The sequence below is a fragment of the Myxocyprinus asiaticus genome, chromosome 2 (genome assembly GCF_019703515.2).
Source record: "Myxocyprinus asiaticus isolate MX2 ecotype Aquarium Trade chromosome 2, UBuf_Myxa_2, whole genome shotgun sequence".
Classification (NCBI taxonomy): domain Eukaryota; kingdom Metazoa; phylum Chordata; class Actinopteri; order Cypriniformes; family Catostomidae; genus Myxocyprinus; species Myxocyprinus asiaticus.
In genome coordinates, this window is record NC_059345.1 from 26,161,362 (window position 1) to 26,429,634 (window position 268,273).

The following is a 268,273-nucleotide window of genomic DNA, read 5'->3' on the forward strand; positions in this document are numbered from 1 at the left end:
AACTATCGGCATAGATTTTTGCCAATAGTTCCAAAAAGCAATTATTGGCACCGTAGCTTACTCAATTTAATAACAAAATTCCATCAAATTGAATTGTGTAATCATAAATAAAATAAACCAAAGTTGTATTAATTTAATTTTGTTAAAGATTACACAATTCAATTTAATGGCATTTTGTTATGAAATTGAAATGTGTAAAGCTTTAAAATAGGCAAAAATTATTTTGAGTGATTTACCTTTTCATGCATTTTTTTTTTTTTTTTTTTTTTTTATCCAAAGTTTTACATTAGAACGTTATTTAACACCTGCAAGCATGCCTGACTGCAATGAATGCATGAATACTACAATCAGAATCTAAAAGTAAATAGATAGATAGATACACTGGTGGCCAAAAGTTTGGAATAATGTACAGATTTTGATCTTATGGAAAGATATTGGTACTTTTATTCACCAAAGTGGCATTCAACTGATCACAATGTATAGTCAGGACATTAACAACATGAAAAATTACTATTACAATTTGAAAAAAAAAAAAAAAACTACAAAGAGTTCTTTGCAGATCCTTGGCATTCTAGCTGTCAGTTTTCCAGATACTCAGGTGACATTTCACCCCATGCTTCCTGTAGCTCCTGCCATAGATGTGACTGTTTTGTCGGGCACTTCTCATGCACCTTACAGTATAGCTGATCCCACAAAATCTCAATGGGGTTAAGATCCATAACACTCTTTTCCAATTATCTGTTGTCCAATGTCTGTGTTTCTTTGCCCACTCTAACCTTTTCTTTTTGTTTTTCTGTTTCAAAAGTGTCTTTTTCTTTGCAATTCTTCCCATAAGGCATGCACTCCTGAATCTTCTCTTTACTGCTGTACATGAAACTGGTGTTGAGTGGGTAGAATTCAATGAAGCTGTCAGCTGAGGACATGTGAGGCATCTACAGGTGCATCTCAATAAATTAGAATGTCGTGGAAAAGTTCATTTATTTCAGTAATACAACTCAAATTGTGAAACTCGTGTATTAAATAAATTCAATGCACACAGACTGAAGTAGTTTAAGTCTTCGGTTCTTTTAATTGTGATGATTTTGGCTCACATTTAACAAAAACCCACCAATTCACTATCTCAGAAAATTAGAATATGATGACATGCCAATCAGCTAATCAACTCAAAACACCTGCAAAGGTTTCCTGAGCCTTCAAAATGGTCTCTCAGTTTGGTTTACTAGGCTACACAATCATGGGGAAGACTGCTGATCTGACAATTGTCCAGAAGACAATCATTGACACCCTTCACAAGGAGGGTAAGCCACAAACATTCATTGCCAAAGAAGCTGGCTGTTCACAGAGTGCTGTATCCAAGCATGTTAACAGAAAGTTGAGTGGAAGGAAAAAGTGTGGAAGAAAAAGATGCACAACCAACTGAGAGAACCGCAGCCTTATGATTGTCCAGCAAAATCGATTCAAGAATTTGGGTGAAATTCACAAGGAATGGACTGAGGCTGGGGTCAAGGCATCAAGAGCCACCACACACAGACGTGTCAAGGAATTTGGCTACAGTTGTCGTATTCCTCTTGTTAAGCCACTCCTGAACCACAGACAACATCAGAGGCGTCTTACCTGGGCTAAGGAGAAGAAGAACTGGACTGTTGCCCAGTGTTCCAAAGTCCTCTTTTCAGATGAGAGCAAGTTTTGTATTTCATTTGGAAACCAAGGTCCTAGAGTGTGGAGGAAGGGTGGAGAAGCTCATAGCCCAAGTTGCTTGAAGTCCAGTGTTAAGTTTCCACAGTCTGTGATGATTTGGGGTGCAATGTCATCTGCTGGTGTTGGTCCATTGTGTTTTTTGAAAACCAAAGTCACTGCACCCGTTTACCAAGAAATTTTGGAGCACTTCATGCTTCCTTCTGCTGACCAGCTTTTTAAAGATGCTGATTTCATTTCCCAGCAGGATTTGGCACCTGCCCACACTGCCAAAAGCACCAAAAGTTGGTTAAATGACCATGGTGTTGGTGTGCTTGACTGGCCAGCAAACTCACCAGACCTGAACCCCATAGAGAATCTATGGGGTATTGTCAAGAGGAAAATGAGAAACAAGAGACCAAAAAATGCAGATGAGCTGAAGGCCACTGTCAAAGAAACCTGGGCTTCCATACCACCTCAGCAGTGCCACAAACTGATCACCTCCATGCCACGCCGAATTGAGGCAGTAATTAAAGCAAAAGGAGCCCCTACAAAGTATTGAGTACATATACAGTAAATGAACATACTTTCCAGAAGGCCAACAATTCACTAAAAATGTTTTTTTTTATTGGTCTTATGATGTATTCTAATTTGTTGAGATAATGAATTGGTGGGTTTTTGTTAAATGTGAGCCAAAATCATCACAATTAAAAGAACCAAAGACTTAAACTACTTCAGTCTGTGTGCATTGAATTTATTTAATACACGAGTTTCACAATTTGAGTTGAATTACTGAAATAAATGAACTTTTCCACGACATTCTAATTTATTGAGATGCACCTGTATTTCTCAAACTAGAGTCTCTGATGTACTTATCCTCTTGTCTAGTTGTACATCTGGCCTTCCATGTCTCTTTCTGTCATCGTTAGAGCCAGTTGTCCTTTGTCTTTGAAGACTGTAGTGTACACCTTTGTCTGAAATCTTCAGTTTTTTGGCAATTTCAAGCACTGTATAGCCTTCATTTCTCAAAACAATGATTGACGAGTTTCTAGAGAAAGCTGTTTCTTTTTTGCCATTTTTGACCTAATATTGACCTTAAGAAATGCCAGTCTATTGCATACTGTGGCAACTCAAAAACAAACACAAAGACAATGTTTAGCTTCATTTAACAAGCCAAATAGCTTTCAGTTGTGTTTGATATAATGGCAAGTGATTTTCTAGTACCAAATTAGCAATTTAGCATGATTACTCAAGGAATAGGTGTTGGAGTGATGGCTGCTGGAAATGGGGCCTGTCTAGATTTGATCAAAAATGAATTTTTTCAAATAGTGATGGTGCTGTTTTATACATCAGTAATGTCCTGACTATACTTTGTGATCAGCTGAATGCCACTTTGGTGGCTTAAAGTGCCAATTTCCTTACGAAACAGCAAAATCTGTATATTATTCCAAACTTTTGGCCGCCTGTGTGTGTGTATGTGTGTGTATGTATATATATATATATATATATATATATATATATATATTATAAAAATAATAATTATTACATTATTGTTTGTTTTTTCCAGAATCACAATAAAAAAAAAAGTTAATTTTGCTATATGTATTTTTACATACACCAATACCAGTATGTAAATGTTGGCTGTGGTGGGAGGAGGTGTAGTCATGGCCGTTTCCATGACATTACATAGAAACGGTATTTGCAGCAGAAGCGCTACAGGAAGCAGAGCGAAGACCACAGACTGCTGCACATAAACACAGATAGAGATGACTCTCTAAAAACAGACATCCAGCTCTCGGATAATAGGAAATTAATACATTCACAGCATACACAATTACATTTGGGAGAGTTGGAAATGGAGAAACAGCAGTTGTCTGGCTCGGACACTCCGGTGTTGCCTCCTTTGCCCAGAAAACCACGAAACCTCGGAGGAAATCCTGCATCAATACAGCAACAAGACAGCGTAAATTCATTAGACAGGTATATGTCTTAATTTTGTGTCCAAATTTTGAAATGTGTGTGTATGTATAAATATATATATATATATATATATATATATAAGTGTATATATATATATATATATATATATATCAAAATATATTATTATTATTATTTCTTTTTATCAATAAAGCGATCTGTGCATGTGCACGATGATGCACACACGGCTGTGATGAGGAAATGAGACGCGTACTACATGAACATTGTTATTATATTTACCGTATATCGCTGCTTATTTTTGCTCAGATAACGAATTATTTTGTCAAAGCTGCGAAATGCGAAACCCCATTCTTGAACGAAGCAGTGTGAGCTCATAAATAGGGCCCAGATTTAGGACTGTAGCTGCTAGGCACATTACAATAACTACAACATTAAAGAATTAAAAACGTTTATTAAACATCTTACATGATAGAAGTATTACAAAATATGTTGCATTTGTAACCAGTGACAGATTAGACAGTTTGTGACACATTTTGATGACCTCATATCGCCATCTGTCATCTTTAGCCGACTGATCAGAGCGATGTTAGCACTGCACATTGCCAAATAGATTTAATTTACATTCAGCCAGTACTGAGCCTACAGTATATGCTGTATATGAATAAAAACCAAAACAGTTTTAGATTTTCTTACCTGAAAGCAGACATGTTGGCTGAAGCACTTGCTTGACTGCGTTATTAATGTGTTATTACTGTATTATTATTATTTTCTTCTTACTCAGCCCCACTGGATCTCATGTGGAGTGGTGTAAACAGCTTATAGCAGCTACTATCTCCAGCCAGATCTCTGGCACTGTCCCTCCAGAAGCCGGGACCAGCGAGTGCAAGGTTAGATTATGAAGAAATCTATAGTTCACCTTATAATCAGATTTCCTTTGTCTGGAAATGAAATTTACCAACCACTGCTTGTAGAACACACGATATGGCATATTGTGTGGACTTCATTTGTCAGTTTGTATTATTTATCTTCTTTATAGTCAAATGATTATTCATTTGTTTATGCACTGCATCTTAACTGTCTGTGAAATTAAATTGGTAAATAAGATGTAAACATGCTATTCAGAATGGATCTGGCCTGGTTGTGTTAAGCGTTTTTGTCCCAGAGTGGGCCGTTATGATACCTGTTATGTTTTTGATTGACAGGTTGGGAAGAAGATAGATTTCAGGGTAAGGGTGACAGCAGTGATGTGTTTATTTGTGTGCAGGCATTGCCTATTTGTTAGTTTGCTCTAACAAGATCGCAGCTCTGCCCTGCTTTGAGTTGTAAACTAGATAACACAACAAATATGTCTGTTTGCTTTAGTGTTGCTTGTGTTCTGTTTTGTGTTAAAAAAAAAAATTCACACTTAAAATTGTTAACCCAAGGGTAATCTTGCTCCATATTTCACACTGTTCACCCTGGGCTACTAATTCACACTTTATACCATTGATTGATTGATTGAAATACTTTATTAATCCCCAAAGGGGAAATTTCTTTGTTACAGTAGCACATAAATATTAAAGTGCAGTTATTAAGCAATGTATGTTGTGCAGTACAACATACATCCATCAACACATATATATATATATATATATATATATATATATATATATATATATATATATATATATATATACATACATTTCACAGTAGTGAATTAAAAACACACACACGCTCTGCCACCTCCCACCTCAGCAGTTTATCTATCCTGTTGGCATCCGCACCTTTAATACTGTTTCCCTGGCAGACCATCGCGTAGACACCACTTGCTACCACTGACTGATAAAACAAGCTAATCATGGTTCTGCATACATTGAAAGACCTAAGCCTTCTTAAAAAGTAAAGCCGGCTAAGGCCTTTCTTATAAATGTTCTGTGTTAAAAGGCCAGTCAAGCCTGCTATCGATGTGAACTTCCAATATTTGTATGACTGTACCATGTTAGAACCACAGTTCAGAATTTAGCACTGTTTTGATGAGATTTTCAAGCTAACAGGCAATAGATACTTTTAGGTATTTTGCGTACTGTGAGTCAAAAGTCTTTTTTTTTTGTACAGTCACGCTCAAAAAAATATTTCAGTCTATTTTTAAGATTTTCACACTTCAATTGAATGCCAAATTCCATCAAATTGAATTGAGAAGTCTTTAAATAGTGTACATATTATGAATTCAAAATAAATGTATTTAATCAGAATTAATGACTTTAAAAACATAGTAAAAAAAATGTATAAGATTTAAGCAGTTTTTTTCAATCGCAAAGCAGTTAGGCTACATTTGCTTAACTATGAATTGAACTTATTTTATACTTAGCAACAGGGGCCTTTTCTAGCTATAAGCGGCCGCTTAGGGTCCCTGAGTCACCAGTGGGCCCAGCAAAGCAAATTTTATTATTATTATTATTATTTTGAAATACTGAAATCTGTGAGTAAGAATCAGGCAGCTGTTATGGCTCAATTAGACAGTTATAGGGGTCCCCTTTTGACCCGAGAGGGAAGGGAGAATGTAACTTCAAGTAGTATTTCGTTTAGGGGCTCCATATGCTCAGAAGCGGCCCTGCTTAGCAAAGTGAAGCATATTTAAATAAATCTCTTTAAAAAAAAAATATTTTTTAATCATACTTTTGCCAGGAATCATTTTTTAAGTGTACATGTTTTTCCTCCATACATAAGCCATTTGTATATGTTTCATTTAGTTGTTAAAAGAGTCATATGTCCATAAACTGTTAAGTGTTGATACCTACATGTTAATGAAACAGTGTATTGTTTGAAACTTCTTTTTGTCCGATGTCTATCTGTGATCCCAGGTATCCAGGAGGCCTAACTTGAGGGTAAGGCTGAGTCTGAGATTTAGAGAACTAGATCAGTATAGAAACCAGAACCATATTTAGTTGCGTACTGTTTGCTGAGCAACTGTATGTTCATTGTGTCTACTCTCTGCCTCCACAAATCATGCTTCCTGTATCTGTGTGAGGATGTGACCTATCAACTACTACTGTCTGTTACATTCTCTCTCTCTCTTCTGTTACAGTCTTTTGTTTCTTTAACTCTTTGTAAACTGCAGAAACTATATAACTAACCTTTTCTTTCTTATCTGCCTCATTTTGTGCTCTTTTCACTCTCTCTGTTTCTCTCCTTGTTTCTCCTGTGGCTGGTGCTCAGTTTCAGGACTCTGGTGAAGAGCATGTCTATCAGTGTGACAGTAACTCTGAGCTGCTGTCTCATACTCTGGCAAGTTTCTCTGGCTTTAACACCCCTCTATTTCTCTTTTCACCTTATTGCTGCCAGCATTATATTCCTCCTTTGTTTCTCTGTTTCCACTCACTCTCACATTATTTTGCTGCTGTCTAGCCATTTGTTAATCCTTAACATCTTGCTGTCAACAAGGTTTTTATTACTGTAGACTTCATGATTTCAGCTTTAATATTACACTCATATGAGTCTGCAAAAACTGGCTGGAGTTTTGAAAGGATTTTTTTGTCTTGTACTTCTTTAGCAAGTATTTAGCGATGTACGAAGACAAGCACCCATGGACGAAGTGCCACTGGTTCCTGGAGAGACAATCAAAACCACTGGTGTGTCTGTTCATTCCAGACTCTCATCTCTGCTGCTGTATGCTTCCTGTTTATGCTTGTGCATTGGTGTTGGGTGACGTTTGTTTTTCTGCTGTCTTTGCAGTTAAAGACGTGATGTATATCTGTCCTTTCACTGGAGCTGTGACCGGCACGCTGACAGTCACGGACTACAAACTCTACTTCGTCAGTCTTGAAAGGGTGTGTCTCAAGAGTGGAGCAGGAATTAGTTTTTTATTCGGAGTTCTTTCTAGACTCTTTCTAGATAGACTTTAATACTTAAGAATTAAAATGTATTAATGGCATTTCATTAGATAACAAAATAACAAACCAAGTGGTGTTAAAAGATATCACAAGCAAAATTCTCAAGCAAATTGTTTCACAAATTGTTGCCTTGAATGCTAAAGAAAATATACTATTAAAAATGTATTAGGCTACTTTCAGTTGCCAAACATTACTGGAACATGTCCACAATTAATGTGGTGAACTACATCTATGGTTACTCTTCTAGCACTCCTGGTTGAACCTGAGAGAATCTGAATGACTACTAAATGACCTTGGGACCAGTTGGTTAAAAGTAATTGCAAAAATTGTTTAGAAAAGTGAAGTTTGATCTGAAAAAAGCTCTTGCATTATTTGTTTGCAGATGCATATATTATAATATTAAATATTGGTTTGATATTTTTTAAGCTAATCAAATGAAATCCATACATTTTAATTAAGGCTTAACCCTTTAAGCTCTGAAGGTGTTTTTAAAGATTTCATGTTTCAGTGGCATGCCCAAAATTAAAGTCTTATAACTCTACAAAAACAACAACAACAAAAAAGAGGGTAAATTGTTTGGTATTATTTTAAATGAAACAAATTTAATGATATAGATTATGACAAATTATGATGCTCTTTTAGCCTAAGAAACTGCAGAAAAATCACACAAAAAAAAATTATTTTCTGATTTGACATTATATATCTCAGGATGGAAATAAGATGGCTCCGAAAAACTGCTTTTGTTTTTTTCCCAATCATGTCACCTAGAACTGACTAAAATTTTGTGTTTATACAATAAAGCAGTCAAAAGTTATAGCATTACAAATACAATTTATCCTAGTATCCAAAAACGTCTCCAAGTGTCCAAAAGCCTCTCCAAACAAATAAAACATAATAATTGCATATAAGAACTGATTACACATTCAAATACAACAATTACTAAAGGTATGCTCTCTCTCCAAAGCATGCAGGTATGAGTAATGAGATCTCATTCAGTTCAGTTCTCTGTCATTTGAGCTATCATTGAGTCTTTGTCATGTACTTGGCGCCATCTCCTGGTGCCCATATGTAATTAGAGTGAACAATCCTCTCTGCCCATATTTGGATGACTTCCACCTCTGGTTGCAGGTAGCTGTGTGCACATTGTGCTTTGTGTGGATTATCTAATGATTTAAGAATCCAAATATGTTGTGTGTGAGCTCGTATTAACGGAATCCCCTCTTGTAGGCAATGGTATGTGATATTTTATGTTCTGTTTATTTTTCATGAAGTTATAAGTGAAAACGCAGCTTATAAGCAACACTTGTTAACATTTAAAACTTATGTCAAAGACATTTACTTAGCTATTACTCACTATATTTTTTGTCTGTGAGTAAAACAGATAGGCTGGTTCTATTCTACTCTCCGAGAGCTTTCCAACGACATATGACGCATGGCTATTTGATCAGGTTGATGTTTTAACCAATTAGAATAATATGTACTGTGCAAAATTATAAATAAAGTATCAAAACGGAACACTTTTTGTTTGCAAATTTCAAAGCACTTGTTCAGTTTTGGTCATAATGTGTACATGCATTGTAAAGTACAGATACTAAGCTTGAAAATGATACCTACTTTGTGTTGGTCAAGTCTTTACTTATTAATATTTTGTTATTAATCAAAATATCTGGGCCAATATGATCTTAAAGGGTTAAGTGTCCCAATACATTTTGGGGCCACACTATGATTTTGTTTTTCTTTATCAGTAAATTCTGAGTGTAGTTGAAGTTTATAATTGATAGCCTTATTTCATCCATCTGTTTGCAGGATGTTCCTTTTGTGCTGGATGTGAACCTTGGTGCCATCAGCAGGCTAGAGACTATCAGTGTACAGAGCCATGGAGAGGATACTAGTGGCATGGAAATTGTCTGTAAGGTCAGATACACCACCCTCCAACTTTCTGGTCCACCCATAGTAAACATTTATCCACAACAAAAGAGTCCAGGATCTGTGTTTAAAAAATCACAGAGATTTTCTATAGTGGTAATTGTTTTCTTAGCTGCTTTATATTCAATGGATTTTTATATTAGGTCAGTAATACATTATATAATAGCTCAATTGGCTAATCTTGTTTGCCATAGCATTAGTATTTTGACAATCATTTTGTTGGTAAGATTTAGTAATCTAAAGGTTTCATCTGTAATAGATATTTAATGGTTTTATTGGGATTTTGATTCAGTTTGACCCTTGTCCTTATCATACCCTATTTCATTAATCCATGTGTTTTGAATTATTATTATTGTTATAAAGGTCTGACACAATGTGTTCTGATTTCAACTTCAAAAGCAGCACTTTTAATATGATCATTTAGACATTTGATATCTGTTGTAGCAAACTAAACACCAGTGATCTGTGATCTCTCTCATTAGGATATGAGAAGCCCCAGGTTTGCGTATAAAAAAGAAGAGCAAAGTAAGCTGGAAATTATGGAGACATTGACCAAGCATGCCTTCCCCCTGTCAAATGACCTGGTACGTCAGTCTGTTTGTTAGTTAGAAATCCTCAGAATCCTCAGATCATAGTGATTTGCCAGTGGACCTGTCAGTCATTCCTGATTCCCGTGATGCAGTTGGTTCATGGCCCTGCAAATCGATATTTTTCTTTATCTCTCCCAGCCACTCTTTGCCTTCCAATACAAAGAGGAGTTTCCAGAGGATGGATGGAAGGTTTATGATCCAATGGCAGAATATAAGAGAATGGTGAGACAGCGCTGAAATACAGTAGAGTTACAGTATCTGCCTGACAACATCAAATCAGTACAATACTGCTTCACTTTCTGGTTCTGTTTCTGCAGGGTTTGCCAAATGAGAGCTGGACCATCAGTAAGAATAACAGTAATTATGAAGTATGTGACACCTATCCTGCTTTGCTTGTTACCCCGTCCAGCATTAAAGATGACGAGATCAAACGAGTGGCCTCTTTTAGAGCTAAACACCGCATACCGGTAAGTGAGTGCATGTGTTTGTGCCTGCAGTTAACTTTACCTTACAAATCATGTTTTTCCATTTAATATTTAAATTTTTTGCATTGCAGTCACCTTCTGCTCTATGGTTTGGCATCACTAACTACCTCATGATGCGGTTCACATTGCAAGATAGTTCACGATTCAATGCTTTAAGATCTATCACGGTATCATAATTGGATTGCTATTGAATCTGCACCTAATGTGCAAGAGAGAACCAGCAAATCCACAAGAGAGTGTGAATGAACAGAGGGAATCTGTTTCAATTATTCTCACGAGTTTCGCTTTACTTTTGTCCAGTGTTATGTCTTGTAGATCGTTTGTTTTTCCCCTGCTGTTTTCACCCCCCACCACCACCAGTTTAGGTCCCAACCTGCCGTAGGGGTAATTTCCTCTCCCCTTCTGAAATTGCCTTCCAGCACAATCTGATGGTTCGAGCAAGTATCTGAGCACTGAGCCGTAGGACGGGGCTTGCGCCAAAGGAAACAAATTGATCACTGTATTATTCATTCTCAATTATCCCGAGTTTTTCTGGTAGAAATACCGGTTTCTGAGTTTGCACTTTTTTAGATGGCCTGCTTCATCATTAATTGAACTGATAAGCCCTAGGTATACTTCTATTTTGACACGATCACACAGCATCTGCGTACAGTCGAACGCGAGCCTGTCAAAAGTATACTCCATATAACTGCGCACGCATACACAGGCGGTATAACTGTGCGCTACGACTGCCATGAGACACCGGACTTTCTCTTCAAGAGTTTAGACCCATAAAGATGTCTTTATATTCCCTTAGACTGGAGTTCTACATATGCAGGTATCTCCTGACCTCCTCACACATGCGCTCTTGACTTGCACATACACTGTTGTTGGTTTTACCTTCGTCTCATGATGTTTAGCGGCAATTACATCTTCTTCTAGCACTTCTTTGTGACAGCAACAGCTCAAATGTGAGTGTTGCCACCTTGTGGACCCACTAATTAGTGAAAACAACTAATTAGTGCATTCTGCATATTCAAAGACGCGTGGTTAGAAAAATCAGGCTGCGCATTAAGTGCTCGTGCACTCTGCTGATGATGAGATTAGCGTCCGCACCTGCAAAGTATATTTTGGGTTTAAGAAATTATATGAATGTGCAGGATGAATGTTATATGAAAAAATATTGATATAAAAACCAGTGCAATATTGTGAGAAAAAGAATCACAATATTTCAATGTAGGGTTGAATTGGGAAAGCTGTATCCAGCTTAGTGTAAATGTGAGAGTATTATTTTTTATTTACTTTAATATAATTGTTTATTGTAAACAATTGCCTATTACAATTTTTTCATCTCTCTGAATATCCAATATTGATGGTCAAATAAATCTATAAAAATAATGATACCTGGACTCCTGCATCTCCTTTTTCTCTCTCAGGTCCTTTCATGGATCCACCCAGAAACTCAGGCCACTATAGTGCGTTGTAGTCAGCCTATGGTGGGCCCGACAGACCGCCGGTGTAAGGAAGATGAGCACTACCTGCAGACCATCATGGATGCCAATGCACAGTCACATAAACTCACCATATTTGATGCTCGCCAGAATACTGTGGCTGATAATCACAAGGTAATAAAATGAAAATATCCAGCCTCAATTGACAAAGATGGTTGAATATATGGTTGTTTGCTGAGTTTGTAGTATCCAGTGGGGTTGAATTGAAAAATTTACAGGAATTGTGTTAAAGGAATGAACATGGTGAATGTCACGAATTGCTTAGTTGATTAGTGAACTAGAAATAGGGAAGGATTTTAAATATTATATATTTGTTCTATATTTCTTTTACATTTTTTAAAATCCTTAAACTTAGTTTTTTCATCCAGATACAGTATAAATACATTTTAAATCCCTTATTTTCAATGTGTACTCAAATCTTTAAACTTCACTGCTCTTTTTCTCTCTGTCATATACACACACATGTGCTTTCCATAGCTTTCCTTAAATATAGTTTTGAATTATTGAGTAGCCATCTGCACTGATGTAGATCTTTTATCTGTCAGCTATCGTCTCAAAAAAGTGTTTTCAATCGGTTGGTAACAATGGAAACTGTGAATCTTCACCTTTAATCTTCTGCTGTTTCAATCTTCAGGCTAAAGATGGAGGTTATGAAAATAAGAATTTCTACCCCAACATGGAGCTAAATTTCCTGGAGATACCAAACATTCATGTTATGAGAGAGTCTCTGCGTAAGCTGAAGGAGGTGGTTTATCCCACCATTGATGAGCCCCACTGGCATTCGGCCATAGATGCCACACACTGGCTGGAGTACATCCGGGTAAACAACATATAATTTTAATTCCTATGAATCATCTTTAAGCATCCAAAATCTACCAATAGCCTTGTCGATGGATAATACACATTTCCTGTTTTCATGTCTTCATTTGTTGTAACAGTTTACCAAGAGTGATGTCACTTACTATGTTCAGTAAATTTAGAAATTTCAGTGAGAAATTGATTTTTTTATATATATATATATATATATATATTAAAAAAAAGAGTTTAGAAAAAAAATTTCAGATAATTATTAAGAGTTCCACTTTACACCATACATTAAACACACATCATTCCTAACAGCTAAAAGAATTAGTACCATATAAAGGTGAAAACCATTTGGTAATATAAGTATAAAGAAACAGTATTATTACTTTGATATATGATCTTATTTATAATAATTTTATGTATATAGCACTTTTTAGTGATTAAGCACAAAGTGCTTCACAAAACATAAAATCCAAAACACACAGTAAAACAACACATTCACATAGTAAACAAAAAAGCAAGTCTATACTAATGAGTTTTTAAAGGAGACTTAAAAACAGGCACAGATTCAACAGATCTAATATCCCAGGGCAGGCTGTTCCATAATTGTGGGGCCTTCACTACAAATCACTTTTAGTTGTGCATCTGGATCTTGGATGAGCCAACAGTTCACAACAAGAAGATCTAGAGGTCTAACTGTTTCATAAGGTCTTAAAAGAAAAATTTTCTGGTGCCAACCCATGTAATGTCCTATATCTAATTAATAAAATCTTAAACAACCCTAAATTTAATTGGTAGCCAATGCAAGAAAGCTAAAACTGGAGTAATATGATTAAAAGACCTAGTTTGTGTCAAAAGTCTAGCTGCAGCATTTTGCACTGATTTTAGCCTTGCTAAAGTGCATTGATTTAAAATGGAAAATTACAGTAATGCATTACAGTAATCAAGGCGAGATGAAATAAAAGCATGAATAAGATACAAAAGCATTTGAGATACAGTGGGTAAATATAATTTCATTTATGTGTTATAATTGTCCCCAACCACCGTTACAATTGGCTTTGTTATCACTCTTGACTTTTCCTATTATATTTCATATTATGATATTGTCTTTTACATTATACATCTATTAATGGTACAGTTAATGTTGCACATGTAAATGTTTCCAATACCAAAATATGGAAGGTAAATTTGTAGTAGTTGGTCAATTATGATTTTTTTTTTTGTTTTGTTTAACACTTTCCCCCTCTTCACTATTGGTGGTCTACAACCTTAGAGAGCAGTGCCAAACATTTAGCTTTTCCTTGTTATTTATTAAAGGAGAAATGCTGCTGCAATTTGTAATAGTCATCACAAAATCTTTGTCAATGCAGCATCTGTGTTGGGAACCATTTAGTCAATGTTAGATTGGAGTTTCTGATCAAATGTTGTGGAATGGAGTATGAAAGGGGTGACCTTTGATCCCAGAAGCTGTTCTGTAGGGATGTGGCAATGGCACTACTCTTTCATTTAATAAATCAGAATGTAAGAAGATTACATGTTTTTAAAGGAGCTCGCTCTGTTTCTCTGTAGCTTTTGCTAGTGGGTGCAGTGCAGATTGCAGATAAGGTGGAGTCCAGTAAGAGCTCTGTGGTGGTGCACTGCAGTGATGGCTGGGACCGCACAGCTCAGCTCACCTCTCTGGCCATGCTGATGCTGGACTCCTACTACAGAACTCTCAGGGGTTTCCAGGTGCTGCTGGAGAAGGAATGGATCAGCTTCGGACACAAGTTTGCTGCGGTGAGGAACAAAGACTGTGACATAGAAAGGGGACCTTGGGTATAGTTTGCGTATAAAAAAAAAATGGGTATAACCAATTACAGGGCTCAGCTCAGACATGAAAACTGTCTATGTTAGATGTCGGGAATGTACTGGTTAAAATACTGGTAATTTTTTTTTCCGATTATGGTTTATTCCGCAGTAGTGTATAACAAAGATATAGAACCGCTTACCCTATTTCTGTGTGTGGAATTGATTTCCCTTAGTTACTGCCATCTCTTTCAAGCTTTCGTACTTGCACTTATTGTGTCGAATTGAGTGAATTACCTCAGGAATTAAATATCTGGATTAACAGTACATTTGTATCTAGTAATCATCTCTTGTTGCCAAATAAGGTTTCCAGTTTTTCATGGAAGGCTACATATAAGGGAAATTGGGCAAAAAAAAAAAAAATGCAAAAGGATACAACGGGGCTTAAGGCCCCCCCAAGGGTAAAAGGCACATTTGACTAGATTTTCTCCCAAAACACTAAATAGCATCAAAAACTACCACAGTACTTTCCTTAACACCTGTTTGTCACTTTACAATGCAGAAAATTCCTGATCCATTAGATCTTTGCGTGCAATGTCTAACGTTTGTTTGAGGCAATTTGATCTAATATTTAATCATTTTTGATATGTTGCAAATTTATGTAGCTAATTATAATTCCTGGAATTATCGCATTTATTTTGACAATATTCTTATTTATCATTTTCGGTTTTGTTTGAGGTGATTAAAGCAAAATGTAAATAATTGTCCAATAAGTGAAAGGATAGTTGTCACAACACAGACACAGATGACAGGTTGAACCCAATCGCGGGAGCTTTATTGAAGGTGATACTTTTCAGGTAAGTCAACAGTGATAAAAGGTTTGGTAACTTAGCTTAGAATGACGGAGTTCGTGTTCCCAGGGAGAATGCTGAAGGATTGCCACTCCAGGACGATGAAGGAAGATGAAATCTTGGGAGATGGAGAATGAGGGATTCGAGGGTACAAGTACAACTTCACATAGAGATTCCATCAAGCAGGTGAGTCTGAACATCCCTTGCGGAGACTAAACATCAATGGAGTGGCGGGGTGAGTATTTATGGAAGGAATGTGATTGAGTGCTGGATTGGGATCAGGTGTGAGCGATTAGTGATTCAGGGAGAGAGAGCGGAGTGTGGAGTGAGAGAGGGAGTCCGGTGTGGATGTGACAGAACCACCCCACCCCCCCCAAAGGGTGAGTCCTGGTGCCCAAAGCTGGATGAGGAGGGCAGGAAGACACAGATGACAGGGAAGGATCTAGGAGGTGATTATGAGGCCAAGGAGGAATTGGCGGATGATCTGGTGGCCAGGGAGGAGCCTGCGGACGACCAGGAGGCCAGGGAGGTGACTGCAGGGACTGGGTCAGAAGGCGATTTGGTCACAGGAGGTGGAGCCTTAGGGGGTGGAGCCATAGCCAAGAGCCGTGGAAGGCTGGGAGCCGTGGAAGCAAGCTGGTAGTGACTGGGAACTGACTTCCGTTGTTGAGAGCACAGGCAGTGACCGGGGAACTGCCTCCATGGATGCAAGTGCTAACATCAACTGGGGAGCCGGAGTCCTTTTCCTTCTCTTCCGGACAGCTGGGAGCATTGTTGTGGGAACGGTCGCGGCTACAGGCGTTGGTCCTGGGACGGTCGAAGCTACAGGCGTTGGCTCGTTAACCGTGGCAGGCATGGGCCATGACGGGGAAGTGACCTCCGTGGTTGTTGCCGCTGACCGCGGTGGGAAAATCGACCACCGGAGCTTGGAGTGGGTTAACTCCCACCCCCAATTTATTTAGGGGGAATGTTGGGAGAGGAGTCACCTTGTGGGTCGTAGTGATGGGAATGACCTCTTCTGTCCAGCGTGTCAGTAATGGTGAGAGGTGATGGATCGCCAGCGTGGCTCGCACATTCCAGAAGAGAAAGGTTCCCCACCTCCGGAAGAGCTGCACACCGGTGGAAGGCCAGTCCCATTCGAAAAATTAATCTAAGGTAGGAGTCAGATAATGTGGTTTTTGCAGCGAGTTGACAAAACTTGGCTGAATATTTCTGAATAGGAAGATCTTGTCTGAACAACTCCATAAATGCACCCGTCAGCTCCATGCTCTTAACAGGTTCTCCCGCTGGGTTCAAGGTTGTGGTCTAGTCTTCTGTCACGACACACACAGACACAGCTGACAGGTTGAACCCAATTGCGGAAGCTTCATTGAAGGTGATACTTTTCAGGTAAGTCAACAATGATAAAGGGTTTGGTAACTTAGCTTAGAATGACAGAGTTCGTGTTCCCAGGGAGAATGGTGAAGGATCACCTCTCCAGGACGCCAAAGAAAGAAGATGAAACCTTGAGAAATGGAGGATGAGGGTACGAGTACAGCTTCATATAGGGAAGCTGACAAACAGGTGAGTCTGAACATCCCTTGCGGAGACTAGACAGCGATGGAGTGCCGGGTGAGTATTTATGGAGGGAATGTGATTGAGTGCTGGATTGGGATCAGGTGTGAGCGATTAGTGATTCAGGGAGAGAGCAGAGTGTGGAGTGAGAGAGGGAGTCCTGTGTGGATGTGACAATAGTATTTGGGGCTAAAGGCCCCCATAAAACTCATTGTTTTTTAACAGGTTTGTTTATTGATTTTAAGCACAAAAAATTTAACAATAACAAGTCATAGATAAAAACAGTTGTTATGCTTGTATCCACAAACTAGGCAAAAAAACTAAACAAGAAAACAACAACAAAAGCAGTCAGAAATAGATGACAACAATACCCGTCTTGGATATCCTAGTCAGGAATGAGCGAGACATTTATCTCTTAAATATACTGGAGGAATGGACCCCATAAGTTTCTCAATTTGTGTGAGCCATTTCTGATGGAAAGCCTTATTCTCTCTAACTTAAGAAAATAAAGAATGTCTGTTAACCAATGAGTGTGTGAAGGGGGAAAACATTGTTTTTTCTTAAATGGGGCAAATAGATTTGTTCATAATGTTCAAAATGGGCTCACATTGACTGATCCGATCACAATGGAGATTAATTTGTTTATAGAATACTTGACATGTTATGAAATGCCAAATGGGATTGAATTTAACAGGAAATGTTGAACCCTTTTCTGAAGTGGTTGTTTTAAATAAGCATTATCTTAATTTGTTACTCAAAAAAGCATCATTCTGTCTCAAAAGTAAGTTGACAAATTTTGCCTTATAACTATTGTCCCTATAGTTACACAAAATCACTAGAACCTCCCTGGGGGCCTTTTAGTCCAAGTGTGGAGGCTTCCTCGCCACCTTTTTTATATATATATATATAAAGAAACTTCCATTAATACTAATACATATTGCTCTATCAATATTCAATAAAAATAAATGCATTTTTTCAATCTTGATACTCTTTGTGACCTGAAAAAAAAAGCACATTTTCCTTAAGGTGTGCCTTTAGCCCCGCTGTACCCTAATAGAGAGGTTTAAAGCCTCATTTTTGTTTGGATAAAAAAAACAACAATGCTTAGCAGATAAAAATGTTTAGTTTTAATTAAATTTTTCCCTAAAAATGTGTATATTATAGCTATCAGCCAAAATCTTTTAAGAATATTGTAATATAAATGTTTTGGTTATGTTGTCCATTCCAAGTCTATTCATCCACTGGCAAACAGTGTAGAGACCTGAGCAACGACTTAATGTGAGATACAGTTGCATCCGGAAAGTATTCACAGCACTTCACTTTTTCCACATTTTGTTATGTTACAGCCTTATTCCAAAATGGATTAAATTCATTATTTTCCTCAAAATTCTACAAACAATACCCCATAATGACAATGTGAAAGAAGTTTGTTTGAAATCTTTCCAAATTTATTAAAATAAAAAAATAAAATAAAAATCACATGTACATAAGTATTCACAGCCTTTGCCATGACACTCAGAATTGAGCTCAGGTGTATCCTGTTTCCACTGATCGTCCTTGAGATGTTTCTACAACTTGATTGGAGTCCACCTGTGGTAAATTCAGTTGATTGGACATGATTTGGAAAGGCACACACCTGTCTATATAAGGTCCCACAGTTAACAGTGCATGTCAGAGCACAAACCAAGCCATGAAGTCCAAGGAATTGTCTGTAGACCTCCGAGACAGGATTGTATTGAGGCATAGATCTGGGGAAGGGTACAGAAAAATTCCTGCAGCATTGAAGGTCCCAATGAGCACAGTGGCCTCCATCATCTGTAAATGGAAGAAGTTTGGAACCACCAGGACTCTTTCTAGAGCTGGCCGCCTGGCCAAACTTAGTGATCGGGGGAGAAGGGCCTTAGTCAGGGAGGTGACCAAGAACCCGATGGTCACTCTGACAGAGCTCCAGCATTTCTCTGTGGAGAGAGGAGAACCTTCCAGAAGAACAACCATCTCTGCAGCACTCCACCAATCAGGCCTGTATGGTAGAGTGGCCAGACAGAAGCCACTCCTCAGTAAAAGGCACATGACAGCCTGTCTGGAGTTTGCCAAAAGGCACCTGAAGGACTCTCAGACCATGAGAAACAAAGATTGAACTCTTTGGCCTGAATGGCAAGTGTCATGTCTGGAGGAAACCAGGCACCGCTCATCACCTGGCCAATACCATCCCTACATGGTGGTGGCAGCATCATGCTGTGGGGATGTTTTTCAGCGGCAGGAAATGGGAGACTATTCAGGATCGAGGGAAAGATGAATGCAGCAATGTACAGAGACATCCTTGATGAAAACCTGCTCCAGAGCGCTCTGGACCTGGGGCAAAGGTTCATCTTCCAACAGGACAACGACCCTAAGCACACAGCCAAGATAACAAAGGAGTGGCTACGGGACAACTCTGTGAATGTCCTTGAGTGGTCCAGCCAGAGCCCAGACTTGAACCCGATTGAACATCTCTGGAGAGATCTGAAAATGGCTGTGCACCGACGCTCCCCATACAACCTGATGGAGCTTGAAAGGTCCTGCAAAGAAGAATGGGAGAAACTGCCCAAAAATAGGTGTGCCAAGCTTGTAGCATCATACTCAAAAAGACTTGAGGCTGTAATTGGTGCCAAAGGTGCTTCAACAAAGTATTGAGCAAAGGCTGTGAATACTTATGTACATGTGATTTTTTTTTTTTTATTTTATTTTTTTAATAAATTTGCAAAGATTTCAAACAAACTTCTTTCACGTTGTCATTATGGGGTATTGTTTGTAGAATTTAGAGGAAAATAAAAAATTTAATCCATTTTGGAATAAGGCTGTAACATAAAATGTGGAAAAAGTGAAGCGCTGTGAATACTTTCCGGATGCACTGTATATCTGGGCCTGATTGTTATTATGATAAAACAGTCTTTCATAAATATATCAGAATGTATGTAGTAACTCCCATCTTTCTCCTTAACAGCGTGTTGGTTATGGTGATGAAAATCATGCAAACTCTGAGCGCTCCCCTCTTTTTGTGCAGTTTATTGACTGTGTTTGGCAAATTATGAGACAGGTGAGCTGTCAGTTATTTTATCAATACATTTATTATTGTCTATTTATCCATGCAGTGTTTATCAGGTATTACCTTCATGACATCATTCAGTGTTTTCTGCAGTTCACTCATAAGTTGCATGTATTATTTATCAATTCCTCTAATTCTTTCATGAATTCACATGATTGTGCTGGTGATGATTTGGGACTCACTGTGGCTATTTATTGTCTTCTCAGTTCCCTTCTGCATTTGAATTTAATGAGCTCTTCCTCATCACCACACTGGACCACCTCTACAGCTGCCTGTTTGGTACATTCCTTTACAACAGTGAACAGGAGAGAGTTGAAAAGGCATGTACTATTGTTTCATTCTGTGGGAAGGGATGGGAACAAAACTGAGAGTTTTGTTTATGAATAAAAATAAATAAATCTTTCTTTCCCTCTTTTTTTTTTTTTTTTTTTTTTTTTTTTCTTTCCTTCAGGAAGTGAACAGTAAGACAGTGTCTTTGTGGTCCTACGTCAATAGCCAGCCTGAGGACTTCACCAACCCATTCTATGTGGAATATGAAAACCATGTGCTGTACCCCCTGGCCAGTCTCAGGCATTTAGAGCTGTGGGTTGGATACTACGTTCGCTGGAACCCCCGTATGAGACCACAGGTGCAACAAGTTATCAACACATTAGCAAAGAGATTAGTTGAGTTAACAGCAACAGCATCAATATTGTTCCTAAACCAACATTTCTACATGGTTTTTGCCATTAACACATACACCAAGCATGTTAAACCTGTTACTGAGCTTTTACACATTAACATGTCTCCGAGGGAAACTGAAATGTCCGTTGTCTTTTGTATAGATACCTGTTCACCAGAACCTGAAGGAGTTGCTGTATTTGCGTGCAGAACTTCAGAGGAAGGTAGAGGAGTTACAGAAAGAAGTACCTTCATCACACTCTATCTCCTCTTCTTCAGAGCACACATACTCTCCCTCACATGGCGGTACACCCCTACACACCAGTGTTTAAAAAATATGCACAGGTTGTGTAGAAGTAATCTTTAGGTTACAGTAAACATATTAATGTGAGACATCCATCTATTTTTCCTTTATTCTCACTGGAAAATGCTTAGGGTTGAATGTATAGAGGCCCAGCATTTATTACACACTCAGGAGAAAGCTTGCATTCACTGCATAAACACCCAAAATGAAGTGAAAAGTATTGCACACAATTCAATTATGACCATTCTGATCATTTTCCTTCTAATAAGATAATCTAAGAAGCTTTTGATCATAGTAGAAATTATTCAGGTTGTGAAAACTAGCCCAGTATTTCAACTTGCACGTTTAATTTCCAGTGTTTGATTTGTAAATATGCTCAAATTTAAATAATTTATTGGTATGTTGCTGAAGTAATTTGAGTGTCTTTTCCTTTTTTTTTTATAGTCCCAGTCTTTCTCCATGTGTCATTTTGGTATTGATTTTTTTACTGTTAATTTTTTTCTATTGCTTTTCTTTGTCACCTCAGCATAGCCTTCCTCTGTGCCAGTAACAGTATGACCTATTAAAATGTACCTCAGTTTTAGTTCTTTTATAAATTTGACAAAACATTTATTGTTGTTAAGGGAGTACTTTCCTCTAACTATGAACTTGGATTGTGTTTTCAGGTCTTTTAGGTTGGTAGAATAAGGTAGGATAGTTATTTGAAATTTTTTTATGTAGAATGGGTTATTGTGTTGAAGGAGAGAAAACTACAGTTGCGATACTGCCATTTTGGAACAACATATTGTATTTTCTCAATTTTCATCTCTCAAGCACTTGATAGTGGGAATGTAGAATTACGTGCTCGAAATACCAGTGAGTGCAGCAGGTAGTGTCTGTACTAGCATGCTTCTATGCACACTTTACCCTATACTACTGAAATGTATGTTTACATTACTGAATGTAAAAAAGGACCATCAGATCCTCACCCCCCGATGATTCTATTACTGTATATATTTAGTAATATATGAAAAAAAGACTGGTGAAACTTTTAATTACTGTGGAGCTCTTTAATATTGAACTAGAAGCCTTTATCTTCAGTTTAGAGTTGCCAACGTTTTGTACCTCCCCTTATTATGTATTTACACTCACTGAGCACTTTATTAGGAACTCTATGGTCTCAGTAAAGTGCCTGAAATGGTATTCTACCCATCCACCTCAAGGTTCGACGTGTTATGCTATTCTACTCACTACAATTGTACAGAGTGGTTATCTGAGTTACTGTAGCCTTTCTGTCACCTCAAACCAGTCTGGCCATTCTCCGTTGACCTCTCTCATCAACAAGGCGTTTCCATGCGCGAAACTGCCGCTCACTGGCTATTTTTTGTTTTTGGTATCATTCTGAGTAAACTATAGAACAGTTGTGTGTGAAAAATTCCAGGAGATCAGCAGTTACAGAAATACTCAAACCAGCCCATCTGGCACCAACAATCATGCCACGGTCCAAATCACTGAGATCATATATTTCCCCCATTCTGATGGTTGATATGAACATTAAGTGAAGCTCCTGACCCATATCTACCTGATTTTAGGCATTGCACTGCTGCCACACAATTGGCTGATTAGATAATTACATGAATAAGTAGGTGTACAGGTGTTCCTAATAAAGTGCTCAGTGAGTGTATATAGTGTGGTAAACAATTCAGATCAATGCAGCAGCTTAGGCCATGCACCTGAAGAACATGACAATTATTGTTATAAAAATCTGATTACTTGTCACCTTTACAATGCACCTTTAAAAAATTTCTTGTTTTTTGTTTTTCTTCCTTGGTGAGTGTATATTCGTATTTATACCTCTTGTTTTTTTTTTTCACATACACATAAAATCCATGTCAGATTGGAAGAAATGTGACTTTCTTGAAGAGGAATAAATGAATCAAAGACAAGATCATTTGTTTATTTTTGGGTTTCTTTATGGTGATCTCTTAATGCCAGTAATAGCCAGAGAGATACAGAGTGAAATTTGAGAATGCATTTGAATAAAACTGGCTGCAGAAGAAATACTACATAATACTACACAAGAACATACAGAAGAGGATAACCAGTTGATACATGTGATAGTGTGTTTTATTATATTACATTCTATATTTGAGTGAGCAGGCACTAATGAAAACATTGAGATTTTATGCTGAGGGTCAATATCTCTTCGAGGTTCCGATCAAAGACAACTTTCAATTTATGCAATAAAAGACAAACCTAAGATTTTAACTACAACAGTAACAGCATTACAGTCTGATATGTGGCAGTAAAATGATGCATGAAATAAACTGGCAGTGCAAATCCAAAACACTTCAGAAAACTTCATGGCTCAATAACAAATTTCACAAGTTCTTAAATAAACCCAGTACGCACAAAAACCTTTAATATCTACAGCTAGAATCCAAAACATGCATGTATGTACAGCTCTGCATTTACACCCCTGTTTTGACAAAAATTGCAACTACTGGCCAAACAATTCCAGAGAGCCCGAAGTTCCTTACAAACCTCCACCATATGAACTACTAGTTTACCTAATCAGAAATGTAGATGGTCAACTGAAAGAATCAGGAAGGTTTTAACAGTCAGATCATGCATCCAAGCAACATATTTGGAAGCAGTTCTTATAAATGTAATCCCCCCTCCCCCCCCCCAAACAAATAAGTGATAGAGGTTGTTAAAAATGCTCAAGACACTTGTGAATTTCCACATTTGCCTTAACTGAAACCTTTGTATCTTTGAAGTTTGAGTAACACATTCATTGCTTTTCCCACTGGATCACTAGACCAACACCAAAGCTAAAAAAAAAGGCATAACCATCACCTACTTGTTTCATCTTTGGTGTTCTTCATTTCTGACAAGTGTAGCACCAATAAAGCTACATTGTTCTAGTAGCCTGTCAAACAAATTCATAACAGTAAAAAAGAGTTACATTCAGCTAACATTCTATTTGTTTTTCACCATAGATGAGGTACAAAAGCCTTGGTTGAACACACTGTCGTCAGCGTGTAGAGGTGGCAACATTCTTAAGCATTGTGCCATCATGTTTCAAACATTAGTACCATTTACTTCTGTAACTATTGTTAATTTTGGGCATATGAGGGAACAATATTTTGGATCTGTTCAAACTGTTGTCCTGCATTAAAGTGAAACAGACTATGTCTGGTTTGTACACATTCAAATGAGGCAGCCCTTCAAATGGTTGCGAGTGTCAGTGCTGTGTTTCCTTTTGTAGGTTAGTAGGCTAGTGTGACTTCCCTAATGTTAGCATGGTAAGGCATCAGGAAGGAAAGCACCATTGGCAAGGGCTGGGGGTTAACAAAGGTGCAACTGAATTCACAGTGAAAAACAACAGCTACAGGAAAATCTGGAGCATCTCAAGAGGGGGAGAAAATGGCAAGGACTGAGCTGCTGAACTCCACTTGCTTTTTCTTTTCACAATTCTAGATGGTGACCTTCCAAATCAGAAGAAATAAAGGGCCGGTCTAGCTTAACGGCCATACCATTACATCAAGGCAAGTGGTTTGGACAAATCATCCATAACAGACAGATGGGAATGCAGCCAGGGGCTCATTAAGGCAATAGCAAAACTAAGGGTGCAACAGGTCTACAAGAGTTCTAAAAAGTCTCTGAAAGCTAAAGCTCAAACATGCTACAAACAATACAAACACAAGGCTAGGACAAAAACTACTCCCCTTAATCAAAAAGAGAGGGGGGCACAAACATTTATGTACATTTACTGCTACAAGTGTAAATACGGATACACTGATACGATGGTTTGAGTACAAACTTCGGAGCGGTCTGCAATATACAAGCACATTAATCCCTTAAAATCCCAAAAAGGCAATCAATCAGAGATACGAGAGTTACTACACTGCTTAAGTATTGCAATAACATGAAAACACAACTTCAGTTATTTCCTCCCGTGAGTTACTTCATGCTAATGTATCTAGGCATCTTATCACACTGAATCCACCTATTCCTCAAAAAAAGGAATTGCAATCACTGACAATCAATTAATACACACAAAAGCTGTCATCACGAGTTCTTCATCAACACAACCACATTTTCACAGTTATACCCTATTTTATTATTATTATTTTTCCTTTTTTATAGCAAATTAGAAGGTAAGCAGCTGTTGGTTAGTTTTGGACTACAGTCGCAGTTTTTTCTTCTTTTTTTCTTCAAAAAGTCACTCCAGTAAAATGTTTACTAAGACACAAAAACCTGCATATCTCTGTAACAATCTTTTCACATTGCTCTGTGAAAGCAAGGCAAATACATACAGCTCATGTAACATTAAAAAAAAAACTTCCAAAAAACCCTCACATAAAATGTAGAACAAATCCTCCAAAATCTAGTTTCAATTGAAAATTCAAAGCCTTCTACACATACTTCCACAAACAACTAATTTGTGAAGCCTTTCTTGGTAACTTGTGGGAACAGCCTTGACCTATAAAAGCATATCTCTCTGATTATCCAATCAGTTGTTTTTGTAAACCTTGGATTAACCAATAATCTGACTGTTCAGTAATAATATGCATTTGTGCATAATAGGAATGACAAGCTGATTTGACACATTACTTTTAGTAAGTCCCATACTTATTCTATAAAAATGATTTCTCAAATCCCAGAAGACCATGCTAAATATCATTTCATAGCAATCTTGTTGCAAACAGGTCTATAGCATTGTTGCACATGATTAGTTAAATAAAAAAGATATTACACAAAATGTAAGCTTGATTTAAACAGTCACATTGGTACTTCAAAAAAGGTGGTGTGGTGCATATGTGTGGGGAAATATAGTGGCATTCAACTGGGAGAACGAAGATTTAGCACTGCGCCCTCTTCAGCCTGGATGATGATGAGGTTACACAGCATTTTCCTCTGTCGGTGGCTCAGCGTTGGGGGGCTGGAGAAGAGTTTGTTGAACTGGAGGAAAATAATATATTAGGACTAAATTAAGGGGGAAATTCACTAAGAATAAAATCCGTCTGGTAAAAGTGATGTTTATTTGCACTGTGTCTGTGCTGGTTTAGCACCTGATTCACTAAAGGAATTATGCAGATCAGGCAACAGCGCAAACACAGCCACAAAATCTGTGATGAATGTAATTTGCACACGCAATTTCGATTTTAAGGGTTCTGAGTGCTATATGCTGTAAGTGGCAACGGCATAGGTCTGGGCTCTATAGGAGCTACAATTGGCCAAGAACCGCCCATTTAGACAGGAAAAGCCATCTAACTAAAAAGGTAAAGCGACCAATCACAGTTGGTTTTGTCATAACGGGATGTTTAGGGGTGGGGTTATGGGTGATGTACTGTATCATACCATGATAAAAGACTGACATGGATGAAAAAAATTATTTATATAATGCCACACAAGTCTCCACGAGCTATTGCACAGAAAAAACACGGGAGAATAGCAGAAAATCTGTAGAGAGTCTAAGTACAGCACAGAATATAATTAAAGAGAATTTCACAGACATAACTAAGTAAACAAAGCAGAAAATGCAGCTCTGCTTGTAGATATCTGCTTTACTTTCTGCTACATGCCTCAAACTCTGTATATCTTTAAAAGATTTGATGTCACTAACCTGGCAAACTTGGGCAACTTCTGCGATTATTTTGTCCTCAAAAACGCTCATTTTATCAACACGTAACTATGAGAACACAACTTGGCTTCCAGGCAGACTGATGAAATGTCCTGTGTGCGTCTACTCGTGGAAGTTCCATCGATTTGATCGAGCAAGCATTTTCCAGTTTTGTGTGCTATAAGCATCAGACGGTTAGTGAAAGGACTGTGGGCAGTCCGTGGATGTGCCGTCTGAGTCTGAGACTAGATATGTTATAATGTTCTTCTCCATCATTTGATCATTATTTGATGAATTTCTGCTGACATGATCGATAGAAAATGTACACAAACATCTCATTTATATAAAATTCATTTTATCACCTGCTTTCATCTGGTGGTACTAGTGCAATGTAAACTGCGCCGGACAAATATCACGTTTTTACATGAATCACAATGTACATATAATGAGCCTAATTTACATAGAAAGGAGGCGTGTTTGTGTGGAAAGGAATGTGTTGCTGCATCATTATTTAAATAATGATGCAGCTAGATGCAGTGTAATTTCAGTGCCAATTGCACCTGCATAAACAAGATTGCTAGGTAAGTGACTAAGTAGCAGGTTTTTGAGCTGAAATACCACTTGCAGAAGTGTCGCAACTATTTAGTGAATTCAGCCCCTAAATTTTAATTCACCTCTAGAGTTTTACACCTAAAGAAATGAACAGTACTTTTGACAAATGTTTAAAATAACTCACATGAGTTATATTTTTTTGTCATATTAGAGGCCTAGACAAAGCTGCTTTATTTTACATAGAGCGGTTCATCCCCTCATGAAGGTTTCCACGTTCAGATCACATAACCAGCTGAATTCTACTCAATTCTACTCGATGCTTTCTATGATGGAATATATTATTCATGGGGGAAAATATGCATCGGGAAATGACCTAAAGCCAAACTCGAACTCAAGTCTCACGCACACAATTGCAACCACGAAACACGTCAGAGCACAAATAGAAAAATGGGCTACAGTATGTCTCCAAACAAAGATTCATACAGCAGAATTAATAAAAACATCTTTAAAGCTCAATACTATTTTGGAATCATCAAAGGATTGTTTTTATTGTGAAATTAATAGTATTTTTCCATTATTCTTTTCCATTTTTAGGAGCCAGATATTGCAAATGCAAATGTTCAAGTTCTGTAACAGTGATTTTTTTTTAAATGCCTGTTCCTGAAATTCAACAAAAAATGTTAAATAAAGACTAGAGCTGTCAAAGTTAACATGTAACACATGCGATTATTAAAGAAGTTTAACGTGCCATGTTTTCTTAATCGCAATTAACACATTTGCTTAAACTCTGGTCGGAAAAGGGCGAAACCGTTGCGATGTGTCCGCCTGGAGTCATTACACTGACGCACACACCACAAGAACACACAACAGCTGTGCAAGTGTTTAAATGCTGGGAAAAGGACCTCTTAACACTATTTGTTGTACAAAACAAGCCCAGAACTAAAGTACTTTGCTGCCTATGTAAGGCGCAATTTGATTTCCACAGAAGCACGTCAAGCCTTAACTATCACGAAAATGCAGAATGACAGGTTTTTTTTTACAAGTGCTTTTTTACAAAAGCTGTGTGCTGATCATGTGCGCTAACACTCTGATGTGAATCATGAATGTATCTGCACAATTGCTGTAGCAAAACGGATAGCCACAGTCTACCGACATATTAATATTGTGGATGATGAGAGTTTAAGAGATGAAATGCACATTTCAATGAATATGTAACCTATGTTTGCATATTTCTTTCAATTAGTCAACCACCCACTTAGACTTTGCGAAACGTTTAATGTTACTTGAATTGGTGTTATTTTAGAGCATCTTTATACTGTGGAAGGCTTTGTTTGTAAAATGTTAATAAAGCATTATTGTTATATATTGTTTTGTTTTGCATTTTTACAGGGAAAAAAGTATATATAGAGAAAAATTTCAGCACATTTTAAAAATCTGTGAATAATCGTAATTATAAAAAAAAATTATCGACTGACAGCACTAGTAAACATTAAATAGGGGTGCTACCTTGTGGCTCCTGTGCTACTACAGCATCTGGAGCATCTGCCTTCACCATATCTGCATTCAGACTCTCTGTGGAAAGATAAAACATGTGAGATGATTATGAAACAATGAAAAAATATAAGAGACGTGGTACATTTAAGAATAAAACTAGTTGTTCTTACGCTGTATACTGAAGCAAAACTTCTTCTTCTGGTAGGAGATGTAGCTGGTCACTGCACCGACTAGAGCCATAGCAACAGCACTCACAATGCCAGCAATGGTACCAGTCTCAGCCATGGTGTCTACAATGAATATTTAGAAATGGCACGCAATAAAAGATTTGATTGGTTTGAAACAGAATTGGGATTTGTAGTAGTGTGTTGGACTCCGTACGATTAAATTGTTGTACCATTTAGATATTTCATACCATAATTATTGTCATCAGCATTATCCAGTTCACTACCTCCAGTTGCTTGTCCACCTGTAGAAACATTGCATTGAAATGACACACCTGCAGTATGCCAATCACACAATGTGAGAATGACTTAGTTAAATGGCTTCAAGAGTAACCTTTGCCTTTGTCTGGTTTGTAGGTGTTATCATTGCCCACATCCGAAAGTTCATTGTCTGTAAATTCACCATCTGAGATATTAGAGAAAACCATTAGCCTACAAGCAATACAATAATTACACAAATGTCAATACTGGGTCTACTAATCATATTAGCTCTCAAACAGAGTGTTTAATTAGGACCCAAAGCGATGTAAACAAGTGTGAAGCTTTTGTGATCCCAAAGTAGAAGGAAAAGCCCAGGATCACAAAACTGCAAGAAACAGATGGAGAACAACCAAAGTGGAGGATTAAACCCAGTAATCATGCAAGGTTTGCTGACAAGGTGCAAGAAATTAGGAGCCATGGTGGTCACTAGGTTAATACAATTCCTTGAAGCCTTGTGCTGAAATCCAGACATTCAATTAGATTTTATTAATGATGAGGTTTTGTTTTGGGGGTACAAAGGGTGATTTTTCCAGCCAAGAAGATAAACAGAGGAAGAGAGTGGGAGAAGATGTCTCCCAGGCTATTTCACTCATGAAGAGGTGCTTGATTTCTTACCACCAGTTCAACCTCTGCTATTGGTTCTGGGGTCGTCACGGCCCCCGCCTCCGAGGCCTTTATCTGGCAGGGACAGCAAATGCCATAAAGCCTGGCTAGCTTGGGTTAATCCATGCTGACTAGCAATATACTGAATGACCCAGAGTGAAATTACACTCTTTTTTCAGTAATTACTGTCAGCCACACATCTGATGAGCTTTAAGATTAAATAGCCAATTACAGAAATGGGAGGATGCATGTAAGCCAAAGAACACAACAGTTCCTGCCCACTGTTTCAGCTGTCTGGGTTCTGGAAGTATTTTTCACATTAATTTTTCCATACATAAAATCCTCCATAAAAGAGTCATGAACCAAACCAACCAGCTCAGAGGTGAATCACAACATCGCAAGTTGTTGTGATTGTTTTGAGGCAAAAAAGTAAAATTGGACAAAGGTACAAGACTGTGTACTTACCGTTTCATGGGGGCACAGACTACAATCATTGAAGCAATGTGAATTATGTAATTGAATAAAAAAACGATAGGAATACATAAAACTATTTATTTTAGGTTGTTGATTATAATCAAAGAAACCTTATATTTTAAGTTTATTGATAAATAAGTGTGAAGAAACTCCAACTCGATTACATCATTCACAGTGCATCATTGGAGTGGGCGGTCACTCTGAGACACATTTCACAGGCTTGGTTGGCCGCAGTTCTCTGATTGGTCAATATTTCTCTGCTGGTCCATGGATAATGTAGTTGTTTACCATGAATTCCGCTATCAAACAAAAATTTTAAACACTGAAGTTGAATAACACAGACTGATGGCTTCAACAGAAGCATATACCATCGATGAACAACTTCTGAGCTCACGGTAGGTCTGTCTTTAAAGGTTTATAATTTATCGTTGAAAATCAATTAGTTTATGGAAACAATTAATGCCACTTTTACTTCCAGAACCAAACTGTTGCGCTCTATTGCTTTTCAGCATATACTGAGGCTCAAATACACTGTGTAAAAAAATTACTTACAGCACAAACTTAATCTAGAGAAATGTAAAAACAATGAAGAAAGAAAAAAAAATGTGCCTCATGTGGTAACATCTAAATTTACTGGTTTTATTACAGTAAATAATATTAAATTTAGCACTGACCCAACCTGAATACATTAGGTAACACCAGCAAAATTAATTTTAAGGGTTAGATAAAGGTAACAATTGCACCACCTTTTACAGTGAAGGAAACTTATATAAATATATAGGGTCTTAAACTGAACTTTCTGTCTTTTGAAAAAGGTTTAATTTGTTTGCCATCCACCAAAATCGTGCAAACAAACCTGAGAGCTATCATTATGTCATTCTTATCAAAGATGGCTGACTGAATCAAATCACTGAACTACTTACAGTACAAACTTAATCTTGAGAAATGTAAAAACACCTACCGCTTTTGCCAGAGTCTTTGTCCTTTCCTCTGATGTCATTGTTGGGGTCAAGGGCATCTGCAAGATTAAAGCCCTCCGGATCTATTAACCAAAAAAAGTTGTCATTATACATAACTTATGAAACATGAACAGTGTTCACTGTAATGTTACTACAGCTAATTGCCAATGAAATACACAAATGTTTCTGGGTAATATTAGATGTGGTACATTGTTGGAAAGAAATTAAAACAGTTTTAAATGCTTTTTATTTTATGTGGTGAAGGTGGAACGCAAACAGTCTCACAAGACAAGACTTAGAATGAAGACAAATACAAAGGATGCCCATGTGATTGTAATATGATGTGATAGTGGGGTATAACTGGTTGAGCTAGAGCGAATGCTTGAGATTTAATCTGATTGGAGAGAAGTTCCTAATGCAGTGTCCAATTTTAGGCATACTGTAACAACAAATAAATTTTTGTGCCCTTCATCAATGTATGTGCCTTTAAGGCTATCCGACAATGCCTGGTATTAACAATGTTTATTAATTGGTCATTGTTTAATTCCTGTGGTGCTGAAATTTGTGAGTTTCACTAGGTTTGGAGGGTTCAAATGTAAAGCACCTCAAGAAAGACATGGTATTTATTGGTATTCACTTTATCAGTAAACTGTAAGAGAGACACTTATTACATTTTAATAATGGAATTAGGTGCATTTCTTCAGTTTTGAATAAAGAGGAACGAACAGAGAATGGCTAAGACTTTCTAACATGGTACAATCAAAGCATAACAGAAACTGTGCTAAATGCTTTATGATTGCTACATTAATAGCCAGAATAGATAACAATTATCTTAAACCATCTGCTGTTAAAGGAATATTCCAGGATCAAAACAAGTTAAGCTCAATCAACAGCATTTGTGGCACAATACTATTACCACAAAAACTAATTTCAACTCGTCTGTCCTTTTCTTTATAAAAAAGAAATATCGAAGTTACAGTGAGGCACTTACAATGGAAGTGAATGGGGCCAATTTATGGAGGGTTTAAATGTGAAGCTTATACTTTTACAAAAGCATTAACATTACTTCTGTTAAAACTCACGTTTCATTTGAGCTGTAAAGTTGTTTAAATCATAATTTTTTACAGCTGATTTAGGGTTTGTTGACATAAAATCGTCATGTAACGAAGTTGTGAATTCGCTATAACTTGACACAGAAAAGGTTAGCAACTGATTTTATCACACTAAAATCATGTTAACACACATATTCTTTAAGTCTTGTGACTATACTTTTGAAACAGTGAGTATTTTAACGTCTACAAACTGGCCTCATTCACTTCCATTGTAAGTGCCTCACTGGAACCCAAATTTTTCTTCTTTTTTTTTTTTTTTTAAGTAATTTTTTTGGTAATCAATATTATGTCGCAAATGCTGTCGATTGATCGTAACTTGTATTGAACCCGGAATATTCCTTTAATTTCGGCCTTTTTTGCTGTTAATCATTCTGCTTTGAATATACATCTTTATGACAACACATATGAACATAAAATTATGAACTGTTTCTACACAGGAACTGACAGCACGGTACACACCAGACTGGACTTTCCGAGGGGGAACCGAGGTTCGGAGAGGTTTAGCGGTTGTTCGGGGCAACAAACCCGGGCGAACGGTGGGCTCAAAGAAATCGGTGAATGTCTCTTCTGTTAGTGGAGGTTAATATGTTAGTAAACTTTTTGCATATACACACACAGATGGTGCTGGGTATAAAAACCTAGGACCAAGAATCATTAGTGACCATCAATCAATGTTCAATCAATTAGTATTCTTTTTAGACTATGCCAAACTACTGTAAAATGGGCTACATACAACATTTTACCACATTACCACAGATAAATACTGTGTGTGTATGTATATATATATATATATATATATATATATATATATATATGTGTGTGTGTGTGTGTGTGTGTGTGTGTGTGTGTGTGTTTGTGCTCCTATATATATGTGTGCTCTAACATGACTTTATGACCAACAGCAAAACAATTCTTAGACATAACTGTAATGTCATTACACAAGATAAATTAATATTATTGTGGCCTACTATGCTTTATAACATTTTAATGTGCTGTTGAATAGTACACCAGACCAAAACAAGCCCTTTCTCTTCATTAAACAATTTCTTTTGGTGAGATACTATCTGGCTCTTTCACTCTTCACAACACTATAATGCATTGCACAAAAACAGTACATTTTGGCACTCAGAAGCCATGTCAGTGACTAATTTCTAGGGCTTGATAGATTTTTTGGTGCACCATTCTAAGATTCCAATAGTTCCAGTGTTTATTTGAGGAGGTTAGTAGGGGCATGTGCTGTATGATTATCTGTAGCAAAATGGATGGGATACAATAAGCAGATCTCTTACCTGTCTGTCTGGGCTTGGGCTTTACTGGGTTATTGACTGTGGGCTGCACAGGAGGCTTAATAGTGGGTTTCACTGTTTAACACAAAACAACGACAATTTTTTTCAGATTTTTAAAATCAGTTATATTAAATCAGTTTAAGTTTCATAAATTGTTATTGAATCATAAGAGGTGATGAATGAGCACATCATTCAGTTATGAAAGGCTAATTTAATGGCATTTGCTCTGCTTATAACAGTGTTATTAATTAGTTACAAAACAATTATTACCCCCACCTGTTGTTCCTGCACCTCCTACTGGTTCCACTTTAGGTGCTGGGGTAGCTGTGTTAAGTGCATCTGCCAAATCCTCACTGACACCTGTAACACACACGACAAGATATGAAACATGCACAAAATCGTTGTGCAGATCATGCATGAACAAGCATGTATTTATGTAAATCATGCCAATGAATAAATATATGATGATCTGCATACTTCAAGCAGATTATCATCAGAATCAGAATCAGCTTTATTGCCAGGTATGCTTACACATACAAGGAATTTGTCTTGGTGACAGGAGCTTAACAATACAATACAGCAACAAGACAGAGATAATAATTAAAAAAAATTACATAGCTTGTAATTCTCTTGTTTGATGGTAAATTTAGGAATTATGAGGCACAATAATGCTAAATGTCATATCAGATGATAGCAGTGTGCTAATCCTAATAAAAATTCTGATGTCCAGCTTTACCAAAGACTATTTATGATACAAATTCCACATTAGTGCAACTGCATTCTTGAAGCACAATGGGACAAATAATCTTTTGTATTTATTTGCAACACAACAAAGACATTTCTACACAGATTTCTTCCTCATGTCTCATTTTGACAGAGCAAAAAAAGAACAACAACTGCGTTGCTAACATACTACAGATATTCATATTGCTATTTAGAAATATAATGCCACCAATTGATAAGATTTGTCTGTGCATAGCGGTTTTCTCTTGGTTTCGTTATGTAATCAGTCATGGTTATTTTACGCAATGTCCAGCTAATATTTTTGGCCCTGGGTCACTGATAATGCAGTGCAACAAAACCATTCGGATCAGCCTTATCCTTCTTTATCTGTATATCCCTCTTTGTCTTTCTGTCTATCTTTTCCTATTTCATTATTAAGCAGCTCTGTTGTGTGGTTATAGGTTGTCCAACCGCATACCCGGTTTAGCTATAAGACTAAAAGCAACTGCAGCCCCTCATGCAGCTGTGCCAAGACCAGCTCAGCATTGGCCACTGTTATATGATCAATATGTCATGTGACAGCACCCAATCTGTTACATGCTTTTCCCATCCACAGCAGATACCTATGTGTTTATATACAGTACAATAGCTACAGTATTAATCATGTATTTAATTTGTAATTATGCCTCTCTCATTCAGATGACACATAACTGGCACATATATTGCAGTTATCATAAATGTAAACCAAAACAATGGTAGGTAACTATACTCTCATGCATAAACAATGTGTTCTCAGGTAGGAGTGTGTTATCATGGATCTGATTACAAACACAACAGAGGGTGTGGCTGATGGGTAATGAGGAGGTGCCTTCTACCTCTGCCAGAACAGCAGCTGGGTCTTCACAATGGCTTTCGAAAATGTTCATTTCAATGGTGGCTTTGGATAAGGGGTCCTTTACTAAATAAAGGGTGGGGTTCACATGTTCTTTGCCTTTAAACAATATTCAAAAGAGTATTTCACAGCACAGGATATTGTTCCTTTCATCAAAAAAATTCCAGGTTTATTCACCGACCTGATTTTTGCTAGTTTTGACATACATTAGCCACTCATCTTATCAGACAGATACCCCCTGTCATAAAATGATGGTATCTTCCACAGTCTCCAAAAAATTCCAGACTCATATGCCATACCTGGGCACATTGTGCCTACATGTACACATGCACTCTGATTCCAACCTCCCCGATGTACCTGTGCTGTGCTAAGCCAAACAGGGGACTATATTGAAACCACATTGTTCACTGAATATATTTTCACTTCAGGCAGTGCATCAGTATTGCATATTTTTTCTGCCCAGATATTAAATATAATTATTTGGAAAGCACTAGAATTATGCCTTGGAATTTGAAATGAATCATTTGATTAGCTATTATAACAATGTGAGCAAAATAAATAAATAAAAAAATTAAAGAAATCCATAATTTGGTCAAATGTTAGAAATTATGTATTATTCATGAATCATGAATGAAGACTGCTGTTCAGTCATGAAATATTGATGAAAACCCCAAAATGACACCTTAGTTATCCATATTTAAATATGTTGACTGATCAAAGGTTTACTAATGACTAATGTAATAAATGCATCTATGTGCAACAGTCACAAATAATATAAATTACATTCAAATCAGTGATACACTTGCTAATAGTCCATAGCACACAGTAATATTCTTATCCTCAATATTTTTGACGCTCAGACTTCTAATGACTCACAGTGTTTTACTGTGCAATAAAAAGTAATCGAAGAACTGCATTTTTCTTTAAGCATGTGGATGAATATCATCAAGGGGTCCGAGGATGTGATTATTTGTTGAGCCTCAACATGCCATGCAAAGGACGATGGCAATGGCTGGACCCAGACAGATGATCGAGACAGTGTTCTTACAGATGTTACAACGCAACTCAAGCGTCTTATTCTTGTATATGTGCATCCAGTACTTTAAATAAAGAAGAAAGGTTGTTTTTAAATCATTTTTAAAAAATCAGTCCACAGAATGTGCATTATGGAAATGCTTGCCTAGAGTTCCGGTCGGCCGACTAAAATGATGAAATAGGCATGGCACGGGGTTCAACAAAGAGGGGCGACGCGCTTACCTTTCACTACCAGCAGAGAAAAGACTACCAGAAGCGTCCATGTCGAAAGCTTTCCCATGTTAGAACTCCGAAATGGCACTTGTATTGAAATAATATTAAATATTGACAATAGAGGGTGTAATTATAACTATTTGCCCTTGAGGCCTAGCGGGAATTTAAAGAGTCGTAGTGCCTCAATTTGATCAGCAAAAGCTGCAAATAACAGTCCGCGAGCGAGTCTGCAGTGCGAGTGAGACACAGCCGCGCGTGTTGGATCACGTTACACCGGCTTTAGGGCGGTTCCTTCTACTCAACTCTGTTTTTTTGCTTAGACAGAGCACGCTGAAATAATACTCTTTTTATTAACAGGGCAGACGTACAAAGTTTTAGCTCCAAATCAATACTATTTTTAGTTTAATATTTTTTAATTCAGTGGACACACAACCACCTAGACGGTAAAAGTTAACACTGGTTTGAAAAAGCATGTGGTTAACAATAAAATAAAGGCTTCATAAGGATTCGTTATAGGCACATTTCTCCCGGATTAAAATCCAAAGCTTCTGAAAAGGACTTTGTGAACATATGAACGTAGAATACGCGCCTTTTACCAACGTAAATTTATCGTAATCATAGGCGGACTGCTCGAGCAGATAAGATGGCCTCCTTCTTTGGCTATTCAATAAATACCTGAGTTTGGATAATTGTGCGTCTTTGAATAATTAAGTGCCATGCAGGATTGACCTCCATTAATTATATATAGGTGTGGTGCTTTACCACGTGGATCTCTGGTACAATGCCTATGCCTGTTCAAAAGAGTGTTGATTATAAATGTACAGTAAATTTTAAGATTATATCTGTGTTGAAATGATCAGTGTTCTGGCGCACTCAGTTTATTTTGTTATTATATTGTTACATTAACTTGTAGTCAAAACTAGACTGATATGGTAGCAGCATGCTTAACTGTGAACTGCTGGTGCATGAGCATTTCCGGGTCTGCTGCATATCATATTTTACCAAGTCACTTTGAAAATAAAGTGTGGTCTTGCTGGTTTATCGTCCACTTTATGGAAAAATTCAAGGATGTTCCCCAAACACGGCTCTACTCTGCACCTTGTCTTGACAGTGGAGTGGTCATTTTATGTCTAGGCCATTCTGTAACTTCCTCTTTGCAATTATTGCTATTTTCTCATTTGTTCTTGTGGTTCTCCTCCTTCTCTTGACTTATCTGAGGCCCAGGATTAGCAAGTGGTGTGTACTCTGTCCTTGGTAATTGCCACTTTCGTGATAGCTGTGCTTTATTGTTAGTCAATTAAACGTAATGTAAGTGAAAAAGCCACATGATCTGTTCTGTTCATTGTGGTCTGCTTACAGAAGATTTATCCCATTTTAAAAGGGTGCATATACAGAAATTTGGTGCATCAATCATGCATTCTGAAAATTTGCCATGTATTTATGTTTTATTTATTTATTTATTTTTATTTAAGAATTGTGTTCTTTATGCAATCATTTAAAGGGAAAGTTCACCCCCAAATGAAAATTCTCTCGTCTTGACTTTCTTTCTTCTGCAGAACACAAACAAAGATATTTAGAAAAATACTGCAGCTATCTAGGTCCATTCTGTGCAAGTGAACGGTGGCCAGAACTTTTAAGCTCCAAAATGCACATAAAGGCAGCATAAAAGTAATCCATATAACTCCATATCTTCAGAAGTGATATGACAGGTGCAGGTGAGAAACCGATCAATATTTAAGTCCTTTTTACTACTTTCACTTTCACTCTCTTCTCTCATAAGAGTTTTTTTTTATTTTTTTTTTTTTTTTTTTTTTGTGATTCAAATTCTTCATGCATATCGCCACCTTCTGGGCAGATAGGAGAATATATAGTGAAATAGGATTTAAAATTCAAAAATGTATTGCCAGCCCAGGGTATCTTTTCTCTTATACCTCACTCTTTTTTTCATACTCCTCCCGCCAGGTGTATACAACCTTACTGTAGGCTTTGTAACTGTAACACTTTGATGTGGCGCACGCAGAATGGCTGCAAATAAGCTCCAAAATAAATGTGGCACATTCTGACACAATTCTTATAAAATAGGAGGCATAAATGTAGAAATTCAGCTGAGTACAATACAGTAGTTTTATATTGTGTGATGAAAAACATTATCAAATGTTATCAAAACATTTAACAAGAGTTTTGGCTAATGTTTTTAACATAAGACTGGGCTGTGTGTATATATAATGTAATGCAGAGTTAACTCAAATGGTTATATTCACCTGACTTACTGTACGTTTGTATCTTACATTGTGACTGGACAGTGTAAAATACTAAGAAAAATATACAAGTGTACTAAGTTGGACAGCTGGGTGTCAGTCCTATGGGATAATTCAAATGATCAGTTTTCTGTTCTGATATGCATGGGACACCAAACTCTGTTGGTCTTGGCTTTTTATGAGAAAGAAACTAAAGATATTTATCTTAATAATGTAGTGTAATATGTAACCAGGGTTGGGGAGTAACAGAATACATGTAACGGGATTACGTATTTAAAATACAAAATATAAGTAACTGTATTCCACTACAGTTACAGTTTAAATCATTGGTAATTAGAATACAGTTACATTCAAAAAGTATTTTGATTACTGAAGAGATTACTTTGCATTTTATTGTCATTTGTTTCATTTAATATTTAGTTCTTTCAGATGGAAAACATTTATACATATAAAAGATGCGATCCAAAGTACATCTGAACAGCGGTGAAACACTTTCTTATGAAGTGTTTCATTCATACGAGCAGACAGAAAAGTAAGTTTGAAGTAAGTTTGAAGCAGAAGAAATAGAAATAAACCTTGTATAAATTGTCAGCTTTACGCTAAGATAAAATGCTATTTCGAGCCATTTTACATGCACGTTACCAAGTACGATCATATTTTTTTATCAAGAAAATTCACGTTAGATCATTATTTCTTTTTTCTAGTAAGACCTTTGATATAAGGGCAAAAATCTTATTCTTGATGATAATTTTTGTATTGTTTTCCTGTAAAATTATCTAAAAATCCTTAAAACGAGATCAATTAGATTTATCTTGTTTTAGAAACAACACTGCATATAATATTTTGGTTTTTCAGAGAATGTATTTTTAACATGTGTATTTTGTCTTACTGTACTGTCAGAGTTTTTATAGTCAAAAAAGGTGAAAAAATCTACCAGTGCTGAAGAAGTAATCCAAAGTATTTAGAATACGTTACTGACCTTGAGTAATCTAACGGAATACGTTACAAATTACATTTTACAGTATGTATTCTGTAATCTGTTGTGGAATACATTTCAAAAGTAACCCTCTCAACCCTGTATGTAACAATATGTGCTATAAAATATCATAGCTTAACAAGTACACACGGGCCCTGCATGTTATTTTATGAAGACATAAACAGGACAAGCTGCTCCCAGGTGCACCCACAAATGCTTTGCACCTGATTGGAGCCCTTTGTGGTGGTAAATATGGGTTTGAGTGCACCTCACCTGAAATATCTTATAGTGCTCTGTACATACACTATATTGCCAAAAGTATTCGCTCATCTGCCTTTAGATGCATATGAACTTAAGTGACATCCCATTCTTAATCCATAGGGTTTAATATGACGTTGGCCCACCCTTTGCAGCTATAACAGCTTCAACTCTTCTGGGAAGGCTTTCCACAAGGTTTAGGAGTGTGTTTATGGGAATTTTTGACCATTCTTCCAGAAGCACATTTGTGAGGCCAGACACTGATGTTGGATGAGAAGGCCTGGCTCACAGTCTTCGCTCTAATTCATCCCAAAGGTGCTCTATCGGGTTGAGGTCAGGACTCTGTGCAGGACAGTCAAGTTCTTCCACACCAAACTCGCTCATCCATGTCTTTATGGACCTTGCTTTGTGCACTGGGGAACAGGAAGGGGCCATCCCCAAACTGTTCCCACAAAGTTGGGAGCATGGAATTGTCCAAAATCTCTTGGTATGCTGAAGCATTCAGAGTTCCTTTCACTGGAACTAAGGGGCCAAGCCCAGCTCCTGAAAAACAACCCCACACCATAATCCCCCCTCCACCAAACTTCACAGTTGGCACAATGCAGTCAGACAAGTACCGTTCTCCTGGCAACCGCCAAACCCAGACTCGTCCATCAGATTGCCAGATGGAGACGCGTGATTCGTCACTCCAGAGAACACGTCTCCACTGCTCTAGAGTCCAGTGGCGGCGTGCTTTACACCACTGCATCTGATGCTTTGCATTGCACTTGGTGATGTATGGCTTGAATGCAGCTGCTCGGCCATGGAAACCCATTCCTTGAAGCTCTCTACGCACTGTTCTTGAGCTAATCTGAAGGCCACATGAACTTTGGAGGTCTGTAGCGATTGACTCTGCAGAAAGTTGGCGACCTCTGCACACTATGCACCTCAGCATCCGCTGACCCCGCTCTGTCATTTTACGTGGCCTACCACTTCGTGGCTGAGTTGCTGTCATTCCCAATCGCTTCCACTTTGTTATAATACCACTGACAGTTGACTGTGGAATATTTAGTAGCGAGGAAATTTCACAACTGGACTTGTTGCACAGGTGGCATCCTATCACAGTACCATGCTGGAATTCACTGAGCTCCTGAGAGCGGCCCATTCTTTCACAAATGTTTGTAGAAGCAGTCTGCATGCCTAGGTGCTTCATTTTATACACCTGTGGCCATGGAAGCGATTGGAACACTTGAATTCAATTATTTGGATGGGTGAGCGAATACTTTTGGCAATATAGTGTATAAGTTAAATGTATACACTGATGAGCCAAAATCTTATGACCACTCACAGGTTAAGCAAACAACATTGATTATCTCCTAACAAGGCCACATGTCAAGGTCTGGGTAGATTAGATGGTAAGCGAACAATCAGTTCTCGTAGTCAACATGTTGAATGCAGGAGAAATGGGCAGCAGTAATGACCTGAATGACTTTGACAAGGCCCAAACTGATATGGTCATGATGACAGGGCCAGAGCATCTCTGAAATGGCAAGGCTTGTGGGGTGCTCCCGGTCAGCATTTGTGAGTACCTACCGACAGTGGTCAGAGGAGGGACAAACCACAATTCAGTGACATGGTATTGGACGCCTAAGGCTCATTGATGCACGAGGGCAATGACGGCTGTCCCGTCTGGTCTGAACCGACAGAAGTTCTACTGTGGCACAAGTCACAGAAAATTTGAATGATGGTTATGAGAGGAATGTGTCAAAACACACCCTGCTGCGTAAGGGGATGTATAGCTGCAGACCGGTCAGAATGCCCATGATGACCCCTGTCTACCGTCGAAAGCACCTACAATGGACACGCACGTGTCGGAACTGGACCTTAGAGCAGTGGAATAAGGTCCCCTGGTCCAATGAGTCCTGTTTTCTTTTACATCTCATGGACGGCAGTGTACGTTTGCGCCTTTTACCTGGGGAAGTGATGGCACCAGGATGCACTGTAGGAAGACGACAAGCCGGTGGAGGGAGCTGCTCTGGGCATTGTTCTGCTGGGAAACCCTGGGTCTGGCCATTCATGTGGACATCAATTTGACACGTGCCACCTACCTAAACATAGTAGTAGACCAGGCACACCCCTTCATGGCAATGGTATTCCCTGATGGCAGTAGCCTCTTTAAGCAGGATAATGTGCCCTGCCACACTGCACACATTGTTCGGGAATGGTTTGAGGAATGTGATGAAGAGCCCAAGGTGTTGCCCTGGCCTCCAAATTCCCCAGATCTCAATCCGATTGAGCATATGTGGGATGTGCTGGACCAACAAGTCCAATCCACAGCGGATCCACCTTGCAACTTACAGGACTTGAAGGATTTGCTGCTAATGTCTTGGTGCCAGATACCACAGGACACCTTCAGGGGTCTTGTAGAGTCCATGCCTTGGCGGGTCGGCGCTGTTCTGGTGGCACGCAGAGGACCAACAGCATAATATTAGGCATAATTTCATAAAGTCATAATATTTTGACTCATCTGTGAATAAAATAAATATTAAACAATCTATATAGTGCATGGTCTCAGTCTTAATACATTTAATGTTGTGAGCAGTGTTGGGTAAATTTTTTTTTTTAAGTAATCCTCTACAAATTATTAACTACTTCTCTAAAATTATAATCCTATTACTTTACTTATTACTTCATTGAAAAAGTAATCATATTACTAATTACTTTACTTTAAAGTTACTTTCTAAAAACTTCAACAAATTGAAAATAATATTTATTTTCTCCTTGTTCATTGTCGTACACCCTTCAACTGTCACAGAAACACAAACAGACGTACATATAAACATATGGATTCACATTTTAATTGTAATACACATAAATAATATTTTTTTCAGAAATATTTATAATCCAAGTAATGTACTTAAAAGTAATTACTTTCATGGAAAGTCAGCAACTGTAATCTGATTACAAGAATATAAAATGTAAAGTGACGCTACTTTTTGTCCTTAAAAGTAATTATATTACAGTAACTAATTACTTTGTAATCCAATCACACCCAACACTGGTTGTGAGACAGAATGTTTGCTGGTACAGTACATCACTCTGGAATGGTTGACAAAGTGTTTTAGGTCAATATACAACTATTTATCATACAGTTACAATGTGTCGGAAATTATTTTTTTATGAAGGAGCAATATTTGCCCCTGGAATAGATTGCATATTTTTTTACCATATAAAAACACAATCCATGCAGTCCATTTAGGTCAAATACTGAACAATTATGGTTGTAAATTCTAATATCAAATCTGACAGCTACAGGCAGGGTTGGGGAGTAACGAAATACATGTAATGGGATTACGTATTTAAAATGTAAAATATAAGTAACTGTATTCCACTACAGTTACAATTTAAATCATTGGTATTTAGAATACAGTTACATTCAAAAAGTATTTTGATTATTGAAGAGATTACTTTGCATTTTATTGTCATTTGTTTCATTTAAGAAGTGTTACATTCATACGAGCAGACAGAAAAGTAAGTTTGAAGTAAGTTTGGAGCAGAAGAAATAGAAATAAACCTTGTGTAAATTGCCAGCTTTACGCTAAGCTAAAATGCTATTTCTAGCCATTTTACACGCACGTTACCAGGCACGATCATATTTTTTATCAAGAAAATTCACGTTGGATCATAATTTCTTTTTTCTAGTAAGACCTTTGACATTAGGGCAAAAATCGTATGCTTGATAATAATTTTGTTATTGTTTTCCTGTAAAAATATTGATTGATCTTTTTTTAGAAACAACACAGCATAAGATATTTAAGTTTTTCAGAGAATGTATTTTTAACGTGTATTTTATCTTACTGTACTGGCAGAGTTTTTATAGTCAAAACAAGTGAAAAAATCTACCAGTACTGAAGAAGTAATCCAAAGTATTTAGAATACGTTACTGACCTTGAGTAATCTAACGGAATACATTACAAATTACATTTTACAGCATGTATTCTGTAATCTGTAGTGGAATACATTTCAAAAGTAACCCTCCCAACCCTGGCTACAGGCCACTATCTCCAAAGGCACTAAAACAGATTAGTGGATTTTCTAAAACAGAAACCAAATTTTCTAAAATAGAGCATAGTGAAATACACGCACTGAGCACTTTATTAGGAACACCTGTACACCTACTTATTCTTGAGAATATCTAATCAGTCAATCATGTGGCAGCAGTGCAATGCATAAAATCATGCAGATACCAGTCAGGAGCTTCACTTAATATTCAAATCAACCATCAGAATGGGGAAAAATGTGATCTCAGTGATTTCGACCATGGCATGATTGCTGGTGCCAGATGGGCTGGTTTGAGTATTTCTGTAACTGCTGATCTCCTGGGAATTTCACACACAACAGTCTCTAGAGATTACACAGAATGGTGCCAAAAACAAAAAACATCCAGTGAGCAACAGTTCTACGGATGTGCTGTGGTGCAGCAATACTTGTTGAGCGGGGGGTTTGGTGCGGCAATAGTTCTTGAGTGTGTGTGTGTGTGGGGGGGGGGGGGGGGGTTGTTGTGCTATTGTAAAGACACCTCCATTTAAATCTCTGCGCTCTTAAAGCCACCTCTGCACTCTTAAAGGCACCTCCACTTTGTGAACGACAGGGGAATGGGGCTTGCGCTCATGTAGCCCCCATCCTGTGCACGTCAGTGCTTCAGGCTGATAGCCTACAACAACAGAAGACCATGTCAGTCACTTTATTAGGACCACAGTGTTCCTAATAAAGTGCTCAGCGAGTGTATATAAAAAGTAAGATAAAAGGTAGTAGTTTTGCCCCACATTTCAAATATCATTGACATTTTGTCACTTTCTGTGGAATTTTTGCCCCAGGCTTTTGTTCATTTTTTTTACTATGTGACCATGGTAACAATTTTCACCAAAATACCATACATCATTATTACTACAGTTTAATAAGTATTAGTAATAACTGTCGTAATATTGATATTGTGGAAATTGTGGTAGGCTATATTTTTTGAAAAGGATAGAGTAGTGAATCAGAATATGCACAAGAAAGGCAACCCTACGATTATTCCTTTGCGAGTTCTACAAGCATTCTCTAAAACAACTACCCTTGTCAAAGTGTCATATACACTAAGTTGTACATAGTTTAGAAACTGGAGCAAGTTTTTTTTCAATGTAAGAAGTTCTCTAAGCATCTTGGCTGGGTAAACGATTGCCCACGGCAGGACCAATCTGAATGGAGAGTCGCTAGATGTGCATGTGGCGCTGCCCAATGGTGAGGAATGGAGGTTGTTTTGAATCGGCGAGACTGCCTGGCCAATCAGACCGGTCTCGTGTTGAGCTAGCGCGAGGCTCAGCGCATGGGGTTTAAAGAGGAGAGAGAAGGGAAGACACTGGCGAGATTTCTATCAACTCAACAACACAGGTACGGAAAAATGCATCTCGTATTTAACACAACTCAGTTCACTCGTGTTTGGCTAAACTGATTTCATTCATCATGCATATAAATGGGGGTTTTCTATAATGTGAAACTAAATTTATTCCAACAACGCAAAATTGATAAAAATGTGAAATGTAATTAATTGGTTGAAATATGAAGGTCAAGAAGGATATATGTATATCTGCGATTTATTTACAAGTCTTCACGTGTTGTTTTCTAGGGATTTCTCTATGCGATTTCTAAATAATCACATGTATGTATAGAAATATATAAATTGACCGAGTTTGTTTTCTAGAGGTCGGACGTATAGTAATTTCCCAGATTTCTTGTTATCAGCACCATACTGTTTGCTTTTCTTTTAACTGAAATATTAAAAGTTATTGAACTGTGATTTTATCGGACTGTATTTTTCACACGCATCGCTGCTGTGTGTAATACTGAATATGGCTCGCTCTGTCCTGTTTACGAACCACCCTTCTTTAATACAGACCGATTTCGATGACATCTTCGTTTAATGGTATATTTTAAATGCGAAATCATTCGCTTACGCCATTACTCTTTGCTCTCTATTCTACGACGCAAAAGACGAGTCAGTATAAGCGCTGGGAGCATGTTATTGCATTTTCCTTTTCCAACTCAAACAAGCGCGCTTGCAGTGTATTAAAATGGCTGGCGATTGAAACCATTGACGAGCAGCTCTCCGTTCACGCAGCAACGACGGGAAATTTTTAGACAGAAAACATGCATCTTACGTGCATAAAAAGCCGTTCCGTTCGTTTTCGCTTAAGACTGTTTATCTCTAACTCTGTGTATTAAAAGAATGACAATTCTTAGCGATTTATCATCTTTTTGAGCGTGACAGTTGCGCTAGATATTCTCGCATTGGGAATGGCTGGCTTATAGTCTTTGTTAAGGCAGCACTGCACCAAGCGACAGCTAGGGCTCGAACTTGGAAAACAGTTAAATACAACAAAATATAACCTGACAGCTTTTGCAAATCGTCTGGAACAAAAAATACAACGTTTTTTGTAGTTAATAAACATGTTTTTCTTTTAATTAAAGATCAGCGATTGCTAGAATCTCCATTTAAATCTGAGGGTGTGTGTGTGGCTTTGTTGCAGTCAACCCATCTGTTTGCTCGCTCCGCAAAGAAGCCATTTTAATGAATGAAGCATCGCAAAGAACAGCAGCGCCAGGCAGTTACTATATATAACAGACACTATATACTAGTGGATAGGAAGAAAGCTGTTTGCACAGTTTTAACCAGAACAATAATTAATTTACAAGAAAAATACAAACAAGGAGTAAAAGACAAACCAAAATAAAGAACAGTTTCTGTCATAAGGATGCATTTCACAAAATGGAAGTTGAGTTATTCTAGTGATGACTTTTATGTTTTTAGCGGCATTTTTTTATTATAGGCTAACATCACACGAACGCCTATCGTGACAGTGGGTATGAAAGTAGTTCATGTTTGAGCAATAGAGCGGCCCAAACTTTTGGTAATAAAAGAAAACAATAAAAGGTGTATTTCTAATTACTCCTGGGCTGTGCCAACAAAGAATATAAAGGGGGCACATAATATTTCCCCCCAAAAGAGCAGTGAACACAAATCAGCCTCATTAATAATCAGTTCACATCCCCCACACAAGACGGACGGGTCTGCAATTCCCTTTGTGTAATGCTTTGGTAATAACAAGTCTCATCTTGGTTTGAATAAGCCCTGCATTTCAGTGGTTTTAACAATGTACCATGTCAATGTAGGCTATTAAACTACATATACACAATGAGTGAGGCTGAAGTATTATTTGTTTTAATGTTTTAATTTTAATTTAATGAGTGTTATTTAACTTAGTGTACATAAATAAATAAAAAAAAAACAGCAAGAAAAGTAACATTACATTCTTCTGTATAATATAAAATAATGTAAAAATATATTTACACTTATTAAAATGTTCCTTTTTCTTGTCAAGACACTTAATATTTTCTGTCACATTTTTAGATATATTTTTACAGAACAAGAGAAGGTATTAGTGGACACAGGACCCCTCTCATCTTGCAAAATGGCAAAAGGGGACCCCAGGAAACCCAAGGGCAAGATGTCCTCTTATGCCTACTTCATTCAGACATGCCGAGAGGAGCACAAAAAGAAAACCCCTGAGATTCCGGTCAGCTTTTCAGAATTCTCCAAAAGGTGCTCTGGAAGATGGAAGGTCAGCTCTGCAGTTACATTTCCCCAAATTACTTGCTGTTTATTGATTGTGTTCAAGATAATCTATAACTGATCTTTCGGCCTTCATTGTAACCATTTATCAGTTGTTAATAAGAGTTTACTCACATGCAATGCAATAGAACACATTGGATTTAATTTTATTATTTAATATTAATAATATAATATTTGTTTGCTTAGGCAATGTCAGATAAAGAGAAATCCAGGTTTGAGGACATGGCCAAACAGGATAAAGTGCGTTACGATCAAGAGATGATGCACTACATGCCTGGCAACAAAAAAGGCAAAAAGAAGGATCCCAATGCCCCCAAGAGACCACCGTGAGTAGTTCTATACTACACAATTATTTCGAATTATTCAGAAAATAGCAGTGTATATGAAGTCATTATAAAGGCTGTTTGTTTGTTACTAGGCTAATAGTGCATAATATTGTACAAATCAGACAGGATGACAAGCAAATCTAGTCATTACATTACAAAACATTTTTGTCCTGTATTGCAATTTTATGACTTTTGAATTACTCATCATGTAGGGTTTTTCAATTAGATATAGTGATTAAGTATGTCTCTGCATCTAAGAGACACAATAGATTTTCTCTATTAAAATGAATAGTAACTAAAGACTCATACAAAGATGTCTGTACTGTTTACGTTACTTGGCAAATAATTTAAATATTGCTCATGAACAGATAGAGCTGAGTACTTTATTGCCAAATGGACTGTAAATGACAATAGAAATTTTAGTCGCTTTTACTTCACGCACATGCAAGACCAGTCACTAGAGGTGGGTAAAAATATCGATTTTCCGATTCAATTCTTAAATCCCAAGATCAAACTTTTACTCTATGCACAACCCTCCACTACAATGAGAGGCAATCACTCAAATTTGCAACCAAATTTCACACTATGCATCTACAATGTATATACACTCACTGAGCACTTTATTAGGAACACCTGTACACCTACTTATTCATGTGATTATCTAATCAGCCAATCATGTAGCAGCAGTGCAATGCATAAAATCAAGCAGATACGGGTTAGGAGCTTCAGTTAATGTTCACATCAACCATCAGAATGGGGGGAAGGGGAATGTGATCTCAGTGACTTTGACCATGGCATGATTTTTGATGCCAGATGGGCTGGTTTGAGGATTTCTGTAACTGCTGATTTCCTGGGATTTTCACGCACAACAGTCTCTAGAGTTTACTCAGAATGGTGCCAAAAACAAAAAAGTATCCAGTGAGCGCCATTTCTGTGGACAGAAATGCCTTGTTGATGAGAGAGGTCAACAGAGAATGGCCAGACTGGTTCGAGCTGTAAGAAAGGCTATGGTAACTCAGATAACCACTCTGTACAATTGTAGTGAGCAGAACAACATCTCAGAATGCACAACACGTCGAACGTCGAGGCAGATGGGCTACAACTTTATTTGGACCATAGTATTACTACTAAAGTGCTCAGTGAGTGTATTTTGCAACTGGCTGGTAACTGTTTAGATATCACTCACCAGTGATTGTGTAGTATAGTGGTTGATTATTCAGCAGCGTGATGAGGGTAAAAGTTGTTCCGTGTAATGTGTGTCCAAAGACGAGAACTATGCGACTCATTTGTCATTGAATAATGTCTCTTTTAATACCCTCTCTGTTCCGTACAGTCAGTTGTTGATCTAAAACTACAAAAAATAAATATTTAATTTTAATCATGCATTGCACAGATTAGGTAAAGCCATTCGAGTCCTCTCTAGTTAACATGCGCTCATTTACAGACGCTTTTCACAGAAATACCGGTTTTCTTAAAGAGACAGTACCGTTTTTAGTACGTGTTTAACAAATCAGTGTAGAGCTGTAAATAGTACAAATCATGCAATTAAACAATAAACATGTAACAAACAATAATATATGCAATATAACATCATATTTATTGATTTAATTCATGGATTTGTTATTTTTAAAAAAGCTAAAATGTGACCAAACTTAAAAAAACATTTAAATTAATAATTAGTAAAATTAATATTGTCGTAATGTAGCTAGTTAGAAGGTCCCCTGTATAATTAACAGCATTAGCTGGGAGAAAATTTCTTTCATATGTAAGCTAAAGGGACATTACAACTGAAATATACCCATATAAATCGATATCGAATCAAAGTCGGAATCAAATCGAGAGCTTGTGAATCGGAATCAAATCAGGAAATCTGTATGAATACTCAGTCCTACAAATCACAGTACAGTACATGCAGTGCAAAAAGAGAATGCAGGTAGAAAAATGAGTTAAACTTCATATTGCATTTATAAATTTATGTTGCTGTCTCTTTATGATTCATCAGCTCTGGATTTTTCATATTCTGCTCGGAGCACCGTCCACAAATCAAATCTCAGTACCCCAGCTTGGGCATTGGAGATGTGGCCAAAAAGCTTGGCGAGATGTGGAACAGCCTTGGAGATGCCAACAAACAACCCTACCTGATAAAGGCCAACAAGCTTAAGGACAAGTATCAAAAGGCATGTCTAGATCTATATTCTTTAATACGAATAGTTGTCCATCATGGAATATGTTCATATAAAAATTCCAGTGCATTACAATATAATATTCTTTTCACAGGATGTTGCAGACTACAAGACGAAGGGCAAGGTTGGGGGCGTGCCCATGGGGATGGGAATGGGAATGATGGGCAATTGTATGGCTCCAAAACCCATGATGAAGAGCAATATGGATGACGAAGATGATGATGAGGAGGAGGAAGATGAAGAAGATGATTATGATGATGATGATGATGAATAGACTTTCATTTTTGTGTGTTTGATCAACAGTAATTACTATTTTCCCTCATTGAAGTACAGTAAGATACGGAATACACTGGTGGTCTCTCATAGCTCCATTATTGTTTTAATAGAGGTGGAATGTTTTGTGTACTGTGGGTGAGAGACTAACCACCACAGCATCATACCTCCAACTTGTGTGTGTGTGTGTGTGTGAGAGAGAGAGAGAGAGAGAGAGAGAGAGTGAATGCATGTGCACATGTTAGGTTTTCACATCATCATCAATGCCCAGTGTCTTCCTAGCCCATGTTTGTATCCGTTTACCAATTGTATAACAAAAGCATTTAAACGACTTATACAATTTCTCTAAATGTAAATCCCTGACCGATATATTTTTCTTTTTTCTCAGAGTTCTCTGAGATTGTTTGTAACTCTGTATATGGTTGAAATTGAGTAGAGATTGTTTCATGGTTGTAGTTTGTTGCATGTGAAAGGTGTCATAGTTTGGTACTGTGCACCAGTATCAGACATTTCATGCTGAACAAGTCATTAGCTTCTGTTCCTTTTCCCTGTCTGTTTTAGAAAAACCCTGCAGATGAGTGCAAAAGAGCAATTCCTACCAGCACGTCAATTAGTCCTACTGCAGGGGTGTGTGCTATATGTTGTCCACTATACTACATTAGATATTAGCACATCTGAGATCAATATAGGAAAGATATTTATTTTATCTTTTCTATTTATTAACTACTGTGTGATCTTGGAATGCACAGATATAGAAATACAAATACCCAATAATTATTTTTTATGTTATAGCTGAAAACAGATATGTTGGCTGATATTATAAATCAATAAATCAGCATTCATACTAAAGCTCCAAACAATATTTTACATGTTTGAGTAAAATGAGGGGAAATCAATCTGGCATAAAATAAGAATAATGTTTGTATTCTGAAAAAGAAAAGAAAAAAAAAACATTTAAGCCCTGATATTATCTGCTTCCAAATTTCAGCAAATGCCAATATTACCCAATGTCAATACGGTCTCCAATATATTGTGCATCCCTAGTTTGATCCTTATATGTTTTCTTGAATATAAAGTGTGAAGCAATGCAACAGCCAATGAAAAATCTGTACTTATCTGTATCTACAGTTTTCATTTTATATGTTTGAAGTTTGCGATTAAATTGAAACATTTTTATTCCTGTCTTATACATGTCTGTACAAAGACCAAGAACATAGCATATACTGTAGATATTGACCTAAAGCTGGCGAATGTGGATAAACAAAAAGTATGCTAGTTTGCTAAATATAATTTGTAAAACGTTGCAAAACATTGGGCACAGTTTCTCCCCAATATTACTTTTTTTCGTACCACATTTGCAACATGAAGCTTAAGTATACTTCTTTCATCAAAATAAGTCAAAATTCACTTAAAAGTTAAATAGATAAATGAAAAACCAAACTTTCCTACTTCTTAAAATGCATAATGCAGTGCTGTCTATCATAGTTACATCACTTACATAATGGCCATAGGTGTATTATGGTTAGCAAACTTTGTACTGTGTTCAGTACCATAAATTGTGTGCTGGATGCCCCTCAATGCTGTTCTACCCACAACAGGGGTAACTGAAATCTAAGATTCTGAAAAATGAATCAGTTTAAATTTCTTCCACTGGAAGCACAGATTGTACTCAATTACATTCACTGCACAGCAGTGCACCTTTAATCACAGTGTGGGATGGGCTCCAGCTTTTGTCTACCAGTGTGTGTCAACTTTGTTGATATCAAGGTTTCAGAGTCAATGAGATGTGGAAGCATTTACCATATTCTAATTATGTTACTAAATTAAGGGGAAATAGTTTTATGATTTGGTTGTTAATTTTACCTTACTGTTGTCTGGTGCATATTTTTTGTGTATTGAAAGAATTTATAGTCTTTAATGAGAAAATTTAAAGGGTGATTAAGGGAAATTAAGTTTAAAGGGGGAGTTTATGAATAGCTGAAAGCCAGATTTAATTTTGATTAACAGTCTTCATAAACCTCTGATTAACGATTGTTTGAAAGCAATATTTAGATGCACATTCACAGTTTGTGCATGCTGAACATTATATTTGTATAATGGGACCCACTGTGTGATGAAATATTTACTGATATGATCACAGTGAGAGTATTGCATTTATCTGAAGTGGAAAAAAACACTACAAGGATGATACCACATCATCATTGACATTGTTAGTTGAATATGTATACTGTAAACTGGTGTTAAAAACACGAGAACAGTGAAAGATATTGGAACAAAGGAATATTGTGGGACAAGCCTACATTATTCTCTGTGGTAATCAACAGCATGCCAAAGATACCATTGATAGATAGCTGTGTTAAAGGAATATTCCGGGTTCAATTCAAGTTAAGCTTAATCGACAGCATTTGCAACTTTGATACTGATACAAAAATTAATTTTGGTTTGCCCCTTCTTTTCTTTAAAAATAATGAAAAATCTGGGTGACAGTGAGGCACTTACAATTGAAGTGAATGGGGCCAATCCGTAAACGGTAAAATACTCACTGTTTCAAAAGTAAAACAACAAGATGTAAACAATATGTCTTAACATGATTTTAGTGTGATAAATCACTTACTAAACTTTTTTGTGAAAAGTCATAGGCAATTTGACATCTTTATTGCCATGACGAGGTAATGTCAATAAACCTTAAATGACTGTAAAAAGACAGTTTAAACAACTTTACAGCTCAAGGTATACATGAGTTTGAACAGAAGAATTAATGTAAGTGCTTTAATAAAATTATAAGCTTTGCATTTCTGCCTTTAAACAGTCCAAAAATTGGCCCCATTAACTTCCATTGTAAGTGCCTCACTGTAACCTCGATGTTTGCTTATTTTAAAGAAAAGGACGTACAAGTTGAAATAATTTTTTGTGGTAATCAACATTATGCCACAAATGCTGTCGATTGAGTTTAATTTGTAATGAACTCGGAATATTCCTTTAAATTGTACACTGTGGATGTGCTTTATCTTTTCAGTCGGTAGGTGGCGCAAGCGTCTGTTTTCTTTTACCAGTTTGGCTGTAATGAGTTCATGGCTGCGTTATATAAAGCCATCATGGGAATTTTTTTGGTAATACAATTTTTTACATGGTTTTGAAATTAGATCGCAAAATTAACGTTTTTAGACGTTAAAATGCAGTCATAAAATTAATTTAACATGAGTCTGTTTAAAAGTAAATGAAAAACCGATAACACTGCAAAATACGTATAATTAAAAAAGTAGTATTCTGTTGCTCTTCTATTTAATCACATTCACCTCATCACCTTGACATTTTACTTTTCAACGTTTGAAATCTACGTGTAAAACTCAAGAGCCATTAAACTTCTGTGAACTCTTTAGTTAAAAAAGTTAAGAACGCGGAACGGACTCTTGGACACGCCAATATGATGAACGTAAATATGTATAAGTATTATTTACCGTATGCACCACACGTTCTATCCAAAAGAGATTTCTGATTGGAAGTCCCTTGGGCAAAGTGGGCGGACTTCGTGACCCTCTCGGATGACGTCAAATACATTTCCGCATCTGATTGGCCAGTTAGAGTGCCTATCAAACTCAGAGGCCGAACCCTAGTTGCTTGCTGTCTGAAGCGGCAGCGAGTGGAGTGGGACGAGAGGCTTCCGTCTCTGGGCTGCGGAATCTACCCTACGAAAGACAGCTATCGCTCTGGGCAGGAGGAGAGCCTTGAAAGGGAAAGGTGGATCGCATTATTCAAAGTATCAGCTCAATTAAATATATATATAACACATACACACACACACACACATATATATATATATATATATATATATATATATATATATAAACCATCTACTCCCTTGTCAAGGAAAAGGCCTTCGGAGATGGGCGACAAGGCGGGGACCAGGTAAGGCAGTTTTCAGCGCAGGTTGATCTGCAAGGTTTTGAGTTCTTTCTTTTTTTTAAGTTACGAATCAATATAATTCTCTCAGCATCCACCCCATGATGAGTTATCCAACCAGACCTCTGAGGCTGGAGGGATGCCGTGGGAAACGCAAAAGCCTATACACGATTGAGGGACTAAATCTGTACAAGATATGTATCGGCACGTCAACCATCGATTCAAAGCAAACGCTCCTAAAACATGATCACTGGACATCTTACGCACTTCACCGAGGGTGGGGTGGCGCAATCTGTTCCTGTACTCCCGAGAAAAGCAAAGCCAACTCAAAATCTCTAGTCTCCTCGTAGTAGGCGAACCAGTGCGTCATTTAGTTGCTTTAAAAGCGCACGTTATCTGCTGTGATCTGATGTTTTCTGCTTGTTTTTGGAGGACTGGAGTTGTGACCCTTCAGTCAAACCGCACTGATGTTTTTGTTGCGCGCGCTGGTATTGGTTACATTCAGTCGGGACAATAACAAGGACGTACAACTGTTACACCGTAACGACAGGTTATCATAATCCTGAATTCTTTTACATGAGCAGAAATATTATTATTTTCTGCTCCATGAACAGACAGGAAAGTCGTCAACTAACTGTCGCACCCAATACGAGAAATTCCTGCTCATCACTGAAAGCTTACTTCCTCAACTTTTAGAAAAGGCCTCTACGTTTCCTGTTGCAGCAAGTAGTGGGTTGATGCACATAAAATGTCATTTTAACACCATTCTGTATGCGTGTGTGCAGAATAGGCCCAATAGGCGCAGTGAAGATAGATAGTCGAGTCGTGGGCGACGATGTACGTGCGCGGAGTTTGATGAGAATCCGCTCAGTTGTGCCATCATTTATGCTTACATGTCACGGCTCACACCATCATGAGAGAAAACCCTCAGTCTGACTCCCTCCTGTCTATTTGTAAGCTATATTGCATAAGTTCACCAAAGGGTTGCACATGCAGTTTGCCTATTTTGATGCAGTGACGTTCGTTTGACGTATAAACACACTTGCACACAATTGCCTTTTCTAATCATGTGAAGTTCAAATATGTTGCCTGAACCTCTGTCTATATTCTCAAACGCGAACTTGGGCTTTGAAAAGGCCTCAGAGGCAAAAAGTGATTGTTGCCTGGTTATTCTATTGTAATAAGATTAAATAGCGTGGCTGTTGTATGGGAGAGCAGTTGTTCATCGGCCCATTACACACTAACTTACCGAGTTCATATTGATTGACACACATTCATGGCACTGCAAAGCTGTGAAAGAGGCGTTTTTATGTAGGTGTCATCAGCTCTTCTTTGCATTTAAATTAGCTTGGGGGAAATTAAAGCTCATGGTCTCTCCATTTTTTTCTGCCCTTATCATTCGTGCTTAGTCTTTGATTTTTTTTTTCTGCCAACAAAGTCCTCATAGATCCCCACAGTAGACTACAGGGGTTGCATCGACTAGTCGACTATAATGTAGTTGACACTGTCAGCCTGATGTCGACTAGTCACCTTTCACGTGATTTAAAAAACGCGTCTGTTTGAAATACAGTGTGTGGCAGATTTCCGAAACTAAGAATGACAGCGGAAGACTCATTCATATTAATGAGGAAAGCTATACATAAATTGAAACTTGTGTCTCTGCAGAACAGAAATGGGTGTTTCCCAATCAGTGGGCGTTTTCAAAGCGGGACAGGTGTTTTTCAGCCACTTTACATGATTTGCCTACTACATTGAGATTCCCTACTTTCATTGGATAGTTGAGAAATGCCCATCCTGGTTTGGAAACGCCCACTGATTGCTACATTGAGATTTCCTACTTTCATTGGATAGTTGAGAAATGCCCATCGTGGTTTGGAAACGCCCAATGATTGCTACATTGAGATTCCCTACTTTCATTGGATGGTTAAGAAATGCCCATCCTGGTTTGGAAACGCCCACTGATTGCTACATTGAAATTCTCTACTTTCATTTGATAGTTGAAAACACCCATCCTGATTTGGAAACGCCCACTGATCGCTACATTGAGATTCCCTACTTTCATTTGATAGTTGAAAACACCCATCGTGGTTTGGAAACACCCACTGATCGCTACATTGAGATTCCCTACATTCATTGAAGAGTTGAGAAATGCCATCCTGGTTTAGAAATGCCCACTGATTACTACATTGAAATTCTCTACTTTCATTGGATTGGATAGTTGAAAAAGCACCCATCCTATGAATGTAGGGGATCTCAATGTAGCAATCAGTAGGCGTTTACGAAACAGGATGGGCATTTTTAACTGGTTTGGAAATGCCTATTGATTGCTACATTGTTAACACCCATCCTGGTTTTAAAAGGCCCACCGTATGGGAATGTCCGTTATTCTTCCGCAGAGACTTACTTCCCCTAAATTTGTTAGGGTTAGGTTTAGGGGTTGAGTTATAGTCTCTCTGACAATCAAGTAACGCTTCCTAATGAATATTACTGAATCGTCCAATCAGTTATCACTTATGAATTCAAATGATTCTTCCCCTGCCACTCTATGTTTCAGAAACTTGCCAGCGGGTGTTGATGCCGATGCCTCTGCACTGAAAAGTGAAGTGGCTCAAATGTACTTTGATAAAGATGACACAGATGCTACATTTACCTCCAAAATATTCAAAGTGGACTTCAAATATAACAGAAATACTAGTGCTATGCAGAGTCATTTAAAAAGCATCTGCTAGATGCTGATTAGTGATTTTCAACATGATCAGCACAACTTTTTGTGTTTGGACTTCTGACCTGGTTGCTTTTTGTTCCTTCAAGTACGTGATTGTTCGATAATTAGAAAAGCGCTTTAAAAGCATAGTCACATTAACATTTACACTTCAAAATTCCATGGGGAAGATTGTGTGGGCGGATGTAGACTGTTAAACCAGAAAAAATAAGATTGTCAAGCAGCCTCTTTTTAATGTTGCACTTTATACTTTATGATTCTTAAGTTAAGAAGAAGCTCAACACTAAAATGATATCCTTGTCCATTGTGAATATTCAGTGTCAGGTTATTTTATTGATCATTTGCACAGCTTACACAGGGTACACTGGTCATTGAAATGCTTGGGACAAGGCTCAGGTCACAGAAACAAAGACAGTGCAGGACAATTTAACATACAGGTAAACAGCACAGACATAGAAGTAAATATAGGGAATGCAGATGCAGAGAGGCATTCGTAAAAAAAGACAGTAATGGGTCAGGAGTAGGGGTGGGATCCCAATTTTAAACAATGACCATAGATAAGTAAGAGTGTGGATTAATTGTCATTGCAGTGCAAACATTAGTGTAGTGCAAAAGCAAGAACAGATTGATACAGTGTACCTGTGTATGAAGCACCGCCCACACAGAGGTCACTGCCAAACCAAGCAACTTCCCATTGGTGAGCATGGCAAATATGCCTGTCAAAGTTCACTAAACTTGAACTCCACGCGAATCCGATAGGGGAAATTCTTTGCCACCGGAAGTCCATTGAGGGAAATTCATGATCGCGTAGATTCCCATTAAGTGACTGTAATATTGCTGTGCGAAGGTATGTGTGACCGTGCCTTAAGTTGGAGTATGATGACATGACTGAATGCATCCCCAATGCTAGAACCTGTGTCCGGCCGTAGTCATCGGTACAAGCAGCTGTAGCTACAGGCAGTCCAGGCTACAGTAAAATAATTACTCAAATTCGACTCGACTAATGGGCTCAACTCTTTTAAATTTGTTTAAAAATCAGTAGCCGTGCAACCCCTAGTGGACTATACTCCTATCTGTTTCTCTTTGTGCTTCGTAAATGCTGATTTATCTTTTATCACTCACTGAAGTTGTTGTGGAGGCAGTCTAGTGCAGGTGTGGAGGTGGATCTTGCAGACTCACTGATGAAGAATTACTAAATTTTTAAAGGGATAATTCACCCAACAATGAAAATTTTGTCATTATTTACTTGTATAATGGCAGTGAATAGTGACTTCGGGCTGTCAAGCTTGAAAAAGGACAAAAAACACCATAAAACTCAATGTAAAAGTAATCTATACAACTCTTTAGCGATATTAGGGTGATTAAATAATGATGGAATTTTCGTTTTTGAGTGAACTATTCCTTCAAGTGTAGCAACACCCTCTTCTTCAGGGTTTCCTTGCATATTGTTGCTAGCTGAACCTGTTATGACACAGCAGATTCCCCTGAGAATTGAAGTACGGTAATGTTCTCTTCGCATGTTTGCTTGTGAAATATATCTGTTGTTATTTTTGTTGTGGTTTTTAATTGCATTTATTTATTTATTTATTTATTTTTATTATTTTTTATTTTTTTATTTATTTAATCCACAATGGCATTTCTATCACAATCTTAAGAACCCCCTGCAGTGGAGGCCTGGGTAGCTCAGCAAATAAAGACGCTGACTACCAAACCTGGAGTTGCAAGTTCAAATCCAGGGCGTGTGGTGTGAATCCAGTAAGGCTTCCTAAGCAACCAATTGGCCCGGTTGCTAAGGTGGGTAGAGTCATGTTGGGTTAACCTCCTCGTGGTCGCTATAATGTGGTTCTTGTTCTCAGTGGGGTGCGTGGTGAGTTGTGTGTGGATGCCGCAGAGAATAGCGTGAAGCCTCCACATGTGCTAGGTCTCCGTGGTAACGCGCTCAACAAACCATGTGATAAGATGCGCAGATTGAATGTCTCAGACACGGAGGCAACTGAGATTCATCCTCCGCCACCCAGATTGAGGTGAGTCACTATGCCACCATGAGGTAGAATTGAGAATTGGGTGTGCCAAATTAGGGAGAAAAGGGGAGAAAATCCCCCCCCCAAAAAACCTGTAGTCCCAACACAAAGCTCAAAGGATTTGTGAACCCCTGGGTGGGGAAATCCTGCTCTACTTTACTACATTTTACTGTCCCATTTTTCTGTTTCTTTCTTTATTCTTAAAACAAACCCAAGCTTGCTACAAATATTTCTACTTTAGTCATATTGACATGCTCAAACTATGTTTGTTTCTAACACCTTTGTCATAATCTCACAATCCTCAGTTCAGGAAGTGTTTTATAATTTTGCAGTGCCATTTAATGCGAACTGGCTGTGTTATTGGTTATGTCATATCTAATCTGACAGAACAGAGAATGGAGCATTAGCATAACTTTGTCAGTTTAAGTGTTAGGTGGCCTTATTGAAGATAAAACATTAATAGGAATACAATAAGAGGAAGAAAGTTTAGAAGGAAAGAGAGAAAGCAGTCTTCTAAAGCTACTGCGGTAAAATTCAAAATGTTCTGTCTAAAGTGCGACTAAGGAGACTGAAGGAGGGAATGAGAATCAAATGGAGGAATAGGAATAATTAGGAATGGAGACTGGAAGGTGGGAATGGAAGAGGGTAAGAGAGGATAAAAAAAAAAACCAGGCAGGCAGTGTTTGTCTGATTTGCAACTTTTGCAGCTGTTTTTGTAATCTGAACTTTATCAGCTTGTGTGTGGAATTGTTCTTCATGCACTCCAGAGGCCACTTTTGGTTTCGCCATTTCGGGTCACTTACACAATGCTTACACACAGTTTTAGTTGTGACAACCACTTTTACATGTAACTGCAAGAATAAATCCCCTAAATTGTCATTATATATGTGTGTACAGGATATAGGAGTCACTCCTAAAATTATGATGGCTGACATAGTTAAAACCATATCAACGTTCTGGCGTCTCACGACTGTGAACAAGAAACCAGGATGCCAACAGTTTAACCTGTATGATATTGGTATTTTTGATAAAAGTACTATTAGCCCTGGTACTGCATGGTAACATCTGGCAATTTTAAGTAAACCACCATCGTCAGAGGCGTGTTTGTGAATGCTCTTATGCTTTCGTTTTCAAATTGAGCACTCTCTGGACCCAGAATGTATGGGGTTACCATAAAGAACAGGGCTGTTAGGAGCAACTGTGATTGGGAGAGACAGTGTAAAATTTAGCAAATATACCTCTGACACATATCTCTGTTCCTTGTTTTGTTTTTAAACCATACTTAAGACGAGCTGTCAGTGTCCAAAAGAGAGTGCCATCTCTTAGCTAGCTGTTCAGTTTGGTTCTGTACACACTAAGTGGATTTAATGACAATTCAGTTGTCACTACCTGTATGTATGTGTGTGTATATATAATTTTTTCTCAAAAAAATAAAAAAAATAAGTAAAAAAAAATTCACAACTTGGAATGCCCAATTCCCAATGTGCTCTAAGTCCTCATGGTGGTGTAGTGACTCACCTCAGTCCGGGTGGTGGAGGACGAATCTCAGCTGCCTCCACATTTGAGACAGTCAACCCACACATCTTATCACGTGGTTTGTTGAGCGCATTACCATGGAGACATAGCGCGTGTCAACCCACACATCTTATCACGTGGCTTGTTGAGCGCATTACCATGGAGACATAGCGCGTGTGGAGGCCCACGCCATCCACTGCGGCATCTACGCACAACTCACCACACGCCCCACTGAGAGCGAACCACATTATTGCAATCACGAGGAGGTTACCCCGTGTGACTCTACCCTCCCTAGCAACCAGGCCAATTTGGTTGCTTAGGAGACCTGGCTGGAGTCACTCAGCACACCCTGGGATTCGAACTTGCAAACTCCAGGGGTGGTAGCCAGCATCATAACCACTAAGCTACCCAGGCCCCACTGAATAAGTGTGCGTCTCTTCCTCTGTGTCACTGTGTGTATGAACCAGGAACATTTGCCATTACACGATCGTTTAAAGTGAAACCGTAGTGCTCTGCGTTCATTATCACAGTTATACTTGTTTGTTTATATTTTCGCGGGAGTTTGGCACGAGCCTCTGCTGACAGCGTCAGAGCACTTGAGAAGCTCTTTGCGCGCTCTTTCGGACAGGAGTTGGTTGACATTTGCGGTGCAGCTCAGCGACGCACGGACTTGGAGTTCAACTGAATAACACACAAGCTTGCCATTTATGGCATTTATACAGTATATTCACTTAAAATTCCCGTATTTGGGCATTAAAATGTGAATGCTCAATAATCACGGTTGTCTCAAATAACCGCGGTTACATCAAATAACCGCGATCAGATGGTTATTTAATAATCGCAACAGGCCTACCCTCAGTAATTGATAAAGCTCATGGTCCTCTAGTTTCACGAAGCTGATGTTCCCTCTATCTGCGGTGAGCATTCAATAGCATAGAGAACTGGAACTTTTTATATGTAGAATTAATTAATCACATTGACCTATATGGATTGAAAGGGTATTAGAATTGCTGGCACTGATGGTACACAACACAGTCACAGTATTAAGGCCTTGATGCAAATGTTCATTCCGAATGAGCTTTTAAATAGAAACCATGGATTTTTATGGTGCTATTCAAACAGGGTCCAACATTTCGTCCGCTGACAATTCGAAGGTTTATTTTACAGAAAGCAGTCAAAAAAAACAAAAATTCTCCTTTGGACTGCGATTAAAACTGACTGCACAATCCAGTGCATTTGTGGCACTAATCAACTGGCAAACACGGGTGCTGTGCTCTTTACTCGTCTCATGCACAAAAACTCTGAATTCAATGTAAATATGTAGTAATATTCTTTCTCTCTTAAAATATTTATGTAATGTGCCGATTCCTCATATAATATACCTGGTGTTTTGTCTTAATGTACATTATTTTATAAATATATATATCACTGTGCCTGTTGTAGGCCTATTATCTTGACATTATATGAAATTATCTTGAATAACAGTGAGGTTCGGCAATTCATTTGGACTAAGCTCGTAGTAAAATATCACATAAAAAGACTCTTTACTTTTAATACTTTACTACACGTTTAGACAAACAAATTGCCGAACCTCACTACCATTTTATTGAAAGGATAATTTAACACTGTAACAGGTTCAGGATGGGCAAGGAGGAGGCGGGAACCGGCAGAACAGTCAACATAACTTTAAAGATGTAACTGAACTTAAAATAACATAAAACAAATATAAACACACACACAGTGGCCGCATGTGTCTCTGTGACCCCTGGTGGATGGAACGGCTCCTCCCCTTCCTGGCGGATGGCAGCGGTTCCTCCAAATCCCGGCGGCCGGCAGCGGATGGCCACGGCTCCTCCCCTGGAGGACGGCAGCAGCGAGGACTCCACGAGCGCACATCCCTCCTCCTTCCCGGGTTTCGGCACCAATGTAACGGGTTCAGGATTGGCAAGGAGGAGGCGGGAACTGGCAGAACATTCTGCATATCTTTAATGATGTAACTGAACTTAAAACAACATAATACAAACTAGGGCTGCCCCGACCAAAGATTTTCCTAGTCAACTAGTAGGCGTTAGTTTAAGCCATTAGTCGACTATTTGTCGCATGTTTATGATAGTAATATAATTACATAAATATTAGTTTTTGGGGGGCATCAGAAAATTGTTTGAGTTCCAGGGCTGAGAAAGAATGTTATTAGTAACATTGCTAACACTGCTTTACATTACAGAGAAATACTAAACCGTAATAATGAGCCTTTAAAATATACATTTTACAAGCGCACGCACGAAGCGAGTCGCAGCGACACCGGCAAAAGCGGTAATGATTCTGAATGTGTCAGGAAAAACCAGCAAGGAGACTGTCTGAACATTTTGTTAATTTATAGAGAAAAATGCACATTAGGTTTGTGCCGACAGAAGATGATCTCGGGGATCGACAATGGTCAGAGTGATCGCCAAAAGCTGATGACTTTGACGATGTCAAATTATTATTATTATTATTATGATTATTATTATTATTATTATTAGGCTATTATTATTATCAAATTAATATTACAAATAATTTGCCCATAGACACGCGCTTGAAGAAACACACCTTATTATATTATTAAGAACAGATGACAGAAAGGCCATCTGTGCACATGTATGACACGCTGTTTGTACAGAGGCGTGCACTCTCGTGGAACACGCGCCTGTAAAGAGTTATCGCTTTTTATTTGTTTCTGTCTTCTGGATTTTTTGTTTTTTGTATCAGAACAGTATCATCTATGAGTACTGACCTCAGACATCTCAGCTCAGGAGGTGTTTTGAGTTCAGTTCACTTTATTTCCACAGAGCAGTTTATTGTGACCAACTCTGCAGCCTATACATCTGTGATTAAAACATAAAATAATACAAAAACACATTCACCTCAAACCATGATTTATATTTCAGTGATTATTATCATCATTATAATTATTATTTTTACATTTATAATTGTTTTATATCTTCATTTGTGTAAGTAATTTTCCACTTGCATGTTTAGACGGATACTTGCCTGACAGTAAATGGAATGTTACTTAAATATACTGTATATATGATTTTTTTTTTTATCACTTCATTATTTCAGTTGCTTTTTCATTTAATTTGGAGTACAATTTGAATTTAGAAATGTATTTGATTTTTAAGTGTTTAGTTTTTTAAATAAATTATTACAATTTTCAATGCAAAAATCACTAAAGCAAGAAAATTCACCGATCCCTCGGCCCGGGGTTGCCGATGTAATTGGATATTGCGAGATATATATATATATATATATATATATATATATATATATATATATATATATATATATATATATATAAATATATCTTGTGAAAGAGGGAATAAAACGAATTTATTCACACACATGATGTATTTTGCCAGACAACAAAATACCCGACCGGTAGAAAATGCACAAATGAAGTAGGTTCTTTGCCAGAGAGATGTTTCCCTTCACAACTGTTGTAAAGCCATCTTTCAAAAAGTTGAACAACACACATTTTAATTGCACTTAATTTTTTTCCAGTTTCATTAGAATTTTTAGTTAAAATAAATAAAAAAATAAAGTTCAGAGTTTGAAATCAAGGTGTCTTTATTGTGTAGGCTTAACCTTAACCCCGCTTAACGAAAATTACCCCATAGCAACACTTAGCATCCAACCAGCGGTAATACCGGTGTTCGTCGGTTTCCTGTGGAGTTTTTTTTTTTCTGCGACCAACCGACCAATCAAAACTTGGTCGACCAAGACTCTTCTCATCGACTAAAGTTTGGTCGACTATTAGGAGGCAGCCCTAATACAAACATAAACACACACGCACAGTGGCTGCATGTGTCTCTCTTGAACTGATGTCTCCGGCTCCCCTTTATCTCTCTCTCCCGCTGATTACGAGACTAATGGCCTGGCCACACACTCCTCTTCTTCACAAACACTTAAAGTATTACTGTAACGTTTCTCTTTTTCTCACCATGCACAAGAAAACCTGAAATGAATTCAAATGTGCAATAATTAAATAAAGAAAAGACCATGAGGCTGTGTCTTCTTTGATGTTATAACTGTACCTTGTGCTTTATCCTGGCATTCATAAAGAAAAGCTGGTTTCAGGAGTTCATAGCAACATGCATGCATGAATATAAAGACCGAAGTTCTCGGGGTGAATAGACCTTTCGCCAGGATTTCGTCTCGCGAATTCGTCATGGGTTTGGTGTGAACAGGCATTTAGTGTTGTCTCTAACACTCACATACACACCCTTAATTTGTCAGCTGATGGCTCCATTATCTCATTTTTAGCTGAAAGGGCAATTCACTAGACACTCAGTAGCGCCCATTCAAACACCTGTCTGCACTGATGGATTAAGTCTCTACATTTAATAAGCACCCTGTTCCTCTAACATAGTCTAGTTTAGACTGAGTTAACCTCTCTTGTGGGACAGTGTCCCAAATCAATGATGAATTGCTCCACCGCTTTCAGTTTCATAGATATTTTGGGGTTGTGTGTGCTGAATAAGGCCACATTTGCAAAAACTATTGCTTTCACTAGATCATTTTTACATTTTCTAAAGCTGCCACAATACATGACTGTTAATGTAACTTTCTTGTCTAATGAAAAAGGCAAATATAAATAACTTCTATCATATATCATCTGCAAATATGCAGATATCTTACATCCGCAGTTGCTGGACTTCCTTCTTCCTAGTGTATAAAATGTTCTTTATGTACCAACAATTACTAAAATGAGAAGTCTAAACAGAAACCAGGAGAAACTGCTACTTACCATCTAAAATACAAAATCTTATGAATTTTTTTTTTAATTTTTTTTACAAAGTTTGTTTTTGTGTGAAAGTTTGAGTAAATATAATTCTAAATAAAAGTCATTTACTATTATGTTAAATTGTGTGATATATCAGCCTATCTGGATATCGGCATCAGCCATTAAAAAACCCATATGGTTGACCTCTATTGTAGCACAAACAGTTGAGTTATGAGTTAAGCACAGAAGTTCCCTAACCCCTAAGTATGAGTAATACCAGTAGTGATGCTTGCCTTAGCAAAACCCCTGATAATGATGTAAATCTGACACTTTCTTTAAAAATAACTAAAAGTTTTGTATATTATCAAGAGTGTTGCCCTGTGAGTAGAACAAATTGTGAACCATTTCACTCTGTCTTCTAAGCTCATATCATGGAAAGCAGAGATTTGGAAGAATTCAGTGGTTTCAGTTCCCTGTGGGAAGTGGTCTAGAAAAAACATTTATACACCCAGCACCCTGGCAATGGAAATATAATATAATAGAGAGGCAATCTCAGCATTGTTTTTGTGGATGTGCAACTGTTTTAATTAGAAAATTGCTTGTACTTGACCTCTATATCATTTTACCAAATAATCTTTACTTCACGCAATGTAGGTTGTTGGACAATAAGAGGGACAAGCTTAAAATGGGTTCTAATTATGGTGGCATTGTACATTTGGTTTATGACAACAATTCTGTGATGTGGGGTTTGATTGATTAGCCTAGTGTCCTGTAATTTGTCCGCATGTGTTAACGACTGACAGGTGATTACAATAAGATATCCTCAGCACTTCCCTTGGCTCCATCCAAATAGGGATGTGCTACGGTGGTCGACTAATTGACTAGTTGTCCAACAACTGACAAGTCGATTAGTGAGGTAGACTACTAACATTCATATGTTTAGTGGTGGTGGTGGCCGTTCTTTATTGGAACCTTCCTTATTTCTTATTTTGATAGTTTTGTGCAATAAGATGTTATAGTTATTTAGCCCATTTACCATGTTCAAGTGCTACCCAATTATACATTATTTTCCTTAACACTGACTAGTCGTTTTTACTGCTCAAATGCAACTAAATATGAGTGTCCAATTGTTTGTTGTTGAGGACAATACATCTTTGTTTGTAAATGTAAACTAACCAGATAGCCCAACCCAATGCAGTGATCAACCTCTTTCCAAGTGAAAGTCAGGTCAAACTCTTTTATTGTCATTGTACAGGTAACAAGATTTTTTGGTGCTTATTAGATCCAGAAACTTAATTTGTACTTCATATTACTGCTGGGAATATTTTGACTAAAGACATTAAAGTCTCTTTGAAATTTTGTTTGGAGAGTTGGTCCAGAACGCAGCTGCTTGACTTGACTGGCGTTTGGTAGGGATGTCATGAAATATCGATATATCGATTATTGATCGGCACGTTATTTTATCGATATATTTTTGATGCATTGATATATTGACATTAGCCAACATTTAAATTGAAGCTGACAAACCACAAAAGGTGTACTTTTAACTGAAAATACATTGAGTAGGCTGTATGAAAGTTACATATACACAATCTCTACACAATGATGGCTAGAGTAAATAATCTTTGTCCATTAATAATGATTTGGGTTGAATTTAATGGAAAACTAAGTGAGTTATGTTCAGAAGCACACCAGAATGTGCAGCTTCTGGAGTCGTAGCTCGTCGTCTGTCAGTAGCGGTGCGCTTACTGTAATAAAACATAATTGTTTCTAATTTTAGAATGCGCCATGGCGTCTGCCAGACGCAGCCAGTGTGCTGACCCCTTTAATTTACCCTGTATGTTTGAAAAGACAAAGACTATTGTGCAACGAGCATCCTTATTTATATCTAAACAAATCCTGATATACTGTATATCGATAATCATCGGGAAAATCTTCAGATTATCGATACATGAAAAAGGCATCGATCCCAAACCAAGCATTCAAAAATATGAACATATAACTCCTGTTTTCATTTCTCTGCATTGGCTGCCAATCTGCTACAGAATTGATTTTAAAATTTTACTTTTTGTTTTTAAGTGTTTAAATGGATTGGCACCTTATCCTTCTGACCTACCATGTATAAATAAACCTGTTAGATGTCTAAAGTCATCTGATTAGAGACTGTTGACGGTTCCCAGGTCAAGACTAAAGATAAGGGGCGACTCTGCCTTTGCGGTAGCTGACCCAAAGCTATAGAACAGTCTTCTGTGTTCCTCAGATCTGCCTCCAGAATACTGGAAGTTGAATTTAAGTCAAAGCTAAATACTTATTTCTTTGACCTGGCTTATAATCAACCTTAGAGTGTATTGTGTGTTGTATGTGTTTACATTTCTGATTGTCATGTCCTCATGTATTGTGGTTGTACAGCACATTGTTCAACTATTGTTTTATTTATTGTGCTTTATAAATAAATTGATTAATTGAGTAAAATGAAGAAGCAACCATCAACTCCATATTTAAAAATGACATCTAGGGCCCTATTTTAAAGCTGAAGTATGGAATTTCTGCGACACTAGCGCCACTTTTCTTTCAAAACAGCTTTCTGAATACGGCCCTCACTTGTAGTTGTTCAAACAGTCAGATTGTCCTGCCACCAGCTCACGCCATTAGTTAAGTAACGTTGCTTGGGCAGGTCTAAGCGGGTCGCTCAAAACAAACGTAGGAATTTTTATTTTAACACTGAAAAAGTTACATACTTCAGCTTTAAGACCATTATGTCTTAAGCACAGTGCTATGCGATACATCATACGTGCAAAGTAGTGGGAATGGCCATGAAGTTTTGGTATTTTTGTGTATTTATGTTCTTGCATTTTGGTGCCCTGAATCAGGATGTGATAGGCCTACCTACTGAATATTAATGGATAATATTAAATTAAGCAAAATTTTTAGTTTTTTACAACTAGCAAGAGGAGCATTCAGACTGAAATAAAAAAATTACTTAACATAAGTTTAAAATTAAGATTAAAACACTCACAGCAACTGCAGTTTTCAGCAAACATGAAAAAAAGAGCTAGTTAAGATGCATTAAATCTTTAAGATGCAGCATTTCAGCACCACTGGAAATGAACAGCGACCGATCAAACACAAAGCACAGACATATACTGTGTATTAGACTATGAAAAAATGGACTGACTGTCCCGCTGTAATCAGAAACATAGTAACTACTTTTTTCTTGAATGTCAGGTAGTCATCTATGACATGCTCTTTATAAGCATGGAAAAGGTGTTTCTTGTCAGGACCAATTGGATATAGGCTACGTAAAATTATAGAGAATGGCAGTATGTTTAATCATATTGATCTACTGACACGCAACAATCATGAATTAATTATAATGGTCAGGGACATAGTTTTATGTTCCACTGTAATTCTAGAGTTTGAACATACACTTTGAAATCACCTGCTGGTGTAATCACCAAACTGTAAATGCACGGACTGAGTTCAGACTTTGCGCTGAGACACGTGGTTCTCAGACATCTTTAGCGCAATGACTTATTTTTAATTTACATTGATCTCCCACATATTTTTTTGCAAATACACTTACTGTTTGCGTGCATATGCCCACGAGACACTGGTTCTGGTCCCATGGGAACTGTGCATATGCCCACGAGACACTGGTTCTGGTCCCATGGGAGCCAGGAAGTAATTCCACTCACGTAAACAATGGAGAGCACGATTCGGAGATTGCATTTTCCCTCTGAAATAAATTTTTTACTCAACTGAGAACTGATAGTTAGGTTTAGAGTTGGGAGTTTGGATTATGGGTAGCATTAATAAAATATGCATTCCTGTTGGCTGTATTACATCATTTACAATTAGAAATACAACTCTCTTTTGGCACCCCTCTGTGGACATTTCATCCAGACACTGGGGCTCACACATGGGCTGTGTCTAGAAGGTAACACGCCGGCAGTCTAAAGCCTGGTTTATACTTTGGAAGAAGCAGAATTTTTTTTCTCCTGGATGCACTAAAGCACCCTAAGCGAACAAAACCGCTGTTTATACTACGCACGATGTCGTTTTAAATTGAGTACGTTTAGGTTGATGTCATGGTGTTTAATGTACTCTTCCAGTCACAAGTAAAGCCAATAATACAGGTTTCTCTCTGTGGAACGCCGCTTTCAGCGCTGTGCCGCTTCTTTGCTTTATTAAACTTGTCACAGCCCCTTTCACTTTTAAAAACTCCACTCATTTGTCATGGCCGTGCTGTCTTTGTAGAGTTTGTGTTGCAAATCATGTAAAAAAGTATACTTCCACACTATCTCTGGGAGACAGGCTTCAAAGCTCTCCATTTTAGTGACAGTAACCTAGGTAAAAAGTCCTCAGCTGGCACGTGCGATTGTAAATAAAAAGTGTCACGTCCAAACTACACCCTCGAAAAGTTTTAACCGATCATCGCTCTTCGACCAGATGAGTTCTCTTGGGTCAAGAATTTCAGAGATGTGCGCGAACAGGAGAAATCTCACCAAATGAACACCTTGGCAGAACAAAAACGTCACTGCATTTCGTCATCATTTGTAGGCGAACTAAGCATTGCCTTTTCACCCAGTGTGTCCCATTCTCAGGTTAGGTTTCGTGGTAGGGGTTAGGGTTAGGGTTAGGGGTAGGGTTTTTGGGGTAGTCCAAATAAACACAATAAACATAGTCTGTGAATGTCTTATGCAGCTCTTGCAAGACTTTCGGCAACCAGGAGGTTACCTTCTACCAAATTCGACCACTGGGGGCAGTGATTTAAATTTGGAATTCAAATTCAGCAGTAAAACTTTCGACTTTCGCTGAGTTCACAGTGTGATCAGTCTAGCATAACTAGGGGCTCAACAGAGTCCCACTACAAAAAAGTATGAATATTTTTTTTTCTTTTTTTGTTTTAGCAATTTTTTTTTCATATGTGCCAGAATTTATAGCTGTCTATGACAGCTATAAATTCATTTAAAAAAATTCTGGAAAGTAATGGCATAAACATACATGTTAATGATTTGTTTATCATTTTCAACCCATTCTTACTGATGCTACATTCTTACAGTTTCAACAAAATCTCATCTATGCTAGCTAGATAATGTTACCTTGGTGAAATGTTTAAATAAGCACTATTTGCAACAGCTATGTTCAAAACAACAAAGAAATCCAATAGTTTAAGTTTAAAAGACATAAAGACATGTGTATGATCAACAAGATGTAGTGACAATCCAGCGGGCCATCCTTTTAGTTGAGCCATGTAATTCTCTCTATGTTTATAAGTCTCAACCCTTTAGCAGTTCGCCTTCACAGCCTTGATTGTTTACTATTCCTATTACTATGTTGGTAATTGTAGTTACTCGAACAGCAATTACTCTTTCTTTTAATGCCATATGTGGGCAGCAAATGTGTGTTTGAAAGGACAATACAGTATATTGAAGGAAAATAATAGACCTTAGAGCTTGGAGAGCAGTTGAAACAAACAGCAGCCTATCAACTGTGAAGTGTCAGAGCATTACTGTATATTTTAAGTATCTAGAGTGTGTGAATGAGATTTGTGAGCTACTGATATAGGATTGGATGAATATTAGTAATGGAAGTACTTTCCTCACAGACACACCATAGCCGGGTGACAATTGGAAAATACTCCCATAAACAAGGGCATGAAATGTTTTTAAAGCATATTCGCCTTTGGCCTGTATGTTTTGGTGTTTTCCTTGTTCTTGTTAAGAGGTAGAAAAACCATGCAAACACACACATACACAGAGTCAGCAGGCAAAAGGAACACACACAGTGTAGTTGACGCAAGCTGTAAGTTCAGGAAGGCAGCAAATACATGACCCCTGCCTTTCTCGTCTTTGCACTTGCATTGATTGTGTGTGTTTGTGCGTTCATCTTTCTCAGCATGTTTGTTCGAGTTCTTTGCTTTTTTCACATCATTTTGGGTTCATCGTTCTAAAGTTTGTTAACTCAGTTAATTCCATCTCTTTTTTTTTATTTTCCCTACTGTGTGTGTGAGTTTGTGTGTATGTGAATGTCATTTTCATGTCTGTACATGTGAGTTATGACAAGACTGCACTGGAGCAGTTCTGTTGCCCTGACGTGTGGTACGAGTGTGTTTCTCAGAGAGAGACTTTTGGATGATACTGAAAGGGGCTTATTATGTGCAAGACTCAGCTGTGTCCTCATAACACATGTAATTTTTGTTCCCTTCTAAGATTCATAAACAATAATAAATCATGAATAGGCCAGATGTTGTAGAAGCTGAAACCCTCTGAACAACAGCTCGCATGAGTGCTGATTCAGTATCAGCTGTTGAAATTAAAGTGCACTAACTACCCACTTCCTATTTACTTTTTGTTTTTTTCCACTGATGGTTTCTAGCAACCTAATCATAGCAGTTTTCAAATATAACTTTCCAGTGTGAAATCTGTTATCAAAAATGTACGTTTTCTGGCTGGTTCCTGGCCTGTAATACTCAATGTCAGCGTAATTCTTTGGTAGTGCACGAAAGAATGAAATGGAGTCTTTAACAATTTGACAATCTCCCTTTAAAGGACATTAATTAATAATGTTAGAACGCATTCTTAAAGTGTTCACATTCACAACCCATTTTATTTCCATAATGTAACGTGTTTCTGAGTGAAACAGGATACTCAATGAGAGAATTTTTTTTTTTTTGACTGACTAACCGTTCGGATGCAAACTTGAAAACGTCAACATCGGAGAAAAAGTCCTTACTGTTGAAGGTTACGTAAAAACATGAAACAGCCACCAACGCAAGTGTGTGCATGTAGCCAAATGTTTAAAAATCATGTAAATAAATACACTTAAGAAATGCAGTTCAGTGTATTTATTTATTTTTTTTATCCCAATTTGGAATGCCCAATTCCCACTACTTAGTAGGTCCTCATGGCAGTGCGGTTACTCACCTCGATCTGGGTGGCGGAGGACAAGTCTCAGTTGCCTCCGCTTCTGAGTCAGTCCGTGCATCTTATCACGTGGCTCGTTGTGCATGACACCGCGGAGACTCCACATGTGGAGACTCATGCTATTGTCCGTGATCCACACACAACATACCACGGGCCCCATTGAGAGCGAGAATCACTAATCACGACCACGAGGAGGATATCCCATGTGACTCTACCCTCCCTAGTAACCGGGCCAATTTGGTTGCTTAGGAGACCTGGCTAGAGTCACTCAGCATGCCCTGGATTTGAACTCACGACTCCAGGGGTGGTAGTCAGCATCAATACTCACTGAGCTACCCAGGCCCCAGTTCAGTGTATTTTTAATAAATTCAGGCTATCCTTAGTATGAATGTGTGAATTGTTTAATTTACTGTTAATGTATTACTGTTAATAATAAGGTTTCCTGTATTGAAGATACAGATTTGAGTTCATTAAAACGTCATGTTGCAGATTGTGGGATATATTTCAGATCTTTTTTATTTGACATAAAATAATAACACGCTGTGTAAATACAGTTAATAACATACCTCTTCAATAGTGACGGTGAGATTTCAAGTGAATCTGCCTGCATGCTCTCCCAGCGAGCATTGACATGATTGTGAATAATTCTTTCTCACACATAGCAGTGTCTCAGGTGTTTGTGTGTCTGCTTTCTTTTTGTCCATATTTGGTGGCTTCAACTAGTTTACAATTTTATGTTTGTGAATTTTGATTCTGATGCTTTTGCAGGACTATGATCTCTTTGCATGTGTGATTTCTTATCTATCTGCATGCGGCCTATAGCTCAAACCCTTGCTGGTTTCTCACATCTACACAATAAATACAGGAAACGCACAGGCAGAATGAAGGAAGTGTGACCACTATATGATTAGGCAAGGGTTCTGACTCCACTCCTCTCCTCCTTCCTCTCTCGCTCTGGCCCTGTCTCTGTCTTTGAAACTTCATTTTTGCTGTCTCTTGTTCTGTCAGCTTGCTTATTTTGTTTCCTGATTGTGTTTTTACAATTCACTTCCTTCGTGTTTCAGATTCCTCTGACCTTAAGAGAATTTTTGCTAATCTGTTGATTTCTCTGTGTGATGGAGTGGTTTCTGATAACGATACCCATGAAGAGGGAGTGTGGAATTCAAAGAGAGGGCTGGGTTTCCTTGGGCTAGAGAGAGGAAACGGGGAATGAGGATATATGTGATTATTCTGCTAAAGCGCAGCAGCCTTTCTTCCTCAGAGTGATAGAGAGAGGGAAAGGAGTTTATTTGACATGTTGTTGTTGTTATTGCAGCCCTCTACATTGCGAGTAAATCACTCGCATTTGCAACCAAATTTCACGCTATGCGACTACAAATGTCTGTTATTAGCCACTGGCTAGTAAATATTCAGATTTCACCTGCCAGTGTTTGAGTTGTGTAGTGGTGAAAGAAGAACTTTAGCACTGAGATCCTTTCACTGCATGCTGTGTCTGATGAACGCACACTCAATGAAACTTAAACTTAATTGGCTGCAGTGGGTCCTGAGTTGTAGTTGATCGCAATGTCCTCTTTGCTTTCGTTGAGCCATGATACAGTATGCCATGAGCTGTGTCCCAAATGACGCATTAAACACTATGCAGTTACAATATACTATGCACTCAGCCATGTAGTGTATGAATTTTCAAAGTGTAGTGTCATCCCAAATGGAACACAAATTTTTTTTACTACATGGAAGCATTCGCCATTTAACAGCTGATGGAAGTGACGTTTCAAACGCGTTTGATGTGTTGCCACTAGCTTTAGCGTGTTAACCAACCTCAGTTTATTACTTGTATCTCAAACAATGTACATAAAGGGAAAAAAACAGCTAAAAATAATTATGAGACAGTGGTTTGGGAGATGTGGGTGATGCTTTTATTTTCTAATTATTTGTTGTCTCCTGTTTGGTAAAAGCCTGTGCAAAGCCCTGCCCTATAAACCAAATGTTTTTTTATGTTTTTTTTTTTGTTTGTTTTTATATATATTACTTTTGATATAGTAAATGTGGAATTCTGTTTTCATTATTAGGTTCAACGTTTTGAATATTTTGTTAAAAATGTGTATGTAATTTCAGACAGTGACAACAGCTTGTATCATTATTATAAATGCTATTTCATGACATACTAATTGATTGAATATGAAATGTGTACATTTTTAAAAAGCTAAAATGTGATTTAAAATGTGAAATATTATATAAAATAAACACTCACATACTGTAGCGCATGAAGTCATATATTTGAATACTATAGGCATCTACAGGTGCATCTCAATAAATTAGAATGTCGTGGAAAAGTTCATTTATTTCAGTAATTCAACTCAAATTGTGAAACTCGTGTATTAAATAAATTCAATGCACACAGACTGAAGTAGTTTAAGTCTTTGGTTCTTTTAATTGTGATGATTTTGGCTCACATTTAACAAAAACCCACCAATTCACTATCTCAAAAAATTCGAATATGGTGACATGCCAATCAGCTAATCAACTCAAAACACCTGCAAAGGTTTCCTGAACCTTAAAAATGGTCTCTCAGTTTGGTTCACTAGGCTACACAATCATGGGGAAGACTGCTGATCTGACAGTTGTCCAGAAGACAATCATTGACACCCTTCACAAGGAGGGTAAGCCACAAACATTCATTGCCAAAGAAGCTGGCTGTTCACAGAGTGCTGTATCCAAGCATGTTAACAGAAAGTTGAGTGGAAGGAAAAAGTGTGGAAGAAAAAAATGCACAACCAACCGAGAGAACCGCAGCCTTATGAGTATTGTCAAGCAAAATCGATTCAAGAATTTGGGTGAACTTCACAAGGAATGGACTGAGGCTGGGGTCAAGGCATCAAGAGCCACCACACACAGACGTGTCAAGGAATTTGGCTACAGTTGTCGTATTCCTCTTGTTAAGCCACTCCTGAACCACAGACAACGTCAGAGGCGTCTTACCTGGGCTAAGGAGAAGAAGAACTGGACTGTTGCCCAGTGGTCCAAAGTCCTCTTTTCAGATGAGAGCAAGTTTCGTATTTCATTTGGAAACCAAGGTCCTAGAGTCTGGAGGAAGGGTGGAGAAGCTCATAGCCCATGTTGCTTGAAGTCCAGTTTTAAGTTTCCACAGCCTGTGATGATTTGGGATGCAATGTCATCTGCTGGTGTTGGTCCATTGTGTTTTTTGAAAACCAAAGTCACTGCACCCGTTTACCAAGAAATTTTGGAGCACTTCATGCTTCCTTCTGCTGACCAGCATTTTAAACCAGCTTGACTGGCCAGCAAACTCACCAGACCTGAACCCCACCAAGTATTGAGTACATATACAGTAAATGAACATACTTTCCAGAAGGCCAACAATTCACTAAAAATGTTTTTTTTTATTGGTCTTATGATGTATTCTAGTTTTTTGAGATAGTGAATTGGTGGGTTTTTGTTAAATGTGAGCCAAAATCATCACAATTAAAAGAACCAAAGACTTAAACTACTTCAGTCTGTGTGCATTGAATTTATTTAATACGTTTCACAATTTGAGTTGAATTACTGAAATAAATGAACTTTTCCACGACATTCTAATTTATTGAGATGCACCTGTATATGAAGATGCCCACTTCCCGGTTTGCTTAATATATTTTTCAGTTGCATTACATTTACATGTCGTCACAAATCTGGCAAGTAAAAACAAAACTTTACTATCCAATGGCAATTCTTTCCCCAAAGTTTTCCTGGTTAATAAGGATGATGTTTCAGAGTTATTCCAACTCTGTCAATTGTTGACTCAAATACAGTCGAGTTATGTCGTCTTCTAGCCGAGGTATAATTCGACAGAGATGGAGAAAAGGCATAAAGGAAAAGTGATTTTTTTGCATGTCTCATTTGTGTATTTACAAATGAGTGGGATACTCCTACTAATGGAAAACCTGTGGTTTGCATGATTCAAAGTTGCAGGGTTCTGTACAGTCAACCTTGTTCATTTTTTCTGTGGGCCAAAATGTGTGTTTGTGTAAATACTTGGCTATAGTTTAGGGACAAATTTGTCCCCAGAAGTGAGCTAAATCCGACAAAGCCTTCCTATGGGGACATTTTGGGATGTCCTCCTTTAGAAAAACCATCTATAGAACTAAATAAATGTTGTTGGCTTTTTATTTTTATTTTAAAAATACGTTTTCTCTTAGGTTTAAGGTGATTAATCATATTACATCGTACATTAAAACAAACATTAAAATATAATCATAAATATATTTACTCAATATGTTGTCTCAAAGAACTTGCAAGAAAAAGTTTGGAAAAATCTTCTGCCATTTTCCAGTGGAAAATTTGGAATCTCCAGTTAACAATACTCTCGAATTCCTCGTGGTGGCGCAGGGACTCGCCTCAATCCGGGTGGCAGAGGATGAATCTCAGTTGCAACTGCTTCCAAGACAGTCAGCCCACGCATCTTATCAAGTGGCTTGTTGAGCACGTTATCGCAGAGACTTAGCGCGTGCGGAGGCTCACGCTATTCACCGTGGCATCCATGCACAACTCACCACGTGCCCCACCTAGAGCGAGAACCACCATAAAGCGACCTCGAGGAAGGTAACCCAGGTGACTTTACCAACCGGGCCAATTGGTTGCTTAGGAAGCCTGGCTGGAGTCACTCGGCACACCCTGGATTCGAACTTGCAACTCCAGGGGTGGTAGTTAGTGTCTAGCCTCGCTGAGCTAACTTGGCACCCCAGGCCAGTAATTTTTTGAAATAGAGAAATCAAATAGAGAAATTAAATTCATATGAAGCTTTATTGACAAGATAAACTGAAGTGTACCTTTTCAGTGCATTATTAGACACTATACATACAGATACAAACCAAATTGAATGCTGAAGTGTAATTTGCTGAAGTTTTAAACGCGGTTTCGTTTTTGACACTGGTTCAGATGAAGTTTTTGGGTTATGCAATGAGATACAGCAGCTAGCCTGTATCTCTCCCACACCTGGCTCAGTGCTTGCAGGTAAAGTCTCCTGATTATAATTAGCTTTATATAAAAACAATAGAAGTCTATGGTTTGTACCCAATAATATATTTGAGTAAAATTGTGTGAGAGCAGTCTGCTCAACAGTACTCTAATAGTGAGGGGCAATCTATTATCTTAAGTCACTTAAGTGATGCATTTATAGTGTAGTGCCAGCCTCTAACCAATAATTGATTGTTTGCTCATTCTCTTTTACTGGCCTTGTACTTGCACAAATCCAGATTGTTATTCAATCAATAGTTGATTCTAACTGTGAATACTCTGGTGTCTTTTCTCTCTCTCTCCATATCTTTTTCCAATATTCTCCTCATAGTGGAACCATACAGACATTGGCTTTTTGGCTCAGTGTCATGCTGGAAGCACTACCGCACACGCAGTCTGTGACGCATGAGCTGTTTCTGATCCTGAAAGCTGAAGTACATCCTCCTCAGTCAGCAGTTACCAGCGTACTGTGCTGTCATCTTCCTTGGAACCGTGATTTCTCATGCCTTATGGAGCTTCCTAACTTGCAGTAGCACCCAAGAGACAGAATGTTCAGAAACCACATAAAAAAAAAAACTGACTTCGCACAGACATTAAAGTGGAATATTAAGGCAAATAAAAAGACTACAAACAGGAACGGAGAACACAAGCTTGCAATTTGGCAATTAGCTTTTCCTACTTTTGTCTCATTACTGTTGCCCAGTATGTGTATTTTCAGAAGTTATACCTCACAAATGTGCTGAGCACATAGTTTTATGCAGTTTTACTCTGTGGCTGGGCCACCAAAGATCAGAGTAGCGAACAATGTTGTTTTTGAGACTCCAGCATTCCTGCCGAATTAGCTTGTTTGGTCGTGACTCGTGACCCATATTAAAATGCTAGTCTGTATCAAATGACCTAACATACCTAATATGAATTAACTGTATATGTTTGTAATCTGTGAGTGTGTCTGAAGTTGGCAGCTGCTCATTGGACAAAGCACAATCCTTGACAATGACGCACACTGTAATATGCTTAAACAAGAGGCAGAATTCAGTGGGTGATCTTGAGTTTAGCCTCTGGCTGTGCAGAAAATTGACAGCCAATAATGTGGAGAATACACACACACTGTGATCTTGCCTTGGTACTGAAAGCCAAAATGCTGTAAACTCATCCGCAATCTTGTTCGTAAACAGCAACGAGCCCTGCAGTGTTTACAGCCCACTTCATTATATTCACTTCATTATTTTCTTGCTTACAATTAAGGTATTAGTCACCAAACCAGGCTGTACGATCCCTTAACAAACCAAATACTGAATTCTTAAATTCTTACCATCAACCTTTTGTAATAAACTGGGGATGTTTTCTTAATGTAATTGTAACAACCTAAGGACGGGCAAGGAGGAGGCGGGAACTGGCTGAATAGTAAACATAAACTTTAATGATTTAAATTAACTTAAAACAACATAAAACATAAGGACACAGACACACATGCAACGCGGCTGCGTGCGCCTCTTTCTCTCGAACTGGCGTTGGTCAGCTCCCGCTGATCAGCTGATTAAGCGCCGGCCGTGCTTCATCACGCCCGGCCACGCCCTCCTCCTTGTCACAGTAATACTATATTGCTTAATATAGTTCCGCATCTGAGACCCTCAACCCACACATCTTATCACATGGCTTGTTGAGCGTGTTACCGCAGAGATATAGTGCGTGTGGAGGCTTCACGCCATCCACCATGGCCTCCACGCACAACTCACCACGCGCCCCACCAAGAGCGAACCACATTATAACGATCATGAGGAGGTTACCCCGTGTTACTCTACCCTCCCTAGCAACCAGGCCAATTTGGTTACTTAGGAGACCCGGCTGGAGTCACTCAGGAAGCCCTGGGATTCAAACTAGTGAACTCCAGGGGTGGTAGCCAGCATCTTAACCACTGAGCTACCCAGGCCCTGTGTATGCCTGCTTTAAAAAAGAAAAAGGAAATCAGTTACATTTCTGTTAAAATACCGGCAGCTGTGGTTGCCAGAAATTTACAGTGACCATGTTTCAGGCTTTACAGGTTGTCATTTTGATAACCGTATATTTTACGGTTCACTACCGTTTATATGATTAAATTATATAAACTTAATATACTAACCTTCTGGAACTATAAAAGTCTGCTTTTCACTTTGTGTTGTCATTTTATCATTGTTGTATTCACTTTGTAATAATGTATTGTTACTCAATTTAGTAACAACAAAAGGCCATGATGACTTAAAGTTCACCAAGAGTGGCTGTGGCAGGGAGGAGGGCGGGGCTGGGTCATGATGCTGCACACCCGGCCCCTAATCAGGCTAATCAAGCCCTTGAGAGGGATAAAGGTGACCGGAGGCAGCAGTTCCAGGGAGAGAGAGTTACGGGCAGCTGCCCGGCATGTTTTTGTGTTTGTCTTTTTGTTCAAGTTTATTATAAAATTATTATTTATATTGTCAAGCCGGTTCTAGCGTAATTTACTGTAAATACTGTATTTTAAACAGTAAAAACCAAAGTCAACTGAGTTTGGCGTAAAATTCAGACCCATAATTGAAGAGTTGAGCTTGCTAACATATTATTATGCACTTTCAAACTCATACAAGGCCACTCATGTTTTTTTTAAACCTTTTTAAAATAATGTCTGGTATTTACAGTACTCTCTCCATCAGCTTCCCTCTCGGGATGTCTCTCTCCCTCTATCTGCCTTGATAAATGTGCCTTTATTTAGCCCCTCTTTACCCTTCCCAAATTAAATTGAGACCGTAATTGATTTTCCCATCTCTTTCTCATACACACACACCCGCACAGTCCTTGGCATTAATGAAGGTGTCTGGGTGAGTTTGTCTCCTCTGTGCATGTAAGTGTGGGTGAGTCTGCACGTCCTTATGGTGTAACAGGCTCCATTGTCAGATCTGTTGGGACTTGGGTCCATTTTTAGAATGATGTTGTCAGTGTGATACTGTTAGCATTAGCCCCGTCCTCTGATAGGTTGAGGGCAAGTTACAGAGGTTTGAAAAGAGAAATGGTAACTAAACAGTATAAACCGATAAAAAGATCAGAGAAAGTTACAGAAAGATCTTTATTGTGTTTGAATTCAATATAGTGTTGAGCAAAGAATGAAATAACAAACAGTAAAAGAGCTGCATGAGATTTTTAATATAAGTACTTTCTAATTTAAAAGAAGTGTATTATCTTGCCAGAAGAAACTACAGTTCATGGGAACAGCTACTGTATAATAAGAAAACTTCTCACAAAAGACTTGTTATATGTTTAAATGTTTTCAGCAAGCTAGTATGGTTAAAGTCTTTCACGTGTTGTGACTGAAATGGCTTGTACATTTGAATGAGGGCACAACAGCTATTCACTGCTTATGAGAGAGAGAGAGAGAGTGTCTGTGTGTTGTAACGTCTGAACAGGCTCCCATCCACCAGAGGGAGCCCTCACCTAAATATTGAACTCTGTCACTTCCTGTTCCTGCCACATCAGTTCTTGTTTGGTCATTCACCATGTATATAAGCCATGTGCTCACAGTATCACTTTGTGAAGTATTGTCAGTTATCTGCCTTACCAAGCGTTTATTCTCTGCCATTGTTTTTGACTACTATTATGACCATTGCTTATGTTTGCTGGATTCACGTCTCTTGATTACTGTTTTGGATTTGTTTGCCTGTGGACCGATTTATCTGTGTTTTGACCCAAACCTGTGACCTGACTACGTTTAAGGAATACTGTTTGAATTGTTTGTTCAATCCCTCTAATAAATATCCGGAAATGGAATCCTTTCAGCCTACCTCATCCTTACAAAATACTTCACCTGGCTTGGATCCAGCGGATGTCTCTCAACTCCTTTCAACCATTGGGTATCAGAATGAGGTGCTCAAAGGTTTTCAACACCAGCTGCTAACGCTACAAGCCACCAATGACCAGCTAACACAAGATATTCTGTCCCTTCCTGCACCACGCCATGATCCGGTATGATTTGCTCCTCCTGATAAGTTTGACGGCTCTCCTGATAACTGTTTTACTACAACAATGCTCAATTTACTTCTCAAACCAACCTGATGTGTTTAACCAGGATAAGTTGAAATGTTCATTTATCATGACTTTACTAACTGGGAAGGCATTAGAGTGGGCTACGGCTGTTTGGGATAATGATGCACGTATTCAACAATCTTACAGTCATTTTACTATGTTTATTCGTGATGTTTTTCAATACCCTGCGGGAGGCATGGATGCAGCAACTTAGCTCACTCAGTTACATCAAGGCAATAAATCTTTTTCTGACCATGCCATACAGTTTTGCGCACTTGCAGCACAGAGCGGATTTAATGACATTGCGTTGAAACACATCTTTCGTTCTAGTCTGTCAGCCAAACTCCAGGCAGAATTGGTATGCAGAGATAACTCCCTCGACTTCTCTCAGTACATTACCCTCGCTGTCAGACTAGACAATCTCTTACGATTGCAACCATGTTTCAATACCTCCATGTCATGTACCTACAACCTCAGTTCAAGTACCTAGTTAGCAGCAACCTACGGAGACTATGCAAATAGGACAAACTCATGTGTCTCAAGATGAACGTAGAAGACGATTACTCCATAACTTCTACTTCTGCTGTGGTGAACCAGGTCATCGCTGTTCCAACTGTCCCGTCAAACCTGCTACCACCTTTTCACAACGTTATCGAGTGAGTCGCATCTTTAACCCTCTAACAATCAGACAAGGCTTGTCACTACCCATTATTTTGTCCATAGCTAACCAAGAATATCATTTCTCAGCGTTAATAGACTCTGGAGCTGCTGCTAATGTGATACATCAGGACTTAGTGAAGCAATTAAACATCCCCAAGTGCGAACCACCTATTACTGTAACTGCTATCAATGATGGTCCCATCGGTAAAGCTCATATCACTCAAACTCCTTCCTATAAAACTCCAAGTCGGTCTGCTTCACATTGAAGAAATCACTCTGTACATTTCCTCACCATGAAACCCAGTGATTCACGGATATCCCTGGTTATCCGCTCACGAACCCCAGTTTTCATGGAAGAACAAGGACTTAATCCGTTGGTCTCCTCACTGTCATCTCCACTGTCTGGAACTGCCACCCAAGTTTACAGTCTGCACAACTCATCTCACCGAGAACCTCCCTTCATTGCCGGACAATGTCCCCAATGAGTATGCTGACTTGGCTGAGTTTTTTAGTAAAGAGAGGGCCACCCAGTTACCACCTCATTGATCCTGTAACAGTGCCATCGACCTTCTTCCTAACACTTCTCCACCCAAGAGTCGTGTTTACCATTGTCCATCCCAGAGACCAAGGCCATGGAGGAGTACATTGACGAGGACCTATCTTATGGATTTATTAGACCCTCTACTTCTCCAGCTGCTTCCGGATTCTTTGTTGACGAGAAAGATGGCGGCTTAAGACCTTGTATTGACTATCGTGCATTCAACGCAATTACAGTCAAGAACCGCCATCCACTCCCACTTATTCCTTCTTCCCGGGAACAATTACGAGAGGCCAGATACTTCACTAAACTGGACCTCAGATCTGCTTACAACCACATCAGAATTTGACAGGGTGAAGAATGGAAGACAGCCTTTCTCACCACCAGGGGGCACTACGAATACTTGGTAATGCCGTACGGACTATCCAACTCACCTTCCGTCTTCCAGTCTTTCATCAATGAAGTCTTCAAGGACCTCTTGAATCAGTATGTGATAGTCTGCATAGACGACATCTTGATCTATTCATGGTCAATGGAGGAACATATCTACCAAGTAAGAAATGTCTTGTCACGTCTACTCCAGAACAATCTTTTCGTCAATGCCGAAAAGTGTGAATTTCATGTCCTTTCCACCACATTCTTGGGATATAATATTAGCCACTCCAGAGTGGAGATGGATCTCACCAAAGTAAAAGCCATCATTGACTGGCCCACACCCACCACGGTAAAGGAATTGCAATGATTTCTAGGCTTTGCTAATTTCTACTACGGATTCATCCGTAACTACAGTACCATTGCTGCACCCATCACCTCTCTTCTTAAAGGAAAACCCAAGAAGTTGGCATGGACAGAAGCAGCAACAACCACCCTCAATAGACTCAAGTCCAGTTTTACCTCTGCCCCTATTCTCAAGCATCCCGACCCTCAAATTCCCTTCATCGTAGAGGTTGACGCCTCTGATACTGGAATTGGTGCTGTACTTTCCCAACGTCATGGAAACCCAGGCAAACTACACCCCTGTGCATTCTTCTCCCGGAAATTAACATCAGCAGAGTGCAATTACGATATCGGTAACAAAGTTACTGTCTATCAAGCCCGCTCTAGAAGAGTGGAGACACTGATTAGAAGGCGCACTTCATCCATTTCAAGTCATCACCGATCACAAAAATCTGGAATATATCAAGGAAGCCAAGAGATTGAATCCTCGCCAGGCCAGATGGGCACTCTTCTTCACTCGGTTCGATTTCACGGTCACACATCGTCCAGGAAGTAAGAATAGTAAAGCCGATGCATTGTCACGTATCAATGAATCTGAGACACACATTAGTCTGGAGAGGATTCTAACTTCCATCATCGCACCCATCCGGTGGGATATCATGGAGGAGATTCAATGCGCTCAACAAGAGGAACCTTCCCCTCCCGAATGTCCTGCTGGCAAAGTGTATGTTCCTTCCGGTCTACGCAATAGAAATATTCAATGGGTTCACGCATCGCTCACCTCTGGACATCCTGGAATTAACCACACGAACATTTTAGTCAGGAACTCTTTCTGGTGGCCAACACTATCCACTGATGTCAAGAACTATGTAAGTCCCTGTCATTGATCGCTTCTCAAAATCATGCCGTCTTATACCATTGAAGGGTCTACTCACTGCCATGGAAACAACTCAAGTGCTGTTCAATCAAGTGTTTCGTATCTATGGATTACCTGATGACATAGTCACTGATCGAGGACCACCGTTCATTTCAAGAGTATGGAGAGCCTTCTACCAGCTACTCAACATCAATGTCAGTCTCACCTCTGGATACCATCCACAGGCTAATGGACAAGTGGAGCGTCTCAATCAGGAGATTTGTAGATATCTAAGGTCGTACTGTAGTAAGGAACAGGCAAAGTGGAGCATCTTCCTTCCATGGGCAGAATATGCCCAAAACTCCCTCACACACTCTTCTACGGGTCTTCCAATGTGTCCTGGGATATCATCCTCCCCTATTCCCTTGGTCTGGGGAGCCTTCTGAAGTGTCTGCCATGGACGATTGGATTAGAAGAAGTGAGCTAGTCTGGAACAGTGCTCATGTCCATCTTCAATGAGCCATTCGATCTCAGAAGATCCAAGCTGACCGACACCAATGCCCTCATCCTGAGTATCAACCAGGTCAAATGGTGTGACATTCAACTCTGGACCTACGCCTGAAACTCCCCTGCAAAAAGCTAAGTTCTAGATATGTAGGTCCCTTCAAGATCTTAAGTCAAGTTAATCCTGTCAGGTATCGTTTAGAATTGCCTGCCACTTACCGCATCTCTCCTTTTCATGTGTCCCTCCTGAAATCGGTCCACGAGTCACAGAGTCCGGAGGCTACTGACGAGGGACCTCCTCCACCACTTGAAATTGATGGAGCTCCTGCCTACCTAGTTCGGGAGATTCTCAATTCTCGCAGGAGGGGTGGCCAGCTTCAATATCTCAGACTGGGAGGGATACGGCCCAGAGGAGAGATTGTGGATACCAGCCAAAGACATCTTGGACCCATCACTCATCAGAGGCTTTCATCAAGCCCATCCGGATCGCCCGGCCCCCAGACCAAGAGGTCGTCCCAGGAGAGGAACATCTAGAGGTGTTTTTAAAGGGGGGGGGATCTGTAACGTCTGAACAGGCTCCCGTCCACCAGAGGGTGCCCACACCTAAATATTGAACTCTGTAACTTCCTGTTCCTGCCACATCAGTTCCTGTTTGGTCATTCACCATGTTTATAAGCCATGTGCTCACAGTATCACTCTGCGAAGTAGTTTTTGACTACTGTTATGACCATTGCTTACGTTTGCTGGATTCATGTCTCTGGATTACTGTTTTGGATTTGTTTGCCTGTGGACTGATTTGTGTTTTGACCCAAGCCTTTGACCTGACTACATTTAAGGAATACTGTTTGAATTGTTTGTTCAATCCCTCTAATAAATATTCGCAAATGGAATCCTCTCAGCCTACCTCATCCTTACATGTGTACAAGGTCACTAATATTTGCATTCCTGCAGAGCAGAGATACATGGCTTTGTATATATTTGTATGTTACTTTGCAATGTTTGTAAATGGGTACCAGTCACTAGGATACTGCATGCTGAATCATCTAGTATTTCATCAAATAATGTTTAAACATGTTTACAACATGATAAATGCACCATATACTTGCTTATAGGTACATGTTCAGCCTGACAGTTGGTATATCACAAGTTGCAACCATGAAATGCAAAGTTGAATATTTCTCTGATAGAACTTTACCATGGTAACCATAATGTCATAACTATGGCCAAAATTCCATAGTTACTAAAGTCAGTTGTCACCACTGTAAAGTCTTAATAGATATATATAGAAAGAGCTTTATTGCCAAGTATGCTTAAACACACAAGGAATTTCCAGAAGACAGTAGCTTTCAGAATACACTTATGACGGTGAGACACTGAATAATAAAGTAAAATATAATATTACAAAATATGCATAGAATTACACAATAAGACATAGGACAGAGTAATGTGTTTACAGATATATGCCAGGTACAGATAAGCGCTCTTGAGTATAAATGCGTCCTAGATGCGTTTTTGCACCCACCTGCGATATTATAAATTATTGGTCTATTTAAACATGCACTAGATTGACGTGTTTGACCGTTTTTCTGCATTTTGCATCTGTTCTGCTCTCATTGCTGCCACTGTCTGGGAGAACAGTTTCGTCCGGAGTAAATAGACGATGGAAGATGTGAGATGTCGTGCCTGTAAAGACCAGCGTCTCTGCTTTGGCCTCTCTTGAAGCATCCCAACATCAGAAAATAGTTCATTGGTTCATTCTCTTCCGATTGAGTTTCAAATACGTATAGATGTATTTGAGGGGTTGCACGATGTTAGCCAATCTTAACTGTGGGTGTTTAAAATGAAGTTTAAAGGAGACACTGAGGCCTAAACCAAGCGTTTCAGATAGAGAGCTAGAGAAAGGGTGGAAAATGATAATATTTTACTAAATTTGGTGCAAATATACTTTACTAACGTTATAAGTGGACCTAAGAGAAAATAAAATTCTATTTTTTTTTTGTTTTTTTTAAGGGTTAGGCCAGTGTTCGCTCGGTCTCTGTTCACTCTCTCTGATTTTCCACTCTTTTTCATACACTCTCTCTCTCACACATACACAGAGGTGGAAATGAAAATACCCTTTATTTCATTGTATGCATGGACAACAGCAAAGGTCGACCAAACCACTTGAGCTCTTCTCATGCTTTATTTAGACATACATTTAGCTGCTTTTTCATTTCCACATCCACACTGTATGACGTCCTTTCCCTCCAATTGGTGGTCGCTGTCTTTGTTTCCATCAAATGCTTCCTAGGTACTTCGTGTGCAGCGTTTCGAATTTTATGCCTCATTCTGTTGTCATGGCAACAGAAGAACATGCCATGGTAACTGAATACAGCATATTTAGGTAAGTGTACAGCTTAATTGGGATAAGTAGATAAAAAGGCAGATTATAGCATTTAGACACACCTTTTAATTAACCCTGTGTGCTAGTGGCTTCATTTTTTTTTAGTGGTGAAGAACATATTAAGGAAATTGTGTGCATGATTCTGATGTGGTGCATCTTTGTTTAGTGAGTGTTACTGAGCATCTATGGTATGGGGTTTTTAACAGATGCAAACATATGCAAGGCAAAAGACAGGCATATATGCAGAAGTGTGAAAGTGTGCGTGCGTGATGTGTGTGTGTGTGTTTGTGTGTGATTGTATATGTTTGTGGCTTTGGCAACTACCCCAGACCTGTTCATAGGCAATGCAGTATTAATAAGAGCTCTTCATTAGAGAGCACTGGCCAAGCTACTGACTGTAATGGTACTTTAAACTGTCATCAGCTAAGAAAGAATGATGGGATGGCGAGAAAGAGAGGAATTAGATAAGGACTCAATGAGGTTGATATAAGAAAGAAATGAAATTAATTATGTTTTATTGTTAATTAACAAAAAAAGAGAGGGAAAGCGGAAAATGAATGAAGGGGATGAGGACTGAAAAGGAAAGAAATGGGAATTAAAAGGGGAGGGGAAGCAAATAATGAGTGGAGACAGAGAAGGAAAAGGGGAATTAAAGATTGTATTGGGATTATTGAATTTTAATTTATGAAGGAAATAGGCCTGTTTAAAAAAAAAAAAAAAAAACAAGAATCCAAAATAAATAAAAAGACTTGATTTTAAAAGTAATATCTTCGAATAGGCTACATGTTCTAATTTTATGAACATAATTCCTACCTAAAGTGAATGAGTTGGAACTATCAGTTTTAACAAAAAATAGAATAGTATCATGCATACGGTTGTGATATTGTTTTCTTCTATTATAAAATTACTGACCCTTCACTAAGCTCTACCCCCCTTGGTTACCATTGCTCACTCTGACAAGCTTTGCAGAACTTCCCATAGGAATGAATGGGAGATTGCCGTGAACAGTGCCGTTTTGGGCAAAATGTTCTCTTAACAGAGTTGATCATACACTGCCTGGCCGAAAAAAAAGTTGCATACTCTAATATTTCATTGGACTGCCCTTAGCTTTGATTATGGTGTGCATTCGTCGTGGCATTGTTTCGACAACCTTATGTAACTCAACATTTATTTCCATACAGAGTTGCATAATATTTTTGCCGAGATCTTGTATTGATGACGGGAGAGTTAAACCACTCCGAAAAGTCTTCTCCAGCACATCCCAAAGACTTTCAATGTTGTTAAGGTCAGGACTCTGTGGTGGATAATTAATGTGTGAAAATGATTCCTCATGCTCCCTGAACCACTCACAATTTGAGCCCAATGAATCTTGGCATTGTCATCCTAGAATATGCCCATGCAGTCAGGGAAGGAAAAATCCATTGATGGGATACCCTGGTCATTCAGTACATTCAGGTAGTCAGCTGACTTCATTTTATTGCTGCATAACGTTGCTGAGCCTAGACCTGACCAATTGAAGCAACCCCAGATCATAACACTGCCTCCAGAGGCTTGTACAGTGGGCACTATGCATGATGGGTTCATCGCTTCATGTGCTTACTTTGTTAACCTAACGTGCCCATCGCTTTGGAATAGGATAAATCTGGACTCATCAGACCACATGACCCTTTTCCATTGCTCCACAGTCCAATCTTTATGCTCCCTAGCAAACTGAAGTTGTTTTTTCCGATTAGCCTCACTAACAAGTGGCTTTCTTGTGGCCACACAGCTGTTTAGTCCCAATCCTGTATGTTCTCGTCGCATTGTGCGTGTGGAAATGCTCTTACTTTCACTATTAAACAAAGCCATGAGTTCTACTGTCATTTTTTACAATGTGACTTCACCAAGGGTTTTAGTGATCTCCGATCACGGTCTTCAAGATTTTTATCTGACCACATTTCTTCCGTGAAACTGACAGTTCACAACTGTCCTATTGGACAGATCTTAACCCAGTTCCAGTGATTTCAGCAATCTCCTTAGTTGTTTTCTTTGGTTGATGCAGGCCACTTTGCTCCTTCTGAAACACAGGATACGTCTTCTGACATGGTTGTTTAAGAAATGAGAAGTTACACACTGCATCAGTTAGGGTTAAAAGAATTGTTGCCAGCTGAAACATATTAATCACTGCAATAATGATCCAATAATAGGCTCTTAAGTACATTGTAAAGCATATTTATCTGATGTTTTTTCTAAATGAAAATGTTAAATTACACAGTAATTTGAAAACTGTCGAGACTGTGAATAAAAATGATTATCACAGTCACTGGAAAAGAGAAAAGCACAATTTAATAGCGATTACACACATAAAGACATTAGTGTAATAAACTGAACTGCTCATAACACACTTGCTATGATGCTGTGATTTTTTTTTTTTTTTTTTTACTATCGCATTTACTAAGACCTAAATAAATACATCAGTGTATTAATGTTAAAATATTAGCTTTAATTTACCTTTGAGCAAATGTAGGTTTCATTGCTAAAGTTTTACATGTTTATTTGGGAATGAGGGCTTACACACCTTAATCCATAGATACTCTTCTCGAGATTTAAGAATTAAAATGTGTTTTTTTAGAAAAAACACTGTATCCTCTCGTACCTTGTGTCACTATTACACGTGACCCAGAAACAAATTTTTTTTTGTTGGGAATATTTCGATTAAATTTTTGCTTAAAAATACTCACACACATTTCTCCCATAGACTTTCGTTGGAAAAAAGCAAGCACTTGTCAGAGAAATGTTGGATGGCAACAGTTGTTAAGATAGGATTGGTCAGAAATGCTTTTAAGGCAGGGCTTAGCAAAGGGTAAATAAATAGGACTCTCTTTAGTTGACTTGGCAAGGTCATATGGCCACGTTCACACAGTCAAAATGTTTGGTATTGACAACTGTATTTACTTTCAGGTGTGAGTCTTGAAATGTCCTGTTTATACAACAGCTTACAGTAGTGGCTTGAATACTGTCAGTATGGACAAACAACAGAAGTCAAGCCCGTATTCTAACAGCTGTAACAATTTACCCATTTCCACCTGGTATTAAGATGCGTCTCGGGTGATCCGATCACATGTGGTCAGTCCTAAATACAGGTCTAAACGGGGTCTAAAACGTTTTGTGATAGGATCACAAAGAAAACATGAATGTGGTCAAAGGCCCCATTTCCACCTGGTATTACGATGCGTCTCGGGTGATCCGATCACATGTGGTCAGGTGAGACACATCACTGTTTACACCTGGTCACATTAATGCGTCTCCTGTGACCACTTGTGTTCTGATTTGGAGGGGAGGGTCTCTGTTTCTTAACAACATCAATCACATACATCAATGTCAGGGTGTTACTGCATGATATTAAAGCACAACAAAGTAAAGACAAAGAAAGCGTGAAAAAAGCAGCCCTCTGTTTCTCCCAGATACGGTTGAAATTTAATCTAAGCACAAACGCAACATTTCGAGCAGAATTATCCATTATTTTAGTGGATTACCTGTATTAAAGGAGCTTCAGGTGATCGTGCTTGCCATCTGTGTTGATATCAGACACGCTAAAGAAGATCCGTGAAGTTCTCGTGATTGTGTATGTATCCGCTTTTTCAAATTTATAAAATAACCAAATTATAAATAACCAAACTGTGTGTGAATGTAACCGTATTAAGCCCTCAAATACAGGACTGACAACCGTGTTCCCCTGCTGTGTGAATGTGGTCATTGGCTCAATGATGTGTTTGTGGCATTCAAGCTAATAGATTTACACTTCTGTACCTCTGTCAGTGAGTTGAATAGAAATGTACCCAGGCAAGCATTTGAGGGTGTATTTGTGTCAATTTGATTAATGTGGAGTCCCAGCTGCAAGCATTTCTATGCAAATCATTTCAGTACTTTGGGATTTTGTGCGTGAGTGTGTGTGTGATTTTGTGTGTGATTTTGTGTGTGTGGCACCTACAAATCCATTGTTTGATGGTCTTTGAGTGTGAATTGTGGAAGGCAGCTGGCATTCATAACTGAAGAGGATGGAGCCAACAGTCACCATCTATCTCTGTCTAACACACACACACAAACACACACTATCAGTGCTGGGGCCATGGCATGAGGTTTGGAAGTCTTTCTCAAAATGCTTCTGTTCATTTGTCTCTTGGTCTCCTCTCACTCTCTAGTTCCCTATGTTTTTATTCAGTTTAGCATGAACTCGAATTCGGGCACTAGCAAGGGTTTTGTTTCACATCTACATTGGGACACCAATAACTCAAAATTTACCTGTGACATGATTGCGAGGTTGTGCAATAATACCTAGATGGAATTTTAAATGACATCGCTGTATATATTACATCTGTGTTTTAGATGTTAAAATACACAGTGCTATTAAGAAAGCATACATAAATGTCAAATAAAAAGGGGTGTCTTTTTTAATCTATGTCTAACAAGATTGTTTTCCTTTCATGCACATTAGGAATGAATGACCCTTGAAAAAATGGTTTATTTGTGATAAAGAGCAAGTTAGTGTGCTGTCAATTTGCCACAAATTATTGCCAGAAGTTTGCAGCTCTTCACCAGTAGTGGTGAACTCACAGAAATCCTTTGGCAACAAAGGAGAATATGTCACTACTGGGAAATAATTCCGTGTGCAAAACTGTGACAACAATGATGAGTTTGGTGCAAAGATCATTTGCATCTGAAAATAATGAGTTGCAAATTTTTGGCATGTTTTCCAGAACTCTTTTGTAAGGGATTTACAAACCAAATCTCTCTAAATGACACAATAAGACATCAACACTTGTGCTTGTCTTCTAACGACTTCAGGGGCCGGACTGAAGAAAGTCTTATGGAAAAATTCCGTAAGAAATTATAAGAGATTCATAATAAGGTATCTAGCTATGATCGATGACGGTTTAAGAAAAAAAGTTAAGAACATTCTATAAAACTTTTCAGGAATGCAAAATATTATTCTTTTATTTTCTTAAATATGAAAATAAGAAAAAAATAGTAGTTATGAATAATTTTATTTTTAAGAATTTTTCGTAAATCTGACCCCAGAGACGACATTTCCTGTAAGCGAATGTTTCAGTGCACCAAAACGATTTTGATGTTGGGACTGCCCTAGAAATCGTCGACTGCATGGCAAGTGCAGAGAAGTGTAGAAAACTGAACTAGGCAGCTAATTTAAACGCACCCTGAGAAATGTTCATTTGGATTGAATTTTCTGTGTATGATTACTGATAAACTTGCATATGTGGTTTTATGTCAGTGTGAGGTCATGACCACATACCACTGTTGACTTTCAGTTTAGGATGTGGCAGTGGGTCTGTTAGAGAATGTGTGCATGCGTGTGAATTGATGCAAGTGCTGTCAGTTCACAACAACTCTTTTATCTCCAAATCGTGTTCATGACAACATCAAGAGAGAGTGTTTGAGAGAAAATGAGAATGAGAGAGAGGTTTTGGGTATCTTCTGTAGACAGAGTGTATAAAGTGAAATAGAGTGAAGAATGGAGACCAATTAAGTTTGGAGTGGGATGCATAGATGACATAATAAAGTGAGAGGTGGTGATATAGAGAGAGTGATACTGAAAAAAGGAGGGAAAGGAAAGAATAGAGAGAGAGCACATGCTGTTATTCCTCTGTCATTCGAAACAGAAGGAGCAAAGGAATGCCACTGCTCTGAGCGCAGGGTGAGACTGTTTCCTCTCATGCTACCCATACACATGACATCCTCACAGACACACCCACAATCTCACTCATACATCACAAAAACACACACAGACATTCATAAACACACCCAGCAATCCATGCTGAACTTGTTAAATGGACCCTCTACTAGACATGTGAGCAGCTCATTCAGAGAACTGCATCATGTATTGTTTTGAGAGCTTACTGTATGTGGCATTGGGTATGTAGGGTATGTTGTTTCCATCTTCCTGTGCTGATGTTTCGGGTGCTGCTGATGGTGCCGAAATCTGACTCCCTACCATATTTTTTCTCGCCACTACCTGATTGGTCCCTATCCCTTAAGCCCACCCCTACACCTACTCCTAACCATAACCATACTAGGGAGTCAGAAATCGGCACGAACCGCTCTTGATGTGGATGTACTGTCAGCTCACTCTTCCTTTCCCTGTTACAGTTTTTCTTGACTTGCGGCTGTCCACGTCTATGCAGGCTCTCTGCACATGCGCCTACTGATGACTGTACTAAAGAGCATCTCAAAGCAGTCATAGTGTGCATGCGTCAAACATGTCCATATGGGCTTGTGGTCAAAAGAGTATACTTTGAAAGGCTAAAGCATTCGACTGTGGATGAGACGTAATGGCATGTGGGGAAAAAAAACTTTTAAATCTATTTCATTCCATAAACTTCATTCCATGTGAATCCAGTCCATGCTGCTGATAAATATTTTAATGCTTTACAATTAGGCCCTTAATGCTAACATATTAGATATCATGAATTAAAAAATAACAATATTTTTATAGCATTTTTTAAAATCGTGGTCAATGGTAATTTATAAATGTCAAATTATTCATTGTAGTTCATGCTATAATGTATTAAATAATGTTAACAGAGACCATATATTAACAAGGTTTTATTGATAAAAGTGTGCTAGTACTGTGTCATGTGGCGGGCTGCCACAGTCTACGTAATTAAGGGGAAACCCTGTACAAGTCTGCTTGGGTGAAATTATCCAGAGATTCATTTATAATGTGTCTCTCCACTGGTACTCTAGCAATTTTGGAAATTTGTATCACAGCGCTTCTCATTTCTGTCTCCTTAGGATGAATTGTGATGTTGTTGCATTTAGGGTGACCATACGTCATCTTCTTCCTGGACATGTCCTCTTTTTCATGTCCTTAAAAAAACATCTGGCCGTGATTTCTACATTTGCGAAAATGTCCGGGATTCGGCTTTAGTTGCATTATGATGTGCGTCTGGTCCAATACTTCATTGAGTGCGTGCATATTTGCATTGCTTTAACACCTCTTTGTAAGTCCCGCCTTCTCGCACACCAATTGGTCAATTATAAGAGGCTTGCAGCAACTATTGGCTAAGTTCCTGCCTGTCAATTTCTCCGCGAACACGCAAAGCGCTGTTGTGTTCGGCATCAAACAGTTGCTTTACAGTAGCAGCAAATGACAGCTGAGTAGAAACAATGCCCAAATGAAAGTGCAAATTTACAGAAGATTTGAACGAAAAATTCCCATGCTTTCGTCCAGGTCGAGATCCGTGGGAAGCAGAATGTATGACATGTAAAGCTGCCACTTATGTGTCAGTTGCTAATAAAGGTGCAATTGATTTAGAAGCACACATTAGCTCTGCGAAGCATAAAGGGTCAGCAAAAGGTGAATTCATCAGGTAAATTAACGGACTACTTTTTGCAACCAGGTAAAATTATCACATTGCTTCATTCCCCCCCCCCCCATTGCATTCCTTAATTGCAAGTTGTTTTGGATAAAAGCATCTGCTAAATAAATAAATATAAGTTATCATTCACACAATAGCAACATTTTGCAACGACTACAACTGTCCTTGTCTTCATGTAATTCAAAATAATGTGAATACTTCAAATGGCGAAGCATTAGAGTTTGGCCAGTCAAAGCTCACGTGCACTGAGTAGGCCTGCGTTTCTATTAATATGATTACATGTGCAGTAGTAATCGAGCTACAGCAAGTTTAGTGGTTGACCAATATATTGCAGACCATAGACGCGCCTGAGCACATAAAGTTAAAGTGCTCTCGTGTTTCACTCTCCCTCTCTCTCCTCAACAGTTCCCTGTAACTTTTAACTGTCTTGCCTAATAATAAAAAGGCAAATATCAGTTAAACTAATATCATATACTGTCTTATACCAAGGGTCTGTTAAATGCTTGATTCTGATTGGTTCACAGACATTCTAAAGTGTGCAATTATTTTTCAAGGAAACGCACAGCTATAAAGTAGTTGCAGGTCTTGACCAAATAATGGTTCCATATTTATTCGCCAAATTATTTCAGTTATTTCCAAGAGCCCTACAGGCTAACACAACAAAATAAACCAATTAATAAAAAGTAATTGGTTAAAGTAAATCAGTTAAGAACATCAAAACAATGTCTAAAATATCCTACATTTATTAAAATTTTGGTTAAAAAGAGCCCTCATGCTCGCTCGTCTCCCCCGCACTTACACGCTCTCGCACACACACATTCGCACATGGTCACACGCACAAATACACTCGCGCGCACACACGTATTCTCGCACTCGCACTCACACATACGCTCGCACTCGCACACACACATACTCTCGCACACACACACTTGCACACACACACTACCTTGTTACTCCAATGGCATAAAGCAGCGCATCCTCCGTTGCTAGTTCTAACGGGACTTTTTCGAATTAGCAATGAAGGCTTGAACTGTATCAAAGCTAGATACACTTGATCAATACAGCAGTTTCTATATTATCTGAAATATCTGCAGTAAACACCCTCGCGCTCCCCGTCTCTCACATACACACACACACACACACACACACACTCACACTCGTGGACACACATTATATGCATTCTGCACACACTTAAGGACAGAGTCATCATGTCAGCGCACTCCTGCACCTCAGTGGGGATGAAAAAAGTTATTAAGGTTTACAACAGGAATATGGCGACACGCATCTTGCTGATTTTGAAGCAATGTTACTTCTGATGAGAGCTGCAACAAAAAAAGGTAATCCCAGAGGGGAGATATCTCATTTTCTTAGTTTCTATCTTTCGATCCCTCACACACTAACTCACATACGTACAAACGCACTGCCTTATTACTCCAGTAAGTGCACCAGTAAAGCAGCGCAAGCCTCTGCTGCGTGTCGTAACCGCATTACCACCTAGAGTGTGCATTATTTTTAAACAATTTAACGGTCGTCAATTATTCCTTACATATACTATCATATAATATGCGGATATCTCGTAAATCTTAAACAGATGTAATAAAACCTTAGGAAATCCAGCTTCCTGTGAAGCGCTCATACATTATTTCTTCCTCTAAAGCACATTTTCTGTCAGCTTCTGCATTTCCCTGTAACTTTTATCTTTCTTATCTAATGATAAAAAAGCAAATATCATACTTCTTTCAAATACCATCTGCAAATATGCGGATGTGTCATTTAAACATTTGTAATTCACGAACCACACGAAAATCCAGCCGTTTCTTTCCGTTGAGTGCTCTTCATATCTTCCTCTGAAGCGCATATTCAGTCAGTCAGAAACAAAACTTCAGGATCAGGATCAAAAGTTCTTCTAATTCACAAATCATGATGGTCAGTTCGTGACAATCCAAGCAGGTGATTCAGCCCATTTAAACTGTCACACAGATTGCTGCTCGCGCTGGATCCGCACAAGCGTGTGAGCGCAACTTCAAAGTAAAAGCGCTTCAAAGTAAAAACATTTACAAAGTAATTTTTTTTTCTTGAGTAAATATAGTGCTAAATAAGAGTTTATTTTTTGGCAATTTTATGCTATATTAAATTGTGTGATATATCGACATTGTATCGGCCTATCTGCCACCCTGCTCTCTGAATATCGGCATCAGCCATTAAAAAACCCATATCACTACAATGCATAGGCCAATTGTGGTCCGATTAATGTGAATGCATGCTGGACGAAGCCGAGATGATGCAGTTTTATCTAGGGTTTTTTTTTTCCCTCCTCAAATTAGCAAAACTCAGACAGGTACGATTTCATGTGGACTAAAGCGTTTACATTACATTTTATAAAGATGAATTATTGTTTTAGTCTGACTGAAATCAACTTTTAAAGTGCATGTAAACGGATTATATGTTTTGGTGAAGGGTAGAGATAAATTTTTTTCAGTAACAGATAAATAGACAAAAGTTTGTGTTTCTGTATTTGAAAATGGAACTTTGGTAATATTTAGCAACTTTTTAAGTAATTTTACTTGTTACTTCCAAAGTAATCTGATTGCATGCGTCTGTTATTAGTAACACGTTACCTCAAGATTGCTCTTTTTTTTCCTCCTTTTTTCCATCTTCGTCCATTTCATATTTTCTCACAATTGGAGTCTCTGGCATCTACCCAATCTCAGGCTACCACTGTGTTTTTGTGTGCTATCTTATGTTCTTTTTCATTCTCTTTTTCTCTTCTGCTCTCTCTATGCTGCTGTGTTTATCCCATTTAGTGTTTCTGTGTTCTTCCTTTGTCCTTCTCCCCCTTGCTCTTTTTTCCCTTCCTTTTGTTCTTCTGCTTTCTATTTGCAGCCTTTTTGGTCGGACATTTTTTCATCATTTCTTTCTGTTCCTCCTTTTGTCATGTCTCTATTCTTTTCACTCTCAGGGATAATCAGACTCTTTCTTGTGAAAATGGCGAGCTTTCCTATGTAACCCCAGATAATACTTGAGTAATTACATTGGTTAACCTCAAGTGGTCACTGGTTTTCATATTTCCTAAGTCAAACTAAGCCTTGTAAGAATCATACTAAATATAGGTGAAAAAACAGATTCTACACGGTTGCAGAATACTGATAAATTATGAATTTGGGTTGATGTTGAATGAAACTTTGTTTTCCTTTTATTTACAGAATTCAATGGCGCAATAATTTTGGAACATCAGAGTTTAGTTTCAAATGTACTTTGTTTTGTTTCTTCAGATTGCCATGTTGATTAAAAAAAAAAAAAAAACATTGTCTCAAAATCTCTCTTTCTGTCATTACAGAGTCTTCAAGAAGTCTAGCCCCAACTGCAAGGTAAGATTCCCTCTAGTATGTAGCAAGCTAGAAGGTGGGTTCTTCAGTGGTCTCAGTTGACCTTTTCATTTCCTGTCTCTCTCTCATTTCCTCCTCCATTTTCTATCTGTTTCTCTTGGTGTTTCTCTTCTTATTCACCTCTTGAAGCTGCTTGCAACAGCTGTCTTTCCTAGACTGACCTTTTTCTATTTGTTTGCTTGTTTGTTTTAGTTGGTCGGGCTTTCTTCCTTTGGCTCTTTCTTTTCCAGCTGTTTATCACAGCATTGTTTCTTTTAATCATTTTCTCTGCTTACATTCAGACCATTTCCACCCAATTTTTCTGCCTACCATATCTCTATCTTTTCATCTTTCCCTCTATCTGTCTTTCATTAATGGAGAGTATTTTGCATGTGGAGAATGTGTGCTGTGAGATCACGCCGCCTAGAAGGGTTGTATTCAGGAAGGGAATGGAGCAACTAGGGGTCAGCTTGGCATGCCTCAGGCTGTTTGTTACATTTTTTGTATGTGTGTGTGTGTGTTTGAGGGTTCCCTGTTAGAGATATCGCTAGGGTCTTTTTGTAGCAAGTTCAAACTTGTACTGTTTTCCAAAGACGTTTCTGATTTTCCTCTTTCTAGCTCACAGTATACTTGGGGAAGAGGGACTTTGTGGATCATCTAGATCACGTGGACCCTGTAGGTAAGACAAAAGGGAGTTTCCACTCAAAACATCTTGGGAGTACTATTTTTTTAAATATTTTTTTATAGATTGAACCAATCAGCTTCCTTCCGTGCCTAGCAACATCAATCAGCTTTAGGATCACATGCATATGTTACCATATCGACAACAATACAACTCAAAACACTTACATTGTATGTTATTGGAAGTACAGTACCTACTGATATAATGTTATTGACTCATTCCATATAATGGGAATGTCTCTCAATCAGTTTTGCGTGGCAGCCAGTCTCAAGCGACATCAATCTGGAAAATACAGACACTTCACTCGTTAAAACATTTTGTGTGGGGGTGTAAAGATAACGCTTGATTCAAACATAGGCATGTATACGTACAACAGTTTTATACACACAGTTCAGATCAAGTAACATATATTTAAGACACAATATGTCCAGTTATGTATTTTTGTTCTGCTAACTAAAGTAGTTCCAAAGAAGAACAACCGTTGCTGACAGCCTGTCTGGAACACCATGTATAAAACTTTTTCTCTCTCATTGTGTTTGTTTACTCTCTTTATTTTGTCTGTCTTTAGATGGAGTGCTCTTGATTGACCCAGAATACCTTAAAGACAGAAAAGGTAAGAGAACACATTAAACATTGATTTATTGTTTCACAGAATTACCTGTATAGCCTATAAGTTCTATATTTAAATCATATTCAAAAAAGCGTATAGCTATAATCGTCGTCTTAACTGAAACCTTGTATTATATCTTATTTTCACATCTCTGATTTGTACTTGGTTCCTTCTACCTTTTCTCAGTGTTTGTGACCCTGACGTGTGCCTTCCGTTATGGCCGTGAGGACCTGGACGTTCTGGGACTGTCTTTCAGGAAGGATCTCTTCATTTCCAGTTTCCAGGCATATCCCGTTCAGCCTGAGGAACGCAAACCGCTCAGTCGTCTACAGGAGAGACTGCTCAAGAAGCTCGGCCAGAACGCATACCCTTTCAACTTCACGGTGACCTTTTACTTTCTTTATTTGCACGTACATGTTAACTGCTTGCAGAGTACTACTGTGCATGCATGTTTTGAGCCCTATTTTTACTATAGTGACTTGTCTGAAGTACCAGCAAGGGTACAGCTGATCAGTTTTGAATACAAGTTATAAATAATAAATAACACTTGTGTTATTAACGCTCATTAAAAAAATGACACTTCTTGCTCTACAATAGATCCAATTAAATTAGCTAAAAGTAATACAAGAACTTGCAAGTTACCAATAGATTTTATATAATAAAATGGATAGTTCCAATTGACTGAATGAACTACTTTGAGTGCCATTCTATATTTAATGGACAGTTCACCCAAAAATGAAAATTCTCTCATCATTTACTCACCCTCATGCCATCCCAAATGTGTATGACTTTGTATCTTCTGCTAAACTAAAAAAAAAAAAAAAAGAAAAAAAGATTTTTAGAAGAATATTTCAGCTCCGTAGGTCCTTTCAGTGCAAGTGAATGATGACCAGACCTTTAAAGGTCCAAAAAGCACATAAAGGCAGCATAAACTAATCCATACGACTCCAGTGGTTAAACAGATACATATTTGTCTTTTTTTACTATAAATCTTCAATTTCGCATACACATTTCACATTTCTTCTTCTTTTGTTTTTGGCGATTCAAATTCTATGTGCATATCACCACATTTTGGGCAGGTAGGAGAATTTATAGTAAAAAAAGACTTAAATATCGATCTGTTTCTCACCCACACTAATCATATTGCTTTTGAAGATTATTGAAGATAATACTTTTATTCTGCCTTGATGTGCTTTTTGGACCTTCAAAGTTCAGGCCACCATTCACTTGCATTTTATGGACCTGCAGAGCTGAGATATTCATACACAAGTCATACACATAAGTCATACACATCTAGGATGACATGAGGGTGAGTAAATGTTAAGAGAATTTTCATTTTTGGGTGAACTTTCCCTTTAATGCAGCAAGATGCTACATTGCTTGCCAATTGTCAACTGCCTGGTTATGGCAATGAACTGTATTGCTTCGTGGAAGAATTGTTTATTCTGATTATCATTAAAGGAATGTTCCAAGTTCCATACAAATTAAGCTGTGATAATGTTGATTAATACAAAAAAATTCATATGATAACATACAGTATAAAATGTTTACGTCTTGTGGCTATACTTTTCAAACAGCGTTTTTAGGGCTTATGAACTGCTGTAAGTGCCTTACTGTAACTGCAAGGTTTGCTTATTTTTAAATAAACAAGGGAGGAGTCAAAATAATTTTTTGTAGTTATCAACATTTTTGCAAAAGATAGATTGAGCTTAACTTGTATTGCACCCGGAACATTCTTTTAATGTATGTAACTATTTAGTGAACATTGGTGTCTTTTATCATATTGCTGTTGCTGCTTCAGGTCATGCCTAAGAACACCCCTTTTACCATAGTAAAATCACTGTAACACACAGCCTCTTGTTGTTTAATGATTTATTTAAGGCTAAATAAATGTATTTTTAATAAATATAATTTAAGGCTTTATTTGTGGGAATTAGTTTGTATTTGCTTAATTATGATCAGGCTAATTTGCTATAAGTTATTTAATTTTTTTAAACAGATCCCTCAGAACCTTCCCTGCTCAGTCACTCTACAGCCTGGCCCAGAGGACACAGGAAAGGTAATGACACACACACACACACACACACACACACACACTCACATGTTGGTGCAGCTTTCATTATGAGGACTCTCCATAGACATAATGATTTTTATACTGTACGAACTATAGATTCTATCCCCTAACTCTACCCCTAAACCTAACCCTCACAAAAAACGTTCTGCATTTTTACATTTTCAATAAAACATCATTTAGTATGTTTTTTTTTTTTTATTTATTTTTTAAGCGATTTGAATTATGGGGACACTAGAAATGTCTTCATAAACCACATTCATAGCATAATACCCTTGTAATTACCAGTTTGTAACCTAAAAAAAAGTCCTCGTAAACCACTTAAACCTGCCCACACACACACACACACACAGAGGCTAACATGTGTACATTCCCACTTCTCATTTCAGTGGTCATTTTCTCTATATTTTGACCCATAGGCATGTGGTGTAGACTTTGAGGTCAGGGCATTCTGTGCCAAAACTGTGGATGAGAAGACTCACAAGCGGTAAGTGTTGATTTGATTTCATATAAAGGGTATAATATATTTCCTAACAGGGAGGGAAAAAAATTGCATTTTATTTACAATGACAATTGACCACCTAAGTTGTGTCTAACTGAGCTGTGCTTTACAGGAATTCTGTGCGGTTGGTGATCCGTAAGGTGCAATATGCTCCAGAGAAGCCTGGTCCTCAGCCAATGGTGGAGACCACACGCAGCTTCCTTATGTCTGATCGTTCCCTTCACCTCGAGGCCTCGCTAGATAAAGAGGTGCGAACATACACCCACCCACATGAGGACTTCCTCTGCTGCCCTTTGCTAATGATTTATGAAAGTGTGAAATTTTTCTGTCTTCATACTCAGCAACTATTGAAATTACTATCCCTCAATTTTTTGTGCTCAACTGGCTTGGCTGCATACAATAAAAATGCATATAGTGCAAATATATGAATAGATATTTGCACTATTAATATGAATAAATATTAATAGTATGAAGTAAAATAAATGATATGAACAAATAAAGTAATATAAAAATTTTGCACAAAAAAAAAAAGAAATACATAGAATATTTCCTTTTTTATATATTCCCTTGTTTCCCTTAGCTCTATTACCATGGTGAACCTATCAGTGTCAACGTCCATGTCACCAACAACTCCACCAAAACAGTCAAACGAGTTAAAATCTCAGGTGAGTCAAACACAAAAACAGTTTAATTGAGAACTAATGTATTTTGATTTATTTTTAAACAGTACTATGCATTACAACCTAAATGTAAGAATTTGTGTTTGTTAACATTAGTTTATGCATTATTAAACATCAACAACGATGAACAACACTTCTTTGCCACATTAATTAATCTTGGTTAATGTTAATGAAAGCAATTGTTTTGTAAGCTAATGTGTTGCCATTAGAAATTGGTAACATCAACCACCCGAAATTCTTTAGCTTCCCCTTCCCCTTTTCCTTTTAGGTTGCTTTCTTCGTACATTTGTATCTTGCGCACTCCCTGATGTTTACCTCAGAAAAAGCTAATGGATTGTTTACTTAACAAAGATATTTCCAGTGTTTAACATTTTTTTTTAATATTTTACTAGCTAACAGGTATGCTCGGACTGAAGTATTGTGTTATCTTTGTTGTGGTTTGTGTTCGTGTCTTAAAGGGGTCATGACATACTCCTTTTTTTTATGTATAATTTTATTATCTACCCTGAGGTCCACTGATAATGTTAGTAAAGTTTTTTTTTTTTTGCATCAATACAGTTATAATTTACTAAAATATAATAATTTTCCAGCCCTTCTCTGGCCCTCTGTCTGAAACGCTTTGTTTTGGCCTAAACACCCCTCGAATACAGCCATATTGGAAACTCAGTTGGAAGAGAATGAACAAGTTCCACAACATTATAAAACTAAATTACAGGGTTTATTCATAACACATCCAATACATTGCATCAGAATATATTAAGCTGTTCACTCAAGCACAGCAGCAACATAAACTGTCAAACAGTCATGACATTTGAAATATTCACGAATTAAACTGTTTACTCATGGTTTTGCGTTTGAGTCCAAGTGTTTTTAACTGCCCCATCCTTCAAGAACAGTTCCTTTTGCAAAGCTTGAATTGTATTATGACTGGTTTACAAGCAATCCACACTGATATGAGCCAAAAAAAATCGCATATATATATATATCCTGCACTAAAGCACACATCGCCTGAAATGCATCAAAACAGTCAAAGACGTACATCTAGTTCATGTTTTCATACACCAACAATTAAAAATAGCACAAATGGGTGCTAGAAGGCATCCAGGATGCATTTGTGCTCAAAACAGCAAGACAGAGCAGTTGAATGAAACAGAAAGGGGTCTCCTTTTCAGAGATGTAATTTGACACGGCGTCTCTTAAAAGCAGTGCGAGATACGACAACGGTCAAAGACATCTGTCTAGTGCATGTTTAAATACAAAAATTATTACAAAAATAGTCCAGATAGATCCCCTTTGGTTTTCAGGAATAGTTAGGCCACATTAGGCTTGTCTGTTTTGCTCTCTCGGTTTACGATTGGAGCACCAGTGGGCGGGGCCAAGAGTGTGATGATGTAAAGTAGGCGTTGTTGGAGTTGCTGTAGAGGCGTCATGAATTAATGTACCCCAAGTGACGTAGGGAAGTCGCGGAAGTAGAGAACGAGGCTTTTTGTAGCTTGGTTTCAGTATATGCTTTTATTGCATTGGATTATGTTTTTAAATTAACAGTATGTTTTTATTGTAGAATTACCTTTTTATATTTCTGATCAGTATCATTACAGGCATTAACACTCATTTACTTTAAAGTCAACATGAAATGGCATTAGCTAAGCATTTTACTTCCATAATATGGTGTATTTTCAAGTGAGACACGATATTCAACATAAAAAAAAAAGTGTGGTGGCACTTTATTTTATCCATCAGGGATTGAGTAGATTGAAAAGTGATCCCTATATGGTGGTTAAAGGGGAAGAGTTAAAAAATGAGAGCTAGAGCAAGTTATTAGTTTGATTAAAGATTTCGAAGAGAAACATTTTTCTTTGGAATAATGTTCACCGAATCCTTCACGATAAGACCAAGAATGTGTATTAAGAAAGTAAATATGGTTGATTTTGGATTTCATGTTGACTTGAAAGAAACACTATTTACTGTAAACAAGTATGTGATTGCAATGTGTTTATGCTTGTGCTGTCTACATTTGTTTAGATTTGTTCTTACATTTGCCCTTCAGGTCCTTTCCTGCTCATGTGTTCATTATTAAGTAACATGTGAATTTCAGCTGCCCTGTACCTGATTATGTGTGTGTTTGGTTTGTGTGCGCTCCCATCAAGCCCTGGTAACCCCGCTGTGTATCCCTGCTCTCTCCCCACAGTGCGACAGTATGCCGATATCTGTTTGTTCAGCACCGCACAGTACAAATGTCCTGTGGCTCAGGTAGAGGCTGAGTGAGTAGCCCTCTTTCCCTCTTTCTCCATTTCTCTCTTTTCTGTCTCTCCTTCATATTCCATCCCTCTTCTCAGCTACATGTTTTCAGAGGATCCCTTCTTTGTGACCGTCCTGTTCTTTATGTTGACAAGGGCTTCTTTCATCTCTGTCATCTCTGTCATCTCTCCCTGCTCAACCTGTTTTTCTTAAGGTCTTTGTTGCTTTGAAGTTGGAGTTTGTTTACTACACATCTCACAAAGGTTTATACTTAGTCAGAATAGATTTATAGCATGTACAGTTTATTACCCAGGTGCTTCTGCCCTAACCCCTCCTAGTAGAATCAAACCTTGTTGTTGCTAAAGCTAAAAGCCATGCTGATGAAGCCAACCGTCTACACTTGGTAAACAGCTTAACAGTTTATAAAGCTTTAAAAAGCAGCCTATAAAGCTCTGCCACTTCCATTTAAATACTCCAAGAGAAACCTTTTATTAGCCTTATGTTTGACTGTGACCTCCTCGATCTGTGTGCCCTACGGTCCTTTGTACAGTCCTCTAAGAGCCCTGGCATTGCCCTTCTTTTTAGCAGTCTGCATATGTAATGGGCATCCTGCTATTTACTGTACTACCATTTGATGAATAGACCAAATGCTTTGTTCCATTCGTCCCTTTTGTTAAAGCCCCATGATGGGATTCCTAGTGATTCACTTGTTTCCATGCTGATAGGACGAAATAGACTGTTCTCTCTCAGTGCTACAGGTCACAGATGTGGTTCTGTTCTCACATGACACTTACAGCAAGTCTGTGGGCCGGCATTCCTCATGGTGAGTTTTTTATCAAATCATTTCTTCTGGCTCCCGTGACCCTGAGCCTACCCGTGGTTGCTGATGATGGCTCTCGGACCCTTTCTCCACCCTCTCCATGAGATATTGTTCCCCCTCACTCCCAACAACAAAGACTGTAGCTGTGCATTTTGTCTTCCGCTTCTCGTGTTGTTCTAAGCTTTTCAATCAGCCTGTCTGTACTGTTTTTGTGATGAAGCTTTTGGTCCTTATTAGGCCAATAAGATCAACAACTAGTTACAGTTTTTGTTTTGTATATAATTTATTTAATTTACCCTTTATTACTTCATCTAAGAAACACATCACTTAAGGATAGCATACTAAAGATCCTTTTTTATGTTTACTTCCTCTTTTTCCCTCTATTTTCTGTTGTCTTCTCTTTCCTCACCATATTTTCCCCTGATCTCTATTCCTGACCCCAAGAGGACATTGTTTATGTCCTCATACACCAGATTTTACTTTCGAAAAGTTTTACTTTCTCATGATGAGTTGTTTAATGATAAAACACATCCGCTTCTGAAATAAGAAATTTCAGTCATGACAACTAGGAATAAATTTAAGGTGTTATAACTGATATGACAAGTTGGTAGATTTGGTCTTGGCAGAATAGATCTGCTATGCTGCTGCTGCAGAGCAAGTACGAAGAATTGCTACTACAAAACAGCATCGGGCTATGGAGTATGCAAGCCGATTGGTTTAACCGATTTCATGTCAAAGAACCTATCAGCTTGAGCCATTGAGTGTGCGAGCAGATTGGCTAACAGATTTAATGTTCAAAGGACCTATCAGCTTGCACCATGTAGAGTTTTATGACTGCACTTAAAACAATAAATTAATGCATTTTCATGCTCTGTTTACATCATTATTCAAACAATGTTGCATGTAATAATCCATGCTTAATCTTATAAGCATTAGGCACAAGGCTCACTCTCTCTTGTTTTTGCCATCTGCAGTGACCAGGTATCACCCAGCTCCACATTCTGTAAGGTGTATACACTCACCCCCACGCTGAGCAATAACAGAGAGAAGAGGGGTCTGGCCCTGGATGGACAGCTAAAACATGAAGATACCAACCTGGCCTCCAGTACCATGTAAGTGGCCTTCAGCTGAGAGTGCATCCCTTTATGCTTGTTATCATATGCACATCTAGAAAAAGGTAAAGCAATATAAGCTTTATACCAAGAGTACACAACAGGAATCAAGGCTTTGATGTTTTTAAGTCACTAATAAGTGTCCGACAAAAGTCCCAGATCGTAGCTTGTGTCCGTCGCCAACGTTTTTCCTTGTGTGCGCATCTGTGAGAGACGCTCCTAATAGTGGTAGAACCACAAATAGGGCGGCTCTTTTAAACTGTAAGTGCTATATATGCCAAAAAAGTTGTTCGCTGTTGGATTATTTGATCTATCTTAGGCCGTGTATGGCACGTATGTCTCAATGAGCCTGCACCCAGAGCAGCTCTTGGAGAGAGCGTGAAGATGAACCACTTCTGAAGCGCTATGATATGCTTAAGTTTCACTTTAATTTAACGATTGTGCAGTGGCAAATTTTCTTGATCATTGCGGGTTCATACACACAGTGTTATTGACACGCACTAACACAGCCTTTGCTCTTGAAGCCTAGTAACAGTTAGTGAAGATTGTGCATCGGCACTTTTCCTGCAAAGCCAGGAAGTACAAGGTTGAATTTCCAACCGAATTTTAACAACTGAAATTTTACAGGTGAGTTTCCAAAGCTAAATATAATGGAGTGAATGTTAATAGTCGAATAATAAAGATGAAATAAAAAAAATTATATATATATATATATATATATATATATAAAAATGCAAGCACTGTTAATTCAATGTAGGGCTGAAACAATTAGTTGACGTTATCGTCGACAATAAAAAATTGTCAATATAAATTTTCGTTGTCGAACAGTCGTTTCATCTCATTTAACGTAACATGAGATCACATTAAACTGTAATAATTCCACGCGAGAGCAGCACTGCAGTTCGCTCCTGACAGAGGAGAGGAAGAATTACACAGCTCACAGTCCAGATGCACTCTAAACTTTCCAAACAGCTTCAGGTGATGTAGATCGCAAAGTATGAGGGAATTATATAAAAAAATGCCAAATAAGTAAATACAGAAGCACTCTCATTGTGGAATAAGCAGAGCCAGAGCTCTTTAAAGGAAACACCCCGGTGTTACATCTTTAATGCAGTTATATTTAATGCATTATAGCTTTATTAAAGTTCAAATAATATGGAAGCAGGTCATTGTAAATAACTACAAACTGGCATTTCTCTGTGGGGTCAGCGCCTCTTCTATGAGTTGTGCGATTGTCCTGATCTAAGGGGGAGAGATTTAAACTGCATCCGGCTGATGTACACTCTGGCGAGGGACGCTTATCCCTCAAGTGTGCACGCTTAATGCAGCTAGATTATAACATGATGGCTCGCGACTTATTGAATCATAATATATGTGTCATTGTGCATTTCTTATCATGAAGAAAATTGGCAATACGCAGCTTTATTAATAAGAGAGAGTTTTTTCTTTTTTTTTGTAAGTTAAAGATGGATTGAATTGAACAGAAAGGTGAGAGAGGGTAGTCTTCGCCCCATTATACACTGCAACAAAATACGTTTTGGCTTGTTTTCCAATATAAATATCTAAAACTCCTTTAAAACAACGTACATTTTCTTTAGCAGCTATACTGCAGAAGAAATAATTGTTATCTGAGAATGGTGAATATAATATTTAAAATGCTAATATTTGTTTTTAGAGAATATATCTTGAATATAAGTATATTTTGTCTTTACCACACTCACAGAAGTATAACCAAGTGAAAAAATACACTTATATTTAAGATACATTCTCTTAAAGCAAGTCTAAATATCATATATGTTGCTTTTCAAGTAAATGTATTTTGTTTTAAGGATTTTTAGACAATTTTAAATGGAAAAAAAGACAAGACACTTGATAACAACAGGATTTTTTGCAGTGAATTTCTTTACTGAATTAAACGTAAAAGTTTTTTAATTCAGTGAATGTTATTTAGAGGTATTTTTAAAAGATGATTTTGTCCTCTTTATTGTTAGTAAGCACGTTTAATACAGCCTTTTAAGTCAGGGCACAAGCTGAACAATCAGTTAAACGCTACTGATTAATCGTTGCAATAAACGCCGAATAGTCGAATAATTGTTCTTATAATCATTAGATTAATAGATTATCAAAATAATCGTTAGTTGCAGCCCTAATGCAATGTGTAAATTGGTGCAAGTTAGTGTGCTTTTTTTTTTCCAAAGACATCTGTGTGTGTGTGTGTGTGTGTGTGTGTGTGTGTGTGTGTGTGTGTGTGTGTATATACTCTACCATTCAAAAGTTTAGGGTCACTTACTCATTCTTTCTTCTTTTTTTTTTCACATTTTAGAATAATAGTAAAGTCATCATAACTATGGAATAATAGAAATGGAAATATGGGAATTATGTTGTGACTAAAAAAATACAAAATAAATCAAAACTATGTTACATTTTAGCATCTTCAAAGTAGTCACCCTTTGCCTAGAATTTGCAGACATGTACTCTTGGCATTTTCTCAACCAACTTCTTGAGGTATCACTTTGGGATGCCTTTTAAACAGTATTGAAGGAGTTCCCCTCTATATGCTGGGCACTTATTGGCTGCTTTTCTTAATTATTCGGTCCAAGTCATCAATTTCAAAATCTTTTTTTTTATTTTTTTTTATTAAATTTTTGTTTTATAATTAAATTAATATGTTGGCACAATTATATTTTTATGTTATATATGTTAGTGCTGTCAGTCAATTAATTGACTGTGTGATTAATTGCATAATTTCTCGTAGTTAATCACAGATTTTGAAAGTGCTGAAATTTGACTAAAAATACTTATTTTCTTGTCAAAATGCATTTATTTCCTTCTTAGTAAAGAAAACAAAACAACATGTAACAAAATGCTTTATAAACATTTTCCAAACATAGCCTTCCATGGTATAAAGATAGAAATGCACTAAAATAGCACCAATTCAAGTAACATTAAACATTTACCCAAAGTCTAAGTGGGAGTTTGACTAATTGAAAGAACTTGTCCCCACATAGGTTACATATTTATTGCAGTGGCCATTAAATCTCTTATACACTCATCCTCCACAATATTAATCAGCCGGCAGACTGTGGCTATCCGCTTTGAAGGAAAACATTTATCTTATTTTTTTATATGATTCTAAGTTAAATATGAATAAATCGCTTCTTAAGGTGTATGAAACACATATACACCGTAAGAAGTATGAAATTAATCGTCATAATTGTAAAAGCTCTAAAACAGACAATCGTTATAATCGCAATTATTTTTTGAAGAGTAAGCTCTTCATCAAATGCAGGATATTCTCTGACAGTATGCGAATTTGGATGAATGTGAGTCTTTTAAGTTCAAGCAGGGCAACAAGCTTCAGTCTTGTAGTGTGTGCTTGGCTTTAGAAAGTTTGTAGTGCTTGTAAAGTTAAATCATCCCATGTGTGCATAAACCCTTTAACAGAACTACTCTTCTGGTCTGAAGTAGCTGCCTTCTAGTTACTGCTGTGTATATTTAGCATGTGTTTCTCTGTGCTTACAGAGTGAAAGATGTGTCCAATAAAGAGGTGCTGGGAATCTTGGTGTCCTACAGAGTCAAAGTCAAGCTAGTGGTGTCACGTGGAGGGTGAGTGTAGGAGGGTGAATGTAGCGCTCATTCTCTGCTACAGAAGAAGGTCAGACTTTAGATTCAGAACATACAGAACATCATAAAACTGAATTCAAACAATTTTTCTCCTTTCAGTGATGTGTCTGTGGAGCTGCCTTTCGTTTTGATGCACCCTAAGCCTTCTGAACAGCCCAACTCAAGACCGCAGTCAGGTAACATTTCATTCTCATTTCACAGCCTTACACAACAAGAGAGTTAAGTCTTTTTTTTATTAAAATGTACTTGACTAGAAGGTTTGTTTATGCACCAATCATTGTTTGCTGTCAAATCTTCAATATACTGTACTTGTAATCAATGTTCCCTCAAAAAATTTTCTTGCTGACTAAAACCTATTTCTATTGGGCAGACCCTTCAGCCACCTGAGCATGTAAAAATGTAATTCTTCTGTAAAATTCAGTGTATTATTATTAAAATAACGAAGTCTGAATTAAGGTAAGTCATACACGTAATGTCAGTAGGCATGGCCAGGAAGTTTTGCTATTTTTATGCAAGCATGCGCTAAGTCTAGGCGCAAGTGGGTTTGGCAAAATTACACATGCAAAATGCTGATGAGCAGGGTTAAGTGCAATTTAATTCTGAGGTTCTTCTCCGCCACCGTCTGCCTCCTATTTTATAGTCCATTCCCTGTCAAGCACCAGCGATGTAAACAAAGACGGCACATTCATAACAGTTGGTAGTGTAAATAGACTGTATGCAGTGAACTTGTGTTCTTTTGTGCTTTAACTGTGTCCTTGTTAAATGTCAGGCTTCTATGACAGTGACACGCTCCTTTTATACTCATGGAAAATGTGGTTCTCGTCAGGATTTAAATTTACCCTACATTAAAGTATAGAGAATGTAAGTATTATTAATCATTTTCATCTACTGACACAAAAATCATGGCTAGGATTAACAGTGATTGTATCGGAATGCACTTCACTTCTACTGGTTGATTTTGATTTTGAAAAATTAATTTAGTGAAATACAAAAAAATTTAACCAAAAACATTTCTAAATTCAAATTACACTTCAAACAAAACAAAAATATAATCAAAATAACGAAGTGGTCAAATAAATTATACCAAATCCAAACATTTTATTCTGTCCCTTTCACCGGCCCCTTTTGCAGTGACTTAAAAATCACTCTACGACAACAGGTGGAAAATACCAATACAAATTTAATCATAAATACAATTGTAAATATAAACATAATAATAATAATTGAAAAATAAACCATGACCTATAGATAGTTTAACATAAATCTTATAAATATTTGTTCCATAAAACAAACAGTTACAACTCCGATCGTCATGGACATAATTTGATGTTCCACTGTATTTTCAGAGTTTGAACATTAACTTTATTACCACCGGCTAGAGGAATCTCCCAACTGCAAATGCAGGAACTGACTTTAGACTTTGCGCTGAGACAAGACCTGCTTTTGAAACGTCTTAGCGCAATGACATATTTCACTGTAAATTATCATACTGCGCTTTGCGGCACTTCATTTACATACAACACACCCCTAGTTTGCGTGCATACACCCAAAAATAGTGCAAAAACTTCCACCCATTTGCGGATAAATTGGATAAGTTGTGGCGCACGATCGAAGCGCATAGCGCACTCACGAAAATAGAGCCCCATGTGTGTAATTTCTGCGCCACTATTGAAAAAATATTTACTATTTTCAAACATTGGTGGAGCAAAGTTATATCTGGCCCAGTCGGCTTCTCAAACAAACAGAATGCAATTCCTTTAAATCATCTTTTCCATTTGCGCACATAGTAATTCATATGTTTTTTTTTTTTACTATTCCCTTTGTTTCACAGCTGTTCCAGAGACGGATGTACCTGTGGATGCCAACCTCATAGAGTTTGAAACAAAGTCAGTTGACTTTGTGTCTTTTGATAACAAGATGCTTGCTTAGGTGTCTGCATAACCTAACATTTGCCTCTCTTTGTCTTCAGTAATTTCTCACAGGATGATGACTTTGTGTTTGAGGACTTTGCGAGGCTCAGGCTGAAGGGAATGAAAGATGAAGAGGATGACCACTTCTGCTAACGCCTCCCCCCTCCACATAGATGACACCACATCTGAAGGAAGGGGAACAGGGGTGGAATGTCAACCTGCCAGTACTTTCATACCTCTGCTCCACTGGGCCCATCTGATATTGTGGAGCACTTACTGATATTTTCAAAGCCTCCTTTCTTTCGTTCTTTTTCTTTCTTTCTTTCCCTCTGTTCTCTTTCGTTTGGCTCCCTTCCTCACCATTTTGTCATCTGTGATGTGGTCCTTGTATTGACCTTGGTTTCTATGGTCATATGAGCCACTTCACTCTGGTGCTTATATGTTGGACAGAAAGATATTTAGGGAGAAGAAAACAGTGATGAACTGGGTCATCTAGACATCAATGTATAATATTGTTGGTGGGCAAAGGGTCCATTGATTCAGGAGTGACTTTTGTTTTCTTTTTTCTTTCTTTTCTCTTGTCATCAAATTCCCACTTATATATCAAGTGGGCATTAATAGCTATATAACGATGACATACTGTATGTTCCATGTTATTACATTGTACAGTACATACACTGTTCATAGACACCAAAGGGAAGTTGAGTTTGGTGTTATTCCACTTTCCTAGGCCCGTAATCCAATCCATCCATACCTGCTCGCAGCTTTTATGTTATAGCTATGTAAAATGTATACACATCATAAAAATATGTAGTAACACTTTTCTGTGCACTTGTTGTGCACGCAATACTCAAACAATTAAGGATGTGGCATTTTAGTGAAAGAGTAGTTGGCAAAGCGCATTGGGACACAAGCATCTGATTTATAATGTAAATTTTAACATTTATTCCACATGTTGAGTTGTAGAATATGTACACACTGCTACAGGTCTTCAGTGCGAAATTAGCTTGTAGCTAACTCAAGAGGCCGGGGACAGACTTTGAGAATTTCAGATGCCTGAAATATTTGTATGTGCTACGTAAGAATGAATTCCTCATTATTTGTGCCTGCCAAACTTTATTTGACAAAATGTGATGATTTATAAAGTTGCTTGTAAGTTAAGCTCAGTTTATTTGAAAATGACATGCTCATTCCATGTTTTAGTTCACAGGAACTGATAATGTAACCATTGGACTGCCAGAAATATTTTGATGATGGTTATTTTAAATCTCAGTTGTAGCATGATTTTCAGGAAATTTACTTTTAGTCATTCTCCCAGGATCAAGCTTTTCCTTTTGACCTTCTGCATAGTTTACTACTGAACAATGGCAAATTTACTTATGTTACAACCTGTACATGGAAGTAACATTTTGTAATGAACAAAATGGAGCTCCCATTGATGGACAAAAAGATATCTTTAAAATAAACGTTTGCTTTGTTTAAAGCACCCGTACAACCATGGAGCATACTTGCCAGTGAGCATACTTACATTAGATTTCAACTTTGTTGTGCCCTCTAGTTATTCCTGTTTTTCTGTTTTGTCTGCTAAACCACAGATGCCAGCACAAGGAATCTGAGATAATTTAAAATGATTTCAGGGATATTTTAAATGAAATCTATTTCAGCAGAGATGACTCTTAATATCCTTACAGCCCTATAGAACGTCACATGGCTTTGCAGGAGATCCTAACACTACACATTTTGGATGTCTCCCTTATTTGACATAATTCAGATCAAGGAGCATTCTACTAATGAGATAATCAGTAGAAGATGTGTTGGATAATGGAGACATCCAAAATGTGTAGTGTTAGTGGTACTTCAGGAAAGGATTGATAAACACTGGAGTAGAGGATTGATAGATCAAAGGCAGCTGATAAGTTTATATGAAGTTCCTACTCATTTTCATTCTGTTACTATCACAAAACCTGACAAGACGTTTACATCTTATTTTAAATTCAAAGTATTTTTGTGAACGCTTGAAAAAGCTTGATCAACTAGCCAGAAATTTCCTACTGAAATCTTACACTGTATATATTATAATGGTCTATGGAATTTGTACACACATTACTGTCAGAAGATACCCATGTCCAGTAAAATCAGCTGTGAAATCTGGGTCACAAGGAGGATGTTTAGGTGGTGGTTTTGATTTCGGACTGGTTTCCTCTGCAGCCCAGCAGCTGATTGATTGATTCATTCAGTCTGGCTCTGTCCAGAAAACAGGGAGTGATTAGCATAAAGTGCTGAGTGATACTCAAAATGTAATGCAGACAAGCATACATTTTATAGAGGAAGCCTCTTTTCAAGGACTAATATGAAGACCCGAAAATGCTGTGATCTCCGATTTAGTATTTTGTCATATACTGTATGACTTAGCAAACCGCATTACGAAACTAGTTTTAAAAAAGTTGTCCCAATACATCCCTGTGTTCAATGATGTAAGGCTTTATATTTGATAAGACTGGCACATTGTGGAAACAATCAAGTTGTGTAGAACTTGGCTTAACACTGATCTGAAATCACTCTGGCATGCGCAATTTCAAAAATAAGTTATACAGAGGAATGTATCAGGAATATTTGCACACTAGAGAGTAATGCAAGTTCTAAACCAACTCCAATAGATCACTTGTTGCATAGATCAACATGATCATACAGTGAGACCGTTTGATGTATTGAATTCTATATAAGTATTTTTATTGTCTTTGCTCTATTAACAATGTAATGCCTTATTTGACACATGTTGATACATGGCAATCTCCCATGTCTCCATTAGCTGGATTAAAGCTGTGCATGCATTCTAGAGGAGCCTGTAGGCTTTGAGAATGCTTTACTATTGTAATAGCGTGACCATCTTAATGAAAATTTTTGCTTTGGTGATCTGGATGGAGCCTGTTATGTCTAAGTATAAAAAGACAAGTATAATTATTTGCAGATTTATTTGCGTCTAAGGAGACCACACACTTTAATGTTGGTTTATTGCTTATCAAGGACCATGTCAGACTGTCTTTTTTAAAAGGAGGATGTTAAAGCTAGTTCTCACTATTAAAACTGATATTAAGCAAATAAACAAACATGCTTTCTGGTAAATTAATAAATTCACTATAAAGTAAGATTTAAAAGATGTATAAATGAATTCCAATATACTGTTTAAGCAGTGTTATTTTAGCCGATAGAAAGTAATTAAAATTCAAAGAAAAACGTTTTTGAAAACCACAAAAATATTTGAAATACATGCTGCCTCTTTATTTTGTATTGCATTTAGAACACGGGGTATAAGAAAAAAAAAAAGTTTACTTTGGTCTAATAAGTGTGTGTGTGCGTGCGTGCATGTACATTATTAGCAGGTACATTATTACAGTTATTCTCCTAAAAGCCCCTCAAACAAACTTATATTCTAGATGTAGTATTGCAGTAAATGTGTTCGGATTTTGATGCACTCCACAATTTTTTTTATTTTTTTTGGAAGAACAAGACATACAAACAAAGGACGTCCATATCAAAATACATATGAAATAAGGGTTACAGTTTGTATTAAAATAAATAAAAATCTAAATAAAAAAATACACAATGTAATTTCCAATTCCCAGTCTTCAATTATATTCGACTGTTTAGTGTAAATGTTGTCTTGAAGTAAAACTGTAGATGTCAGTTCCTTATTGTTTATATTTGACCAAACGTAGCCCTATGCAGACACTCTTCTTTTTTCAAGTTTGGCTATTCCAATCATTTTTGTGAGGACCTATATTATTGATACACCATACAGTGGCATTCTAGAAAATTGGGTGATTTTAACTTTTTTGCAGCTTACACATTTGGGTTAGGCCCTTTTCTATTCCAGCTCGACAATTCCTCTGTGCACAAAGCAAGGTCCATATAGAAATTGTTTACTGAGTCTTGACTGGCCTGCACAAAGCACATACCTGAACCCCACTCAAAACCTTTGAGATTAATCGAACCGTCTACAATGCCAAACATCAGTGCCTGACCTTGCTGATGCTCTTTTCTGAATGTGTGAGCAAATCCCTGCATCCATGTTCCAACATCTAGTTAACAGAACTCCCAGAGGAGTGGAAGCTGTTATAAAAGCCATATGGGGAGTGATTAATGGCCATGCTTTTAAAAAATTGTTTACAACAAGATAAAAGAGCGTCAGTGAGGTCAGGCACTGGTGTTGGGGCCCGGCTCTCTGCTGGTATTACAGTTCATCCCAAAGGTGTAGGTCCACACAAGACTTAGCCAACCATTTATTCATGGGTCTCGCACTGTGCACCAGGGCATTGACATTTTGAGAAAATATCCCTCCCCAACTCTTGCAACAAAGTTGGAAGCACATAATTCTCTAGAATGTCACTGTATGATGCAGCATTAAGATTTGTTTTACTGTAGGGTGACTAGACGTCCCCGTTTTTCCGGAGAGTTCAAGACAGCGTTCATAGTGAAATATTACATTGCAAGAAAGCCCGAGCAGCAAAGCCTACCGTGTTTTGTTTATTCTGAGCAACAGAGGGGGCTGCTTGCTATAGCAGCTTCAATCCATTCGTCTTCCTTTACTGATTACTTGGTCGGGCCAGTTTTGCCATTAAGAACTGGACCAGGCAATTGAAGAGAATTATCATCATTGCTATAAGCTTCAAAATAAGGCACATACTAGCTGTTTATGTTGTAAAGTTATATTGTTATGTATTTTATTACAGGTTCTGAATTTGGCGTGGGATTGTATTGCACAGTGTAAAACGTTCCTGAAAGTTTAGCCTTCATAATGCAGGAATTCCTACACAGACCGCACAAACTATAACATGCTAGTGAAAAGTAGTCAAATGAATCCCCGCAGATGAACAAATAAAATCAATAATTTTATCTTTAATCAGTGTGTGTTGTGTGTATACGCTATCACACTAAAAATATTCACACACTAAAGGAAACACCTTCTCACATATTTACTCATTTGTTGTATTAACATATAGCCTACCTGAAATAAATGTAAAAAAAAAAAAAAAAAAAAAAAAGAATATGACATTAATAACATGGGAAAAATAAATTAAAATGTATAATAAAATATCTGCAAAGAAATCTACAGTAAGTCAGTACATTACAGCATAGATTTGCACCTTGCAGGGAAACATAATGCATAAGAATTGATCAAAATAAAAGCTGATAATTAAGTCCATATGAGATACGCAAACAGGTAAAATATTATCATTATTATACAATATTGAATATCTTTGTGTCATATGATAAAATACGTTTTAGATGCTAAATATTTACATTCTTCACTGTATTCCATGAAATGATGAAGATGCTCAAAGGTCAGGACCCCTGTGCTGTGGAGTCAGCTGCAATAGTTCCTCATTGTTTATACAAGTTTGTTTAGTTCACTTTTATGCCACAATGTCATCAGTACAGCATAGAAAAGAATGAACTTATTGAAGATGAAACAGATGAGCACTAAAAATGATTAACTATACCTTCGTGTTTGAATTTCATTGAGACATAGACAACAGTATTCAACAGAGCATGATATAAAAAAAATATTTCTATGATTTGTTCACTTTTATTTTTGCCAGATCAACTTCAATTTACTAATTTGTTCAGATAACATAACAATCTGTGTTTTCTACCACCCCTGGAGTCGCGAGTTCGAATGCAGGGTTTGCTGAGTGACTCCAGCCAGGTCTCCTAAGCAACCAAATTGGCCCGTTTGTTAGGAAGGGTAGAGTCACATGGGATAACCTCCTCGTGGTCGTGAATAGTGGTTCTCACTTTCAATGGGGTGTGTGGTAAGTTGTGCGTGGATCGCAGAGAGTAGCATGAGCCTCCACATGATGTGAGTCTCCGCAGTGTCATGCACAGCGAGCTACGTGATAAGATGCGCGGATTGACTGTCTCAGAAGCGGAGGCAACTGAAACTTGTCCTCTGCCACCCAGATTGAAGTGAGTAACCGCGCCACCACGAGGACCTACTAAGTAATGGGAATTGGGCATTCCAAATTGGGAGAAAAGGGGATAAAAAAAATAATTAAAAAAAAGAATCTGTGTTTTTATTGAGTAAACTAATGGCACAATGGCAATGCATTGATATAATGTTAAAAAATCAAAATAAAAATATAAAAAAAACAAATATTCCACTAATTGTTAGTTTACTAGACCTTTTTATTAAAATGATTATTTATTTTATTTTGTTTATCAATTTTTATTTTAAATAAACTAAAAATGTTAAGGCAACCAGGTTACTTACTTTTTTAAGTTTAGCCAAAATAATTTCTTACAGTGCATAGTTCAGCACATTACCACACTGACCATGGTCAAAATACATAAAATCCGATTTGTCCCATAAAATATAAAATTTCAATGACCTATTGAACACTGAACTTGAAATGTCCCCGTTTTTCATTTCAGAAATCTGGTCACCTTAAGTTACTGGAATAGCCAAACTAGTTAATTTGGCTATATATTGTATAAGGCTGGAAATCGATTCCAAAAAGAATCAATTCCGAGGCGTTGGGAATCGAGAATCGACTCGAAACGTTGTACTCTTTATGGGGAAACCGGTTGATATTTTTGGACTGTGTTTATTTCCTCGACCACTGAACTACACATTTCAGAAGCCTAACAGCACTAATGCAATTTACAAAAGGATTATAAAATGACTGCATCTTAACGATCATCAGCCTGATTCTGAGTCTTTTGTATTCCGACAGCATCTAAATCCACTCCGTTTGTTCACCTGTATGAAGTACACAAGCCCTTCAACATATATGCTTTCCACACCTGTATAGTCTACTGTTTTTTATTTTAATTAAAAAAATATATATATTTATTTATTTATTTATTTATTTTGCTTTGGATTAAACTTTTAATCAACATGCCAAATTTGTGACAGTAAGTTGGCATACAATAACAACTTCCCCGATGGTACAACACAAGTGCAACAAGAAGATGGCAGAGTTGAGTCAGCTTCCCAGTTCACATCAATAAATCCGTATGTTAACGTTTAAATATGTGCTGCACTTATAAAAGCGACAATCTAACGCTTCTCTACTCGTTCTCGACATTTTTAATGTTTTAAAACCTTTTGCATATATATATATATATATATATTTTTTTTAATGTTTTAAAACCTTTTGCATATATATATATATATTTGTTTTTGTTTTTTTTTTTGTTTTTTTTTTTGTTAGACTACATTTTACAAAATTTTATATTAAAATTATTATATGAAAGAAAAAAAAATGACGTTATAAAATGTATATTTTTTAGATTGTATGAAATAAACCAGTACAATAACTTGGATTTTTAAATAAAACTGAAGTGTGTATTGTTTGGACATTTTAGTCAGTGTACAAACGGTAGTGGACAATTACTGTACACTATAATATAAACCTCTTTCCAAAGAAGAACTCATGAGTGACAACAGACAGTTCCAATGTAGGTTCAATTGTGCTTTTAATATTATATGCGGTAGTTGTTTGAAATACAGGCGCATTACTCAAACTTCCCACAAATTTATCTCATGGGAACAGGGCGGATTATGACTAGCAAGGGCCCTGCGGATGATGGGGTGCATTCCATTCAGAAGTGATCATCCCTACACCCTACTTCCTTCAGTGACTTTACCCTCCATTGTGAGAGCTTCGATGGGTTGAAAGGAGTTGGGCTCAAAAATAGTAGTCATTTTTTGGGAAATTCTGTTTGGAACGGCCCTACAGCTTGGCTACCAATATCATTCTGCCATCGAAAAACCTTGCTAAAGCATCATTTAAGCCTTTTCAAAGTGTCCAAAAATCCCCTAGACTACATTACATTGACAGAATATTGAAATGATGCGCATGGAAACTTTCACCAGGTGACAGTACATCTCATTCATATCGTAATGATGAAGAGGCTTTGGAAAGTCATGTATCAAATATGAAACGCGCGGCATAATAAGATTAAAGAGTTGCTCAAAAAAATTAATTAGAAACAGGAAGGCATAAGTGTCCTGTAAGAGGGCTGGGAGCCCTCATAGTCACAGGGCCCTGTTGAGGGGGCCTTGTAGAAGCTCTGGGGTCCACATATTTAAGCATATATAAACATTTGTTTTCAAAGTTGATGGGCCGCAAGACCTTGCAGCCCAGGGCCCCCCCCCCGAGGGTCAAGGGCCCCTGAGCCCTGGCCACATTGGCGCCGTCCGTAATTCACCTAGCATGGGATTGAAGCATTGTGCTTTGGTATGTGCATACAGGCCCTGATTTAATATTAGAATGGATTTATTAATAGTAAATGTCATTCATGATATTATAAATAGTGCAAAGAATGCTTAGTAGTGCGCTGTTTATTATGAGATATAACTTTACCTCCCGTTATTTTCGGAATCGACTCTTGGAATTGATTCCAAAACCAGTAATCGGAATCGGAGTAGTTTCCTAAATTTCTGGAATCGAACAGCCCTAATTTTGTATTTAAGAGAGACTCAAAAGTATGGCGAGTGGATAGTGCCACTTTAAAGGCTTCCCGGGAGAAGGAGCAGTCTACCTTTCCGAGGGCGGCGTATATCAGAAATTTATTTAAAAAAATTATACGTGTACTAAGTACGTCATCTCCAGGTACATCGCCTTAAAACAGGTCTGACACACACATCGTCTCAGGTACGTCGCCTTAAAACACGTCTGACACACATGTCCTCTCCAGGTAAAAAAAAAAAAAAAAAAAAAAAAAGTAGTTTCCAGGTAGCTACGTCAATGTGTTTTGTGTGTGTGAAGTTTGCATTAGTATATTTATTTGTTATAGGCTATTGCTTTTATTTAGTTATTTAGCAATAGTGCATACTAATAATGGCGTTGAGCCTTTTTATTTAATATCAAATGTTAACTCCAACTTTGGCATCTCTAACTACACATATCGCAATAAATACATTGGACTCTTGAATAAGATGGCATCTTGCTTACTAAACTTGTAGGTTAGATCATTCATAATTTTACTAGTCTGCATTTGCACACAGGAGGCATGAGGTCTGCCTTTCCTCATGGAATTTAATGGCCAGCACTCTTTACTGAGCAAGAGGGAAGTCTTTGTGATGTAATGTCAGCTGTGATGGTTGTTGTCTGTAAATCCAAATTCTGAATTGAAGTCCTTTGGCTGTAATTCAGGTTTGTTCATCTGTAACAATTTTGTATTTCATCTGTGTGTAAGTGCTGGTAAAGAAATACTGTGGTATATGATAATATTGTAACAAATTTATCAGCAACCAATTTGATTTGTCATTTTATCTTTGGAATTCAGTACAATTACAACAACCCCTTTGGTGTCCAAATATATGTGTCAGCTTGATCATTTCTCAACCCAGTTCCTCAGAATTTCCAAAAACAAAGGAGGAACAGGGGCACAGAAGAGTGTTCTGTTTGTTTCTCACCAAACCCAATCATATGACTTCATAACACTCAGATTATACAGAAGGAGTCACATGGAATTATTTGATGATGCTTTTGAAGCTTCAGAAGATATGGGCACCACTTACTGTCATTGTATGGACAGAGAAACCAGCAGGACAAACTGGCCAAAACAAACCTTTTGAGTTCAGATATAAAATAAATAAACATAAGGGATTTGAACAACATGAGGTTGAGTAAATAACGACTGGACTTTCCATTTTTGGGTGAACGATCCCTTTAAACCTTGGTTTATATGCTCTGGAATGTTAATATGCACATGATTCATACCGTTTTAATTTCAGGGCTTGTTCGTAACTTTACTGCATTTCTCAGAAGCATCAGAGTTGTCATTCATGCAGTAGGCGCAACTGTGACATCCAAGATTATTTTGTAGCTTTCCTGTAGCAAAGCTTCTGGTTTAGGACCAATTGTTTGTTTTCTTGTACTGGTTCCTGGTATTTTGAGGCCCTCACAGATGCTGTTGTAGAATTAAATTCAGCCAATGAATAGATTGACAAACTTGACTCTTGTAGAAATAATGCAGTGGGATATTCTGTGTGTTGCTATTTAAAGAAAGTTATAGAGGTACAGGAATAAATCTGAAAATCAAAATGCGAACTTGTGTGTTAATTCTGCTGAACACTGCTCATTTGTCACATTTCCAGAATGCCACCATCGAACAGAAAACGTGAATGCGTCTAGAGGACACTTGCTGCTTACCTGAATGAAGACCCCTCAAAACTCGTAAGGGAGTACATGGTAATTTATTTAAATTAAAATTGAATGTTTCCCTAAAACAAACTCCCCCTTTCACCCCTGGTCTGTTGTTAATTTTCTTTTTGTATTTGACCTTTTTCTTTTAGGATATTTCCCATGATGAAGCCCTAACATTTATGCACAAGACCACCCTTGGAATCTATGTGGTCTCTTTGTGGACTTTTGAAGTGTATTCTCATTGACTTCTGGCTTTCTCTAAGTGCATCTTGGAATAATTGAAGAAAAAAAATCAGCAGTCCCTTTCTTTTGCAATCTGCCTCCTTTAAATTGGAAAAAAAGCAGCTAACAATGCATCAGTTGTTCAAAAAAAGACCAATATTTAAAGGACATGGTAACATGGTCATACTTGAAACAAATATACTAGACAATAAAGCAGTGTCAATTTTTCATTCTTAACTTTATTCCTGAAATTGAGCAAGAAGAGTACAAACAGTGCCTTCAAGTGATGACATTTAAAAACAGCAAAATACTGAGTCAACAAGAATAAATTAGAATTGGGGGGAAAAGAACACAATAAAATAAACAAATAAATTTGACATGGTAGAGGTTGAAAATTGTTAAATATGTGATATGCATTATAAATATTAATGGTTTTGATAGTTTTCTAAAAATCAATGAAATTAGCCATTGTGTTTAACATAAGGAAGCAAAAAATGATATCTTTGAGAGACATAGAAAAGTCTTGTATAATAAGTCTCAAAATATATGTTCCACAGAAGAAAGAAAGTCATACAGGTTTGGAACGACATGAAGAGGAGTAAATGATGACATAATCTTCTTGTTTGGGTGAACTATCCCTTTAAGTAAAAGTACAAAAGTATTAGCATATATACTTACAACATCAAGAGTAAAAGTTCAGAATGGCACAGTCCAGAATATTATATATTACTGGATTAAAGATGAACACATAAATTCAATAATTATAAAGTTGTTGCTAGTAATGGTGGGCTCATTTTAATGACTTTATATTACTTAGTAAAATTACAGCTCTGCTGAAGATGTAATTCGCAATGTCACCTGTGACTGTGTATATACCAGATGTGACAATAGCACATCAGTTTGCCTTCAGGACTTTCTAGCAGAAAGACTTTCTAACACATGGTTGAAATTGTGAAAGGGTCCAGTATCTAAAACTAACCAAACTGCGACTGAAAACCGAAAATAAAATGTCCATAAGTTCTGGCTACAAATAAGACAGGAAATCCAGCCTCCTGAATGAAATAAAAGTCTATGACCCATTCAGCTGTCAGTAAATTCACACTCTCTTGGTTTCGTCACTCTTTTTACAACGTCACCTAAACGCTTTGGTAGAAAGCTCTGACACCAGCTTTGCATTAGGTTAACGTACCTATCAACGACTTTCTATAGCGGCGATCACGTAACAGTACACGACTGTCTCCTTCGGTAGGTAATCGTAGCACTATCCACTCGCCATACAAAAGCACTTCACAAACGATTTAATAGCGGGCGCGCCGTGTTGACGTCAACCTTTCAACCTCCCGTCCCGTCGCGTGAATTTGGCGTCATTTAGGGTCGCTAAGATGGCTTCAGCGGCTTGGCTGCATGGCCCCAACATAACACGGATAACAGAGGGTCTGGTGTCTGTTCTGAAAGAGGAGAGATCTGAATACCTGCCCGCTCTTCTAGCAAACTACCGTGAGCATGGAGTGGTCAGTACTCAGGTACGACTGAGATGTCTCGTGCAGTTATTGTCTACACTGCAAGCGTGCGACTCTCGATAATCAAAACGCCCATATTATAGTAAATATTATATACATTTAATTTTTTATAGTGAGGGAATTCTTCGTCGCTTGGTTATACATTGCAGAAAATGTGTTTATTCTGAGTCGAGTGTGTAAAGGGATGTGTGTTGTTTACTTTCTATTCACTCTCGCTGTTTAAACAAGATACTTCTGAAGGCTCTTGAGTAGTTGAATATGAAATGTTCTAATTGTATTATTAATGATATACATGATGAATTGTCATTGCTCTTATTTACTCTACGTCTTGCAATTAAGCTCTTATCAGTAGTTTAACAGTAGTGCTTGTCTCTTATTTCTTTCTTTTAAATATACTCGTATATCTGTTTAATTTGAAAACATTCTGAAGAGTCATTCATCTGTTTGTTTGTGTTATTAATGTATAATTTGATTTGTGTTTGTAGAGCACGGGAGCTGTGGGTGGTCTGGTGGGCATCAGTAATGCACGACTTGGGTCAAGTAAGACCAGGTGAACACTAACATTAGAGTAAAACTGCTTTAATTTAACCTTCCTCGTTCTGCAAGTCTCTCAGTACCCAAAGTTGCACAATGCCAAGTTAAAGACACTTTGTGTCATTATGTGTGTCAGTATAATTGTGTCATCTGAATGGGGTGATCATAATTGTGCTTCAGGTTTGAGGGTCTTTGTCTGCTGTCTGTGCTGGTAAAGGACAGTTCAAGTGAAGTGTTTCAGCAGCATTGCCTCTCATGGCTGCGATCGCTGCAGCAGGTCATCCAGGTAAGATATGCCTTGTGACAATTACCTTGCTGTTTTTCGGCACTCTTGGGGGATGATCAATTAATCAGCTTTATTTTTACATTTAATCATTTAGCAGATGCTTTGATCCAAAGCAAGTTGCAAATGAGGAACATTACAAGCAATGTTGTAAACAAAAGCCAAAAATATTCTGAATAATTTAATGATGCTAAGTTTCAAGTGTTGGCTAGAATGGAAGTGAAAATTAAGAAAAGTAGAGAAAATGGACTGGTTTCCCTCTGTTCTCTATATAACATATTTGTACATATGTTATTTTTTGTCTTATTGTGTATTTTTCTGTGTGTGTGTATATATACTCGAAGTATACACACACATAATAAATATATATATATATATATATATATATATATATATATATATATATATATATATATATATAATATGTGTGTGTGTGTGTGTGTGTGTGTGAATGCGGGTATTTATCACTTTGTGGGGACCAAATGTCCCCATAAGGATAGTAAAACCTGAAATTTTTGACGTTGTTGGGACAATTTGTCTGTCCCCATGAGGAAAACAGCTTATAAATCATATTCAATGATGTTCTTGGAAAATGTAAAAATGCAGAAAGTTTTCTGTGAGGGTTAGCTTTAGCGGTAGGGTTAGGGGATAGAATCTATAGTTCGTACAGTATAAAAACCATTATGTCTATAGAAAGTCCCCATAAAACATGTAAACCAGTGTGTATGTGTGTGTGTATATATGTACAGTTGTGTTTGCATACCCTTGGAGAATTGGTAATATATGTACCATTTTTAAAGAAAACATGAATGAGCAGGCAAAACACATTTCTTTTATTTGTTATGGTATTCATATTCAACTGTAGGTTATAACAGAATGGCACAATCATAAAACAAAACATGGCAACAAAGAAAAAAACTGAAATGACCCCTGTTCAAAAGTCTGCATACCCTTAGTTCTTAATACTGTGTATTGCCCCTTTAGCATCAATGACAGCGTGCAGTCTTTTGTAATAGTTGTCTATGAGGCCCCAAATTCTTGCAGGTGGTATAGCTGCTCATTCGTCTTGGCAAAATGCCTCCAGGTCATGCAAAGTCTTTGGTCGTCCTGCATTCATCTTGCCATCAATTTTCACAAGATTCCCCATGCCTTTAGAGCTCTCCCCCCGCCCCCCCCAAACATCAGTGAGCCACCACCATGCTTCACAGTGGGGATGGTATTCTTTTCACTATAGGCCTTGTTGACCTCTCTCCAAACATAGCGCTTATGGTTGTGACCATAAAGCTCTATTTTGGTCTCGTCGCTCCAAATTACAGTGTGCCAGAAGCTGTGAGGCATGTCGGGCTTTTTTTGTGGCATTGGTGCAGTAAAGGCTTCTTTCTGGCAACTCGACCATGCAGCTCATTTTTGTTCAAGTATCATCATATTGTGCTCCTTGAAACAACCACACCATCTTTTTCCAGAGCAGCCTGTATTTCTCCTGAGGTTACCTGTGGGTTTTTCTTTGTATCCCGAACAATTCTTCTGGCAGTTGTGGCTGAAATCTTTCTTGGTCTACCTGACCTTGGCTTGGAATCAAGAGATCCCTGAATTTTCCACTTCTTAATAAGTGATTGAACAGTACAGACTGGCATTTTCAAGGCTTTGGATATCTTTTTATATCCTTTTCCATCTTTATAAAGTCCATTACCTTTTACGCAGGTCTTTTGACAGTTCTTTTCTGCTCCCCATGGCTCAGTATCTAGCCTGCTCAGTGCATCCACACGAGAGCTAACAAACTCATTGACTATTATACACAGGCACTAATTGCAATTTAAAAAGCCACAGGTGTGGGAAATTAACCTTTAATTGCCATTTAAACCTGTGTGTGTGTCACCTTGTGTGTCTGTAACAAGGCCAAACATTCAAGGGTATGTAAACTTTTGATCAGGGCCATTTGGGTGATTTCTGTTATCATTATGATTTAAAAAGGAGCCAAACAACTGTGATAATAAATGGCTTCATATGATCATTATCCTTAAAAGACAGTTTTTTTTTTTTTTTTTTTTTTTTTTTTTTTTTTTTTTGCATGATCAGCCGTATTTTCAAAATCAATGCCAAAATTTCACAATTTCTGCCAGGGTATGCAAACTTTTGAGCACAACTGTATGTGTGAGTGTGTATATAAAATACACACACACACACATATATAACTCAGCAAAAAAAGAAACATCCTCATTTTCAACTGCTTTTATTTTCAGCAAACTTAACGTGTAAATATTTGTATGAACTTAAAAAGATTCAACAACTAAGACATAAACTGAGCAAGTTTCACAGACATGTGACTAACAGAAATGGAATAATGTGTCCCTGAACAAAGGTGGGATCAAAATCAAAAGCAACAGTCAGTACCTGGTGTGGCCACCAGCTGCATTAAGGACTGCAGTGCATCTCCTCCTCATGGACTGCACCAGATTTGCCAGTTCTTGCTGTGAGATGTTACCCCACTCTTCCACCAAGGCACTTGCAAGTTCCCAGACATTTCTGGGGAGAATGACCCTAGCCCTCACCCTCCAATCCAACAGGTCCCAGATGTGCTCAGTGGGATTGAGATCTGGGCTCTTCGCTGGACATGGCAGAATACTGGCATTCCTGTCTTACAGGAAATCATGCACAGAACGAGCAGTATGGCTGGTGGCATTGTCATGCTGGAGGGTCATGTCAGGATGAGCCTGCAAGAAGGGTACCACATGAAGGAGGAGGATGTCTTCCCTGTAATGCACAGCGTTGAGATTGCAGGCAATGACAACAAGCTCAGTCCGATGATGCTGTGACACATAGCCCCAGACCATGACAGACCCTCCACCTCCAAATCGATCCCACTCCAGAGTACAGGCCTTGGTGTAATGCTCATACCTTCGATAAACGCGAGTCCGACCATCACCCCTGGTGAGACAAAACCGTGGCTCGTCAGTGAAGAGCACTTTTTGCCAATCCTGTCTGGTCCAGCAAAGGTGGGTTTGTGCCCATGTTGCCGATGATGTCTGGTAAGGACCTGGCTTACAACAGGCCTACAAGCCCTCAGTCCAGCCTCTCTCAGCCTATTGCTTACAGTCTGAGCACTGATGGAGGGATTGTGCGTTCCTGGTGTAACTTGGGCAGTTATTGTTGCCATCCTGTACCTGTCCCACAGGTGTGATATTTGGATGTACCGATCCTGTGGAGGTGTTGTTACACGTGGTCTGCCACTGTGAGGATGATTAGCTGTCCTTCCTGTCTCCCTGTAGCATTGTCTTTGGCATCTCACAGTACGGACATTGCAATTTATTGCCCTTGCCACATCTGCAGTCCTAAGGGACATTCACGCAGATGAGCAGGGACCCTGGGCATCTTTCTTTTGGTGTTTTTCAGAGTCTGTAGAAAGGTCTTTTTGGTGTTCCAAGTGTTTATAACTGTGACCTTAATTGCCTACCATCTGTAAGCTGTTCCACTGGTGCATGTTCATTATTTGTTTATGGTTCATTGAACAAGCATGGAAAACATTGTTTAAACCCTTTACAATAATGATCTGTAAAGTTATTTGGATTTTTACAAAATTATCTTTAAAATAACGTATATATATACTGTGTGTGTGTGTGTGTGTGTGTGTGTGTGTGTGTGTGTGTGTATGTATGTATATATATATATATATATATACACACACACACATATTTATACAGTACATACACACACGTGTATGTGTGTGTGTATGTGTGTGTGTGTATATATATATATATATATATATATATATATACATACATACACACACACACACACACATATATATAAAAATACTGTGTGTGTAAATATGTGTTTATGGGGGGCTTTGTGGGGGTCATGACATCTGTTGCAGGGCTCCCTTTTCTTCTATTCTAATCTTTTCTGTTTGCAAAAGTAATGTTTGGTAGTCTAACATTTTTATTTCCTATTGACACACTAAAGCTGAAGACAAATGCTTTTGTGAAACATCTTTTGCACAGTACTGTGTGTATGTGTGTACACAAGACAAATTATATTCTCATTTTATTATTATTATCTTTGTTTGGTTGTTGTTGTATTGTTTGTGCACTGGAAGCTGCTGTCACCAAGACAAAGTTGTATGTTTAAGCATACTTTGCAACAAAGCTCATTCTGGTTCTGATTAAGCTTATTTATTAATGCATAACTCTCCCTTCCAAACATGCAGTCACAGGCCCCTCTACCCACAGTGCAGCTTGCTGTGAGTGTGCTGCAGGACTTGTTGCAGTACTCATCCCAGCTGCCAGAGCTGGCCAGGGAGGTGGGCCTTAACTCCATCCTGGGCATTCTGACCTCCCTGCTCAGTCTCAAATCTGAGGTAAGAAAAATCATGAAAATTGATAAAATCATGAATATAAGATCATGAAACAAAGTCATGAAAAAACTAATAGTTAAGCTCTTGTTCCAAAATATTTCATTGGCAAGAAAAGTTTCTTTGCTAGTGTAATCTTTATAAACTGAGTTTAAAAATCCTTATCCTGTAATCACATGCTGGAAAAGTGAAGGAAATGCCAATTGTAGTGGTCGAACCCTATATACATGATTTGATGAACTTTCAGTCCCACCAGGATTTCACAGCACTTTTTCCTGATTATTGTAGCCCAAAATGACTTGAAGTGCTGCATATTCTCTCAAATATTGCTGTGCAATCTGATTTATAATGTTTTTTTTTTTTTTTTCTTCAGGGAAATCTCACAAATATCATACAAATTACACCGCTATACAATGATGGTGTAAATGCAATTACATGTAAATATTTTAGTGCACAATAACTAAATATGCAGTTAGCAAGCAAAAAATAATCAATACAAATACCATACATTTAGGTGAAACCTGTGAATTTTGTTATTTTTGTATTAAACTTTTCCGCCTACAAAACAGACCTACAAAAACATTTGTAAATTAAAAACACAAATGATGATTCAATAATTAGGCCTGTTGCCACAGAAATCTGATATATGGCCATATACGAACATATACAATTATAGTTCATATATTTGAGCATTTATGTACAAACACTGAACTTTTTATTAGGTACACCTGTACACCTACTTATTCATGCGACTGTCTAATCAGCCCGTGAGTTTATCTGTTTTTTCCAAATACTTGTGGAATTTTAAATGTTACATGAAAATGGCATTTTTTTTTTTATATATATATTTTGAAATAGGCAGAGGTTATTTGCACTAAGTGTCCCACAGACACCCTGCACCTACCCCTAACCCTACCTTACAAAAATTAACCATGGTTTTGCTACAGTAACCATAGTATCACCATGGTATTTTTCAAGTAAAATCATAGTAACCACAAAATTAAACATGGTTACTGTTAACTAATGTTAACAACATTTTACTGTAGTAACACCATGGTTAGCAGATCAATACTATATAGTTTTCACCAAAACACATGGTTACTTGAATATTACTACAGTAAAACCATGGTTAATTTTATCCGGATCAAATCCTTCTCTCAACTCCCCGACCTTCACTGTGACCAAATCATTGCGAGGAATGTCTTTTATTTATTACTATAAGCAGTATTGTAGGAAATATTAAGAGTAGAGACATGGGGAAAAGCTTGTCAAGGAGTGGGATTCGATACACATATCGTCGTTACACCCGTGGGCGAAGTTTGTCGTATAATACTGTGTTTTTACAAGACTATTGGAGCGCAAATAGTCACTTAGTTATCCAAACCGTTAACCAGTTTAATGTCTCCGCCCCATCATGAAAAATCCAAAAATACCTGCCTTCATTTGATTAGCAGTTGACCCCAAATAAATCTGTTGTGGCTGTCTTGAGTTTGGTCTGATCAATGGTGGGTGGAGTTAGTGTAAATAGCCTCTGCCAACAAGGATTCGTACTGCATTAAGCACTTCAAATGTTAATCACATTTTATTATACAACTAAGGGAATGGTTTTTTTTTTTCTCCCCAATTTGGCATGCCCAATTCCCAATGCGCTCTAAGTCCTCGTGGTGGCATAGTGACTCGCCTCAATCCGGGTGGCAGAGGATGAATCTCAGTTGAGACCGTCAACCCGCGCATCTTATCACGTGGCTTGTTGAGAGCGTTACCGCAGAGACGTAGCGTGTGTGGAGGCTTCATGCTATTCTCTGCGGCATCCATGCACAACTCACCATGTGCCCCAATGAGAGCGAACCACATTATAGTGACCACGAGGAGGTTACCCCATGTGACTCTACACTCCCTAGCAACTGGGCCAGTTTGGTTGCTTAGGAGACCTGGCTGGAGTCACTCAGCGCGCCCTGAATTCGAACTCGTGACTCCAGGGGTGGTAATCAGCTTCTTTACTCACTGAGCTACCCAGGCCCCCAACCAACTAAGGGAATTTTTAACCACTATAGAAATGCCATTAACGCAGGGTTTATATGTCTCATTCGAATATAAGGTGTGATGATTGTGTGCTGTCTGCAGTCCCACAAAAGTTTATGAAGGGATTTTGATAGTTAACGCAAAATGTTCGGGGGATTTTGATTGTGAATGCAAAACATTCCGGTTTCACTTTAATTTAACATTCGTGTAATGGCAAATGTTCTTGGACGTTGCATGTTCATACATGCAGGGTTAATGACACCTAGTGACGCAGAGGAGGAAACATGGAGGAAAGCGATGGGAATACCTCAGATTCACAGTATATGCAGAAAATGTGCAGAATTTATATAAAATTGCAAGCTACCACAAATAATGCAGAGATTGGTTGCATTTTGAAGGATTTAAATCCTGGAGGGACTGAACTGAACTGTGTTGCTAGTTCATAGGCTATAATTGAATTTGGTGTTGTGCCAAAAAAAGCTTAAATGTAAACTCTTTTCATAGTGCCACCTAGCTGCAATGAAAGGAATGATGGCGTGTATGATCTACTACCCACGGGCCTGTGGCTCTCTGAGGGTGAGCAGAGTCAATCATATCTTTTTGTATTTTGTTTTTTGTTTTTTACAGTGATTGTTAAAGTTAGGGATGTGCAAAGCTGAAAATTTTCATAATCGACCAGTGGCTCGTTTGCTTGAACTACTAGTCAGTGTTAAGGATAATGCATAATTAAGCTACATTATTTTCACGTGACTCCAATCAGACTTGTTTCAGAGGGATATACACACGCTAAGCGCAGCAATTCAACGCGGTGACTAACGGATATTCAACAAATAAATAGGATAAACTATAACATCTTATTGCTCATAACTATGCACAGAACTGCAAGATAATTTTGCAGGTACACATCTATTCACGAAATTAAGCAGTTTAAAACTTTTTTTTACTAAAACTACAATGCCTGGCCAAAAAAAGTCACAGTTTGGAATTAAATGAGCAGATAATTAAGAGCCTATGATTAGATCATTATTGCAGTGATTAATATGTTTCAGCTTGCAACAATTCTTTTAACCCTAACTGATGCAGTGTGTAACTTCTCTTTTCTTAAACAACCATGTCGGAAGATGTATCCCGTGGTTGTGGAAACGATGTTACTGTGTTTCAAAAGGGGCAAATTATTGGCCTGCATCAAGCAAAAAAAAAAAAATTAAAAACAAGGAGATTGCTGAAATCACTGGAATTGGGTTAAGAACTGTCCAACGCATTATTAAAACTTGGAAGGATAGTGGTGAACCATCAGCTTTTTGGAAGAAATGTGGTAGGAAAAAAATCTTGAATGATCGTGGTTAAGTAACATCCTAAAAATTGACAGTAGAGCTCTCGACTGTATTTAATAGTGAAAGTAAGAGCATTTCCACATGCACAATGCGACGAGAACTTACAGGATTGGGACTAAACAGCTATGTGGCCACAAGAAAGCCACTTGTTAATGAGGCTAATCAGGGGAAAAATACTTCAGTTTGCTAGGGAGCGTAAAGATTGGACTGTGGAGCAATGGAAAAAGGTCATGTGGTCTGATGAGTCCAGATTTACCCTATTCCAAAGCGATGGGCGCGTCAGGGTAAGAAGCTAAGCGCATGAAGCGATGTACCCTTCATGCATAGTGCCCACTGTACAAGCCTCTGGAGGCAGTGTTATGATCTGAGGTTGCTTCTATTGGTCAGGTCTAGGCTCAGCAATGTTATGTGGCAATAAAATGAAGTCTGCAGTCTACCTGAATGTACTGAATGATCAGGTTATCCCATCAATGGATTTTTTTCCTTCCCTGATGGCACGGGCATATTCCAGGATAACAATGCCCAGATTCATCGGGCTCAAATTGTGAAAGAGTGGTTCAGGGAGCATGAGGAATAATTTTCACACAAGAACTGGCCACCACAGAGTCCTGACCTTAGCCCCATTGAAAGTCTTTGGGATGTGCTGGTGAAGACTTTACGGAGTGGTTCGACTGTCCTGTCATCAATACAAGATCTCTGCCAAAAATGTATGCAACTCTGGATGGAAATAAATGTTGCATAAGGTTGTCGAAACAATGCCACAACAAATGCACACCGAAAATCAAAGCTAAAGGCGGTCCAACAAAATATTAGAGTATGTGCCTTTTTTTTGGGCCTGGCAGTGTATTTAAGCAGTGTCAGACAGAATCAGCAAAAGACTTTAATAATTTCAAAGCACCTCATAAATACATTTTTCACTGCAGATCATTTAATGTTTGACAGTGATCATCTTGAAATGTATTGTGGATGCGGCACTTTACTGTAACTGCTGCACATAAAAAGACTAAAACCTAAAGCATTAAAGAGAAGAAACTTCTTGCAGAGGGTTTTACTGTAATGACTGTGAATTTACAAGTTATCATCACGCAAAAACGCTCTACAAGAAGTTGCATCTCAATTAATTTGAGAAATGCATCTCCCATTAAAAGAACCACAACAAAAAATAATATTAATGTTAGTATTTGTCCCCACTAATTGACTAGTCAGTTGTTGGACAAGTTTGGGCAAGTTTGGACGAGTTTAGCCTATATTGTATCTGAAATGCTAATCCTAGAAATTTCCATTTACAGGAAAAGCTTGGTGCGTATTTTCTGTCCAGGATGGACTCAGATAATCCCAAAATACAAGAGGTTAGTTGTGTTTAGTTGTCTAGTGTTAGTGTTGACTGCACAACACCTTTTTGTACACATTCTCTATTTGTTGATAGATGGCTTGTGAGTGTTATGCCCGGTTGCCTTGCCTGGGTGGTGTGTTGGAACGAGGGGGAGGTGGGCACAGGGCTGAAGGATGGACCAATCAGCTACACTGCCTTTTAGCATCTGCCGATAGCATCCTTGGACAGTTATACCAGGGATCAGAACCAGGTATGTGATGTGTTACTGTAATTTCCCCTTTTTTGTTCTATTTGATTGAGAAGTAAAGGGCTAGGTTCCTATTTGTCAAGTTCTTGTTTTATGCTCCATCGCTATATCAGAAGGGACGGTGCAGTATGAGGGTCCTGGTGTGGAACTGCCTTTCCTTCCCTTGGATGAAGTAGATCCACTATTGATTCTTCAGCTTCATCATCGTTATAAAGCCATTTGTCTGGCTCTTAAACACACTCTTAGGTACTTTTATTTTTTTGTTGCTTAAATGGAAAACGGATATTGTTCCAGAAATGCTATTTAGTTCTATGTATTTGAAATGGAAATTTGAGCGTAGTATTTATGATAATGATGTTTGAGATTTTGGGCCAGAGTGAGACATACTTCTCACTTGTAGTGTTGATCCAGCTTCTTCAGTCCGTCTACCTGTTCAAAACGTCCTCAATTTGGTGTGTCGAGCCCTGGCAGTCAACACTAAGAGTATTGTAAGGCTATAGCGCTTTTACTCTTTCTCAGTTCATCTAAATGTGCATCATATAAATTCCCTGTAAATGCAGAAGTTTGATGTGGAAACTAACGGAATGAGTTAATTGCAGAGTGCAACAGGAGAGGGCAGTCTGAAGCTGTTGGTTTTACCCTCCATTCACAGCGACACTCTTGAGCTGCTCTCTTCTCTCATCAAGGCGTAAGCAGACACACACCAAATGTATACTCACTAGGAGCATAGCAATCATTATAGTTACTTTAAGAAATTTCTGTGGACGTAGCTGATTGGTCATTTGTGTGTTGTTTATTTTTATATACAGTGTTGGTGGTGGACTGGTGCAGTATAGCAGTGTGCTCACTAGACTTTTTTCACAGTCTCTGTCTGCATGGACACCTCTGCCGGAAGCTAGCCTAGGCCAGCAGAGAGCATACAGGTATACATAAAACACCCTTGATAGCTGAAAGTAAATGTTTCATTTTCACTGCTGCTGTAGACAGCCAGTTCCCTTGCATTGCAATTGTTGTTGGATAATGCAATATGGGATATGCAACATGGTAATCCTATGATGATGTTATCGGAGTGTGCAGAACAACGGAACCCCATCCGGCCAAACATACTTGTTTATTGGGAAAAAAGGACTGTCTATCCCAGGAAAAACAAACATAGTTTCTTTTGTTCCAAATTGCATATAGACTGCGTATAATATATAGAGGTTTTACCATTACATATCCACTAATGTGATGTGCTCACTTTGAGTTGGAAGTGTGTTTTTGGAGAAACACTACTTTAGTTCCAGCTTTCAAATTGTCAATTTCCTTACTAAATTCAAACAACAAATGTTATTTTGATGCACTTTAATGCTGTGTGTGACCGATCACGGTAGCTAGCCATTCAAACGGAGCAGGACACCTTGCTCTCCAGCCCTCTTCGGACACGTTGGAGAAAGAATCGCATTGGCAAGAATTTGTTTTGTTTTTACTTGCCAACTTTTAACGACATGTAAGTGTATTGCAACTAAAAAAGATAAGCCAACCTGGAATGGGACATTTTCACATATACAGTATATAGTATTTATATTTATGACATCACGCAATATAGTATGTGAGATTGTGCGTTTTATTTTATATTTTGCTTTTCAGCATTTTAATCACATTTTAGCTTCTTAAAAATGTACAAATTTCACATTCACATCTCACATCAATTTACATGACATGAAATTGCATTTTTAATGGTGATACAAACTGTTGTCACTGTTTGAAATTTCATACACATTTGTAACAAAATATTCACAAGGTTGGAACCTAATAATGAAAATAAAATTACACAATTATTGAATAATTATGTTGTAAAAACAACTATACCAAAACTACAATGCATACATAGATGCTTCAAGAGCCTATTTGCTAAATTCTTTAATATTTACAGTGTTTTTTTAAGTAAAAATATTTTATAATGAATGATTGTCCCTTATAATTTACACATTTATTACACTTACTACATTACTACATTTTGTTACATGTTTGTTTATATGCACTTGTAAGATTAACTTTTGAGTTTACACTGATATGCAGGGGCGTAGCAGACATTTTAAAAGTGGGGGGGACACAGCTGTCAGTAGGTGGCTCGCACAGACCTAACACTTACAGTGCAGTATTAATTTATTACTGTATATATTAATAAGTATGATATACGTATTATATTAATATATACAGTTGTGCTTAAAAGTTTGCATACCCTGGCAGAATTTGGCATTGATTTTGAAAATATGACTGATCATGCAAAAACAAACTGTCTTTAAGGATAGTGATCATATGAAGCCATTTATCATCACATAGTTGTTTGGCTCCTTTTTAAATCATAATGATAACAGAAATTACCCAAATGGCCCTGATCAAAAGTTTACACACCCCTGAATGTTTGGCCTTGTTACAGACACACAAGGTGACACACACACAGGTTTAAATGGCAATTAAAGGTTAATTTCCCACACCTGTGGCTTTTTAAATTGCAATTAGTGCCTGTGTATAAATAGTCAATGAGTTTGTTAGCTCTCACCTGGATTCAATGAGCAGGCTAGATACTGAGCCATGGGGAGCAGAAAAGAACTGTCAAAAGACCTGCGTAACAAGGTAATGGAACTTTATAAAGATGGAAAAGGATATAAAAAGATATCCAAAGCCTTGAAAATGCCAGTCAGTACTGTTCAATCACTTATTAAGAAGTGGAAAATTCGGGGATCTCTTGATACCAAGCCAAGGTCAGGTAGACCAAGAAAGATTTCAGCCACAACTGCCAGAAGAATTGTTTGGGATACAAAGAAAAACCCACAGGTAACCTGAGGAGAAATACAGGCTGCTCTGGAAAAAGATGGTGTGGTTGTTTCAAGGAGCACATGCTCAATTCACCATGCGCCCCACCGAGAACAAACCACATTATAGCGACCACGAGGAGGTTACCCCATGTGACTCTACCCTCCCTAGCAACCGGGCCAATTTGGTTGCTTAGGAGACCTGGCTGGAGTCACTCAGCATGCCCTGGGATTCGAACTAGCGAACTAGCAAACTCCAGGGGTGGTAGCCAGCGTATTTTACCACTGAGCTACCCAGGCCCCCTTTAATTGTTTATTTTGTTGTGGTAGCCTGTAGGGCTCGCTGAAATAATTTCGTGAAGTGATATGGAACCGTTATGTGGTCAAGACCTGGAACTACTTCATAGCCGTGCGTTTACTTGAAAAATAATTGCACACCTTAGAATGTCCGTCAACCAATCAGAATTAAGCATTCAGCAGACCGGTGGTGTGTGGGTGGCTGGGTGGGTGTATGTGTGTGTGTATGTATGTGTGTGTATGTATGTGTGTGTGTGTGTGTATATATATATATATATATATATATATATATATATATATATATACACACACACACACACACACACACACACTGATCAGCCACAACATTAAAACCACCTGCCTAATATTATGTAGGTCCCCCTTGTGCCGCCAAAACTGCGCCAACCCTTCTTCTCACCACCATAGTACAGAGCGGTTATCTGAGTTACTGTAGATTTTGTCAGTTCAAAGCAGTCTGGCCATTCTCTGTTAACCTCTTTCATCAACAAGGCATTTCTATCCACAGAACTGCCGCTCACTGGATGTTTTTGTTTTTGGCACCATTTGGAGTAAATTCTAGAGACTGTTGTGCATGAAACTCCCAGGAGATCAACAGTTACAGAAATACTCAAACCAGCCCGGCTGGCACCAACAATCGTCCATGCGATTATCTAATCAGCCATCTTCTGGCTGCATTGCATAAAATCATGCAGATACGGGTCAAGAGCTTCAGTTAATGTTCACATCAAAAATTTATCTCAATGATTTGGACCGTGGCATGATTGTTGTGCCAGATGGGTTGGTGTGAGTATTTCTGTAACTGATGATCTCATGGGATTTTCATGCACAACAGTTTCTAGAATTTAGTCCGAAAGGTGTAGGTGTGTGTGTGTGTATATCTATATCGAGAGAGAGAGAGAGAGTTTGTGTGTAGTTTACAAAGCTTTTTTTTATGCCCTCATTCTCCATGAAACTGGAATAAATGGCGCATCACTTCCTGTGTCTTTGCCTGTCATTAGCTTTGGCTGATAAATATTTGGAATTGAATGAACCTAGTGCCCTTTGCGTTTACAATACATGTCATAGGCAAAGCACACCAAGATGGTAGGAGTTCAGTTCGCTTTAAAGCGGTGTGGGATTGTTCGTGGCATTCATATGCAAGCAAATGCCACGAACAATCCCAAGTGTGAAAGGTGTGAAACAAACAAGTGTCACTGATTTTAAAGTAGACATTGATCTTGTTGTCCTTGATTAATTTCTTTGCATTTAATTGTGCTGTTTTTCCAATAGCGCAGTGCGTGTGGCTGTATACCGTATTTTAGAACTCTGGGTAAGAGTAAGTGGTGCCTCTTTGCTTCAAGGAAGCCCCTCTCACACAGTTTTACTATTCACTCATCTGATGGGTGACATCACACCAGGATCAGAAGCAGTTAAGGTGAGAAATCTTTAAGATTAAGGGTATTTGTAACAAAATTGAGGAAATAAAATTGAAAACAATTATTCTATTTGCCATTCGTGCTAAATATAAAATCAATAGAAATATTTTAATTTCTTTTTTTTGTGTGTGTTTAGCTTCGTTCAGGACAACAGTTAGCCATGAATGACCTGGTTGTTTCTGGTGGTAAGCCCGGACCTCGTCGAACGAAAGGTTTGGGAATGGGTGACGGAGTCTTGCTGCAGAGGAAAGGAGACGTGCTAGCCAATCAAGACACATGTGTTGCTGCTCTTCGAGGTGAGGGCTTTGTGACATTCAATATATTTCTACTTTTACTTGCAGAAATTAATATTCTTCACCAATTTAGAGTTTGTTTTTGTTTTTTGCAGCACTTAGACAAATTATTCTGACAAGTGGAACTTTGTTGAAGGAAGATCTGCATAAGGTTAGTTTATTACACTGGTCTATAAAGTAATGTGCATTTCCTTACAGGATATTTAAGTTTTGATGTCTTTTTTTTATGATACAAGTATATTCCAGCTCAAATTTTTATAAATTATAATATGTACATGATGTGTGTTGCATGTTCTTCTAAACATTTCCTCCCTTGTTAGAGGTTACAAGACCTGGTGGTGCCTCTGTGTGTGAAGCTACAGCAGCAGGCACACTGTGCCTTGGAGGTTGGTGCTGTTAGTGGGCAGTATGGCAGCCCTACCCCACGACGAGAGCTCTACCGCCTCTTACTGGCACTTGTGCTGGTGCCCTCTCCCCGCTGGCCTCCTCCCCTCTCCTGCGCTGTGTCTGCCTTCAGCCATGGTCGGAGAGATCACATCATGGTGAGGGAACATCCTAGGTCAAAGCATGACCCTGAGAAAGTAAACCAGGTTACTTTCGCTTGGTATCTGTGTGAGAATACCAGGAAGTGAGCGTGATGTAATGAGCTGGAAAGCACTATTTGCCAACTCCATGATTTACAGGTGCATCTCAATAAATTAGAATGTCGTGGAAAAGTTCATTTATTTCAGTAATTCAACTCAAATTGTGAAACTTGTGTATTAAATAAATTCAATGCACACAGACTGAAGCAGTTTAAGTCTTTGGTTCTTTTAATTGTGATAATTTTGGCTCACATTTAACAAAAACCCACCAATTCACTATCTCAAAAAATTAGAATACATCATAAGACCAATAAAAAAAAACATTTTTAGTGAATTGTTGGCCTTCTGGAAAGTATGTTCATTTACTGTATATGTACTCAATACTTTGTAGGGGCTCCTTTTGCTTTAATTACTGCCTCAATTCGGCGTGGCATGGAGGTGATCAGTTTGTGGCACTGCTGAGGTGGTATGGAAGCCCAGGTTTCTTTGACAGTGGCCTTCAGCTCATCTGCATTTTTTGGTCTCTTGTTTCTCATTTTCCTCTTGACAATACCCCATAGATTCTCTCTGGGGTTCAGGTCTGGTGAGTTTGCTGGCCAGTCAAGCACACCAACACCATGGTCATTTAACCAACTTTTGGTGCTTTTGGCAGTGTGGGCAGGTGCCAAATCCTGCTGGAAAATGAAATCAGCATCTTTAAAAAGCTGGTCAGCAGAAGGAAGCATGAAGTGCTCCAAAATTTCTTGGTAAACGGGTGCAGTGACTTTGGTTTTCAAAAAACACAATGGACCAACACCAGCAGATGACATTGCACCCCAGATCATCACAGACTGTGGAAACTTAACACTGGACTTCAAGCAACTTGGGCTATGAGCTTCTCCACCCTTCCTCCAGACTCTAGGACCTTGGTTTCCAAATGAAATACAAAACTTGTTCTCATCTGAAAAGAGGACTTTGGACCACTGGGCCACAGTCCAGTTCTTCTTCTCCTTAGCCCAGGTAAGACGCCTCTGACGTTGTCTGTGGTTCAGGAGTGGCTTAACAAGAGGAATACGACAGCTGTAGCCAAATTCCTTGACATGTCTGTGTGTGGTGGCTCTTGATGCCTTGATCCCAGCCTTAGTCCATTCCTTGTGAATTTCACCCAAATTCTTGAATCGATTTTGCTTGACAATCAAAAGGCTGCGGTTCTCTCGGTTGGTTGTGCATCTTTTTCTTCCACACTTTTTCCTTCCACTCAACTTTCTGTTAACATGCTTGGATATAGCACTCTGTGAACAGCCAGCTTCTTTGGCAATGAATGTTTGTGGCTTACCCTCCTTGTGAAGGGTGTCAATGATTGTCTTCTGGACAATTGTCAGATCAGCAGTCTTCCCCATGATTGTGTAGCCTAGTGAACCAAACTGAGAGACCATTTTGAAGGCTCAGAGAACCTTTTCAGGTGTTTTGAGTTGATTAGCTGATTGGCATGTCACCATATTCAAATTTTTTGAGATAGTGAATTGGTGGGTTTTTGTTAAATGTGAGCCAAAATCATCACAATTAAAAGAACCGAAGACTTAAACTACTTCAGTCTGTGTGCATTGAATTTATTTAATACACGAGTTTCACAATTTGAGTTGAATTACTGAAATAAATGAACTTTTCCACGACATTCTAATTTATTGAGATGCACCTGTATGTCAGAAAGGCATAATCAGAAGTTCTTCCACCCTAGAAAAGTAGTCTCATCTCAAAACGACGAATTAGACCACTTTAATGCTTAAATAACACTTTTTCCCCTTGCGAATTCATGCTAGTACTTTAACAGAAATAGAAGGTTCACTTTTCTGTGATTAAACCCTCCAGCTTGCTTTGGATGCTAATCTTCTATTATAGGTATATTTAATGCAAACGCATGTCCCATTCATTATAAACGGTAGGGATGAGTTGAAATTCGCACATGGATATTAGTTTAAAGAATTACCCTTAATATTGCTTTAAAATTTTGCATATGAATGTTGGTACCCATTAGAGGGAGCCTCACTTTAGTGGTCTCACTTGCACACTGTATTTTATCTTTCACAAACAGGTAGTTTCAATTGTTGTGACTTCAAGTGCATTTTGTGCCATTAAAAGCAAAACCACTGAACATGCCATGCACGTACTAATATGTAACTGTTGATGTTGGTGTCAGCATTTGACAAGATGTTTGTTTTCATTTACAGAAGGGGTTCCAGGCACAAAGAACCTAGAAATGACTCGATTATGCCTAGATAATTTTTAATGTATACTTCATAAGTCTTTAAGCCAGGGATTTGCGAAATCTGTTTCTCAAAATCTAGCTCTTTGTGTACATTTCAGTTTAAACAAGCTGAGATTTACAAACGCTATATTCACCCAACCTGTCTGAACACACTAAGATGTTAAAAATGTCAGTGTGATTACTGACGTGTATAGATATTCGTTTTTAAAGAGAAAGCATTTGCGCTCTTATGTGGGTGCTTGCTTTCAGTTGCCTTTCAGTAAAATCTGGGTGGTGGAGGGGATATTTGCCTGTAATGACACATGAGCCTGTAACTGGATACCGTGTTTCATGTTTACAAAAGTGTAAAGGGAAGTATTGAGACATAAAAAGAAACGGTACTCGTGGCAAACTGGTTTTTTATTGTCTCTGTAAGTCAACTTTAGCCTATTTTTACGCTTGAATAGAAACTTCCAAGTGAGGATTGCCCAGGCATAGAGCTGACTCTCTTTGTGTTTCTTCACACACATCGGATTTCTCCATAGCTGTCTAACTTATGTGCTCTGTTATCTTGACTATTATTTTGGAAGATTGTATCGGCAGTTTAAGTGCAAGTTTTTTCTAAGGTTTCATTTGGTCGCAGTGCACAAATCATTGAAATCCAATTGAAGATTAAGAGTTTATCAGTTACTGCGTTACTCTGGGTTGAACAATGGTGGTATTGTCTCCTTCGTTATATGTTGTAGTCAAATTTGTGCTGGTCTTGCACATCGACCCTTATGCACATTTTTTTTTTTTTCCTTGCTACCCCACAGGTTTCGTCATTTTGTGCCGAGGCCCTCACAATATGCAACACCCTTATTCACCCTCGCACACCCTCAATCTCCCTCCCTCTCAGTCCTCTAACTCTCAAATCCACCCCATCTGCCCCTGTCCTTTCTTCTGGCCAGAACCCCTCACTATCCATCCCTACCCTTCTTGGGGGCCCCTCAACAGGTCCACCCTTCTCTGCCAGGCATCCCGTGGGTTTAGGCGCTGCTACCCTCCTTGGCTCTCTGGAGAACCATCTTCCTTTGGCTCCAGTTCTTTCAACTGCAGCAGGTGCTACTGCCACCCCAGGTGAATTGTTGCTATCTCCAGTCCAACCAGGTGAGCTGTCGGGACTGGGAGCCCCAGAAAGCCAATGCCAAGTTTTTGTCCGCTTTGACAAGGAGGAGCCGGAGGATGTGGAGATCTCCTTGGAGAGTGATTCAGATGATAGTGTGGTCATAATGCCACCAGGTATGATGATGGAGATACAAGATGGTGCTGCTAATGCACAAACATTACCAGTACCACCACCAGGAGGCACCCTGCCACCCATAGCCCCAGTAGTGGGTGAGGTTGGATCAGTTGAAACATCACTAACCAACGAGCTGCCCACATCCATTCCCCACCAGATTCATCCAACTAACGCCAGTAATATTAATTCTTTTCCTGGACCAAGCCAGACAGCCCAGCTTGTCTCACTGGTGCCTTCTCTGAACTCTACTACAGCTCCACTCTCAGCATCACCTGGTGGTCTTGCAGATTCGCTGACAGGTGATCCTCAGCTTCAGCAGATGCTGATGCAGACTTCTCCAGGTGGCCAGCCACCTACACTGGGCTTATCTCTACAGATGCAGCTTCAAAACCAGCTAGTCCAAACTAGCCGTCATCTCCAACAGCAGCCTACAGGAAATGAGATGGACCAAAACGTAATTAACATCAACAGTTCAGACGATGAAGAGGAGGAAGAAGAAGCGATGGAAGATGAGGATGAATTAGGAGAGGAGGAGGAGGAGGAAGAAGGCCTAGAGGATGAAGAGGAGGAGGGGGAAGGCAGCGACTTCCCGGAAGATGAGGAGTACTACGAGGGGGAAGAGTTTGATGAATACGATGAAGAAGAGGAAGAGGAGGACGACGAAGAGGAAAGTGAGGAGATCCAGCCTTTAGAGGTACACAACAACAGAAGAGGAACGATGGGCAAGGAGGAAGCTGAGGTGATGATCGAGGCCGAGGAGCAGCAAGGATTGGGAATGTTCTGCATGGAGAGAGAGGGAGAGGTAGGAGAAGGGATCGAGGAAATGGAGGGTGTGAGGAGCGTCTACGCTGATGATGGGATTAAGGGGAAAGGGACAGTGGAGGAAATTGAGAACATTGGAGCAGTCGAGAGAAGTGAAGCTGAGGTTGACAAGCGGCCAATAGAAACTCTTCTAATCAGTGGAGATGCAGAGGAGCATGAAGAGGACACCACAGTGGAGGCAGTTGAATCAGAATTGAGAACATGGGAGCAGGAAGTGCCAGGACCAGAAGTCCTCACTGCCACAGAAGATGCTGGACCATCTCAGCAGTCTCAGCAATTGACTGTAGAGAGTGAAATTCAAGAGCAAGGGCCAGAATTACCGCCAGAGAACAAAACCATTCAGAGTTCACAAACATTAGAGCAATCTGTGTTACAGAGTGTAGATGAGACACCTGAAGAAGATAAAGCAAGTGAAGAACAGGGAGACGACGCAGATGCAAGAGGAACAAAGAGGAAAATGGAGGATCGGGAGGAAGGAGAGTGTACTGAACAAGGCACCGAAAAGAAAAAGGTAGCTCAGCAATGCTAAGCAGTCTGTAAATACATACACATGGCAATCTAACAGTTTTTTCTCTCAGGCCCAAAACATGCTCTAAATGATACATGAAAGCAAATGCTTCTAGTTGCACAACAAGCTCGATTTCATGCATTCTCGGCATTGCCTCATGGTACACAATAGCTTCCATTAGCGTAAACTGTTTATAGCTCCCTGCCTGAATAACACATCTGGTTTAATGGCACAGACATTTGAAGGTAACTGTTGAGGTTTGTTACCAATACAGTAATGCATGAATGCATGCTAGATATGTCCTTATGTTCCCTAAGGGACCTTAACTTTGCTATGCATTTGCCATGTATTGCCTTTGCTTACTTGCGTATTGTATGCTTCTGGCCATAGTCTAAATTTGTTGTCTGAACAATTGAGGAAACCAAAACAAATCAAAATACTTAGTATTTAATGCTGATTACTTGCAGTAATGTCTTATTTGTGTACAATTAAGAGCCTAATGTTTACATGTTCACTACTTGACTTGTACTCTTTTGTTTTTTCTGGTAATGGCATTTAAACACACGCAGACACTAGGTGATGCAGTTGTGGCTTACTCCATGTTCCCTCAAACTCACTCTGTTCTCTTGCTTCATCTCTCCTTATCCAGATAGATGATGAGGCTATGGCCTCCATGCTGGCTGACTTTGTTGATTGTCCTCCAGACGATGACTGTCACGGTGCTTCAAAATCACAGTCCTAAACTGACCAGACTCCATTTTCTCAATTATCTTATCTTATCTTATCTTATACATGCGTTGAAAGTAACCGTCAGATTCTGAAAGATCCCTCACATTGTCATGTCCAACTATCAAACTCTGCTTTAGTTAGACTCCAATAGCTCCAATTTGGGTTCTTTGAAAGAGCTGGTTTGAATTTCAGGTACAGTATCTTAATACCCACTGTAAAGACTGTTAGTCAGTTGAGAATGAGAACTCATGGTCCATATGTCATTAGTTTTTCTTTTGGTGGATTTGCAGAGCATTGTAAATTTGGCAGCTTAATACAAGTTTTGATTACAGTATCGTCCTACAAGTATTTGTAGCCTTTTTTATTTTTTTATCATTTGTGTATGTAACATTTGCTTGCCGTTATTCAGCGATTGTTTAAAAAAATCATGCAATAAAGTAAATCTGTTATATGTTACTATGTGCTGTTGGATTCTGTAGCAATGAGAAGGTTCCTCTTTTAAAGCATTTCAGAAATGGCTCAATATATTTTTAGGTGAAGTAAATTATTACAGTTTGCATGAAATCAGCATGTTTTAATGTGACATTGATGTTTGTTGTTCTCAAAAACACTGTAGCAGAATAGCTGTGATATCTTCTAAAACGTTTGTATGGGGGTGAGAAACCCAGTAAAAACTCTAAACGCTGGCATGCAACTAGACGGCAGAAATGCATGCATAATTTTTATTTATTTATTTTTTTTGCTCCAGAACAATTATTTTCCATTCATCTCTAATGTATTTTCTGACCTTCTGAAATGTATTAATATTTATTTATTTATTTTTTGTATTTGAATATAGTAGTTTGTTCCACAGGTGCTACCTAATCAGTGGTTAATATGATCGTTATAAAAGACAATCTGCAAAACTGCCAGTATATTTTGTTAACAGGAAAGAAAATAAAAAATTTTTCCTGATGTGACCTGCAAAAACTCTAACGTTGATGTGATACAGAGACATATCCATCTTTAACATTACAGTTACATGCCATTCTAGCATTCAAATCTGTAATGAAAAGTATTTAATTAGCACAATGTTTCCAAATATTTTTTGTCTTTGGTACTGCCACAGCCCCATATGTAAGGCTCAAGTATCTGTGACAGCAAACCTGATATACAGGTTTAACAAAGCAAAATAAAATAAAACTTTGCCACTGGGGTACGTATATCCCTAGGAATCACTGGACTAGTCGAGGTTGTTTGTGTCACAGTCCTGTATGAAGCTTATTTTGCAAAATGGTTTTAAGATTTATATGTATTTAGTTCAGAGAAATCTATATGTGTAGGCCTATACTTTATTAGTGCTCATTACCAGCTTTTACTTCCCATAGCACCCTGCCTTTATATAAGACTGTGTCCACATGCAACAACATGTGTAATGCACTTCCTTAAAAACATACAAATTGCTTTTCAAGCTGTTTTTGCAAACAGGAAAGGAGCAACATGTGTACACACAGGAATTTACCCAAAGAAATTAATCTTTACATGACATGGTTTGTATCTGTTAAATACAAATAGCATTTGTCATGGTTACACAAGTCATACATGTTTATAACCATCAACCTAATTTGTTTTTCTCATTGCCATATTAATAGATATTCTGGATCAGTCTGAGAGGTGATTAAATAACATGAAACACACAGCTAAACAATAGGTGAAACCTGCCTTTCAAGAGGCCAGCAACCTGGTATTTGCCAGTACCAGTACCCTGTTAAAAAGGGAAAGTTTTGTGTGTAGTTCAGCAGTAGTAAAAATAAACTAATTACAGTGACAAACTGTAACATGATGACCTCTTGACTGGCTGATAAACAAGGTTTTGTTAGAACCCTGTTGAAATGTGGTCATGCTGCCTGATTCCTATACAGTGTTACTGTGGAGGATTCTGACAGGCTTCAATGTGGTTGTTCAGGTCACATAAAATATCCTGTTAAGCCTCATGGTTTTTCTGAGTTGTTACTAGACACTTCCTTGAACTGGAGAGCAAAGCACATGAATAAACAAAGGGAGAGAAAATATCAGTCTAAAGAAAAGTGTTTGATGGATAGAGAACTGGTCGGAGAGGGGGAAGGGAGGGATCTAGGATAGCAGGTATGGGGGAGGAGACCAGTGGAGACAGGACATTTCAAAGCAAACATCTGTCTGATGGGCTGAAAAGGGGCAGAGGCAGGCTGCAGTTCAGCTCAATATTCTGTGTACAACAGGGTGTGCAAAAGGTTAACATGAAAGGAGGAAACTGAAGCTGCTTAAAAGAAAAAAGATAGTGAACTGGTGAAGAGGCAAGAATAACTGCAGCACAGAGGAACATCTGTAAAAGCAGAGAAGGGGCAACCAAGCAAAATATAATCTTTTCACAACAAAAAGGTAACCATGCTTTAGATTTGGTTGTCCAGTTCTTATTGGATAGTATAGCATGTGTAAAAGTGTAAAAATTAGTTACTTACAATTTTTTAATGAGTTTTATTTTTATATTAAGTTGTGAGAGTCACTTTACAATAAGGCTGTATTTGTTACCATGAGTTAACTACATCAGTTAACATTAACTAATAATGAACAATACATTTACAGCACTTTTTAATCTTTGTTAATGTTAATTCAACATATAATACATTTTTAAAATTCAAAGTTGTATAAGTTAACATAAGTTAATGAATTATGAACTAGCAATAAACAATGTATTTTACCATTGTGCATTGTTAGTTCATGATTACCTAACGCATTTACTAATGTTAACAAATGTAACATTATTGTAAAGTGTTACTGTTAATTTTATGATTAGTTCTCTTCAGGTGGGTTCAGTGGTAAAAACTTCTACTTTGAATCTTGTGAATTGGAATAATAAATTTAACTTGATAGGTAAAGTTTGTTGCAACAAACTTTAATGTTGGCTTGACTTTAATGTTTTGGCTTTTCTGAAAAGTTCAGATAGATAGATAGATAGAGCGAGCAAACTAAGTACACTAAGAACAGTCTGATTGTCTTTGCCAAATTTGGTGCATGTAGTTTGAAAGCTCAAGGAGGAGTTACAATTGATCATTTTGGTCTTGTTTCAGGGATTCTGGAAAAAACCTAAAGAATGTCTGTAGGATAACAGTATTTTTTATTTTTATTTATTTTTTACTGTTTTTCAACAGTATATTTGTCAAGCCAACATAATCTCAGATACCACACGTACATCTCTGGTATGTCTGTTTGAGAGTGTTTCATCTGGAAGGCATCTCATTCTAATGAACATCTGCTAGACATCTTCAGAAGATTAGATTTACAAACATTTTAAATAATAAACGTCTCAAAGACACCTGCTGAATGTCATATTGACATCTGGGAGGAACGTCTTATTGACATATTGCAGATGAGCAAACAACCTAAAGAATACGTCTTCCAGATGTAGACACACACATCAAATAGATGTCTTGGATATGCACGTACGTGTACTTTTAGCGATTAAAACTCTGGGCAATTTTTTATGTTACGGATATGTTGCTTATCTCTGACTGCTTTAAGAACACTTGCCTCCCATAACTCTTCTAAGTGTTCAGGCCATGCAAAAAAATATAATTTTTATACACTTGTGCTAACTTAGTAGAATGGCACATGAGAGTTTTATTTGCAGGTTGTCAGACAGACTTAAAAATGGCTTGGTCTGAATTGCTGTTGTGAAACCAAGCTTACGTCTATTTTATCAAGCGTATCATGGCTGGGTGGTGAAATGACAGATTACTTTGCTTGACTGATATCACATACTTGCAGAATTTCACATCTTTCACACCCCACCTTAATAGGATATGTTTCTAAAATTTACATAAAACAGCACTTAATCTGCAATAATTTATTAAATTTGTATTCATAAATACTGAACAGCTGACCTTGTGTATCAAACATCAGAACTGTACTGGTATCCAACACCTTACACAAACTAGCATATAGTTAATTTCTTTATACTAATACTCTGTGTGTTTATAGGAATACAGACATAAGACAGACCAGTATGAACAATGCAGTCAAAGCTGAGTTTCAATCAGTTGACAGAGTGTTTATTAAAAACAAATTTCTCCACATTTCCCAAAGTTACAAGAGAGCATAACAGAAATGAGTTGAGGATCCAAATTCAAACTAAATTAGATTATGGAAACAACAGTAATTACAAACAGATAAGATGCAAATGATCTCTAAGATTCAGGGGCCGGATTCATAAAACATTCTTATGCTGCAAACATTCAACTCAGAAAGTCAGAATTTCCAGCTTCCTTCAAGGAAAAGTGTAGTGGAACACCACTTGAAGTCAGACTTCCAACTTAAACTTGTGCGGAACACTTCAACTCCGATTTCGCAGTAAATTATACTCTCTTTTGTTAATCGAACACCTGTAGCACAAATGCTAGCGTTACAGCATTGTTTTTTCAGATTAACAGTTTTTATTGATTCATACAATTAACAAAGAAAAGCAAAACATATATTCACAGCATCAACATTTAACCTCCACTATAACCCCTCCCCCTCCCAATCCCCAACCCCACCCTGACCCTCAACAAACATCCTTGTGGTCACACATGAGTATATATACACACACACACACACACACACACAAAAAAAAAAAATCACACACATTTAAAACTATACTTCTCTCTCCACTGACCCTCCCTGAGAGCCCTCCATGAATGCCAAATATCTGCCCCATTTCCCATCAAACGAATCCAAGTTCCCCAGCCTTCTACATAACACTTCCTTGAAAGCCACCACCCTCCCCATCTCAGTGCACCACTCTTGAAATGAGGGCACTCCAGCCGACTTCCATCCCCTTAAAACAATCTGTCTGCCGATCATAACACTGGTTAGGACTGGTTAGGTTATCCCCTATATTGATGACTGCCCCATTGCCTAAAATACAGAGTCTGGGGCAAAATGAAATTTGAGTGCCCAATACATCACACATAAAACTCTGAACCTTCAACCAAAATTCTTGGATCTTAACACACCACCAAAAAACATGGGTTTTGTCTCCATCTTCTGATTGGCATCGCCAGCAGGTGGGTGTGTCTTTAAGACCAAGCCTATACAATCTAGAGGGGGTCCAATAAAATCGATGTAAAATCTTGAATTGCATAAGGCGCACCCTTGCATCTCTAGATGCAGACTTGACTTTTTTTAGAACCCTAGCCCACACTCCCTCCTCCAATACCAAGTTTAAATCTTTCTCCCATAATCTCTTGATAGAAGTTAAAGCTTTATCCCCCAGACTCTGAATTAGCAGGGAGTAATACACTGATGCCTCATAACCTTTTCCAAAAGCAGTAATCACTACTCCCAGAGTATCTCCCGCTTTAGGGGGGTGTATACTACTCCCAAAATTAGTACAGAGCAGATGGCGTAGCTGTAAATAACTAAAGAACTGGAATCCCAAAATGTTGAACCAAATTTTCAAAGGATCTCAACAATCCATTCTCATATAGGTCACCAAGTGTATTAACCTCCCTCACAATCCACTCTGACCAGCAGAAAGGGGACATATTAATACATAATTTTGGGTTCAGCCATATGCTCAAGGCAACATTTAAATAAATGTGCAAATTAAACACTCCGGACACTTTTGTCCATACCGAGTGCAAATGCGCGATAACGGGGTGTAACTTAACTTCTCAGATTAGTTTGAAAGAAAGGCTTTGCAATTGTGAAATAGGGGCAAGAACTTCCTGTTCAATACAAAACCAGGGAGGAGCTCTCTCAGGTGGAAGTGACCAATAAGCCAAATGTCTGAGACCGAATGCATAATAATAAAACAAAATCTTGGGTAGGCCTAGCCCACCTTTGTCAATCGGCCTATGCAATTTACTGAAATGTAATCTGGGACGTTTACCATTCCAAATGAAGGACTTCGCTATGCTATCAAATTGCTTGAAATAAGAGAGGGGGACATCTATAGGGAGGGACTGTAGCTGGTAGTTTTTGGAATACAATTCATTTTAATAACATTAACCTTCCCAATCATAGATAAATGTAATGAGACCCACCTGCCCACATCGCTTGAAAACTTTTTATTAAAGGGTCAAAATTAACTCACACAAATTTGCTGGGAATAAAATACCCAAATACTTAATGCCCTGTTTGGGCCACTGGAAAGTGCCCGGCTGAAAAACCGTTAGCGGGCAGTACGCTGTCAGAGCCAAAGCTTCGGATTCAGACCAATTAACTCTGTATCACTAGAAAAGGAATTAATAATTCTGTGGAGACAAGGCATAGATCTGGTAGGGTCAGAGACGAATAATAAAATATAATCTGCGTAAAGCAAAAGCTTATACGCCACACCTCCTGCCACCACCCCTGGAAAATCATCTTCCTTTCTTATCGCGGCTGCTAATGGTTACGACATTTGGCACTTCAGCTCTGCCTCTGCACTTTTAATATTCCCTTCCAACTCCACGAGTTCTCGTGCTTTGGATTTTTTGGTGAATGAGGCATACTGTATGATCCGGCCCCTAAGAACCACCTTACGTGCCTCCCAATGCACGCCCACAGAGGATACTGAGGACCAGTTTGTCTCCGTATAAACATTGATTTCAGCCTTTAACATATGTTGGAATTCAGGATTTTGCAAAAGGGATACATTAAAGTGCCAACTATATGATTTCCTTTTTTCCATATTTGGCAACACTTCCAAACACAACCGGGCGTGATCTGAGACTAAAATGTTTCCAGTTGAGCAATCAACAACAGATGAAATGAGGGGCTTATATATAATTAAAAATAAATCTATTCTAGATTAAATCTTATGGACTGATGAAAAAAATTTATAGTCCCTACCAGATGGGTTCAAAAGTATCTGTAAGACCAAAATTTTTACACATCCAGTGAAGTGTCAATGTTGCTCTAGAGAATTTCTGCTAAAACAATGACTCTTATGTATCTTTAATCTGTTTGAGACATTTGAATTGTAGATGCTTACTTATCAGTGTAATGACTCCCCTGCTCTTACTTGAGCCAGCACTAAAGAAAACATGTCCACCCCATATCTTCCCAAATTTTTCAGCTCCCTGCAGGGAAAGATGTGTTTCTTGAAGAACACTATATCATATTTCTTACACTTAAGAAGAGAAATAACCTTCCCTCTTTTTATGGGGTGCCCCAACCCATTCCCATTCCACGTGGAGAGAGACAATCCACTCTTTTTAACATTTGACATTTTGATATATGAGAAAAAATTGATTGTGTGTCAAAAACAAAATTAAAAAGACCACATTCCAACATTAGTGCAACAATCAAACCCCGAACTTCTCCCAGAACCAAACAAACAGAAAAAAGAAAAATGTGCACATTAACCTCGCGCATGACAGCGCCAACTGGTGTCCATCCACTAAACTCAAACAGTCCATCTACGCCTACGAGAGCCCCCGCGACAACTTTGCCGTCAGATTACTCAAGTCTGGTGAAACTCCAGCCAATAGGAGGCATAAGCACACAGAGCGTGCAGATTCATCCACAAACTGTCCCGAAGGAGTGTTACTCCACAAAACAAACTCCAGCCGCTAGGAGGAACCAGCACAAAAGAAAACAAAAAAAGCGCTCAGTTTCCTCGACAGTCAAGTGAATTTTCAGTGAGTCGGTCCACTCGGCTGCAAAGTGAGTACCACAAAATAACTTACTCCATTAACTTTATGAAGGACATCACTTGCTGTGGGCATGCAAATGTTTTACTGCCATCCTTAGCATCTATTCTCAATTTGGCCGGGAATATCAGTGCAAAAGCGAACTTCCGTTGATGTAAGTGTATCTTGCATTCCTTGAACTGATCACGTTTCTCTCTTGTCGAATTTGCAATGTCTGGGAACAAGAAAATGCTGTGGTTCTTCCAAAAAAAGCCTTTACTCCTCGCCTCACGTAATACAAGATCTTTATCGGATGATCTCAGAAATTTCGGAACTGTCTCCCTCAGCAGATCGCTGAGCCGGACCCTGTGAGCTCGCTCGATTTCCAGCTTATGGCCTGTTATGTCAAGCACATTCGGAAAGAGCCCATCCAGGAATTTCACCATATCCTGCCCCTCTTCGGCCTTAGGAATTCTGACGATTTGGACGTTATTCTGCCGGCTACGGTTCTCCGTGTCCTAGACTTCTCCCAGACACGCTCTAAATCCACCTTGGTCGCTAGCGGATTAGCAGATAATTCCCTCTCCAATGACTACAGATAATCGATCTGTTTCTCGACATCCCCCACTCTTGTACCTACCTCAGAGAATTTCGTCTCCATGGCAGTGATCGATCGACGTATTACAACAAGATCCTCCAAGTCAGCAACGACCTTCGTCAGCATTGCCAACATGTTCAATATCTCACGCTGAATTTCCCTCATTTCTCTGACCAAATCGACTCTCTGGCTTGGGGCCTGTTTGGGGGTGTCAGCATAAGCACGTAAGTGTCTTTTAATGTCTCCAGAGCCCAAGGATTTTGAATTCTTTGACATATTGTCATCCTACAGTTATGGAACACAGTGTATCAAATCTCACTGGTTTATGTCACTAATAGTGTTAAAAACTAGCAAAGTGCACAGAGCTTGCCGTTCACACGTCCGAACCTCAAATGGCATCACATGACCTCCGCATTGCAGCATTGTTAATCAGTTGGGTTTTTAGGAGACATCTCTCTTAACTACAATTTTTGTTTCTTAATTTCCAACTTAAGAAAAATATTTGTATTCCCGATAAAAGTTTTTAAGAAAGTAATCATTGTTCTCAAGAAACGTTAATAAAAAAAACTTTCAAAAAATCGCCGTAAATAGCATCTTAAAGTTAGGATAACCTCACATGCTGTAAGCAATTTTAGCCATTCTGGAACTTCCACGAGACAGGCCCCCTTTTTCCAAAATACAGCCCTCCAAAGATAGTGTTGAGACCTACGCTGCGTCCAAATAACCATACTTCCCTACTATATAGCATGCAAAAAATAAAAACAGTATGCCAGTTGAGTAGTATGTCCGAATGTGAGAAATGCCCGGATGACCTACTATTTCCGGTAAGATTCTGAGGTGTGCATCAACTGGACACTTTACGATCCCACAATCCCTCAGGAGCTGAGACAACGTCACATTCAAAACGCTGGATTTAAAAGAACGGCAAAGAACCGCGAGTTAGACGGCTCTTTTCAACTCATATAATTACCAAGAAAGTTGTTCCTTGTGCTTAAATGGTACCTGTTTAACAAAACCAGGTGGATCATTTCCACGATTGTTGTTATTACGTCATATAATTGGGTCACGGGTCAACACCCTAATCTCCGGATGAAGTAAATTCGGCATCTATTCATACTTCTCGCATGCAAACCTAAAGAACCTACTGTTTTGCTGCCCGAGAAGTGCATCAGACAGGGCGTAGAAGTCATTTTAAAAGTGGGGGGGGCACAGCTGTCATTAGGTGACTCACACAGACCCAACACTTACAGTGCAGTATTAATATATTACAGTATATATTAATATATAAGTATGATATAACTATAGTCCATTCCGACTCAGTACACATGACATTGCATTTATTAACGCATATGGGGAGTGCCTTCTTAGACTATCTAGTTGAAACCTCTCTGCAATAACGCCAATATTCTAATATTGGCTATGGTGTTTGAGCCCCGCCTGTTTTGGCACGAAACTGTCCGCTATAAAAACAGGTGCACAAACACCATTTTCTCAGAATTTCTTCATTCAAGACAGCGATCATCTCTTGTCTAGAAGCCCTCTACCCTTCGCCGTCGATATACTCGAGTCAGCGGGCGGAATGTTCACGGCAATGAGAAGACTCTCCACTCCCCTGCAGTGCTCTAGCGAACATCACTCTGCCTCACTGCTTGACGCTTTGCTGATGAACGGCCTCAGCATCCTGATTCCCCACAGCAATTCGGCAGGTGTTGTGTATCCTTAAAAAAAGCAATTGTATATTGAATATTGTATATTGTGTGATTTAAATATAAATATATATTTATTTATATATTTATATATCTAAAAGTGTCACTTACATGTTTGCGTGTTTTTAAAGATGTCGTTCCGTAAGTGTTCCTTTTGCGAGAGGCACATCCAACATTTAGATCAGCCAATTTGAGGTGGTCCTCATGCCAGCACACACCCCGCGAGCCCCTCAATCTCCACAAAGCGAATGCTTTCTGATACGCTACGTGCAAGATGAGCTCCAGCCCTCTGAAAGAGCACGTTGCCTCATCTCATTCAGCGGTTATGACGCTGGGGATGATAATGACGATGTCATGTCTCTCGCTGCATCAGGCAAGTGGTCAGTGGATGATGCTGCTGCCACTGATAGGGAGATGCTCCATGTCCTTACAAGGGTGGTCAAAGAGCTTAACCTTGAGTGGTCTCCCCCAGAGGAACCTGAACAGTCTCGCCTCGATGAATGGTTCCTGCAGTCTGGATGCTGTCAAGAGGCCGCCTTCCACAAATCTGCCCCATTTTTCCCCGTAGTTCATAACGAACTCTCCAAGTCCTGGCGCGCACCCTTCCCCGTCTGCCGGCAGGTCATCCCCGTCTACCTGGATCAGGGAGGGGACAAGGGGAGGGAAACAATAATAACAACAAAAAATGCGATACCTACACACTGTAACAGTGACCGTACCAATTTAAAACCACAACAATATTTAAAAGAGAGGGAAAGGTCAACACGGAGCAGCAGTGGGAGAAAGAGAGAGGAGAGAGAGAGAAAAAAAAAAATTTACAAGCCGGTTCTCCGATATGCCGTAGCCTGGTCCTCGGCCACTCCTCCACCTTCTAGTGGACGACAGCCGCGCCTCCCCGGGCAGATCGGAGCAGTTCTCCGGCCCCTGGCGGATGGAATGCCCCACCACATTCCGGTGGACGGAAGGGGTCTCCCCCACCCCTGGCAGCAGTCCTCCTGCTCCAGGCGGTTGGCCAGGAGCCCCTCCCCGCTCGCGGTCGGCAGTCTCAGACCCCGCCACGTTTCAGCGGCTGGTAGGGGTCTCCTCCGCCACTGGCAGCAGCCCTGACTGCTCCAGGTGGTCAGTTAGGAGCCCCTCCTCCCCTCATGGTCGGCGGCCATTCCTCCGCTCTCAGGCGGCCAGGCTCCTCCATCCCCCGGAGGATGGCCGCGGCTGCTCCTTTGGGGTGGATGGTAATGGTGAGGACTCTACTACAGCGCATCCCTTCTCCTTCCTGGATTTCAGCTCCAGTGTAACACAGTTCAGTGGAAAGGAGGAGGCGAGAACCGGCTTGACGATATAAATAATATTTTAATGAGAAACTGAACCAAAAGACACACACACACAGGTGTCGGGCAGCTGCCCGTAACTTTCTCTCTGTCGCACTGCCGTCTCCGGTCGCCTTTATCCCTCTCGGGCTTCATCAGCCTAATTAGGGGCCGGGTGTGCGGAATCATGACCAGGCCCTGCCCTCCACCCTGCCACAGAGACACAAAACACATTCTCAATAAAGAGCCCTTTTCCTCTTCAAAGCAAGTGGGCAAGTGGTGAGCGACACATTATATCATACAGTGAGAAAACCAAATTGCCCTCTGTCCTGTTATGCAGATGCGTGGCGAGCCCTAACGGGTATTTCAGAATGGGTGCAAAAAACAATCGAACATGGTTATACAATCCAATTCACACACGGGGCACTCCGTTTCAATGGTATTCTGTCTTCCACGGTTTCATCTGAAGATGCGCTAGTGTTACAAGCCTAAATACACAATCTCCTTGTGAAAAGCGTGATAGAGGTTGTGCCAAATTGTCAAGCCCAAAAAGCGCATCAATGTGGTACTCGCCCCTCTGAAACTGAGCGGCGTGCGCATCTTGAACTTCCTCGACGATTGGCTGTTACTGGCACAATCAGAGACTCTGTTATGCCAGCACAGAGACTTACTGCTTCAACATCTAAACAGCTTGGGCTTCAATGTGAACTGGGGGAAGAGCATGCTCTCCCTCAGCCAACAAATCTCCTTTTTGGGAGTCTGCCTCGACTCCACGAGCGGGTGCGCGCACCTCACGAGTGAGGCCATTCTTCAGTGTCTGTCTCAGTTCAAACTGGGGAGAACTCTTCCACTGAAGATGTATCCGCTGTCATTCCATTAGGTCTCTTACACATGACACCTCTTCAGTGCTGGCTGAATTGCCATGTGCCACGGCATGCTTGATTCAAAGGGAAAACAAATGTATTTTTCTTACCTCACTGGCAAATTTGGTTTTAAAGATATTTTTACTGGAAAATAAGACAAAAACACTCAGTAAGAAAATTATTTTTTGCAGTGCTGTTTTCGTTTTATTTTTTCTATTGTGAACACCACAATGCTCTCTTTACTTTCATAGTTTATATTGTAAGTATTGTAACCACAGGGAAGCTCACAAGATTAAATTCCTGGAATTTTGTAGACCCACTCTTGATTCTGTTCAGAGATTATTTAGCAGGGATGGGACACTATTATAAAAATGAATGGGAGAAATTGGAATGCCCAACGGTCAACGGATGTAAAAAGGAAGTCCTGCCTTACATCTTCAGCCTTTAAATACAGACATTGCCTGTCAATCAACTCGAGAACACACATGCGCATCAGCCAGTGGCGGTTCTAGCTTGTATGGTGCCTTGGGCGAAACCCGGTCCATGCGTTCTTATACCAACAAATAGCAGGATACCAGTTTAATGATGACAGTTAAATGTTAATTTCAAAGCATGCTTATTTATTTCAATAGTAGTAGTAAAGGACACTAACACACATTCACACCTTAATTAAACAGTATAGTTGTGCAACATCTGATTTGCACTTTTACTCACGCATAGTGCAGGGATCCTACAGTCACTGCGCTTCTTGTTGTCGAAGCGGACATCCTGGGGGAGGTCTGCCTCTGTCTTGGAATCAATGCATTTTGGAATGACAATAGTTTTGAAATTAAATGCTTATCTGGGTGTGGTGGTTAGGTGTCCACATACTTTTGGCCACAGAGTAAAAATAGATTGCTTTTAGATGGTTCATGGAACTCTGCAAAGAAAAGCTTCAGAGATTGCTCTGCAAAATAGCTTAAGTATAAAACAGTTTGGTCGACATTAATGTGAGTTTGTGTGTGTGTGCAGATGGAGTACAAAGTGACGGTGGCCACAGGTACCTCAGAATATTCAGGAACCAATAACTATATCTTTGTGACTCTGGTTGGGGAGAAAGGAGAGAGTGAGAGAACAGTGCTGGACAATCCAGGCTTGGACTTCTGTAGAGGCGCGGTGAGTGAACATGTATATGTTTGTGTGGGTTTAGGAAGTGACAAGCACCTAAATCCATTTAAAGTGTATTTTGTTGTATTCTACAAGCTTCTTCCTCATTTATGTTTGCCTCACAAAAAGTGCTTTTCAAACTAACATTATCTTGTGCATGTTATCATTCTTTTCTCCTTTTTCTTTCTTTTTGAAGGTGGATGATTACATAGTCAGAAGTGATGCTGATTTGGGTCGCCTGATACTGGTGCGACTGGAGAAGAAAAAGTACTGGGTGGAGGATAACTGGTTCTGCCGTTATGTGAAAGTCAGTGTACCTGGTGAAATATTCAGCCATACTTTCCCTTGTTACCGCTGGCTAGTGGGAGATGGAGTAATGGTAGAGCTAAGAGAAGGCACAGGTCAGTTTTCCAGTATCTGAAATGTTCATTTTAGCTGCTTAGGCAGCTTGATCTGAAAATTCAAGATGATGCTATGGTTCAAACCTCTTCTCCATTTCCTCTCTCTCTCATAGCTAAAAAGCTCAGTGAGGACTCCTTGCCACAGGAGATAGCTCACAGAAAAGCTGAGCTTCAGGAGAGGCAGAAAACATACAGGTCTCCTTGGAGTTTACATAGATTAAACATCACTGCATTCCAATCATTGTAAGAAATGTACTTACCATGAGTCCCTGTTGAACTCTATGCCTCTCCTTTCAGATGGTTTGCATGGGCTCCTGGCATTCCAAAATGCATTGACTCCAAGACAGAGGCAGACCTCCCCCAGGATGTCCGCTTCGACAACGAGAAGCACAGTGACTTTGTGGGATCCCTGCACTTTGCGTGAGTAAAAATGCAAATCAATTAAGGTGTCAATGTGTGTTAGTGACCTTTACTACTACTATTGAAATAACTAAGCATGCTTTGAAATTCACTTAATTTAACTGTAATCATTAAACTGGCATCCTGCTATTTTTTGGTATAAGAACACATGGACCTCCTGTGTTCAGTGATTGTTTAATGTTTACCTGCAGCTGATTTGCAATCAGATCTTGTTAAAATTACTAATTGGCCGTTGATATGTTTAAGGTTTTTAAGGTGCTTAAACAAGTTGTGTTCCTGTATCCATACATAATTTATTCATCCATCCATAAATCGATCCATTTATCAAACCACCAAACCATTATTCCTCCCTTTTGCCTCTTAGACTTTTGGAGCTCTCGCTGAAAAAACTGGCAATAAAGTTTGGAAAGTCCTGGGATGACCTGGATGACTTCAAAAGGATCTTCTGGAAGTTAAGAAGCCCTGTAGCTGGTACAGTTGCTTGTTCTGTCCTTCAACATTTTTTCCCCTTATTACTCAAGTTATTTACCACATAAATTAACAAAATATGCAAATTGCCCAAGTATTCAGCTACTTTTAATGATTTTCAGGAAATTGCTTCTTTCTCTCTAAGCTCTCTCCCAGAACATGTCACTCAGTCTGAAAAGAGTTTATGTAACATCTCAGCTGTATGTCAAAGACTCCTTGTCTTGGATAAAAGCAGAGAAATTTCTAACCACTGTTATGTTCTGCTTCAACCTGACCATACATAAAACAGATAAATGCTGTTCATTTTATATGGAAATTGTACACTGGCATATTTGAATACCTGTAACATTATTTCAAATAACAAGTTACAGTAGGCTAAGCCCACACCTGTCCATGCAGTTTCAATGTCCAGTTTATTCAGGATTCTTCTGCACCTCTTGACTGAATTAATCCTTGTTACAGAACTTTCTGGTTCAGTTTTTTCTTTGTATTTGACTTTGTTTAGTATTATTTTAATAAGCTTGTAATTACAGCTGTTAACTGACTTTGTGCAACAGTCCAGAACATTTTACACTGCTGTCCAAAGTAATTTCAACTAATTGAAAAAAAAAAATTAAATCATGGACAAAATTGCTACTATGAATGAACCAAGACTCGTTTATAGTTTCTAATTATGTTGTAGATCATTTTAAAGATCAGTATCTTTTTAACGGTTCATACACATTAATGTATTAATGTTATTAAATGAATAACATGACTTTGTGATTAATATTCTGATTAGAATACACCATGGAGCATTGGAGAGATGATGGATTTTTTGGTTACCAATTCCTCAATGGCTCAAATCCACGGATGATTAAGAAGTGCAGAGTGCTGCCCTCTAACTTTCCTGTCACTGGAGACATGGTGCAGTCCTCTCTGATTCCTACAACCACTCTGAAGGAGGAACTCAAGGTGAGAGTTTGGTGTGCACCATTGATAAGTGCTTTGTTATATTGTATATAATATTGTTACAGCAATAATACTGTTACAGAGTTGTTGTTGTTTTTTCACGACTGTGAATCTCATGTTTCTTTGTGTCTTCTACTAAAGAAAGGAAATATATTCCTGGTTGATCATGCTATATTGGATGGGATTCCTGCTAATGTAATCAGAGACCAGAAGCAGCACATAGCTGCCCCACTCTGCTTACTGTATGAGCACCCTGAAAAAGGCCTCATTCCTATTGCCATACAGGTAAAACTGACTGCAGGGCAACTTATTTGTTGTGCTTCTTTACTTAAATCGGAGTTGCATTACTCACAACATTTCTTCATCCTGTTTGACTTGAGCGAGACCTTGAGTGCATAAAATAATGCAGATACGGATCAGGAGCTTCACTTAATGTTCACATCAACCATCAGAATGTGAAAAAATGTGATCTCAGTGATTTCAACCATGGCATAATTGTTGGTGTCAGACGGGCTGGTTTGAGTATTTCTGTAACTGCTGATCTCCTGGGATTTTCACGCACAACAGTCTCTAGAGTTTACTTTGAATGCTGCAAAAAACATCCAGTGAGCGGTAGTTCCGCAGATGGAAATGCCTTGTTGATGGGAGAGTTCAACTGAGAGTGGCCAGACTGGTCCGAGCTGATAGAAAGGCTACAGAAACTCAGATAACCACTTCACAATTGTAGTGAGCAGAAAAGCATACCAGAATGCACAACACGTCGAACCTTGAGGTGGATGGGCTACAACGGCCGAAGACCACATTGTGCACTTTATTAGGACCATAGTGTTCCTAATAAAGTGCTCAGTGAGTGTAAACTGTACAACTACAACTGTAAAAATTACTGCGAAAATTATGGCAACTAGTAGTCAGGAATGTATTGAAATTCACACTAAATTGTTGCCTATAATTGTGTTCACTTGTGACTAAAATCTGGCATCATAATAATCTGAGATGAATCAAAATTGAATGCAACGTTTCCAGTCTTGCTTCTGGCAGCCACCCATCACTGCACATTTTGAATCTCACACACATCATTCAGCTCATAAGTAGAGTGTCCTGTGAAACCTGATTTGGGTTTTCAGGTTAATGAAATACTTAAAATGTGCAGTGCTGGGGGCCTCCTGGAACTGACTATGAGGAATCAGAAAAAATATCTGATTGACCTTCCCCCTTTCTTTCAGCTTGAGCAGAAACCTGATAAGGACACACCCATATTCCTTCCTAGTGATCCACCTCTGACCTGGTTATTGGCTAAGATATGGGTTCGTCATGCTGAGTTCCAGATTTTTCAAGTGTTATCACACCTGCTACGTACACACTTGGTGGTTGAAGTGATCTGTGTGGCCACACTGCGACACCTACCTGCTGTTCACCCTATATATAAGGTTAGGGAAAGTCTACAGGATGTGCTCTTTAGGAAAGAGACCTTTGCATGTTTTACTGCATGATTTGAATCAAAGCATAAAAAAATAGACTAAATAATGAGTAAAGTAAAGTAATAAAGTAAATGCTTCTGGTCTGGGTCCTGATCCCCCTTTCTGGGTTTATTTTGTAACAATTATGACCGGCTGACTTTAGATTCCCCTTATTACATGGCTACCTACAAGTAAATAAATGGACATGAAATATTGATTTTAGTTTTACATAAATTCACTGAAAAAAAAAAATCTTTATGTGGTAACATAATTAATCGTTTTGATTCAAGTCAAAAATATTATTTAACATGAATTAAACTGACTACATTAGGTTACACAAACAAAACACATTTTAAGAGTTAGATCAGGTAGAAATAGCTCCTTAAGGTAACAATAGAAGGTTACCAATTTTTACAGTGTACATTTATATTTATTATGTGAGACGAAATTTACCATGAGGTGATATGGAAGACATCTATGCACATTAATTTAAGAAACCAGTTTCTTAGGACTACGGTCAATTATACAGTTTAGCACTCATTATACAAAAATATTTGACTGCAGAATTCTAAAACTGACCAGTCAGAATCAAGTATTCCAGAGAGCCATGTAATAACACATTAAAATCACTTTATTTATTAAGCTGTCCAGTTGTACTATATTTGTTAATGGTCATCTCCTACTAACTACTTATTTCTCACTCTCTCACTCTTTTTCTCCATGCAGCTGTTGACTCCCCACCTGAGGTATACACTTGAGATTAACATTCGTGGCAGAACACAGCTCATCTCACCAGATGGCATCTTCAAAAGGGTGAACATCTTTAAACATCAAAGCCCACAAAAATGGCAAATAGACACACACACACACACACACACACACAATTTTAAAACTCTACCTTTTATCATTTACTTTTTTTGTAGGCTCCAATCACCTCCTGAAATTAACTCGTCACAAACTACTGTACATAACTACATAACATGTTACAATATACCCCTTAGCTTAACCCTGTTAAGCCTGACGAATTGTTTTTTACATTAAACTGTTTTTAGTACCATTAGTAACTATAAAAACTATAAAACAATACAAACCTATAAAAAGAAATCTGTAGGACATTTGTTATTTATGTTTTTTTTTTAGCTCATACATGCTACAGTGTTAATTCTTGGGGTATTATCAGAGGACTCCCTGGGCTTTTCAGAGATACCAAATGTTTGAGAGTTTGACCACGACAACTTCCTCTCTTTGGTCTATAAATATGGATTGAAATGTATCACAGTTCAACTCAGCACATCAAATACAATATTAATAAAATATTCTTTTTTCAATAAACAATTTTTATCATATGCATTTTATGCACCAAATACTATACTGACATTTAAAAATGGAAATTGTAAAACTTTTTTCAGTGGGTCTCAGGAACTTATGGTAAGATGACATCATAATAGCTTCTAATGTAAAATAATGAGATCTTTATAATGACAGAGCAGGCTGCATATATTAATATACACAGAAATATTAGTTCACACTTTTAATATATCTTATAAAAAGTATGTCCAAATGTTCAAAGCTCTGTGATTTTTTTTTTTTTTTTTTTTTTTTTTGTGGTAGGCATGAATGGAATCTAATAGTGATTGAGAGATATACCTCAAAAGCCTGTTGTATCATATTTGATAGATGTATTTCAATGGGCTTTGAACCAAGCACAAGTTGCTTATGTTCAGCAAATACTCATTTTAAAATATCAGTAATAATATAATAATTACTGTCACTTTTACTTTATTAAAATCAGCAAAGATTTCACATAAAAAACCAAGTGCATGCAAAACAAAAGCAGACATTTTTGAAAATTTAAAAAAAATATTTTTCCATCAAGAAATGTCCAGAAACGTCCACCAGGTTGCAGAAGACATCTAGTATATTGCAGACAACATGATTTTCTGCAAAATTTTGATTAATGATACACAGGTCTTAGAAAATAGCATATCAAATTTGATACAGGCAGCATTATAGGGTTACATTTTTCAGAAAATCCATAGTGTTTACTGGTTGTTCAGGGCTTGTTGCTTAATACTTGTATACTTAACTCACTCTGTTGGACTTAAATTGTGTTTTTTAGGTGGTATCAACAGGTGGAGAAGGACTGTTGATTCTGGCACAGAGGGAGTATAAAGTACTGACCTATCGCTCCCTTCAGCCTAAATTAGACTTCTTGGACAGAGGGGTTACTAAACTGAGAGGCTATTTCTACAGGAACCATGCCTTGATGTTGTGGGATGTGATTCAAAAGTAATCTTCCAGCTTCCATTCAGTGCTGTTAATTCTTGTAAATGTAGCTGTGCAGTAAACATTTTCTAGACATCATAAAAAAGGACTTAAATATTTCTCTCCCACACCTACCATATCGCTTCAGAAGATTTGGATTAAACCACTGGAGTCTTAGGGATTAATTTGTATACTGCATTTATGTGCTTTTTGGAGCTTCAAATTTTTTGGTGCCCATTCACTTGAATTGTATGGACCTACAGAGCTTAAATATTCTTTTGAAAATCTTTGTTTGTGTTCTGCAGATGAAAGAAAGTCATACACATCTTGGATGGCATGAGAGTAAATTATGAGATCATTTTCATTTTTGGGAGAACTAACCCTTTAAGTGCTCCTTTTCTCTCAGCTTTGTCTCAGGAATAGTTTCCCTGTACTACAAGAGTGATAGAGAAGTGGAAAAGGATGCAGAACTTCAGGCTTGGATTAAAGATGTGGCTACGGAGGGCTTTGTAGATGTGCCTCATTTTGGTAAGTTTTGAATGTGCAGGCTTGACAATATAAATTATCCAGAAAATCATTGACAACACACACATACAGGTAAAAACCAACAAAAGACACACATTGACAGCAGAGGGATATATACACCTACTAACTATTAAAGATGAGATGAGATATGAGACAACAGGAAAAGAAAAATATCAAAGAACAAAATGGATAAAGTCACAGTGCCCCCATGTGGCCACCAGGGGAAGTCCAAAGTGAAAACATGACATGGCTCAAGATGCCTGTATATTTTCTAAAACACAAAAAGCTTTCAAAATAGTTTCCAATAATCTACCAATAAACTATCACTGTTATGTGTAGCATCACTATGAACAAACAAGCTTCATAGATCACACCCTTGACCTTTCTTGTGTGTTAGGTCTAGCCAGTGAGCTGAAGAGCAAAGAAGAGTTGATCACCCTGTTGAATGTGGTGATCTTCACCAGTACAGCACAACATGCTGCCACCAACAACGGACAGGTATCTAACACCATCCTATCAAGTTTAAGAACCAAAATTCACAATACTACTACATTGAAACCAGGTTGCTACAAAACACATGGGGTCTTTATCGTTTACAGAAAGTATGCTACTTATAATCTATATGATCACTTTTGATCTTTCTTTCTTGTAGTTTGATTGGTGTGCATGGGTACCCAATACACCCTGTACCATGCGGCAGCCCCCACCAAGAGACAAGGATGCTGTTACCATGGGCTTAATTATGGACACACTCCCTGATATCAGCCAGTCCTGTGTGCAGATGGCCATCACGTGGCATTTGGGCCGGGCACAACCAGACGCAGTAGGTCAACAGTGCTGGCTGTCACAACTTTGCCTCGTTGCTGACTTTGCTGTTGCCTCATAAAATACAATATAAATGTGCAACACAAACTGAGAATAATGGATTAACATGAAATATCAGACCATGCAAATCCAAAATATTTTTTTTCCCCATCAAACATTAAAATTAGCCTTAAATCATTAAGCATAATGGTCACTGTAAAATCTCATTTTTTCTCTTTCTCTCAGATCCCAATGGGGCAGTATGTGGAACAGTACTTTACTGAGCCTGCTGCTTTGAAGGTATTTGACACATTCAGAAAGGAGCTGAAAGTCTTGGAGGAGCACATTATGGCTCAGAATGAGGGACTAGAACTACAGTACCTTTATCTGTGTCCAAGCCGCATAGAAAATAGCATCACCATTTAGAGAAAAATCTCTAATTCTGTTCTGTATAATTAGAATTAATTGGCATACTCATTACAAAAATCCAGTGAGGTGAATTAATACAGTAATAATCCTTGTTGCTGCTTTTCCTTTATACTACATTTTCAACAGAAATGTAAGCTGTCCATTGCATTTCCCCTGAACACCTTCAATACTCTGTTAAAAATGAATCTGGTGAAAATAATCATATTAGCAGGCTCACTGAGCGAGTTTTCTTTTTGCAAATGTCACGAGGAAAACAGGCAGTTGAGGATGTTTGAAAGTCCTATGGTTCTAATTTGATAATCTTCTGATCAGCAGATGAAAACATTTGAATAAAACCAATGCCTTACCTAGACATAGCTGACACAAGAGCTTTATCAGGAGCATTTGTGGCAGCAGAAATACTTCAGTATACTTTTGTTGAATGTTTTTTCCATTAATATTTTTTCATTTATTAGTTTGTTACCTTTCTGAAAACATTTATCAACATAGAAAGCTTTTATTTCATTCTTTTTAGTGAACAATATTTATTTTACTTTTAAAATGAGTTAATGAGAAAGAGGTACCTTTACTTGTACTAGATCTGTGTATTTTTCTTCATCATTATATTCTTTAATGAATGCATTCTGCTTCAGAAATACACAACATGATGAAGAGATGAAAAGATTGACGTGTTACAGCCATTATCGTACATAATAGCTATAGGAAAAACATGCTGACTTTCTGATTCATGATTAACTTCCTATGCATACTGTATACTTTCTAAAATACAGAAAAGTCTATTTCTCTCTCTCTCTCTCTCTCTCTCTCTCACACACACACACACAGACATACCTCTGTATCAAATCTTCCTTAATTGTTACACATGTAAAACTGGAGGCCCAATAAAAGTTCTAGTCTGAATGATGGCTCACAAAAAAATATGCTTAGCATTTTCTACAGTTGCGTAGGCAAAATCTTGAGACATTTATTGTGAAAATAGAACCATGGTGATCATGTGAAATTCCATTTGATGTAAAATTCCAGTTAAAATTCCTGTTCTGAGTGATCTATATTTGACATGTGTAGAAGTATAAATAAAATCACAAATCAATTATCAACAGTGTTTGTAGTTAACAACCAAATGACAGATATGGGGATTTAAAGGGTTTTGGTTTGTCCGCAGCTCAGAAAAGCACAAAACAAAGGCATATTATTGAGGTACAGGGTAATCATAAAGGTCAATCTCACAGCACACATTGTATTTTGTGAAAGGCTTCAATAGAAAGGCACAATGAAATAAAGCAATCTTATTCCATCTTAAATATCTACACACCGTAATTGCAGTATAACACATCAATTTTGTACAAACACCGCAAAGGAAGTTAGAAGAAGGTTTAAACTCCAATCACTAGGCAGCGTTAATGCACCAGGTATTCCTTGCGTTTGTTCAGGCGAACTTGACAAAATGACAAGAATCCTATAAACACATAGATTGCTGCCGCAATGAAGCAATTGTATCCAACTTGGTTGTACAGTTTATAAATGTCCTGAAGTGCTGTCTCCCTGAAATTTGAGAGGAGAAAGTTGTTTTGATTAAGGTGAAATTGTTAAAAAACATTTTGAGTGAATATATTTGCAGTACTTCTCTTAAATGGTATAACTTGCAGAATCTGTTTTCTCACTGGTGTTTGTATGCTGTTTGCACTAAAATTGCTTTACATAAATTTTAACATACTGAGGAAATAGAGTGGCCTTGTGAGGAAAAAACAAAAAACAGTAATAGCTGCTGTCATCGAGTATTGTGAATACATGTGACATTAGTTAAGCTAGACAGACAAGTCATTTTCCAGAGTGACTAAATGAGTACATGGCAAAAGAAACTCACGGGTTGTGCATGTCTTCCTCTGTAAAAGGCACATCCTCTATTAGCACAGCTGAATGTGTGGTGAAGAAAATCCCCAGCATTGCCTATGAGAAAAGCAGAAAACAGAAAAGCTTGATCAAGGTGAAAATAATTGCCATGTCCAAGTTGTTTTTTGATTGTTCTTAAGCCCTTAAAATAGAATGCACTTATGGATTTCAGGTTTAATGGTCTTACAACAGACCAAACACCTTTATACATGCTTACGTTGAACAAATGTATTTGATTAATGGTAGAAAACTTGTCTTACCAGCATAATGACACCCCAAATGCTCAAGACCAGTCCACATGCTGCCAGTTTAGGACCGCAAAAAAGCAAAGAAGCCATTTTTCTAATAGATACTTTCCAGTTTCTTTTACTTTGAGACGTCTGATGACATCTAGAACTTTTAGAAGTTAAGTTGGAGTTTTTCAGGTCTAAGCAAAATGCCAACAGTCACCCGATCAAATCAGCTGACTTTAGAGGAAGCGGAAGTAGACTGACTTCAGAGTGCAACGTCATAAACAGTTTGAAACAAACTTTTAAATGAGCTAACATTCCCGTTCTCACGTTCCAAAGTAACGCCGAATGTACACAACAACCCACATTCAACCCAGCCATAATATCTTTATTAGATAAAGTAAATACTTAAAACAAAACTCCACCCACCATGGATTTCTCTGAGCATTTAAAGTTGACCAGAATCAGAATAAGCTTTATTGCCAACTTTGCTACACATACAAGGAATTTAACTTAGTGACAGAAGCTTCCAGTGTAGACAGAAATAATAATAATAATTAAAAAAAAGAATAAAAATAAGGGAATAGAATATAAGGTTTATATAAAAATACACCATAAGACACAAAAATATACGTATACAAATACAATCTGTTATATACAGACGAGGGAATGTAACGTACCCTTGACTAAATTAGATTTTGCTGCCAGACTTTAACAAAATGTTCAGTAAAACAATTCTAACAGAGATTTTTTAATTTGAGCTTTCTCATAAGTTAAGCATGTGTAGTCTTGCTAGCATTTAAATCTTAAAACCAAATGGATAGATTGTTCCTAGTGTCTAAGGAAAATAAGACAGGAAAAACAAACATTTTGGGTGCCCATTTTCATTGGAAGCCATGGACTGCCGTCTAGTGGAAAATGGTAAGATTTGTATCTTATTTTATTTTTTGACTAGATATTCGTAATGATTACAAGTGATTGAAACTGGACACCTAAAGTGGTTACTTGTATGACTCTTTTCTCCACCCTTCATGTTCTCTTCCCATAACAAAACGTCGCCAAATTCCTTTAGTTTTCGCAGTCTGTATTGAGGAACTTTATGGGACAAAATGTTGGCTCGGTAGAATCAGGAAAAACTGTCAGCTCTACATGATATAACTCTCTAAAGAGCGTGTAGCAGACGTTTGAGCGGGGAAAGGAGAAAGAAACCGTGTGATGAAAAGAGTGAAAAGGAAAATACGAAGAGGGCGCGTTAACGGGATACCACGGCAAGAAAGAAGTTTGAAACTCCAAGAAAACCATGTGAACGTGTGATTTTGTGCTTGGTTGACAGCTCAAGGACAGAACTTACATCTTAAAAAGATACAGGTAACAATTAATCCAAGGAAATAAATTAAGCAATACAAGAGCTTTTAGAAGCATTGTGTCAGTGTAATACGTGGCCAAACTTGCTAACTACAGGCTAAATTGCTAAGACATATGTTTTTATTTATTTATTATTCTTATTGATTATTTGAGCCTAAATTCATAGAGAATTTGCAAATTAACAAGTATTCTTCGGAGTATTTTTTTTAAGGTAATATCCTACAGTAGCTTGCTCCATGGTGTTGTGAAAGTTGTTACATCGTTGTTACGTCACAAAGAGACAATGTGTTGGATTTGTTTCTTCAAAATTATTCAGTCTTTCCTGCATATACTGTGTCAGGTAAATAATGTCCAGATGTTGAGGGAACAATCGTTTGGGTGAGCCCATCATGGCCTGATGATGCCAGTTGTTCCTACAGTACATAAGAGAGGCTTCAGTACCACCATGAACATGTGGCGATATATAATAACATTCTCGTAACATTCTTTACTTGAAATATTTTCTTCTTGATTTTCAGAGGCCTCGCTGTGCCCCTCTGGATTCTTTTTCTCTGAGGGGCCTTAAGAATGGATGGAGAGAAGGGAATAGAGCAGGAGAGAGGAGATGAGAAAGAGAGTGATGAAACCGAGGAAGATTCAGAAGGGGCAGCCTTGATTTGGCATGAGGGATACCCAGAAGATGACTTGGGCTTACCAATCATGCACTGGGAGGATTTGAGCCTTCGTATTGCTGAACTTGAGAAGCAACAAGAGGAACGAAGACAGAGGGAAAAGGTCTGAATGAAAATAAAGATGGTCATATGCTTCAAGTTATGAATAATTGAAAAAAAAGAAAAGAAAATGCTTTTGGACTGGCCAGAACTTCAAGTCACTGATTTGCTTTGACTACTTGAGAGCATTGACAGGACATTGCCACTATGAACTGTTTCTCTAGGTGCATGCACATTAGCTCGACCTGCCTGAAAAATATTTTGTGTGTGTGTGATTTGAACTAAAAAACTTACATTTATGATACAGTTGTTGTCAGATTTTATTGCTGAATATATTTTAAACATAATCTTGACAAGATTTGGAGATTTCAGTCTTTTCTCATTCAAGTAGACTTGGCTTTAAAGACCCCATGAAATCAAAATTAAAGTTTTGCTGGTTTTAATCCATATCTACCAGCTTTGAGGTCATCTATATACTTGTTTACTTCTTTATGTTGAAATTTCGTTATCAGAAGATATAAGCATTTAAAATCTACAGTCTCTCTCTTCCGGATATAAACACCCAGGCAAAATCATGATGTTACATAGAGCCCGAGAAAATTTGTCCAATTAAATACTTTCTAGAATGAAACTGCAGCGTCCCCATCAGTGCACATGTACTCACCTGCACTGATGATGCCTAAGCAAGGCACTTCGAAGGGAGCACAATCCATGCTGTAGGGTCGTTCCAAACATAATTTCCAAACAATAAGAATCGCTTAAAAAGACTGCATAATATGCATATAGGGAGTGGTGGTACTGGTGGAGGGTAATTGTCTTCGAATGGAACAGGGAATAGGGATGATCACTTCTGAATAGAACGCGCAAACGCTGGATGCGAGGACATTGCCAGAAGTGCATTGGTATGTTTAATGTAGTCGTTTTTTTCTGAGGTTTCTTGGGATGTACAGTAGGGATGTGCACGAATAGTCGAATACTCGAGTATTCGTTCTGCAATAATTATTCGAAAAGTAAAAATACTATTAGAATTTCGCAAAGTTTTGCTTTGCCGGCCATATATACAGTGAGATGCATGTTAAATCCTGAACACACAAACTAAAACTGGCAGTTATAACAGAATGCACTGGGTGGCGCTGTTGAGTGTGGACACAAGTTGATCACATTTGATGAGCAAACCGTTCTGTCAGTATGTTTAGACGGACACCAAAAAGCGGGTTATTGCGATGTGGCTTACTGTGAGAAAGCTGGGTTCCTGTTTAAATGTACTGTATAAGCGGTGTACTCTTTACTCCCATAAATGTGCAGCTCGACAGAAAGCAGCATCCCCATAACAACCTAATCCCTGCGATGCTTCTGTAAACAACAAACATGGCATCCGAGAAAGACTTCGCTAGCTGAGTTAAGGGACATTCCATCATATAACTGGTGTTTACAAATGAGTATAGTTTTCTGAGCATGTGGATTTGCTTGTTTTTCTCAACAAAAACATGACATGAGATAAAATATAAACATAACTATTTTTTGTCGAGTGTTTATATTCGTCCTGTACGTTAATTGCGTCAGTCTACTTTATTAGCGGTTTCTTTTTCTTCGCTTTGCGTGAGCTTAAATGCTTTCATTCTATACTTTTTGTTTTCACGTTTTGCTTGTTTAAATGTTTTCAACAAAAAAACACAAGACATAATATAAGCTTGTTTTGGATATAATTAGAAGCTTGTTTTTTTTAAAATGGTGACGCAACCTTTATGACAAAAAAAATAATCTGACAACTTCTCTTTCTCATTAATTACCATCATTTAAATTATAGAATATTCGAGTATTCGTTTTTTATGAGTTTAAATATTCGAATACCAAATTATTGATGAATGCCCATCCCTAATGTACAGCATGAGTAAGTGTTCTTTATTCTTTATTTTTAAGTGTACTGTGATTCAAAACATTGATATATTGTGATCTTTTACTCGCTTTTTTCTCATTCAATTGCAATGACTTGCACAATGGCTCTAGCCTTGTTGTAAGCAAAGACTGCCATGCGCTGTGTTTGTTTGTCGGCTGGTTATGTAGTAACATGGTCAGTTAGTTCATCGTTTGGTTCTCAAGTCAGTGAAAAAGTGATTGGACTTGGTATTAAGATCAGTTCGTAGTTTCCCTGGCTCTGGCATGAGAAGCAGCAAGCCTATGTGTGTGTGGCTTTGCTGGGGGTTGCGATGTAAACTAAAGCCTATTGGCTATTTTTTTTAAAGACATGGGCCGTTTGACATCTCCCACCCCCAACTTTATGTTTCAGTAGGAAATACATCAACAAACCAACGAAAACCACGCTCGTCACTTCACAGGGACTTTAAAGGGACTTGGGGCACTTCACCTAACGCACCCCAGCAACCACATAGCAGTGCCCTAGCAACTACTCAGAGCACCCTAGAAACTGCATAGCAACACAATATAATCCACTCAGAACACCTTAGCATTGTAGATGGCGAGCTTTTGCACACACAAGCACATTACATTTTCTTTAGAAAATGGTAACAGTTTATACTAAAATGTGGTTTTGCAGGACTTGGACAGGCTGACGTTAGATTGGCCGGAAATCAGAGGGCTGAGGAGTCACAGAGAAACGTATGAAGACACAGAGGATGATTGCAACAGTCGTCTGACTGCTCTAACATCAAGGTGATTCAGATTTAAATATATTATTTTCTGTGCACCTGTTTAGAATGTAAATAATAGCTATAGCCATTATGATTTTTTATTGTAGGCTCCAGAGCCAAACGAATCTACAGCTCTGTTTCATCAACAACAGTGAAAGTGAGGAGGAAGAGGAGGAAATGGAGGCAAAGAAAGAGGTTTAATATACTGTCATATTGCAATTTCTTTTCACTGTTAGTGGGGGTGGGAGGCAACATACAGTGTAAACAACTGCAGTTTTGTTTGTGCCTGTGTAATGACAGTGAAGTGTACTCTGTCAGATTATTATTATTATTATTATTATTATTTTGAGATTTTCTGCTATTATATGTACTATATGTACACAACCTTTTCAGGTGGCAAAGCAGTCCAGTAAGAATGGTAGCAGGCAGAGGACAGAGAAGCAGCAAGTTTCAAGCTGTTCATCAACTAAGAAAGACAAATCAGGAGGGTTCAAGAATGACGTCAGAGCTGCACTCAGTGTACTCAGACACAAGTTGAGACTGGAGCAAAAACAGGTTAGAGCCAAACACATACACACACCAGCTTGCAGCACCTTCGCTTAACCCTTATATTGTGTTACAGTCAATACTGACCGATTAACTTTTTTTTTTTTTTCTGAAAACTAGTTTATTTAATCTAGTTGGAATAAAAGTCCATGACTTTGTTAACACATCTGAACACACACATTTTTTTTTTAAAGATAATTTACATAAAATTGTATTGGTTTTATTTCACTTTTTTACACCTGTGGTGTTCCCAGTCTAAAGTGACTGGACATGGGAAATGAATGGATTAGACTACAAAATACAGAAATATTAAGTGTTCAGGAGTATCCCAATCCTTTAGATGAGCACATATGTGGATGTCTGTTTGCACACACAAAGTCCTCGGACATATGCGCACACACATACACACCCTTTTGTGCATCGTCTTTCCATGTACACTCTTTGAGGAATATTTCAAGATCTACTTATCGTATTATATTGTGTTTGGGCTTGTTTGAATCTGGATAGTCTGCTGTTAGTTATGAAATGTCATTTTCTATGTTTATGTACTGTATATGGAAAAACATGACAAAAAGTGTTTCTTATATTTATGCGTCAGTGGGAATTTCATACACTAATACTCGCTGCAGTTTGGCCTCTGAGTAAAACACATTTGCTCATTGCATTTTACTAATTGCGACCTTTCCAATGACATATAACACATGGCTATCTCATTTTTTTTTATGTTTTTACCAGCTCTGAATATAATTATTGTGATAACAAATTAGCAAATTATGAGAACAAAACAGTTCTAATTTGTCAGCGAATTAAAAAGCATTATTTAAGAATTGGTAGGATCAGCTGTATGCATTGTAAAGTTCAGATTCTAAGCTTTAAAATGACACCTATTTTGTTTAGATCAAGTAAGTGGTTATTAATTTATTACATAATTATTATTAAAATAAAATTCTGCAGAGAGTGCCCCCCAATAGCCCACTAGTCCCCCACTAAGCTCAGTTCAATGAATATATATATATATATATATATATATATATATATATATATATATATATATATATATATATATTTTAAAATATGTTAAAAAAAAATAATTACTAAAAAAGAAGTTGACAAAAAGATCTAATGCAGTATCTTGGGATAATACATGCATTATGAGAGATTTATGAACAAACTTAGTCATTTTTGACCGGGAACATAAAAGGTGTTAGCACAACGAACACAACACAAGGGTTAAGGGTGTGTAGCCTTAAGTAGTAATGTATTATGTTGTAATTGTATTCTGTATTAGTTATGTATATATCATGCTCTGTATATATGCAAAAGACATAACTGTATACCACTGAACTCTATCGCAGACTGTATCTCCCAGTGAGGCTGTCAGAGAAAGGAAGCACTTCGAGCAAAGTGACTTGAGGAATTTGAGCTTGAAGGAGTTGAAAGCATTGAGGTCCTCACTAAGCAAAGACATTCATGGTAAGAACACAGCCAAAACATAAACTTTAATGTTGCAGTTGAGAAAGAAACATCAGTTGTAAATAAATAAATGTGTGTGTGTGTGTGTGTGTGTGTGTGTGTGCGCATGCGCAGACCTCAGTTCAGAGCTGGTGGGTCGACTTCTCACAAGGGACCAGTTGAGGACAGAGCAGGATGCGCTGCTACTGGAGGTACAAGATATGACATCACTTTGATGTACGGTCAAAATATTTCTTCTAAGGAACAAAAATGTCAGGACATTTGTTTACAAGACCTGCAGACTGTGAAAAGCACTCCGTTGCCACTTCAAAATATCTTGTTAGTATTTGCCAATTTACGGTATATTAAGGTTTTTTATTTCAGTTTATATATATATATATATATATATATATATATATATATAAATTTAAGACACTGATGAGGTGCTGTTTCTGCTGAGGAGGAACCTCATCCCAAAATCAAGTTGATTATGAAAATCAGTTAACCTTTTTACAACCTCAGACACTTCATAATCACATTATAATCGGTCATCTTGCGGCTGTGATTAAATGAACAGCAGTTGTTCACATGTAGTGCTTAAACTGCATGGCAGATAAAGCAATATATGTAACAATGGACAATTTACTGCATGCCGTGCTGCTTTACTTAATATTACTCTAATTATTTTGAGTGGCAAAGTCATGTATGAAAAGCTTTACATGTTACATAAATCATTAAATATTATTTGGACAAATACAAAGTATGTGTGACTGTATATGCATAGCCAAGCAACTCATGACTTGATTGTTTCTGTTTGTGAAATACTGAAATGTTATTTTGTGGAATAAAATGTATTTCAATGTGTGCACTGTTTTGTTGTGGTGAATTTGCTCAGTTGTGTGTATCTGTGTATGTGTGTTATGTGTAGCAAGAGTTTGTTTTGTCAAAAGGCCAGCTCAGCACTAACATAGGAAAAAAGAAAAAGGGAGGGACAGATCATGGAGCAGAAGATGACCAAGGAGGGTTGGATTGAGAGAATGGTCAAAATAGGTATGAGAAACAGCTGTAGTAAAGGGAAAGACTTGATTCAGGGGTAAATGAGTGGATGGAGCTAACAATGCATCTAAATGTGCTATGCTGAACTGCTCATCTGTATTTACCTTGATAGTCAAATTGTTTGATATTTTTGTTCAGTGTTGGAACAGAGGTGTTTCTCAGGTGTCAGGTTTTATTCATACTGAGACTTTGTCTGAAAAAGGACTTCATCTCTCATAATTCAGCCATCTATTAAACAGGTAAGTTTACTGATCCCTTTTTCAGCAGCTTATAAACAGATGCCACAGATGTGTTTAGCTGTTTTTACGTGTCATCGGTGTGTTGCAGTACTAAGTATGACAGATTTTTTGTAGATAACCATTAAATTTCAAAGTAAAGTTACCTATATATTTATATGTATATACAATACAAACTGGTCTTGTCTCTTTACTTAATTAACCACCATTAAACAAACTTTTTCGGTTATGCTGGGCAGAGGCAATATGTTTGTAATGTAACTTTTAACAAGGGTTATTTTTATTTTGTTGTCTTATTCCCCAAACCAGGACATTTGATTTATGAAGTCAAGCCATACTATTTTAATGTCATTTATTGACCTTCAGGTACTCACTGATTTATTGACATAGTGTCTTATATGTCTCACAAGTGGTGAGCAATAAGTCATTCACCATTCACTCAGTCAACTGTGTGCTAAGTTTACTAGGAGGTAGAGATAGCCATGATATAGCTTGTGAACAAGTTCTCAAAGGATGTTTAATGTGTAAATGGAACCAGAAGGAGCCTAGGCGTAGTTTGACAAAGGCTGAAAGTCTCAAAAGACTGTAAGCTGGCAATTGACACTCTTATCAGTTTATATTTGTTTGGAGACAGCAGAAAAAAAGGAATGGGGTATAGAGTCATGATGAGAGGGACAGGTTGGGTGTGGGGCAGATAGAAGATAGGACATGTGTGGTTACTGTTTGATGGGTTAATGAAGTGAAAAGGATCTGAATCAGCAGCATATATACCTATGCACAAATAGTACCAAGGGTTGTGAAAGAGAAAGGGGGATTAGGGAGGGGTAGAAAGAGTGTAAGTGAGAGGCTCCTGTTGGAAAAAGCTAGAAAGGTCGAGAACCAGGATATGTAAGAAATGACAGGAAGACTAGATTGAAAACTACAAAAGTTTTTAAAAATTTGTTACGTTTTGCATATCCTGACATATCCTGACATACCTGTGTCTCTCACAGGTGCTAAACAAGACAAAGAGGAGATTAAGGGGAATTCGAGCAAATTCTGAATTTGTTCACCAGAGTTTGGAGAAGAGGTGGTTTCAGAAGCACAGAATGGGAGGATGAAACCAGGATGCTCCCTAAACCTCCGATTAAAAACTAGCCAACAATGACGACAAGTGTACCAACTGTTTTGTTTGAAAGTGGAGAAGGGGCAGACACCCAGCTTTCTTCCTCACAAAATTCTTCTATCACTGGCACCTGCAATATTGATGAGTCCTACAAGTATATCTTCCTCCCCATTTGCTACTCCTTTACCTTTGTCTTCAGCATCACCCTTAATTCTGTGGTTCTATACCGTTCCTTTCGAGACACTAGACGTTGGAATGCATCCCTGATCTACATGGTGAATCTGGCCACTACAGACTTCATGTATGGTTTATCCCTGCCCTTCCTGGTGGCCAGTTATGTCATGCGTGATGATTGGATGTTTGGAGACTTCATGTGCCGCCTGGTGCGCTTCTTGTTCTACTTCAACCTCTACTGCAGCATCTTCTTCCTCACTTGTATCTCAGTGCATCGCTACTTGGGCATCTGTCACCCAATGAAGACCATTACCTTGGAGACAAAACGAGCAGTGAAGGGGACTTGTGTTTTGGTATGGATTGCTGTTTTTGCACTAACATGTCCAATTTTCCGTTTTGCACAGACACAGTATCTTCCACGTGGAGGGCACCAAGGGATTTTGGGGGCAGTTGTGGATGCTAAAGGCACAAATCCAAGGGAAGAGGTGTTCAATAATTGCTGGGACGATGCAATTGATAGGGAGTTCCATGATTACATTCCTTATGGGATCACACTTCATTTCTTGGGTTTTTTTGTGCCATTTAGCATCATTGCCTGGTGCTACTCACGTGTAGTGTTAACAATATTTCGGACACTGAACTCTCAACCCCATCCTCAAGGAGTCAGAAGTGGGACAGGCCGTGATAGTGTAGGAGGTATAGCAGGAGAGGGCATGTCTATCATCTTGGGGGCTCATTCACCTTACGTGAACAGGCGTCGCAAGTCCATCAAAACCATAATCACCATCACTCTGCTCTTTGCCCTTTGCTTCTTCCCCTTCCATGTCACTCGCACCATTTTCCTGTTGCTGAAAGTGACAAGTGAGGTGCAATGCCATACAATGCGCATGGTCTCCATCTGTTATAAAATTACTCGGCCTCTGGCCTCCTTCAATGCCTGGCTAAATGCGCTGCTCTATTTCCTTACGAAAGAGAAAAATGGGCCCTGCTGTCAAAAACCTGAGCATGCCCAGCCTGGCCTCCTATGGCCACTGAGAATGCTGGGAAAAGGAGAGGAAGAGGAGAATGAAGCTGAGGATGCAGGGAACCACAAGGTCAATGGGCCAAAAGTTGAAAACAATACATACAGAGGTCTACCTTAATGAATGCCATGTAAGGACGGAAAACATCTTGTGAGATCATACAGAACATGAAAGAGTGAGCCTGACTGAACTGCCTTTAGTGTGTTATTTACTTGAAATTAATGCCACATTTTGTTATATCCAATATATTTGTATAATTCTGTGTTTTAACATAAAAGTAGGATCATCTTTTAGTTGTTTTGTCTTTTCAATACCCCCTACAGTTATTGAATGTTTTATAATTACTCAGGGTGATTGCTTAGAGGGTTAAAAATGACTGATTAGCTTATTTTAGTGCATATTAATAGCACAATTACATATACTGTAGAATATCAAACTCATGTTTTTCATTTTTGCAGTTGTTGACATACATTAGAGAGGACACATTTTATGCAGGAACTACGTTCAGCACCGTCATGAGTTAATATATCTAAGCTGTGAATTATTAAACTGTTCTAATAAACATTTTCTGAACATGCTTAAATGAAAATCAAATGACTCAATATGTACTTCTGTCTTACTAAAATAAGTGAGAAGCAGATGACCCACGAAAGACCTCAGCCTCATAGACTGTTATTACCGCTTGGTATTACTTTGGTTAATGATCACGGTCATGTTGCAAGACAGATTTTCTGTACTAAAGGAAAGCCTGCCAAATGTAAACATGTATATATGGCAGTAGTGGTTAAATACCTGGTCAGCACTGCAGCTATAAATGTCGTAACTCAACTGTTCTTCTGACAATTACACTTTGCTTTTACAGTCAATTCTGTTTTCTTAACTCTTTGACAATTCACTATTGATGATTGTTCAAACTAGGTATGACCCACCCCTATAGGTTATCTAAGGAGCAACAGAGTTAGACATAGGTATGTGCTGAGTATAAATATGTTTTAATATGGAAAAGCGTTTTTGGCTAGGATGCAATAATATATGCAGAAAGGAGGCTCACTCTCGAATTATATTATAGTATATCAGAATCCGTATACATTTTCCGTGAGTATTTAGTTAATAAAAAATATTTAACCTCACCAATTAACTCTTGAATCCACTTTCAAATTTGTGTTCGACTCATAAGGCAACAATGTGCAAGCTCGGAAAATACACATATGATACGACAGGTGGCGCTATATTGACAATTTAGGATTTGTAGTTTGGAAATTTAAAACAAAACGAGCATTGGCAATTCCCGACCTGCACCGCGGCGCAGGAATGATCCGACGGTTATTCAAAATTATCAGAAAATAAATATAAATTAATGAAACAAATAAGTGAATTAGTAATAACTCGAATAGCTAATGCTAACCAAAACGCAATAAATCCATTTGTGTAAAAAAATATTTTTCATTGAGGAAAATTTATATTTATTTTTTTATCTGCCCCGTGTCATCACAGTGGTAGAGCTGCTGCAGTGGAACATTGGCGCCATTTTCAAACTTCAGAGCCTCAGTGACTGGAACTCTTCTAAGAGCTACATTATTCATCATTATGCTTTTTTTTTTTTTTTAAATTCTTACATCGGGACTCTTTATTATTTTAACTATCATTTTACTAATACTGGCAATTGGAGGAGCATATTCACAAAAGGTAAGTAATTTTGTGTTTCTCCCTTTGTTTGTATAAGTATGATAACTCCTTTAGTAAACGAGACATTTTTGCAAACTTTTCCTCATCGTTAACCATAGTTATCTACTAAGAGTTTTCTTATTTTTTGTTACCAATCGTAAGAATGAGAGAGAAAAAAAAAACGCTAGCAAGTAGCTAACTGCAAATAAAAAGTAGCTTAATGATACTTTTACAAGATTTATATATGCTTTCTAGAAGTTCAAGACGTTATTATCTTTATATTAGTTGGTTAGCTGAGCTGTTTGGCGAGGTCTCGAAAAGCACTTCCCACCCTTTTTATTGTGAATAAAAAACGAACAAACAAATCAAACATACTGCTTTAGTATAGACTAATTGCAAAATCGGTTAAAAATATAGCGGGATACCGTCCTCACAATTTATTACAGCTTAAAATGATGCGTTGTCTATTGACAGTATAATATAAAGGAAACCGAATAAAGTACTCTTCTAGTCTTTGTCATATGTTAGCTTTTAAAGACAATGATTTCTCGGGTGCCTCTAATGTTCTGAACCACTCCCCTCAGTTGCTGTCCCTTCACCCTAAACCAAACCAATTCACCACATTTCCCTCCTTGTAGCTTTTCATTTACTCCATCTAACATGGGATTTAGCCTTTAGATCTGTTCACAGCAATTTCGTTTATTGAAACTTTTTAGACGGGAATGAAAATGTGCGATTTAACTTAAAACTGACGGTTCAATGTAACTATTTACGTCGTTCAATCTATGACGTCTAGAAATCAGAATGTTGCTTTTTCAGAATGACATATTAAGAGTGTTGCATTGTGACAACGAAGTCAACGTTGTCAACTGCGAATTCTCATACTGCGCCTTATTGCAACTTTTTGGCAGGAAATATTACATAACTTATCTCGATTCTACTTGAAAACGGCTATTTCATTTGGTATAACCTATTAAAAGCTGTGAGATAATTATGTGGCGATGAATCAAAGGTTAAAAAAAAAAAAAAAAAAGCTTCGCTGTATTTTTCGGAACAGTTTATTACTTAACCCCACAATGTGAATTGTAAGTATGTGTTGTCCCTCGATAAGGTTCCTTAACTGATTAGCCGTTTTCAAACATGCATCCATCTTTTCTCTCTTCAGTTGACAGATTGTTGTTTTGTTGGTAAATACTCATTTACGTGATTTCGTATTTATTTGCGTCTATGGATTGGCTTTGTGTTGAAAGTTCAGTCACGGTCAGTTTCAGTCCAGTCCATCTACAAATACATTTCCAAATATAAGAACAGTATCATGTGTGTTTGAGTCTAGTGAGGTTTTGCTGTTTTATAAATAGATTTAGAGTCTGATGTTACCATTATTGTCCAAAGTAATATTAATGGTCTTTCCAGTAACCTTTTGATACAAGTTAACGACGGTTTTTCTCACTTTTGGCATGGCTCTGGCTTTATAGCTTATTTATGTATTAGGCCAATGCTTGTGGTTCCCTTGTCTTTTCCTTTTCATATGTCAGTCTTTTTGTTCATGAAGTTTTCTTCAAGAATAACTTGGTCATTTGAAATGTAGTAGCAAAAGGCCAGTGATTCTTGTAAAAGACGTTTTTGAAAGTAGTGTGCACCTGTTCCTGGATGACATATTTTACAAAATTCCATCCTTTGCAGCACATCTTCTGAAACTGATCTCATAAGACACCACCTAGACATGGCATGAATTCGGGAATTGGTAGAAATAAAAAAAATATATATTTTATTTTTATTGCAAATCAGTCATAGCTCATTAACCTCATATTAGTTTTCAGTCTGTAGTAGTTAATCTTAATGTTATAGTTGTGGATTGCAAAGATTTTTGGTCTCATTGTTTCATTTAATAGGCTAAGTTTCTTTACCTTTTAGTTGGTGTATTTTTAGTCTTCCTGTTTTTATGCTTCCTGTAGCTTTTTGTTTTTTGAAGTGCTTTTGTTTTGGGTTGTACGAGATGCGACTGGTAAGAATAAAAGGCAAAAGACAAGGGAGGGACTCTGCTGGTACAAAAAGTACCTTCACATGAGTGCAAATTTGTTGTTTCTGTCTCTCTGATGATTTTTATAATGACAGTGATTTTTCTGAAACATGTTGTTATTCTTTGACTGTGGTATTATGAACTTATTATTAAGCTGTTTTTTTTATTTTTTTTCAACCTGGTAAACAACCTTGTGAAATATGAGGTCAGAATTTTAATCTAACTTTCCCTAACAATGTATTCATCTGAAAATGTTTTAATGACATTGGATTCTCTTTAATTCTTCTTTTTGACTAAAATGATCACATAGGCCTTTGTCTGTCTGGCTTTGTGTATGTGTGTGTGTGTGGTTTGGGTGTACTGTTGGACCACGGTTGTCTTACTCAGTAAAACTATCTGTAGAACCAGATCAACATATTCTCCACTCTTTGTACCAAGACTTGTAGCACACAGAAAACCCACAGAGACCCTGCACTAAACCCTGGTGCTTTTGAGGGTATGAAAATTATCAAAGTACGAAAACTTTGCTTTGTTTTTTATCTTATTTTGTCCAGTCCAAACTCTGACATCTTGTTTTTGCTCTTTGTTGTTTTTTTGTTTTTTTTTTGTTTCTCCATTGGATAACGTACTAACATCAAGTATATAAAATCATGTTTGTTCTATTGTTTTTAACAATGTTTGAACTTGAAATACACACGTGTGGACACTGGATTTTTGAGTTTGAAAAATCTTGCCTGCGGTCTATCTTATGAAACACCACAAACACATAACGGTTTTCCTAGTTTCATATCCCCCTTTCTGTACATCTTTGCAGGCAAGCCTTCTCCCTTTTTTGTTCCCCCCCCCCCCCCCCCCCCCCCGTTGGCTGTGTGAATGCTTTGGCAAGGCTACAAGAAATCAAGCAAGCGAGAGCTGCTAGCACTGGCGCGCCCCAGACACTAAGCCCTACAAATTAATTTTTTCCTCTGAAACTGTACCACCAATGGTCCTCAAACTTTACATTCTTCTAAGAGGACCTTAGAGCAATGCCCTGATTTTTTTTTGGATTTTTCCTGTCCCACTAAAATGTTCATTTTAATTGTAGAAACTGATGCCCCGGGAAAAAGGCTACAACCCCTGCTTTTTATGCCTACCAAGTTCCTCAGGCAGCCTCACTAGCTACAGCTAAGCAGAGGCTGCACACTGCACTGGACTGCTGGTCTGGAGATGAATAGGGAGAGAAAGGGGTTTAAGGGCTGAAAATAGGTTCTGGTGGACAAAAGATTTAGGCACTTATTTGACTCTTGGAACCCCACCCCCCAATCTGGAATGGGAGCCCCAAGCTCAGACGAATGGGTGTATTTTTTACCTGAAATTAATACTTGGGAATCCCATTGATAAGTGAATGTGTGGGTTTGTTTTTCTTTTTAATTCTTTTTTTACAATTTATTTTAAAGCAGCCAAATTGTTATGGGTGTTGAATTAGCTGTAGATTTGTGAAATATTGAAATATTTGCAATGGGTAAACTACTTGGTGACTTTAATAGAGTTTTCAGAAACTGAAAAAGTATTTTTAAAAACTTGTTTGAATACAAAAACAAGTTCAACTTCATTGAATTAAGATGGGGAATTGCTATTTTTTTTCCTACCCAGGTGCAGGAGACAGACTACACTAGAAGAGGGGTGTTCGGTAGGTTACTTTGGGAATACCAGGCACCTTTTCTTCTCCCCTGCTGCCTAACATGCTGGAGAACGGGGATCGAGGGTAAGTGAAATCTATCCTCTGTCTGTTTCAAAGCTTAACCAAAATGGCCCTGGTTTGAATAGGTGAGCAAAGTTAGGCCAGGGTGTGTATGTGTCTATGTAATTGTGTGAGCTTGTCTTTTTGGTCTCCCTCTCCCACCCATTTGCTGTCTATCCTTTTTCTCTCCCTCTCTTTTGCTAACACCCCTACCCCCCTTTCTCCCTCTCTCCATGAACGACGGGCAGAAGTAGACAGAAGCAAATGCCTTCTGCAACTGTGCTGATGTGATTATTTGACTTCATGAGATGTAACTGTGTTGGGGTGAATTTTGAATATAATCATTAAATAGTGATCGAAGGTTTATATATTCTTTAGAACACTTGGATGTTTTATAACACAAATTTAGTCTCACCTTGGTGTGCATTTTGCTATAGATAAACTTCATATTTGTTACTGTGAACTTCAACTTCATGAATATCTTTAAGCAAAAATGAAAGATTATGCTTATGTTAACATAACAACAGTCATAATTATTTTGTAAGTAAGCCTTCATTCTTGCTGACATTAGAACGTGATTACACCACACCAGGAGTGGTGTACTTAAAAGAAAAAAATTGCTGCCCTTCACAATGACAGGGTGTTTCCTTTTCTCAACCACAGTTGTGATGATAAATTTCTAATAGTTTTTAATAACTTTTCTCAGTCATCCGTTTTGAGCAAAATAAAAATAAATGTGTTTTTCAGTAAGTAATGAATATTGTTGTGGTTTTCCTCTGTAATTAATGACACATTTATATGTTGTAGCAGTTTTGTGGGTGTAAACTTCGTTTTCAATAAAAAAATAATAAATAAATGAGCAAAATAGAAACCAGCAAAAAATTCTACCATTTATAAATTAATTCATATATACACTACATCCTAGTTGTCATATCCAGTCATCAGTTAGACCATCACTTTTCACATATTTAAAATACATTAATACACCTTAAAATTAATCCTGATTTTGCAAAGTCAAGGTCACACTTTTTAAAATCTGATGTCATACTTTTTTGTTCCCCCCTTATGTCTCCCCCCACTCACAACTAATACCTACTATGTTGCTTAATACATTGCAGACCAAAAAATTATATATTCAGGTCAGGATTAATTTATATTTCCTTATTTATATTTTCCTGTTCATGTATGTTTGCCCCCCTATGCCAAATGTTTGTCCTTTATTTAAGTAGTGTAAATGGTTTTGTGGAATATAAACACATTCATTTCCCCCCTGTCCTCTTATTTGTTTTTACATTTGGACAAATGTTGCTCTTAATCTCTGGAATTTTTTAATAATTCTTTTGGCAACAATTACCATTGTTGGATCATTTAAAATGATAGTGTTATAATACTGGAATTATAATGCTACTAGATAGTTTAGCTATGATTTATTTTAGTGATAATTAAACTTGCTTGACAATATAAAGTCATAGTAGTATAGGAAATTACAGATGTAGGTTTTTGGTTTTTACAAAAAAAAAAACAACAGTTGCTTTTTTTTACTCCCACTAGATTATTCGCAAGGTAATAAACCCTCTTTGACTGTCACACATTTCTCCTCATCTTCCTCCTTTGTTATCCTCCATTTTGTCTTCATCCTCAACATCCATTTTGGGACAGTGTGTACACAGTAACTCACTTATTTAATCTCAAAGGGCATTATTAGCTTGGCATGTAAAGACATGGGTGACCACGAGCTTCCTCATGATTGTATATGCCAGAGAACTTGAAGAAATGCTGTCACTAACACATTTTATTAATTTTTTTTGTAATAGAAAGAATGAATGTGCTCGCATCTATGAAGAGTGCAGTCTCATCAAATTTTGTTCTCTGAGACATTTATTTGATAACTTGTTTTCCAGTAATTGCACAAAATATGGAAATATGTCTCTATATTACATTCAGTTTGACAATTGATTTTGTCCCCAATTGTATTATAGTAAGGAACACTGGAGTCCTTTGGCATTATTTTTATTCAGCCCAGAATGCCTTGTAGCAGCACATCATGGTTTGTAAGTTCTAAGGGCAAATCATGATGTCCTGTAACTGGGAGCCTGGGACTTTCTTCATTTACTTAACAGCTTGTTCTTCACCTGCACTTGTGTGGTAACAACCATGACATGTCTTCAGGTTTTATCATATGGTTCAATTTAATATATGTATCAAATGTAGGCTTTGTCATAACATTTAATGTAAAAAGTCTGTAGTATTTTGTATTTAGAATTGGGTTATAATTTAAAACTTGCATATTTCTACATTAAAAAAATGATAAAGCAGAGGGCTATTTCTCAGTACAAATTTTGTCACAAATGAATAACACAATAAATACTTAATGGCTGAATCACTAGATTTGGCTTAGTTGGCCTATTCAGCGAGATATTCAAAGACAGCTGGAAATTAAAATCCTTTATTTAGTAGTCTATATTTTAAGAGATTTTATATTTTAGGTTTTTTCATAATAATGTAACCTTTTAAGATTTATAACTGCTGTTTATGAAATCTGTTTCAAGCTATATACATTTCGTATGTTCCTTTCTCACTCTCTCCTCCCTTGGACCACATGATGCCTCAGTGTGCCTGACAGTAGCAGCACATCAATATTGGCAGTTGCCCTCTATCTGGGTTGCCAGTAGGGTTTGTGCTGCTCCTGTCAGACAGACACACTCTACATCTCTACAGTGTTTGGAGAAATATGGTAACCACCTGTCCAGAAATGAGATTCTGTATGTATTCACCTTCGCAGTATCATACCAAGGTAGATGGCAGTTGTATTTTTTTTTCTTCTCTTTTAGTCATCTTTATGAGAACATTTGGGATGAGAAAAACATTAAAAATAACAATAAAAACCATACTTGAGTGAAATTAAGTTTATTTACAATAAACAATGTCAGTTTTTTGTTTTTGTTTGAGTCTGTAAAAATCAAAGTGCGCTGTCTTATAGCTGCCATTCAGGAACAGGTCTAATTTAAACATTTATGGATATTTATATAGTGAATACCCCCCCCCCCCCCCCCCCCACAAAAAAAATACATACACTGCAAAAGCGATAGGCAAGTAAACTGTGCACTTTGCACTTTCAGATGTTTAGATTAATAAACCCACTAACCTACAATGTCAGAAAACCCATCAAGTCAACAGAAGAAACCTTCCTTTTACACACTACCAGAGAATGGTGAGGCAATGCAAAAAATTAAAAAGATAAATTTAGCTAAAGCTGCACCTATGTAGTGAAATTTGCAACTGCCACACAGCTCTAAAAAAAATTTCAGGAACAATTTAACAAACCTGGCTGAGGATCATCTTGAGTAAAACCCTGTCTAAGGGGTTTTTAGCTACAATTTTTGGTGAAAAATGCAAACAAACAATCAAAAAATCATATATTTAATAAAACACAGGAAGTGGACCTTGGGTATTACAAAAAAAGCCAGGGAAAAATTATTTTACCTGGCAAAATCGGCATTTAAAATATGCAACAGTTCATCAAACAAAGCTTTGGCACCCAACACTTTTGCCGCAAACCAAAGTACTGGCCATAGGTTCTTTGTGGATAGTGGTTGAAAAATATGTACAATAATGCCTTTACTGTAACTTAATTTAAAATAGGCACCACCACCAATGAGCAGTATTTGCAAGTATTTTTCAAAACTTTATTGTATTCAACAATAAATATTCCATTATTGTCAAAAAAAAAAAATCTTTATCCAGGTTGAAAAGCTTAAGTTTGAGTTTGGATTAACCGTCACTCAAGTGACCTGACTGGTTCCCTTTCCAACTGGTATGTTTCAGGAAAAGAGATGGAGGATTTCAATGGGATAACAGAGGCAAGTCACTTGAATTCATGTTAGAGTCAAGATTCAGACTATCTGCAAGGAAGAAAATAAACAATAATTTTTTTCCTTATGAAATGGCATAATATACAATGATAAAAATAATGTGGTTAAAAAAAAAAAAAAAAGACATTTAAGTATATACATTTACATATCTGAGGATAGTCATTTAGTTAAAAATGTGGAGGACAAATATAATACTAAGGAGATTTCTCTTACCTTGATCAAAATTGAGCTTTTTAGATGTGGAACTATTACCTAGCCCCTCTATATCTACCAGGTCACTGTTTACGTCAGAGTCATTCAGTGCACTGAGAGTGACATCTGAGGAGAGTTATATTTTACAAAGGTGATTTAAAACGATGATTATTTGAAGTGGAAGATTGTGGTAATAGGTCATGTCAAGTGTAAAATGCATGTATGAACAGAGACGAGGGCATTAAAAATAACACTTATAATTTCCATACATGGCCATGCTCACCTGCAGTCTTAGATGACTTAATGCTGGATGAAACTGTGGTTGGACCATGTAATGTCCCAGACACCACAACCTGAGATGTTGGCACGGCGATGACTGTAGATGGGGCAAGGGTGAGCCATAGAAACTGGTACCTTTTTAGTACTCTTCTTTGGAGAATCAGAGGATAAAGGAACACACCACTGTCTTCATAAAGCTTCCTCTTGATTGTTGTTTTCATTTGTACCCTTGTTGTAGGGAATTAATCACATAATTACACACAATTAACAGGACTTCTAAAAAGCCTTTTTGGCAAACAAAAACAACAACTGAAGACTATGAAATACAGTAAGTCTACCAAATGTATTTAAGTTTTCTGAAGTATAAAATTAAAAAGTATATTGGATTTTGTTCAATTTCCAAAGAGTGGCAAGAGGTTGTCCTTTCCAGATGTAAAGTGTTATTCCCCCTGGATAAATGATTAAATCAAGTTTTATCTGCTCTTGTGGAAAGCACCATTACCAAAATCTAACCCATAGTAACTTTATTCATCTTTGGAGAAGACAAAAGCCAAAACGGTGAGATAGGTGTCCTTACACAGTCTGCTTCTTGTTGGCTGAGCTGAGTGTGCAAAAGTGGCCACCTGACTGCAGCATCTCAAACTCTTTTGTTCACCTAGCTCTGGAGGAAAAGAGCAATGACAGCTACAAAGCCCATAATGTCATTTACAATAATACTTTTACTTGTCTGTGGCACCTTGGACCATTTACCTTGAAGTAAGTCCCAAACTACATTGTAATAATAATATTAAACATTTTACATCACTTAACAATAGCACAAGTTTGTCAATATTTTGTATTTTATTTTTTGCTTCACCCGTATAGTTAAAAAATAATTATTTTTAAAGAAAGGCCAAGCAGACAAGGAGCTTTAGTAACCTTGGAGGGATCCTAAACAGTTTTTGAAATTAGTAAACAAATGTACACTTCAAAGGAAGTAAAGAGGAAGGCTTAATAAAATATATACCCTATGAACCCAATAACATGACAACAGTAGGGTACAACGGGGCTAAAGTTGCCCCCAGGGAATTTTATTTTCTCCCAAAACACAAAACATCATCAAAACCAACACAGTACATTCCTTAACACCTGTTTGTCACTATACACTATAAAATATTCCTGATCCATGAGTTTATCACGTGTAATGTCTACAGTTTGACTTTGAGGTCATTTGATCTAATATTTAATAATTTTTGAAATGTTCCACATCTATGTAGATATTGCAGATCCCTGAAATTATCACATTTATGTTGAGAAAAAATACTTTTTTTTTCCCTTGCTGTTTTGTGCAAGGTGATTAAATCAAAAGTTTTTAATAGCTGCCCAATAAGTGAAAGGATTGTATTTGGGGCTAAAGGCCCCCATAAAACATAGTTTTTTCTTAAATGGGGCAAATAGATTTATTATAGAAAACTGATCCGATCACAATGGAGATTCATTTGTTTATGGAATACTTGTAAATACTTGAGATGTTATGAAATGCCAAATGAGATTGAATTTATCAGAAAATGGTTAGGACTAACCCTTTTCCTGAAGGGATTATTTTGAGTAAGCATTCTTAATTTGTTACTCAAAAAACATCTTGCTGTCTCAGAAGTATTTGCTTAAGTTGACAAATATTGCCCCATACACAAAATCTTTATAACCCCTCTGATGGCCTTTTTACCCCAAAAGTGGGGTAAAGAGCTCCCTTGCCACCTTAAAAAAAAGAAAAATAATTTTAATCAAAACAACTTTCCGTTTTTTATTTTCACACTAATTATGTGAGTCCGTCAATATTCAATAAACAATGTATTTTTTCAATCTTGTTACACTTTGTGACCAGAACAAAAAGCACATTCTTCTTAAGGTGTGCCTTTAGCCCCGTTGTACCCTACGTATCAGATCATCGGCACTCCAGAAGTCTGATGCAGTGCTTATATTAAGGGAAATAATGCTCAATAGAGTGTCTTACCCTGCTGGACTTGCATCTGCCATAGGATGCAACTGCATGGTTAGCTCTCCTAATTTTGTGAAACCAGCTCCAGCTGCAGAAAAGATCTCGCCAACCTAAATACGTAAAGCCAGGCCATAGTTTGCAAGAAATAAACGCTTACGGTCAGTTTTCGAACAATTTTATGTTTTGAAACTGTTATTAGGGAGGTAAACAGTTAGCATGATAGCCAAAAGTTGTATTAACAAAAATGCCAAACATCTCCAATAGAGACAGTTAGCATGTATGTATACTATCCTGACAAAACATTTAACTTATGATTGTGTCCTGTATTTATAAGCACATGTTTTTTTTTTTGTTTTTTTTTACCTTAGTAGAGGCCGAAGTCATTGTTTTGATTTACAACTGAAAAACAACGACTGCGCTTTAGAAATGTTACGAGCTAGCGGACTTGACTTGGGTACCAATAATTAACATAAGGTATCTGCGCTACTTATTCTTCAATAATTCACATTATAACACAATAATAGAAACATTTTTTAACTAAACGGGGAGCAAAAGTGCGCCATAAAAATGACACTAATTCAAAGGCGCTTATTGGTCTGAAGTCATTCGTTATTGGTCAGCACCAGAGAGTTACTCCAAACATTCAATGCTGCGTCAAAACGACGCAATTAATTCGACGTTTCTCTCGGTACGTTTTCTTCAGCTGGTATGTGCGTTTCCTTAATTTATTATTTTAGATAGTACTTTGCAAGATGAGCTATTTGTCAACGTCACCTAGATTAAGTTTTCATTTGGACTTTCATATTGAACCCCATCACTTGGACATTGCACGTTTGTTCAAGTACACAATTATGCCAAATGAGTTGTTAAACTCTTTAAAAAAAAAATTATCTCTCTATATATACCTCTTTGTGGTTAGCTTATCCCATATTGTACAATACTAATCTTTGCAATGGTGTATGCTGCCCTCTGGTGCACAAAGCCGTAAGCTAGAATTCACATTCTGTAGTACTTGGAATGAGGGAAATAAAGACCACACAAGCAAGCAGCTCAATTATAATTAAGTCAATAACTGTTTATTGAGGTTGCGTTGGACAACTTCTGATATTATATTCAGACTAGGTGGTTATGACAAGTAACACCATGCAGAGGATTTGCACGATGCTGTCACTATTGGCACTAATTTTGACACAGCAGGCAATATCTTGACAAAATAATAAATAATGATAACAAAAAGAACAACAATAATTATTGTTATTGTTAAAAGTATGTTGTCAAAGTGCAATAAATGCAGAACAGAAGATGCTTGCTAAGCCATGTGCTATGTTCTACATATATTTGGGGTAGAACCATATGGATTTGTCAGAGAGAACATTTTCTCTTTGTGATGTAATTTAGAGGCAGGTATCCTCATTGGCAACATGTGAAACATAATTTGCATGAATTTATGACATGAAAAGTTTTTCTAAATCTTAAATGCAACTTAAACCAAAGTGATCCCATATTAAACACTAAAGAACAATATCTGTAAGATAGCATATGGCACTATATTGCTTTGATGAAACTGCTGATATATAGTCAGTTACATTATCCATGATCATTGGTATCTATTCATGAACACTGTTTTTCAGTCAAGTCAGTGACATTACATGAGCATCAATGCATTCAAATATTTATGTTCCATTATTAGTGTATTTTGTTATTGCTAACATCAATATTTATCTCTGGGCAATCAGTGTTTTATAGCTATAAACTAGTAATATCATTAATAGACATCAGCACTAATATGGTCAGAAAGGATAACAGTCCATTTTTAAAGCACAGAATATAGAGGGGTCTGGGACATGCACAAGGGGATTTCATGGGGTGGAAGAGATGGGTAGACACCTCATTGGACAAGAGGTGCAAGAGCAGCTATCATTCAGACCCATAAACAAGTATGCATAATCATACTATACTTGCATGACATTATCTTGTTCATCTGATCCAATATTTATAGCTAGAATAAGATCATTTTAAATTCCTTTTTTTTTTTTTTTTTTTTTTTTTTTAAAGCTAATCTACATTACTTCAGTCATATTCAGAGGTTAAATGCTTAATGACAAACTATTATTTTGTGTGCTGGAAGACCTGCAGTCTCATCAGAGTCAGATCCCTTCCACAGTGTTAACAAAACTGTAGATAAATGGTACTGGACAAATACACTGATTTAACTTTGTAAAAACAAGCCGATAGGAGGTCAATGAGACTGCCTAAACAGACTAGAATTAACAAATTCAGCATGTTCATACTTAAAATGAATATGCAAATTGGGACAATGTATATGTGAGAATGATTGACCATGATACATTCAAACTGTAAAAAAATAAAAGAATGTTTGATACAGATTCACAGGCAAAATACAAATATTCAACAATCTTAATACACAAAAAATAAAATATTTGCTCTATTTTAAACTAAAAACACTCTTTTTTTTATACTCTTTTGATACTTGATGCAATCATGCAAATAATTTACTTAAAAAAGAAAAAAAAAAGGACACCAAATATTACAATAAATATAGAATATATGATAGGAGTGGCTTTTGTAACCCTGTATATTTTTTCTGTCCTTGCATCTTCCCTTTGGCTGTGTTTTCTTTCATCATCCTTCCACTGCATCAAAAGGGTAAAGGTGGGGCTGGAGTTAAGATGGCTGACACAGTGGGCTGTCATTTCGAATGAGCACTAAGTAAATTACTCTCCCTCCATTATCGTAATGAGAATCCTTTCCCATCGAGAGAGGGAGACAGCAAGGAAAAAAATTATATTGACCCTTTGGCACACAGTCAACATTACTCGTACGCACCGTTTTCTCTTTGTCTTTCTAGGATGAACACTCAAGCATACAATTCCCATATAAAATTCTGAATAAAGGAGAGGTGATATTCACAAATGGTATTGTACATATAGACACATAAACTGACCCATGTAGTTGGTATATGGTAAACACACTCTTTCTCTCTCTCTCTCTCTCTCACACACACACACAAATACAAGTCAAGACTCATGCCGTGGGCACCAGAATTCATGCAATATGCGTAGAAATAAAAAAAAAAAACCTTTTAAATATCAGTACATTATAACATACTCGCCCACACAAAAACACAATTCAGAATAGTTTGCCAGCATACATTAAATCGAGTTGGCCCACAGTCAGAAAGTAGAGACAGCAGACAAGTTCACACAATAACCGCGATAAAGAAGCACACAAAATGCTGAATAGATTTGGTAGATGGAGAGTAGAGATAAACACATGGTAAAGCAGCCATTATAATTTAAGCCTACAAGAACATAGGACAAAAAAACAAACAAAAAACAATTTGGGATCCTGAGGACCAGAGTGAATGAGGGTTTTCAGCTTCCAGCAGAACAGACAGATGCACATGCTCATTTTTCTGATACATACATGTTGATGACCATAACACTTAATAATCTCTTATAGCAGCTTGCATTCACCTCTCCTTCCATGTAATATAATTGTGTGATAAGAACAATGACCTGCAATGGGAAGAACAAAAATCTGCACAGAAAATAAGTGCAACATTCACAAATGCACTCTTGTCTACTCAGCAATAGTTATCAACAAAAAGATTTAATTAAGCTTTTGGAACCTTTGCTTTTCTAAAAAGAGACTATTAAGTGTCATCAGTTTTCCCTTTTTTTTTTTTTTTTTAAATCTGCACTCTCTTATGTTCATGTCAGATTTATCTAGAAATCTGTACAGCGCTCCTGCTTGCTGTAATGGTCAAACTGGCTCTTCCAGTGCATCATGTAAGAGCTCCAGCGGTGAAACTCCACTTTCCACTGTCGCTCAACATCATCGATGTTGTCTGGGTAAGGGCAGAAAAAAATGTATATGCAGAAAGGAATATCATGAGCACCCATAAAACACAAGCCTGCAGTTTCTCACCTTAAAACTAATCTGAACATTCAAATTACCAAGAGGCAGACCTCTGTAGTTCCTCTATGTCCACATTAATAAATATCAGAAAGGCTCTATTTAAACAAAAAAGTAAATGCAAAACAGAAATATACTGGTGTGTATATATATATATATATATATATATATATATATATATATATATATATATCATTTATTTATTTTTTTACCTGTGATGTTAAGCAGACGAGGCAGGAAGCGGTTCCACAGAGCACAAACTTGTGGTCTTAGACCCTTGTACACCTTCAGTAGTTCTGTATTCAAACCCACATGTTTCTGCTCAGTAGCTGTAAATTGAGGCCACCGCCTCCGACTGTCTATGGTGCCATCAATGTTAATGTTAGGATTACTTCAAGGAGGGAGACAGAAAAAGAGTAATCTTTAAATGCAACACTACAAAAACATTCCAACCTCCAAAACTATCAGATAAATCCAAACGTTTCTAAAAAAAAAAAAAAAAGGAATGCTAACAAATCCTACATGTCCATTGAAGATTTTATGTATTCTCTCCTTATTTTGTTATCTCTTACCCAGTGCGCGCGAAATTGGCCCAGTATTTCATCATACGTCGGCTGAGTTTCTCTTCCTCTGCTGTGTAATTGAGCCTTTTCTCTAAAGGCAGGCCAAATACAAACTCAATCTCATAACCATGAATTACACCCATCCACTCAGGCCAGGCCAGGTTAGAGGCTCGATGGTCAAACAAGTAGAGGTACACAGCACCTAAGGACAAGAAAAAGGAGTATAGACTGGGAAAACTGTCATTAAATACATGAAGGTTGCACAAAGTTTTTAACAGCTGCTGCTTCATTTCGGACCTGTATGTTTATATTCTGTTCTTACTGGTTCACCACTACACTGCAGCAAGTAGTGTAAGCGGCTCTGCAGCTGTGGCTTGGATGGGACATTTCTGTTGTGTGTTCAAGCTTTGCGCTTGAGGTACTGCCATTTTTCTTCGCTGTGTGGTGTGGGAGTTGCAGGTTGTTGAGGTTTGTTTCATTGCTCCAGCAGGGACTGTTTGTTTGGACATTTTATCATGTTGCACCATCACTTGTCTGGACTACATTGTTGTAGTACTTTTATGTTTTGATAAAACACCTTGAGTACTGAAAAAGCTCTATATATTAAGTAAACATACAGTATTATTGTTGTTATTATCCCAATGAATAACTTCAATTGCAGACATGGCTGGTAATGTTATATAAACATCCAATCCCCTTGAGGGTACAACAAACTACAACATTTCAATTACTATTCCAAATCTTTACCCAATAAGATACAGCATCATATTTTAGTCCACTAGTAATTCCATTTATAAATATCCTTATTGTTGATGCAAGATGTATTACACAGCGTGTATTCTATATTACTGTAATGGCCTTACCATGTGAGTTACTGTTGTAGCCTGTTGATCCTGAGTTTCCCCAGCCCAGTGTCCCTTGAACAGCTGCTCCTGTCTGGAAATGGACACCAGTGTGCTGGGCATACGACCTTGCAAAGTGCTGTAGAGGACAGATAACATTTTGATCTCCTACAATATCGTCCATGGCATCTCGATTCTTTTGAGGGTTGTTCTCATCCATCCAATCAGTGTATTGAAGGATAACTGCCTCCAAGCCAATCTCATTAGCATGAGGAACACTCATCTTCACACCTTCAAGGAAGTCCTCTCGTGATATCAAACTCTCATTGTCTTTACTAAATCCTGGTGCACCATAAATTAAGAAGTAAGATCCTTCATCCTGATTTACACCCATGAGGATCTGAGTGTATTTAAAGTTCCCTGAGCTGAGCATGGCATCAGGGGTGTCAGGGAGCACCACGCCATCTATGACAGGTACAAAGGAGAAGCGAAACAGGCTGTTATAGGGGAGTACTTGCCACTCCAGATTAATTAGTTCCTGTGGATCTTTGTTTCTCAGGCAGTCAACCAGCTCAGTGTCATTGCCCTTACTGCAGCCAACAAGTTTGCCCAGCAAGGTGGCTCTCCGACGGGCCTCATCAAAGCTAACAGTAGCCCAGGGGGTATTAGGAACACCACTCTGCATTATGGCACGTGTGAAATATGGGCGGCTGTCTGGTGACAGAAGATGCATGCCCACTGAGGCTCCTCCAGCACTTTCTCCAAAAATGGTGACCTGTTTTGGGTTACCTCCGAAGAAGTGAATGTTATCTTGCACCCATTGAAGGGCCATCCTCTGGTCAAGGAGACCCACATTTCCTGGTGCTTCTGATGAGCCATTGAGTGCAAGGAATCCAAAAGCTCCAACACGATAGTTCATAGATACAACTACTACCTTTTCAGAGTTAGCCAAGTACCGGCCATCATAGACATCAAGTGAGGAAGAGCCACTATAGAAGCCACCACCATATATCCAGACCATTACTGTGAGATTTTGTGGCCTAGGGGAAGGAGGCACCCACACATTAATGTAAAGACAGTCCTCGCTCATCATTCTGTTGGGGTTCCACATCTCGATACCTGGAAAGCCTGGGTAAGAGGTGTCTACAAACTGATAGCAGGCATTTGGGTAGTCTCTTGCCTCAAAGACACCATTCCAAGGTTTTTTGGGCTCTGCTTGCTTGAAACGCCTCTTCCCAAGAGGAGGTTCAGCATACGGGATGCCCAAGAAAGCGATCACATGATTCCGGTCGGGAACAGGCAAGCGTACACCCTGCACACGGCCCAACCTAGTGTTTACTATGAGGTCAGATTCACTTTGCGTAAGACAGCAGTGGAAAAGGAACATGAGGAGCAAACAGGGCAGAAGGAAAATGTCTGAGGTCTTCATGATGTATTTCCTTTTGTTGGTTAGGAAAGTATTGTGATCTCTCTTTTCTGTAAGCTAAGCTCAGTACGACCTGTGAATGAAAAGACAAAAGATGAAAAGTTCAGGTAACAATACTGGTGTTCAAGAAAGGGATAGAACGAAAGGGTTAAAAAAAAGAAACTACAATAAAAAAGGGAACTGACATTAGAGTAAAAATTTGTAAGAAAGGGAGAGCATTGTTGGAAATCTACAGGCCATGTAAACCTGTTCAACAAAAAGGGACTGATGCATAGAGTGTGTGCAGTCTGATGGGCTGTTTATGCTCATTTTCTATGACCCCAAAAACACCTGTGAGGTGGATGTTTGTTTTACATGTTGTCTAGTTGCCATGATGACTGGATTAGTTCTAGGGGCACAGTTAGGAATGGGAGTACATGAATTTGACTGCATCTGTGGGAGTGTCTGCTTCGATGAGGCTATTTCTGTTCCCCTGCCTCTTTTTCCTGTGTGGGGTTCTATTTTTGAGGGTGTCACTCTATCAGTCCATCTGCCTCTGTCTATCCAACCCTTTCTCTGTTACATGCAAGCTACAAAAACGCTTTCAGCTTTTACACAATTAAGAGCATATTATGGGACCACGGTTAGGGTGAACAGCTTTTTTGGGCCTATTCTGCTTATATATGAATTCTTCAGGCTCTCAAAGGTTACTGTAGGTCTATGGATCATAAATATTAAGGATATGTTAGGGACAGGTTCCCATCTGCATTAAACTGTACAGCTCATTACATAGGTCTCTAAATCAGCCAGTAGATTATCTTAAAATATTAATAGGAATATTATATTGGAGTCAATGGTGAAAAAGAGGCGTGGGGGACTGCAATGCAATTCATCAGACACAGCACCTCAATGGATTTATTAATATCTTAAAAGACAGCTGCATGCCGGAAATGGGGGGCAAGGGTAGCTATAAGCATCAGGGGATAGGCAGAGGGGGAGAGGTTGCCTGGACTCAAATTAGATCCTGGCATTCATGTATGAAGTTCACAAGGGGGAGGAGGGGGTGCTTTCAGCTTGGGATTACACGTTGTTGTGCACACCATCACATAATATAAACACACATCTTTCTTTCTGTACTCTTCCTTGCCTAACTTCCCCAAATGCTTTCCTGTAATTTTTGAGCCCTGTGATTTAAATCCAATGAGAAACTTTAATACTAAACCCTTAAGCACTACTTTCTCTGCATTTGTCTCTGTATTGCATCCTCTCTTTTTTGTACAGCCTAACTGTACTTGGATTGACCACCTCTTTCTTTCCACGATCCAACTCATTTTCTAACATTGAGCACATTTACATGCACACCAAATACTCTGATTACTCCCAAAAATCATCTTATTTAAAAAATCTGACAAAGCAAGAAAACCGTGTTTACATGAGATTTGAAACAATCACATCAAACTGTGAAGAGACATGCGCTCAACACGTGCGCACATTGGATAAGCCGGTGAGAACACTGGTAAAGGTGTTTACATGCCATGCAAAATCGGCGTAATTGGCAAAATTCTACCTGTGTCGACCGGTTTATTCTTACACTGTTTAAGACCTTACACCGATAAAGGAATGCTGTTTACTGCATTTATATAACCACACGTTGTCGGCTTATTACGCATAATTGTGTATGACCATGCATGTAAATGTGCTCATTATTAATCACTCCTCTTTTTCCTTTATTTATTTGTTTGTTGTCAAAATCACAATTTCTGTATTAATGAAGGGGTGGAGTGGCATTTGAACCACCGACTTTGTAACATCACTAACAGTAGAAACAAATAGATGTCCTTATCAATAGAGGTAGACCGATATATCGGATATATACCGATTAATTGGTGTGGATAGTTGCTTTTTGAAACTATCAGTTATCAGCAAAAATCTACACTAATAGTTTTTTTGTTTTTATTCCTCAGTGTTCCTCTGTGACTGGCACTTTTTTGATGAGATAATCAAGTAATCTAAATTGAAGCGAGGGCATGCAAAGCAAAATGAGAGTATATGAAAACATGCCCTGTCAGCACATACATTAAGATATATATCTTTTGAATAATAATAAACCTTATTGCTGATTACATGTCATCTGGCAAAATCTATATACAAAACTCTTCATCTGGTGCATATATAGGCTATTAAAAGCTAACTTTGGTCAATACTTATATAGAGAGCATTGTAATGGAGCCAAGTCTCCGTCATTTCAAAATAAGAATCCCTTGTGTTTTCGGGCTTGTTTACAGTTTACAGTCCCGTATTATGCACCAAATCTTCATGTTTTCTGGTTATTACTGGGATTTTGATTGCACTATAAACTGCATCTTGGATTTTATTTATTTTTGTACTCTTGTAGTCTGTACCCATCATAGTAAGGAAAGACTAAGATTTATTTTTTCAAATTTTTTATATCAAATTTAAAAACTATCGGTTGATCAATCTGTTATCGGCCCTTTCCACCACTTTAGTTATCGGTATCTGCAAAATCCACTATAGGTTCACCTTTACTTATCAATACTACCATAGAACCCGAAATGACATTCTATCAAGCTGTTAGTTCATTATGACATGACCGGCAAGCCATAACATTTCAAAGTGACAGTTTGATGAGTGCCACTGAGGAATTTTCCGTGTTGTGGTCTGTCCATCTAATATTTCATGAGAGAGAGCTCAGAAAGCTAACGAGCCAAGCTCACACTGTGCTCAAGCCAACTGTAGAGATGCTATTATTATCATCATCACAATTACAACAACGATATTTTAAGCTTTCAAACGACCCCCAGTTGATGGGGTAGTGTGTACAATAGAATGTTAACATTAATTGGCCTTCTCAGAGACAGTTGTACGACTATAACTCATCCCAGCGAGACTCTGAAAGCTTATCATAAACTGCATCAACATCAGAGTCAGAAGACTCGAATTATGGGATTAAGTGATTAACTCTAAACAAAGAATAAATGAACTCTTTTATCATAATACAAAACACTGAATTCAAATCATCATGCATTGCGGTGAACTTAAATAAATAGATACACAAGCTCATGCAGGCTAAATTACGAATTCAGCGATGCGTACAAGCAACACGAGCTCTTCGGTGAGCCTCTAATAACGTGGTAGAAAACCAAAAGAGATGTGGTGATTACAAAACAGGTGCAGGAAGGTAAACAAGACTTAATTTGAGGGAACTGCAACTGTGGCCTCAGAGTGCGCGTGCGTTGGTCTACGCTCACGCACACATAGTTACATCCATTTATTAGTGCCACAAAATCTCACCATTAAAGGCACGAACTTGCTTATATATATATATATATATATATATATAGATAGATAGATAGATAGATTGATTTGGTCAACACATGTACATAATGTTTAGCCTTTGACAGATATCTTGCTTTATTCGTATATAGCATACTCGGTCAGACAACAAGGAAAAAGGCAGTGCTTCACATTACATTACAATTATGCAACATAATATCATAGCGAACTGTTTGGCCAACAAAATGACATAATTACAATAACCAACGCGGTTAAATGTTCTTATATTTTTAATGAACCGCAGTTACATATTTACTGTGCATGACTGTGTAATAATAACACTGACAAGTCATGATAAGGAACAGATACTTGTAGTTAAACATAACAAATAACCACACAATCGTACTGCATACACAGACGCGATCCGCTTATAATGTCAACTGTTTTGTAAAGAGAGAGATTTGATTCTTAGGTTACATTTGCAACATAATGAATGCAAATATCCCCAGAAACACTGAAAACAGGCGTATGTGTATTGGGTAGGTGCAACGCGTTAAGATGCCAAAACCATCATCTATATATTTATTACTCAATTTTGCCTGCTGGACTAGTCAACTGGAGAACATAAGTACTCGAGCAATACCTCACCGAAGCTGCTAAGATGCCTGAATCCTGTACCTGGAGACTGCCGTTCACAAGCCGCCTTTGCTTCAGTGCCCCTCTCCCTTGGGCTCTTCCTCTCCCTGTCCTTGAACGAAGCAAGCCAGGATTCTTGCCGCGTCGTAGAGCGATAAATATAAATTAGGACAACGGGACTGCGGTAAGCGTGAATGGAGTGAATTATAGTCTCGTCTGTCTGATTCTAACGCTTGATCTAGCCCGTGACGGAACTAGGCGAAGACGAGTCTGTGATGATGTTAGGCGTACTGCACTGCTCTGTCGATAGGGGGAGACTTCTTATAATAAGCACAATCGACAAACAAACAAACATACAAACAAACCATAGAGCTCTCGCGAGACGAACCACCTCTGCTGTTCTGTCTCTACCTTCCTTTCCAACACTGCCTAATATGTGGGGTGCACAGACGTCAGAATTTCATGCAGTGCAAATTAAGACCGATTGTATTATTATTTCTTGCATGACCGTCCAAATTAACATCAAACGCTGCTGCACAGAGCACATGAATTTTCGGTATTTAATCTAAATAGCTTTTCTAAACTACTATTTCAGTGGTGAAGTAGTGTCTGAAGAGGTGGGCATACTGTGAATTTATGAAGGAGATATATATATATATATATATATATATATATATATATATATATATATATATATATATATATATACATACAGGGTTGGGAGGGTTACTTTTGAAATGTATTCCACTACAGATTACAGAATACATACTGTAAAACGTAATTTGTAACATATTCCGTTAGATTACTCAAGGTCAGTAACGTATTCTAAATACTTTGGATTACTTCTTCAACACTGGTAGATTTTTTCACTTGTTTTGACTATAATGTAAGAAAAAAAACACATGTTAAAACACATTCTCTGAAAAACCTAAATATCTTATGCATTGTTGTTTCTAAAACTAGATCAATCTAATTGATATTTTTACAGGAAAACAATACAAAAATTAATATCAAGAATACGATTTTTGCCTTAATATCAAAGGTCTTACTAGAAAAAAAAAGAAATTATGATCTAATGTGAATTTGCATGATAAACAAATATGATCGTGCCTGGTAACATGTGCATGTAAAATGGCTAGAAATAGCATTTTAGCTTAGCGTAAAGCTGACAATTTACACAAGGTTTATTTCTATTTCTTCTGCTCCAAACTTACTTCAAACTTACTTCAAATTTACTTCTCTGTCTGCTCGTATTTCACCGCTGTTCAAATGCACTTTGGATCACATCATTTATATGTATAAATGTTTTCCATCTGAAAAGAATAAATATTAAATGAAACAAATGACAATAAAATGCAAAGTAATCTCTTCAGTAATCAAAATACTTTTTGAATGTAACTGTATTCTAAATACCAATGATTTAAATTGTAACTGTAGTGGAATACAGTTACTTATACTTTGTATTTTAAATACGTAATCCCGTTACATGTATTCTGTTACTCCCCAACCCTGTGTGTATGTATGTATGTATGTATGTATGTATGTATGTATATATATATATATATATATATATATATATATATATATATATATATATATATATATATACACACACACACACACACACACACACACACACACACACACACACACACACACACACACACACACAGTTGAAGTCAGAAGTTAACATACACCTTAGTCAAATACATTTAAATTCAGTTTTTCACAAGTCCTGAAATTTAATTGTAGAAAACATTCCCTGTCTTGGGTCAGTTAGGATCACTACTTTATTTTAAGAATGTGAATATCAGGATAATAGTAAAGAGAATGATTTATTTCAGCTTTTATTTCTTTCATCACATTCCCAGTGGGTCAGAAGTTTACATACACTTTGTTAATATTTGGTAGCATTGCCTTTAAATTGTTTAACTTGAGTCAAATATTTTGGGTAGCCTTCCACAAGCTTCTCACAATAAGTTGCTGGAATTTTGGCCCATTCCTCCAGACAGAACTGGTGTAACTCAGCACATGCTTTTTCAGTTGTGCCTACAAATTTTCTATCAGATTGAGGTCAGGGCTTTGTGATGGCCACTCCAGTACCTTGACTTTGTTGTCCTTAAGCCATTTTGCCACAAATTTGTAGGTATGCTTGGGGTCATTGTCCATTTGGAAGACCCATTTGCGATTGAGCTTTAACTTCCTAGCTGATGTCTTGAGATGTTGCTTCAATATATCCACCTAATTTTCCTTCCTCATGATGCCATCTATTTTGTGAAGTGCACCAGTCCCTCCTGCAGCAAAGCACCCCCACAACATGATGCTGCCATCCCCATACTTCGTGGTTGGGATGGTGTTCTTCGGCTTACAAGCCTTATCTTTTTTCCTCCAAACATAACAATGGTCACTATGGCCAAACAGTAAAAATTTTGTTTCATCAGACCAGAGGACATTTCTCCAAAAAGTAAGATCTTTGTCACCATGTGCACTTGCAAACTGTAGTGTGGCTTTTTTATGGCAGTTTTGGAGCATTGGCTTCTTCCTTGCTGAGCAGCCTTTCAGGTTATGTCGATATAGGACTCGTTTTACTGTGGATATAGATACTTGTCTACCTGTTTCCTCCAGCATCTTCACAAGGTCCTTTGCTGTTGTTCTGGGATTGATTTGCACTTTTCACACCAAACTACATTCATCTCTAGGAGACAGAATGCGTCTCCTTCCTGAGCGGAATGATGGCTGCGTGCTCCCATGGTGTTTATACTTGCATACTATTGTTTATACAGATGAACGTGGTACCTTCAGGCATTTGGAAATTGCTCCCAACGATGAACCAGACTTGTGGAGGTCCACAATTTCTGAGGTCTTGGCTGATTTCTTTTGACTTTACCATGATGTCAAGCAAAGAGGCACTGAGTTTGAAGGTATGCCTTAAAATACATCCACAGGTACACCTCCAATTGACTCCAATTAGGCTTGACATAATTTTATGGAATTTTCCAAGCTGCTCAAAGGCACAGTTAACTTAGTGAATGTAAACTTCTGACCCACTTGAATTGTGATATAGTCAATTAAAAGTGAAACAATCTGTCTGTAAACAATTGTTGGAAAAATTACTCATGTCACACACAAAGTAGATGTCCTAAAGGACTTGACAAAACTATAATTTGGTAATATGAAATCTGTGGAGTGGTTAAAAAAATGAGTTTTAATGACTTCAACCTAAATGTATGTAAACTTCTGACTTCAACTGTATATATATTCTGTTGGAATTATAGTTTCACTTGAACTTAAAAAATGTTGCTAGGGAGGGTAGAGTCACATGGGGTAACCTCCTTGTGGTCGCCATAATGTGGTTCGCTCTCGTTGGGGCGCATGGTGAGATGTACGTGGATGCTGTAATTTCATGAATCATTTTGTGGTTAATTGTTGTTTTACTTTTGAAATGTAATGCGCTCAACAAGCCATGTGATAAGATGCGCGGATTGACGGTCTCAGATGCGGAGGCAACTGAGATTCGTCCTCCGCCACCCGGATTGAGGCGAGTCACTACACCACCACGAGGACTTAGAGCACATTGGGAATTGGACATTCCAAATTGGGGAGAAAAGGGGAGAATTTTTTTTTTTTATATCAGGGTAAGTTTCTTGCAGGCATGGTGTAGAGGACACTACTACGAACCATGGTATGGTAACTTGATGTTAAATATGTTTTTAAATTAATAGGTGTCATTAATGATTCTTTTGTTAGGCTACCATGAAAACTGTTAATACTTTATAATTACTCTAATTAATAAACTAATACATACATAATTTAAGAAATAATGGTTATCTGTTTTATTTGTGTACAATAATGTGGTTTTCTGTGTATAGTGTATAGAATATAGTTTTCCTAAATATTAATTGGAATAATTTGATATCATGAGAAAAAGGCACCGCCGACAGCAGTAAAAGGCAAAAAAAAAAAAAAAAAAAAAAAACAAACATTTTTTATATAATTACAGGACACAGTTGTCCAGCATCTGTGAAGAGCATCAAAAACTAGCACGGGTGCAATAACATGCAGTATATTCACAAAGTTTAATTGCATAAGTTAAATAAAAATATCTATCTATCTATCTATCTTCTTTATCAGGAAAATAAATTTACAGTGCAAATTGTGGTTACTCCAGGGATGCTTGTGCATCAGCATTAGATGCTGGAAATGTCCCGCCCCTTACTGAAACGGAGAATATGATTGATTAGCAAATATTAATTCACGTCTGAAATGAATGTTCTGACTGGTGGATCAGCTTAGTCCGACTGTCTGTCTTGCCCGTGTCATCAGTTGCACTCCCTCTGCTCCGTGCGGGTTTAAAGAGAATCTCTGTACACTTAAACCCTCACAATTCACTCAACGGTGCTGCAGCATCATGTTAGTAGATTGAAAAAGTTACGTGTCAAAACACTACTCGTTGTTCTGGCGGCCATATGTACCATCACTTATTTTAGGTGGGCATATGCAAAATCCTAAGAAAGATAGGTGGGCATACGGCCTATGCCTGCGTATGCCCTAGACTACACTACTGGACTATTTCCCATAACAACTAAAACAACAACATCAACTAACACATATTACAAATCTTTTTTACCCTTATGTTGTGTTCCGGTCATTTTGATCTTTATTTATTTATTTATTTATTTATTTATTTATTTATTTACTTAATTTGGAATAAAATTCCTTGGCTTTGTTCACATATGTTATCTGAAAACACACAAAAATATGGACCATTTTCTTTACATTTCATTGGTTTTATTTAACTTTGTTACACCTTTTGTGTTCCCGGTCAAAAATGACCGGCCATTGGAAATTAATGGGTGGGGCTAAAAGAAAGAAAGAAAGAAAAAAATTGTGTTCAGGAGCCTGTCAAACCATCTGATGAGCACATATGTGCATGTGTACTTGCACACATAAAGTCCTTGGACATGTGTACACACTCATTCACTCATCCATACACACACCCACACACATACACCCTTTAGTTTACAACAGCAAATTCAGGAGCCTGTCCAACCGTTTGATGAGCACAAATGTGCATGTTTGCTTGCACACATGCAGTATTCAAACATACACACACACACACACACACACACACACACACACACACACACACACACACGTTGGTTTTGCTATACTTGTGAGGACCCTCCATAGACATAATGATTTTTATACTGTACAAACTATAGATTCTATCCCCTAACCCTACCCCTAAACCTAACCCTCACAGAAACCTTTTTGCATTTTTACATTTTCAAAAAAACATATTTTAATATGCCATTTCCCTTGTGAGGACCACCCAAAAGGTCCTCACAACCAGAAATGTCCTCACAGAACAGGTTGATTCTCAATAATTGGTCCTCACAAGTATAGCAAAACCTGTACACACACACACACACACACACACACACGTTGGTGCAGCTGGCCTTATGAGGACTCTCCATAGACATAATCATTTTTTTTACTGTACGAACTATAGATTCTATTCCCTAACATGACCCCTAAACCTGATCCTCACAAAAAACTTTCTGCATTTTTACATTTTCAAAAAAACATTTAGTATGTTTTTAAGTGATTTGAATCATGGGGACACTAGAAATTTCCTCATAAACCACATTTATAGCATAATACCCTTGTAATTACTAGTTTGTAACCTAAAAACATGTCCGCGTAAAACACACACACACTTTGATATCCCAGCCAACTTCTGAACTATTTTTGACCCCACAGGAACAAACTTTTTGTTACACTTTTATTTTTGAGAAAATAAGTGTAACAAAGCAAACTTCTTTGTTAAATATTAAAACAACATTAAAATAATAATTGCGTGATAAATAGCACAGAACATTTTGTAAATGGTATATTATATAGTCAAAATCAATAAATAATCTTTGATTTTTCCTTTATCTCCCAATTTGGAATGCCCAATTCCCAGTGTGCTTTTAAGTCCTCATGGTCGTGTAGTGATTCGAGTTAAATTTTTTTTTAATAATTTCTGGTTAAACATTAAAACAAAATAGTGTAATAAACAGGACAGAAAATTGTATGTATGGTGTTTAACATAGTAAAAATATCCATAAAATAAAATGCTTTTTTAATGCAAAATTGAGTTGCATTAGCTCAGGTAACTTAGGCCTATTGTCAGTTCATTCCAAAAAGAGGCACAAAACCTGTCCCAGTAACTAGAAATCAAGTTGGAAAATAAAATATGGATTATGTGAGATTCATAAACCAGTTAAATGGGTCGGCCATTTTGACCCGGAAACGTATACACCAGTATACGTTTCTGTCAGTATTGTCTGATTTTAATAAAGGCAGTGTGTCCCATGTATTTCAAATGGCATCCATTTATGCAATTTTTCAATTACAATATTTGTTGGCCAAAACAATGGTTTCCAATTTTTGTATGTTACCCTTTTCATGAATCGTTTTGTGATTTAATTATTGTTTTACATTTTGAAATGTAGCTAAAAAAAGTAGAAGCCAACAATAGGCTGTTTTTCACTCTCATATCAAATAAAATCAAATAATTGATCCTGTAAACAAAGCACAAATCAAAAATGGCAACAAGTCAATAACATCAAATTGTTCTTGCGGATCTCGTGACCAAACATTATGACGCCGGAACATATGGAAGCTTGATGTTATTGATGTGTCGCCATATTTGATTTAGACTCTCTATATCTGCGTTAATCAGTGATTTGATTTGAAAGTGAATAACGACTTAATTTTGGTCTGTTCATCATACAAAGTGATCGTATGCTTTCAAAAGACTTGAGTTTTAAAGTGAGCGATTACCAACTGCTTTTGTTTGAAAATTAGTGATCGTAACATTATTTAAAATATACCCTTTTGTGTATAATGTAAGAAAGTTTAGTAAAGAAAGTAAAATGGGTTTAGGGCCACATGAGGGTGAGTAAATAATGACTGATTTTTTTTATATTTGTGGAACTATTCCTTTATGCTTCAGAAACAGGATAGCAAACACCGTTGTCACTAATTATGTCTTTGTATATCCATCTTCTTCCCTCACTCGAAAGTTACTTAGAGTGTAATTCAATCACAATTACAAATTGCACAAGGGGGAAGGCAGAAACTCTGTGGAAGGCAGATAGACTGAAAATGTGCATGGCATATGTATGTTTGTGCCATGGTTGATGTGCACATCCATTTATGTCCTTTATGTGGTTTTGTTCAAATAAGAATGTGAACAGGATGATGTCAAGTCAATTCTTTTAGTATAGCACTTTTCACAAAACACATTGTTTCAAAGCAACTTTACAGAAAATTAGGCTGTAACAGAAAATGATGCTGTAATGTCTGTAATGTCTTAAAGTGCTCATTGAGCAGTTTAAATTAAAATGTGATTGAAAATCATGCAGGCTTTAAGTAGCGTTAATTCATTGTCTATGTATTCCATTTAAGGGAGTACAGTCAATCCCATGACTAAGAAGACGCAAGCAGAGGTCAGTGAGGTGTGCTTCACAGTCCGGCTGGAAGCTTGTGGCAGTTTATTCCCGGTGAAGTCCATCCTAAGTCCATGTTGCAGGAAGTGACCAGTGAAGAATCCCTTGTTGTACGGTAAGAGTTGAGAGCAGTTCATCCTCTGTGAATTCTATCATAATAGACTGAAGTGATGCAGACAGTGATCATTGAAGCACCCCTCGCTGTCTGGTTTGCACAGGTGGCAGTTAGTAACAGGCCTGGCTCCAGCTTTAATTTTTAAGGTGGGCCAAGTGACAGTCATGGTGGGCCGGGGTGGGGCGGCAAAATATCTGTGCTCCTGAGCGCTTGTGGCATAATAGCTCTACTCGTAACAGGAGCGGCGTTCGCTTCCAGCACTCTCTGCCGTCATGTCTCAAGCCTTCCGCTTGGCACTGCAGAGCATCCTGCGTGCTCGCCTCTTGATAGGAGACATTAAAAAACACTTACGTGCAGGCCACGGGCCTGGGAGTCGATTTGGTTGAAGAGGTGCGGGAAATGCGGCGGGAGATGCTGAAAATGTCAGCAATGATGACGAAGGTCGATCTTGCTGTGATACATCGATCATCGCCATGGAGATGAAGTTTACTGATGTGGTTACAAGAATGGGGGATGTCGAGAAATGGATCGATTACCTGGAGTCATCGAAGAGAGAATAATCTGCTAGCAACAAAGGTGGATTTGGAGCGTATCTGGGAGAAGTTGGAGGACATGGAAAACCGTAGCCAGTGGAATAACGTCCATATCGTGGGAGTCCCAGAGGGAGTGGAGGGACAGGATATGGTGGAATTACTGGATGGGCTCTTTCCGAGTCTGCTGGACATAGCAGGCCATAAGCTAGAAATTGAGCGAGCTCACAGGGTTCTGGCACGGCGATCCGCGGAGGGAGACAGTTCAATTGACAGATCAATTTTGGCCAAATTTCTGAGATCATCCGATAAAGAGCTTGTGTTACGCGAGGAGTAAAGGAAGCCTTTCTTGGAAGAACCACAACATTTTCTTGTTCCCAGACTTTGCGAACTCGACGGGAGACACGTGATCAATTCAAGGAATGCAAGAAACTTTTACATCAACGGAAGGTCGCTTTTGCACTGATATTCCTGGCCAAATTGAGAATAGATGCTAAGGATGGCCATAAAACATTCACATGCAAGCTATGTCCTTCATAAAGTCAATGGAGTAAGTAAGTCATCTTGTGGTACTCATCTTGCAGCCGAGTGGACCGGCTCACTGAACATACGCTTGACTGTTTGAAGAATCTGCGTGCTCTTTTTGTGCTGGTTCCACCTAGCGGCTGGAGTTTATTTTGTAGAGCAACACACCTTAGGGTCGGTTTTGGGGATGAATCTACACACTCTTTGTGTTTAGTCCGCCTATCCGCTGGAGTTTATTTTGTGGAGTATATCTTGCAAAGTCATTGGAGTGAGTAAATTATTTGCTTGCACTCATGTTGCAGCCGAATGGACTGTCTTACTGAACACTCGCTTGACAGTTTGAGGAACCTGCAAATTTTTTTTGTGCTGGTGCCGCATATCGGCTGGAGTTTATTTTGTGGAGTATTTCTTGCAAAGTCACTGGAGTGAGTCATTTGCTTGCACTCATGTTGCAGCCAAGTGGACCAGCACACTGAACATTCGGTTGACTGTTTAAAGAATCTGCGCGCTCTATTTGTGCTGGCTCCACCTATCAGCTGGAGTTTAGTGTAGAATAACACACCATCAGGACAGTTTTGTGGATGATTCTACATGCTCTTTGTGTTTATTCTGCCTATTGGCTGGAGTTTGTTTTATAGATTATCTTTTGCTGTGTAATTCTGTCTCACAAAATTTTTATTGAAACACCGGACTGGAGCAATCTGATGGCAAGGGTGTCGCGGGGGCTCTCGTAGGCATGCATGAACTGTTTGAGTTTGGAGGGATGGACGCCAGTTGGCACTGTCATGCACGGGGTTAATGCACACATTTTTCTGTTTTTTTTTTGTTTTTTTTTTTGTTCTAGGGGATGTTCGGGGTTTGATTGTTGCACTAATGTTGGAATGTGGTCTTTATAATCTTGTCTTTGACACACAATCTATTTTTTGATCAATGTTAAAATGTCAGATGTTAAATTGAGTGGATTGTCTCTCTCCACGTGGAATGTGCATGGGTTGGGGCACCCCATAAAAAGAAGGAAGGTTATTTCTCTTAAGCATAAGAAATATGTTATAATGTTTCTTTAAGAAATGCACCTTTCTCCGCAGGAAGCTGAAAAAGTTGGAAAGATATGGGGTGGGCATTTTTATTATTTTTTTTATAGTGCTGGCTCGAGTAAGATCAGGGGATTCGTTACACTGATAAGCAAACATCTACAATTCAAAGTTATCAAACAGAGTAAAGTTAAATTAGGAAGAGTCATTATTGTTTTAGCTGAAATTCAGGGACAAAGTCTTATTTTGGCTAATATTTATGCACCTAACTTTGATGATCAGGGCTTTTTTATAGATCTTGAAGGGATGTTGCAAGCCGTTGGCACCCCTCATGATATAATATTGGGAGGAGACTTTAATATTTTGATGAACTCCATCCTTGATCATAGTGAAGCAAAAGTGTGCAAGCCCCCTAGAGCAACATTGACGCTTCACAGGATGTGTAAAAATCTTGCTCTTACAGATATTTGGAGACTTTTGAACCCATCTGGTAGGGACTATACATTTTTTCATCAGTCCATAAGATTTACTCTAGAATAGATTTTTTTAATATATCAAAGTCCTTCATTTCATCTGTTGTTGATTGCTCAATTGGAAACATTTTAGTCTCAGATCACACCCTGGTGTGTTTAGAGGTGTAGCCACATACGGAGAAAAATAAATCATATAGTTGGTGCTTTAATGAATCCCTTTTGCAAAATCCTGAGTTCCAACAAATGCTAAAGGCTGAAATCAATGTCTATATGGAGACCAACTGGTCCTTAGTATCCTCTGTGGGTGTGGCTTGGGTGGCACTTAAGGCGGTTCTTAGGGCCAGATCATACAGTATGCCTCATTCACCAAAAAATCCAAAGCACAAGAACTCGTGGAATTGGAAGGGAATATTAAAAGTGCCGAGGCAGAGCTGAAGCACTGAATGTCGTCTAATGGCCTCAGAGAATTGACCCGATTGAAATACAGATATAATACTATTTTGTTGCAGAAGGTGAAGTTTTGGTTATTCAGGGCAAGACAGTCATACTTTGAGTCGGGGGACAAGGCAGGGAAAATTCTGGCTAGATATATAAAACAGAGAGAGTCTTTTTCTACCATTCACTCAGTGAAATCTGCTGGTGGTGAAATATTTACCTCAGCCATTGATATTAATAATGATTTTAAAGCCACCCCTGGAGTCGCAAGTTCAAATCCAGGGCATGCTGATTGACTCCAGCCAGGTCTCCTAAGCAACCAAATTGGCCCTGTTGCTAGGGAGGGTAGAGTCACTCACGTGGTGAGTTGTGCGTGGATGCCGCGGAGAATAGTGTGAAGTCTCCACACACGCTATATCTCCGCCGAAACGCGCTCAACAAGACACGTGATAAGATGCGTGGATTGACGGTCTCAGACACGGAGGCAACTGAGATTCTTCCTCCGCCACCTGGACTGAGGCGAGTCACTATGCCACCACGAGGACTTAGAGTGCATTGGGAATTCCAAATTGGGGAGAAAAAAATAAAATAAATATAATAATGCTTTTAAAGAATTCTGTCCTGATCTCTGTAGTTCCATATCTTCATCTGCTGATGAAGATATTAGAAACTTTGCGTAACCATTAGAACTTCCTAAACTGACGAATGAGCAAATCAATTCTCTTGAATGTGAGATAACCTTGGAGGAACTTGGTGAGGTAATTAAGGCCTTGCCTACAGGCAAGACTCTGAGGCCAGATGGCTTTGCCGCTGAATTTTTTAGATCTTATGCTACAGAACTGGCTCCACTTTTGCTAGAAGTTTGTACGGTATCATTAAAGAATGGAAAGCTGCCGCCAACCATGACACAAGCCCGGATCAGTCTGATTCTTAAAAAGGACAAAGATCCAAGAGTGTAAGAGTTACCATCCAATTTCCCTGATCCAGCTAGACGTTAAAATATTGTCAAAAATTCTGGCTAAGTAAAGTTATGACATCTCTTATACATATAGATCATGTGGGGTTTATTCGGGGCCGTAGCTCTTCTGATAACATTAGACATTTCATCAGTATCATGTGGTCAGTGGCGAATGATCAGACTCCGGTCGCTGTCATCTCACTTGATGCCGAAAAGGCATTTGATATGGTAGAATGGGATTATCTTTTTAAGATTTTGGAAATGTATGGGTTCGGGAATACTTTTATTGAATGGATTAAGTTACTTTATAGACACACGGTAGCAGCGATACAAACAAATGGATTAATTTCAGATTATTTTACTCTGGATAGGGGCACCCGGCAGGGTTGCCCTCTTTCCCCATTATAGTTCTGTCTTGCCCTGGAACCATTAGCAGCCACGATAAGAAAGGAGGATGATTTCCCAGGGGTGGTGGTGGGAGGTATGGTGCATAAGCTTTTGCTTTATGCAGATGATATTTTATTATTTGCCTCCACAGAATTATTAATTCCTTTTCTAAATTCTCAGGATACAGAGTTAATTGGTCTAAACCTGAAGCTTTGGCTCTGACAGCGTATTGCCCGGTAACAGCTTTTCAGCCGGGTGCCTTCCATTGGCCCAAACAGGGCATTAAGTATTTGGGGATTTTATTTGAGTTCATTTTGATCCCTTAATAAAAAGGTTTTCGAGCGATGTGGGCAGGTGGGCTTCATTACATTTATCTATGATTGGGAAGGTTAATGTTATTAAAATGAATTGTATTCCAAAATTCAACTACCTGCTACTATCTCTCCCTATAGATGTCCCCCTCTCTTATTTCAAGCAATTTGATAACATAGTGAAGTCCTTCATTTGGAATGGTAAACGTCCCAGATTACATTTCAGTACGTTGCATAGGCCGATTGAAAAAGGTGGGCTAGGCCTACACAACATTTTGTTTTATTATAATGCATTCGGTCTCAGACAATTGGCTCATCGGTCGCTTCCACCTGAGAGAGCCCCTCACTGGTTTTGTATTGAACAGGAAGTTCTTGCCCCTATTTCGCCATTGCAAAGCCTTTCTATCAAACTAACCGAAGTTAAGTTACATTTTTATCTCGCATTTGCACACAGTATGGACAAAAGTGTCCAGAGTGTTTCTGCTGGACAGAGTGGATTGTGAGGGAGGTTAATACGCTCGGTGACCAGGGTTGAGAGGGTTACTTTTGAAATTTATTTCACTACAGATTACAGAATACATGCTGTAAAATGTAATTTGTAACGTATTTTGTTAGATTACTCAAGGTCAGCAACGTATTCTAAATACTTTGGATTACTTCTTCAGCACTGGTAGATTTTTTTCACTTGTTTTGAAAGTGAAAAAACTCTGCCAGTACAAGTAAGACAAAATACACATATTAAAAAACATTATCTGAAAAACCAAAATATCTTATGCTGTGTTGTTTCTAAAACAAGATCAATCTAATTTATCTTGTTTTAAGGATTTTTAGATATTTTTACAAGAAAACAATACAAAAATGATCATCAAGAATATGATTTTTACCCTAACATCAAAGGTTTTACTAGAAAGAAATTATGATCCAACATGAATTTTCTTGATAAAAAAATATGATCGTGCCTGGTAACATGGCTAGAAATAGCATTTTAGCTTAGCATAAAGCTGACAATTTACACAAGGTTTATTTCTATATCTTCTGTTCTAAACTTACTTCAAACATACTTCTCTGTCTGCTGGTATGAATGTAATACATCATAAGAAAGTGTTTCACCGCTTTTCAAATGCACTTTGGATCGCATCAATTATATGTATACATTTTTCCATCTGAAAGGAATGAATGTTAAATGAAACAAATGACAATAAAATGCCAAGTAATCTCTTCAGTAATCAAAATACTTTTTGAATGTATCTGTATTATAATTACCAATGATTTAAATTGTAACTGTAGTGGAATACAGTTACTTATATGTTGTATTTTAAATACGTATTCCTGTTACATGTATTTCGTTACTGCCCAACCCTGTCGGTGACCTATATGAGAATGGAGTGTTGAGATCCTTTGAAAATATGGTTCAACATTTTGGGATTCCCAGGTCTCAGTTCTTTAGTTATTTACAGCTGCGCCACCTGCTTTTTACTAGTTTTGGGAGTAGCATACACCCCCCTAAAGCGGCAGATACTCTGGAAGTGGTGATTACTGCTATTAGAAAAGGCCATGAGGCATCAGTGTACTACTCCCTGCTAATTCAGAGTCTGGGGGACGGAGCTTCAACTTCTCTCAAGAGATTATGGGAGAAAGATTTAAACTTGGTATTGGAGGAGGGAGTGTGGGCTAGGATTCTAAAAAACATCAAGTCTAGAGGTGGAAGGGTGAGCCTTATGCAATTCAAGATTTTACATCGATTCTATTGGACCCCCTCTAGATTATATAGGCTTGGTCTTAAAGACACACCCACCTGCTGGCGATGTTAATCAGAAGATGGGGACGCAACCCAAGTTTTTTGGTAGTGTGTTAAGATCCAAGAATTTTGGTTGAGGGTTCAGAGTTTTATGTGTGACGTATTTGGCACTCAAATTTCATTTTGCCCCAGATTCTGTATTGTAGGCGATGGGGCAGTTATTAATATAGGGGATAAGTTCATACAAAATTAGGTCCTAGCCAGTGTTATGATCGGCAGGCAGGTCATCCTTAGGGGATGGAAGTCGGCTGGAGCACCCTCATTTCAGGAGTGGTGCACAGAGATGGGCAGGGTGGCGGCATTTGAAGAGGTGTCGTATAGAATGCTAGGCAACCGGGGGTTGTTTGATTAAAAAGTGGGGCATACACTACCGTTCAAAAGTTTAGGGTCACTTACAGGTGCATCTCAATAAATTAGAATGTCGTGGAAAAGTTCATTTATTTCAGTAATTCAACTCAAATTGTGAAACTCGTGTATTAAATAAATTCAATGCACACAGACTGAAGTAGTTTAAGTCTTTGGTTCTTTTAATTGTGATGATTTTGGCTCACATTTAACAAAAACCCACCAATTCACTATCTCAAAAAATTTGAATATGGTGACGTGCCAATCAGCTAATCAACTCAAAACACCTGCAAAGGTTTCCTGAGCCTTCAAAATGGTCTCTCAGTTTGGTTCACTAGGCTACACAATCATGGGGAAGACTGCTGATCTGACAGTTGTCCAGAAGACAATCATTGACACCCTTCACAAGGAGGGTAAGCCACAAACATTCATTGCCAAAGAAGCTGGCTGTGCACAGAGTGCTGTATCCAAGCATGTAAACAAAGTTGAGTGGAAGGAAAAAGTGTGGAAGAAAAAGATGCACAACCAACCGAGAGAACCGCAGCCTTATGAGGATTGTCAAGCAAAATCAATTCAAGAATTTGGGTGAACTTCACAAGGAATGGACTGAGGCTGGGGTCAAGGCATCAACCACACACAGACATGTCAAGAAATTTGGCTACAGTTGTCGTATTGCTCTTGTTAAGCCACTCCTGAACCACAGACAACATCAGAGGCGTCTTACCTGGGCTAAGGAGAAGAAAAACTGGACTGTTGCCTAGTGGTCCAAAGTCCTCTTTTCAGATGAGAGCAAGTTTTGTATTTCATTTGGAAACCAAGGTCCTAGCATCTGGAGGAAGGGTGGAGAAGCTCATAGCCCAAGTTGCTTGAAGTCCAGTGTTAAGTTTCCACAGTCTGTGATGATTTGGGGTGCAATGTCATCTGCTGGTGTTGGTCCATTGTGTTTTTTGAAAACCAAAGTCACTGCACCTGTTTACCAAGAAATCTTGGAGCACTTCATGCTTCCTTCTGCTGACCAGCTTTTTAAAGATGCTGATTTCATTTTCCAGCAGGATTTGGTACCTGCCCACACTGCCAAAAGCACCAAAAGTTGGTTAAATGACCATGGTGTTGGTGTGCTTGACTGGCCAGCAAACTCACCAGACCTGAACCCCATAGAGAATCTATGGGGTATTGTCAAGAGGAAAATGAGAAACAAGAGACCAAAAAATGCAGATGAGCTGAAGGCCACTGTCAAAGAATCCTGGGCTTCCATACCACCTCAGCAGTGCCACAAACTGATCACCTCCATGCCACGCCAAATTGAGGCAGTAATTAAAGCAAAAGGAGCCCCTACCAAGTATTGAGTACATATACAGTAAATGAACATACTTTCCAGAAGGCCAACAATTCACTAAAAATGTTTTTTTTATTGGTCTTATGATGTATTCTAATTTTTTGAGATGGTGAATTGGTGGGTTTTTGTTAAATGTGAGCAAAATCATCACAATTAAAAGAACCAAAGACTTAAACTACTTCAGTTTGTGTGCATTGAATTTATTTAATACACGAGTTTCACAATTTGAGTTGAATTACTGAAATAAATGAACTTTTCCACGACATTCTAATTTATTGAGATGCACCTGTACTCTTTTGTTTTTTTTTTTTTTTTGTTTTTTTTTTCACATTTTAGAATAATAGTAAAGTCATCACAACTATGGAATAATAGAAATGGAAATATGGGAATTATGTTGTGACTAAAAAAAATCCAAAATAAATCAGAACTAGGTTATATTTTAGCATCTTCAAAGTGGCCACACTTTGCCTAGATTTTGCAGAAATGTACTCTTGACATTTTTTCAACAAACTTCTTGAGGTATCACCCTGGGATGCTTTTTAAACAGTATTGAAGGAGTTCCCATCTATATGCTGGGCACTTAGTGGCTGCTTTCCTTAATTATTCAGTCCAAGTCATCCATTTTTTTTTTTTTTAATTAAATTTTTGTTTTGTAATTAAATTAATATGTTGGCACAATTATATTTTTGTCTAGAAAACTAATTGCAAACATTTAAGCATACTGTTCGCCTTCAGATCTAAAGATTTTTAAGATCATGAAAAACATTTCAGGCAAGTGACCCCAAACTTTTGTACGGTAGTGTATATTGATAAATGTTGATTCTGTGTTTTCATGTACTGTTTGTGTTAATTTGAGTATGGAATCAATAAAAATGGTTAATGATTAAAATTATGTTAAAAATAAATTTTTTGAATAAATAAATAAATAAACATATTATGCAGTTTTGCTTATAAAACAAGGTAAAGTAAATGTATCTGGTTTTATGGACTTTTAGATAATTTTACAGGAAAACAGTACAAAAGATTTTTGCAGTACATCTTTGCCCTAATTTTAAATATCTTACTAGAGAGAGAAAAAAGTATCATATATTGTGGATTTTCTTGATAGAAAAATATAATCGTGCATGATAACAGGTGCATGTAAAAGGGATAGAAATATAATTTTAGCTTAGCATAAAGCTAAGTGTTCACATGTCAATTTACACAAGGTTAACTCTATCTGCTAAACTGTATACTGATTACCAATGATTTAAAGGAATAGTTCACCCCAAAATGAAAATTCTCTCATGATTGACTCACCTTTAAGCCATCCCAGATGTGTATGTCTTTCCTTTTTCAGCAGAACCGAAATGAAGATTTTTATAAGCACATTTCAGCTCTGTATGTTCATACAATGCAAGTGAATGGGTGCTATCAGGCTGCAGTTATTCAGTGGTCCAAAAGGCATATTTAGGCAGCATAAAATTAATCCACATGACTCTAGTTGATCAGTGAATGTCTTCTGAAGCAAATCAATAGATTTGTGTAAAAAAATAAGTTGATAATTAAAACTTTTATTAACTTTAAAAAAATGCTTCCTGTTAAGAGTCGACCCTTCAAGAAGCTGTCACGTGACGTAAGCGTGATGGCGCGTTCACACGAGAAGACGTAAGAGCGCGCTTTGTTTACAACAGAGGGACGAACATTATGCGAGAGTTAGGTAATTTCCAACAGTTTCTCAGCTCTGGCAGGAAGTAACGATTTATAGTTTAAAATGTATTAATTATCGATTTGCTTCGATAATTGGCTTAAAGACAAGTAAATCATGAGAGAATTATCATTTTTGGGTGAACTAATTTAAATTGTAACTGCAGTGGAATACAGTTACTAATATTTTGTATTTTTAATACATAATCCAATTACATGTATTCCGTTACTCCCCAACCCTGTCCGCAAGGGTGGGCTGGACTCGCGATTAGGTGGGCCTGGCCCCCCATGGAGCCAGGCCTGGTTAGTAGTCAAGTTTTCCTCCCTCTTGATTATCAAGTCCAACACATTTTAGGGATGCCAACACCTAGGGGTATACGTATACAATACATTTGGACATCCTAGAGATATCACCTCCAGGGGTCAAAGCACGGGACTGAGCCAGCCTTCCTTGTGAGATTATTGTCCTAACCGGCATTGATGCCACTAGTCTGCAACACACAATAGTATAAAGGATGTTATAGCAAGATGTAGCAACAGATAGTCTGTAGCCATTTCTCACATATCTTAAAGGACTGAGCCTCCCCAGAAAAAATAAGCTGGTTCTTGCCCATTTGTATTGGATGCCCAAGACACCCAATTCAATGTATACATGTAGCCTTAGGTGTTGGCATCGCTACAATGTTCTCAACTTGGATGATAAAGGAGAGAAAAACTTGTAATGCAAAAGTCTACCGTTATCTTCTATTAATCTTTTAATAAAACAAAAAGACACAAACATAAACACATGCAGTGCAGCTGCCCGTAACTCTGTCTCTCTGCTGGTGGCGTGGCCGCTTATATGCTGCTCTCCCCATGCTCACTGGAATTAGAGACAGGTGTTAGACATAATCTAGCTCAGGTGTAAGTGCCCTTACCGCTTTCTCTCTGTCCGGATGGATGCTCGACCACGCCCTCGCTGCCACACTCCCTATTCCTGCTGATGTTGAAATTGTACCAAGGGAGTGTTTAACTGTGACATTAGCATTTTCCTAAACAGTGGGGCTTGTCTCAGTGTTAAGTGTGTGTGGGATATATTAATTAACAATAACAGCTCACACAGTGCTTTACTGTCAGCCATATAGAATATTTAATTTTGGGCAAAAATGTATGTTGACTAACATTTTATTTATGGATGCAAAAGTATGATAAAAGGGTGACCATATCAAATGGCTATTGGAGTACTCTTAAGAAGAGCTTAGCTCAGTGTTTAAATTGAGAATTGTATTGCACCATTTTAAATGCTAATACAGTGTAAATCCATCTTCCCCTATGTTGGTTCTGCATTCTGTGATTCCTGCTAAATCAGCACCAACCATGGCATCCATGTACTTCCAAGCCAAGTAGAGAGTGAAAAAACTGCAGACATGCAGGCAGACAGAAAACGCAGTGAGAGGGTGCATGAAAAAAGGCCTTGTCAGAGCAATCAATAAGACCAGTTAAAAGCATCTGTTTGCTGAGCTAAAGCTATTATCTAATTGCTAGCCTACCGATGATTGCCTGGACACATTAATCTCTTCCTCTCTCTCTGCTCTCTCTCATTCCCTCACTTTTTTACTCAACAAATTCACTAGCTTGCTTCAAGTCTCTCTTAATGGCTGATTATGCTTGCACAGATACTCCAAAACTAGCATGCCACTAGCTGTAAGCCGAAATGAAATTAAAATCAAAAAGATTTTTCATTCAGCAAAAATGATGGTATTTGGTGTAAATAATAATTTGTTTTCATTATGGTGCTTAATTGAACTAAACTTTCTCATGGACCAAACATTTGTGCATTTGTGACAAGTTTTTATTTATTTATTTATTTTTTTTTTAACAACACAACCATCATAATATTGAAAAGAGAAACATGATTTGATGAGGTTTATTTCTTCATTATTCTTAATAATTACATTTATTTCTACTGAACATTTTATAACAAACCTCTATATGAAGTGAACATTTTATAACACAACTCTAGTCACCTTATGTGCCAGACAAACTAGCGCACAGCCATTTTGAACATTTTGTCTTTGAACTTCCGGTCTAGCATTTTCTATAGATATCTATGGTGTTGATGTCAAAGTGTAATTAGCTAGCGAAGTGGATTTACAGGATATAGAGTTGCCAAATTTATCATGGGTATTTTAAAGTGTTCAGGGGATGTCATAACAACTGGAAGCAGAGTGGGGAGATTTTAAAACAAGAGTACTTCATTCATAAATACACAAGATCCTACCTTCATGCTATGGACATGCTGATATGCATCTGTGCTCATCAGGGACGTGCACAGACATTTTGGGGGGCAGGGGCTCAAGTGGAAAAAAAAGGGCACTTCTCATAATTATTTATTTAAAAAAAAAAAATGTTTAAACAAAAAGTTAAATATATTAACACAACTCTGACTTCCTTACCAATTTATTTTAATTCCCTCACACTCACGCAATTGTTTCATACTCAACAGATTTCTACAAAATAATCAGTTCACACAGAGACCATGGTCTTCTTTAGTATTCACCTCAGGACATGGTCACGACGTCTTTGGAACGTCAGCCAAGATACTTAAAAATGGAACTTTACTAAGACGTTGTCACAATGTTGTCAGAAAGTAATGTCACGCTGACGAAAGGACGACTAACTGGCGACGTCGTCAGAACATACTGTGTTTGCTGGGATGAAATGTACTTTGTTTCTTAAAATTAGAGGAAGAATTAATGCTGATATCTCGACTGACTTGAGCATGCTAAACTCGCATGACACGATCAAGCAATTGTCCTTCATTACGAAAAGCCCTTACAGGTGCAGCCGAGGATGTTCAGGTGTTGTATCGCTGTTTGACGCATCCTCTACATCCATGATGATTAATAGCAGTTGGCACAGATCTACCGCTGCCGTTCAGTGTTCTATGCTTGATTATCTGCATATTTAAACATAACATTTCAGGGGAAAAGACTCTTGATGTAAGTCATTAACTGGGGAAGTTCTGTGGTGATATGCTTTAGTTATTTTGTTTATCCTATTCACCTGCACTGCCTTGTCAAATGTATGCAAATTAGCACATTTTAATTAGTTAATGCCTAATTTGCATATCAATTTGGCGATTGTGATGACATTATTAGACAAATATTTTACTGTTTTCACCTTTAGTGTCTCCATTAAGTACAGTACATTAGCCTGTATGGCCATGATATATTGCCTTAGCTAAACTTTGGCTAACTTATTACATTAGCGAGTAGCTCATGAGTCATGCATGTTAGCAAGACACAAGTTAACTATATTTGTCTTTTGGCTAATTAGCTGTAAAGTCGAGGCACTGGTAGCTTAGTCTTTTGTTCATCACCACTCACCTCCACACAAGCCAAGAAAAACACAACTGGGATAGGAGCTGGGAGGGGCTGCTGCCTGCCTGTCTGTGTGTCTGATGTGCCGGTGTGTGCTGCACTGCTGCGCTGAGACACGGAGGGAGAGAGAGAGGGAGGGCATTAGAACTCAACAAAGTCTCATCTCCCGACCTGATATTTTGATTTTTTATTCAATAAATATATTTGTTTGACAGGGAAGCTGCGCACAAACAGGAATATATATATTTATTCATTTATAAAAATAAAAAAAGTACCCCAGAAAAAAGAGCACTTTCTCTCGAGGAAGAAAAAGGGCAGGTGCTCAAGCCCCCTTTGATGTCTATGTGTGCACGTGCCTGGTGCTCATGAAACTCCAAGAGACAACACAAAGTCATTAACAGTATCAGTCTGTACAATACCTTTGGCCATCTTCTTGTGTCATGCACCAATCACGTTATTGTTAAGGTGAGCAGATGTTTTTAAGTGTTAAACCGGGAGGGGGGAAGGGGTGCCACTACACACACACACACACACACACACACACACACACACACACACATATCCTTATGAGGACTCTCCATAGATATAATGATTTTTATACTGTATGAACTATAGATTCTACCCCCTAACCCTAGATCTACCCCTAAACCTAACCCACACTAAACTTTTCCTGCATTTTTACATAAAAAAATAAAATAATTAATTTTCTCACTTTCGCATTCTATTTTAATGCTCTGTTTAAACCCAGGAACCCTTATTTGTCATGAAGCAAAGCCTTTGAGATTTCGTTTCATCATTTTATCACTCCACAGAAACAGAGTAACTGTGCATCTCCTCTGTGCCACTGAGTGTCATTAACACTGCGTGTATGAACCAGGAACATTTGCCATTACATGATAGTTTAAAGTGAAACCGGAGTGCTTTGCGTTCACTATCACAGTTTATACTTGTTTAATTATATTTTCGCGGGAGTTTGACACACTCCTCCGGACAGGAGCTGGTTGATGTCCGTGGTGCGGCTCAGTGATGCTCGGACTTGGAGTTCAACTGAATGACACGCAAACCCGCCATTTACATGTCATTTATACAGTACAGTTTATTCTTTTAAAATTCCCCTTTTTGGGCATTAAAATGTGATTGGAATTAGAATGACCAATAATCGTGGTTATCTCAAATAACCGCAGTTAGATCAAATAACCGCGATCAGAAGGTTATTTAATAATCGTGAAAGGCCTAATTATTAGACAGTGATTCATAAATAATATTGTATGTGTTTATAATATTATGAAAAACCCGAAAGTCCTTAACAAAAATCTTTTTTTTTTTTTTTTTGGTTGTTCCCTTAGGACTCAGTATGGGGAATCCCTTCTTATACAACCTAGTTGAAACCTCTCTACAATAATGCCAATATTCTAATATTTGCTATGGTGTTTGAGCCCGGCCATTTCCTCAGAATTTCTTCCTTCAAGACAGTGATCATCTCTTGTCTAGAAGCCCTCTACCTTCGCCATCGATATACACGTGTCAGCGGGCGGAATCTTCGCGGGAAGACTGTCCCCTCCCCTGCAGTGCTCCGGCGAACATCACACCGCCTTGCCGATTGACGCTTCGCTGGTGAACGGGCCTCAGCATCCTGATTCCCTGCAGCGGTTCTGACACTGGGGATGATAATGACGAAGTCATTTCTCTCACTGCATCAGGCCAGTGGTCAGTGGATGATGATGCTGCCCCTCCCCCCAGCGAGGGAGAGGAATGTGCACGCGCCACTGACAGGGAGATGCTCCGCATCCTTACAAGGGCGGTCGAAGAGCTTCACCTTGAGTGGTCTCCCCCAGAGGAACCTGAATAGTCTTGCCTCGATGAATAGTTCCTGCAGTCCAGATGCCGTCAAACGGCAACATCCCGCAAATCTGCCCTATTCTTCTCCAAAGTTCATAACGAACTATTGAAGTCCTGGCACGCACCCTTCTCGGCGCGCTCACGCAGTGACGCCATCTTCTTTAATGTGGATCACGGGGAAGAAAACGGTTATGCCCAATTACCCCTGTGGAGGAGGCGGTAACGGCACACCTCTGCCCAGCGAGTAATATTTAACCGTAACAGTAACTGGCTGAACAGTCAAAATAATATTTAATAAGAACTTAAACAAAAAGACACACAGAACACAAACGCACACATGGCAGCTGCATGTGGCTCTCTCTCTCCCGAACTGCCACGTTCTGCTGCACTTATCCCTCTCCTTGGCTGATTAGCCCGATTGGGGGCTGGGCATGCATAGTCACGGCCCAGCCCCACCCTACTCCTCATCACAGAGACATTGCGAACGCTAGCCGCACTACAAGACTCAAAGTTCTTGAGGTACGAGCGATGCGTTCCTTGTTCTCAGTCAGAAATTCTGAGGAAATGGTGTTTGTGCACCTGTTTTTATAGCAGACAGTTTCATGCCAAAACAGGCGGGGCTCAAACACCATAGCCAATATTAAAATATTGCCGTTATTGTAGAAAGGTTTCAACTAGGTCGTATAAGAAGGTATTCCCTATATGCGTTGCTACGCAATGTCTTGTTCCCTTTGTCTTAGGGAACTGAGGTTACGTCCGTAATTGAGATGTTCTGTTCACTCTATCTCAAGTCTTATTTTATTCCACTAGATGGCAGCAAGCTCTATCACATTCCATCACAATATACAGATCTGAAATGTAGGTGGCGCTCTAACGCATTTTAGCTCTCAAAGATGTGCTCGTCCATAGACATTCAGTCTAATTTTCAGTTCTTGCACCATCCTTATTGTTTCATTGAATATCTTAGTCTCTGAGTGGACTAGAAGCTCAGTCCCCCCTGTTGCAAAGATATTTACAATTTTATCATCAATAGTCTAAAAAAAAATTTCTGATTTGTTTAGCATGCTTTTCCTGCTGGATGGCATATATTGTTCTGGACATCTAAGATATAACATTGGATTATTCAGCCAATCAAGCTCACAGACAAGTAAAAAATGGCTAGTTTTTGTAGAAAACTGTCTAAGGTAAGAGCAGATATTATGCTTTTGGCTACTTGGGGCTTACAGCAGCAATGATCGGCGCATAAAAGAAACGTTTGTATTTGATGACTTACAGAAATCATATTTCACTTTGTGATTCTTTTGAAAATCTTTAAAACTGGGGTATTAGGGCAACAAAATAAACTGTATTGCCACATTCCTGACACTGAGAGCTTTCATTTGTTATATGACTTGTCCATTTAAGTGCTATCAGAAAGACTTTTATATTCGTATTAATATTTCTACCCCATTACATCCTGGCGCTAATTTGCGACACAAATGTTTTTAGGCCTTATTATGTTATTGTCTGTAACATAAATGCAAAAATGGTATTGATGGTATTCTCTGAAAAGTTCAGATTCTAAGCTTTCAAATGATACCTTATATGCCTAACTTATGTATACGGGGACTTCAGCGTTTTAAGCGTAAACTTTTTCCACCATATAGCACCCCCCCTTTGGATCTGCCGGTATGTCCAAAGAGTTTAAGGGACTAATCAAACACACCAATCACATGCACAAATAATAAATACTTTTAATGAAATTCCAAGACTGTTCAAATTAATAAGAAATAATTAAATTACCAAATTAAGGTAAGATAGATGTAATTTACACAGTGTAAATAGTGGGCATGCTCTTTACACCCTGGTGTAAATTGTGGCAGATACGATTTGCACAGCAGTGTTTAATAGTGTATTATAAAACAATATACAGTGCTGTGAAAAGTATTTGCCCCCATCCTGATTTCTTCTGTTTTTGTGTATTTTTCATAATAAATTGTTTTAGATCTTCAAACGTGATATAACATAAAACAAAGGCAACCTGAGTAAACACAAAATACATTTTCAAAATTTTTTTTTTTTTTTTTTTTTTTTTATTGAAGCAAAAAAGTTATCCAACACCTATATCACCCATGTGAAAAATTAACTGCCCTCTTAAACATAATAGCTGGTTGTGCCACCTTTATTAGCAACAACTGCAAACAAACACTTCTGATAACTGGAGATCAGTCTTTCACAATGCTGTGGCCCACTCTTCTTTGCAGAACTGCTTTAGTTCAGCCACAATGGAGGGTTTTCGAGCATGAACTGTCTGTTTAAGGTCCTGCCACAGCATCTCAATCAGGTTCAAGTCAGCACTTTGACTAGGCCACTCCAAAACTTTAATTTAGCTTCTTTTGAGTCATTCAGAGGTGGACTTACTCCTGTGCTTTGGATCATTGTCTTGCTGCATAATCCAGTTGCGCTTGAGCTTCAACTCGTACTGATGACTGGATGTTCTCCTTTAGGATTTTCTGATAGAGAGCAGAATCCATTTTTCCCTCAATTATTGCAAGTCGCCCCACACCATCACACTACCACCACCATGCTTGATCGTAGGTATGATATTCTTTTTGTGGAATTCCTTGTTTGACTTACACCAGATGTAACGGGACCCCTGTCTTCCAAACAGTTCCACTTTCAACTCATCAGTCCACAGAACATTCTCCCAAAAGCTTTGAGGAACATCAAGGTGTGTTTTAGCAAAATTCAGACGAGCCTTAATGTTCTTCTGAGTTAGCAGTGGTTTTCGCCTCGCCACACTTCTGTGGATGACATTTTTGCCCAGTGTCTTTCAGATAGTGGAGTCATGAACAGTGACCTTTATTTTCTATTTCAATTTTTTAAATTTGTTTTTATTTTCTCCCCTTTTCTCCCCAATTTGAAATGCCCAATTCTCAATGCACTCAAGTCCTCATGGTGGCGTAGTGACTCACCTCAATCCGGGTGGCAGAGGATGAATCTCAATTGCCTCCGCATCTGAGACCGTCAATCCAAGCATCTTATCACGTGGCTTGTTGAGCACATTACCGCGGAGACATAGCGCGTGTGGAGGCTTCAAGCTATTCTCCACGGTATCATGCACAACTCACCACGCGGCCAACCGAGAGCCAGAACCACATTATAGCGACCACGAGGAGGTTACCCCATATGACTCTACACTCCCTAGCAACCGGGCCATTTCACTTGCTTAGGAGACCTGGCTGAAGTCACTCAGCATGCCCTGGATTTGAACTTGCGACTCCAGGGGTGGTAGTCAGCGTCTTTACTCGCTGCGCTACTTGCTGCGCTACCCAGGCCCCAACAGTGACTTTTATTGATGCGAGAGAGGCCTGCAGTTCCTTGGATGTTGTCCTTGGCTTTTTTGTGACTTCCTGTATGAATTGTCACTGTGCTCTTAGAGGAATTTTGGTCAGGCACTTCTGGGAAGATTCACTACTGTGCCAAGTTTTCTCCATTTGGAGATAATGGCTCTCACTGTGGTAGCTTTGTAACCCTTCCCAGACTGATGTATTTCAGTCACCTTTATCCTCATTATTTCTGGAATTTCTTTCAACCTTGGCATAGTGTGCTACTGGGTGAGACCTTTTAACCAGCTTCATGCTGCTGAAAAAGTTATATTTAGGTGTTGATTTGATTGAACAGGACTGGCAGTAATCAGGCCTGGTTGTGTCTAGTCCAGCTGAACCCCCATTATTTATTTGGTGTCACAAATGGAAACATTTACATTTATGCATTTGGCAGACGCTTTTATCCAAAGCGACTTACAGTGCCCTTATTACAGGGACAATCCCCCTGGAGCAACCTGGAGTTAAGTGCCTTGCTTAAGGACACAATGGTGGTGGATGTGGGGATTGAACCAACAGCCTTCTGCTTACCTATTCAGTGCTTTAGTCCACTACACCACCACCACTGAATGAATGCAGTTTTGTAGATTTGGGGACTTAGTAACTATTAATTCAGTTTCGTAGATTTGGGGACTTAGTAATTAAGGGCAAATACTTTTTCACACAAGCCAAGTTAGTATTGGATAACTTTTGCTTCAATAAATAACATTATAATTTAAAACTGTATTTTGTGTTTATTCAGATTGCCTTTTTTAATGTTAGATTTTGTTAGAATTTTTTTTTTAAATTTAGGATGAGATATACACAAAAACAGAATAAATCAGAATGGGGCAAATACTTTCCCACAACATTGTATAAAATAACAACATATTCAGTGTATGTAGTATAAATATTGTCCAGCTAACTTAAATACATTGCTGGCAGCGGGACGAAACACATCTGACTTGTCTCTTAATGGTTCCTCGTCACTGCTGCCTTTACATGCGGCTCTAGAGAGACCGGTTTCTTCACAGCACACACACAATGGTGTCATCACAGGGTCAGGGAACGGGTAAACAGGTTGCCGTCATGACCCTTGCTCTCCGCCAGCCTGTGAGACGCTGAGCCACTTCACTGCCCAACCTTCAGTGAGCCCTCTGATCATGGCGAGGACACGTGTTTACTTTCAGTTTAACTTGTGTTCTTTTTTATTTAAAATAAACGACTCTCCAGTGGCTGACAGCATACATCAACTGTCTGTCTTCACTTACATGGGATGGGTATGGGGAGAAGAGTGAAGATGGCAAAATGGGGACTCAAACTCAGATCGCACGCATTGCAAGTCAACTGGCATAGTAATGTGGCCGTGCCAGTTCCTTAAATGTCAAATTCACATACATACTGTATTTCTCCATGCCTTTTCTTAAATGCTTATATAATATTTTTTCACAGTTCTGACAGGTTCCATCAGACTATTGCCATATCCAGGCTGTGTGGCCAGTGCTATTTACACTTAGTGCAAATAATTCTTTATTTATACTAATCCCGTGGTAGGGGGCCCTCTGGTTGGGTAGGGAATATCCTATCCTTTTTTTTACTTGTTTTGTAAGTCAGTTGACTGGTTTGTGTGCAGCTGGGCTGTGTTCTCTGTTGTGAATTTCTCTGGTGGTCCGGTTGCACCATCAACAAAGCGGTTGCTCGCTTGATCACCCCATCTCGCCATTGGGGGCTGTGTATTCTGCTGCTCTCGTGCACTCTCATGAATGCGCATGCACAGGAGAGCAACAGTTGGTCAAGATTTTCACTAAATAATTAATTATATTTCAGGTAATTTCGCACCAAACCTTATTGTATGCCTTCAGAACAAGGCATGAGTCACATACAATAATTTATTAGACTTCTGAATTATATTGTAGCGTCCTTCTGAAACTTGAAGAGGTGGTCACCATAAATTGCCATTGTATGACATCACTGAGCACAACATTTTTTTAAAATGTTAAAGATTTTCACTAAATAGTAGGTTTGGTTTCTCACCAAACCTTTGTGTTAATTTAAAGAAAGTCATATGGGTTTATAACAATATGGGGGTAAATAATGACTGAATGTTATTTTTTGGGGAAACTATTCCCTATACCCCAAAAAATTTAGACCTAATTTAATTGTTAGAAAAATTCACTTTACAATTTTTCTCACTTTTTCTCACTCTCATAGCTCTAAAATATCTCTGCAGCATTGTTCTGTGTGTGTACTTCAGCAAACGGTTAGGTCGTTTGTTCTTTGCTCTAGAGCTCCTCCTGGCGGCGACCAAAAGCCTTTTCTTTCGCTTGAGGTTTTAACCCCACTCTCAAATGTAATGTTCAAATCCTGAAAATTAATGATTGGTATTACCACTTCCAGTATTTGAGCACAATTGAATAATTTGAATATGCAAAATGATTTTAAAACCAACTTTTTTGTTTTTGTTAAAACTAAAGTAAAATAAAAGTATAATTTACATTTCCAGAAATAAAATTCTATGTAGGCTAATTCATATGTGTGAAGTGAAAATGCATGCTCCTTTGGGTTTATAAACTTTGTGATGCACTCTGAAGTAGATCAGTTATTTTATGGCTGTATGGACCTTTCAAGTACTCTTAGAATATTCTGGATATTGTTGTTTGAAGAGACGTCATTTGTGCACTTTGATCCTCATTTCCAGTAAAAACATTTCAAGTTAAGCTGTTGGCATAAGGCCAACCATTTTTTTTTTTTAAATAGCATTTTGGAGCTCAAATGGTATGACAATCCCTATTAACCATAAAAAGAAATTATAAAAAAGACCTTTACTAAAAATTATTTTGCTGCCAATAATTAGAATCTTAAATGGGTTGTAAAAGGATATCTTCCTTAGGTATAGCAACAGTAAGCACAGCCAAAAATTTTGCAAAAAGAAGAGTTGAAATGAGTCAACTGAGTGACCACAGATGTGGTCAACATCACATGTCTTGACAAATCAACAATGTAAAATTTAAACCTGGATTCTTTAACATTTCAAAATGACTTAAAATAAATGTTTAAGATTCTGCACTATTTCTGTTTTATTAACAGTGCTGGGTAGATTACTTCTGAACTGTAATCTGGTACTGATAACAAATTACATGACTAAAATTAGTCAGTAACATAATCTCTTAGATTACATTTGTAAAGCAATCAAATCTGATTGATTTTAATTGGATTACTTCTGATCTAATTCATGTTTATTTGATGTCACATGCATTTGAGCAGTATAAGCTTGTACCATTTTGACATAATGTTGCTTAAATGCATTAAAGAAAACTTAATGAATTATGATATGAGAATTAATATATTTTTGGGGGGTGTTTTACTCACTATTTGTCTCTTTTTGAGTGAAATAAAAAAGGCACTTAAAATATTCTTACTCCGGCAATTTTGGCTTTAGAAATGCCATCCATGTGCAGATCAGACCAGTTATATTTGTGAATCAATGTCATAAAAAAAAAAGTTGTCTCAAAAGAGCATTCATGTACATTTTTGAAGCCGAGTACAAAAGTAATTTGTGAAACTAATTCTAACTTTACCGCACTAATGCAATCGTTTCGGTATTTATGTGTGGATTACCACTCCATCTTCTTTGTTAATATGGCCGGTGGCTAGTATCAGGTCTGTGTGTGAAATCCCCCCCAATGTAAATTATATAAATTACGAACAATTTACTGCCTTTGCCTGATTAATATTTAATCATGTATTCTGTAAAAAATAACTATAATCTGATTGAGTATTTTATAATGTAATTTTATCTAATTACAAGTACTTGATTTTGTAATCTGATTTTGTAATCCAAATATCATGTAATCCATTACTACCCAGCACTGGTCATTAGGTCTTTAATCAAATGTAAACAAATTTATGACATTGGCTATGTTGACTCCTGTACAAGGATCAGATTTTCTTGCCTTCATCGAAGCACACAAGATGCCTTTTGGATCATTCTCAAATCATGCTGGGACAACATGAATCATTAAGTTTTGTACAAATTTGTGAAGTCCATGCCAGCTTGGGTACATGTTGTCATTAAAACATAAGAGGGACAAGTATTTTTTAAGTTTTGAAGAGCTTCAAAGGCAAATGAAAAAAAAAAAAAGATTGAAAACATAAAAGAAAAAAAAAGGGATGATTTGGAATTCTCATTATCAGGCCATATAACTCCTCCTTCCTTTGTCTTTTTAAACCCCATTTCTTTATCTTTATCCGTTTATATTTCCAAGTGAATTAATCTAAGCACTTTTAAAAACTGCTTCCATCTCTACAAGCTCTAAAATTTAAACGGAGCTTTAGCCTCAAAATTTGCCGGTCTGTGCTTCATAATATTGTTGGAAGCATTAGGACTGGGCGATTACGATTTTGGCTTCCAACGATTATGAAAACAAGATAATCGAGATAAAATGATTATTGTGCCGCATTCCGTTTCGCAATGAAACACCCCGGCATTATATCTTTAAATCATTCTTTATAAAATTTTAAATAATAAGGAAGCGGGTTATGAAAATAAACTCAGAAACCGGCATTTCTCTGTGCAGTCAGCGCCACGTCTATGAGTTGCACGAAGTTACTGAGGAAGAGATTGAATCTTCTCCAGGCTGATGCACACTCTTGCACGGGGATGCTCATCACTCACATGCATTTGCTGCAGCTAGATTATAACGTGATGGCTCGCAACGTAGTGAATCATAATATATGTGTCACGTTCACTGTGTGTATCTTATCATGAAGAAAATCGGCGAAATGCAGCTCTATTAAGAAGAGAAAGTTTGTTTTTTGTGGGTGAAAGATGGATCAAAGTGAACATAAAGGTGAGAGTGTAGTCTTAGCCCATTATACTTTAGAACAAAATACATTTTTGATTAGTCTTTTTTGGCTTGTTTTCCAAAATAATTATCGGAATGTTGAATACAATATTTAATCAAGGCTCGGCATTAACACTTGTCTGGGACAAGTGGATTTTTGAAGGGGCAAGTGAAAGAGAATTTTACTTGTCCGACCGGACAAGCAGACTGATTAAAACGTCAGTATCGAAAAAATAACCGGCCTTATTTGTGATAGCCTAGGCCGGTGTCACTTATTCTGCTGTTGAAAGTAATCCAGAGCATCTAGTAATAGCTGCGCCCTGTTTGATTGACAGGCGGCCTATGTGTGTGTGCTGAACATGTGCGAGTGTTCTGAAAATGTTCGCCCGAACGGTCAAATACATTTCAAATTCCACCAAAATATCCATCTTGGTGAGGTATTCATGTAAACACGGAGAGTACAGAAAAAAAAAAGCAGATTTGTACTAAAATGTCAGACATGTAAGTGTAAATGTAAGCTAATAGACCTGCTGCCATCTAGTGTGTCATTATAATAATCAAACAACCATAACAAGAAAACGAGAAAACACTCACTGCTCTTGTTTTATGTTGCATTTCATTCTGAATGTTTAGTTGAATGCTTGAAAGCTTCCTGCTGTTAAAAACATTTAAAGCTGTTAAAAAAGCACTGAATTTTCTTAATTTGAATTTTTCTTCTATTATTTTTAATCTATTTCTATTCATTGCTGTTTTTTATTGTTACTTTATTATTGACTGTTTACTGGTCTTGAATAATTACTTAATAACTTGATTCTTCCATAATCAACATATTAGTTAGTGTTATTATTTGTTGTGGTTTTGAAGCTGGTATTGAGAAGTTCGATAAATGCATGATGTTTCCAAAGTCAATGAGTAATCTTGTTATATAATCGTGATCTCAATATTGACCAAAATAATCATGATTATGATTTTTGTTATAATTGAGCAGCCCTAGAATAGATCACTTTTTTAGTTGCTTAGTATGTGATTTTTGCGCATTTCTGTGTCCCTGACCCTTGTCTGTTATTAGCAGTATCATAATAGAGTCTCCACATTTTGCCTAGAAATACTTTCATGTGACAAGCACACATTTTAAAGTAGAATTTTCACAAGTTGTTTTACAGAAGTTGGTTGTACACACTTTGTATTGATGTGTCACTCTAATCCTGCCCTTTCATCTTTTTATGTATCCCTTTTAAAACCTCTACAATTGTCTATATCTCTATTTATAACCATTAGATATAATATGGAGAAATGGTAAATAAAAACATATGTATTTCGTTTGCATGTGGAAGTAAATAACTGAACCCCCAGGTATTTTTTTTTTTTTTTTTGCTCTTCAGAAGGAATTTTGCCTAAATAAATAAATAAACTGAAATGTGTCAAGTAGACATTTGGCAGCTTTTATATAATGTGATTTGACATAATATGTTAAAAGATCAATCAGTAAAACCCAGAGCTATTTTACATCTGTTTATTTCAGTCTGTTTCTTTTAATGCAATGTTTATTTTAACACTGAACAGCATTTTGGTCTACATTTTTGGTTTTGAAATTGTTTTATAAAGTCTGCAATCATTGAGCATCTGAATTAACGTTCTGAGATTTACCGCTTGGGGGAACTATAACTTAACATTTGCCATTATTTTTAAGAACTTTGTCACTGTGTGCTGACAAGGATCCAAATAAAACTCAATTTCTTAGTTATCTCCAATTTACAATGGCAACTAAGGACAGAAACATAAAATACTGATAAACATTGAAGTAGGAAGAAACATTGAGTCGCTAAACAGATCTAAGGTATTGTCACCATGCCCAAGACTGTGCATTACATTTATGGTCTCAAGATAAACTTGTGTAAAAGTGTCTGACAAATAAACGTAACCAGGTGGTGGCAACGCAGGCCATAAAAAATAAACAAGCATAATAAACAAACCCTAAGACACAGGTTATGTAATTTCTGTGATATATTATTGGTGCATTTCTTACATTAGCCTAAAGAGCTATGAGCATTTATGTGCTGTTGATGTTTTTACATGGGCCAGTGATGGCACAATGCCAGGTTAATGTTCATCATGAGCTGAAACAAATAGCAAAATATTGTTCAGGAAATATTTTGAGTACAATACCACAGTGGGCAAAGCATCTAAAGCATGCCAGATATTCAAGTTTGAATATTTGGCTGGCTGGTCAAACGAATAATTTTACAAAGCAAGTGATTGCAGTTTGTCAGAGTAAGGAAGAATGCACTGCCTTTTAATTTTATTGTAGTCATAAACTTGTGTAAATATTACCTAAAGCTTATAAAACAAAGGTACAATAGCCATGAGAGCGTCATCTTCCATGACTAAATATTATTTTACATGATGTCATACCATTATATTATTCTTATCTATGACAAAAATCTATTTATCAGAGTGGTGCAATGGGAGTGGACATGCTCTTGACACATGTACAGTATGCACCCACTGAGATGCAGTTTTCAGACAAGATGTCATGTACCAGTTGCATTCACCTTCTCTCTCCCAAATAATTTCCTCTCACTATACGTTCCTAAAAAAAAAAAAAAAAAAACAATGTTCTTTTGCAGAAAAAAATCAATCTTGAATAATTTGGGATGTACTAACTGTTGTGGTGTCCAACTGTCCATTAATAGCCTTCAAGTACATACATGATACATTTCTACAGTCATTTAAAAGATTTTAAAATACTTCAACACCATTCAGATCTTTCTTTCTTGGAGAAAGGACAAGTTTATGCAAACATGCATTACATTTGGTGAATACAGGTAAAGTGTGACACTTAAGCTTAATCATTATGTTTATATTCTTCCATTATAAAAATATCAGCTTTTAGTCCATCCTAAACTAGAATGGGATGACACAACAGGGATTACATACTGAAATTGTTTCATGGGGCAGATGCATACAGCAGTGGCAGGAAAACATAATAAAATGACGTGGCCTTCTGAGGTAAATCATGATAAAGGTTATAAAATGTGATCAAGGCCGCAGGACCCTGGGGCTTGAATAAGGGTCATAACAGAGAGAGAATACATAATGACAGATTTTTATTTTTAGGTGAACAATCCTTTTAACACCCTTTGTTATGTACATTTGCTTCTATGGTAGCTTGTTAACTATTGCTATGTCCGTTTGCTATAATAATAATAACCCATGTTTTTCACAATCCAGTGCCAAGAAATTAAGACAGCAGAGGGAAAAAGAATTAGGCAAAAGAATGAAAGAATGTTAAATCAGTAGAATGAAGAGACTTTGAAGGGTGCCGATGCCCTATATAGAGTTAAAATCTTTTTGTATGCAATATATATGCAATAAATCTAAACCTCAAATTGTTCTAAATTAATTAAACATTTAATCTAAAATTTTAAATCTGATAAGATAAATAAGGTTTTATTGTTGTTATGCATTTTATCAATTACATTTATAATTAAATATCATTGTATTTAAAAGAACATGGTGTCCCGTTTTGAAAATCAATGTGTCCCAGTTTGCCAGTAATGCTTGGAAAAAAGTGATTTGGGGTCTTTGTGTGTTTTTTGTTTACCTGTATAATGTAGTGGAGATCTAAAGCTAGATAAAATGGTATTGTGTGAAGAACTAAGCAATTTGGAACATATTTTAAAATAACACCAGTGATAAATTATCAGAAAGTATTCCACTTTACCTTTATTAACCATACAAACATTCTCATTAATTTTTAAGAGACTTAAGTTCAGCATTTACTTACCTGATAATAGATGCAATGAGGCATAGCTGGCATATCATGCCAGCTAGAGATAATGTAAGTTGAGCATTACTAGGTAACATTCCATGATATGGATGTCCTTTTTTATTATTATGTTTATGATTCAGTATAGATAGTATCTACAGGGTTCTGATAGGGAGAAGGCACCCTGGATCAGGAGAGCCTTTCTTGCTTTCAGAATGATCTCTCAGGAATAAATCTGTCTGAAGAAACACGTGTAGTGTGATATGACCACTGATATTGCAAATTTAACAGTGCCTAAGACACATTTAAATAACCAGGCGATGCATTTTGATACAATGCACAATGTTTTTTTTTTTTTTATTTCAGTACAAAGTTTATAAAATAATAATAATAAAAACAAATATTTGAAGTTTTATTCATTTAATTTAGTTAAACATTACACAATTGAATTTGATGGAATTTTGTAATGAAATTTAAAGGCATGAATCTTAGAAATTAGGCTAAATATTTTGAGTACACAATTACATCATGTAATATGTCAAACAGACATTGGTCTAATATGTTTGAAGAGATTTCAGCAAACTCCCACATCTATAAAGGATTATTGTTTTCTCTAATTATTTCTTTCAATAAACTACTTGCGCACAATAAATCTACTTATAAAAGATATGCAGAAGAGTTATACAACAGATGCTTTTAATTCTGTCCACATCATAGATTAATAAAGTAATTGTTTTCCAAAAATCCTAGATTTAATAAAACTTTACATAGACAACAACTTTCATGCTCTCCGGCATGATTGTTCTGTCATTAGCTCTGCCCGTAACATCAGTCCGGAGGCTGTGGGCCTGAAACTGCTGTGACTTAAGGACCGATTTATACTTCTGCGTCAAACCTATGGCTCTGTGGCTCAGCAGATGGATATTATTGTGTCTAATGTATCTGTGTGCTGTTGATAAATGTATGAAAACGTGTTCCATCACTTTGCATAAAATCATAGGCTAAATTAATGTTTGGGTATTAAGAGGAACAAGGAGGAATAGATATAAAAATCAAACAAACATGTGTGCCTGTTTGTGTAAAGAAGCCATGAAAATAATGGTTTTCACGTTTTAATTTTTACTTAACCTTTGAGAAAATAAATTGGCTAAATCTTTTTATTTTTTATTATTATTATTATTATTTTATGCACTTTAGTTTAAATATGGCATTTTTTATAATCTTAAGTATTTATCTTTTAATGGAGTACATTTTGATTTGTAGGGGATAGGTAAAAAAGATAGGACTGCAATTATCATTCTGTTTTGGATCAATATATGACCGTTATCCTATAAATATTACCTGTCTGTGAGATAAGAAACTTAAGTGAAGGTTTCAACCACTCAGTGAACGTATTGCTTAAAAAAATTATCAGATGTAACTAATGTATTTAATTATTTGTTTATTTGTTAAATTGAAACTATTTAGGTATAAAACTGAGGTTTCTTAGCTTTTTTAACTAGCACACTGGAGGATAGACTGACACAACCAGCGATAAACAGTATATATGTATATTTTAAATTTTTATGAAAAATTTCATTAGAATATATATATATATATATATATATATATATATATATATATATATATATATATATATATATATATATATATATTATTATTATTATTATTATTATTATTATTATTTTGATTATCTTAATAGAGTGGGATTAGCTTAATAGACCAGCACTTTTATAGCTACCTATCTAGATAACAAGTCATTTTTATTTGTATAGTGCTTTTCACAACACACATCGTTTCAAAGCAGCTTTACAGAAGATCATGAATTAACAGAAAATGAAACCGTAATATCTATAATGTCTTAGAGTCATCATTGTGTAGTTTGATAAAGTACGATTGTGAATTGTGTTTAAAAATAAGTAATTAAATAATAATTGTGTTTATAACCTCAGTGAGCAAGCTGAAGGTGACTGTAGCAAGGAACACAAAACTCCATAAGATGTTTTTAATGGAGAAAAATAACCTTGGGAGAAAACAGGCTCACTGTGGGGGCCAGTTCCCCTCTGGCTAAACATCATGAATATAATGCCAATATTACTTGTGTATAGTGCAAGTCATGGTTTAAAATGATGAAACTAAGTAAGTGTTAAGGGTCAGTGTTTAAACAAAGATTTTGTATGAACTGTAAGATTAATGACTAATGTCTTTGAAGTCCATCCTGGATTAACTGCAGAAGTCCACATAGATGCAATTGTTCTTGTTAGTTGGCTGATGAAGGGTTTTGTTGGCTATTATTTGATAGTCTATGTATTCCATTTCAAGAGAGTAGTCCATCGTTAGACCGAGGTGATGTAGGCAGAGATTAGTTAGGTATATCGCAGTTCAACCTGGCCGGTCATTTTGGTGAGGTCTATCCTAAATCCAAGGTTCAGGCAATTGCATGTGAAGTATCCCATGTCTTATGGGTGGAGTTGGCATCAGTTCATCATCACTCAGCGATACGTAGCAGTGGAGTCCATCACGAAGCAGGAATGGAGCTGGATCCAGCCGGTTATGGTGACCTCAGGACAAGAGTCCCGAGGTTGAGACAGGGAAACAAATAGAATAATATTAGCATAGATGCCATTCAATTTATTGCAGAGTTATAAATCACGATCAGTGTTTCTGGTTTCTGGATCTGGCAGACCTAACTAAAGCAGCCTAATTGTGAGTTGAAGGATAAATTGGGTGTATGCTTCGCTAAATAGATGAGTCTTTAGTCTAGACTTAAACTGAGTGAGTGTATCTGCATCTTGAACAGTGTTAGGGAGACTATTCCATAGTTTAGGAGCCAAATATGAAAAGGATCTACCTCCTTTTGTGGATTTTGATATTCTAGGAACTATTAAGAGGCCAGAATTTTGCGATTGTAATGAACGTGATGGAATATAGCGTGGTTGAAGGTCACTTAAGTACTGCGGAGCTAGACCATTCAAAGCTTTGTAAGAGGATAACAGAATTTTTAAATTAATATGAAATTTAACAGGTAGCCAATGTAACGATGATAAAATGGGACTAATATGATCATATTTCTTGGTTCTAGTCAGCACTCTGGCTGCTGCATTTTGAACCAATTGAAGTTTATTTATTGATCTTGCTGGACATCCTGCCAGTAATTCATTACAATAATCTAGCCTTGAGGTAAAGAAACCATGAATTAATTTTTCGGCATCAGCAACAGAGAGCATGTGTCGTAATTTAGCAATATTTCTTAGGTGGAGGAATGCTGTTCTACAAACATTGGTAATTTGATTTTCAAAGGACAGATTGGTATCAAATATAACACCTAAATTCTTCGCTGTTGAAGACGATGTAACAGTACATACATAGAGAGTCAAATTATATTTTAGCGGCTTGTTTTTAGAGGTTTTTGGTCCAATAATTAGTACCTCTGTTTTGTCGAAACTGAGTAGAAGGACATTTCTGGCCATCCAGTCTTTTATTTCATTGATACACTCTGCTAATTTGGAGAATTATGAAATCTCATCAGGTTTTGAAGAAATATAAAGTTGGGTATCGTCGGCATAATAGTGGAAACTTATTCCACGATTCCTGATAATATCTCCAAGGGAAGCATATACAACAAGAAAAGCAGAGGCCCTAAAACTGATTCCTGTGGCACTCCATACTTTACTTTTGTTTGGTTTGACAATTCCTCATTTACATAGACAAAGTGGTAGCGGTCTGCTAAATAGGACCTAAACCATGCTAATGCAACTCCACAAATGCCAACATAATTCTCTAGACTATTCAAGAGAATGTCGAGATCTATCGTGTCGAATGCAGCACTAAGATCTAAAAGCACTAGAAGTGAAATGCAGCCGCGATCAGATGATAAGAGCAAGTCATTTGTAACTCTGATAAGTGCAGTCTTTGTACTGTGATGAGGCCTAAATCCTGACTGAAATTGTTCATATGTACTATTTCTCTGTAGAAATGAACATATTTGGGAAGATACTACCTTTTCTAGTATTTTCAACATAAACGGGAGATTTGAAATCGGTCTATAATTAGCCAGGTCTCCAGGATCAAGTTGTGGCTTCTTAATAAGCGGTTTGATAACTGCCATTTTAAAGTTTCTTGGGACATGTCCTAAGGATAGTGAGGAGTTAATATTATTAAGAAGAGGTAATAACAAAGTATTTATATCCATTTTTTTTATTTTCTTATTTGAAAATTATAAACATACAGTGGCAAAAAAAAGAATGTGAACCCTTTGGAATTATCTGCATTTACATATAATTTGTCTTAAAATCTGGTTTGATTTTCAAGTCACAATAATGAACAAACACAATTTGTTTTAACTAATAACACAAAAAGAATTAAGATTCTGCACTATTTATATGTCATTAACAGTGCTGGGTAGATGACTTCTGAATTGTAATCTGGTACTGATAGCAAATTACATAACTAAAATTAATCAGTAACATAACCCATGCCTTGCAAAAAGAGATCTCAGAAAACCTTTGATCAAGAATTTTTGCTTTGCATAAAGATGGAAGGGTTACAAAGTTATCTTGATGATCTTAGATATTCATCTGTCCACAGTTAGACAAATTGTCTAGAAATGGATACAATTTAGGACTGTGGCTACTCTCCCTAGAAGTGGCCATCCAGCTGAGATGATTCAAAGAGCACACCACAGAATGCTAAATGAGGTAAATAGAACCCTAGAGTGACAGCTAAAGACTTGAAGAAATCATGGAACTGGTAAACATCTCTGTTCATGAGTCTACTATATGAAAAACATTAAACAGGCATGGTGTCCATGGCAGGACACCACGAAGGAAGCCGCTGCTTTCCAACAAAAACATTGCTGCTCAGCTGAAGTTTGCCAAAGACCACCTTAACACTCCCCAACGCTACTGGGAAAATGTTTTGTGGACTGATGAAACTAAGGTTGAGTTGTTTGGGAAGAACATGCAGAACTATGTATGCCATAAAAAGGGCACCTCACACCATCATGAAAACATCCCATCGGTGAAGTACGGTGGAGGGAGCATCATGATTTGGGACTGCTTTGCTGCTTCAAGGCCTGGACCGTTTGCCATCATTGAGGGAAAAATGAATTCCCAAATCCTACAGGATAATTTCAGGGTGTCTGTGCACCAGCTGAAGCTCATTAGAAGCTGGTTGATGCAACAAGACAATGACCCTAAAAATCGACTACAGAATGGCTTCAAAAAAAGAAAATCCACCTTTTGGAGTAGCCCAGTCAGAGCCCTGAGTTTAACCTAATAGAGATGTTGTGGTATGACCTCAAGAGAGCCATTCACACCAGACATTCTAAGAATATGACTGAGCTGGAGCAGTTCTGTAAGCAGTAAACGCTTGGTTGAGGTTATTGCTGCCAAAGGAGGATCGACCAGTTATTAAATCCAAGGGTTCATTTACTTTTTCCACTGCACTGTGAATGTTTAATGGGATGTGTTCAATAAAGACATGAAAGATTATAATTGTTTGTGTGTTGTTATCTTAAGCACCATCGTGTTTGTCTATACTTGTGACTTTGATAAAGATAAGATACAAATTTTTTGACCAATTAATGAAGAAAACCAACTAATTCCAAAGGGTTCAAAAAATTGCCACTGTAAAAAAATACCTCAAAGTAGAACAATGTATTAAATGCATAAATACCATAAAAAGGAAATCAGATGGGCTGTTAGTCATCTTTTCAAAATCATCTTTATAATTATGTTCTCAGTGATACTGGAACAATCAGACTGAAAACCTTGTGTTAGGTTTTATTGTTCTTAGGTGTAGTTAGAGATTGTGTAACTTGTGTAACTTATTGATCTCATTTGCTCACATATATCTTTTTTAATTTATATATATATATATATATATATATATATATATATATATATATATATATATATATATATATATAAATCATGCCCACATAACACATCTTGCCTACTCTGTTTTGTGGGAATTGTGGTAGTATCAGTTTATGTCTTCTGTACTAGGTTTACTCATACAAAAATATAGGGGTTTCATCTCTTTACTCAAATGACTAATTGGATTTAAGAGCTCAGAATAACAGAGTTCTTCTCTAAAATACTAAACTCTTGAGAAATATATATTAAAATGTTGTAACTGAGTTTGACATTTAAGTGTGAACTGTTGCGTAATAGGTCTATTCCTGCAGTCAGCAATCATATCTGCATCATGAGAATGTTCCAGTGTTTTGATATCCTATTTCAGTTGGATCAAATATGACCATCTCTGTTAGGCATTGTCCTTGTGAAATGTGAAAGGGTTTGAGGAGAATGTCTGTATCTTTACTTTTTTCATGATCTGTACAAACCTCATCAAATGGGTTAACAAAAATATGTGTAAGCTTTTACAGCTGAACCTTGTCCTTGTGTCAGTAGATCATTTTAATTGAACAGGCTTGGCTGTGTGAAAGTTAGCTACACCTATACAGGTTTAAGGCTCCAGTGTATTGATTTTAGCATTTGCACATGTGTATGAACTAGCATCATTTGGGACAATGACAATTATCCATTAGGATAAGCTATATGTCTTTATTTATTTTGATCCTGATCCTTGCTCTCATCTCAAGTAGGATGAGAAATATAAAGAAAATAAGAAATGTGCTACATTCAAGCTGACAGACAGCATGATCCAAATTATGTTTTGGGTGAATAATTAGATGTACCATTTCACCCTATTTTAGAATTATGAATCATGTTTTAAAATGAATTTGCCATTTCACATTTTAGATTTTAGATTTTCAAAAACTGACCCAACACATTATCCAGCATTATGTGTGAAACAGTTCATGATGTAATACTAGAGCACAGTCATTGTAGATGTGTGTGAGCCATGTTTGACACTGCATTTATATATATATATATATATATATATATATATATATATATATATATATATATATATATATATATATATATATATATATATATGGTCTGTTGTTAGATATAAAACATAAATTCTTTAAAAATATAAGGTTGACGTGTATAATCCATTGAGTTGAACAGTTGGAAGGAAATGTTTGTTTCTGTCATTTCTTGATTTTAGTAAGCACACATCTGTGTAAGGTTACATAAAAAGTCATGTTTAGCAAGAAATACTGTGAGGATATTCACTCTACACTTAACCTCAGTAAGTTGTCAGGTGACTTTTGTAGAATTGTGAAATGGCAGGACAGGGGATTTTATTGTTTTGTTATTATAGGATTATTGTGTCAAAACCCATTAAAGCCCTCTTCCACTGGACTTTGCTACATGATGGAACAATGCAGGAATGTCTGAACAGTGTGTTCTTGAAGGTAGATTTAGAGGGGTGCTGAAAATCTTTGAGACATGTCTGTCCTTTTTTTCTGTTCAAAAAGACATTTCTACCATACATGGATTTAGTTTTCCACAATGTAACCTATTATACATTGACCGGGGCACATTTCTTGTGAGTGATGTGCACTAGCCATCTTGGTAATAGGCAATATAGGGTGGCAGGACTGCACTGGGCCTCGTTTCACAAAAGCATCGTAAGCCTAAATAGCTTGTAGAATACATTTGAAAATGTATCCTAGTATTGTGGCCCGTTTCGTAAAAACATCGTAACTTAAGTAGTACTTGAAAATGGTCGTAGATTTAAAAGTGCTCTGGAGTAATTGTAGAGCACTAAGTGCATCGTAAGGAGACAGACTAATGCACACACCTGCAGGACAATTGTGAAATTACACTTAAAACACTTATAATGATTACTTTATGCAGATTACAATGAGTATATAATATCAGCTGCTTTTAAATTTTATTTAATTTTATATTAATCAGCAATTAAAAATAATAATAAATGCATAAAATAGATAAATGAACGCATAGAAATGGACTAATAAATAAATAGATTACACTGAATTGCCATATGACAACAAAGGTAACAACAAACCATAAGCCATAGGCTATATTGCACATATCTTAGTTCGTCAACCTCATCTCCTCTTTCTGTCTGACATACAAAGGCACTCTCGCTCACAACACAATGTTGTGCAGCATTGACGTTATCATTTTGAGGAACAAAGAAAAGACCTCTGCTTGACTGGTGAATTTTTCTAAAGCACAGCCTCCAACCTCTTGCTCTCCGCTGACAACACAGTGAATCTTGTTATATTCAGTTTGTGCTTGATCATTATCAGTATCATTCACAGGGCCTCAGTAGCTAACCACAGGTCTTTACTGACCCTGGAAACTGCACCTCGACCCACAGAATTTGTGAAAACGAAACATTGCAAACGCATATCTGATGAACAAAGCAGTGATTGTCTAAAGGTAATAGATAATTCTGCACAAAGTGATCACAAAACTACATTTAATTAAGTAGTTAATTAGGCTGAGTATTTAAGGAAATAAATGTAATTTAAGAAAACTTTTCTCAGTGAGGTAAATTATAAGTATTTACAAAGTTACGCACAGATATAATGAAATTACAATAACAAGCGATTCCACCATCTACCTGCCTTACAAATATCCAAAAAGTGAGCACTTGCATTTTTATTCCAAGGCCATGTTGAGACAAAAAGTATTTAGCTCTACTTTTTTACTTTTCCAAAACTACAGCAGATCTCCCAATAACAATATATTTTTCAGTATCCACTACAGATCCTACTTCAAATTCAGCTGGTGCCACAGCAACAAGAGGTGGACAAAAAGGTAGTACAAATGCAGAGATGTCTAACACAACCTTAGGAGATCCTGCTACAACTACAGTTGACACCACAAAAGTAACAGAAATTTCTACAACTATTAGCGATGTCACAACAAAAAAGGATCCTACTACTGACACAACTATAGTAGATCTTCCTTCAACTACTGTGTGTGCCAGAACTACTCCAGATATTGCAACCTCTCAAGGAGATAGTACAGCTACAACATATCCTGCTTCAATTACTTTGGGTGTCACAGCTACAGTAGATATTACTACTATTTTCGGATATAGTACAACTACAGCAGAGCTTGCTTCAATGTCAGCACGGCCCACAACTACAGGTGATACTACCAATACAGCAGATCCTGCCTCAACCACACCTGGTGCCACAACTCCAGCAGATCTTTCTTCGACCACAACTGGTTCCATATCTACATCAGATATTGTTACTTATATAGGAGATATTTCAGCTACAACACATCCTGCTTCAACTACTGTGGATGTTATAATGACAGCAGACATTATTACTCTAGGTGTAAGTACAGAAGAGCTGGCTTCAGTGTACACAAATACAGGCACAAATACAGCAGTTATTTCTACAGAAGATAGCACAGCTACAACACATTCTGCTTCAACTACTGTGGATGTCACAATAACAGCAGACATTACTACTCTAGGCGATAGTACAAGTACAGAAAAGCTGGATCCAATATCAGCAGGGCCCACAGCTACAGGAGATCTTTCTTCAACTGTAGCAGATATTGCTACAACTACAGCTGCTAGTATCACTACAGCAGATCCTGCTTCAACTACTACTGGTGCCACAACTACAGAAAATATCGCTACTTCTACACAGGATAGAACAAAAATGACAGATCTTACTTCAAATACTGTGGGTGCCATGACTACAGCAGACATTGATAGTACTACAGAAGACCGTACAACTGTTGCACGGCTTGCTTCAACTACTGTGGTTAGCACAGGCACAAATACAGCAGTTATTTCTACAGAAGATAGCACAGCTACAACATATCCTGCTTCAACTACTGTGGATGTCACAATAACAGCAGACATTACTACTCTAGGCGATAGTACAAGTACAGAAAAGCTGGATTCAATATCAGCAGGGCCCACAGCTACAGGAGATCTTTCTTCAACTACAGCAGATATTGCTACAACTACAGCTGCTAGTATCACTACAGCAGATCCTACTTCAACTACTGCTAGTGCCACAACTACAGAAAATATCACTACTTCTACACAGGATTGTACAAAAATGACAGATCTTGCTTCAGCTACTGTGGGTGGCACAAATACAGCAGTTATTTCTACAGAAGATAGTACAGCTACAACATATCCTGTTTCAACTACTGTGGATGTCACAATGACAGCAGACATTACTACTTTAGGCAATAGTACAAGTACAGAAGAGCTGGCTTGAGTATCAGCAGGGCCCACAGCTACAGGAGATCTTTCTTCAACTATAGCAGATATTACTAAAACTACAGGAGGTCTTACTTCAACTATAGCAGATCCTGCTTCAACTACTGTGGATGCCACGACTATAGCAGACACTGTTAGTACTACAGGAGACCGTACAACTGTTGCAGAACTTGTTTCAACTACTGTTGGTGGCACAAATATAGTAGTTATTTCTACAGGAGAAAGTACAGCTATGACAGATCCTGTTTCAACCACTGTGGGTGTCACAACTACAGCAGATATTACTACTACTTCTACAGGAGATAGTGCAACTACAGCAGATCCTGCTTCGACTAATGTGGGTGCCACAATGACAGCAGATGTTACTAATACTATAGGAGACACTACAACTACAGAAGAGCTTTCTTCAATGTCAGCAGGGCCCAAAACTACAGATTATCTTACTTCAGCTTTAGCAAATACTGCTACAGTTACAGGTAACAGTATCACAGCAGATCCTGCGTCAACTACTGTGGGTGCCATGTCTACAGGAGACACTGTTAATACTACAGGAGACCATACAACTGCAGCAGAGCTTGCTTCAACTACTGTGGGTGGCACAAATACAACAGTTATTTCAACAGGAGGTAGTACATCTATGACAGATCCTGCTTCAACTATAGATGGTGCCACATCTACAGAATATATTGCGACAACTACAGGGGGTAGTGCAGATACAGCAAATCCTGCCTCAATTACAGATGGTTTCACAACTACAACAGATATTGCTACCACTACAGCTGGTGCCTCAACTACAGAAGATCCTGTTATGTCTACAGTTGGTGTGACCACAAAAACAACCTTTACTCCATCAACAAACCCCACCACAACTGTCAAATCTATTGTGTGTGAAAATGGTGGAACTCTGTATCCAAACAACGAGGCTTGTTTCTGTCCTTCTGGTTTTACAGGAAGACTTTGCAGTATTGTTGAAACTGAAATTCAACCAAGTAAAAAAAAAAAAGACTACCAGATACATAGATAGATAGATAATAGTGAAAACATAATATAAATATCACCAGTGTTTTTTATAATTAACTTGTCAACAAGGAGTCAATTATATATAAAAATGGTGATAGTTATATTATATTTTCACTATTGTCTATCTATGTATTTACATGGCAAATCCAGTAACTGTGAGGTAAAAAGAAGAGAGCCTGACATACAATTATTCCTAAATACCAGAAGAACTAACTATATCAGAGTACACTATGTGCAAAATGTACAAAGTTTTCCAAACCTTGTTGCAGAAACCGGTTTCTGGTTAAGCGAAGTACCTGTCACTCTGCAAATCCCAATGTTAGGAAGAAAGAGTGGCTTTTTTTTTTTTTTTTATCAGGGTCCCTGGTCATATCAGTCTAGTCCTAAAGCCAGGGCCATAACCACAATATACTCTGAGGGGGACAAGAATAGTTTGCACCCTTGGAAATTACTGTTGGTCTGTGTAACATTTCAGTCATAAAACAGTGGTCAAATATTGCATGTTTAGTTAGATACTTACACCTCACATGACACAAACACTCTTAACATGAACTGCTTGCTGATGCATGGCACTGGAATAATCCATGAGGTTCCCGCTGAGTGTCTTAAATTTGAGTCCCGCCTTCATCGATTTGATTGGCTATCTCAAATGACATTGAAGAGCGGTGTTAGACTACTGAGCGCAGTAAAAATTATTATTTTTTAAACCATTATGTTATTCCTGCAACAACTTAATGACAATTAGAGAGAAGTGCATAATGGACTGCAGCAGAACTGGAACAAGGATATCAATTATTGGGGGGGGGTGGGGTTTGTGGTGTGGTATGGTACTGAGCCTACCATTAGGCCATGTGTTCACCAAAGCATTTTTTCCTGAGGCCAGTGTATTTGTTCAATTGTTTGCAATGGGTGCGTCACGTATTTAAAAAGCCAGCAGCACTGTGACAAGGCCCTGAGCGTCTATTCCACGCCGAGCGCTGCGCACTTGCTGTTTTTTTCTGGTTGCCGAGAGTTTACAATTTTCAACTTTGGGTAAAACGCAGCGCTCGTCACTGTCACTTTTCCCCAGCCATCCAATCACAGTGGAGGAGGGGTAAGACAAATACTATACTGACCAACCATCATATCCTACTTGTACAACAGCTGAACAACAATGGAGGAGAAATTTGCTGGTGTCTGAGTATTCATGTCTGTACCAGATGACATTCCCGGACTACCACAATATTAATATGAAAAATAATGCTTCAGCCTTCCCTCCATCCAGAGCAAGGGCCAGAGCAAATACTCTTCCTTGTGCCGATATTTTTACATTCAGTACTTGTTGATAACACAAACTATCTGCGAAATTAGGTACTTGCAACACATTACTTCCACGGATATTCCGTAACATAGCAACCAAAGCGTCTCAGCTGAAAAATCGCTGCGTTGTTGGCTGTGTAGGCCTTCTATTGAAAGGGATAATTTAATCGCAACAGGGTTGCCACCAGTGTTTTTGCTATAGTTCAAAGTGCTAGGGCCCTTTCTATGGTAGCCTTTGCAATTTTAAACGGCGTGCCTTTTAGTTATGGTCTTTAGAGGAACATTATTCCCTATCAGTGTACATTGTGCATATTCTAACATTCTTACAATAATTGTTTAATCAGGGCCACTGCTTTTGACTCTGAAAGTTTATTCATATCATGAGGGAATTGATGGCACTTTTCCTGGTGCACACCCCTTATCAATTTAGTTTTTTGAGGGTGCGTGGCCCCACAGACCATATTTTAAATCAGTTGTGCTTGGGACCTGCATGCACACTCAAATCAAGGCATTGCTACTTTGTGGTCATGGTTTAAAAGGGTTTCTGTGGAGGACATTTGTGTGGCTGCCAGTTGGGCTTCACCGCACACTTTTGTGCGATATTATCCTTTTGGCGTCACAGAAGCCTTGGTGGCTCATTCTGTCCTTTAAGGTGGGATCTAAGTGCTTATACGCATTGACTGGTATCAGTGAAATTATTCATCCCGGTAAGTAAACCAAACCAGAGCTCTGGTTATCCTATCTCTGGAGCATGCTGGTTCACTTGAAACCACTCTTTATTCGGCCAGCGCATATGCGTGCATATTGTTTTGAAAACTAAAACAATAACATTTATTATCCGAAGACCAAAAAGCAATTGTTGTTGAAATAAATATTACAAAACCATAAATTGTTTTTACATTTTGTACTTAATGGTATATTCGTGTCATCTTGTGAATAAATGTAAATGTAATTATTTTGTGTTTCTATCAAAATTAATAGCAGAATTTCCTCTTTTTTCAGAGGAAATTGAAAGGTCAGTCATTGTTGCGATGGATGTGAACAAGACGTTTTCAGAAGAATATACAAATAAATCATCTGAGAAAAATAATGAGTTTGTTAAACAGTTCAAAGATTTGGTAAGGACTGAGCATACAGGTAGAGATGGCTGTCCACTACTTTACTCCAGTATCTAATAATTTAAGTAAAGGAGGGTGCGGTTGTTTGGGTAGCTCAGCGAGTAAAGATGCTGACTGTCACCCCTGGAGTCGTGAGTTCGAATCTAGGACATGCTGAGTGACTCCAGCCAGGTCTCCTAAGCAACCAAATTGGCCCGGTTGCTAGGGAGGGTAGAGTCACATGGGGTAACCTCCTCATGGTCGCCATAATGTGGTTCTTGCTCTCAGTGGGGCGCATGGTGAGTTGTACGTGGATGCCGTGGAGAATAGCATGAAGCCTCCACACATGCTACGTCTCCGCAGTAATGCGCTCAACAAGCCACGTGATAAGATAAGATGTGTGGATTGACGTCTCAGACGCGGAGGCAACTGAGATTCGTCCTCCGCCACCCGGATTGAGGTGAGTTACTATGCCACCACGAGGACTTAGAGTGCATTGGGAATTGGGCATTCCAAATTGGGAGAAAAGGGGAGAAAATGTAAATAAATAAATAATAATAATAATTTAAGTAAAGGGTCTTGTCTAGTCTCAATTCTTACAGTTCAATTTCTTATAATACAGGGTTGACACAAGGAAAACTAAACTACTGCATATATAGATACATCAACTTCTTTTAATTTTAGTTTTACCCAGTTTTGTATGTTCACCAGTGTTTGTTTCAGATGTGTTGTTGGATACCTTGTCTCTAATGTCTTGTGAACTTTGAACAGTGGAAGTCATAATTTTTCATGCAATATTACTCTCTTTTAATTATAGGTGTTAACCTATTATGAAGATATAGATTACTATAAGCGTGTGGAAAACATAACTCTAAGGTAAGCTTTCTACTTTTACAGCAGTTAAAGTTATTTTGTAATTCTGTTTCAGTCATGACAACTCTCTTAATAAAATCTAAAATTGTGATGGAGGTGGTGGTACTATTCATTAAATGTATTTAATAAATTTAATGAATAGTAACATTAATATATTTAATAATTGCCGTAAAATAAAATACAACGATATAAAATAAAAACAGAAAAGTTAAGATGCCATTAAAAAAAATCAGTTTTCTACTACTACACTTCAAACTTTTCAGTCCTCCTGCTGTGCCCAGGTGTACTTCCCTGAGGATAAAATACTCTCCTTTGACTAATGTTTTGTAATTGTCACATAATATTTAATGTAAATATTATGTGAATAAAGACACATGGCTTGTTTCTCCCCTCACATGCCACTGACACACAAGTGCAGCTTTACAGGTCACATACAGAGGTTGCACTACAAATATCTGGCAGACTGAGTTGTACAATTTTCTTCATGGTCTGTTTTTATCCGACATATTAGTTTCAATGTGCATGAAATGTACAGTATATTTGATGTCTCAACATAGTCAACATTTTCAGTTAAATATGACAATGCGTAGTAAGCGTGAGTCTGACGAAACAGGTGTTGTATATAATAATTCACAGAGTTGGCGAACTTGCTTTTAAAAGTGTATTTAAGTTATTGATTCTTCTGGCTTCCGCTCTGCCGCTCTCAGAAAAATCATGTAAGAACATGTAAACACGCGAAAACTGATGCACAGTAACATAATTCAATCAAAGTAATTAAAGGAATAATAATTACAAATAACTGACTCAACCTCATGCTTTTTCAAACCTGTATGACTTTCTATTTCTTTTCTTTTTTCTGCAAAACAAAAGAGGAGATACTTTAATGATACATTAATCCAATCCTGCTGGCTGAATTCAATACAATGGCAGTACATAAAGACTGAATTTAACACTTAAAAAAGCACGCAAAAGTGTCATAAAAATACAATCTGTTCATAATACAAGCGATTGAATGTCTTGAGAAGACTTGGAGTTGCATGGACTACTTATATGACACTTCTGGATGCTTTATGAATTGTTAAAGTGAGTCCCTATGTGCTGCCATTGTATTGAATTCAGCCAACAGGACTGGATTAAATTATAATTAAATTACCTCCTTGTGTGTTCATATCAGCAGAAGAAAGAAAGAAGGAAAGAAAGAAAGTCATAAGGGTTTGGAATGACATGAGGGTGAATAAATGATGAAATGACAGAATTATAATTTTTGGGTGAACTTACTTTAAGCTTTACTAAAACTGATGACCTAAGCTAATTAGGTGTGTGGGCCTATTTTGCTAAGCTTAAATAGTTAGAAACATGCTTCTACTGTATGTGTGCCAGTTAGGATGCCACATAGCAAGCTGAGAAACAAATAAACAAAAACAGCAACCACCTGAACAAATATTTGTGTCAGTGAGAGGTCTCTCAGAGCATGCTGCAGTGAGACAGAATTACCAGTAAACAACTGAGGCAAGAAAATTTAAAAGTAGGATGTAGAGAAAAAATGGGAATTGTCAAGGACATTTCAGCTTGAACCATGTAGTGTTTTATGACTGGACTTAAAAATGATTTATACCCTCACAATGTCTGAATGTTAAGGTGTCTTAAGAGAATCTTGTTTATTTTTTCCTATCAAAGTAAGGGTGCACCACTGGAATATGGCAAGAGAACAAAGAGAAATTTGCCTTTGGAGGAAACTTCAACTGAACAAAGGTAAACTATAAATAAAGTAATAAACCATAGCAAAATATAAATAAATACATATAAATTTAAAATCTAGGAACTAAAAGCTTATATTTAATAATAAACATGTAAAAAAATAAGAACTGAATTTTTACCTTTGTCTTTCCCCTTCTTAATAAAGTGATACGGCTAGTGTGAATGTACAGCATGATGTTATTTTTGAGGTTCCAAACAACAGCAGTATCAATAATACTTAAAATACACTCGTCTATGATGTGGAAAGGATTCTTAAAATTGAAAAAGGTGGGTTGTCATGTATGAATGCATTTTCCAGATGAACTATGATGTTATTTGATGCATTAATAATTTATGTTTGTTGAACCCTATTTTCCTATTCAGATAATGGCTTTATTATTGAATTCAGTGCAACAAGGACTGAACTCAATGGTAAGACTTTGAGTTAATATGTTATGTTGGGGCAAGACGAACAGTGAGATATATAATTTAACATAACATAAGTTACATATTAGAAATAAAATATTGGACTTAATAAGATATTTACATAATAAGTATTTGCATGACAGTGTATATACTGTATAATAGATATTAGTGCTGTCAGTCGATTATTATTTTTTTCGTGATTAACTGCATAATATTTGTAATTAATCGTGATTAATCGCAGATTTTAAAAGTGCTGAAATTTGACACTATATATACTTCTTTTCTTGTCAAAATGCATTTATTTCCATCTTAGGAAAGAAAACAAAACAATATGTAGCAAAATAATGCTTTATTAACATTTTCCAAACAAAGCCTTCCACAATATAAAGATAGAAATGCACTAAAATAGCACCAATTCAAGTAACATTAAACATTTCCCAAAGTCTAAGTGGGAGTTTTGGTGATAGTTAGATTTGGTGTGCATCTGTGGTAATTAAAATGCAACTTACATAGGCTGTAAAATACTTGATTTCTATCAGAAGTCCCATCTGGATGTACATCATACAGCGCAAAGAGTTCCTTTCTCCATCATTTTATCACTAACAGGGAAGCGCTGTTGGAGATTATTTTATTTATAGAGATGATAAACTCCGTGTCTCTATCATAGTAGAGAGCGTAACAGTCAACTAGCGTGTTACAACGTGATCCAAAAGATCACAATGTTACAAACGAGCGACTGAAGTTTATTTTTAACAATATCCCAATGTAATTTTCTTGAGACAGAGTGGCACATTTCACCACAGATGTTTTTGTGAACCTGTCATAATGTAATGCAGGCTGTACAAGAAGCCTATTATTGAAGAATGGGGCAGTTAAAAATGATATTGGAGCCAACACCAAACATGCAGCTTGGAACTGTGTTTCTCATTTCACAGTGCACAAGGCATTTTCGTAGAAGTCTTAAAGGTACAGCAGCCAAAACCAAACAATCTAAAAGCTTGGGAATGGGAAGTCCGTGGGGGGTTTCCCTCCAGAGGTAGTCCCATTGAAGTCCCCAAATCACCCCCAGTGCTAACTGACGCGGCCTCATACCTGTACGTAGAAGGACCGAGGCGGGGAGCCGCTGGGGTGGCTTCCCTTCTTACGAAAGAAAGCCGTGACCGCAATGTTGCCATAGTCATGTTCTCGCAATGAGGACATGACCCATCCACGAACTATGTCTCCGTGTGGGCAGCACCCAGACACGTAAGACAACGATCGTGGCCATCAGAAGCGGAGAGAAATTATACACAAACGGAAAGGCATCTTTAAAAATACGCTCCCGTAAATGCCACTCATTTAGAAGGAGAAAATATACTCTTTTCAGAGAGAAGAATATACTCTTTCTGTCTGCCAAAGCACCCAGGGGCATTCTCTGCACTGCACCGGTGCAGAGGGGGAGAAGCCGCAGAAATGTGCCGTAAATCCAGCAGATGAGGTGAATGAACTCTGCAGAAGAATTCAGCTCAATGAATAGAACCACTAGGCTCCGAAGAGAAAATCTGAATGAGTGGTTGCGAGCCAGCTCCTTTTATACCCGTATGTCCGGGAGAGTGGCATGCAAATTCCACTCGCCAGTTCCCATTGGCCTTTTCTCAAAGATCAGAGGTGTCGGGGCTCCCAAGAGTGTCCCCTAGTGTCACTACATTGACACAACGTCGAGTGAGTAACAGATAGGGTACTGAATCATTTGGAGTGGTTTCTCTCTCAGTAAAACAGTAACGAGACACTTTAGAACACAGAGAGCAAAAACAGTGAGCAGGATAAAATTAGTTTTAGGGACAATAGCAATATCCACCTATGATTGTAAGGGACCATCTAAAAAGTCCATTACTTACGCTAAAATGTTGCTGGTGTCCAAGCATTCATTCAATTGACTTGCAAGTTTTAACATGACAAACTCTGTCAAACATCTGACAAACTCTGACAAACATTTTCATATTCTAAAGGTTGCAGTAGGCTGCCAGAGTTATGGCTGGCTTACTACATATGAAGTTTTGCCAGCACGTACAATTACATGTACACAGTGTTCAGTTATTTTAGAAAATAAAAAATCAGTGCTGAAATTCACCAAGATGTTATTGTCATATTCTAAAGGTTGTAGTAGGCTGCTAATGGATAGGCTGGATGACTTTAGGTGAAATTTTCCCAGTATGTGCAATTAAGTAAGTTTATCCTGCTTGCTGTTTTTGCTCTCTGTGTTATAAAGTGTCCCGTTATTGTTTTACTGAGTGAGAAACCCCTACAAATAAGTCTGTTTTTCAATCAGTGAGCTTTTGCATGGATTTTGCAATAATCATGCAAGTGGGCAGTGAACCAATCATGAAGAAAGGGCCAGATATCATCCACACATCCAATCAGGTGAGAAGCTATGGTATCTTCCCTTACCATTTTGACTGACTTGTTGTGTTTTCTGTCTTGCCCTTGTGTTTTCTGACTTGCTGTTGTGTTTCAGGATTTGGCGTTTTCCAAATTTGCCATTTTCAGATTTATTATTTTGTTTTCTGATTTGCTATTGTGTTTTATGAACTGTTTTTGTGTCTCTGAATTGTTATTTTGTTTTTGCCATTGTGTTTTCAAAGGACGGATGTGCGCATAGTTACTACGGTATCAAGAAACAGTTGTGACTAGATAGTAAATTTCTCCAATGATGCATCGGTAGTTAAGCAGTTAAATAGTTGTATGAGAAACGCACCCGTTCGGGAGGCTCAAACAAACAGAGCAATGTTTTGATAGCACCACAGAGCCACAGTGTTTATACATTTTGGAGCAATCAACCCATGAATTACTTATTTATAGTTGACTTTGCATATTAAGCTTGGATGGCAGAAGGTATTTTAACATTTTAAAAAAATCACTCATAACATTTAAATACAGATTTAAATAATAAAAAACAACACAAAATAAAGATTACAGGAATAAATAAATCGGCAGTCTTCACTTTTATTCTCAGCATTCCTCTCTCCATTGTATTATGCGAAATATTGCATCTGCAAGTGTACATTGAGTCACAATCTTATGCAGGTTATGCACAGAGGCTGTTTTGGGGCAGGGGCAACTATATTGGACCCGACAGCAAACCCACAGCCCATGTATAGACTTAAGCTCTGCAAAGTGCAGTTACTCATTTCACATGCGAAGATGTATATATAAACATAAAAGTCTTAAAGGCACAGGAGCAAAAAAGGGCTAATTTAAAAAAGGGCAGAAACAGGGTGGAAAATGGTCATTAAAAACTAAATTATGTTTTTGGTCCAAATATTTTGACTAACATTACAATTGGATATCAGGGAAAAAATCAAACGTTACAAATGTTTGATATGACCTTTTTATTTCATAAGAAAATATTTTACATAAAAGGGTTTGTAGGCTAGTGAGCAAGCCTTCTCTGGGCAAGTTGTTCAAATTCGTTACAGGTATTTACAGTTTATGGTCCACTGCATTGAGTGCACTATAGCCTGATGTATGTAGAATATGTTTTATTAATGGGGTATTAATTTTTCCTTATAAATGAGTTTCTGATTATTTCACTTTTTTATTTTTATTTTTTTTTGCAGTTGACAAATCTTCACATGATAACCCACCATACTCCGAGGGGAACATATAAATGGTGCGGTCTTGAAAAAAACAGACAAGATTTATATGTAGGTCGACCCTACGTCCAGTATTCCCCTTCTGAGCCAGAATTTCAGCTCCAGCATGTTCAAAAAGATCACCATGTGAGATCTGAGAGGATATATAGTTATTCTGTACACAGGTCGCGGATGCCTCTGAGAATAGCGTGAAGCCTCCATGCACGCTAGGTCTCTACGGTAACGCTCTCAACAAGCCACATGATAAGATGCTCGGGTTGACGGTCTCAGATGTGGAGGCAACTGAGATTCGTCCTCCGCCACCCAGATTGAGGCAAGTCACTACGCCACCACAAGGACTTAAAGTGCATTGGAAATTGGGCATTCCAAATTAGGGAGAAAAGGGGAGAAAAAAGACAACGACATTACCTTTATAATTCGTTGATTAGCTTGCAAGATTACTGCAGCATTCACTTGAAAAGAGTATTTCGGCTGTGCTGGATGTAGAGAGAGCGGGGATGGAGGGGAGCACCTGAGGGGGAGAAACCGGGCGGGCCTCAAATGTGCTGGCATACTCCAAAACAGCATCGGAACTCGATGTTGAAGTGTTGGTAGAGTTGCTTTGCTGGTGAACGGGCCTCAGCATCCTAATTCACTGCAGCGCTTCGGCAGGCGTCGTGTATTCTTACAAAGCAATTGCATATGTATATTGTATACTGTGGGACTAATGTCTCTTGTATGCTTACTCTTGAAGTAGTCCGGAAAAGGCCGATGTCTCTTCATATTGTGCTCACAAAATTGATCGCACACAACAATTGTAAAGGTAGACCATCCCCGTAGTTCCCTTACGACTCGACATTGCATTTATTAACGCATATGGGAGTGCCTTCTTACATGACCTAGTTGAAACCTCTCTACAATAATGCCAATATTCTAATATTGGCTATGGTGTTTGAGCCACGCCTGTTTTGGCACGAAGCTGTCCGCTATAAAATCAGGTGCACACACACCATTTCCTCAGAATTTCTTCCTTCAAGACAGTGATCGTCTCTTGTCTAGAAGCCCTCTTCCCTTTGCTGTCGATATACACGAGTCAGCAGGCGGAGTCTTCATGGCTACAAGAAGACTCTCCGCTCCCCTGTAGTGCTCCGGTGAACATCACTCCACCTCGCCGCTTGATGCTTTGCTGGTGAACGGGCCTCAACATCCTGATTCCCCGCAGCACTTCGGCAGGTGTTGTGTATCCTTACAAAGCAATTACATATGTATATTGTATATTGTGTGAAATCTAAATCTAAATATATATTTATTTATATATTTATATATATAAAAGTGTCACTTACGTGTTCGCATGTTTTTAAAAGATGTCGTTCCGTAAGTGTTCCTTGTGCGAGAGGCACATCCCGCTGTCAGACCAGAATGAGAGCGACATTTACTGTCTGGGCTACACCCACGCAGAGTTAGCTCTCATGGAGACACTGCGAGGGGATGAGTCTCAAGATGCTTCACTCATGAATCGTCCTCCTCCTGAGGGATGATTCAGCCTCACGCACCCTCCCATCCGCCTCTTCTGTGATACCCGAGGATTCACACGAGGAGGCACGGTGGGACCATGAGGTCAAGCAGGATGAATTTGAGGTGGTCCTCGTGCCGGCACACACACCGTGAGCCCCTCAATCTCCACATGGTCTTTGCCGATACGTTATGTGCGAGACGAGTTCTGGCCCTCTGAAAGAGAGTGTGGCCTCGTCTCGTTCAGCGGTGTCATGTCTCTTGCTGCATCAGGCGAGTGGTCAGTGGATGATGCTGCTGCCCCTCCACCCAGCGAGGGCGAGGAGCGTGCACGTGCCACTGACAGGGAGATGCTCTGCGTCCTTATAAGGGCGGTCGAAGAGCTTAACCTCGAGTATTCTCCCCCAGAGGAACCTGAACAATCTCGCCTCGATGAATGGTTCCTGCAGTCTGGGCGCCATCAACTGTGCGTGTTCCGCAAATCTACCCCATTCTTCCCCGAAGTTCATAATGAACTGTCTAAGTCCTGGCGTGTGCCCTTCTCAGCACGCTTGCGCAGTGATGCCATCCTCTCAAATATGGATCACGGGGAAGAGAATGGTTATGCCCAACTACCCCCTGTTGAGGAGGCGGTAGCGGCACACCTCTGCCCAGCGAGTAACTGGGTGTGGAAATCACGCCCCATACATCCTTCCAAGCCGTGTCAACAAACGTCCGCACTGGCTGGAAAAGCTTACTCAGCAGCAGGACAAGCTGGATCAGCACTCCACGCAATGGCGGTGCTCCAGGTATTTCAAACCAAGCTCATCATGCAAATGAACGAGCAAGGCTTAGATCCAGAGACATTAAAAGAGCTCCGCACCGCTACAGACTTAACGCTGCATGCCACGAATGTCACTGCACAGGCCATCGGCAAGTCCATGGGCAACCTGGTAGTTCTGGATCGACATGTATGGCTGACCCTCACAGAAATGAGTGATAAGAAAAAAGCCACTCTGTTGGATGCTCCAGTGTCTCCAGCTGGCCTCTTTGGCGGCTCTGTGAATAAGTTGCTGAGTGTTACATCACGACTCAGCAGCAATCACAGGCTATGAAACACTTTATGCCAAAACGGAGTACATCACAGCCGGTTCGCCCTCACTCTGTTTCGAGCCAGCGCCTGACTAAAACCCCATACCTGCTGCCTCACTCAAGCCATGGCCCAAATGGAAGAAGCCGTGTTAGCGCTTGCCTCGCGCCTGGCGGAAAAAACCCCCCATGCAGCAAAAGCACTCCTGATGGGTACAGCCCTTTGAAGCAGAAAGCAGAGCCCGCGGTTCCCTCCGGGTCTGCTCCAAAGAAGTATTGATTGGAAACACAAAACACTGTTCCCCATCTCCTGCTGTTTGTCAGGAAAGGAATATTGTTGTTCACAATATTGTTCAAAATGGTGTTTCTGTGTCTTGCACTCAAATAAATGCAATAAAAAATGCAATAAATGCAAAAAAAGAATACAGCACTCATTGCAAATGCACGAGATGCTCACACGTTCTCAATAAAGAGCCCTTTTTCACTTCAAAACCCACACATTATGCAAAATGGCTTCACTATGGTGAGGGACACATTATATTATACAGTGAGCAAACCAAATTGCCCTCTGTCCCGTTACACGGACGCATGGCGAGCCCTAATGGGTATTTCAGAATGGTGCAAAAAACGATCAAACATGGTTATACAATCCAATTTGCACACCGTCCACTCCGTTTCAACAGCGTTCTGTCTTCCACGGTTTCATCCGAATACGCGCCAGTGTTACGAGCCGAAATACACAATCTCCTTGTGAAAAGCTCGATAGAGGTTGTGCCAAATTGTCAAGCCCAAAAAGGGTTTTACAGCTGTTATTTCTTGTCCCAAAGTAAGACGGCAGGCTTTGGCTGATCCTGGATCTGAGACATTTGAATTGCGCACTCACAAAGCGTGTGTTCAAACTGATTACTCAGAAACAAAACGTATCGCATGTACGCCCACAGGTTTGGTTTGCGTCGATAGATCTGAAGAATGCGTACTTTCATATCGAAATTGTAGGACATCACAGGATGTTTTTGAGATTCGTGTTTGAGGGAACAGCATATCAATTCAAAGTCCTGCCCTTTGGACTGTCTCTGGCTCCTCGCACGTTCACAAAGTGCATCGATGCAGTTCTCGCCCCTCTGAAACTGAGTGGCATGCATCTTGAACTACCTTGATGAAAGCCCTGTATGCCATGACATGCTTGGTGCCATGGGCGCATGCACATCTTTATATCCCACCGCTGTATAGCTGCTTTAGCACCTTGGACAGCTCCTTCCTTTTACCAGCAAGGTGTCGCGCTGGGGCAGATTGTCAGGCAGAAAGTGCTGACAACGTATGATTCCAACACAGTTTGGTGGCAGTGTGCGATGGAAGCCTGACTTTCGGCACCTGGACAGGTATGAAGAAAGCATGGCACATCAACCACCTAGAGCTATCGGCTGTATTCCTAGCCTCAGAAATAGCGAACTGTCATGTCCTGGTTTGCTCAGACAACATGACAGTTGTGGCATATATAAACCGCCAAGGTGGAATTCATTCACCACCTCTGTTGAGACTGACATGTCACCTCCTCTTATGGAGCAAGCGTCTCCTCTCCCTGATGTCCCAGGCTGCCTGAATTACAGCGTGGACCTATTGTCATGCCAAGGGGTGATACCGGGTGAATGGAGACTTACAAACTGTATTGACGATTTGGGAAATATTAGGCAAAGCAGAAATTGATCTATTTGTCTCAGTGGGGAATACCCACTGTCCCCTCTGGTACTCGAAGACCCAAACCCCACTGGAAGCAGACACAATGGCCCACAAATGGCCAGAGAAATGAAAATATGCATTTCCCCCAGTGTGCCTGATTCACTCTGTCATATGCAAAGTCCGAGAGGACAAGGAAACGATTCTATTGGTTGTGCCGGAATGGCCCAACCAGCCATGGTACAGCTCGCCATAGGAAATACCGCTGAGAAGGGATCTCCTTTCTCAGGCGCAAGGCACAATCTGGCATCCCCAGCCCAAGCTGTGTTACCTACATGTGTGGCCCCAGAACGGAGCACGCTAAACGTGCCAGAACTAATGCATTCAGTCATGAACACTATTTTACAGGCCAAAGCACCATCCATGAGACGCCTCTACATGCTAAAATGGAATGTGTTCACTGACTGGTGTCTCTCACATGGCAAAGACCCAGTAAAATGCCCCATACAGGAAATTCTCATATTTCTTCAAGAGCGATTAGACGCAGGACTAATGACTCCGTCAACACGCAAAGTGTATGTGGCGACTATATCTGCGTATTGTGCACATGAAGCTGGCGCCACTATAGGCAAGCATGATTTAATCATAAAGTTCCTTAAGGGAGCAAGACGATTATACCCACCTCTGCCGGCTACAGTCCCGACTTGGGACTTAACTTTAGTCCTAAAAGCTCTCGCAGGGCCCTCCTTCGAGCCTTTGGACTCTATTGATTTGCACATGCTCTCTGTTAAGACCACACTACTGCTGGCTGTGACCTAAGTAAAACGGATCGGTGACCTGCATGGACTATCAATCGACAATTCATATCTGGAGTTTGGCCCTGGTCTTTCAAAAGCTCAGAAAAGGCTATGTGCCTAAGGTCCTAACCATGCCCTTCAGAGCGCAGGTTTAGGCCTCCTTCCCTCCTCCATTTAATTCAGATGAGGAACAATCATTGCATTTGTTATGCCCTGTGCGGGCGCTACACGCATATGTTCAGTGTACACACCAGTTCAGACTGTCTGATCAGCTCTTTGTATGCTATGGAGGATGCACAAAAGGAATGTCCATTTCCAAGCAAAGACTTTCTCACTGGATTGTCGATGCAATTGCCTGGCTTATGAGTTGCAGGGTAAGACTTGCCCAATTGGTGTTAAAGCACACTCAACTAGAGGCATGACCTCCTCATGGGCATGGACGAATGGTGTGTCCTTACAAGGCATATGTATTGCAGCAGGATGGTCTTCTCAAAACACATTCGCAAGGTTTTACAACCTACATGTAACGTCTCTCTCTTCACAAGTCCTCTCTGTTTAGAGCACTTGCTATTTCATTGGCCAAATATATATACTTATGCTCCTCCCTTTAAGGATGGGCTCCCCATCTTTTTACACAACTGCCTGCATTCAGGCCGTTGTAATTTACCATAAGTCACAAGCACTTACATTATAAATAAACTCCCTATCTGACTGGGTTCGTGAAGGAGTTAATTCATACTGTATGACTATAGTTCATATATTCATTGAGTGCTCCCCTCCTGGACCAACTCGAGGGTCACTCACTGCGGCATACTCATGTCGGTCGCCGTCCCACGAGACTGCAGCATCATGTTTCCTTTCTGGGAGGTTATGTCGTGTAGTGCAGCATTAATGCGTTAATTAACGCAATGTCAAGTGTACTGAGTCGTAAGGGAACGTCTCGGTTATGTACATATCCTTGGTTCCCTGAGACGAAGGGAATGAGACATTGTGAATGCTAGCCACACTACAAGACTCAGAGTTCTTGAGGTACGAGTGATGCACTCCTTGTTCTGAGGAAATGGTGTTTGTTTGTGCACCTGCTTTTATAGCGGACAGCTTTGTGCAAAAACAGGTGGGGCTCAAACACCATAGCCAATATTAGAATACTGGCATTATTGTAGAGAGGTTTCAACTAGGTCGTGTAAGAAGGCACTCCCATATGCCTTAATAAATGCAATGTGTCATTCCCTTTGTCTCAGGGAACTGAGGTTACGTACATAACTGAGACGTTATAGTGTCTTGATGCAGTCTAGAGAAAATGAGTGCTGGTGATTTGTTAATTTTTAATCAGCACGGGCTGAGTTAAAAATGTGGTTGTATTGGTTTAAAAACTTGGATATCTATGTTTATATACTGCATATATGCATATTTTGTATAAGTTGTAAATGCAATCAAATGCAAAAAAAAAAAAAAAAGAAAAAGAAATGACAGAGACAATGATCAAAATTAAACCACATCATATGCTTACAGTGACAGGTCATTTTCACATAAAAACAGCTTTTCCAATTACTTTCACATATCTTGAAATTGTGGCAGTTTTTAAATGCAAAAGATGAGTAGTTATTGTGAAGCAAGACAGTGGTCTTCACATTTACATTTATTAATTTAGCAGTCACTTTGATCCAAAACGACTTACAAAATAAGTAAGGATAGAGCATAAGTGATTTATCCTAAGGAGACAGTAACACAAAAAGTGCTGCATTACAAAGTTTTAATTGTATCAGAAAAGTACTAGCCAATACAGAGATTACAGTGCAACAATTTTTTTAAATATAATTTAGTATATATACAGTATATATACAGTTGAAGTCCAAATACATTTAAACTCAGTTTTTCACAATTCCTGACATTTAATCATAGAAAATTTTCCCTGTCTTAGGTCATTTAGGATCACTACTTTATTTTAAGAATGTGAAATGTCAGAATAATGGTAGAGAGAATGATTTACTTCAGCTTTTATTTCTTTCATCACATTCCCAGTGGGTCAGAAGTTTACATACACTTTGTTAGTATTTGGTAGCATTGCCTTTAAATTGTTTAATTTGGGTCAAACATTTTGGGTGGCCTTCCATAAGCTTCTCACAATAAGTTGCTGGAAATTTGGCCCATTCCTCCAGTCAGAACTGGTGTAACTGAGTTAGGTTTGTAGGCCTCCTTGCTCGCACACGCTTTTTCAGTTCTGCCCACAAATTTTCTAGCGGATTGAGGTCAGGGCTTTGTGATGGCCACTCCAATACCTTGACTTTGTAGTCCTTAAGCCATTTTGCCACAACTTTAAAGGTATGCTTGGGGTCATTGTCCATTTGGAAGACCCATTTGCGACCGAGCTTTAACTTCCTGGCTGATGTCTTGAGATGTTGCTTCAATACATCTACATGATTTTCCTTCCTCATGATGTAATCTATTTTGTGAAGTGCACCAGTCCCTCCTGCAGCAAAGCACCCCCACAACATAATGCTGCCACCCCCATGCTTCACAGTTGGAATGGTGTTCTTCGGCTTGCAAGCCTCACCCTTTTTCCTCCAAACATAATGATGGTCATTATGGCCAAACAGTTAAATTTTGTTTCATCAGACCAGAGGACATTTCTCCAAAAAGTATGATCTTTGTCCCCTTATGCACTTGCAAACTGTAGTGTGGCTTTTTATGGCGGTTTTGGAGCAGTGGCTTCTTCCTTGCTGAGCAGCCATTCAAGTTATGTCAATATAGGACTCATTTTACTGTGGATATAGATACTTGTCTACTTGTTTCCTTCAGCATCTTCACAAGGTCCTTTGCTGTTGTTCTGGGATTGATTTGCACTTTTCGCACCAAACTACGTTCATCTCTAGGAGACAGAATGCATCTCCTTCCTGAGCGGTATGATGGCTGCGTGGTCCCATGGTGTTTATACTTGCATACTATTGTTTGTACAGATGAATGTGGTACCTTCAGGCATTATTGAAATTGCTCCCAAGGACAAACCAGACTTGTGGAGGCCCACAATCTTTTTTTCTTAGGTCTTGGCTGATTTCTTTCAATTTTCCCATGAGGAACCGAGTTTGAAGGTATGCCTTAAAATACATCCACAGGTGCACCTCCACTTGACTCCAATTAGCCTATCAGAAGCTAAATTAGGCTTGACATAATTTTCTGGAATTTTCCAAGCTGCTTAAAGGCACAGTTAACTTTGTATGTAAACTTCTGACCCACTGGAATTGTGATATAGTCAATTAAAATGACTATATGTAAACAATTGTTGGAAAAATTACTTGTGTAATGCACAAAGTAGATGTCCTAAACAACTTGCCAAAACTATAATTTGCTAATATGAAATCTGTGGAGTGGTTAAAAAATAAGTTTTATTGACTTCAACCTAAGTGTATGTAAACTTCTGACTTCAACTATATATATATATATATATACACACACACACACACACACACACACACACACACTATAATTTATATATTTTCATAATTTTTTAAAATACAAATCTTTAAAATCTCATTCGGTTGTATTATACACTGTAACTTTGCTAAATCAATTTAAGAAATTAATACACATTTTGCTTGATTACTCCATCCAATTTATTTTGATTCCGTTCATATTTATGAAAAAAAAAAATTGAGAAATGCTCAGTCTTTCGACAGACCAGTTTTTAGACATTAAAATTTTGTCACGTTGTACATATATTTGCTGCTATTGGACTGACTACTTTGATTTTACAGCCTAGTGACAATGTTTCACAATATAAGTTGCTTTATCTTGGATACCTCATATCATCAGCTTTTGTCAAACAACCTGAAGGATTGTGAGTCATACACATCATGCTGGGTGGGGTGTCACACTCAAACAGATTATCAGGAAAAAGACACTGATCATCAGTTCCTCAGTCAATATTGGGAAATGTTGCATATGGTATTATCACTTCACTTAACGGGATAGCTTTTGGATGTACCTAGCTACCTCTGTGGTGCAATGGGACTCACAGGCCACTGTATCAACATCTTACTCACTTGTGTAGTGCTACTCACCACAAAAGGTAAATTTATAAAAAAAAATATTTTTTTTATTTTCATGATATGAAATGAAATACCAACAGCGGTGTAAAGTGCAGGGAAATAGCAAATGAAGTATGCATAATATGGAGTTTGGAAGGTGATGTTCAGGTGCTGAAGAGAGAAACCAAATAGGTAGGCTTACAGAAAAATGATTAATCTGAAAATATACTCATTCAGGCCTGGTTCCAGATCAAAATCACTGAGGGTGCTTCTGAAAATAGTGGGGGTGCTCTGTATAAAGTGGAGATGTATCGTAATTACACATATTTTAATAGATTAAATCATGTTTAAATGCAACTAAATGTAAAGAAATTTTTTTTTTTTTTTTTTTTTTTAAATGTGTAAAATATTTATTGCTTCTTTTTTTTCCACATGATATGTCGCTGAAAATGACAGCAAAATGCTGCGCCTGCAGATTAGGACATAGTGATTTGCAAAATCATACACGTTTTTTAAGTTTTGATGCAGCATTTTGTGCGTTCACATTGCAGGGATTTTTGTGTGTTTGCTGGGATTCAAGGAAATCTGCTTGCCGATTTACAGTATTAGTCTTTACATATTCAATTGAGAAGGGGTGTGCAGTTATTTTGGTACAGGGCCGGGCCACATCAGCCGTTAAGTAGAACATGGAAGAGAGAAGATAAAAAGTTCTGTATAGTTGTATCTTTTAAGCCCAGAAGTGCACTCATGCACTCAATGAATGATGCACAATTTTCTGAAGTGTATACTGATGGGACCATTCTGTGATTGCTTGAAGTTTTGCTGCTGCTTTTCTATCATGTGTTAGTAAAACTGAATAAAGGCTGAGTATAATTATTAATTGTTTATTTTACCATACTTCAATGCAGTGGTAATTTAGTATTCAATTTAACATTCTACACCAGGAGTCTGGTTTAATAGTAAAATAAAATATTCGGAAATTATAAATTCTAAAAGCTTATTTTAATATTTGCCGCAAAGTGAATAAAGTTGTTTTATTCTCAAAACATTATCAACTCATTTACACGCTCATGGGTCATGATGTGGGTCTTGTCAATAGTTTGTTTGGCATCCCATTCAGCACACAACTGAATAAAACAGGCTGCATAACACTGATAAATGATTACTGCCAGAGTAACATTCACAGACAGGTGTGAGGTACTTTAGCATTTGACAGCTAACACAAAGAACAAACATTTTCCTCTCTCACTTGGTTTTGCTGGCGTGTCCCCTCCGTGTGTGAATGATGCAAAGATCTATTGGGATTTACTAAAATTCATTATTGAAAAGGTTTGCTCGCAGGCTTGGAACTTAACAGCACACGCAGCCTCACGAATGGACACATAGTGGCTGTATTACACTTTTCTTTGAGAATAATATTGCAATATTGAGCGCTACTAAAAATTCGAAGAGGAGAGAGCATGCGCACTCGAATGCATGGTTGCCAGATTGCATAAATTATGACATAAGGCGAAATATTTCCAATTTGTGCAAGTATAAATCTCTTATTGGGGTGTTGCATCTCTTAGCTAGCAACCCTGAGCATATTAAAAACTTGTGGATGTGCAATAGGTCCCAAAGCCAGATAAATGAAAGATCTAATAAAAAACGTTCATGATAAATCGACCGCGGGAAGTAGTTTGCCCTGGTCTGCAGTTGAGGGTGCTCTAAGGCAGTGTTTCCCAACCACTGTGCCGTGAAAGATTGTCAGGTGTGCCGTGGAAAATTATCAAATTCCACAAAATAAATAAATGCATGAATAATAATAATAATAATAATAATAATAATAATAATAATAATAATTTCAGGGATCCAGATTCCTCACCTTTAGGAGAAATTCGCCGTTTTGAAACCATAATCGGTCACTTTTGTGATTGTGAAGAGCAATGATTAATGTGCAAAAGTGACTGATATTTATACGCGTTAAGAGTCTTTCACATGACTCGCATCAGCGCTGTAGAATACATTGAAGTCTATGAAGTGATGTCATTTTACACCAAAGTGTTATTCACACACACGTTTTTGCTTCACCAATAATGTCTCTGAGAGTACTAAGCAACAAGAAATATTTAAAAACTGTCCAAATTTGTGAAGAGACATTGAATGTCTCATTCTTTTAATTAAATATTACCTTATCGTTTACGAATATCAGAGACCCCAGTTATTGAACTAATTTAAATTCACCAAGAAAACACTTAGACCTAAACATAAACGAGTCCTTTTATTACTTTCTGCATTCAAAGCAACTGCAAGCTTTTTCTCTCTCTTCCAAATACATGTTTTCAATGTTTATTGTGCACACCTCCCTCTTTTTTACGTGGCAAACTCGTAAAATCGTCCATATGGAGGGCAATGCTGCGCTTGACGCTGGCGTTGAACGGAGCGTTGGCGCCTCGACTCAACTCGTGTGAAATGCACTTTACAATGACGAAAGAACATTATTGAAACTCAAAATTATTATTATTTGTCTATTATTGTGGTCTTTTCTGATAAAAGCCATGCTCAGCAGTTTAATAGGCTACTGTGGGAAAATGATACCGTAGATCTGCTTTGTGTTTATAATTCTTATACTGAAGTCAGTAGATTTGTAGCCATGCAAGTTTTAATAAATAAAATAAATATTATTAGACTATTATTGTTGTCTTTTTGGATGAAAAATAATGCTCAGACTGAAGGAAGACTATAGATCTGCTTTGTTCTTTAATGCTTAAACACTATAAACTCTCTTGGTAGATTTAGGTCATGAACGACTCAAAATTATACACTGACTCACTTATAGCACGTAAGACGCTCATTTGTCACCACCTAGTGACATTTCCAGAAGGGGTCACTGAACTAATCCGTTAATAAAATTGAACAAATTTGTGAAACAGAAGCAAGCCTCACCAAAATACTCTTTATTTTGCAGCTAATTCTGCACAATTATAAACTTGAATAAACTTGAATCACTAAAATAGCTGGAATTGGTGCTTTTAGCTTATTCTTAAAAAAAAAAATATCCCCAGAAATTTTTTTTCGTGGACCAGTGATTGTCTTACCTTTTTCGCCCCTCATGAGTTTGCATTCCTGTAATTTGTTGTGGCATTGCAAGAACAAATCTACAAATTAGAAAAGAAGCAAATTTGTTGTTTTTTCATTACCCATTTAGCGCTCTTGCCACCTGTGACCTTTTTTTTTTTTTTTTTTTTTTGCATAGCCGAATTTCAAACATTACAAGTAAACACGCTACTAAGACGGACAGAAAACAAGGAAAAATACTGACAATGGTTAGCCTATGTGGGATAGTGGTGTGCCGTAGAATATTTTAGTCGTAAAAAGTGTGCCGCAGCAGAAAAAAGGTTGGGAAACACTGCTCTAAGGTTCGTTTGAGGGTGCATCTTCATAAACTAAATAATATAGAATTGTTAAAATAAATGAACAGAATCTACAGGAGTGTCTTTTTTCAAGAAAAACAAAACCAAGAAATAGATAAACCCCATAAAATAAATAAATAAATAAACAAATAAATACAGAAATAAAAAATACATTAAAAAAACACATGGTCTCTATATATTTACCATTTTATACATATATGTAAAACAAATAAATAAATAAATGTTTTTCATTAAAAAAATGTATGCTCTAAACTTACTAAATGTATTTCAGTGTAAGACCGTTTCTTGCTGGCATGGTGTACTACTAAATATAC

The 268,273-nt window shown here is 38.0% G+C and overlaps 9 protein-coding genes, 1 long non-coding RNA gene and 1 pseudogene across 28 annotated transcripts; 7 read left to right on the plus strand and 4 right to left on the minus strand.

Annotated features, from left to right (window-relative positions):
* The first annotated feature begins 3,331 nt into the window (after positions 1–3,331).
* On the plus strand, positions 3,332–22,940 carry LOC127413595 (myotubularin-related protein 1-like). 3 transcript variants are annotated; one of them, XM_051650858.1, is made up of 17 exons: positions 3,332–3,654; positions 4,394–4,499; positions 4,815–4,838; positions 6,453–6,476; positions 7,142–7,220; positions 7,324–7,418; positions 9,288–9,395; positions 9,890–9,991; positions 10,136–10,219; positions 10,315–10,464; positions 11,898–12,086; positions 12,607–12,792; positions 14,346–14,552; positions 19,950–20,042; positions 20,258–20,375; positions 20,507–20,715; positions 20,876–22,940. In XM_051650858.1, exons 1-17 carry the CDS (start codon positions 3,530–3,532, stop codon positions 21,041–21,043), a joined length of 2,067 nt encoding a protein of 688 aa, XP_051506818.1. In that variant the 5' UTR covers positions 3,332–3,529; the 3' UTR covers positions 21,044–22,940. The 3 variants fall into 3 exon arrangements, with proteins under 3 accessions (XP_051506818.1, XP_051506827.1, XP_051506836.1); XM_051650876.1 differs by having other exon boundaries at positions 3,336–3,654; positions 20,507–20,679; XM_051650867.1 differs by lacking the exon at positions 6,453–6,476.
* Positions 22,941–22,945: 5 nt separating this feature from the next.
* On the minus strand, positions 22,946–36,709 carry LOC127413698 (CD99 antigen-like protein 2). Of its 6 annotated transcripts, none has more exons than XM_051651057.1 (10): positions 36,461–36,709; positions 33,865–33,948; positions 33,592–33,663; positions 32,762–32,869; positions 31,193–31,273; positions 29,228–29,299; positions 29,085–29,138; positions 28,840–28,959; positions 28,682–28,747; positions 22,946–25,962 (listed from the first exon to the last, which is right to left on the minus strand). In XM_051651057.1, the coding sequence occupies exons 1-10, from the start codon at positions 36,516–36,518 to the stop codon at positions 25,901–25,903; spliced, it is 777 nt and encodes a 258-aa protein (XP_051507017.1). In that variant the 5' UTR covers positions 36,519–36,709; the 3' UTR covers positions 22,946–25,900. The 6 variants fall into 6 exon arrangements, with proteins under 6 accessions (XP_051507017.1, XP_051507025.1, XP_051507008.1 ...); XM_051651065.1 differs by having other exon boundaries at positions 29,234–29,299; positions 33,859–33,948; XM_051651048.1 differs by having other exon boundaries at positions 33,859–33,948.
* An 8,508-nt stretch (positions 36,710–45,217) lies between these two features.
* LOC127413721 (high mobility group protein B3-like) lies at positions 45,218–51,552 on the plus strand. Its single transcript, XM_051651095.1, has 5 exons — positions 45,218–45,355; positions 47,373–47,583; positions 47,781–47,920; positions 49,923–50,097; positions 50,198–51,552. The coding sequence occupies exons 1-5, from the start codon at positions 45,291–45,293 to the stop codon at positions 50,375–50,377; spliced, it is 771 nt and encodes a 256-aa protein (XP_051507055.1). The 5' UTR covers positions 45,218–45,290; the 3' UTR covers positions 50,378–51,552.
* Positions 51,553–53,993: 2,441 nt separating this feature from the next.
* On the plus strand, positions 53,994–115,515 carry LOC127413679 (arrestin red cell). Of its 6 annotated transcripts, none has more exons than XM_051651002.1 (16): positions 53,994–54,114; positions 54,244–54,282; positions 97,630–97,660; positions 98,276–98,336; positions 98,908–98,952; positions 99,136–99,332; positions 100,949–101,008; positions 101,440–101,507; positions 101,635–101,770; positions 102,103–102,187; positions 104,391–104,463; positions 106,235–106,372; positions 109,895–109,978; positions 110,096–110,172; positions 111,828–111,882; positions 111,966–115,515. In XM_051651002.1, the coding sequence occupies exons 2-16, from the start codon at positions 54,260–54,262 to the stop codon at positions 112,057–112,059; spliced, it is 1,227 nt and encodes a 408-aa protein (XP_051506962.1). In that variant the 5' UTR covers positions 53,994–54,114; positions 54,244–54,259; the 3' UTR covers positions 112,060–115,515. The 6 variants fall into 6 exon arrangements, 5 of the variants coding, with proteins under 5 accessions (XP_051506962.1, XP_051506961.1, XP_051506966.1 ...); XM_051651006.1 differs by having other exon boundaries at positions 54,025–54,133; XR_007892677.1 differs by lacking the exons at positions 53,994–54,114; positions 54,244–54,282 and adding exons at positions 56,482–59,022; positions 110,766–110,857 and having other exon boundaries at positions 111,966–112,050.
* Positions 115,516–123,647: 8,132 nt separating this feature from the next.
* Positions 123,648–145,838, plus strand: LOC127413575 (proline-, glutamic acid- and leucine-rich protein 1-like). Of its 2 annotated transcripts, XM_051650826.1 has the most exons (17): positions 123,648–123,808; positions 124,291–124,355; positions 124,520–124,625; positions 128,827–128,976; positions 131,497–131,568; positions 133,616–133,675; positions 133,753–133,909; positions 134,020–134,152; positions 134,307–134,394; positions 134,506–134,594; positions 134,716–134,829; positions 138,292–138,436; positions 138,574–138,733; positions 138,826–138,881; positions 139,051–139,272; positions 142,354–144,153; positions 144,800–145,838. In XM_051650826.1, the coding sequence occupies exons 1-17, from the start codon at positions 123,668–123,670 to the stop codon at positions 144,890–144,892; spliced, it is 3,651 nt and encodes a 1,216-aa protein (XP_051506786.1). In that variant the 5' UTR covers positions 123,648–123,667; the 3' UTR covers positions 144,893–145,838. The 2 variants fall into 2 exon arrangements, with proteins under 2 accessions (XP_051506786.1, XP_051506791.1); XM_051650831.1 differs by lacking the exons at positions 123,648–123,808; positions 124,520–124,625 and having other exon boundaries at positions 124,313–124,355.
* Positions 145,839–147,027: 1,189 nt separating this feature from the next.
* On the plus strand, positions 147,028–166,929 carry LOC127413609 (polyunsaturated fatty acid 5-lipoxygenase-like). Its single transcript, XM_051650889.1, has 15 exons — positions 147,028–147,276; positions 157,978–158,121; positions 158,309–158,513; positions 158,627–158,708; positions 158,811–158,933; positions 159,298–159,404; positions 160,183–160,355; positions 160,494–160,637; positions 161,576–161,779; positions 162,536–162,622; positions 163,929–164,098; positions 164,481–164,602; positions 164,997–165,097; positions 165,252–165,422; positions 165,650–166,929. Exons 2-15 carry the CDS (start codon positions 157,978–157,980, stop codon positions 165,827–165,829), a joined length of 2,013 nt encoding a protein of 670 aa, XP_051506849.1. The 5' UTR covers positions 147,028–147,276; the 3' UTR covers positions 165,830–166,929.
* Positions 166,930–167,070: 141 nt separating this feature from the next.
* LOC127413731 (ribonuclease kappa-A-like) lies at positions 167,071–168,199 on the minus strand. The gene is made up of 3 exons (XM_051651117.1): positions 167,983–168,199; positions 167,697–167,779; positions 167,071–167,374 (listed from the first exon to the last, which is right to left on the minus strand). Exons 1-3 carry the CDS (start codon positions 168,058–168,060, stop codon positions 167,230–167,232), a joined length of 306 nt encoding a protein of 101 aa, XP_051507077.1. The 5' UTR covers positions 168,061–168,199; the 3' UTR covers positions 167,071–167,229.
* Positions 168,200–168,369: 170 nt separating this feature from the next.
* On the plus strand, positions 168,370–178,833 carry LOC127413660 (P2Y purinoceptor 3-like). Of its 4 annotated transcripts, none has more exons than XM_051650981.1 (10): positions 168,370–168,873; positions 169,836–170,091; positions 172,582–172,697; positions 172,783–172,870; positions 173,069–173,230; positions 174,577–174,694; positions 174,809–174,885; positions 175,602–175,723; positions 175,868–175,968; positions 176,958–176,995. In XM_051650981.1, the coding sequence occupies exons 2-8, from the start codon at positions 169,885–169,887 to the stop codon at positions 175,704–175,706; spliced, it is 873 nt and encodes a 290-aa protein (XP_051506941.1). In that variant the 5' UTR covers positions 168,370–168,873; positions 169,836–169,884; the 3' UTR covers positions 175,707–175,723; positions 175,868–175,968; positions 176,958–176,995. The 4 variants fall into 4 exon arrangements, with proteins under 4 accessions (XP_051506941.1, XP_051506931.1, XP_051506949.1 ...); XM_051650971.1 differs by lacking the exon at positions 168,370–168,873 and adding an exon at positions 168,908–169,320 and having other exon boundaries at positions 176,958–176,993; XM_051650989.1 differs by lacking the exons at positions 168,370–168,873; positions 175,602–175,723 and adding an exon at positions 168,909–169,320 and having other exon boundaries at positions 176,958–177,103.
* A 926-nt stretch (positions 178,834–179,759) lies between these two features.
* Positions 179,760–184,616, plus strand: LOC127413736 (uncharacterized). Its single transcript, XR_007892696.1, has 3 exons — positions 179,760–179,952; positions 183,584–183,695; positions 183,920–184,616. It is a non-coding gene; the product is annotated as an uncharacterized LOC127413736 (long non-coding RNA).
* Positions 184,617–186,728: 2,112 nt separating this feature from the next.
* Positions 186,729–190,593, minus strand: LOC127413727 (chromatin complexes subunit BAP18-like; annotated as a pseudogene).
* A 449-nt stretch (positions 190,594–191,042) lies between these two features.
* Positions 191,043–200,976, minus strand: LOC127413616 (acetylcholinesterase). Of its 3 annotated transcripts, none has more exons than XM_051650900.1 (5): positions 200,714–200,976; positions 195,358–196,835; positions 194,504–194,696; positions 194,144–194,322; positions 191,043–193,863 (listed from the first exon to the last, which is right to left on the minus strand). In XM_051650900.1, the coding sequence occupies exons 2-5, from the start codon at positions 196,763–196,765 to the stop codon at positions 193,742–193,744; spliced, it is 1,902 nt and encodes a 633-aa protein (XP_051506860.1). In that variant the 5' UTR covers positions 196,766–196,835; positions 200,714–200,976; the 3' UTR covers positions 191,043–193,741. The 3 variants fall into 3 exon arrangements, with proteins under 3 accessions (XP_051506860.1, XP_051506867.1, XP_051506875.1); XM_051650907.1 differs by having other exon boundaries at positions 200,684–200,976; XM_051650915.1 differs by having other exon boundaries at positions 200,679–200,976.
* Positions 200,977–268,273: the final 67,297 nt, after the last annotated feature.

What these genes read in the sequence shown, in the direction of transcription:
- LOC127413731 (XM_051651117.1), bottom strand. Translation starts at nt 168,060, where the DNA reads ATGGCTTCTTTGCTTTTTTGCGGTCCTAAACTGGCAGCATGTGGACTG. An exon ending in TTTGGGGTGTCATTATGCTG is followed by an intron (nt 167,780 to 167,982) that starts GTAAGACAAGTT and finishes CTTTTCTCATAG; the next exon opens with GCAATGCTGGGGATTTTCTT. An exon ending in GAGGAAGACATGCACAACCC is followed by an intron (nt 167,375 to 167,696) that starts GTGAGTTTCTTT and finishes CTCAAATTTCAG; the next exon opens with GGAGACAGCACTTCAGGACA.
- LOC127413595 (XM_051650858.1), top strand. Translation starts at nt 3,530, where the DNA reads ATGGAGAAACAGCAGTTGTCTGGCTCGGACACTCCGGTGTTGCCTCCT. An exon ending in CCGGGACCAGCGAGTGCAAG is followed by an intron (nt 4,500 to 4,814) that starts GTTAGATTATGA and finishes TTTGATTGACAG; the next exon opens with GTTGGGAAGAAGATAGATTT. An exon ending in GGAGAGAGTTGAAAAGGCAT is followed by an intron (nt 20,376 to 20,506) that starts GTACTATTGTTT and finishes TCCTTCAGGAAG; the next exon opens with TGAACAGTAAGACAGTGTCT.
- LOC127413575 (XM_051650826.1), top strand. Translation starts at nt 123,668, where the DNA reads ATGGCTTCAGCGGCTTGGCTGCATGGCCCCAACATAACACGGATAACA. An exon ending in ATGGAGTGGTCAGTACTCAG is followed by an intron (nt 123,809 to 124,290) that starts GTACGACTGAGA and finishes TTGTGTTTGTAG; the next exon opens with AGCACGGGAGCTGTGGGTGG. An exon ending in GTCGGAGAGATCACATCATG is followed by an intron (nt 139,273 to 142,353) that starts GTGAGGGAACAT and finishes GCTACCCCACAG; the next exon opens with GTTTCGTCATTTTGTGCCGA.
- LOC127413660 (XM_051650963.1), top strand. Translation starts at nt 177,109, where the DNA reads ATGACGACAAGTGTACCAACTGTTTTGTTTGAAAGTGGAGAAGGGGCA.
- LOC127413609 (XM_051650889.1), top strand. Translation starts at nt 157,978, where the DNA reads ATGGAGTACAAAGTGACGGTGGCCACAGGTACCTCAGAATATTCAGGA. An exon ending in GTGGGATCCCTGCACTTTGC is followed by an intron (nt 158,934 to 159,297) that starts GTGAGTAAAAAT and finishes TTTGCCTCTTAG; the next exon opens with ACTTTTGGAGCTCTCGCTGA. An exon ending in CAGATGGCATCTTCAAAAGG is followed by an intron (nt 162,623 to 163,928) that starts GTGAACATCTTT and finishes TGTGTTTTTTAG; the next exon opens with GTGGTATCAACAGGTGGAGA.
- LOC127413721 (XM_051651095.1), top strand. Translation starts at nt 45,291, where the DNA reads ATGGGGTTTAAAGAGGAGAGAGAAGGGAAGACACTGGCGAGATTTCTA. An exon ending in GGTGCTCTGGAAGATGGAAG is followed by an intron (nt 47,584 to 47,780) that starts GTCAGCTCTGCA and finishes TTGTTTGCTTAG; the next exon opens with GCAATGTCAGATAAAGAGAA. An exon ending in AATGCCCCCAAGAGACCACC is followed by an intron (nt 47,921 to 49,922) that starts GTGAGTAGTTCT and finishes ATGATTCATCAG; the next exon opens with CTCTGGATTTTTCATATTCT.
- LOC127413616 (XM_051650900.1), bottom strand. Translation starts at nt 196,765, where the DNA reads ATGAAGACCTCAGACATTTTCCTTCTGCCCTGTTTGCTCCTCATGTTC. An exon ending in CTACAACAGTAACTCACATG is followed by an intron (nt 194,697 to 195,357) that starts GTAAGGCCATTA and finishes TCTTGTCCTTAG; the next exon opens with GTGCTGTGTACCTCTACTTG. An exon ending in TCGTCTGCTTAACATCACAG is followed by an intron (nt 193,864 to 194,143) that starts GTAAAAAAATAA and finishes GCCCTTACCCAG; the next exon opens with ACAACATCGATGATGTTGAG.
- LOC127413698 (XM_051651048.1), bottom strand. Translation starts at nt 36,518, where the DNA reads ATGGGAAAGCTTTCGACATGGACGCTTCTGGTAGTCTTTTCTCTGCTG. An exon ending in CCCTCGGAAAGTCCAGTCTG is followed by an intron (nt 31,274 to 32,761) that starts GTGTGTACCGTG and finishes TTTGGTTAATAG; the next exon opens with ATCCGGAGGGCTTTAATCTT. An exon ending in CAAAGACTCTGGCAAAAGCG is followed by an intron (nt 29,300 to 31,192) that starts GTAGGTGTTTTT and finishes CTAATATCTCAG; the next exon opens with ATGGTGAATTTACAGACAAT.
- LOC127413679 (XM_051651000.1), top strand. Translation starts at nt 58,958, where the DNA reads ATGCGCAGATTGAATGTCTCAGACACGGAGGCAACTGAGATTCATCCT. An exon ending in GATGAGAAGACTCACAAGCG is followed by an intron (nt 101,508 to 101,634) that starts GTAAGTGTTGAT and finishes TGTGCTTTACAG; the next exon opens with GAATTCTGTGCGGTTGGTGA. An exon ending in CAACTCAAGACCGCAGTCAG is followed by an intron (nt 110,173 to 111,827) that starts GTAACATTTCAT and finishes TTTGTTTCACAG; the next exon opens with CTGTTCCAGAGACGGATGTA.